The sequence below is a fragment of the Cimex lectularius genome, unplaced genomic scaffold (genome assembly GCF_000648675.2).
Source record: "Cimex lectularius strain Harlan isolate CLEC.00 unplaced genomic scaffold, Clec_2.1 scaffold57, whole genome shotgun sequence".
Classification (NCBI taxonomy): Eukaryota; Metazoa; Arthropoda; class Insecta; order Hemiptera; family Cimicidae; genus Cimex; species Cimex lectularius.
Genome location: NW_019392642.1, coordinates 2,446 through 227,878, shown reverse-complemented (window position 1 = coordinate 227,878; position 225,433 = coordinate 2,446). Strand labels below are relative to the sequence as shown.

Here is a 225,433-nt window from a genome sequence, read left to right as displayed (position 1 = left end):
TTTTTGTAGTCGCTTGCTTAGATGGGTATGTATATATACTAGGATAAATTCGCCTTTAGTGTTGATGGAGAAGTCCTTTAGCTGCTTTATTGTGCTCAGACTGTCCTTTAGAATACATATTTTACGCGACTCTAGGACTGATTCGGAATTGAAAGCTACTCTTTCGCTTTGTAATAATTGGTCTTTACTTTGTGTTTTTCTTTTCGATTTAAAAAGTCCCTCTGAGCCCTCAATGAAACTAATTCAATTAAGCGTATAATTCAAACTCCCTTTCGCCAACAACAGAATGTTTACTCTCTAGGGATAAATGACAGTTTGTTGTTATCGAACGAAAGGGGTGGAATGGGACAAATTTGCATCAACGGAGCTGCCGCTTGTTTCTCTGAAAACAACATGAAAGTGTAGTTCCAGCTATCGGTCATAAGCCGTTCCATCTCGAGACGATATTGCAATGTCTACCAGATAACGTGACGTAAATAATGCGTTGTAATTTTTCATTTTTAAAATTTGATACCGGTTTATTAACATTTTTTACGAGGGTTTGCAGCAGAGGTCATATCAACCCTCGGAGTGTCGGTGTTTTTGAAAAGAAAAGCCTATTTGTAAACAGGGCCACTGAATTCGAACCCGGGACCTTTACCTTAGAGTGATGAGCGCCGTGTCAACGCCTAAACCGTTGCGGCCACCGACGCCCCTTATTAACCGTATTAACAGTAACTGTAATTAGTTGTTACAATTAATGTGCACTAATGGTAACCCATCAATTCCATCTTGGTCTACATTTTCTCGCTGACTTGATCTGTCAGACGGAACTACCACTGCCGATGGCTAAACGCATCTTTTAGACCAAAATAGCGACAGTGGGACATCAAAACGTAATGTCACAATTGATAACAATTGATAGTATTTCTTTCATAGTATCTATTTATTCGCGATGGAACCTCGTCAATGCTTGTTCGTGCTAAAGTCCAACGCTTTTAGTCCAGCAGATTAAAAAAAAACTTAAATCTGCTGGAACTAAAAACGTTTATACACACACACATATATATACCGGGTGACTACAGGGGTGTTTCTACTCACCATATGCAACAAAAAACATCCCATAAACCCCTGTCCAAATCTCAACGGTAAAGATGTAATTTCAGGTTTTTTATTTTATTTTTCGACTTAGGTCCAATAAATTTCTTATAACTTCAGAATGACTGTAGAAAAATATGGTCTGTGCCACCTGAAAGAACGTTAAATCTGCTGGGAAAACTTATTTACTTGCAGAATACTTTTTTATCTCAACCAATACCTTACATAAAGATTAATTAATTGAAAGAGGTTATTTGATCAATCAGAGCACGAAATCTAATGGATTTAAAAAACAAAAATGTTGAAATTTGGAATTTTTTGAAAATGTTGAATTGGTAACTGTTAATAACTTCACTGGTTTCGTGGTCCGCTTGACCAATTAACATCTTTCAATTAATTAAGTTTTTTAGTTAAGATAAAAAAGTCAGTGTCACGAGTGGGATTCGAACCCACGATCTTCAGCTAGATACGCCGCTGTTCTACCACTTGAGAGAGGTCACATAGCTCAAGTGGTAGAGCAGCGGCGTATCTAGCCGAAGATCGAGGGCTCGAATCTCGCTCGTGACACTGACTTTTTTACCTCAACTAAAAACCTTAATTAACTGTAAATAACTACAAACTCCTGGCGCTTTGCAAATTCGCTCAACAGTTCCCCATTCCATTAGCTTCTAGTGGTATACCCAACCTTTTGAATTGCGCTTCTGGAAGGCCCAACAATTATTGCATTTTTTTGAAAAAACTTGTGTCGATGAAAGGGGGCACGCTCCATTTTTTCAGTTCGTATGGAATGAAATGACCACCAGCAAGGAAGAAGAAAAATCGAATCGCTGCTTGTGGTAATTTCGTTCCAAAGTTTGCATATGGTGAAAATTTCGACAATTATCACAGACACACTGTATATAATAACAATATAATTTAGACCGGTTTGGACTTACGGAGTTGAGCTGTAGGATTCAGCCAAGCCATCCAAAATCCAAATAATCCGATCCTTTCAATCAAAACTTTTCCGACGCATCCTCGACGATCCGTTCCATTCCACTAACCACCCACACCGAGCTTACATCCCATACGGGACGGACATGAACCAAACACGATTCCACAACTTCCATCGTAGCAATCCTCCACGCTACCTAAAAAGTCAGTGACTTCGTGACCTCTTAACAACCCTATACCAACCAACCAACAATCTTAAACACAGAACTCCAGTTATGACCAGCTCCCCTCCCCCCATCCTCGTGGTCTGACTGGTTCCTGCCAAATTCTTTCTTGATCGCTACCAACAAATTGGTAAATGTATAAAAGTTTCTTACAGAAAGAAAAAAACACCTAAACAATCCAGAATTTGAAGTAAATAATCGGATATTTGACAGAGGGATTGTATAAAACTAACCCCAATTAGTCGAATACAAATAATTAATGTTTGGTGTTTAGTGACTGTTAGTTGATGATTATTTGGAGATCGTGAGATGCGCTCTGGTGTGACGTAGGTTTTGGAAAAAATTTTCTTTATCGTGCCAACGTTTCGATCTTTATTGAGATCATCTTCAGAGCCGGGGATTTATAAACATTGTTTAAATTATGCACACGTGAGTGCAAATACTTTGATTGAGACTAAACTTTCTAGCATTGTATAAATTCATTTTTTCCCATCCTACATTATTTGGATAATTTAAACACAACATTTCACCATCTTCCGTGTTGCATAGAGTTCTAAAAACTTTTTTCACACTCTGATGAAAGGGACTTTATTTTCACGTATTGACTTTCAGTAACAAGAACCAGAAAGGAATAATAATATTGTTAAAAATAAGTGGCGTCAGGGATTCAAAATATATATTACTGTCGAAAACTCACAAAAGAGAAATAACTGAACTAATAATCAAAAAGGAATCAATGGAAGCTGATAGAGGAGGTCTTTGCGTACTCGAAATCCTCAAGTCTCAAACTCGAACGACTGTGGGTGCTGACTCGGCTTATCTTTTCGAATTTCATTTGTTTCTCTACTTTTGTTTTCTTCTCATCGAGTCATCGACAGATCCAGACAGGCAGCGACCCCTTCAGCGTCAGGATCTACGCGTCTCCCGCGTCGCTTAGAAATCCTATCGGAGAAGCTAACAATATCATTAAAGAAATTAAAAAAATATAAAAACACATTCATGTAAGTAAATATAAATTAGATAAAACAGAAAAATATGGAAATGACACTTGCATATCAAAATCAATCATAACATCTATTAGGTTTCGTGGTCCGATTGACCAAATAAATTCTTTTCATTATATATATATATATAATAGATGTAATAAGAAAATGAAGTATACTACACTAAAGCTCTCCGTGGCCGTTTCATTTGTCGCCGGGAATCAAATAGATTACACGACATTTGAAAAATGGCAAAAAAGAGGGCAAATTAAAAAAAAAAAAGATGGGATTTAGATGGGAAGTTGGTGTCCGAGTGGATTGAAGACATGAGAGCTTAAGTGGTAGAGCAGCGGCGTATTTAGCCGAATGTCGTGGGTTGGAATCCCGCTCGTGACACTAACTTTTTCAATTCAACTGACTTTTTTATCTGAACCAAAGCCTTAATTACAGATCAATCATAAAGACAAATGGAGCTAATGTCTGGATTTCTTCTTCCATGAGAACCTGGATTTTCTTAGGAGGCCATCTGAAGAATTACTACTTACCAGCTCGTCCTCACTTAATTCAACAGGGGGCAGTGCAGAATTATGCGTTTAACAGTTTGTGGGTTATCTGAGCAACGATATTATGTTCATGTAGTTGTTTACTATGATGGAGCTATGAAGTTAGGCTTTCATTCTCCCACGTCCGCTGAAGATCTGTGCCATTTCGCATATCAGTTTTAAAACGACGCTCTCTCGCTCCAACGTAGGAAATAAACGTTTCGTTGTGGTAACATTTCCACAATTCTGCTACTATTTATTCAACCCGGCCGTGGTTATCGTACAAGGAAAGAGAAAGGAAATCAGTTGTACTTGAACCATGGTCGTGGAGCATCCTCGGCAAATTTATCAGCAAGCTTATTTATCTCCAGACCGTGTGTTGCTTTAACCCAAGCGAAAAGTACCACCCGTCCCAGTTCCTCTGGTAAAAAAATCTTCTATCCTTCTCGATAAGTGGTAATGCGACTATGTCATTGCGCATGTTGATCTTTTGATTGGTGATATCTTCTAGGTTTTTTCTAGTAACCGTAGACCAATTTTTTTGACCCAGAAGTGTATCACACATATTATTTATAAGCTACATTATCTTCTAGTTGCCAGTTGATGCCATCTGAAGCTACTGGTAGATGACCTCATAGTATTACATGCAGATCCAAAACTGAAGAGGCCGAAGAAAGGAAGGATAGGCCAAAATGAATGGTAACGAACAAATTAGAGGTTTATCACCATGAAGGCAATCTGAGCCGAGGAATATTTGCACTTTCGTTTTTCTACGTTTAAACATATTGGACGGATGGATCTTCCATAAGCTATGTCCAGGCCTGTTGAGAAGTTCCGAGTTAGTGACTCTAGTCGTAGACCTACTTAGAGGAAAACTGTACTAATTGCTAATTGGCTTGGTAAATCTATAAATATATACTTATTGCAGGGTTGTGTGTGATTCTTTAGTTTTTTATTTGTTTGCTATTTCATGTCGGTATTTGTGACTTTCGTTAATTATATAATAAATATAAAATAGAGCAAGGTTTGCTAAGAGTGAAATATTATAATAGAAACATTATAATATAATTCAGTTTAAATGGGGTGAAACAATGGAATACGCCAGGGCATGAGATAGAATTCCTCCGTTGAGCGAGTACGGCAAAGAAAGTTCTAAGGATCGCTTGATAGCCCTTTATCTCAACTCGAATTCACCCGACCCTGTTTCAATATTGTTCCTCAAAGACCACCAAATGATCTTTTCATAAGTATTTTATTGTTAAGTCGAATTATATGCAAAGAGAGATTTCCTCTCTAAATTTTCTATGTCAATTTTCATCGATTGTTCTACATTGCGGAAATTATTGGTTTCAAATTAACCTCCTACCTGCCCGACAAACCATATCAAACGAGCAATTCTGAATCCGGTAGTTTTATGTTTGGTTAATAGATTTAAACAAATTATTAAATAAATAATTGCCTACCTACACTGATGGACAAATTTAAGGCACCCCTCCATTTATTTATTTTAAAATTAATCCATTATTTTTCTTAATTAGTTACGTGTAAGTAGGAGCTATCGTACTCAAAATAAACAGAAAATAATACTCTGCTTACTTCCTTTATTAATCCCATTTATACAAAAAGTTGCATTATGCCCTTCCATTTGCTACGCTTAATGATCTCTTTCAGTTATCTTTTTCCTTCATAGATTTGATATTATTCTTATTCCTAGACCCTTTTCAATAACTCCAGACATGGATTTGATGGTATAACTGTGTCAGGGTTTAGCATTATTAGAGGAAGGTTTTAGCCTGCGCGAAGTGGCCAGGAGAGCGATTGAATCACCTGTACTGTAGGAAGGGTTCATTTGTGCTTCAGAGAAACAGGGACACGGACGAGAGAGACGAGAGATTCATCCGTCATCAGGTTTCACAAGACCGCAGAATTAATCAGATAGGAAATCTGATAAGACATGCCCTAAATTTTTCGATTTCCTCCAGTACTGCAAGAAGAAGGCTCAATAAATAAGCTCAGGACACGGCACCCTGCTCGTGGACCTGTTCTTCTCAAAGCTCAGAAAAGGGCCAGACATTGGTTTGGGGACGAGTTCTTCTTACGGATGAGTTGAGAGTTATCCTCAAATGGAGACGCTCAGGAGAATGGTACGCCCCTCGCTGTATGGTTCCTCAGGTGGCATTCCACGGTCAGTCATTTATGTTCTGGGGTGGCATTTCCTTGGACCTCTTCTTACCAAAACTCAGAAAATGGCCAGGCATCGAAAGTTTGGGGACGAGTTCTCCTTACAGATGAGGTGAGAGTAGTCTTCAAATCTTCATATGGAGACGCTCAGGAGAATGGTACGCCCCTTGCTGTATGGTCCCTCAGGTTGCATTCCACGGAGGTTCATTGATGTTCTACGTGGCATTTCCTTGTATCTCTTCTTACCACAACTCAGAAAATGGCAAGGTTTCAATTCGAACAGAAACTTGTGAATTGTGCATTGTAAGATTGGGGACGAGTTCTATTTACAGATGAGGTTAGAGCATTTCCTTGGACGATCGCACCTAAGTGGTTGTCGTACTAGCAAGATCTCTGACTTCACAGAGGTACTTACAAGAGTAAATAACCGAAGAACATGTAGTGTCATTTGCCCCCTACATCGGTGAGAGATTCTTGCTAATGCAGGATAATGCCAGGACCTGTAGGGCACGTCGATGACTACCTGAATGAGGTTGGAATTGAGTTCTGGTATGGCCAGCTTGAAGTCCAGATTTGATCCCAATCGAACACATTTGGGACCAACTTAAGCGAAGAGTACGACGGCGAAATCGAGGTCATAACACCCTAGAAGCTGTTCTGGACGAATGAGAAAGAATCCCTCAGGATTTTAGTAGAAATCTTTTCCAAGGAGTGCAAAGGCGTTTAGCGAACGTGATTCGTGCCAGAGGTGGAAATACTCGGCTCTAAACGGGCCAAAAATCTTTCTTTTTTTCATTTCTACTTTGGATTTGGAATTTTCTGTTTTAAAATATTTTATTCGTACTCAATATATTTTTTAAAAAATTAGGGAATCAACATTTTCTTTTTAAATGTCATATTGCTACAACCAAGCCTATTTTGGTAGGCAAAATATGAATAAACCTAAATACATTAAAATTTAAGGGTGGTGCCAGTGTGTAGTTTCCACAGTGTCCATCAGTGTAGTTTATAACTTACTTTTTCGAGAAGAAAGAAAAAAATTACAATTTAATTCTTTCAATCCTTTGATATAAATACACAACCAACAAACTTGGATTTATATTTTGGCTCGTGACATCTAATCCGTATTCTATTCAGAAGTTAAGGTAGTTCAGAAGTCTAGGAGGGCATGGAGTAATTGAGTAGCAGTCTGTCCTGAAGCTTATTGTAGAATAGATAAATATAGGTTTTAGTATATAAAAACTTATGTGAAAATCTCTGTGAAGTGTTTGTATACACACAGGCAACAAATTTCACCCACTTGTAACATAACTTGATTTGCATATATTTTTATATATTAATCAAAGTTTCAAGTTTTTAAATGTAAATTGCTAAGGAAAATGAAAAAAAGACGGAGAGATAATATTTGTCTTAATTAGATTTATAATTAACATTTCAATATCGCGAATTTCCTCTGCTTGCCTTAATTACATCTCGAAGACGCCTCGGCATACTTTCTACCAGTCTGGAAATGTCTCTTTGCTGGAGGTTAGCGCATTCTTCACGAAGAATCCTTTCAAGATCGTGGGGTGAAACAGGATGTGATAGATGTGCTCTTATTCGTCTTTTGAGGTTATCCCAACGAACCTCTCGACGGGGTTCAAGCCTGGAGAACGGGCTGGCCAGGCTAAGACCCTGATGTTATGCTGTCGAAGGTACGTTCGTACTATGCGAGGGACATGTGGACGGGTATTATCGTGTATTAGAATATAGCGAGTTGCCCTCCACTAACAACAACCCACTCTGTGCGACTCTCCAATTGAATTCCCGCCCACACCATCACTGTGCTATGTTGAAAAGGTTGGCTCTGGGAAAAATTACAGCCTTCGTACTTTTCATTTCGCCTTCTCTACACTCTTTCACGCCCATCTAGAGATCGTAGAGCAAATCTACACTCATCTGTCAAAAGTACAGCAGACCAATCGTCCAAAGATCAAAGGCTGTGTTCTCGAGCAAATGCGAAACGTGTAACTCTGTGTGTACTGATCAATTATGGTCCTCTTACGGGGCGAAAAGCCATCAGTCCATACTGATTTAAACTTCTTCGAGCAGTGCGTTCAGAAATTTGGACACCTCGAACTTCCTGAAGCAGCTGAATCGCTTGAATAACATTAAGGTGTCTTTCGCAAAATTCTCAAAGTCCAAAAACGGACTGTTGTTCTGTTACCCTAGGGCGTCCAGAATCGGGCCTTCTATGATAGGACCCAGTTTCTCTAAAACGCCTAACGACGTCTCCCAGAGTTTCGTAGGGAAATCCGATGGCAATAGCAACTGATGGAAAGTCCATCATCAATAAGTGCCACACGATGCGCAATATCCTAAGCACTAAGTGGCATTTTTAAATCTAAAAATTGAAATTAAGGAAACAAAGATGAAAATGAAACAATTTATTGCTTCAGAATTCAAATGAGACTGAATAAAAAGTAAACATTGAAAAATCCTTTATGTTTATGTTCCCAATTTACAACATAGTATAAACAAATAATATTGATAAAAACAATCAGGCCAATTAAGGGCAGAAGTTTCTTTTATCGAGAAAATGAAAAAAAAATCCGTGGAATTTTTTGCCTGACAGTGTGTTTAAGAATGGGCCAAAATTAGTCGTAAAATCTTTGATTGAACACTGTAATCTTTGAACCTTGGAATATTTGACCCTCAGCTTCGATGGGGTATGCACATGTACATCAAAAGTTTTGATCTGTTGGTAATTTCAAGTTCAGTAGTTAGTAAAACATTTGAAATGGTATACTACTTTTTTTAAAATCGTGTGTGCGGATTCCAAGTTAGTCTCCTATCAAATACAACTTCCAAATAAGTAACTTTCAGGTTGACTGGCTGGTTGTATAAATGCTAGGACAATTCTAATCTAAATTAATTTCTTAAAAAATCGTTCCGTCATCCGCTTGGATTTAGGTCCCCTCGCTCTACATTGCAGCAATTTCTTCGGGTTGTGGTTTGTCATTTCATACCTTCGTGAGCAGAAGCAGCGTCGCTCGTTTGTCTTCCATGACAGGTTTGCCACCCCCAGCCTCTTGCGAAAGCCGCATATAGCGAATCCTACTTAGTACCTACAACCTAATTCTAATATTGTATTTGTCTGTCTGTTAGTACGAGATAGACAGGGCACAACGATTTCTTCATTTCTTTTATATTTCTTATCCATATTGGCGTCTGACAATTAACCATTTCTGTCCACTTTTGACTATGCAGAATTCTATCACAACCTCCCCTCCAAATAAAGATACCGTCAACTCATATAGAAACATGCAATACCATTTTCACCACATCGATGAATGGGATCATTCAGTGGAAAATAAAAATAAATACAACGATGCCCCAAAGGCCCTTTTATTTGAACGGAATAACAAATCTCTCTGTCAAATATGTCACCTGGAACTTCGACCTAGACAAACGACTGAATTCAAATTCCCTCAACCTGTTTAACTATTTCTGTGCCATAAAAATTGTTATTTTCTGACCAATTTAAATTATGATTGCGCCAGGTCCTATTGTAAAAAAATCCTTTAAAACAATAAAAGTATACGTTTTAATTTAAAATTGCAAAGTTACAATAATTAAAAAAAGAGTTATAAATTGAAAACTAGATTAAAAATTATTAAATAGGAAAATTCAACCAGTCACCTATTATGTGAAAGTGAGAAAGAGAAAGAGAGAGAGAGAGAGAGAGAGAGAGAGAGAGAGAGAGAGAGAGAGATAGAGAGAAAGGAGAGAGAGAGAAGAAAGAGAAAGGAGAGAAAAGAGAGAAAGGAGAGAGAGGTGAGAGAGATTAATTGATAGAAACGATTTATTTATTAAAATACGAGAAAAAGTTAGGTCTCTAGGACCTTTCTTACCCTCAGCGTGAAATTACAATTATAATATTTGTTTATAGTCACAACAGACATAAAATAGAAATAACAAATTATTATAAAATCAACATTGAACTAAATTAATAAAGTGAGATTAAGTTAAACTTAATTAACTACTTAATACTTATAAGTTATATTTTTGTACAGAGCATATTATTGTTGAGTAAAAAAAAATTAGATGTAGATTTGTAAGATGTCGTAAGTTTCTTTTTCGTTTTTTTCTTAAAACTAGATTTGAGAGCGAGAGAGAGAGAGAGAGAGAGAGAGAGAGAGAGAGAGAGAGAGAGAGAGAGAGAGAGAAAATTGGTCAAAGTTAATGGGGTACTTTAATATACTTGAAGATCGACCTTTAATACTGGCCTGTTGATTTACCTATGTTATTTGTAATTTATGAAGCCTCCATCATTTTGTCGTTACAAGATAAGATTTATTTATCCATGGCCACTTTTTTATTATATTCATTGTATATTTTTGTCTGACAAAATGAGAAAGTTACAAGACCTAGATAGAGACCTAGATAGAGAGGTCTAATGAAAAAGAGGATACGTACCTCTTATCGTTTTATTAGTTATATGTCAAAAACTTACCACTGCGAGAAAGAAAGAAATCGGCCTTGACATTTTGGATGTAAAAACAGTGCTCACTTTTTTGGAGAAAATTGGTCAAAGTTAATGGGGTACTTTAATATACTTGAAGATCGACCTATAATACTGGCCTGTTGATTTACCTATGTTATTTGTAATTTATGAAGCCTCCGTCATTTTGTCGTTACAAGATAAGATTTATTTATCCATGGCCACTTTTTTATTATATTCATTGTATATTTTTGTCTGGCAAAATGAGAAACTGAAGTTTTCAAAATAGCATGCTCCAAAAGATGATATGAGTAATATATTATTAAGATATACATATTAAGATAATGATATAAATAATATAATTTAATTTGTTTGAAAAGGGGTTCTTTTTAACGGCTTAATAAAACCAAAAATACTATCTTTAGTCGAAACGGAGAGGGAGAACTGTCCATCTGCATACATCGCAATATCTAGAAAAAGGGAAAAAACAACACTTGTATGGCTGCAAAGCACCAAAAACCAATCACACAGGATTGGCCACACACCCCTCTCCAAAACAACAGAAAATTTGATTTCGACAAAAAACAAATACTAAACACGGAAAAAACAAATACAAACGGAACTTTCTAGAAAAGGTTTTCATTAACAGAGAAATACACAGGATTAATTACAGAACAGATACATGGAAACTCAGTCGTAGCTATGCCAACGTCATAAAGCAAATAAACTATTAAACCTTAATTTTATTCAATTAATTAATATTTATGAAAGTTATTGGTCGAGATAAAAAAAGTCAGCGTCACGAGCAGGATTCGAACCCACGACCTTCGGCTTGATACGCCGCTATCTACCACTTGAGCTATCGTGACATCTATCCACTCGGACACTAATTTCCCATCTCAACCCCACCTTTTGAATTTTCCCTCCTTTTTGTTATTTTTCAAATGTCGAGTGATCTATTTGATTCTCGGCGACAAATGAAGTGGCCACGGAGAGCTTTCGTGAAGATATACTTCAGTTTAATTATTAAATCCATCACAGTTCGTTGTCCGATTGACCAATTAACATTTTTCAATTAACTAATATCTATTTATGAAAGTTATTGGTCGAGGTAAAAAAAGTCAGCGTCACGAGCAGGATCTCATTTGTCGCCGAGAATCAAATAGATTACACGGTATTTGAAAAATGGCAAAAAGGAGGGAAAATTCGAGAGGTGAGGTTGAGATGGGAAGGTGGTGTCCTAGCGGATCGAAATTTCCTTTGAGATAAAACAAAGCCTATGATCGAAGAAATTTTCCCAGATTTACCGCGTCATCGATCATATAAAAACAGCAGAATACAAATTCACGTTTCACAACACTTTCACACAAAACCGATATAACACCACAATAGTAGCACCACACTTTGTGCAAGAATAAAATACTTGGTTCCAAATAGATATTTACATCTTAAATTGTATTTTTTTCAATCAACATAACCTTCATAATTCACCCAGGCCCTGAAGATGACCCGAATAAAGGTCAAAACGTTGGCACGATAAAGAAAATGTTTTTCTAAAACCTACGTCAAAATAATAATAGAAAATAATGGAATCACGTTTCGTTAATAGCAAATTCTCCTAATTCCTCTTAACAACGAGTTAATGCTGATAATATCGACTTCATCTTTCATATACTTATGTATATGAAAAACATAAATAACACCACGTAGGCGTATTAATGCATTTATGTTAAAACATCAATATTATTTGATAAAAGATCCATATTTTTTTATATAACACTGTTTAATTTATTTAATATTAAAGTTTATTTATAAGTTTTATTTATGTGAAAATTGTAAACTATGGAAAGAACATCCGATACTCATGACTCCAAGAGACGACATAAACAGGATGTTTGAATTTAACCAAAACTTCCGAATAAATCTAAGTACCAAAAAAGAAAGGGGACGAGAGGAAACACCTCCTTCAAGAATGGCACTATCCTTTGGTACACAGATGGATCTAGAACACAAGAAGGTACAGGGGCAGGAGTATTCAGTCCTGGAACCAAATACTCAGAACCCATGGGAAAACACACCAGTATCTTCCAACCTGAGATTCATGCAATCGAAAGATGTACCCAACTCAACCTAAGTAAAGGGTACAAAAACAAGAATATAGCTATCATGTCAGATAGTCAAGCAGCCATCAAAGCACTAAGTTCAAATATCATCAGTTCAAGGATGGTGCTGTATTGCAAAACCAAACTAATTATATTAGGTATGCAGAATAAAGTCTGCTGGGTCCCAGGACACATGGGAGTAGAAGGTAACGAGAAAGCGGACACCCTTGCAAGGAAAGAGCTGCTACACCGCTGACAGGACCTGAACCCTTTTGTGGCATAGGAATCCACACTATTAACGAATATCTCAAACAGAAGGACACAAAGAAAATGAGGGCACTTTGGAATTCACATTGGACATAGAAAATCCAAGAATCTTCTAACCAACTTTGGTAGGAAATAAATTACAGAATGTGTCGAAAGAAGCAGGAACAGACTGCGAATCCTAATAGGATTCCTAACAGGAAACTGCAAATTAAATGGACACTTAAAGAAAATTGAAACAATCCAAGATGGCACATGCAGATTCTGCAAGGAGGCAGAAGAGACACCAACACATTTACTAACAAACTGCGGAGCTACATTAGCCCGCAGAAGGAAACGTTTTGGGATGTACAATGTGACCATAGAAGAGCTTCAACCACTGAAACCGGGCCTACTAATCAAGTTTCTTGATGAAATAGGACTCACCGATGTGCTTTAGGCAGAGCACGGGGGATACAACATCTCTTAAAGGGCGCAGTATACTATACCCTGAAATTACATCTACATCTTATTTAGTTTGTAATCTATAGAATAAATAGATACTTATATATACATATAAATGTATCTTTATCAAATTCTCTTTTTTATAAATCTTTTTTCAGGATATTTGTAAACATAAAGAATCAAAATCGTGTACAAACGATCACTTTTGTTTCTAAATGATGTGTTTTTTTGCCAAGGTTTGCAATAGTAGAGATCGTATCTCGGGTGTTTTTGAAAAAAAAAGCCCATTTGTGAGTATGTAGGGTTCGAATTCAGCGGCCTTGCATTCGAACCCGGGATTTTTATCTTACAGTGATAAACGCGTAAACCGTTGCGGCCACCGGCGCCTCAAATTTTCATGTTTAGAAAAATAATATAGTTAATAAAGACTGAATAATATATTTTATTTGATAAATTTTAGCAATGGAATTACACGAAAGAATTTCTCAGTTCGTTTGACTTTGTTATCAAATTGAATATTAAGCTTACCAATATTCCTAATTAAAGATAGCGTTCATTTGGAAACTTTATTGATATTTTTAAAATATCTAATTCGACGGTAGCACAATTATCATCTATTGGGTCGAGTCGAGCTCTTTCCGCAAAGAAAACTGAAATTAATTTTTGTTTTAATTATTGGTGATGATTAGTTAATAAAAATAATTGTAGCCCGACGGGATAAAACAAATGCTCAGGAAGCAGAAAACGAGGAGGCTGGTTGATCACGAGCAGAGGGGGCTCGGTTGATAGAAGCCGTCCTGGAGGGGGCTGGGGCGCTTTCCGCCTCGGATGCTCAGACCAGTCTGCCTCCGGCTTCCGCCAACATCGGATGGGATCGTTTTCATCATCAACACCGGGAAAGTGACGACGAAAGGAAAATCGCATCGGAAAATCGTCTGGCGACACCTGCTGAAAGCGACCCCGACGTCCACAGGACGGCCAATTCTAACTTACACACTTGTGGAATAAACGGTGAGCTTTTACCCAATTTACACCCCGGCAAACGGCATATTTACATTAAGTCCCGAGAGGATTCTCCGAGCCATGGAATTTGGTCCCCTAAACATATGATGATGACATTGTAAAGTTTATACTTTGGCATGGTGAGTGCGTAGTGAAATAACATTCCTTGATATAAGGAAAAATTTATTACGGACCGCAAACCTGCTTCCAAAAATCACTGCTAACACTTCTTTATTAATTAGTATTTTTCTCTCCAAACAGATTGAAAATATTCCGTGGTCATTTATGTTTATTGTTCATGCATGCCAAGGGTTTAAATGGAAAAGCCAAATTTTCAGTTACATTTTATGCGTAAAAAAGCTATTATGTCTCTACGTTAGAATCATACTGATATGAGTCTGTCGACGGCCACGTTTGATTTCCAATTCCATTTTAAATTCCAATTCGGGCGGTACAAAAATAATGTAGAATGCAAATCTGAACGGAACACAATTTATGATTCTTCGAATATGATGAAATAATTAAACAATTGTTATTAACTGTTGTGTTGTGCTCGACGGTATCAATACCTATTTTTATAAACAATTAAATATATTACATACTACATAAATTTTTCCTTAATAATAAAACAAAAAGCCTGAACATTTTCAATATAGTACAAATTATAAACGAGTTTATTGAACGTAAATTTCAATTTATTTACCCAAAATGTTTATGTGCTGTGTTAAAATCCGTTTGTTGAGACAGTGCGAACCGACAATTTTTAAATTTTTTAATTTCTACAAACATTTCTCAAAATCCGGCATAGTCAATTAGCCCGTTTATGTCAACAAAGTCGGAAGTCCGGTCGCCTGGAATCAAGTACCGTTCCTAACAAAGTAACTTTACTTTATCACAAGTAAAGTGAGCAGAATAAATCTAGTTCCGCTTAATCTCTGGCATAATAATCTCTTAGTTAAACAGTTGTATTATATTAAGTAAATATTTTTGGACAAAAGTCTATCCGATAGATAACCAAGATATCAGTGATGTCCTTGTTTCGCAAAAATGAATTCTTTTTGGCAGATTTAAGAAGAATAATTATAGTGGTAATAGCAGATATAAATTATTAATAATTTATGTCATATTACACAATTATTAGTGCTAACTTTCATCAAAAACCTTCCGCCTGGAACGTTTTCAAATTTTATTATGCACTATTTTGTTTAATTTAAACATAATAGTTCAATTTTAATTTTAGTTCTAAGAAAGGAAAGATAGAATGAAAAATTATGCAACCAATCGTTTTCAGCCTTTTATGAGCGCGTTGTCGATAAGAGCAACCTTTGAACATCTTTGCCCGATTTCGTAGAATAACAAATCCTAAAAATCTAACATTGTTAAAAATGATAGAAAACGTCCTTATGTTGAATTAAAATATAAATATTATAAAGAAAACCTTTTAAAAAATCAATAAATTTGAAAAATCTCAATATTATCTATTGATAATACTTGTGAACAGCCTTTTCTCCTTTTTTCTGATCTGGTTGCTGAACGCATAGTTAAAAAAAAAGCAAAAAAAAAAAAATATAACTATTGCAAAAAAATTATTGTTATTAAAATATTTGTGAAGTGAAAAAAGCGTACATCCATTTTGAATAAAGTCGTGTGCAACTTTACAGAGATGAACGCAGATGTAGGTAAATATAAAAAATATTTTGTCTGATTTATTTTCTTAACAGTAGAATTTTAAGTTTAAATTTTAATTTTAGTGTAGCTGATCAGAGGTAATGGAGAAAATGTCCGCTTGTTTTGTTTTTTAAAATGTGAAACTATGTTACCAACTTATAAATGGATGATTAGCTAAATGGTACCTGTAGGAGTTTAATCCCGGAGGAGCTCAGGAGGCCTTTTTCCTTAATAGCGTACTCGCATTTCTCCGGACATTAATTACAATTACAAAGGTGGAAGGCGCAACTTTTTTCCCCCCGACTTGCAGACACGCAGCCCGCGAGAAAAAGTCTGCCCGCGGCGCGCAGACGTTTGTCCGAATTCATCAGTTTGTCGGCCGCCTGCCGTGAAATAATGAAGAGTGCTGAAAGGCTCGTAAGACGATGTAACTTGGAAGGAAAGTTTAATTGAAACTTGAAAATGACGCTTTTGGGCTCTTTTGGCGGATATTAGCCCCGGCTCTGGAACGATTTTTAAACCGTACGATAAAAATGTCAGGGATTACAAAAATAATTCAATATCAGATTTATTAAGTAAGGAAAGACAATTTACTATTAGCTGCAAAACGTAATGTGCGGTTCGTGAAAAAAAAAATTCCGTTAATACATTGATGAACAATATAAACGCATATCCTTCAATTTGAATGTATTTAGGTTTATTCATATTTTGCATACCAAAAATAGGTCTAGTTGTAAATAAGACATTTAAAAAAAAGTTTAATACCTAATTCTGAAAAAAATATATTGATTAAAGAAAAAATTCAACAACAAATAAAAATATAAAACAAAAGTTTTATTCCCTTTAATACCGAGTATTTCCACCTCTGGCACGAATCACGTCCGTTAAACGACTCTGTATTCTTTCAAAAAGAATTCTGGTAAAATCTTGAGGAATTCTTTCCCATTCGTCCCGAACAGCTTCTAGGGTGTTATGACCTCGATTTCGCCGTCGTACTCTTCGCTTAAGTTGATCCCAAATGTGTTCGATTGGACTTCCAGCTGACCACACAAGAACCAATTCCAACCTCATTCATATAGCCATCCATAATATGTGTTGGCAAATGGCACTACATGTTCTTCGGTTATGTCTTGTAAGTACCTTTGTGAAGTTGGAGATCTTCCTCGCATGACAACCAATTAGGTGCGAGCGTCCAAGGAAATGCTCTAACCTCATCTGTAAAGAGAACTCGCCCTCAATCTTCTATGCACAATTCGAATTGAAACCTTGCCATTTTCTGAGTTGTGGTACGAAGAGGTACAAGGAAATACCACATAGAACATCAATCAACCTCCGTGGAATGCAACCTGAGGAACCATACCTCATGGGGCTTACTTTCCTCCTGAGCGTCTCCTTATGAAGGTTTGAGGACAATCCACGTATGATTGTGATCGTGCTCTATGGGGCTTGGCATTATCCTGCATTAGCAAGAATCTCTTACTTACGTGGGGGGCAAATGGCACTACATGTTCTCTGATTATGTTTTGTAAGTACCTCGGAAGGTAAAGATCTTGCTAGGACAACCAATTCGGTGAGGGGGTCCAAGGAAATGCCACCCCAGAACATGACTGACCGTGGAATGCCACCCTGAGGAACCGTACTGCATAGGGCGTACCATTCTCCTGAGCATCTCCATGTAAATATTTGAGGAATACTTTCACCTCATCCATAAGGAGTGTCGTCCCCAATCTTCCAATGTCTGATTCGTACGAGAATTGAAGCCATTTTCTGAGCTGATCTTTTTAAAAAGATAGTTCCTACTCACAGTGAGTTGTTTTCAACAATACGGATTTCGAGCTTAGAGCTCATCATCAGGTTGAAGAAGTTCTACAACCTGCTGAAGAGTTATAAGTTTGAAATCCGGATCGTTAAAAACAATTAACTATGTATAGGAACTATCTTTTATAAAAGATTGAACAACACAATCACTCCACCATTAATCATTTCTATTTTCTGAGCTGTGATAAGAATTAGTAGTAAATCGAAAACATTTCGAATTTGTTTTATGAGATTTCTTATCTCATTTCCCGTGATGTTGAGGTTTCGAAGAACCCGATGACGGATGAACCTATCGTCTGTAGACCTAGGTTGACCCTGTCCTGGCCTTGTAGTGTGAAGTCTTGTTTCTCTCTCGCGCTAATGAACAACCCTTCCTATTGTAGAGTGATTCATACAAAGTCTCCTGGCGACTTCGCGCTGGCTGTATCCTTCCTCTAATAATGTTAAGACCTTAATGCTCTCATGTGACATACTCACTCATATACCTGATTGGTGTCATTGAAAAACGTTTAAGAGTAAGAATAAAATCAAATGAAATCAACGAAGGAAAAATATTAACTCAAATCGGACTTTAGGGGAAGCAGAATGTATGGGCATAATGCTATTTCTTATGCAAATGGATTAATCAGTACAAAGTAAACAAAGCATTATTTACAGTTCATTTTGCCTACGATACCACATATTCTTCTGAATTAGAAAGATAATGTATTTAATTTTAAACTACAATAAATAAATTGAGTGGTGCGTTAAGTTATCCATCAGTATACATTCAAGAGGAGGCAGGGATCGGATCCTACAGCTGGAACATCTCTGATGCCTGGCCTTGTTTTATTCTACTACGAAAACATAATTGTTTTGAAAAATGAAAGTACTAGTTTCAAAACGATGGTTTAACATTTTCAATGTTTGTATGAAACCCTTCCCCTTGGTAAACATCCTTCCTCACCCCACATATGGTTAATTTCGTTTGGCTTCCAAGCTTTCTACTTGCGGTCTCTTATGAGTTCTCATTTTTCAAAAATAACGTTTGCAGTTCAATTACCAGTCGAATTACGCTTACGTTCCAAAATTGGCCGCAGAATGTGCTGTATACGTGCACACTCCAGCCTAGGAAATGTCAACGTGTGCTAGCTGAAAATAAAACGACTATGCACAACGACGAGCAATTTCAGCTGACACTCGATTTAAACAACTAGCCGTGACAATTTTTTTTTTCAGATCGTATTAATTTAAAAATAATATGACATTTTAGAAGGTGAGCTTTAATTTGACGCTTAAATTATTACAGACATTTATTCCCACGGTGGATAACACGTTTTTCGAATTTCGTTGATTGAGGTAATTGGTATTATCGTGTTAATTACGTTTTCCCCACCATTCTTGTTCTTGTTTCCTAACATATTTAAAAGTTACATTGTGTAAATAATAATTATTATTTAATACAGTGCACCTGTAAAAACCTAAACAAGCGTAAAATTGTCAAATTCTTTTGTGTTTTGATTATGATAACCACCGTAATGTACGGTGTCCCAACTGAGATATAATTTTGTTCAATCAATTTAATCTTGTAATATGACAAGAATGGCCAAATGAAGTTATTTATTTTTATAATAATATATAATAATAAAATTTTTTCACTTCAAGTCACAATACTAATTTTGATACATAGGCGTTGGTGGTTAGCAATGCAATTTATTTCTTTTCGATAAGACAGTAAAAGGGTCGTTAAAGTTGTTTCTATTACGACAGTTAAATAATTGGAATATCTTCAAACAGTTTTGTCAAACAACACCTTGTTCAGGGCCGTATAATAAATCAGATCGTGAAGAAATGGTAATTACGTTAACCAATCTGTAGTCCAGTACCAAAACCGTAATAAATTGATTATGACTGTTCTAAATGAGGGCGCTGAAAACAATAAATTACAGCAGCTATTGGAATGAAAGTAATTTATTAACGTGAAAGGAAGGGGTTGTTTAACATCGCCTCTGAGCGTGTGAATGTGACCAAACTTATATCTACGTATGGTGACGTATGTATTGCATGTTTTGTGTTTATTCCCTAGTTGACAACCTGAGATACAAACGAGAGGATGCATTTTAGGATATCAACGTAGTGTACATACAAAAGCAGAGAGCCAGTAACTCAAATGGCAGCAGCTTAAAACAAAATAAACAAAACAGTGTGAAAACCAGTACGCACTTTGCCAGAAGATTCTACATTCAGAATGTGACCAAAAAGTTCTAGTTAACTATGGTCCGATTCTCAACAGATTCGGAGTTATTCCACTTTTTCTGAATTTTTAAGATGTCACGATCTTGCTTCAAATAAACAATGATAACTCCAAAACTGAAAGGTTTTGGACAAATCCGTTGTTACCATTGAAAACTACGTTAAATCTCCTATGAGATGTGATAAATATTAAACTTGTAAACGTTGGTAAAATAAGCGTTTTAGTAGCTAGAACATTAAAAAAATAATATTTTTTCAAAGTTGAAAAACGTACTATGGTGATTCTAAACTACTATTTCCAAACCCAGAGGGACCATAAAATTTCAGAAAATGTACTCAAGTTAAAATCTTTTATAGTGTTGTAATATCGTTTTTATATACTTTTTTCTAAGATGAAGAAATTGATGGAGGAAAGGAAAAAACCGTGGCTGACGGATTGATAAGGTGGAAAATTTAAAAAAAGTAGGGAAATTTTGAATGAATTTATTAAACGTTTTTTTAAATTTGGGTTCGCAACCGAAATAGTCCAATTGTTTATTTATTTACCATCACGACTGAAACTTTGATTAAAGAATTAATTTAACGCTGATATACATCTTATGTACGCGTTTTGCGGGTTTTATGGGACGGCAGCGCGTCGAAAATACATGCGGAGGGTGGAGAGCATTTTTCGAAACAAAATTAAAAAAGTTTAATAAATGCATACAAATTTTCCTTAATTTTTTTATTTTTTATTATTATTAATCTTTTCACTTTACAAATCCTTCAACTTGTTTTCAAGGTTTTTTCCTTTCCTTCATCAATTTGTTCATCTTTGAAAAAATTAATTAAAAAGGAATAGTACCACTAAAAAGGATATTAAATGGATTACGTTTGCTGAAATTGCTAGTACCTAGTTTTGGAAATAGTAGTTTGGAATCACCGTAGTAAGGTTTTGAACTTTAAAAAAAAATATTTTTCGAAATTCTGACTACTAAAACGCTTATTTCACTATCGTTTACAAGTTTAATATTGATAACAACTTATTGGAAATTTAGCGCAGTTTTCAATGGTATCAACGGATTTGTCGAAAACCTTTTAGTTTTGGAGTTATCATTGTTTATTTGAAGCAAGATAATAAGAATAACTCCGAAACTGTTGAGAATCGGACCATAGTTAATTAGTACTTTTTCATTCCAATTTCAATGTAGAATCTATGGGCAAAGTTTACAACACGAGTAGCCGAACACCCTGTATATATAAATGAACTTTTTTAACAATTTTCTCCTTAACTATTATAATTATCAAATTTTATAGCCATAAGATAAGTTTGTTGCATACCAACCATTTTATTGCATGCACCTCTTGCATTGTAGGCTAATCCTCAGAAGGATCACCAATCGTACCCACAAGCGTAAATTAATTGTGATAATGTGTGTTTTAAAGACCAAATAATATATTTAAATACTAAAAATAATTATTTTAATTAATTTAAATGCGGTTATCAAAATAAGCGCAGGTTTTCTAACATTGATGAGCAAACGGGTGGGGCGTGAGTGGATAGGAATTTTTATTTTATTCATCCGTTAATAACCGGCTTGAACTTTGTTGGGATGCGATAAAGAAACGGTGTAAACATGGGGTTGTATTTTACACAAGCGAGCGCGCGCACACACACACACACACACACACACCTAACATATATATTGTGTTTTTGCAGGTATTAATTTCGATGTTTGCTGTACCTTAAGTTTCTCACACATTCATTAACTTATATTTAGTCAAATTAGTTCAACTCTTTAATCTTGAAATGTGCTTTTGTCATCGTAATAAATCTTCAGTGTATCTCTAAGATATGTCTGATAACACTCTGCTAACAGAATCTTAAGTCAGTCGCCCCGTTTTATTTGTTTACCAAACCGGATTTATTTTGGCAGCTTCTTCAACAGGATCAGGTCGAAAATAAATTCACCCCAGTTTTGTGATTAGTCGAAAATAAATTCACCACTGATTTGTAATTGCTTTTATGGTTATTAAAGATATAACTGTTTAATCCCGGTCGTATGAACGCGAGAAAATATCAAAAAATTAATTGATTTTACACATTAGAAATTTACTTCGCTATCAAAATTAAAACAGATCTTTTTCTTTTACTCTGCTCTCAGGCTTCAACTTAGTCAATACGCGGTATAATGTGCTATAATCAGGTAACTCTCGTGAGCAAGAGAACTGAGGATGAATTCAGAATGAGTATTTTATACTACCTAAGCTTCATGCTTAAACTTCAATTTGAAAAAAAAATGGAAATCCATATCCTATGGTTTAAACGCTAAAAATATAACATCACATTGCATTTTATAACAGCAGCATTTTATAATCTTAGGTATAACGGTTGTTTCTTGTTATCTGTCTATGCATATCATAGAACATCAACGGATTAGCTAATTTGAACGAATCTGATGTAAATGGGGGATGTTGCTAATTTATTTGCAAACACCCCTGTTAAAGAATGTACTAAACTAATAAAACAAAAAGTTACAGAGAACTCTATTATCGAATTTATAAAAAAATATATAACAGACCTCTTAAATTTATGTCTATTATCTAATTATTATAAATTTAAAATTACATTTTATGAAATGAAAGGGTAACAAATGGGGTCTACATTATCCCTACATTGTGCCGAAATATTCATGGATAACTTTGACAAAATTCTTTTCGTATTTAATAACAAATTAATTAAATCTGTCCTTTTGTCGAAACGCTATGTTTTATGTATTTGGCCGGGAACTCTAGAATGTCTAAAAGAATTCTTCCAATTAATTAATTCTTTAACCCTGTTATAAATTTAACATTGGAAATAAATAAAGATGTTTATTTATACTTTTTATATTTAAAACTGTCCATAATAAACAAACTAAATGAAATAGACGTACATAGAAAACACAAAACTACAGACTTCATGATACGAGCAGATTCTTTTCACCCAAGTAAACCAAAAAGCTGCCGGATTGATTTGGTCCATAGAGCTTATATTGAAACTCCCATTAACACCTGCTAATTATTAAAAGAGTTACAAACAATTAGACCTTAGCTAAAAACAATGGAACTCAAGATGTATTTATGGATAGGTTACTAGTGAAAAAAATTAGAAAATTAACTTTAAAAGAAGCAACAATGGGACTCAAACACCCCACCAAAAATGGATCGTTATGTTTACGTTGCTATGCCATTGGTGACCTACCAGAAAAAGTAGGTGAAATTCTTAAAAAAAAAAAAAAAAAAAAAAAAAGGTTTTAGAGACATTTCTTCTAAAAACCCAAAGAAAATTAAATTCAGTAGTTTTCGTGGTCCGCTTGACCAATCAGTATCATTCAACTAATTAAGGTTTTAAGATAAAAAAAGTCAGTGTCACGAGCTTGATTCGAACCCACGATCTTCGGCTAAATACGCCGCACTCTACCACTTGAGCTACCGTGCGTATTTAGCCGAAGATCGTGGGTTCGGATCCCTCTCGTGACACTGACTTTTTTTATCTCGACCAATACCTTTCATAAATATTAATTAATTGAAAAATCGTAATTGTAATTATTGGGATATTAAATATATAGGACAATGTGGCAGAGAAATTAAAAAAAGATTTAAAGAACACTTGCGTAAATCGAACAAATTTTCTATATTTAAGGAAGATTTAAATGAAACGAAACACAATTTCAATTTAAATACAACATAGTTACACAATTTCAACAAAATCAGGGAAATAGATTGGTTTGAAAAATTGAAATAAAAAATGTAAAAATAAACATGGAGATAAATGCATAAAGAATACATATAATAGATTTTCATTTACCTCCTATTTTAAACATTCAGCTAAACAATATTTGGCAAATAAATTAATCACTAAATGAACATTATTTTCTTGCAGTATTTATTAGGATAATATTTAATTGTACTGTAATTAAAAAAAAAAACCGTGAGTAAGAATTATTTAAAGAGGTTCTTTTTATTTAAGTACCACAACTTGCTGGAAAATTTATTGAACAATCGAGTTCTGATGTAGGTACGTTTTAATATTTTTCAAAATCTTAATAGGGACGAATCAATCCCCAAAACATATTTTTCATATACTTACCCGATACACGAAGGAAATAACTTTTTGGTCAATCTGTTGAACAGTGTTATCTTGATTGAAATTTAAAAAAAAAATGGTAGCGAAAAATTCCCCAGTCCAAAAGTGTACAGCTTTGTGAACGACCTTCCAAAACGTATTTTTCAAATTCAGACTAATCAACAAATTCCAATAAGAGTTGATAAGATGGCTGAAAAGTTGAGTGCTGATACACTTTTAAACTTCCATTCAAATCGGTCAAGAACAATACGCGCCCGCGTCACAAATGACTGTACTTGGCGAAATATACGAATCTCCCTTTCAAATGTGAACAATGATTTTATCGCCTTCCCCTGTCCATCATTATGACAATGAATTTCTTTTACTCTTTTTTATTGCCCGGTTTTACTGCCTAATTACGAATAAGCCAACTTCACATTTAATCCCTTTGCGTCAGTACAATCTGAATTTATTTCCTAGGAAAGAGCATAATTTCTTCGATTTCCCGAAATTTATTTCCATTTGGATATTCCATTAAATCATCGATATCTATTAGCATAGAATGACTTTAATATGATTTAGTACTGCATATAAATTCATGTGTTCATATCGACTCACTATGAAAATTAATTATCTTATTGCATTATCACAACTTTTTGATAAACGGAAAAATAAACTGACTTAATTGTATCAAGAATGCACAATTGAAGACCCCCTAAATTTATCAATATACAATACTTATAACTAATAAGTACTAACACCCGCCGTAACTAGAAAAAAAATTACAACGTAGTAATAGCACATATGTACGTATAAATAATTTTAGATTTGTCTAAAACAAGACAGGAACATCAGTAGATAACGCATACTTTACGAGTACGTTACATAGGTTTATCATAAACGCATAAAAATGTCGACGGTAAATCACATTTAATCAGATACCCACGAGCAAAATTTACTTCCTACTACATTTCGCTTGACAAGTGAAATGTAGTAGTACGTACTTCCTAAGGGTGCAAACACACGAAAAAAAGCACATTCAAATATTGAGAAGCAAAAGCCAAAATGAATAAGCTGCAAGATAAATTCTATCTGATAAAAGTTCAAAAAATTAACGTACAAATAACAAAATAAATAAAAGTACAAATAAATAAAAATAAAAATGATAATTACACCGGGGCTTGGGTGGCCGTAACGGTTAAGGAGATGATACGGCGCTTATAACTGTAAGGTAAAGGTCCCGGGTTCGAATCCACCTGCCCTGCATTCGAACCTGACATAAAAGTTGCCTTTTTTCAAAGCACTATCACCCCGATGTAGTATTAGTAATAATTTTCCAATTAATTAAGGTTTTTAGGCGAGATAAAAAAGTCAGTGTCATGAGAGGGATTTGAACCCACGATCTTCGGCTGGATACGCCGCTGCTCTACCACTTGAGCTATCGTGACCTCAAGTGGTAGAGCAGCGGCGTATCTAGCCGAAGATCGTGGGTTCGAATCCCGCTCATGACATCTTCGGCTAGATACGCCGATGCTCTACCACTTGAGCTATCGTGACCTCAAGTGGTGATTAGCGGCGTATCTAGCCGAAGATCGTGGGTTCGAATCCCGCTCATGACACTGACTTTTTATCTCGCCTAAAAACCTTAATTAATTGAAAGATATTAATTGGTCAAGCGGACCACGAAACTAGTGAATTAGTAATAATAATAATAATTCATTTATGTTTTAGTGGTCAATTGATGAAGTTACTTCTTTCACTTCATAAGTCGCTGAGAACTGACCACTAAATATAATGGATTCAATAATAAAAGAAGTATAACTTCACTAATAGCTCCCCGTGGCCACGTCATATGTCGCTGAGAATCGAATCCTGATTACACGACATTTGAAAATGGCAAAATGAGGGAAAATTCGAACGGTTGGAGGTTGAGATCCGAGAGGATCGAAGTCACGATAGCTCAAGTGGTAGAGAAGCGGCGTATTTACCCGAAGGTCGTGGGTTCGAATCCCGTCCGTGACACTGACTTTTTTATCACAACCAAGACCTAACATAAGAAGAATAATTAATTGAAATAATAATAATGTTGATGTTTAGGTGTCGACAAACATGTGACAAACATCTCCGGTCCTCTGAGTTTACGTATAATTTTTTTTTAGTCTTGCACGAGTAATTTTGAAAATTAAATGTATCCATTTGAACGCCTCAATACGTCACTGAATCTCTGCTTTTATACGAAAACTAAATCGATTTTCGAAAATGCTCTCTCGTTTGTACGTCAGGTTGTAAACTGCAGAATATAAATAAAACATACGATACATACAGCACCACATACACAGAGAAGTCTGGTCGCATTCACTCCCCCAAAATACTCGATATTCTTCTGGGCGGGGTTAAACAACCTTTCACGTTAATAAATTACATCCATTCCAAATCAATATAAACACAACACAGGCACACAGCACAAACACATATAAACGATGATATACCACAATAAAGTATAAGTATTCGTAAAGCCTTCTACAATAGAAACGGTGCTCGACCGTTATTCTATCGTTGCATAACGGGCACGGTACCTTACCGGCCAGAAAGTGTCCGCGTTATTCGTGTATGACCTATGCCGAGGCAAATTGTCTAAATTTTCACTTTACATTTCCGGATCTCTGGTGTTCCACTTAAAAATCTATAACACCTTTGTATTTTATACAATTCTAACGTTATTACGACCGTTGAAAAAGGTTAAAATTTTTACTTTTAACCTATTTCAACAATGTTTAGATTTTACGTCTTTATGAGAACAGAAAATAAGTATAAAATCAACAAAACCACCTCAAACATTTTATTTTATATCTCCGGTTCTGATTAGATTTGGTTTGTACTCTTAAGTGTAATTTATAGGATTCTCAATAAAAGTTTAACCGCGCAGACTTCAAAAAAATATGTGATTATCATTTACCTGAATATAACCTCTCATTTGCCCGAATGTTACTTTTTGTTTCGGCAAAATTGAAATTATACAACCGGCGGAAAATTGTTCAGTCGAGTTGGTATGTTTTTTACTAAGCTGTTCGAATCTCGAATATTGCAGAAGCTGCACAACTTGTTACCATGTACTCATGAGTCATGACATATTTTCTGATAGGCAAAATGCCATTTCACTCAGAAGATGAACAATAGCAATAAACATGCGTCATTCATTGACTCAGTGCAAAAAGAAAAGAAAGTCGATTGCGCTAATGGTCACTTCTGTGCCCTGTAGGACAAATGATCGAAATTCTCTGGGTCAACATTAAAAAAAATTCTTTCTCCAAGTTCTGTTTTAATGATTCAATTAAATAATTGCATACTATCATGCCTTATTCTTTATTCACTTATGAATTAAATTAATCAATACAGTTATTTATTAGTATATTAATTAACATATTAATTAATAATTATAATTAGAATACGGTGAGTTGTTCGACCGACAACAGACTCAGCGTCATTTATTCAATTTCCTCATAGAGCCAAGTGGACTAAACGGTCCACTGGAGTTTTTATTAGAGATGACTTTTGAAAGGAAAAAGATGTCAATTCCGCCTAAAATAATTTCAGTACGTCTTAACATGGCAAAACTGTAGCCAAAGAATAAGTAAATTTAGGAGTAGGAGTATTTTTTTATCCCAGCTTAATACTTAAAGTTAAATGCCAAAGTCGGAAGAAAGCGTGTGCCCGGCGGCCCACCTGAACGTGATCCGCGATAAAGTAAGTTAATTGGGTTGTGTCAGCTCGGAGCTTGCATTTTCAGCTCTCGTTTTACGTCTTGAATCGTGTTTGTCCTGCGAGAGCAGTTTTACATAATGCGACGACGAGAGGAGATAAGATATTCGAAGGGTGAGATAGCGGGGGTCAACTTGTTGCTTCCCATCAACCCACATTTCGCCATCCCTGGGACGGGGGGATCAAAGCTCTCGTGAACCATGCCAGATTTGTAACCCGACCGTATAAAAATCCTCGGTTAAAATTATTAGCAAATAAACGGCCATTCGGAGCGGAACAAATTGAATTAACTACGAATATATTATACTAAGCATCAACGCCTCCCCATCTCAGGATATTTCATTCCTTTTACTTTGCATTTTATACAATAAATGCATTTAGGGTTTAGGTTATATTTCTACAAATATACAATTAACTACAGAGATTGGAAGAGTAATTAAGAATTGTTTACAATATTTTTTTTGGGTAAACCGTTTGCCATATATCTAGTATGGATAAATAGCTAGTACTTTGGGGCAGAGTGAGTGAATGAGTGAACGTAATTTATTAGCGTGAATGAAGGGTTTTATCCCCAATTACTCTGCGGAATATCGACTGATGTGGGACATTAAGAATGAATGTATGAACGTAATTTATTAGTGTGAATGAAGGGTTTTATCCCCAATTACTCTGCGGAATATCGACTGATGTGGGACATTAAGAATGAATGTATGAACGTAATTTATTAGTGTGAATGAAGGGGTTTATCCCTAATTGTCCCGAGGAATATCAAGTCTCTAGGATAGTGTAAACGAAGTCTGGTGTGTAAATGTCATTTATTAGCGTGAATGTAGGGGCATAACCCCAATTAACCCTAGGAATTCAAAGTAATCTGGGATATTAAGAATGAATGTATGAACGTAATTTATTAGTGTGAATGAAGGCGTTTATCCCTAGTTACCCCGAGGAATATCAAGTCTCTAGGATAGTATAAACGAAGTCTGGTGTGTAAATGTAATTTATTAGCGTGAATTTAGGGGCATAACCCCAATTAACCGGAGGAATATTAAGTAATCTGGGATAATGAGAATGAATGTATGAATATAATTTGTAAGTGTGAATGAGAGAGCTTATCCCCAATCACCCCGAGGAATATCAAGTACTCTAGGATAGTGTAAACAATGTTTAGTGTGTAAATGTAATTTAATAGCGTGAATGGAGGGGCATAACCCAATCACCCCGAGGAATATCAAGTACTCTAGGATAGTGTAAACAATGTTTAGTGTGTAAATGTAATTTAATAGCGTGAATGGAGGGGCATAACCCAATTACCCAGAGGAATATCGAGTACTCTGGGATAGTGAGAATGATTGTATGAATGTGATTTATTAGTGTGAATGAAATAGCTTATCCCCAGTTACCCCGAGGAATATCAAGTAATCTGGGATATTAAGAATGAATGTATGAATGTAATTTATTAGTGTGAATGGAGGGGCATAATCCCCCGAGTTATATGGAATGCTAACCACACTTTGTAATGTGTTTTATCTTGACTGTGTTTCTGTGTATTTCTGTTATTTTATCCGCAGTTGACGTGGCCCTGAGGTACAGAGGGGCTAGTAATTAAAGAAAAGTTCTAATTAATAAATTCTAAAGAAAAGAGAGAGTTGATTACCGTTATATCATAAAATATCATAACTTTGCTGGAGAAACAGTAAAATAAATTACCAAGTTAAAACGCGATTAAGATAAGAAAAGAAATGCAAAGGTACGACAAAGAGAGCTGGCGATGACCAATGTAGTTTACCGGCCCTAAAAATACAAAAAAAGCGTTAATAAAAACACAAAATCCTTGCTACTACTTGTAATTTTTCGACAAGAAACAATGACAATTTTTTAAATGAATTCATTTCAAAACCCGATTTTAATTTTGACTATGAGACGTATTACATAATATGAATATTTATGTTATTGACATTTTCCATCTGACAGCAGTGTTTTTGGTATTGTCAAAACGGTTTGGGTCACATATACTCGTTTTATTTTTGGGGCTTTATTGGGTTGTAGATTTCCGTGGGTAAATTAGTGGCTCCGGGCCTGTTGAGTACAGTTTTGGATGTAACATCAACATCGATGATGTGGAATTAATGACCACCTTGGCTGAGGTGGCATTCAGGTCGTTTTTATTTATAATAATTCATTATGTGTTGGGTATTGAACTTCACAACCTTTTTTGCATTTATTGCGAATTATTATACAATAACAGGAGTTTGATTTTTATTTACCAGCCAGACAAGTGGATCAATCGGCAATTATAAATTTATTTCATCACAAAAATTCTGGAACTGTAAAAATCCATTGAACCCTTTACAAACACACAAATTTTACTCGAGATATAACTTGTTAGAAATGATGAAGGTGGGGTACACTTTTCGTAAATGATGGTTCTACTAACAGATTTGTTGTTCACAACAAGCCAGATTTCAAGCATTAAACGGTCATCATCAGGTTGGAGGAGTTAGAAAAAGCTTTCTCGTCAGGAATTGTAATTCTTGTAAAACCTTTATTTTATAAATTAATTTCTTTATATATTTATAGTTCTTGTAAATTTCTTACAATTCATAGCGAGAGACGTGTTTGTATGAATTGTAAAAACGAAAAAAATGAACTTACTCTTAATGTACGGTAGAACTTTTGACAATTTAATCCATGAATGAAGTCGTCATAGTTGGCAATATTCATTATTCTAATTAATTATATTTATTATTTGGATATTATGAGATGCGGTCTGGTGTGATGTAGGTTTAGAAAAACATTTTCTTTATCGTGCCGACGTTTCGATCTTTATTGAGGTCATCTTCAGGGTCCAAAGTGTTTGTGGCAAAACACAGCAATGAAACATCTACACAGACAACATACACTTTGAGCCCTGAAGATGATCACAATTAAGATCGAAACGTTGGCACGATAAAGAAAATGTTTTTCTAAAGCCTACGTCACACCAGACCGCATCTCACCATCTCCAAATAATCATTCATTAACGGTCACTAAATGCCACACATTAATTATACTTTTAATCTAATCTTGCTTTTTCATCTCAACCAAGACCTTAGATTATAACTAATTAAAATGAGAAAATTAGTTTTTCCTTGCTTGCGTATAACTGCGATTTGATTTGAAAAACTGAATCACGGTGACTGTACTCGGATTTAGAAATGACGGTTGAAAAACCGTTATTTTTTTTATGTAGGCTATGTCGTCTTTTCAAACAGTGTGCTTTACCTGTCTGATTTGTTATCTGGACGTAGTTCGTCCCTCCAGATTCCTCAGGGCTTTGAGTTTTTTCACACGGGGTTCCCAATAGAATTCAGCTCGGCGGTTTGATAATAGGACGTGGTTCACCATTTGGCTACCGTCGTCGTCGTAGCCCACTTTCTTTCTCAGGCGGATAGGAAAGCCGGAGAGGAAGGAATTTCGCTACAAAAGGAATCCTAACGCTATCCCTTGGACAAAGGGAGATATTTTGTATAAAGGTGACCGGCCGGATTTCAGGCCGGCCCAGACCCTACCCTTAAACCCGAGTTGATTAAATTTTCTTTTTATATTTTTGATATTACGTTGAAAGTGGTGAAGTTTCGCAATTAGCGCCCTTCAATCAAGCAAAGCAATGTTCGATATTCGCTAATGAAAAATACTAAAAGAAAAATTGTTTTACTGTATTTTTCTTTTAACGTTTCAGGCTCTGCTTATTTGAGCTTATCATTGGTAAATGTTGTTAATCAATGTAACCAGAGAAATGAGGTTACATGGTCGGTTGGGTTTCGATCGAAGAATTTATTTAATTCACGAAATATAAAAAATCTGTGCTAAACAAAAGGAAAACACGTTGCGAAGATATACATGATAAATGTGTGGGAGATTTCACCAACATTTTAGCCCACTATGTACACATTCAGCTGAGAGTTTCTCGATTTTATAAAGACACTGATGGACAAATTGAATGCACCACTCAATTTATTTAGCTAAAATAGAAATGATTTATCTTTTTACATTAGCTATCGATGATTAGGGGCGAGTTCTATTTACAAATGAGGTGAGAGTTGACGTCGTGCGTAATTTCATCTGGAGACGATCAGAAGAGAGGTACTCCCCGCGCTGTAGGTTTGCTGAGGTGGCAATACATGGAGGGTCATTGATGTACTGGGGTGGATGCCCGCACCGAATTGGCTGCTGTGAGAGGAAGATTTCTAACTTCATACAGGTACTTACAAGACAATCGAAGAACTTGTTACTGCAGGATAGTGCCAGGCCTCATAGAGCAAGTATTGTGGATAACGACCTGAACCTGAACGACCTGAGGTTGGAATTGGGTTCTTGTGTGGCCAGCTGTTAGTTTAGATTTGAACCAAATCGGACATATTTAGGACCAACTTAAGCGCGGAGGTGAGAGTGGTCCTCAAATCTTTATATGAAGACGCTCAGGAGAATGGTACGCCCTTTGCTGTATGGTTTCTCAGGTTGCATTCCACGGAGGTTCACTGATGTTCTGGGGTGGCATTTACTTGTACCTCTTCTTACCACAGCTCAAAAAATGGCAGTGTTTCAATTCGCACTGGAACTTGTAAAATTTGATATTGGAGGTATGGGGACGAGTTCTCGTTACAGATGAGGTTAGAGCATTCTTGGACGCTTGCACCTAATTGGTTCTCGTGCTAGCAAGATCTCTGACTTCACAGAGGTACTTACAAAACATAATTGAAGAACATGTAGTGTCATTTGCCCCCCACATCAGTGAGAGATTCTTGATAATGCAGGATAATGCCAGGACCTATGAGCACGTATTGTGGATGGCTCTCTTCATGAGGTTGGAATTGGGTTCTTGTGTGGCCAGCGGGAAGTCCAGATTTGAACCCAATCGAACATATTTGGGACTAACTTAAACGGGGAATACGACGGCGAAACCCGGTCCTTACACCCTAGAAGAGTTACAAACAACTGTTGTTGGTGAGTGGGAAAGAATTTCTCAGGATTTTATCAGAACACTGTTTCAAATAATGCGCAGGCGTTTAATGTTTAATTCGTGCCAGACGCTGAATACGCTGTATTAAATAAAGGGGGAAATTTTTTTTATACATTCTCATTTTATACATACGCAATCACAATTTTTTTTAAATTAGGTAATAAATAATTTTTTAAACGTGTTATTTTTATACCAAAACCTATTATTGGTGTGCAAAATATGAATAAATTTAAATCCATTAAAATGTAAGGGAGGTGCATGAATTTTATCGATCAGTGTGTATTCGTTATATACAAAAAGCTTTTATTAATTTAATATATTCAATTTACAGGCAGCGTCAGTATCGGATCTCAATTGAAATCGAACAAATTCAATTTTTCTACAAATCAATCGATCAACATATTTTGTGCAGATATTTCTTATAACATAATAAGATAATATGTGCTTACAGAATTGAGAGCTTTTTTCACATGAAACTTTATGAAAAATCGTTTATTCAGTTTTAGTTTCGCTGGCAGAACTATCCGCACTAAATTATTCTTCCATTTAACATGGTTACAAAAACAATGAAAAATAAATATCATGAGGAAATAAAGTAAGAAAGGTGGCAATACAATATATGGTTTACCTATTGAAATTATTTTCATTATACATATTTGTTTTGTTCCACCTACCTGACGAGCTTTCATTTATGATCATAAAAATTAATTTTGTTGGTTTATGTTAGAAAACATTTCCAAAAAAAGTTATAAAAAATTAATTAAACAAATAAATAAAGTTAGATGCTAATGTTTTTAGAGATGATGTTTTGTTGCATGCAGTTTTTATTGATAGAGAGAGGACCGAGTAAATAAGGCGCCGAGACCCGACGTTTCCCCCCCGGCCCCTTCACAGCTTCACCACCATTTATTGATAAGCTAAAACAAAAGTTGAGCCTGTATATCTAAAGTTATATTTTCAGATTAGATGCCTTCAGAAAACAAAATAGCAGCGCATACACTTCCTTGTTCCCTGAGGCAACGAGCGTCTCAAGAGAGTAAGGTCTGTCCGGATCGGTTAGGGCATCAATACCGTTTAGCAGTTTACCTCTTGCGTTTTCAAACCTTTGACATTCCATTACTATATAGTTTAAATCTTCTGGGTAGCCGCATGTTACACAATTTGGGGGACTCCTTAAGCCCGATTCTACACATATGTGCTCCCCACAGACCATGGTTACTTCGTATTCTAGAGATTACGGCGAAATATTGTCGAGGTGCCCTGACCCCTTGAAACCACTTTCGGCACCAAAGGAAATCTGCTTCTATACAGTGATGCTTCTCCATCAGCGGAATTATGGAACTCTTGCCAATCTGAAATCCAGCTATGGTTCAGTACACGCTGGCAGTCACTTTGGTCATTGCGTAGTCGCACCGCTCACCGTCAATAACCGCTTTCTTTGCAAATCGATCAACTTTCTCGTTTTCCTTTATTCCAGAGTGACCTTCAAGAGATGATGTTCAACTATGTTAAACTCGTACAATTTTAACTGTTTTTTGGTATTTTTTTAAACGAGGGTTAACAGCAGAGGTTATATCAACCCTCGGTGTCCCGGTGTTTTTGAAAAAAAAAAAAAACATTTGTAAGTTTGTCGCGTTCAAATGCAGGGCCGCTGGATTCGAACACGGGACCTTTACCTTACAGTGAGTGCCTTATCAACGCATAAACCGTTGCGGCCACCGACGCCCCCTTTAACTGTTATTGATTATAATTGACGGGTTTTACACGAATTTCAACAAGTGTAGGGAGCATTTTTCTAGTTTTTATTTTACTATCATTTTTAAGACAATTTTTTTATATAGTTTCTATTTTTACAAGAAACACGTGTGAAAATTAAATTGTAACGAATGGTCGTTTCTTTATTCTGTCCCGTCAATAATCTATTCGATTTGCTAATTATATCTTATCGATGACTCAATTATTAGTAAACAATTTTTTCATANCATAATATATACATATATATATATTTTTTTTTAAATATGACCAAATGATATTCATGTAATATCATACCCCAAAATAAAATCTAGATAAGCAATCTGAAGTAGGAAGAATGAAGTTTTTAAATTTTTTTATTATTCTAATTTTTATTGAAACTGTTCTTCATAGTCAATCATTAATTTTACGATGTCATATAATCTGAGCGCACGGCATTGCGCTGGCCAAGTACCAGCAACGGGCCATGTGTATGACCAACTAATTCACCCGGTTTTTCTCATCCTCATATCTCAGCTTCCGCTTAAAATGGGCCTTTGAAACATGAAACCTAAATTTAGCTTATGTCACTTAGGACATCGTAAAAATTTGAATTTATGTGTGGTGTTTAGTGACCGTTAGCCAATGATTATTTGGAGATCGTGAGGTGCGGTCTGGTGTGACGTAGGAAAAAAAAATTCTTTATCGTGCCAACGTTTCGATCTTTATTGAGATCATCTTCAGGGCCTGGGATTTATAAACATTGTTATCACATCCTACATGTATTTGTAAAATCTAAACAATGTGTAGAGATTAGTGACCGTTAATCGATAGTTATTCAGATATCGTGAGATGCGGTCGGGTGTGATGTAGGTTTCAGAAAACAAACAATGTTTTCAATTCCCAGGCCCTGAAGATGATCTCAATAAAGATCGAAACGTTGGCACGATAAAGAAAATGTTTTTGTAACACCTACTTCACACCAGACCGCATCTCACGATCTCCAAATAATCATTTGAATTAATATTAAGCCTCTTCGAAAGGGGAGAATTTTAAAATTTGCATTTTAGTTACTGACTGATCATCCAAATTATAAGGTACTTCCCGAATAGCTAGATACTTGAAATTCAGGAAAAAGGTTTATTTTGGAGTATTTATATTATTTTTATATTTTTTTCTCGGTACAACCCAAAATTTGTGTCCCGTAAGTCCAAGTAGACTGTAAGATTTCCTTATAGCCGCCTCCTATCAACAAGTTTAGTTGTCTGTATCTTAAACCTACTTCTCTCCTTTTTTTTATTTTACGCGCTTTTTCCATATCAGCTTGGCGTGCCCAGGTATTTAACATGTCACTGTATAATATGTCAGGTTCATTGATAGTGATTGACGGAATATGGTCCAGATGAAACAAATAAAACTTTTTTTGATGATATTTTGATTTCAAAACTTAGACACATTTAAACATGTAACACTATCTCAATTCTAAGTCTTACAAAGTCATATCTAAAAAATGTACGAGTGCTAAATTTTGCCTGTAGGTTATAGACATATAGCCTTGTTTTCAAGAGGAATTGTATTTTAAGATTTTTCCGAACTCTGCGAGTAGAGAAACCTGTTGCTGGGCCTTCACCGATCGTTTGTCAATTAACGCATTTAGTCGTTTCATTATCGTCAGTGCTCGGTAAAGATAAGCAAATCGTGATATTGTTTCATCATCAGTATTTCCGAAAGGCCCATACCAAAGCATTTCGTGATTAGAGGACCGGAAGTCAATCGATCAGCAGTACTGCGTAGAAAATTAATAAAATAGTCAATGAACCTTCAGTCCGCCTGTGGAAAACGCAAATTGATTTAAAACGAGAAAATATTTCATGATAAATCAGTAGTCATTTTTAAATAAATTTTTGAGAGCTTTTTCGAATATTGCACGCCATGTACAACAGTTTTGTTGTAGTGCTCGTGGGAATTAAAAAAGTGTACTAGTTTTTTAAGAATCCATTATATTTAGTGAACTATTGACCAAATTACTTCTTTCAATGAATTATTCTTTTTTATGTAAAATTTTGGTCGATATGAAAAAGTTAGTACCACGAGTGGGATTCGAACCCACGACCTTAGGCTTTACGAATCCCGTAAATGCATGTATGCCGATTTGTTATTAACACTCAGTCAGTGTTATTGACATTTGTTATTGCTATTAACTTTCAATTAATTAATCTTTTTACGTAAGGTTTTGTCGAAATGAAAAAGTTAGTGCCACGAGTGTGATTCGAACCCACGACCTTAGGCTTTACGAATCCCGTAAATGCATGCTTGGCGATTTGTTATTAACCCTCAGTGAGTGTTATTGAGGTTTGTTATTGTTATCAACTTTCAATTAATTAATATGTAAAGTTTTGGTCGATATGGAAAAGTTAGTGTCAAGAGCGGGATTCGAACCCACGACCTTCGGATAAATACGCCGCTGTTCTACCACTTGAAGCTATCGTGAATTCGATACACTCGAGCTCCAATAAGGAGTCGATTCTCGGCGACATTTGAAGTGGCGACGGGGAGCTGTTAGTGAAGTTATAATTCGTTTTACTTATTAAATCCGTTATATTTAGTGATCCAATTGACCAAATAACTTCTTTCAATTAATTAATCTTTTTTATGTAAGGTTTTGGTCGAAATGAAAAAGTTGGTTTCTGAAGAATATCAGAACAAGTTAATGTGCTTATGGGAATAGGACATGACTACTGTAAATTTAAACTGACAATTTGTCAACTTTCACGTTCACGACGTTTGAAGGAAGTCTTCTGCCCAGCTCATGAAATGAGGCAGAGGCATTCTCGGCAAGGCGCATATAATGGGCCACTAAAAATACAAACGGACCTAGCGTTTATAGGAGCGGGATGGGGTTTCGAACGGCTTATTTCTGTGTCGAGTTCTATTTTGAATCGCGTACCTCTCCCGCCCACCAGGGTACGGCCAAGATGTGCCTTGGCTTTATTCCGTGTATTAAACGGCCCTTTTATTCAATCGAGCCCGTTCAAGTTTCAACGCTACGTCCCAAACGGCACCCAGGAAGCCTACGGTCATAAAATATTAAACGCTGACTTTTAATTTTCAATTTATGTTGATCAGAGTGATCCAAACGTCGAGTGAAAACCAGGGCCATATACGACTGTCGTGCTTCTTTAAGAAATATCCAACGATTTCATCCTTTTGTCGATACGGATATACAAAGCATGTTCACGGGTTGTTTTATTACACTGGCACTTTACTATTTAGGTATTTTTACAATAAACATTTATCTAGAAGCTTGCGACGTAGACAAAACGATGGTTTGATGCATTGCGTTTTAATAATGACTCCTTACCGAATAAAGGGGGAGGCGAGTAAGCGAAAAATAATTAATTAAAGTGTAAAAGTGGGCGGCAGAGTTAATTAATTACTTGATATTAGCCGGGCCGGAAAGATTGCTCGCCGGTTGGTTAAATGTGTACGCGGAAAGTAAACCGCTCCTGCTCCACCCAGAACCAAATTGCAGAAATTTTATACTTCTCATCAACGGATACGCCCATTCGTTAAAAAAGGATGACATATTTGATTGAAGTATTTTATTCGGCCTTTTTTTACAATACTAACTTTTTGCCTTGATCTAAGTCTACAGCATTTACCTAACCAAAGTAAATAGAATTTAATTAATTGTAAGGTTAGAAAAGTATAAGTTACAATAGAAAGAGCTTTTTAAACAATTTGAAAGAGAAGGAAATAAATACTTTAATATTATTATTATATCCGACATGATTATGTTGAATCTAATATATGTCGTGGTCCGATTGACCAAATAACTTCTTTCAATTAATTAATCTGTATGTAAGGTATTGGTTGAAATAAAAAAGCTATTGTCACGAGCGGGATACGAACCCACGACCTTCGGCTAAATACGCCGCTGCTCTATCACTTGAGCTATCGTGACTTCGATCCACTCGGACTCCAACTTGGCATGTCAACCCACCTTTCGAATTTCCCTTCCTTTTTGCCATTTTTCAAATGTCGTGTGCATGATTCGATTGTCAGCGACATATGAAGTGGCCACGGGGAGCTGTTTATTATACTTCATTTTACTTATTCAAGCTATTATGTTTCGTGGTCCGATTGACCAAATAACCTCTATCAATTAATAAATCTTTATGTACGGTATTGGTTGAAATAAAAAAGCTAGTGTCACGAGCGGGATTCGAACCCACGACCTACTGCTAAATACGCCGCTGATCTACCACTTGAGCTATCGTGACTTCGATTATGTTGAATGTTATAAACATATTATGAATTATTTATTCAACCTCCTACTGCTTATGTAGCCTAGTTACTACTTTTCGGAAACGTGATCGAAGTATTTTTTGTCATTCCGCCATAATTTAACCTTCTTTGACTTTAAAAAATGATAAATAAGTTGACACTTAAGTAACGCTTGCTTGTCAACATAAAAATTACTGGTTTAACTTTGTGTAAATAAGGTTGTTAATTTAATGGTAAAGTTTCGCTTAAAGGTTTCAAAATCGACTGTTACTTAACCAAAGATCTTTTTAACATAGATATAATTTAATTGCGTATACACTCCATTCACGCTAATAACTTACTTTTGCTCTCCAGAAGCCACACTTTAACCTAAGTTCTCGATCTTCTTCTGAACGGATTTAAGCAACCCCTTCTTTCACGCTAATAAATTACAATCATTTTACTTTTAATTCTGCATTTTTGTTTCCTTCGTTCTAATTAGTTATTTTTTTCTAATTTCTATGTGTATTTTCCATTAAAGTCTTCTAAATGTATGTCGCTCTCATACACAAATTTTTACAGTTATCAAAGCGCAATGTACAAAACTACAACATATCAGTTTTAATAACTTTCATATTTATTTAACATGTAATTTAAATTAATCCATACAATTGACCGTTTTAAATATTTTAATTAATCGTCACGACGATTCGAAAAGAAAATAAGGAAAATATACTGAAAATATGGCAAAAAGAAGGAAAATTCAAAAGATAGTAGGTCCTAGGGTGTCTAACCAGGTGTCCAACTGTTTTGAGCGAAAGGTCATGGGTTCAAATCCCGCTTGTGACACTAGCTTTTTCATCTCGTCCAAGACCTTAGATTGAAAGTATAAATTAATTAAAATATACATGCTAATATTCTAACTACATGTTAGAATTTCTAATTTTAGGCCTATTAATATTAGTAGTGCTTATATTCAGCCTAAAAAATATATCACAATTAATTAAGGTTTTTAGTTGAGATAAAAAAGTCAATGGCACGAGCGGGATTCGAACCCACGATCTTCGGCTAGATACGCCGCTGCTCTACCACTTGAACTATCGTGACCTCGATCCACTCGGACACCAAATTCTTATCTCAACCCCACCTTTTGAGTTTTCCCTCCTTTTTATATTAATTAGATATATTAATTAATATATTAATAGTTATATTAATTGGTCAAGCGGACCACGAAATTAGTGAATCTAAAAAATATATTTCTGTGCCTACTATGTGTAATAGATGTAAACCCATCCGAATCACTATGACACAAGTTGCCGAAACGAAGTATTCATTAATAGTAATAGTGATGATATCTCCAGAGAAAATATTAATAAAATAAAGCTGGTCAAATATGTAAACCAACAACTACATGGGATAATTTTAAGGAAGGTAAAATTTAAAAAATGTATAAAAAAATCGAGTTTTGAAAACAACGTTTCAACTTGAAATTCGGTATAATAGTTTCTAGTTTTCCGTAACGGCGTAGAAGCAAAATTCAGGAAGCAAATGTGAGCTATTGAAGTTTGAAGGGATGCCAAATTGAGTTACTAGGAAAAAAATCGATGTCAAACGCAAAAATTCAGAACAGCGGTTTAGATCGTATGAGTTGTTAGAATCGTTAGTTCGATAAAAGCTCATAAGAATTGTAGTAATCCCCTGGATTCATGTGGTGCCATTTTAAAAAGAGGATTGTCGCAGACGATGTGTTGTTTGGCCTTCATGGTTACCAAACGCAACGAGTCATCCGGGATCTAAGCTAATATTACTATGCCGAAGGTTTAAGACGAAAATAAAAAGATCCTATTAAATATTAGCCACCAGCCTGCTTGACATTCTAAACCGAACCTCAAGACTATATTGAATACGTGATTGGAGAGTGTTTTTGGACGCGTAGTAGACCTCTGAGCATCGTGAAACGTTTTACGTTGTAGGTTCAGTTTATATTTTTTAACTGATATGCCGGTTATTACTTCAACTTAGCTATTGATTGTCGACCCGATCCCAAAGTGTTATGAAACAAACCTCACGAAAATAAAACGAGAAAAGGTTACAAAATCTTCGTAAATGTATAAAGAGAGGCGAAAAAAAAGAAAAAAAGAAAATGAAGACTAATCGCTGGGTTCACCAAGCTTTCGGCACCTTATAGTGCTATCAACAGGGCTTTCCCAAGAATGAAGAAAAACGATTAACATGGAAAACTATTGTAAAAACGTTTTGGGTTTTATTTTCATGGAGCACATGGGCAGCATACTATATTTTTGACGGATGACTAGAGGTCCAACAATTTTTCGTTCTGACGAGGAATTTCTTTCAGGTAACATTTGTATTCACAAAGAATATATTTAAGACTGAAATTACAGCTATTTACAAGAACTATGTACAAAGGATTAAAATTAATGAGAGATGATTCGCTGTTGAACCTCCAGTCATATGGATTTTTAGCGAGATGTCTACTTTCACTGTCAAAAATCTAGTATGTGTATGTAAAATGTAGTAAGTAAAGAGCTATGTGCTCCATAACCTTAAACCCAAAACGCTTGTACAATAGTTTTCCATGTTAATCGTTTTGCTTCATTCTTGAGAAAGCCCTGATGATGGCACTATAAGCTGCCGAAAGCTCGGTGAACCCAGCAATTAGTCTTCTTTTTTTTCACCTGTCTAATGACCTCTACGAAGATTGGAACCCTACATAGATTATCTGCAGGTCGATCAACAAATATCACAGTTACAAAAAACATTAATCCATTTATGTTTGGTTGTATAATTGAACATATAAATAATTCTTTTTTCTAAGAATGAAAAAGTTAGTGTCACGAGCGGGATTCGAACCCACGACCTACAGCTGAATACGCCGCTCCTCTAAACACTTCAGGTATGTCAAGAGGTTAGAGCAGCGGCGAATCGAGCGGAAGGTCATGGGTTCGAATCCCCCTCGTGACACATTTTCATCTCAACCAAGACCTTACATAAAAAGAATAATTAATTGTTACAAAGAATGTTAAGTAATAAAAAATAATTTCAATAAATTTCCTAATTTAATTTACTATATAGATAATAGATACTTTTATTAACAATATTATAAACCAATACAAAAATAATATTAAATAAAGTATCAACAATGACAATAGTTCGTCTGCCAGGAGTTCACATCCTTAAAAAAAAAAAATAAAAAAATAAATTGAACTACACTAATAGCAAATGGAAAATATTATTTAGTTTCTTTCGATAAAACAATACAAAAAAATAAAAGAAAATGATATTATAAAAAATACTAATACAAATAATAAAAGAAAAGTAAATACATTACGTGATAACTAATGAAAATTTTTAACTAAAGAATTCCTGCAAATTGTAGCTGCCTTTACATAATTTATTAAATTTACCCAATGGGTTCCGTTTAGGAGATTAACTACAGCTACATCCGATGGGTGTTCGGAACTAAAAAATTGTTTCTTGGTTTTCTTTAATATTGGACAACGGCTGAAAGAGAGGAATATATCTTCATTTTCTTTCATATTACATAATGAGCTGATGGACCTTTTTCTCGACTTGCAGGGTTCGTTATTAACATTTAATAGTTCCCGTTTAATTTTAATCATTACACCTAAATCATCACTATTTACCGCCAAAATTTACATAGTCCACATCCCGTCTTAGTTGCCTATATATTTATTTTTTTATTTATTAGTACGGAAGAAGCCCATTTGCAAATATGTAACAAAAAAAATCTAAACATATAAAAATTCCAAGACAAATACTATTTATATAAAAATATATATACATATATACAAAACCACAAACATGTTTAAAATGTGTGCATTTAGAGGTTCTATTAATGTTATTGTGCACATACTTGAAATAGTCTCTGCAGACACAGGTTCGAATCTAGAAGCCATGCTGCACTCCGAATTCTCTATCGATTTTGATGTATATAACAGTAATACTAAAGTATTACTAAAGTACTCTATTGACAGACTTTTTTTATTTACAAGGGGACGACCAGGTTGGTGGATTTGAACCAAACTTGTTTTTGGCGCTTCTATATTCGAAAATATCCGACAAGTATCCACCACCTCTTGCGAATAAGTCCTGGCTTCGCCCAAAAACATTGTTGAATTTTGAAATTTTCCGTTTATTTTGCTTTTCTACTTGCTGAATCAACTATGTGAATGTACAATTTTACATAATTTTTTTTATTTACATTGCAACAAAACTTTAGTAAAAGCTATTTTAGTTTATCAATAACCATAGAATTTCTAAAAATCAAATATTTTTCAAGTAAACTAGGACATAATTATTCTTTTCGTGAAACTAATATGAAATTTCGTTAGCACCTCTAGAGACTCCTAAATATAAATTTTTGTTTGAATTTAAATTTATTGATTTTTTGACCGCTAAACTTTTTCCCATTTTTGAGAAGTCGTTCTCAGAATATATGACTGAAACAGCTATAATTCAAAAACGGCTAGTACGATTTTAATGTCAAACAGACCATTTGAAAGAAGCTCCTAGCTTTTTAACGACGCATTAAAAAATATAAAATATTTTTATAAGAAACTACACAAAATAGAAAAACTATTTGTCAGAAATTAACCTCGTTTTTTAAATGCAATTAATAGTCCGATTTTAATGTTTGTTACAGTTATAAATTGCATTTGAAAATTTATTTAAAACTAATTACCAACCATGAAAATTCAAGCTCTACCATCATTTTTTTTTTTCAAAAGCTAGTTTACATTGATTGTCACGAAAAAGAAATTGTGAATATATAGTCGATCAAGTAGAAAGGCGAAATAAAACTATTAAAAACGGAAAATTTAAACTTTATTTTTTTGCGAAACCAGGGCCTATTCACAAGAAATAACTTAACCGGAAACACACTTACCCGATGCAACGCTATGCGACGCTACCCGATGCTTGTCACGTATTGGTAGGGTGTGCACATCTATGCGACGTCAAGCGCACGCCACGTACAGTCCACAGCGTGTGTCACAAATCAGTATCACAATCGGAACGCCTCTTTTGTTCTTAATGCATTTTGTGAGCGAAAGCATGTAATAATTTGTTAGTCAAATTTAATTTTAAATAAAGTTATTCCAGTGTTTTGATAAATTTTATACGTAACCATCATAATTAAATAATTTTTATAAAAACTCAAGAATTTTTGATCTCGTTTAATTTGGTTTATATTACAATAAGAATTTGTAATTAGTGTAACGACAAAATTACTTATACATAGTTTGAAATAAACTACAAAAAATATGAGTGCCCTGTAAAATAGGGTGTACTATCACCCAAAATATTTTTATCGCACTATCTCTGGACACCCTGTATATAGCTGCACTTCCATCATTATATAAATTTATTATAAAACTAAGTTTATCTTTTTCTATGAAATCATTTACGTAATTAATAACTTTTTCATAAATACGATCCAGGCTAAAATTGAATTTGCAGCATAACTCACACACGTCCTGAGTCTGTACTTTGTTCACATTATCCAAAACATTATATTTTATTTTTAAAGGAACACGATTATCTTTATGAGTTTTTATGAGAACATTCCGGGTCGAAGCTATGCCTAGTTTCCATGAAGTCAATTTTTCATTGAAATGAAATTTGTACGGGATCGGAGGGGATCAAGTCAGTCCCAGATATTTTCTACCGTGACACTATTCTATTTCTTTTTTACGATAAAACCAACTTTCATTGCGTGCGGATCGCCCTCCTTTTTTAAAATTCCATTATTTTTTACTTTTTGAAGTTAACAGTTAGTATCCACTGCTGAGAATAATCGTATAATTTATTAATCATGTTTTGAAGTGTACGAGGTTCACTCAGATATTTCATATTAAACTTTCCCATAGGGAAAAGCGTGATATTTCGTAGTCGAATCCGCCCAAATTCTTTCAGCAAAATTCATAATACTGCATATAATATTCTAGATCTGACCACGTACGAGTTAAATGTAATATTTAACAAATTAAGTGTCTCGGGTTCTTATTATGCTAGTTTTTATTAGAGAGTAGTCTTAGTTCTTATAAGACTAGTAAGAGTAATAGTCTTAGTTATTATTCTATAAATTAAAAGTGTATTCTTTTTGATATGGGGGTTCTTGTTGTTTGACTCAACAATTTTATTAATTCTTTACGTTCAGCTTTTACAATGTTTAATTTTAATCTTTAAATTAATTTTAAACTTAACAGATTTATTTATGAATAAACTATTGATAAATATACTTTGGCTTTGAACTTTAAATCGTCATACAAATGAAAGCTTGTTGGATATTCCTGATGATGAATGTGTCTATAGTGATTTTATTTTAATAACCTTCGAAGAAAATCCATTCCTATTTCCGCCAGTTTAAATTAAATATACGTATTCCCAAAATCATTTTTATTACATTTTTTTATACTTGCATTTATGTTGAGTACAAATATTGTATTAAACCGGGAACACACTAATCCGATCCAACGCTATGCGACGCTACCCGACGCCCTGCCACGTTTTGGTAGGGTGTGCACATCTATGCGACGTCAAGCGCACGCCACGTACTGTCACACAGCGTGTGTCACAAATCAGTATCGAAATCGCAACGCCTCTTTTGTTCTTAATGCACTATTCTGAGCAAAACATTGTAATAAATTGTTAAATTTTATTAGCACAACCATCTAATAAATTGTCATTTAAATTAATTGTTTTTAATAAAGTTATTCCGGTGTTTCGATAACGTTTCTGTCTAACCATCATAATTAAATAATTTTTATAAAAATCCATGAATTTTTGATCTCGTTTAATTTGGTTTATATTAAAATAAGAATGTTGTAATTAACATAACGACAAAATTACATATAAATAGTTTGAAATAACTAAAAAATATACATATCGTATATTATACAACGTAACGCTATTATACATATCGTCGAAAACGGTGTAAATTTTATGAGCAAAACCATGAAATAAATTGTTAGTTAAATTCATTATGACAAAAAATGGTATTCCGGTGTTTTCATAAATTTTCTACCAAACCATTAAAATAATTTTTTTAAATAAAAACTAATGATTTTTTGATCTCGGTTAATTTGCTATTGTAATTAATATAACGACAATAATACTTGTAGTTTGAAATAGAAATATGAGTGTCCGGTTCTTTTGTCTTCGACTGTACTCGATGCTACACGACGAAAATCTGTCCAGTGGAGAGTAGGGTAGCGTTGCATAGCATCGGGCAGATGTGCACGGGAGTAATAAAATCTTATGGGAAATTGGACTTTGGATTTGCGTTGGGTAGCATCGGGTAAATGTGTTCCGTTATACCTGTCCAACATTTTGGGGTTTGGTTTAAGTGTGTGACCCACCAACTTGGTCTCCCCTGTTAAGTCGTTTTGCTCATAATGAGAGGCCTATAGTTTATTGATCACTGATATAAAATAATCTCTAGTTACCTTGCCTGTTTTACAGCATTATTCAAATCCTTTCTCACTTATTGATCGAGTTTACAAAGTTTTTACATGACATGTAGGACATTTGTCAAAGGTTAGGGCTAAACTGTGATCCATTGCAGCTTCTTTAATCTTACTTTTAATACCTACGTTATGTAAATAAACACTGAAAACTAATTGTTACTATTATACCAAGATAGTAAATAGTTTCGTTCAATTAATTAATCTTTATGTAAGGTATTGGTTGAAATGAAAAAGTCAGTTTCACGAGCGGGATTCGAACCCACGACCTTCGGCTAAATACGTCGCTTTTATACCACTTAAGCTAGAAGTCACGATAGCTCAAGTGGTAGAGAGCGGCGTGTTTAGCCGAAGATCGTGGGTTCGAATCCCGCTCGTGATACTGACTTTTTCATTTCAACCAATACCTTACATAAAGATTAATTAATTTAAAGAAGTTATTTGGTCAATCGGACTACGAAATATAATGGATTTAATAAGTAAAATGAACTATATCTTCACTAATGCTCTCCATTTTATTTGTCGCCGAGAATCGAATCCTAATTCCACGACATTTGAAATATGGCAAAAAGGAGGGAAAATTTGAAAGATTGTAGGTTGGGAAGTTGGTGTCCGAGTGGATCGAAGTTACGATAGCTCAAGTGGTAGATGTAGATGTAGATGTAATATTAGGGGTGTAATATACTGCGCCCTTTCTCTCTTTCTGTACTCTGCCTAAAGCACATCGGCGAGTCCTATTTCATCAAGAAACTTGATTAATAGGCCCGGTTTCAGTGGTTGAAACTCTTCTACGGCTCATCCCAAAACACTTTCTTCTTCGGGCACGTGGAGCACCGCAGTTTGTTAGATGTGTTGGTGTCTCCTCTGCCTCTTTGCAGAATCTTCATGTGCCGTGTTGGATTATTCCAATCTTCTTTCAGTGTCCTTTTAGCTTGCAGTGACCTGTTAAGAATCCGATTAGGATTGACAGTTCATTCCTGCTTCCTTTGACACATTCTGTAATTTCTTTTCCTCCGAAATTTGTTAAGAGATTGTTGGATTAGCTCAAGTGGTACAGCAGCGGCGTATTGAACCGAAGGTGTGGGTTCGAATCCCGCTCGTGACACTGACTTTTTCATTTCAACCCATACCTTACAAAAAGCTTAATTAATTGAAAGAACTCATTTGGTCAATCGGATCACGAAATATAACGAATATAATAAATAGAATTTATGAAAAACATATTTTTTGGTTGTTAATGTATTAACTATGTAACTTATAGATTATACAGATTTTAGTTTCCAAATATACTATTGACTGTATTATTTCAATAAAAAACGACCGTTCGCAATATTGACCAAATTGATTGACTGATTCCCCCCTACATGTTATTATAAAATATTTACTGATCTTGTTTGTCAGTTCAAAGGAAAACAAACTGCAAGCGAGATACGCGGGTCACTTTAGATAAGGCGACCATGATCTATCTCGATCACAACTAATGAACTCATCCTCAGCCGAAACGGTCGTGAAAAATATTTAGCATCGCTTGTATTAAAAGGCGATGATCCGACATGCCAAAATCTATGTTTTTCAAAGAGAGAAGACCTTTCCAAAAAATTGCCAATTTTGTAAATTAAAATGCTTGTTTATTTAATTAAACTTATTTAATTAAACAAAGATAGAAATAAAGAAATTTACACGCACGCATTGAGGGTCATAAATTAAACGAGTATTTATAATTATTGAACGAGATCGATTTACACTTGGCTGGCCATTTATACTGGATGGGTTTAAGTGCGATGGCATTTCTGAATGTGCGGAATTAAAAATTCAGATGAGGAGTAAAGCTATTTGCAAAACACATGTCGCTTGTTAAGTACGTTGGATTTTGTTTATATCGATTAATTAACCACATGACTTCGTTGATAAAATACAAACTTAGGATATATTTTTTTCTTTCCAAAAGGTCGATCGGGGATGTTTAAAGGAAGTTAGTAATGTTAAAGTATCGGAGATGGTTTTTGTTAAAATGTCGGACGAATAAAGTATTTCCTAGTCACATCATTAACAGCATAAAATCTGTTAATAGTTTAATTGTGTATGGCTCCCCTAACGACCGCTTGGTTCATAAAATACTGGCTGGTCTAAAGAAAGATGTCTTAGATGTAGAAATTGAAAACACTATTTGGAAGTGGGAAAAATTGGTCAATAAAAAAAAAGGGCCTCATCCCCGATCTACATTTTGGAAAGAAAAAAATATATTTAAACTGAGAAGGCTGATCAATCACCAAAGAAAATACAAACCTAGGAAATAAATAAGTATTTTTTCCTTTGGAGATACTAGTTCTAAATCTCTGTTACAGCTGAGACTCAACTAAACCAATTTTTTTTTTGTCACTGGCATGTAAACATGTTGGTTCATATTTAGTTAAGACCTCAAAGAGAAAAATACACGAGTGCAAACATAATAAAAAAAAGTATGTAAATTCTCCGTATGGAAGTTTATTCGTGAGAGCTCAGATTACTAACATTAAACAAAATAAGAAATATTAATGGCTTTTAAGATGCAAGGCGGGCCAAGAGGTTTTGGTTTCATCGCAAGCCAGTTTTTGATGTCGTAAACGCTGCCTTGTTATTAATGTATAATATAAAATGAAACGACGGATCTTCCCTTCCTTGTATGTCGTCTTGTTTAAAATAATAAGAAAACCTATAGAAATGGTGGTTCTTATCACAGCAGATAAGCATATCTTACGATAAACGGTCTCGATTACCAGCCGAAAAGGGCATTTATGTCAAGCCTTTTCTTAAAATTGGTTTTTTATTATTAATCTTGCATGTATTAGTTTTATTTTATTGTTTCCGTCTATTATGTAACAGTGTGGGGATGTCAGAGTCTCACTTTGTGTATAATTGGGAATAATAATAATAATAATAATAATAGAATCACGTTTCGTCAAAAGCGAATGCTCCCAATTCCTCTTAACAATGAGGTAATCGACTTACTTCATATTTCATATACTCATGTATATTTAAAAGATAAATAGCATCATGTATTAATTTATTTATGTTAAAACAGCAATATTATTTGATAAAACCTCTATATTTTTTTATATAACACTGTTTAACTTATTTAATATTAAAGTTTATTTATAAGTTTTATTTACTTGAAAATTGTGTAATCTATACAATAAATAGATACTTATATATATATATATATATATAATCGATCCTTTTTCAGGATATTTGCAAAGATATAATCAAAATCGTGTACAAACGATCACTCTTTTTTTCTACATGATGTGCCGAGGGTTCGCAATAGCAGAGGTCATACCAACCATCGCGTGTTTTTGAAAAAAAGCCCCTTTATAAGTATGTCGAATGCAGGGCCGCTGAATTCGAACCCCGGACCTTTACCTTACAGTGATGAGGGCCGTGTCAACGCCTAACCTGTTCCTGCCACCGACGCCAAGCTCCATATTTTTAGGTAGGTTGTTAAATTGATTTAATATTAAAGTTATAAGTTTTATTTACTTGAAAATTGTGTAATCTATATAATAAATCGATACTTCTATATACATATAGCTGAAATTCATGCAATTGAAAGATGTATCCAATTCAACATAAATAAAGGATACAAAAACAAGAATATAGCTATCATGTCAGATAGCCAAGCAGCCATCAAAGCACTAAGCTCAAATACCATTAGTTCAAGGATGGTGCTGAACTGCAAAACCAAATTAAATATATTAGGTTCGCAGAATAAAGTCAGCCTCTGCTGGGTCCCAGGACACATGGGAGTAGAAGGCAACGAGAAAGCGGACACCCTTGCAAGAAAAGGGGCTGCCACACCGCTAATAGGACCCGAACCCTTCTGTGGAATAGGAATACACACTATTAACGAATACCTCAGACAGAAGGACAAAAAGAAAATGAGCGAACTTTGGAATTCACTTATTGGACATAGACAATCCAAGAATCTTCTAACCAACTTTGGCAAGAAAGAAATCACAGAATGTGTCAAAGGAAGCAGGAACAGACTGCGAATCCTAACAGGATTCCTGACAGGACACTGTAGATTAAATGGACATCTAAAGAAAATTGGAATAATCCAAGATGGCACATGCAGATTCTGCAAAGAAGAAGAAGAGACACCAACACACTTACTAACAAACTGTGGAGCTACACTAGCCCGCAGGAGGAAGTGTTTTGGGATGTACAATGTGACCATAGAAGAACTACAACCACTGAAACCGGGCCTATTAATCAAGTTTCTTGATGAAATAGGACTCTCCGATGTGCTTTAGGCAGAGCACAGGGGATACAATAGCTCTTAAAGGGCGCAGTATACCATACCCTGAATTATTATATCTATCTATCTATATACATATAAATGGATATGTATCAAGTTCTCTTTGTTATCGATCCTTTTTCACGATATTTGTAAAGATAATCAAAATCGGGTACAAACGATCACTCTTTTTTCTACATGATGTCTCTTCTGATGATCTATCCATCAGATAAAGTTGCTTTGTTGTTATTAACCAAACAGTTTTGTTTGAAATTTAGTTGACAATTAATTTCACTGGTTTATTCCAAATGATAGCATTTTTAATCAAAAATGTATTTGTTACAATGTTTTCAATATTATTACTTATAACTAGATTCAAAACAAAGCCTTTTTAAGTTTTTACACAGCACTGTATTTGTTAGTAGACCGACTATACGAGTAGATCGATTAAAATTTTACTTTTTATGCTTTGGGGCTGGTAAAGTACATTGGTGATCGACAGCCCACTCTTCTTTTCTTTCTCAGTTTTAATCCTACTACTTACTTTTTCTGTTTCTCCAGCTTAGTTATAACATTTTATGGTACAATGGTAACCAACTCTCTCTCTTTTTATGTCCTATTGCTCGCCTCTCTGTCTCTCCGGGTTTTTTCAATTGCGGATAAAATAAGACAAATAACAACACAAATACACAGACACAAGATAAAAACAAGATAGTCTAGTTATCATTCACACTTCCTCGGGGTAATTTGATATAAACCTCGTCATTCACGCTAATAAATTACATTCCCATAGCACAAATCATTCACACTACTCCGGAGTACTCGATATTCTTCGGGGTAATTTGGTATAAATCTCGTCATTCACGCTAATAAATTACATTCCCACAGCACAAATTATTCACACTACACCAGAGTACTCGATATTTTTCGGGGTAATTTGGTATAAAACTCTTCATTCACGCTAATAAATTACATTCCCACAGAACAAATCATTCACACTACCTCAGAATACTCGATATTCTTGGGGGTATTTGGGGATAAACTCCTGCTTCCGGTTCTATCAAAATTATCCGAATAAATTTTACCAACATTTGTTAAACATTATACAAAAAAACGGACATTATACCAAACCACCAGTTTGGATAAAGGGCGAAGTATTCATAGATGAGATACAATATACAATCAGTGATATACAGAAATCTCTGGAAGATCAAAATATAATTTTTTAAAAAGATAGTTCCTACTCGCATTAAGTTGTATTCAACGTCCAGATTTCGAGCCTACAGCTCATCATCAGGTTGGTAGAGCTCCTTCAACCTGATCATGAGCTCTAGGCTCGAAATCCCGATCGTTGGAAACAACTTATTGTGAGGAGGAACTAACTTTTTAAAAAGATTGAACAACACATTCACTCTGATAAAAATATATTCTCAGCTTTATTCCTAGTCGTACTGCAAGACTTTGACAAGGTTTGGCTCGAAGATTTAATTACATAAGCTTTTAAAAAATATTACCAAAACAATATGTTGAACTCTTGACCTCCTATCTTTGTAAACTTTGAAATACGAGTATTTAATTTTATTTTTTAATTGGCCTTGATTAAACAAACATTGAGTGGAGCACATAACGTCGGTTACCCTGTATGTGTACACACGCTATATGCATCTTTCAAAAATTTTGTTATTGTTTATTTAATGTGATGAATTTAAAAGTTATTTTTTCACGCCGTTGTAGCGTATCGTTGGAAGGAATATGACGAAGATAAAGATTCAAACGCCCATTGAGCCACGGCCATTCAGAAATTGTTATTGCCAGTTTTCTCGGATGTTTTTCGTGACAATGAAGCACCTTTCGGCGGAGGTTTCTGAATAATTGTGCTTCTGTAATGCAAGCGAAAAGCAGGGGCCGCTGAGTTAATATGTCGGCTTGAGTTCATTAAAAGGGCTTGTAAAACGGATTTTTGCCCGGAAGCAAAACCCCGAGGGGGACTCGCCGCGTCGTCTCACTTTTCCAGCTTATTATTCGCCAGACGTCTCGACTTTCTTGCAGTTTTATTAACATAGCAATTAAACTTCTTGTTTTTCTAAAAAAAAATTCTTTTAAACAGTGTCTTTCAAAACCCTTTTTGATCCATTTTCCGATATCTTTTTGAAAATTTCGAAGGATGAAAGCGGCCCCATTCTACGGGAATGATCACCTTTTAATTACAATAATCAATTAATTATATGAAATACCCGTATATCGTTTACTTTGATGTTCGACTGTTTAAATCGAGTATACACGAAAATTCCCTACAAACATAAACAATCAAGGATTATTCAGTTTACCTTTTTGTTGTTTCTAGTAATTTTTTTTTTTTTAAATCCTCTGTTTCGAATATACTCAAACATTCGACGCTTCGTTATTTTAATTTGTCATAAGGAATAATGAACAGAATAAATAATAACAGAGAATCATCCTTAAAGCAAACAAAAACAAATAAAATTAATATCTGAGAAAATTTAATTCAGAAGAAGAAATAATATCCACTGAGCCCTGAAATCCGTTTGTCGGTGATTGTTTTGATTATAAACAGCAATAAACCCTAATGGTTTTTGTTTAATTATAATATTTATATAATAATTATAATTTTATTAAATAATAATAATAAACTTTAACCCCAACGCTCTTGAGACTCTCACGCTTTCATTGGTGATCTCACGAGGAACTGGTGGACAGGTTTGATTAAACGTAACTAAATTAAACTTGTTGGCTTTTTTCGTTCGTTTAACTTAATCCGCAAACTTTTTTTTAATTGCATTTATTTATCAAAAAAATTGTTATTTAATTATTACTCAAAAAATAAGACGGGAAATAAAAAATGGTGTACAAAACAGCTTTAGCTTTAGTAAAAATTGATTATTTTTGTGAAAGGACGTCTGCCCTTCGTGCAAATCAAAAGCGGTCACATCGTCCGTTTGCCAAACCGTTTGATTGATCAGCTCATAATGAACCTTCCTGTTTGTCCAGGGACAACTGTTTTACCTGTGCCAGCCAGTCGTTTTCCGAGTGGGCAAAGCCGTGTACTCATTTGGTTTTTGGTGCACAACCCGCGACTGTTGTTTTGAAAAAGAGATTTTTAACCTTTAGAATCTGCGTTCTGTACCAAAAGGTCAGCCATGGTTTACAGCCATCATGGTAAAACACTTGATTTAAGAAGAAAAAATTCTTTAAAAGCGAGGAAAATATTTTAAAATTATATTGTATAAGTGCAGCGATGTCGAAAAATTTCAACGGTTTTTTTAGCAAAATTGGTGGTACGCCCGCGCCCCCAGAGCTTTACCTCCGACATTCCATTTCTTCGCAGGACGGCGCGTTGCAAGCGCGTTTCGACAGCAGTAAATCGGTTTTGCAACGTCTCTCGAGTCCAGGTTGCGGTACTCGCCAATAAAAAGCTCACGTCTTTGTTCTTCGGATAAGTCGAACACGAAAATTCTCGAATGACACGGCAAACACCATCGCCTGTTACGAAATCACGGGTCAGCCGTAATCACCCCAATGCCGAAATATAATGTGCTTGTTTTAAGACCCAGGCACGGCTGGAAAAGTTAAAGTTCAACCTATTTTTTCCATTTGCAATTTTTTGCTTATTAATGTTTCATTAATTGAAGGGACCGCTTTCAGTTACAAGAAGACTTGTCATATGCTGAATCAAATCGATTGGATCATTGAGATCCACACTTCAACGTTTAAAAAAACATATTTCGTGGACCGATTGACCAAATAACTTCTTTCAATTAATTAATCTTTATGTAAGGTATTGGTTGAAATGAAAAAGTTAGTGTCACGAGCGGGATTCGAACCCAAAAACCTACGGCTAAATACGCCGCTGCTCTACCACTTGAGCTATCGTGACTTCCATTACGTTGAATGTTATAAACATATTATGAATTATTTATTCAACCTCCTATTGCTTATGTAGCCTAGTTACTACTTTTCGGAAACATGTGATCGAATTATTTTTTGACATTCCGCCATAATTTAACCTTCTTTGGCTTTAAAAAATGATAAATAAGTTGACAATTAAGTAAGAATTACTTGGTCAACATAAAAATTATTGTTTTAACTTTTTGTAAATAAGTGTGTAGAGATTAGTGACCGTTAATCGATAGTTATTCAGATATCGTGAGATGCGGTCGGGTGTGATGTAGGTTTCAGAAAAACATTTTCTTTATTGTGCCAACGTTTCGATCTTTTATTGAGATGATCTTCAGGGCTCAAAGTGTTTGTCTTCTGTGTAATTGTGCTATCCTTGCGTGTGGCGTTGAGAGTGCATCACACCCGACCGCATCTCACGATATCTGAACAACTTTGTAAATAAGGTTGTTAATTTAAAGGTAAAGTTTCGCTTATAGGTTTCAAAATCGTATGTTAGTTAACCACTACATTCACGCTAATAACTTACCTTTGCTCTCCAGAAGCCACACTTTAACCTAAGTTCTCGATATTCCTCTGGGCGGGTTTAAGCAACCCCTTCTTTCACGCTAATAAATTACAATCATTTTACTTTTTATTCTGCATTTTTGTTTCCTTCGTTCTAATTGGTTGCTTATTAATGTTTCATTAATTGAAGGGACCGCTTTCAGTTATAAGGAGACTTGTCATATGCTGAAACAATATCGAATCAAATCGATTGATCATTTGATCATTCAGATCGACCCTTCGACGTTTAAAAAAAACACATTATATTTCGTGGACCGATTGACCAAATAACTTCTTTCTATTAATTAATCTTTATGTAAGGTATTGATTGAAATAAAAAAAGCTAGTGTCACGAGCGGGATTCAAACCCAAGACCTACGGCTAAATACGCCGCTGCTCTACTACTTGAGCTATCGTGACTTCGATTATGTTGAATGTTATAAACATATTATGAATTATTTATTCAACCTCCTATTGCTTATGTAGCCTAGTTACTACTTTACGGAAACATATGATCGAATTATTTTTTGTCATCCCGCCATAATTTAACCTTCTTTGGCTTTAAAAAATGATAAATAAGTTGACAATTAAGTAAGGCTTGCTTGGTCAACATAAAAATTACTGGTTTAACTTTGTGTAAATAAGTTGTTAATTTAATGGTAAAGTTTCGCTTATAGGTTTCAAAATCGACTGTTAGTTAACCAAAGATCCTTTTAACATAGGTATAATTTTATTTTAAATATCCACTCCATTCACGCTAATTGATAAATCGATTGATCATTTGATCATTCAGATCGACCCTTCGACGTTTAAAAAAAAAACATTATATTTTGTGGACCGATTGACCAAATAACTTCTTTCTATTAATTAATCTTTATGTAAGGTATTGGTTGAAATGAAAAGTTAGTATCACGAGCTGAAGAAAATGAAGGAAAATTGTAGAGTAGCGGCGTAGCAAGCCGAATCCCGCTCGTGACAATGACTTTTTCATTACAACCAATACCATACATAAAGTTTAAAAAACATCAACCTAGCTTGATCCATTGCTCAACACGAAATTTTATTTTTTTACTGAAAAAAGGAATAATTATTTTAGTACTTTCTGTTCTTTGGATTTTCTCTACTTGTCTCAAAGAAATAATTTTAAATTTATTAACAAGAAAATTATATTCTCCTCTTTCATTTAAGTAAAGGAAATGAGGAAATAGACACTTAACGTAAGACTTTACGTAGGTTGCACTAATGAATTTATCAAATGTAACGGAACAAAAAACTGAACCAGCCTGGAAAATCAGTTGGTTCTTTTTTCCCCAGGCTCAAATTTTCATCGTGACCAATTTTGTCAATCGGCCTAAATTTGTTACGAACCATTCATTAGTAGACGATATTGTGCAAATCTGTACATGTTTGGGTGGAACCAATTGTTGTTTTACTTTTGATGAACTTCCTTCCCAACAATAGCCAAAGTTAAAGTGAGAGGAAAGGATCTGTGATTATCAGCCTAAAATGCTTAGGGTACTCGGCAGGAAACGCGAGTGTCGACGAATCGATTGTTGATTTGTCTAAATCTACGATTTGTCGAAGATTTTATTCTCCCAATTTATCCTGATAGATGAAAAGTGTCTATTGTTACGAGCTCTTCGTAAAGGTTTGCAGCGTATCTTTTTGGAGGGGAAAAAGAGATTATCCCGCCGTTGCGAATCGGATCCGGAGGAAATCGGCGTTCGGAACAAGTAAACTGTGAAAGCAGCCAGCGGAGCGCACCCGAAAAGAAAGCGTAGTGCGAAAAAGGAATTTGAACGGTGAGGTTTTTCCACAAATGTTCACATCCGATACCACGAAAAAGAAACCACTTTTCTTCCCGACTTCGCACCGCTATTGACACAATAGGCGTAGAATTAGGCTTTCAAATGGATAAAAACCTTCACGATCGGTGATATTATAGAAACGTGTACAAATTCTGGTCTGCGTACCGTTCGGTTATCACGCAGCGGCCGATTGCCGGTTTCGGGGAAAGCTGTGACCAAAACCAAAATAAGAATCCACGTGCGTTGCGGTTTGGTTCAATTTTTTTTCGTTCAGCCATGTAGAAAAGAACCACCATAAAAGTGAGAATTAACACGTTACTTACCCACCCAAGAGCTGCAAGACCATAATAATTTCATATAAAAAAAAATTCGTTATATTGCGATGTAAAAGAATATGATTATTTGGAGATCGTGAGATGCTGTCTGGTATTATGTAGGTTTAGAAAAACATTTTCTTAATTGTGCCTTCGTTTCGATCTTTATTTAGATCATCTTCAGGGCCTGGGATTTACAAACATTGTTTACATTATACAAATACATGTAAGATGAGAAAATAAATTTATACAATAATGTACACAAAGTAGACATTTAAGGAGTGGGGAAGGAAGTTGGGATAAAAATTCATTTTTCTATAAGAAGTAGGCTTCCTTGAGGTGAAAGGGGCCGACATTCGGAAAAAAGGGTAATGATTTTTCTTTCGGGCTTAGGTATCTTTCCAGGATTTTTATAGACGGGATTATTTGGTATTTGGGAAGGGAATGGTAAATTGTTACTGATTTAGACTATGTAGAAATTACTTGATGTGTGGAATGTAATGACGATTTTATATGTTGTAATATATATTTTACGTGTTATCGATATCATATTTGATTTATGATATTAGCATAGCTGCGGCTGAGTTTACATCTGTTCGGTAATTGATGCTATGTTTATCTCTCCTGATGTAAACCATTTCTAAAAAGTTACGTTTATGTTTGTTTTGTTTTGTGTTGAATATTTTTGGACTGTTGAAATCGAAATTGTGTTGGTTTTCAAAATGGTGAGTAGCCAGTGCTGTATGATTTTATTTAGGTTTTTGTAATCATACATATATTGCTTTACTCTCTTATCCAGATATTGGGATGTAATTCCGATGTAAGTCGCCGGACAATTTATACAATTGATTTTGTAAATTACATCAGACTTATTTGTTACAGGTGTGGGACTTTAATTTACTTATAGAATATACTTTTTAAAATTGATAATCGTACGTAATTAATAACTCAGTGAGTATTTATTATCAAACTAACCCGTAGCTTTTTATTTAATTATTTTTGTGAGTTATTCTCTTTTCTGGTGACTTTTGAGCACAGAGAACAGTTCGTTTTCGATAGATCTATTTTTAAATGAGGAACGGACCTTCTAAATGTCGTATAAAATCAAACATTTGAATTTATTATTTACAATATATTCATTTATTGGTCATAATGTATATATCTAATACTAACCGTTAGTGGTAGCGTATCCGAAGTTCGTGGGTTCGAATCCCGCTCGTGACACTGGCTTTTTCATTTCAACCAAGACCTTAGATAAAGCATATAATTAATTTAAATGATTATTTACAACAATTTAGATATAAGTTTACCAGTCGTATAACATGGATGTACGACATTGATTATCGTACGCAATTAATAACTCAGTGAGTATTTATTATCAAACTAACCCGTAGCTTTTTATTTAATTATTTTTGTGACTTATTCTCTTGTCTAGTGATTTTTGAGAACAGAGATCAGTTCGTTTGCGATAGATCTATTTTTAAATGATGGACGGATCTTCAAATGTCGTCTAAAATCAAGATTTTGACTGTATTATTTACAATATTTATTTATTGGTCATAATGTATGTATCTAATACTAACTGTTAGTGGAAGCGTATCCGAAGGTCGTGGGTTCGAATCCCGCTCGTGACACTGGCTTTTTCATTTCAACCAAGACCTTAGATAAAGCATATAATTAATTTAAATGATTATTTACAATAATTTAGATATGAGTTTACCAGTCGTATAACATGGGTGTACGACATTGATTATCGTACGCAATTAATACCTCAGTGAGTATTTATTACCATCTGGCTCTTTCATTTCGACCAAGACCTCAGATAGAAAGTATAATTAATTTAAATGATTATTTACAATAATTTAGATATGAGGTTAATAGTTGTGGAACATGGACATAGCTTATTGTTTAAAAAGAGACTTTGTTTTTTACCAAATTCGCAATTTTTTCCGGTTGTCACTTATTGCATTTTCCTCCCCAAGGCATGTCACGGTCACAGTTTTCCTCGAGATTCTCTCTCTCTCTCTCACGTCCTTCTTTTGGTTTTTCTTAGTTCGAACGGTCCGGTCTTCCAATCGAAGCAGTAAAAACAGAAGTAAGAGATTCTATTTCCTCGGAAAAACAATTACGTATAAACACAAACAGCGCAGCGTTTAATCGGCAGCTAGCGATAACATTTGTTTTTAGATCGGATTGTCAAATCTCCAAGGAGAAAATATTGTCCTGAAGGATAGGCGGGGAGAGGGCAAGATTAAAAACGGAATTTCTCGAGAATTATTGATCCAACGGTGGCTCAAGTATGAGCAGAAACATTTCTTAGTTTCTCGAGTAAATATTTTATCAGGAGGGGCTGTCCATCTCTACAAAGAGCAATATAAAAACAAATCAAAATTTAAAGACTAAATTGATTTTAGCCGGAGACCCTTTTAGTGCTCGACTGAAAATAAATAATCATTTAACCTTTTATAAATTAAATTAAGTTTAAATATAAACGAAAATCGTACAGATAAATTTTATCTTATGCAAAAATTTCCCACAGTGAGTATAAATAGACCCTAACTGCCTATGAAGACCTAGTGCGTTATCTTGGACTTTTCATGGATAAACGACTGATTTTGAATCTTCACAAGACAGAAAGACAGCAGACAAAGCGACATTATAAATGATAAAAAGGACTACTTGTCATTGAGCAACACAAAATTGAACATTGAAAGCTAACTTTTAATTTACAAGCAATGATAAGACCCCTCTGGGCGAGGTTGAGAAGTGTGGGGCTCCACCAAGGATTCCTATTTCCAACGTCTCCAATGAATTCGGTCAAATTATAAATGCTCTTTTTTTATGTATCAAATTACGCGATTCATAGCGACCTACACATCCTGTTCGAACATGAACTCATCAAAACCCGATTTAAAAAAAAATTATCAATCACTGAACGATCACAATAAACTATTAGTACGGCAGTTATCACTTTCAAACCTATTCAGCAATCCTCCAAGACCTTTGAAGCGAAATTGGCGTCGAGACCGTCTCATTGAGTAAAGATTGATTGGTTGGGTGGTTTCAGCGCGAATATGGCAGTTTCTATAAGAGACTCGAATGACAAATTCCGCATAAATCAACATACTTACTTAAAGCCAGGAACACACTTACCTGATACAACGCTACCGCTTTGTCTCGTTTTGGTAGGGTGTGCACATCTATGCGACGTCAAGCGCACGCCACGTACTGTCACACAGCTTATATCACAATAATCACTATCACAGTCGCAACGCGTCTTTTGTTCTTAATGCACTATTGTGAGAAAAACCTTGTAATAAATTGTTAGTTAAATTTTATGTGCACAATGTAATAAATTGTTTGTTAAACTTAATTGTTTTAAATAAAGTTATTCCGGTGTTTTGATAAATTTTCTGCCTAACCATCATAATTAAATATTTTTTATAAAAACTTATGAATTTTTGACCTCGTTTAATTTGGTTGACATTAAAATAGGAATGTTGCAAATCCAAAGTCCAATTTTCCATAAGGTTGTAATACCCCCGTGCACATCTTCCCGATGCTGTGCGTTGCTACCCTACTCTATGCTACGCGATCCCCACTGTCCAGATTTTCGTCGAGAAGCATCGCGTACATTCGAAGACAAAAGGACCGGACACTCATATTTCTATTTCATATTACATGTATTATTGTCGGTAAATTAATTACGACAGCAAATTAACCGAGATCAAAAATTCATTAGTTAAAAGAAAAAGAAGAAAAAAAAGGGTTTGGTAGAAAATTGGTGAAAACACCGGAATACGATCTTTTGATATAACGAATTTAACTAACAATTTATTTCACTGTTTCGCTCATAAAATTTAACTAACAATTTATTTCATGGTTTCGCTCATAAAATTTACACCGTTTTCGCGAGTATCGTCAGAACAGGACACTCATATTTTTTGTAGTTTATTTCAAACAATGTATATGTAATTTTGTCGTTATGTTAATTACACCATCCTTATTTTAATGTAAACCAAATTAAACGAAATCAAAAATTCATGAGTTTTTATAAGAATTATTTAATTACGATGGTCAGAAAGAAAAATTATCAAAACACCGTAATAACTTTATTTGAAACAATTAAATTTAACTAACTGATTAATGGTTGTGCTCATAAAATTTAAATAACAATTTATTACAATGTTTTGCTCAAAATAGTGCATTAAGAACAAAAGAGGCGATGCGATTGTGATACACGCTGTGTTACTGTATGTGGCGTGCGCTTGACGTCGCATAGATGTGCACACCCTACCAAAACGTGGCAAGGCGTCAGGTAGCTCCGGTAGCGTCATAGCGTTGCATTGGGTAAGTGTGTTCCCGGATTCATACAATATTTGTAGTCAACATACATGCAAATATAAAAAAAATATAATAAAAATAATTTTGTGAATACGTATATTTAATTTAAACTGGCGGAAACAGGAATGGATCTTCGACGGTAAAATAAAAAGTAAAATAAAATCACTATAGAAACATTCATCATCAGGAATATCCAACAAGCTTTCATTTGTATGACGATTTAAAGTTCAAAGCCAAAGTATATTTATCATTAGTTTATTCATAAATAAATCTGTTAAGTTTAAAATTAAATTAAAGATTAAAATTAAACATTGTAAAAGCTGTACGTAAAGAATTAAGAAAATTGTTGAGTCAAACAACATGAACCCCCCCTATCAAAAAAAAAAATACACATTTAATTTATAGAATAATAACTAAGACTATTACTCTTACTATTCTTATATAAGACTACTAAGACTACTCTCTAATAACTAACTAGCATGATAAGAACCCGAGACACTTAATTTGTTAAATATTACATTTAACTCGTATGTGGTCAGATCTAGAATATTATATAGAGTATTATGAATTTTGCTGAAAGAATTTGGGCAGATTCGACTTCGAAATATCACGATTGTGGGAAAGTTTAATATGAAATATCTGAGTGAACCTCGTACACTTCAAAACATGATTAATAAATTATACGATTATTCTCAGCAGTGGATGCTAACTGTTAACTTCAAAAAGTAAAAAATAATGGAATTTTAAAAAAGGAGGGCGACCCGCACGCAATGAAAGTTGGTTTTATCGTAAAAAAGAAATAGAATAGTGTCACGGTGGAAAATATCTGGGACTGACTTGATCCCCTCAGATCCCGTACAAATTTCATTTCAATGAAAAATTGACTTCACTAGGACCACCTAGTTCCACCCGGAATGCTCTCATAAAAATAATCGTGTTCTGTGAGATATGCTGCAAATTCAATTTGAGCCTGGATCGTATTTATGAAAAAGATATTAATTACGTAAATGATTTCCTAGAAAAAATTAAACTTAGTTTTATAATAAATGTATATAATGATGAAAGTGCATTATATACAGGGTGTCCAGAGATATTGCGATAAAAATATTTTCGCTGATAGTACACCCTATTTGCCAACAACTTCCAACTTATTGTCCCTATATCTATCTTCAGTCCCCGATTAGTTAAGATTCTTCTTTGTTTTTCCCTGAAAACATCACCTTACTTGACAAAAACAGTAATATATATATACGTCAGGGCTATCACAGTTTTGGATTCAGCATTTTCATCTGAAATAATGTTCAATTAAGAACCTTAATAAATGCTCAATTGGAGTGCGAAAAATATTACAGATTATCAGAAAATTGTGTTTTGTTACGAAAGCGTATCTTGTGTGAGAAAATCGTTCAAGCGAACCTTGGCGAACGTAATTTTGACTCGTTGAACATAAATTCTTTCTTTTCACGGTTTCTAGTCGATTGCATCAAGTTTTATCTACATTCTACATTGTACGCAGACTTTTAAGACCGAATTCGACTTTGACAACCAAGACAAAGCTGACAGTGTACAAGACTTTACTAAATGTGGACATACGGATTGGAACTGTGAGATACTGCCAAGCCATCGAATATCCAGCGCATCCAGTCCTTCCAATCGAAAGTCCTTAGACATATTGCCAAAGCACTTTTTTATGTCATTAACCTCACTATTCACAAAGATCTCAACTTTCCTTTTATCAACGAACTGATCGGTCCAGATTTCAAGCCTTCCACACCAACCTATCAAACCATCCTAACCTTACTGCTCGTGCCCTCTCCTCTCCTTCCCACCTGACAACCCGCCACGTGGACTCAACCGACGGTGGCCTCGGGACCTCCTTGATACAAATCATACACATTGAGAGCCACCTCTGCTGGCTCCTAAAAACATGTGTTCCACCGGTGCAGTGCTAGCATTAGTGCTAGTGTTGTGCTATGTGATACATTAACCATATTTACATATTTGTATAGCATACCATGTATAGGTAACCCCTGTATAGGTTATCATGTACAGGTAACGAATAAATTTAAATAAGTAAAAAAGTATCGTAGTCAATCAACGATCTCCCTTTCGCACAAAAAATAATTCCCAAAACATTTTCCACTTTCCATAAAACTCTCCTCTTAACCCAATCGAGTTGCCCAATCCTAATCCTATAATTCTCTATAACGATCTCTATAATCTCACCAGACGACAGAAGACGAGATGGCCAAGCGACCCACTGAATGAGGATTAATCCTTTCGTATAGCTGGAAGAACAACTATGGTTGTTAACTCCCCTCACGACACATGATCCATGTTAATTGTCAATTTAACATATTACATGTTGTAAATAATGTTACAGGTTGTTATAAATACATTGAATTAAAAAAAAAGAAAAAAGTGGGGTACTGCCAAGCCATCCAATATCCAGCGCATCCAATCCTTCCAATCGAAAGTCCTTAGACAAATTGTCAAAGCACTTCGTTATGTCATTAACCTCACTATTCACAAAGACCTCAACACGGTGGCCTCGGGACCTCCTTGACACCTAATCATACATATTGTGCAGCAATGGCTGGCTCCTCGAGGCATTTGTTCTACCGGTGCAGTGCTGTTAGTGCTAGTGTTGAACTGTATGATATATTAATCATGTGAACATATTTGTATATGTATACGATCTTGTATAAGTAACAAATCAATTAAAAAAAAAACATTCTATAAAACGAAAAGTAGAAAAACATACAATTTCTTCAATTTTCCCTCTTTGAAAGGTTCTCATGATTTACATTGGACACTGACGCAACAGTCGAGCATCTCCGGCTATTACTACGCCACGTTCCGCTCTACGGGCCATCCAGAACGAGAATAAATAATTAAAAGAGGGCTTGGTCAAAACGTTCTGTTGTAATCAGACTTCATTCTTCGTTGGGTCGAAAAAAAAATTGTGTATATAAATCGAATCTAATTATGTAGTGGACATAAAATGTTCGATATAAAAAAATTGCGAAAATAGACAATTGACCAATTTTGCAAAAAAGAAAATTTTTATTCATTTTAATAAAATAACCAATACATAGTTGAAAATATCAAAGATATACAGTAAAATTATAAATTGCAAAAAGCAAAAAATATTAAGACCTACGAGGTCTCCTTACGAATCAAATATACACTGACACGCAAAAAATTCCACCCAGTTGATTTTTTCATTTTCTCGATACAAGAAAATTCTATCCTTAATTTGTCTCATTGTTTTTACTTATACATATTTGTTTATACTGTGTTGTTGTAAATTGGGAACATCAATTAGAGGTAAACACACTTAATACTTAATCGAAAACAAGGATTAAGGATTTTTCAATATTTAATTTTTACGGAAGTTAAAATGATCATTCAGTATCATTTGAATTCTAAAGTAATAAACTGTTCAGTTTTCGTCTTGTTTTCTTAATTTCCATTTTTAAATTTAAAAATGCCACTTAGTGCTGAGGATGTTTGCGCGGTGTGGTACTTATTGATGATGGACGTTCCATCAGGTATGCTGCTATTACCATTGGAGTACCATACAAAACTCTGGGACGTTTTCGAGAAACTGGGTCCTACCATACAAGGTCCGGTTCTGGACGCCCTAGGGTAACAGAACCACAGGATGACAGTGTTTTGACTTTGAGAATTTTGCGAAACCGACACCTTACTGTTGTTCAAGCGATTCATCAGCTCCAGGAAGTGTCCAAATTTCTGAACACACTGCTAGAAGAAGATTATATGAGTATAAACTGATGGCCTTTCACCACGTAAGAGGACCATAACTGACCAGAACATACAGAGTTGCACTGCTCGCATTTGCTCTAGAACACAGCCATTGGTCTTTGGACGATTGTCTGCTGTACTTTTTACAGATGAGTGTAGATTTTCTGTACAATCTCCAGATGGGAGTAGCGCAGTGATGGTGTGGGCGGGAATTTCAATGGAGAGTCGCACATTATTTTTTGTTGTTCGTTGAGCGTCTTTGTCGGCCACTCGTTATGTGGATGAAATTTTGGAAAATCACGCGTTGCCTATCCTCGATGAAATCAGCGATAATCCTATTCTAATGCTCGATAATGCCCGTCCCATGTCGCTTGCATAATACAAACGTACTTTCGACAGCATAACATCAGGGTCTTGGCCTGGCCAGCCCGTCCACCAGAACTGCTCCCCATCGAACATTTATGGGATAACCTTAAATGACAAATAAGAGCACGTCCATCACTTCCTGATACACTCCACGATCTTGAAAGGACTCTTCGAGAAGAATGGGCTAACCTCCAGCAAAGAGAGGGGTCTTCGAGCTGTCATTAAGGCAAGAGGAGGAAATACGGGATATTGAAATGTTAATTAAAAATCTAAAACAAAATTTTAAAAAATTTATATGTCTGTCTTTTTATATATATTGTTTTCATTTTCCTAGGAATTTACATTTTTTTAAAACTGTTTTAGACAGAGACTCAATTATCAAACGTTAAACAACGTGAAACTTTGATTAATAAATAAAAAATATATACAAATCAAGTTATATCACAATTGGGTGGAATTTTTGCCTGTCAGTGTATTTATTTCAGAGTGTTTTTATCAGCAATTTGAGAGGGACATTTATTCATTTATTCGCCTCTCCTATTTTGCCTTTTCATTATTTCTTAAACTCCGCCCTCACTGTATAATTTCAACCTATGTCAAAGTCCGCAGCCTTGGCAATATTTATAGCCTTTAAAAACAGGAAAAAGGTTTGGAAAACCCTCGCGTGACGATGTGTCCTTTGCAAGGAGTTTAAAAGTATCTTAATCTTAATGGTGGTTATCGAAAATATGTCCTCGAGTCTCCAAGCATATACAGAAGGGCAAGGAAGGTAAAAAATGATGTCTGACTCGTGCATAATTTAATTTAAGCCAAAACGGACGACAGAGGAGAATTGGAGCGGACTGGGCCGGAGTGTGTTTAGTCATGACCGGTGATTACGCCCCGGATGCCGCCGGTTTCATATTTTTTCCACAACCGAAGGGGATCATCGTTTGGGAAGTGCAAACATCCAATATCGTAGGCCGTTTCAACCGAAAAATCTCCAATTTCCCGCCTATTAAATATTCCAAGACCTTAGGGCGGGGATTTAAAAAATTTCAGAAAGTCTCCACAAAGTGAAAAAAAAGAAATTCTGCCGTTTCAACATTAAGGTGGAATTTTACCGATAATTACCCGATTGAGCCGGGTAAGAACAACGGAAGTCATTGCAAGTATAATAATAAACAACTTGTTTTTTTAACGTGCAGTACGTTTCCTCACTAGTCATTCTATCACCATAACAAATCTGATAACACTCCAGAATTACAATTTCCAATCTTTCGATAAATGACTTCAAGTTTGTTTATTTTAATTAAGGCTTTTTAGTTGAGATAAAAAAGTCAGTGCCACGAGCGGGATTCGGACCCACGATCTTCGGCTAAATACGCCGTTGCTCTATCACTTGAACTATCGTGACTTCGATCCACTCGGACATCCCATCTCAACTTCACCTCTCGAATCTTCCCTCCTTTTTGCCATTTTTCAAATGTCGTGTAATCTATTTGATTCTCGGCGACAAATGAAATGGCCACGGAGAGCTTTAGTGAAGGTATACTTCATTTTTACTTATTAAATTCATTAGTTTTCGTGGTCCGCTTGACCAATTAATATCGTTCAATTAATTAAGGTTTTTTTAGTTGAGATAAAAAAGTCAGTGTCACGAGCAGGATTCGAACCCACGATCTTCGGCTCTATCACTTGGGCTATCGTGACCTCGATCCACTCGGGCACTAACTTCCCACCTCAACCCCACCTTTTGAATTTTCCCTCCTTTTTGCCATTTTTCATTTCATCCCACTCGTGACTGACTTTTTTATCTCAACTAAAAAACGTTAATTAATTAAAAGATATTACTTGGCCAAGCGGACCACGAAAACTAGTGAATTTGTTTATTATTTTATATTTCATTTTTATTTGTACGAAATTTTACCTGCATCTAGAGATACAATTAACATATGATACGTACTATATTGATTAACACAATTAAAACTTAGTAAAAAAGTAGTAGTTAGTAAAAATAAATTTACATAAACATAGACACATACAAATATAATATCAAAAAATGGCTATAGGCTCGATCGTTTGTTTGATGACGTAGAAGGGAGCATTGAGGATAATGCGGTGAACTTTGGACGGAAAGGATTCGTTGGATGTTGAAAGATTTGGCTGAGTCCCACAGTTCGACTCCGTAAGTCCAAATAGGTTTGATAAGGTTTTGTAAGCATACTAACAAATGCTTAGTGTTGATTTTGGCCCCAGTAGATGAGAAGACCATATCTTTGTTTTTTTAATGTTTTATGTTGCATGACTGCTAAGTAAAGCCCAACGTAGAGAACTTGATTGGATGGTGGTATTACTTCGTTTTATATCAACACTGGTGGGCAGGTTTTACGTTTGAGCGAAAACGTAACATTTGGGTAATATACGTATAACCAGTTAATATCGTTTGTTAAGTTCCTGCCTTTTCAGTTATAGTGTGGGGTTCCATGTTAGTCTTTTATCAAGAAACTTGCCTACATATTTCACTATGTCAGCAGTTGTTATGGGTATGTTGTTAAAGTAGTGTTGCAAATTGTGGCATGGCAAGTTGTATGGATGCATTTTGATTCATTTTTATTCTCCACCTTTTAATTCTTTGAAGAAAATCGTTCCGATGGACTTTAATGCTGTAGGCAGCTATGTCTGAGTTTTGATGCGAGGTAAATATAAGTGCATCGTCTGCGAATGTAGCAAGGAATGTGTTGCGATTTAGAAGTTTATCGGCATTAAATATACCATACTGTATATACGAGAGGACCTCCTTGCGGTACTCCAGCCCTGACAAGGAAGAAAGAGGAAAGATCTACACCTTGTCTTACTTGGTAATACCTGTTGTACAGGTAGGATCTTATGATCAGTTAATCGGTTGAGGGGAGAAGAGCCTTTAAACTTGAACTCTTTGCTTGCGTTTATGCAGACTTCTCAAAAGTCTGTCAGAGTCAAATATGCTTTCTTATTGACCAAAATTGAATCCTATAGTGTTCATAATAAACTACTTAACACAGGTGAACAGTTATTTTAACGGTAGAACACACACACACACACACACACACACACACACACACACACACACACACACACAAAAGTTGTTCTCTTCGCAGACGACCTAAGGATTTATCAATCCATAGAATCTTTTGATGATAATTCCCTTGTTTAAGGAACTCCCCAAGCCTTAAATGAGTGGTGCAACCATTCATCATAAAAGAGAATTTTTGATTTACTTGGTTGTATTAATTTTCAATACACGTTACTAAGTCTAGTTACAGTCAGTATCAGCTATTGAGGTTCCGCTGATCATATCACTTTTATAAAAAACAAATCATTTACCTTCGGATTCATTATACGAAAGACACGTGACTTCATCAAGCTTGAACTATCACGCTTTACAAGTCATTAGTTATGCCTATACTTAGAACATGTCACTATAATTTGGAATCCCTTCTATCACAAATATTCTCATTCTGTGGAATATGTTCAAAGAAATTTTCTTACCCTATTAGCCTCACATACAATTTACAGATTAGACCGTCTTCATAAATTTTTTCATATTCTCACCCTCTCATCCCGAAAAAATGATTTTCCATATTCTTTTCATTCATTGACTTCTTCATGCACACTTAGACTCTTTTCATTTCCTCTTTCTGTGATTTCTCCGACCATTATTCGTTTCCGTTCAATAGGTTCTTTCAACCAAAATGGCAGTTTTATGAAATGCATGAACTATTATGTCAGTAATTAATTCTCTCTTGTAGAGCACTATCTAAACTTGCTTCACAATATTTCACTGGGTCAATGAATGACTTAGTTTAATGAATTTATTCTTATTCTTTAAGATTATAATTCTTCTCGTATTAATATTAAGGCATTATTAATATTAGTTACAAAAAAATTGCACTTGCTGGGCCAGCTCGTGTCTGGAAATTATTTCACCTAAAGTGAAAGGTGTCCTTGATCGGATTGCCTCACAGAATCGGTTTGAAAAATTGAATCGTTGAGAGAATTATCCTTGGAAAGGAAGAAAGGTTCACGAATTCTACAACAAGTGTAACATCAAATTCAGCAACAAGTGCGCGGATGCTTACACGATAGGGTGGAGTGTCACTGGACGCTGTTAGGAGACATTTACAACATGACAAGGTCAATGGAACAAAAGTACCGCAGAGCAGAAATTACGAACATCTTTGTAAAGGTTATGTATGTTTATGATATGACATAGTAACGTGCGATGAAAAAATGGGTTTACTGGCTTTTCCGGTTGATATGTGGCAGTAGCTTTAAACAAAAAATCAGTGAGTTATCACTATGGATTTCAATGAATTCACTTCAACCAGTTGAAAAGATGTACTAGACATTGTCACATATCTATTCAGCTTTTGTTAGCTCAGCTACTACTATCTGACCAGGAATAAGTTCGAAGATCTTTATGGTAGCGAAATCCTCCCACGCCCACTATATAGCCCTCACATCTACAGATTATTACTTGTTTTGATACATGGCTTATTCGTTCAAAGGAAATAATTAAAAATCCTTGCGGAAGTAGAAGTTGCGGAGCAAGAGTCTTCTCAAGGAATGGTACCAGCGTGGGATCGAGCAACAGAAAAAAAATGCAAATGAATGAATTATTTCTTTTTAAAAATATTAATTTTTTGTTGAAAAACGGTCGTTTGTTGTGTTTTGTATTGCCAAGATTTACAATAAATATCTCTTACTTAAAAAAATATGGCATTTCTTTTACGTTCAAAACAATTGAAATGGATACTAAAGGTTCGCTGTTATTTTTAAAAAAATTGATTTTATTTATTCTTATCTATACAGAATAAATACACATTGAGCAAATAATATAGTTACATACAAATTTGACGGACTGGTCAGGCCAGGAGACAGTTGGGAGAAAAACCAGCCAGTGCTGGAACTCTTTTTATTTTTAATTGGAAGGGTTAAGATAGGAGGTCACGACGCCATTTTTATTTTAAGCGGCGTGGAAGACTGTACGGGTGTGTCATTGAGAAATGAGTCTGGACTAGTGGGTAAGGGTGGAAGGTCAGTTTAGAGTGGAAAATGAGGAAGAATGTTCGGATCTGATATTTCACGAACCAGATTTTAAAATCTTTATCGATCGTTTGGCAATGTAGAAGGGGGCATTAAGGACGAGGCGGTGAACTGTGGATTGAAAAGATTCGTTGGGTGTTGTAGAATTTGGCTGAGGCCCACAATTCGACTCCGTAAGTCCAAATAGGTTTGATGAGGTTTTGTAAGCGGTTAGTTTCTTGTGTATGCTCAGTGTTGATTTTGGCCCCAGAAGGTGAGTAATTCATATCTTTTGTTAAGTTCTTGTCGTTTTAATCTAGTATGCTGCAGGATTGTTTTTTAAGTGAAGCCCAAGGTACCTTGGTAAAGCGTTTCAGCGTAAACGTTACATTTGGATTTTTCTCTCGTTCAACCTGATCTGCCAGCGAGTACATCGGTAATGGGGTTCAGATGTTGTTGGATTCCTTCTGCGGCTAGGATAGGATTGGAGTGTGCTGATAAGATTGCTGTGTCGTCCTCGTAAGTTGTGAGTTGTGTGTTTGGATGTGTACGTATGTCAGCAGTGTAGATAGTCTAATGGATTAGACCTATAATATTGATTGGCGTGATGGGTGAAAAATCGGTGCCGATTCTTACTTTAAACCATCGATACGAGAAGGACTTCAGGATGAAATAGTAGTTAAGTTAGCTGTTAAAATAAACGCTTTCATTCATTCTTTTAGTTAAATATACTTTTATCTAATGTCTTGTTTGAGATGGAAAAGCTAGTGTCATTGCTCTAACTAGTTGAGTAATCGTGGCTTCGATCCAAACTCACCCTCCAACTTTTCGAATTTTCCCTCTTTTTGCTATATTTTCAAATATTGTGTTCAGCATTCGATTTTCGGTGATTTGAAGTGGCCATAGGGAGCTGTTAGCGAAATAAGTACTTCTGTAATTATTACATTAATCCCTATATGTATTTAGTAGTCATAATTAACCGTATTAATTATGTTATCTTGGTTGAGATGAAGAGAAGGAAAATTCGAAAGCTGTAGATTGAGATGAGGAGTTGGTGACCGAGTGGATCGAAATCACGATAGCTCCATTTGTTTGAGCAGCAGCTTATTAAGCCGAAGGATCGAACCCCCTCATGAAGGCTGGAAAAGGTAAGTTGCCCAATGACGACCTAACCTACTTGTTTATTATTAAGAAGGTCCCTTGGCCTGTCGTTTTAGGCGGCGGGTTGATCCGGAAGGATTTTGTAGTGAGCATATTTGTTGGATAAGTGGGCTAGTGTGTGTACTTACGGAGTTATGGAATTTTGTGTAACGGGAAAAACGAGTTCTTTGACAAAAGGAATTTTGAGGTCGGTGCGAAGGGTAAGGTTCAAGACGTAATAAAGATAATTGGTTATCTTACGACGAATTTTTCAATGCAGTGAATTATTTTGGAATCGGAGCTTCGTTGAGCTCCACAGGTCCAGATGGGTCGTACTATCTTGTTCGTTAGTGAAAGTTTTGATCGTTTGGCTAATATACGTATTACGAGTTCATATCTTTTGTTAAGTTCCTGCCTTTTCAGTTATAGTGCGGGGTTATGGTGTAGGTGAAGATGAGGAATTGGTGTCAGAGTGGATCGAAGTTACGATAGCTCAATTTGTTAGAGCAGCAGCTTATTAAGCCGAAGGTTCGAATACAGCTCGTGACACTATCTTTTTCGTCTCAACCAAGAACTTAGAAAAAAGTATAATTAAGATAATTTGCGGTCAATTATGACTCTTAAATACAAATACCTTTACATAAATGTCATTTTATTACGAAGTAACAATCATTTTCAGAAACGGTACAAATTTATCATTGACTATATTTCCTTTGGTATAAGTTCAAGAAGTTCTATTTTTTTATGACTAGCCTCGCTCGGTTATAGACTACACAATTCATAGAACATATTTCCTTGTTCGCTTTTGAAAGTTTAAACCGTTCATTTGGAAGTCGATAATTGTCGGGAATCGTCACGCTTATCGCTTTTTGTAAACGTTAGGCATTTTTTAGTCGTAAAAAGCCATCTGTAAGCGGCACATTGTTTAACTTTCTGGTTTATTCTTCACACTACTTTTCACGTCCCAAATACATGTCGATGAGAGTCGACGGCTTCTGAATACTAGCCTAGGATTGTTCGAAAACACTTTCTTTGTATGTTATTATTATTGAGTTATTATCGTTATGAAATTTTACTTGAAATGGAGTATAGTTTAATCATCTCTGCTCATTCGGATTTTCACTGCATTTGTTCGCAGTCGGATGTTCGCACGCTTTCATCCATTCGAACGTACTAAAGCGATGAGTACGAAACTAGAACAGGATAACAGATATCCTTCTTATTATATAATCGAACATAAATACACAATTTAAAATTATTAGGGTATTGTTAATTATTACATTTGACTGTGTAATTTTAATTGAGACCGCGTGAATCTTACTTGATTCATTAAGTAGTTTGAACAATTTGACTTTTACTATCAAACTGTCATAATCGACAGTAAACTCAGGAGTACCATGGGAAACTGGATATCGCCTGTTGCAATTAGATATATTGCCTATGACACACGTAAAATTTAAAACCTATGAGACTTGAAAAGTGAAAAGTTTCTCTTGTTTTTAATTTCAGAGTAAAACGGTTAATTGGGACTACGGGTAACAAAACGTAAAAATGAAATTTTAAGTTTTGGGCAAGGCCGAAGTTCGTGGGTTCGAATCCCGCTCGTGTCTTTGGCTTTTTCATCTCAAGTAAGGTCTTAAATAAAAAGAATAATTAATTGATATAAAATACACAATTTTCTTATATTTCTACATATANTATATATATATAAATTCAAAAAACTACCATGTCGACTTTACCGTCACTTATTAACATGCACGCTATTATAAGACGAATAATGTAGAACGCTATTTCAAGTAGCGTTCCGTTAAATCTGCGCATGCGCACTTCAATCAGTTGAACGCTACCGTTTACGCTAAAGTTATGCCAAAAAAAGAGTGAACGATATATGCAGATAAAGAATAATTTAGGGAATGAGAAAATATTCAGTTGTATTAAAATAAATGTTATTTAAATCGGCTGATAAGCTAAGAAAGAAGTGTAATAGCCTGATTCGTACTGGGAGTGAGGAAACTGAAAGACCAAAGAAAAGGTTGTACAAAGAAGTCTTCAATTATGTGCTGGAGAACACGAAACGTTTGCTGTTTATATGTTCCGTCCATAAAAGCTGCCCCCAGAATAAAAATGCCAACTGTAGAAAGAAATAGAAAATTAGAAATAACAAGCAGTTAAAACAAGTGGGCCGACATTTATGCGTAGTTAGTCATAATTATAAAAAATTTCTATTTTGTGTCACAAATACAATTATGTTTTGTTTAACAATAATACTTTAATAGTTTTGTTTGGTTATATTTTTACATTTTGAGTCGTAAAAAAAGTAGTACTAATTTTGAAATCTATTATATTTCGCGGTCCGATTGACCAAATAACTTCTTTCAATTAACTTTTAATTTAAATTTCTTCATATAGCAATATAAATTTGAATTATTGGCATTGTGATTTGTTTTCGTACATTTGAAACCAATGTAAATGACTACAAAGAATTACAAGTGGACGACCAGGTTGGTGGGCCACGGATTTTGACCAAACCTTTTTGGTGATTCTACACTCCAAAATTTCGAACGAGTATCCGGCCACTTCTTGTGAATAGGCTCTGGCTTCACCAAAAAAAAACTTTTGAAAGCTAAATTCTTTCGTTTTTTAATATTTTTATTTCCCCGTTCTACGGGCTCAAATCAACTATGTGAATATATCATTTAGCAGCATTTTTTACTTTGATTTAAATAAAAATATCGTAAAAGCAATTAAAGTTTATCAATTATCAAAAAATTTCTAAAAACAAATATTTTTGAAGTAAACTAAGTCGTAATTTTTTTGTCTACCTAACGTGAAATTCGGTTTAGCTCTTCTAGAGACCCTTAAATATTTGGGGAAAAAATTGAAGTTGATCTCATTGTCGACAATTAATGTACCCATTTTCACGAATATCGATTTATCGGAATAAACCACAAAATACTGCTATTGCGATATTAGAATATAATTTTTGAAGATTTTAAAGATTTTTCATTCCAAATTGTTGACTCCATTAATTTATAGTCATTTTAAATTAAATGAAGAAAAAATGATAGTTTATGTTTAGTAGCAATTAATGTAACTATTAAAATTTAAATTATTAATTCTAATAAGTTAATGATTAATTATTGCATTTATTTTTCTGTGTATACCTAAATTTACGTATTTGAGTAAAATGTAAATTTATACCCGGCAGAGGGACTCCCATGCCAAAAATTACTTTAAATTATGTATTATGTGAGGTCTATCACATATTTTGCAATAAAATATATATTATTATAGTTATTAAATTTCCTTTCGCGTGCCTTTTTTGTTTCAAACGATATTCAGAAATAATGATTATAGAAGATCGTATAACAGTGATGACAAAAAAGCTTTGTCATAAATTTATATGAAGCCATAATAAAATAAAATAAATGTCAAACGGTTGAACTCTCCCGTTTCCCCTTTTTCGGAGATGAAACCTGAGTGATTTCTTTATTAGGTAAATAAATTAGGTGCGACACAGAGCGGAAACATGTTTAAAAGGCTGTTGGACAATAAACCCCAGCCCTTGGGAATCTAACCGTGATGAACATTCTACAGATTTCTTTTCAAAGTTAGAATTTTTTCTTACTCGTTAATCGGGTTAAACCTTTTTTTTTTTAATTGTGCGATTGTAATGTCTAAGATTCCTAGCAATACCGTTTCGAAAGTTTTATTATGTAGTGGTTGGATCTTCTTTTCGTTTTGTTTTCACTTTCCAAAATGCAAGATGTATATTCGGAGGAGGAAAGTTCGCGAATTAAGTAATAAAACGATATTTATGTCTGAACTTCTTGGACCGCTCAGCGAATAGGAGATCCCTTTTTAACACGTTGTGCAAAGTTTAGGAGAGAGTGTAACTGTTCCGTTCCCAAGGACCTTCACTTTTCGATCACAACCTACTCGAGACTATTACTCAACGATAAAGGGGAAAAAACCGCAGAATCGATCTTGTTAAAAATGTTAACAGCTGTGAGCCTGTTGTACTATTTTTCCATTTGAACGTCCCATCTCAACGTAAAAGTAGTTGAAGAACATGAGTATTTACTCAACGGCATAAATGTCTTATCCGTCTATTATCCAATGAATTCATACTCGATTTCCGGCCTCGGAGTTATCTTTTAATCCGGGTTTTGTATTGTGCGTACTTTTCTGTGGTAAACCGACGAGATTCTATCTGCACGAAACATCTTAACGCCTTATTTCTTTTTTGATTACCCTACTTACGTAACATTAGGACTTTTGCGCAACCTGGGAAAAGATTTTCTCCCGGTATCTTTAACTGCTTAATGTTCAAAATTAATAAAAGAAATCGAAAGTGTACGTAAAACCTAATATATTGTATTAAGATAGGCAATCCGTGAGAAAAGACGGGCTTGTATTTTTACATTTTTTCACATTGCGCGATCATCCGGCTCGGCGAAAACTTGCTGTAAACTCAACGGAAACGAATTTTTACGATTGACTAGGTTTTGTTTGCGGAAGTCAAAACTGCGGTTTGACAAACAGACGCACCCTCCGTATTGTTACGGTCAATAGTTATCTACCATTTCTACTTAATTACGCTGCTTGGCAGAACACCACAGTTTCACTCCGTATGTCCAAGTGGCCGCAGTAAAGTCTTGCATAAGTTTCAATTAATTATGGTTTTTAGTTGAGATAAAAAAGTCTGTTATGATTGGGATTTGAACCCACGACCTTCGGCTAGATACGCCTTACTCTTCCACTTGAGCTATCGTGACTTCGATCCATTCGGGCACCAACTTCTCATCTCAACCCCACTTTTTGAATTTTCCCTGCTTTTTGCTAAAAATCTTAATTAAATGAAAGATATTAATTGGTCAAGCGGACCGCGAAGACTAGTGAATTTAGGAACTCTCTAATCATGACGTCAAGTTGGATTTCTGCACAGAAGTTGTTCAAGCCTTCTATTGAATTGTTGTCTATTAAATCTTTTCTGAGGATTCCACCTCAATCTGCTGTCCAGGTATAGTACCTAAATATTCGAAAAAAGGAAGTATTTGTTGTCTATTTGTAGTTGATGTTCAAGACTTCTTTTTGAATGTGAAGATAACACTGAGTCCATTTTTCTTCATTCAGTCTTGCCTTCAACTTGCCAAGCGATAAGCTTTCGATAAGCTGAAGGTTTTAGGAATCGAGTTAGAGGACAAACCTGCGGTATTATCCGAGTAGATTGTCATGATGGTATTGCGGTGTGCAAGGAGGTCTCCCTTGTGTGTATCGGTCTGATTTCCGAGAAATCGTTGCCGCACCTCACTCTGAAGCAGAGGTCTGTTTAGGTTGGATTTCAGGATAAGATAATAACGAGGAGAAGCGTTCAAGTTTATAAAGCCCAGGTGCCAGGCCCTATGAAAAACCTGTGCTACACCTTAAACAAACATAGAAGACCGATCAAATTAACTCCTCTAGAGAAATGGATTGGGGCGTGGTTGAACTCACTCCATTCTCGCTAATAATTTACTTTTACTCTGCTTTAATTTAAGAAATATATTCCATTAACTATATTACAAGTTTAACTTATCTATATGACGTTATAGAAATAAGCCCTACTATTGTACTATAGATTTTTAACCACCTCGAATGTGTAAGTTCAAGACAAATTTACTACGCGGAAATCGTTGTTACATTTACTCTCACCAAATCGGATTATTAATATCACTTTTTTCAAAAATCTTTGAAATAGGAAGAATTACACGAGAAACAACATCGAATTTTCTCCAGGCACTTATAATTGTTTCAATTCCGTAAATTTAAAAAAAAATCGAGCACGAAAATAAAAACTCGTGCTAATTAAGGAAAGTGTGCACTATAATAATCAGTGTTATTTAATTAACGTTAAATATCATGAAAGCTTCATTGAACTCTAGTAATTTAAAATGTGTACAATTCAAGGGCGTCGGTGGCTTCAACCTTTTTAGGCGTTGACACAGTGCTCATCACTGTAAAATAAAGTTCCTGGGTTCGAATCTCGCGGCCATGATTTCGAACCCGACAAAAAACCGACTACTGGACTTTTTTCAAGAACACTGGCACCCTGAGGGTTCATACAACCTAGTAGTTGAAATACTGTCGTAAAAAGTGTATGTAATTAAATTCAAATAAACATTAATTACAAGAAACACTTTGAGTGAGTACAAATATTTTTTTTTATTTATTTATTTTTTTTATTGGCCTTATGATCTTGCATATTAGCCATAGTACGAATTCTTGTGTGTTCAAATTGGGGGTTATCGGGAAAAAAGGGCCAGAGGCGACGGTGGGAATCGAACCCACGACCGTGGCGTGAGAGTCTCTCATGCTAACCACTCGGCTACCGCGATCCCCTAAAGAGTACAAATACTTTGATTGAATCTAAAATTTCTAGCGTTGTATAAATTCATTTTTTTCTCATCTCTTTTTTTCACATCCCACATATATTTGTATAGTTTAAACAATGCTTCTAATTCCCAGGCCCTGAAGATGATTTCAATAAAGATCGAAACGTTGGCATGATAAAGAAAATGGTTTTCTAAAACCTACATCACTTCCTTTTATAAATGAAACATTTAATTCAACTCATGCACTGATTTCCAAATAATCATATTTATACAATTAAATCACGTGTAATGAATGACAATTGACAGTTTAAATCAGTATTTTCAAGCTATAATAGAGATTTTGCAAAACGTTTCCGCTGTTTCAAGGTTACCATTATATTAATCATTCTCGTGTAGAAATGTGTGGTGATTAGTGACCGTTAATCGATAATTATTCAGAAATCGTGAGAAGCGGTCTGGTGTGATGTAGGTTTCAGAAAAACATTTTCTTTATCGTGCCAACGTTTCGATCTTTATTGAGATCATCTTCAGGGCCTGGGATTTACAAACATTATTTACATTTAACAAATACATTTAGGATGTGGAAAAGTGAATTTATACAATGCAAAATATATTTTTTATATTCAATCAAAACGTCGATCGAATCGTTGGCACGATAAAGAAAATGTTTTTCTGAAACCTACATCACACCAGACCGCATCTCACGATTTCTGAATAATTAATCATTCTTTTTACATAAGGTCTTGATTGAGATGAAAAACTTAGTGTAACGAGCGGGACACTAACTTTTTCATTTCAATCAAGGCCTTAAATAAAAAATTATAGATAAATAAAATAATTAATAGGTCAATTATGACTACTAAACATATATGGATTCAATTGGAATATTGATATAATTAACTGTTTTTAATCATTTACTCATATTTACCCATTATCAAAATCATAAAAACCTTACATAAAAAAGAATAATTAATTGAAGAAATAATTATGGTCAATTAGACCACTAAACATAAAGGGGTTACCGTTACATTTAACGTTTTCCACATAAAGGGGATGCTATTTGAAGACTTGTTTGAACAACGGATTTGTCCATTATTGCTAAGTTTTTCTGGTGATTTTGTAGTAGTTCAGGTAATAAAATTACCTTGTAAGTAACACGGATGTTATGGATTTCTTCTGGATTGTAAATAATTAGGACCTGATAGTTGTAGAAGCTCCGACGATCAAAGTAAACAAATTACGTGGCGATTCGGGTCAAGTTCAGCTTTTAGCTTAGTAAAAATTAAAATATTACAGTGTGGTTAGTTAACTATATACTCATTATAACCTCATTATATACCTGCCTCTCAGAATTTTAGCTTTTAAACTGCATTTAGGCGGTTCAACCAAAGGATACGAAATTTCTGTGCTTTATTGAAGGAAACATGTTTAAGGGCAGATTTCTAGGTAACTGTTATTGCTGCTTGAATGTGTATAAAACAGTTAATATCTTAATATCGGAACAACAAACATACACAGCTTCTTAGGAGTCGGGATTCATGAAAAATTGTACGAATTTTGTTCTTTGTGCTGAACTACTGTTCACGTTATAGCCGTAACTTGGAAGCTTGTAAACAAAGGATGTTATAGATTTTCTCTTGATCGCTGACGATAATTTGACATATACTTAGGACCTGATAGCTCTGTAGTAGAAAATAAACATTAATTTGGGGCAAGTTCAATTTACAGAAAACTTATACGAATTGGAAAATGTTAATTATAAAATGAATGATATTATTATGTTTCTACATTTATAATATTATTGTTTTAATTGAATTTAATTTTAAATATCTCCAACAAAAAACTACTTTTTTGATTTTACCGTCACCTGTTAACAAGCACGCTATTATTAGAGTATTTCAGATAGCTGTTAGCATACTCACTTCAATCAATTTGATTATTAACGCTTTACCTTTCACGCTATAAAAAATATGCTTGTACAAAATCTTCCTAGTAAACATATAAGCAAAAAATAGCTAAAATGTTATTTATACAAAAAACGATTTTATTTTATTTCTACCTATATAATATTAATGGTTTAAATTGGGCAATATCACCAACAAAAAACTACTTTTTAATTTTACCGTCACTCCTTAATTCTAAGACGTACGACGCTATTTCGGAAAGCGTTCCGTTCCCTTCAATGTGCGCATGCGCAATTCAATCAGTTTAGCGTTTACCTTTCACGTTAACGTTATGCAAAATCTTCCTAATATACCTATAAGTACAAAGTAGCTATCCATTTGCATTGCAAATTTTACCAGGGGTTTCTCCAAACGATGAATTCTGACTCCTAAATGGATTTTTTTATTATTTTGACCTACACCTTTATAATGGACCCTGTTTTTTGCCGAGCTCAGGTGATGGCCGACTAACCCGCTAATATAATTTATTATAGATTATTCTTCTTACGCGAAAAATTAAAAATGTAACTGCTATTCACTTAATATGAGCAATATATCGCAGAAATGTTTTTCTCCCTTACCTACCCTTACCGCTCCCCCGGGGCGGTAGTTTTACTAAATTTCCCACAATGTAAAATAATAGATCTACGTTTGAAGATGAACCGGCTTTCTAACTGATATTTTAAATGACTGTCTTTTCACTTAGTTGCTCAATTTGAAAATGACTATCAGTTTTTTTAATACATATAATTTGTAGTGCATTACAACTACCTTCAAGTAGGTAACATGTAACAACTAACAAGGTAATATTACAAAATTAAAAAAAAAAAAAACACGAGGGGAGATGCCGTCTGTGTGACGTAGGTTTAGAAAAATATTTTCTTTATCGTGCCAACGTTTTGATCTTTATTGGGATCATCTTCAGGGCTTAAAGTGTTAGTTGAAATCTGCTTATGGAATCCCATGTCGTTCTTCGTTCTTCTCATATAAAAATGTTTTGTATTGTGACGTTAACGGCACTCTCAACACGACACACAACAATGACACTTCTACACAGAAAACGAACACTTTGAACCCTGAAGATGATCTCATTTAAAGATCGAAACGTTGGCTCGATAAAGAAAATGTTTTTCTAAACCTAAGACACACCAGACCGCATGTCACGATCTCCAGATAATCATTATCAGTTTTATTGATACTTGTATCATTATCACTTTCATTATCATCACAATCACTTCCTAGGAGATCTCGCGGCCAATGTCTCTTCAGTCGACGAGAAGGGTTGGAGGGGATTCGTCGGGATTCGAGATTTCTGATGTGCTGATTTACGATAGTTTAAATTTGCGGATACGGGGACTGATTTCATCCTGTACGAAAGGGATAAGGGATAGGGATAGTGATAAAGAGGCGGCCACAAGGCCGACTGCACCTCGGCCTGAATAGATCTATAGTGCTCCCCCCCCACTGGCCAGCTTCAGGCTATTAACCAGCCTCCACAGCTTTGCCAGCGGTTCCTTGGTGTAGGATCGTGTTTGTGGTTTTTCTTGTCTTAATTCCAAGACCCTGCACCTATATAAACCTTCAAAGAAACATAAAATGTGTTCTGCGGTCTCCTCCTCTTCCTGGCATTATCTGCACAGTGTTTCTTCTGTCCGTACTCCTATCCGGTGCATGTGCTTTCTTAAGTGCCCTGTCAGGAGTTCAACCAGGATCCTGCTTGGTTGCGGTTGCCTTCCAGTAATTCTTTTGTAAGTTTTGCGGATGGTTACGAAAGGGATAAATAAGTCTTTATGTGTAGTTAGATTCGATACATAAAATAGAGCGTCTAGTATTTTTCGTAGGATTAAAAACAGGGCAGTTTGAATGTTTTCTGAACCCCACACTTACAGTCCGTAAGTCCATACTGGCTTAATGATGGTGTTGTAAAGCAGCCTTTTATTTTTGAGAGGTAAATTAGAACTTTTGTCAAGAAGTCGTGCAAGCGGTCTATATCGTGTCATACCCTAAGGAAAGCATGCTTTTAACATTTATCCTTTTTTATTTCAGATAAAATTGTTTTTGTTTTGTTGTTGTACAAATCGATAAATTACTTGCATTTCATTATTTGTTTTAAATTAGTGACATTTCAACTTCGATTACATATAGCCGAAAGATAATTTTCCTGTTCTCTAACCATAATTTAGACTGAATTGATCGTCAGACGGAAATGTAATTAGGTTCAACTTGTAGAAAAAAAAGAAGGACGCTTGGACAGTTAGTAGTTTGCCCGGGGGGCCGGTGATTGAAAGAACGAGTCTGACTGAGACATGCGCGCTTAGAAACTGAAAGAGATAGTTTAGCAATGGGTCGTTGGGTTCGTTTCCCTCTCCTTATTTTCCTTTCATTCATCCCAGGGTCGTTTTCGAACCGAAATGAAGCCGACCAGGAAGCTAAACGGTTTTCAGACGGATGATTAAACACGTTTTTTAAATCGGGCGGTTCACAAAGGGTCAAAATTAGCCCGTTAAAATCAAAGATCCAAGCTGTAAATGACAAGAACAAGAATGGACCAGATTAAATGCAACAAATTATACTTATTTTTATCCATTTGTCGTTTGTTGTTTCCACGCGTTGATAAATGTTTTCAAGCTGCGGCTAGCACTGGACGAACTTTGTTCAAAGTCTTTTTCCAGTCGGACTGTTGTATTTCTCTTAGGGGAATCGGTTATAAGGCAGTCTTTTCACGTCCTGATAAAAAAAAGAAAAGGGCATTGTCTCGTCGGAATTACGCGACTCGGCATAATCTGATGCGTTGCGCGGTTTAGTCGGTGAATCGAAAGGATCCCACGTTGAGAACGGAGAGACGTCTGAGACCCTTTGATCCGGTCGTCGGCGATCTCATCTCCGTTCTCACAGGACCGGCTGGTCGGCCGACGTTCCGGCTCCCTTCAATCCCCGGAGATTAACGTAATCGTTGGGATTAGAATCGCAGACTGTAATTGCGGGACGTGACAACGTTGGAACAATACAGCTGACATTTCAGCCACGGTTCAATTACTGTGTTACTTAAAGACTTATTTCTTTACATTCATCAGAGTCTTCGCGATCTTGAAATAATCGACATCGCCCAGGCCCTTGGAAAGGATTGGCATTCTGGCCTCCTTGAAATTCTTCTCCGTAACCCTTTACCTAAATAACACATAAATAAGACAGTACACAGGTTTGCAGTGCAATTTTGGGGACCGATCTCGGCTCATACACCCCCGCAGTCGTAGGTTCAATCCCACCGTCACCCCGGTCTTTTTTCACGCTCCTCCTCCCCTAAAAACACAATACAGAATTACTTTTTTGGAAAAAGTGTTGTCGCGAGCCTTTAAAAATGACTTGGAATGTGTTAAAAATTAATAAAAAATGGCAAACCCAATCCGTGGATGCGAAAATGCGTGAAAAATAGTTTCTTTTAAAAAGGCTCTTGAATAATCACCTGTAAAAAGGGTTTCTACTGCAAAACAAACATTCTAATCCTCGGGCTGGCAAGGTTTGAAATCTGAGAATAACACCGTTTCGGTTTGACGAAGGCAATTAAAAGAACTCTTAACGAATACCTTTTCGCGTCCGAGGGTTCGGGAAGATTCCATTAGTTTGGCCTCCAGCATTCCCAGGATTTATCCGTCATATCTCGAGGTTGCGTGTGCACTGCTTTCAAGAAAGTTCCAGAATAACACCGAGTTGCCAAACATATTTAATGTATCAATGGTCTTCTCTTATCTTGGTTTTCAAACTATTGGTCACATCATCTTCAAGTAGTAAAAGTAGGAGAATATCAAGCTGTGCTGATTAAGGTATAACCTGGTATTCCAAAAGGTGCTCAACTTTCCGCACTATAGTTCAATTTTTATTATCTTCCTTCTGTTATGCCATTCCATTCCTCTCCTTTTCGCCGACAACCTAAAAATACTAAGAACAATTAAATCTAATGAAGATTGCCTTCTGCTTCAATTTGATTTAAATTCACTTCATCTATGATCCATTGAAAACAACTGAATACTAAATCCATCAGATTTCGTGGTCCGATTGACCAAATAACTTATTTCAATTAATTAATCTTTATGTAAGGTACTGGTTGAGATAAAAAAGTCAGTTTCACGAGCGGGATTCGAACCCTCGATTTTCGCCTAAATACGCCGCTGATCTACCACTTGAGCTACCGTGACCTCGATCCTCTCGGATCTCAACCTCCAACCCTTCGAATTTTTCCTCATTTTGCCATTTTCAAATGTCGTGTAATCAGGATTCGATTCTCGGCGACATATGAAGTGGCTACGGGGAGCTATTAGTGAAGTTATACTTCTTTTACTTATTGAATCCATTATATTTAGTGGTCAGTTCTCAGCGACTTATGAAGTGAAAGAAGTAACTTCATCAATTGACCACTAAAACAAATGAATTATTATTATTATAATTACTAATTCACTAGTCCGCTTGACCAATTAATATCTTTCAATTAATTAAGGTTTTTAGGCGAGATAAAAAAGTCAGTGTCATGAGCGAGATTCGAACCCACTATCTTCGGCTAGATACGCCCTACTCTACCACTTCAGCTATCGTGACCTCGATCCACTCGGACACTAACTTCCCATCTCAACCCCACCTTTTGAATTTTCCTTCCTTTTTGCCATTTTTCAAATGTCGAGTAATCTATTTGATTCTCGGCGACAAATGAAAAGGCCACAGAGAGCTTTAGGGAAGGTATACTTCATTTTTACTTATTAAGTCCATTAGATTTCGTGGTCCGATTGACCAAACTTATTACCTTAGATAAAGACTAATTAATTGAAAGAAGTTAGTGGTAGAGCAGCGGCGTATTTAGCCGAAGGTCGTGGGTTCGAATCCCGCTCGTGACATTGACTTTTTCATCTCAACCATACCTTACATAAAGATTAATTAAGTTAATACTAAATATTGAAAAATGCTACGAAATGAGATTCTATACATCTAACTCTTGTGTCACTTACAATTATAACATCAAAAAGGTCCTATTTATCCTCAAAAAACCATCATAAATGATCTTTGTGTAACCTTTCATTATAAATTGGATTTTAATACACAAATAAAATAAACTCCTCAAGTTTAAAAGCACTAGGCTTCCATCTCACGATATTCAAAAGATTTAGAGGTCAATTACATGACGTTATTCCTCTATGGTGAAATATTCGAATATTCTTCTCCAGTCTGGAATTCACAGACTGCTTATGAAAATCAAAAAATTCAGAGAGTAATTCCTCTATTAATAGTTTGGCTTTTTTTAAATTTTTGATGCACTGATGACTTCTAACAAATTTTAAACACGCGACAGCGAACATTACCATTATATTTATGCAGTTTTCTTGTTCTGTTCTTTGTGTGTATTATGTTTATTTCTCTTTGTAGATCTCTAAAAGAAACTCCTATATCATGCGTAATGAATCTACAAGTTAAAAATCATAATATATATATATATTTTTTTTTAAACAAAGGTTCGCAACAGCAGAGGTTATATCAACCCTCGGGGTTGCTGGTGTTTTTGAAAAAAAGCCCATTTGTAAGTATGTCGGATTTGAATGCAGGGCCGAATTACCTTACAGTGATGAGCGTGTCAACCGTTGCGGCCACAGGCGCCCCAAAATCAAAATATAATATGTAAAGAAATAATTCACATTTAACTGATAGCGCTGAAGTTTTAGTCATGGTATGGCGAAATCCGATATGAAATTGTCCCGTACAAATTAGAATATGCATATTATATTAAAATATGTTAACGTTTCTATTCGTATTTTATCCTAAAGTTATAAACTACAATTACGAAAAGTGACTGCAGTTCGGAAATAACGCTCGGTAGATAATAATCGAAGTTAGGTTTTATTCAAGTGGTAGAGCAGCGGCGTATTTAGCCGAAGGTCGTGGGTTCGAATACCGCTCGTGGCACTAGCGTTTTCATTTCAACCAAAACCTTACATAAATTAATTAATTGAAATAATTATAGATATTCAAAAAATGTTCAGTAGTATTTAAGTAATACTATCAGTTGGTTTAAAATAAAAATGACAATTAAGGGTAATTTTTGGCCGTCTACTTGATCGAACTTACTTAGAAATACCTAATGCGTACATACGGGAAAGAATGATTTGAATTGAGATTAATTATCAGTTGTAGGTGTACGACGTAGAGGCATTTGGGTAAGTCACGCAATTTCTAACTAGGTGGCCTTTAAATCGCAGTATGGCACGTATCTTTAATGGGTAGCGCCATGTGGACGATATGACAAATGTGGTACGACAAACTCAAAACTACCCGAGCCTCCTCCTTCGTAATTTGGTTCTGATAATGGTACAAACTTCGGTCAAACTTTCCCTCAGGCGCTCCTCTATTAGTATCATCATGCTTTACATCCAACAACGAACAACGATTTTTGTATTTTGCCATTTTCTATTAGCTGTCTATACCGACGTGGTCCAAAACGGTCGGTTTAAAATCAAATTCGACGGGTCACTTCGGCCTGCCTATTCTCGCTATGTTGAGTCTAGAATCACATTGGCTCAACACCAAAAATGCTAATCTGACTGGACATGTCCAAACATTTTCGCCAATTTAACGATTGTACTGATTATAGCGCATGGGTTTGAAACGCGAAATCGTTAATTGACATTAATTTCCGTAACTCATGTTAGCCACTTTTAAATAGATTTCCGTGAAACACAGAGCTCTGATAGCGATATCGGTTTCAAATTTATTCGATTTAACGTTTTTCGGTGCTTTCATACCTGTCCAAATTCACTCTAAGCAATTGAATATTAAAAGTAAAACAAGTACAAACGTTTTACAAATATGAGGCTATGTTGAAGAATTGATTGATAAAATAAAGAATCGAGTGCCACCATCCAACGGCGAGGCGTAACGAAACAGGATCAAACATTTTGTTCCAACATGAACGGGATGACGGCTTTATAACATGGAATTATGCAAGCAAACGCCTGACAACCGTCAATAATTAGTGACGCTTTCTCTGCGCGTTTTCTCGATATTATACCAAAACGTTAAAAACCCCACAACACCTCTGACAGTTTTTGCTAGTTTTCGTGAGTATACAAGTAATGCGTTGGATATGTTTAAATCGTGTTGATTAGGCATGCAAATGTAACGATTTTTTGTCATCCTAGGACCAATTTTCGTGGCCATTTCCGCTAACACCGTGGTAAATTTTTCTAATCTAGCATATACTCTCACATTCTTAACACTGTAAAAGTATATTTTCCAGATATTCGAGTGTATGTCCAAATACAATTTTCTAACGGAAGATGTTGTTTGGTCTTCGAATTGCGACTGTACCACCCGACATTCGTCAGCACTTCGCCCGGCAATAAGACACAATCGTAACATCCTCCAATTATCAACATTTTCCAGGTTTCAGTTCCTATGAGATCGACCTTCGCCGGAAAGTCTAATTTGCTGTGTTAATCTTGTACCGCGGGAGTTCCAGGTTCCTTCTTTACACAATTTACACGGTTAATCTACCCACTCACCCTAACACTTTCATTTTTACCTTTGCCGATGACTCGTTCCGACCTTGCCCAATCCCATTACAAAAATTACCAATCATTCTAATTGATTCTTCAATCATTCTAAATTACCCGATCACTCAAACCCGTTAATCCACCAATTGTCATCCGCAATTTCACCCACCAATCTTCGTCGTAGACTGAAGTGACGTTGACCACGCGAACTTAGTTGCTTAAAGTTACGGTTACAAAGGATGAGAGTTCTGACGAAATTTTGTTCTGACGAGTTCGTTCGAACAAACAAATACTTGTTTTCCAATGAGAGTGTTTACTTTGGCAGCGAAGTGCATGTCAGAACACGCACGATGTCAGAATCATTCGAGCGTTCAAACCAGTTTGAGTTTTTCGTGCGTTCTGACGTTCAATTTATACAGTTTTGGTATTTTATGATGGATATAGATACACTGATTAGTCTTGTTTTTGAGGATATGTGTTTGTGGGACATGAACGACAAAAAATATCACAACAGTATATCTAGTAGTAAGTAGTAATATAGTAGTAGTAATATATCATTTCTCGGCTAAAGTGGGAGAAAGTTTCTCAAGAAATCAACAGTAGCAATAAGCCATATTTTGTTGGTGGTCAGAATTGACCATATTAATTATTCTAATGAATAATTCTTTTTATCAACGTTTATTATAAGGTTGTTTAAGACGAAAAATTAGTGACACGAACGAGATTTGAACCCAGGACCTTCGGCTAAATACGCCGCTGCTCTTACCACTTGCGCTATCGTTACGTCGATCCCCTCGGGCACCAACTCATCTCAACCTACAGCCGTTCGAATTTTCCCTCTTTTTGCCATTTTTCAAATTTTGTTTTAATTAATATGCTAAATTATGACCGATATATGGATTAATATTGTTTTTTTAAGGGACTAGCAATAAGTTTGAAACTCTACATTCTTGTCTCTTGTGGAAAATAAGTGGTTAACATGCTCTGTTTTCCCATCACCTTTCAACTTAATCAACGGACTTTCAAGAAAATAAAACTCATTAAGTTCGTCCATTTTGATGGGAGGCAGAAACGTACTGATTATCAGAAAACGCGCACCTTGTTCTGACGCAGATTTCGGACGTACTCGTCAGAACAAACAAATACTTGATTTTCAATGAGAGTGTTTACTTTGGCATTGAAGTGCATGTCAGAACGCGCACGATGTCCTCAGAACCTTCGAGCGTTCAAACCAGTTTGGGTTTTCGTGCGTTCTGACGTTCATTTTATACAGTTTTGGCATTTCACCATGGATTTAGATAAACTGATTAGTCTTGTTTTTGAGGATTGGTGTTTGTGGGACATGAACGATAAAAAATATCACAACAGAGATATTTCTCGGAGAAAATGGGATAGAGTTTCTCAAGAAATCAACACTAGCAATAAGCCATATTTAGTTAGTGGTTATAATTGACGATATTGTTCTAATGATTAATTTTTTTATCTAAGGGTTTTTAGAGACGAAAAATTAGTCACGAGCGGGATTCGAACCCACGATCTTCGGCTCAATAAGCCGCTGCTCTAACCACTTGAGCTATCGTGACTTGGATCCCCGCGGGCACCAACTCCCCATCTCAACGTACAACCTTCGCTGTACCTACACCAACGCGCTCAATGTAACTAGCTCGTTCTGAGGAGGATTTCGGTCGAATTCGTCGCAACAAAATTTCGTCAGAATTCGCACCCATAGTAACGTAGCCTAACATCGGCAATGGATAATTGCTAAGTGATCTCCCTTATTGTTGAACAAACAACTCCCATCATTGGATGGACACCATTCATACCATACACGCCCTTTTTCTGTGAACGTGGACACATATGTGCCTTGTGTGCTCGATCAAACAACATTTTTGCTTGTTGCATACTTAAAGTGCATTTTTAAATAAATTAACGAATTTTAAAAAATCTTGTACCGACTCTTTGTATTGAACCTATTGCATTCAAAATGCATATCTGCATTGGCGATTTAGCGGAGACGGGCCTAATTTTTTAACGCACTTGCGAATTCTAAAATAGGAAATAACCTCGTTAAAAGCGGTTAATATAAACGGGGAAAGGGATTAGGACGTCCTGGAAGGGTGTGGTTAATAGCGGTAACTCACCTGTTGGATCGTGTGCTAAAACATTTGATGTACATCGCGTTAACCGGCCGCACCGACCGTTCTTGTACTCAAATATTTATTACTCGCTTGACAATGAATTTACGGAGGAGTTTCAAATAGGATGATTAATTCCTTGTAAACATTCCATTTGTTTCCGGCCCTGAGGAAGCTCACTTACTAACAATCACGGAATATAAATCGATTATGAGCTGTAAATCATATTAAAGTTTATCAACAGTATCTTTGACGTTATTTGTGAACCATATGCACGGATGTTAACAGCTCGGTCAAAATTTCTCATTTATAAAAGAATTCATTCGTTTTAGAGCAAAGCCTTGATCTTATTTCCCAACATTACATAAAACTATCAGTCAGAGATACTCACAATTTCTACAATAAATCGTCCCTCTCTTTCATTGCAAGGATGTCCACATTTTCATTTATATTTCAACAAACTCCAAAGATAATAGTAACATAAGTTTCTGAATGAGTACGTTTACAAGATATCAGTTATTATTACATACGTTAAGGTATTAGAGAGATTTCGCATAACGTGTGGTGATTAGTGACCGTTAATCGATATTTATTTAGAAATCGTGAGATGCGGTCTGGTGTGATGTAGGTTTCAGAAAAATATTTTCTTTATCGTGCCAACGTTTCGATCTTTATTGACATCATCTTCAGGGCCAGATACGCCGCTGCTCTACCACTTGAGCTAGATCGTGGGTTCGAATCCCGCACGTGCCATTAACTTTTTTTTCATCTCAACTAAAAACCTTAATTAATTGTAATGTATTAATTGGTCAAGCGGACCACGAAATTAGTGAATTTAATGAATTAAAATGAAGTACACTTCACTAAAGCTCTCCGTGGCCATTTCATTTGTCGTCGAGAATCCAATCCGATTACACGACATTTGAAAAATGGCAAAAAGGAGGGAAAACTCATAAGGTGGGGTTGAGATAGGAAGTTGATGTCCGAGTGGATCGAGGTCACGATAGCTCAAGTGGTAGAGCAGCGGCGTATCTAGCCGAAGATCGTGGGTTCGAATTCCGCTCGTGCCATTAACTTTTTTTCATCTCAACTAAAAACCTTAATTAATTGTAATGTATTAATTGGTCAAGCGGACCACGAAATTAGTGAAGTTATTTATATAATAAACTATTTTATTTTATTTCTATCTATATTATTATTTGTAATAATTAAATAGGGGGGGCAATATCACCAACAAAAAATTACTTTTTTAACTTTACCGTCACTCGTTAATTCTAAGACGTACGACGCTATTTCGGAAAGCATTCCGTTCTGTTCAATGTGCGCATGCGCAATTCAATCAGTTTAGCGTTTACCTTTCACGCTAACGTTATGCAAAATCTCCCTAATAAACATATAAGTACAATGTAGTTATCTATTTGCATTGTAAATTTTACCAGGGGTTTCTCCAAACGATGAATTCCTAAATGGATTTTTTATTATTTTGACCTACACCTTTATAATCGATCCACTTTTTGCCGTTAGTAGGTGATGGTCGACTAACCCGCTATTACAATTTATTACATATTCATTTGTTTATGCGAAAAATTAAGAATGTAACAGTTAATATTAGTAAATATATCGTTTATCGTATACGTACTCATTATAACCACATTCTATACCTGTCTCTTAAAATTTTAACTTTTAAATTATATTTAGGCGGATCAGCCAAAGGGGTCTTTTTCACTCGATTGCTTTAGCTTTAGTAAACATGTGGAAGGTTGATGTATTTGTAGCTGTCATTCTTAATTGTATGTAAAACAGCTAAATATTTTAAAGTTGGAACCCCAAATATACACATTTCAACTTGTATAATATTATTTTGTTAAAAACTACTTTGTTGACCTTACCGACAACCGTTAACAAATTCTAAGACAAATAACGTAGAACGCTATTTCAGATAGTGTCCGTTAAATCTGCGCATGCGCACTTCAATCAATTTGTAATGCAAAATTTCCCCAGTATCTCCATTGGGAAGTTGCTTCCTTCAGAAAAACTGATTCTTTTAAAATAATGGAGAAAAATAAAACACCTCTGTAGTATGTATATTTATGTTGTATATTTAGTTATTTAAAAGCGGAGATATGTATTGCACAATGTGGTTCACATTGTTTGATTTTTACGTTTTATATCACCAATAAACGATGAAAGCGTTTCTTTAGAACGTAAAGTACCCCAGGAAGGCTGAAGAGACTGTCAAAAGATCGCCAACCAAAGTTCAATCAATTTAGCGTGACCGTTCACGCTAACGTAATGCAAAATTCCCCTAATATCTCCATTGAGAAGTTCCTTCCTTCCAAAAATTGGATTCTTTTGCAATAATAGTTGAGGAAAAAGAAAACATTTAGTAGTTGTATGTATATTTATATTGTATATTTATTTAACAGCAGAGATGATTGAATGTTTAATTAATTTTTGATATTTACGTTTTACATCACTAATAAACAATGAAAGCGTTTCTTTAGTGTGTAAAGTATCACAGGAAGGCTTAAGAAGAGACTGTCAAAACGAACGTCTATCAAAGTACTTCCCACATGTTACACTCTTCCTTTCACTTACACAATATAATTTGTTTACAGCAAATATTTCATCTGCCAAATTTGCTATATTCATGTTTTGTAACTTCTGCGCTTGGATTTCATCACAATTCTTAAGCCTATCGTCAAAAATGTGTACACAATTGTAGATTTTGTTGTATTACTCGACCACCTTTGAACCTAACGATTTTGGCCGGATGGCGATACACGTGACGCTTTTGATAATGATACGCGGCGAAACTTACCCGACTGGTTGAACAAAACGATGCTTGCTTTCGTACTCGTGACTCATTAGATTTGCGAGTCCAGAGTATGTCGTGCGATTGAATGAGTCTACGCCCGTTCGCCCTAGAGAGCGGCCTGTTTTCCACTGCATTCAATAATAATTTACAGGCATGGTAATTAGAATACTTCCACCCATTTCCATCCGTTTAGGGGGGGGGGGCAAATAAAGATAACATGGATTTGAACGGATATCAATTGTCAAAAATTCTCTTTAGAAACGTTCGAATGTTTTTTACAGTTTAATTTTAAATCGTTAACTGATGTAATAGTCGTTTCTAATATATAGAAATAACAAAAGTATAGAATAAATAATATTTCACAACTATGTTTAAAACATTTTACTTTGTATGTATTATACATAAAGTTTATATGAGGAGTTTACGTCAAAACTGATAATTTTACAATTTTTCTATATCATCTCAAAAATAATCTGCCAAACCTTTCTCGTTTTAATTAAGTATCGATTTCACACAGATCAATTCTTTAACATCCTCTACAATAACATGTAATTATGTAATCTATGTTAACATAACAAACTGTTGAAGTAAGGCAACAAAATGTTCATTAGCTTTTAGCGTGTGATTTTAATTAAGGCTTTATTTTCCCCCAATTGTTTGTGCTTGTCACGTTAGTCGCTTCGGTTGGAGCCCAATGGTGTCACTGTTATCGTACCGAGTCCGCGGGAAAAAATTTTTTAACGCGTTTTCATGTATAAAATAAAATAAAGCGATAAAACAAAAATATAAACCATCAAATTAAGTGTCGATACCACGAAATTGAGCGCCTCGGCAAAACGGTGGTTGTTGTCTGACAACCCAGACACATAGATCTGGAGGTAACGAAAAGGCCAGGACGTCTTAACCACCTCTGACGCTAACAATCCAATAAAAAATATGATTATAAGTAGGTGGCAACATCTGGGCCGGGTTGAGAAGACCTCACGGATCTAGAGCACTGTCGATAGGTGGCCCGCGGAAGATCTGAATCGTAGAAGAATGGTCATCCTCACCCGATTAAGGGTATGGGTGATTTTGGGGGCATTGCGCTGATGAGTCCCACGTCATTGAAGGGTGAGAATTGTGCTTGAGCACGGCAGCGAGTATCTGGATAACGGGACTTTTGGAAGAAACAGGGTTGTTTTAGTGTATATAGTTTTGAGTCCCTAGCGTGTGTAGAAAATGAATGTATTTATTGGAGTGAATGTATAGAGGATCGATGAGGAATATTGACTATCCCATGGATCCTATGTGAGTGAATGGTATATAAATAGGATCGAGAATCTAGAAAGTATAAGTGCTGAATTCACCTAGCTGTCCTCAGAACCCGGCTCCCAGCCTCGGTGGCTAAGATAAGATAACGGATAAGACCGAGGAATGCTGCCAACACCCGAGGTGGGACAATCTCGAGCTCTGCCGGTAGTTTATCGAAAATAACGAAAACTGGAATTGCCGGCGGACTGCGAGAAGTGATAGGTTCAAAGTAATTGTCACGTTGGAAAAATGTTCACTATCGTCTCATATTTTTTTACCTTTATGCAAAAATTCATTACAAGAGCCTTCTTAATTAATTAAAACATTGGACAATGCCTAAACAAATTTTAGGCTTGCCTTAGGGTATAATTATATAATATACAGCATATCTCTACTGCCAACAATACCCGGGAATTTACACTTAATATAGAACTGATAAAATTAGTTTGAAGAATGACAGTTAAAAAGAATATTAATCCATTTATGTTTAGTGGTCTAGTTGACTAAATTACCTCTTTCAATTAATTATTCTTGTTTTGTAAGGTCTTGGTTGGTGAAAATTAAAAAGTATATTGGAAAACTATGTTACAAAAAGTAAGTCGTTTCGTAAAAGCTCTGCAGTATTAGTGAATCTACTTAGATCGAGAATATTTTAAATTGCACTTTAAAAAAAGTTATAGTCATTTCATTTTTTTAATTACATTACTTATTATGTTAATTAGTTGGAGAAAAAGGCGTTTAACTTCACAAACTGAAATTAACTTCAATTCTTTGAATACTTTGAGTTGCGTTGCGTTGAAGCACGAAGCTCCTACGCGTCCCGTTAGCGTGGTATTATGACATAGTGGGTGGCCCTTTTTATTTATTTATAATATAAGCTCTACAGGCAAGGTTCAGAGTAGTCCTCAGCTTACAAAACATAACTAAAAGTATGAGCTAAAATAATTATTATAAAAGTAACAGGATATGTAATAAAGATAATATGATAAAAACAAATCACTAGAACGTTAAGAGTTCATCTGTAAGCAGATAAGAGCGAAGCTTCTTCTTATTAGTAGAGATCTTCTTTTTAAAAGTATGTAAAGTGGCCGAGAAAAAAATCACAGCCTGCAGGAATTGAATGCCTCGTGCAACCCAAAAGACGTTGAGGAACTCGCAGGCCATGACTGAGAAGAACTGAGAATTGAGAATTATCCATACAAAGGAAGGTAAGCCGGGCAATACGCTGTCTGTCTGACAGAGATTGAAGCCCAATAAAAAGATGCCTATCAACATGACAGACAATTATCTAGTAAGTAACCCTACGGTAGGCAGATTCAACCAGATTAAACACAATCTTAAGAAATGGGTCCCCGACAATATAAGCATGCTCAAGGTGACCAAGGACCTGGAGGGGTGGTTGAGATGGAAAGTTGATGAGAGAAAATCGAAGTCACGATACCTCAAGTGGTTCAGCAGCGGCGTAATAAACCGAAAGTCGTGGGTTCGAATCCAGCTCGCGGCACTAACTTTTTCATTTAATACTCAACATAACACTTGATTGATAGAAGCAATTTTTAATGTTACTGTTGATTTTTTTCACTTTATCACATACGATCTTCAATCATATGATCTTTCTGATGATGAGGTTTTTAGGTAATGACAAAACTTTTATCCGCCAAACTGAAATACTTTCTGTGTAAGTCCATTAGTCTCACCGATTTCCAAACTATTTTCACTCTTATATAATGGCTTGGCGTATCCATTGGGACTAAGGTGCAAAAAAATTATTTTGTAAATAATTTCGGGAGCATAACTATAGTGGTTTAGATTATCTGTCTACAGCCATGGATGATGCTAATTTTTTTCTGAATTTTTGAGAATTGTTATTAAAGGGCGGAAACACCGCCTGCTCAACTGCTTTTTGTTTGAAAATAATATTTTGCCTAGGCAAGGAGCCCTTGACAACGAATTCAATGCGTTTTAAAGCGACGGGCCGGGTTTCCGCCAATTAAGATTGAAATGAACTCAAGTGTGTTTTTCAAAGCTCATGTCAAGGCCGATCATCATCATCACTCGTGCATTCACGATTCTCGGAGAGATAGTAACTCGTCTGGAGAATGTTTCTTGTCAGCATTTCCTTAGCAATACAATAAGCTGCGCTTTGACTAAGTTGTATTTTAATGCTAGGAATTTTCCCCAAGCACCACCGGTAGGTCTTCGGAACTGAACATGTTTGGGAATTAATAACAACAACAAAAACATACCGATATTCATTCAAGTCAAATACGTAAGACTGTACGTAGAAGCAGACTGACATGGAATCCCCATACAAGACTTCTACTGCTGACCACCACTGAATTCTCCAATACTTGATAGAACACCTGGACTTATGAAGACTTCTACGACCGAAATCCTTGCTGACCGCCAACACTAAACTAACCTAATACAAGACTTCGAATGCTTTTTCAGTAAACTTGAACTAAAACTAAACCGAACGAGTTTTTTAAAAATAAATTTGGCGAAAACGAAATGTAAAACAGGTGCTGTTACTGTTCGGAACTGGTTCCGTCCAGCTCTAATGTCAATTGGAAATCGAAAGAAAGTGGAAGTCGTTCTACTCCATGTGGCGGCCTTGTCGTTTTCTAGGTCGCATTTATGCTCTGTCCGAGTTTCGATCCATTAATCTCTAAACGAACCGGTCAGAAAAATGTTACGAGAAAATATGCCATTGGAGAATTAAAAATGTTTGCAGTTTTCACCATTATATACTATTCGACTAGATATCGACTCTTTCTAATTTCTACTAACTTTTTCTCAACAGTTTTATTACAAAAATGTGAAATGGTGTAATTATACTTATTAACTTTGAACTATTTAAAGGAATTTGCTTTAATTAAGAAATAATCGTTTTGTTGTTAAAAATAAACTGTAGATATAGAAGTTATACTCGGATCGGCTTTGATTCAACACGGTTCGTCTGTGTGCATATGAGTGCAATAACACGCCCTTGCTTCGTTCACAATTGCGTGCGACGATGACCACTCTTTCCAAGTACATAAACAAATTTACGAGACGTCGCGTGCCGTTCTTCTGACCACCGGACAATCACCGGGGTCCGTGATTTGTCTTCGGCCATACCCATTTTCTTTTTACGATTGAATTTCCTGGAAAGGACTGAAAATCGATTCTCGAAACTAGCTTTAAGTCAGTCTTCATAATTAGTACAATTCAGATCATTGAAAAGCGGCCGACAATTGCACGAGTATTTGTTTATGTGCGCTCGCAAAAATTAATTTGCCCGGTTAGGATATCAAAGGACACACGAATACTCGGGTAACAAGACCGACCATGTATAAGCAGTCTCAAACTGCGTTTTTAATGAATATAAGGCCGAGGAAAGTAGGACTTACAAAAAAGATTTTTAATGCTCAACAAATAGAAATTGTCTAGATATGCAACTAGATGATCATATTTAGTTCCAATGAATTTCCACTGAAATCAAAGCCAAAATTTCCATTCTTTTCTAATTTTGAACGGTGTGTACCACTGTTGAAAATTACACGTGACTCAATATTTTGATTACAGTTTTCGAATCGGAATGAGATCAATATTAATACAACTTGTTTTATTGTCCTGATTTAAGTACAATGGAGTCGAAAACACGCTTTTTCCTTGTTGGCGCTAGTTACGTCTCCCTAGTCCAAGACGCTTTCCAACGCAACGCGATGTTGCCGCATTATGGTGCACTTATTACTGTGGGAAAATAAGCGGAGAACATTTCATGCAAGAGGATTCCGAGTGAAAGTAGCTTCTCAATTATGAGGATGTGTTCAAATTAGCCTTGACTCGGCAGCTTTGTGTTAATCGCTCAGCCGATAAAAAGCAAAACTATCCTCCCCTAACCATTTCCAATTATTCATTTTTACGGAGTATACTTTCGGTTATAAATGTTTCATTTATAAAACGTTAACGAATCACTCAATGAAGAATTGCAATATAAAGATGACACTACAACTATTAAGAAAATAGTGATAATAGGGGTATTCACGATCTTTGTGTTAACTCTGTTAGGTCATGTTAGATCGAGAAAAATGATAACGTAGACTTGTACGAATCGGCTAGTTAACAGTGCTCGATCTAACAGGCTGTTAGATGTCAGGTCGAAAATGTAGTCACATTGGTACCCGTTAAGGCGTAGGTTACCAACATGGCAGCCATGAATTTAACAGCTGTTTTTTTGTTTACACGTATTTACATTCTTTAATGCGCATTAATTAAATCAAACCAATACATTTCTTTGGTTAATGTCTGACCTGTCCTTATACTCTCATTCATAATAGATACATCCCCTATCCTATAAAGTAGGCTGTTAGACGTAATAAAAGTTAGGAATGTCGGCATGAATTAAAACGTGTCATTTGTTAGTACTTTCCAGTGTATAGATAGCATTTTGAATGAAAGAGTTTATTAATGTTCCTTTCTGGCATCTTACAATTTAACACAAAAGAAAACCAAAACATACAACAAGCCTTCAAGGACTGTTATGGCTTTATTTTTGGTTCTACAAATCGCCACGCGCAGCATTGCTGAAAAATTAACGTTTAACATGTTAAGAAAAGAAGGTGGCGTTCACGATCTTACTAGACATTCCTGTATTGGAGTTAACACGAGTTAACATCTTACAAACATCGTGAATACCCCTATTTATAGAAATGATAAATGGTGGAGTGAGTGTGCTGTTGAATCTCTCCAAAACGATAGTTCCTACTCACAGTTAGTTGTTTTCAAAGAAGGAGTTCTACAATCTGATGATGAGCTATAAGCTTAAAATCCGGATCGTGAAAACAACTAACTGTGAGTAGAAACCGTCTTTTTGGATAGATAGAGATAGAAATGATAAATGATGGACTGAGTGTGGTTTCAATCCTTTTTAAAAAGATAGTTCCTACTCACAGTAAGTTGTTTCGCAACGATCCGGATTTCGAGCCTTTTAGCTCATCATCAGGTTGTAGAAGTCCTTCAACCTGATGATGAGCTAAAAGGCTCAAAATCCGGATCGTTGCAAAACAACTTACTGTGAGTAGGAACTATCTTTTAAAAAGGATTGAAACCACACTCACTCCATCATTTATCATTTCTTGATAGAGATATTTTGCATAACGTTTCTGCTATTTTATGGTCTTTCAAATAACGATGACACTATGTGAAGACTTTTTGCATAATGGATTTTGCCGCTAACGCTGTTTCCTGATGAGTTTGTAGGTATAGGTTATAGTCGTATCTTACAAGCTTGTAAACGAAGGGACACGGATGTTGTGGATTTTCTCACGATTGCTGACGAAAGTTTGGTAAATACTGAGGCTCTGATGGTTTTAGAAGCTCTAACGTACAAAGTATTCGGGGCAAGTTCAGTTTTAAAAAAATTATGACGAAATCTGTCTCTTAGAATCTGATAAAGTAATCTTAGATAGGGCCTGTTTTACACAATTGCTGGGCTTTATTGAAGGAAAGACGTATAAGGCTGCCGTACATCTAGCTGTTATTCCTGCTTTTATGAAATTAAAATGCTAAAAATGTATATAAATGAAGCTAAATATTTTAACGTTGGAACACCAAATATACATAAATTCTTAGGAGTTGGTATTCATGAACAATTGTAAATTTATAAAATTATAACTATAAAACAAACAATATTATTATTTTTCCACGTATGTTATATTAGTTTTTAAAATTGGACAATATCTCTAACAAAAATAAAGTTCGTTGGTTTTACCGTCACTCGATAACAAGCACCTTAAGACAAATAGCGTAAGCCTATTTCAGGTAGCGTTCCTTTAAATATGCTCATGCGCACATCAATCAATTTAGCGTTACCGTTCACAATAACGTTATGCCAAATCTCGCTATTAACTGTACTTGTAATGTTATTGCTATAAATAGTAAACAATTAGTAAATTAAATAGTAAATCTTATGTACAATTGAAATTTGTTACAATTTTGCTTTGTCTTCAAGCTGTTATCATTTGAATGATTTTTTCTCTGGGACGAATTGCACATTTTATAAACTAAATGCACCGCCGAAAGCATACCCACGCTGTGATGCATTATAATGAGTAAACATGAGCAAATGACTAAAAAACGGTTAATTAGATCAATGTTCGAATTTAATACATATATTTTTAGTAGTCATAATTGACCTATTAGTTATTTTATTTATCTATACTTTTTTTTTTTAATTTAAGGTCTTGGTTGAGATGAAAACGTGAGGGTCACGAGAGGGATTCGAACCCATCACCTTCTAAATACGCCACTGCTCTAAACACTTGTACTATCGAGACTTCAAATCAAATTAATAGACCAATCATGACTACTAAACATTTATTAATTTGTAGTTCGCACTACCAAAGAAAAAGACTGGCCTCAACTCATTCACATGTTGGAATAGTGGGCGGTGACAAAATATTTATTCTAAATCCAGTGGTCATTTCTTTTAAAGCATTAATTTTTATATGTGTGCAAATAAACTTATTTTCGTGGTAAATAAACTTATTTTATATTTAAAGCTTCTTTCTTTACTTAATGTGTAAATAAAAAATGTTTATGTTACATTTATTGAAATTAGTCGGTTTGACAAGTCGGTCGAATAAGCTGAAGGTTAATACTAATAATGACTAATCACTATTTGGATAAGGCCCAAAAAGTCAGATTTTTTTAGTGACAGTATATTTTGTGACATGCGAGCAGTACAAGGCTTGGCCTGGACAGTACAAAACTGATCATTTATTGAACGTAAACGTTAAGTCCCGTTGAAGTCCAAACGTCATTTCATTGTTTTAACTAGGAACGATTTTCCCCGACATTTATTTTAAAAAGAGAAAAATCTTATTTTTCCGAGATAAATACCAAAACCTGTAATTGTAGTCTGTTAACGGGGAGAATGAAGTTCAAAAGTCGTAGGAGCAGGTGAGAATAAATTGAGTTTTAGGTCAGTTGGGGTTTCTAGTCAATTTGTCTCTGGGCCTGGAAGCTTTTATAAACTAATTTTCTGAAAAACTACCCCCTCAGTCTAGAGTTGTTGTAAGGGAGTCTGATAAATGCCCGAGGGGAAGGGGCGAAGAAGGATTAATGAATGTGTTCCGACCTACTTTTTTCCTATAACTTGTAAAACTCTTTTATTGCAATCACTGCTTGAGAAAGGTCAAAAAATTTAATTAAGAAAACGTAACCTTTGTTGATTAAACCTTGTCAACTATGCGTACCTATGATTATTTGGAGATCGTGAGATGCGGTCTGGTGTGACGTAGGTTTTAGAAAAACATTTTCTTTGTCATGCCAAGGTTTCGATCTTTATTGAGATCATCTTCAGGGAGATCATCTACAAATCTCCAAATAATCACTAATTAACGGTCACTAAACACCACACATATGCGTATTTGCGAATGGCGTCTTCTTCATTTCGGAGAGATTTATAAAACTTACCAAACCGTTTAACGTAAAATTATCGTAATTATCTTAATTATCAGCTCCACCTCTCGCTTTATTAGTACTTGTTGGGGGAGGGACAACAACAACGCCCTGTCCTGCCTGAGGTTCGAGTGCCTCAGATGTGCACAAGACTTGCTCGGACCTAGAAGGGCGTCTACAGGACCGACTTACAAAACAAGCATTTTCTGTTGGTGTGTGGTCGAATTTGGTTTTGTCCTTCAAATCGTTATCTAATATTGGTGTTGGTTAGAAAAGTAAATTGATAATTTTCATTGCAATTACTTCCTTATTTTTAGTACTATAGGTAATATCCTTTAGTCGGGATAGTCCTAGAAGTAGGCAGGGACAACTCACATAGTGTACAGTCAATAGTATCAAAAATAAACCAAATTTTTTCTGTTTCAGGAAAAAGATCATCGAGCATGCACCAGGTGAGATTTTACGTCCATTAAGAATTTTTGCAAAGTTTGCATCATTTTTTGAAGGAATAGAAAAATCTAAGATAGTCATACATAGAATGAAAAACACTTGCCACTCATCTTATTTTTATTTAATTTCATTTCGTCGCCTACTCTCATAATAATAAATTGATTTCAGTATAAGGCGCTTATAGCATAAACTTCAGTTTTCAACCACTAATTTCAGAAGTCGTATACGAACATGAAGAATTATTTTTTATGCAAAATATATGCAATTTCAAGAAAAACGCCGTCGTGGTAATAGAGTCCATACGTAGTAATGCCGTCAAGGACGTATCTGTAATGATTCAGACGTGTTTTTCCAGCGCGTCGTGCGCCTGGTCTTGTACTCATTTCTATTTTGAAAAAAAAATCCTTCTGCATAAACGAGGTAATTTTTCTATTTCAATGTCCATATTTCTCTGTCGACCACTCATATTTCGTTCTGTTCATTTGTAAAGAACCTTCTATACACAGGCGCCCGAAAGACCACAGTGAAACTAAAGCCGAAGATCGTGGGTTCGAATCCCGCTCGTGACACTGACTATTTTATCTCAACTAAAAACCTTAATTAATTGAAAGATATTAATTGGTCAAGCGGACCACGAAAACTAATGAATTTAAACATATTGTTTACAACACCCCAGAACGAATTTTGTAAAAATAACACACCCTAGAAGAAAGAGTGAAAGATCTCACAGGTGCATGTCTCCATGCATGCGAAAAAACGTAGCGCAAGGCCACCCGAGCCTAAAAAAACATCAGGTCATTCCCCGGAAAAAAATGTTTTCCAACACCGAGGAGCGGAACTTGCAAAAGCTGCGATTCGAAGATGCATCAGGGCGTGGAAATCCAATTATTGTCGAACTTAACCTCCCAGGGGAGGCATATCAATGTTGAACGATTAGCCTTTCGCCCCGAACGATATCAGACTTTTTTCCAACAGCACTACGCCCTAATAGTGAAGAGTTTAAAGCACGTTTCTGTAATAAACACATGCAATTTTTTATTTATTATAATAATTTTTTTCCCCGGTGCACACAAGCTTCCGCAGGAATTGTACTCTTTTTCCAGCAGGACATGCTTAATGGGCAGTACTGTTCCCACGAGCGCAATTCGGTGACGGAATCTTGCCTATCCTGTGAAGGTAACCTGTGAATGGACCATGTCCATTCTGAATGGTGGTCATGTTGGGAAAATTTTGTAGTAACTCCTTTATTTTTACTCTAGAGCGAGCTGAAGGGCAACTGTTTAGTTTTATTTGTGCTGCTCCTGTAGTCTGCTCCCAATTCAGGTTGCAAACGTTGATGGCCAGCTGGTTCTTGATGTAACTTTTTAAGGATTTTGTTGAACGTCACTTCGAAAGGTCCTTTTGCTGTCCTCCTTTGTGTGGTAGAGGTTCCCATTTTCCTGTACATTATTACTGTGTTCATTAACCCAGTCCTTAACAATGGCTTGTAGAGCTTTTTCGGCCTGGTTGTACAGCAATGTTCATGGAATCTGGACTCAACCTTGTTGTTGATTGTAAACCATAAATGCGGCTCTCACACCTCCATCTCTGAATATGGTGAGTGTTGCTTGGTGATCTGTTTTGTTCTTTTATAAGCAACTTGTCTGCTGGATGAGCCATGTTTCTGAAGCTAGTGGGTCTATTAAGGCCAGATTGTTCCTCTTCCAAATTTTTATAGCCTCTTGTTATTAGAAATAATTCACTGACTGTCGAACCTAACCTCGAGGATACGATCAGGTAACCTTTTATAGAGCAATTGGATTTTACTTTAATTGCGCTGTACAATATCATGAACAATGTGGCTCTGTCATATACCACCATAATTCCTAAGAGCCTCCGATCCCAATCCTTTAGATATTTTCGCAGCTCTTGACATTGCAATGACTAGCTTTTACGTTCTTGAAGTACTTGCACTCTACTCGTCCTCTCTATGTCATTCTAGAATCGAATATAAATTCCAAATATTTAAATTCATTTACCTCTTGCCATTTATTTGTTCCCAAGAAAACATATATTTCATGATTATTTGGAGATCGTGAGGTCTGGTGTGACGTTGGTTTTAGAAAAACATTTTCTTTATGGTGACAACGTTTCGATCTTTATTGAGATCATCTTCAGGGCCTGAGATTTATAAACATTAAATTCACTAGTTTTCGTGGTCCGCTTGACCAATTAATATCTTTCAATTAATTAAGGTTTTTAGTTGAGAAAGAAAATCTTAATTAATTGGAAGATATTAATTGGTCAAGCGGACCACGAAAACTAGTGAATTTAATAAGTTAAAATGAAGTATACTTCACTAAAGCTCTCCGTGGCCATTTGTCGCCGAGAATCAAATAGATTACACGACATTTGAAAAATGGCAAAAAGGAGGGAAAATTCGAGAGGTAGGTTGAGATGGGAAGTTGGTGTCCGAGCGGATCGAAGTCACGATAGCTCAAGTGGTAGAGCAGCCGAAGATCGTGGGTTCGAATCCCCGCTCGGACCCCAACTTCCCTGACTTTTTATCTCAACTAAAAACCTTAATTAATTGATTTATAAACATTGTTTAAATTATACAAATACATGTAGGATGTGAAAACAGTGATTTTACAAAATCTTAGAAATTGAATTTTGAATCGATCAAAGTATTTGTAGATATTTCATGTTTTTTTTTATTTTTTTTTTTTTAGATTCTTGTTTGATTAAAGACAATATTTTTTCGTCTAGCCCAACGATTAATTATTTGCAGTGGTTTATTGGCTGTTAACTGTAATTCAATAGAATCAGCTGACGATACTATGAGTAAGTAGGCATCCGCAAATGCGACAGCACTACATTCGCAGGTAGTTCCAGTATCAGTGGCGAATCGTAAAGTATTACACAAAAGCCAGGCCCTGTGGACAAATTTTTTTTTTAAACATTTACATTACATGAGGTATTATTACTCGTCGTTCTTTGCTCGGCCGTCAAAAGGCAGACCGGATAAAAATCACTCAAAAATCACCGAGCGAGCAAATTGAAAATCATTCCAAAATCTCTGTCCTAATTTGAGACAAACACAATATAATATGGGTGAAACTGAACAGGATTAGAACATTTTATGACGAATAAGGATCGCAACAATGAAACGACACAAAATACAGAAGTTGTATATATGACAAATATAACCCACCGGTTATGCCGGATGAGTAATTCGTCTCAGTGCTTGCATTCCTGGTGAGTTACGGGTAAACATAAAGGCGATTCGTCCGGGGAATTGTCATGGTGATTCCTCTCATCGTGTCGACTCATAGTTAAACTACCTAGTTCAGAACACTTGTGCGATTCGCCAATGGCCTAGTCGCATATCCGGCTTGTGCAATCGGAAATGCTTAACTCAAAACGCTTATTAATTTTTCCGCGAAATGCAACCGTAAATTGATAATAACCAATTATTACTCTAATATATGACTATATTGATACAATTTATATTCATTTAGAACCTAATAAAATAAATAGGGCCGTCTGAAAATTATTCAAATATTGTCTCTTGAACATTATGAGGTTTAGAATTCGGTCGAAAACGTATGTAAATTATGTAGGTCCATTTAAACATGCAAATTCAGCTTTGAGTTTTGGCACTGTCCTTTAACACACGGTTTATTATTGCAACTAATTATTCTTTATTAGACTATTTACGTATACATTATGCAAATATAAATAAAGACCATATTTTTGTAAAAATTGAATTCATGATTCAATTGTTCTAAGTCGTGTTACATCGAGAAAAATGATGACGTAGGTCAAATTAGAATTGGCTAACATTGCTAGATCTAGAAAAATTGGACCTGTGTTAGCTGTTAAGTTTGATCGAATAGCATCAGTGTATATCGACTGTTATGACTTAGGAAACATGGTTGTCATAAATTGAATAGTTGGTTATTTATTGTTATGTAGCTTTATTTTTAAATTCACTAGTTTTGTGGTCCGCTTGACCAATTAATATCTTTCAATTAATTAAGGTTTTTAGTTTAGTGTCACAATTGCTCATTGCTCTTGTTTCAACATTCAATATTAGTCACATTTAAAAACAATACGAATTACACTTTAAGTAAGGAATTGGTTGAAATAAAAAAAGTCAGTGACACGACTAGGATTCGAACCCACGATCTTCGGCTAGATAAGCCGCTGCTCTACCACTTGAGCTATCGTGACCTCGATCCACTCGGAGACACTAACTTCCCATCTCAAGCCCACCTTTTGAATTTTCCCTCCTTTTTGCCATTTTTCAAAATCCTTTCTTTTCCGACCAATACATTTCTTTTGTGACCTATCATAATACCCTCATTCATTGGAGGCATGGGATCATCACAAACGATGTATTTATGTTTAATCCTCCAATCGATGCAGTAAGAATGTTCATGACTGTGTTCACGAGCTTTATCTCCTTATCTGGACAGTTCTGATATTTGTCATTGCTCAAGTGCGGCATGGATTTACTTGATTTAATTTCTCTCTCTTCTAAACACTCACTTATTTCACTGTATAATTTTTCACCCAAACTAAAGATTGCAATTTGAATCAAAGACTTGATTAGTCTTATCTTTCGTCTGTCTTTAAACATTTTAAAAAGAAAACTCTTTCTTCACAACTCAAAACAAAAACTTTACCAATAATAACCTTCAAGAATTGAACTTTGGCATGTTCTACAGTTGCCACATGCGGCACTACCACGAAAAACTAATATGTTATAATCGAAATAAGGGGAAAAAAGCGTTCACAGTCTTACTGATCATTTTCCACTCGACTTAACATGCGTTAACACAAATCGTGAATTCCCCTAGTATATTTTGACCTGAAATGAATTCAAATCATAATTGTATGTTATGATTCAGCTGTTCATTCTGTTATGTTACTCGTTTATTTCCGCGTTCAACTAATATAAAGGGTGTTCGGCTACTCGTGTAACTTTGCAAGCAGATTCTACATTTAAAATAGAACCAAAAAGTCCTAACTAACGGTGGTCCGAATCTCAGCAGTTTCGGAGTTATTCCTCCTTTTATGATTTTTTAAAATTTCACAACCATACTTCAAATAAACAATGATAACTTCAAAACTAAAGGTTTTTGGACAAATTTGTTGATATCATTGAAAACTACGTTTAATTTCCAATAATATGTGAGCTATAGTAAATTTGTAAACGTTCGTGAAATTACCGTTAAAAAAAAATAAAAAATAAAAATAAATAAATAAATAAAAAATAAAAAAATAATAAAATAAGTAAAACGCAACTACACCACTAAAAAGGATGTTAAATGGAGTACATTTTCTGAAATTTGCTCTCTCTAGTTTTGGAAATAGTAGTTTCGAATCACCATAGTAAGTTTTCAACATTAAAAAAAATCTCAATGTTCTGGCTATTAAAACGCTTTTTTCACCAACGTTTACAAATTTAGTATTGATCACATCTCATTGGAAATGTAATGTAGTTTTCAATGTTATCAACTGATTTGTCCAAAACGTTTGAGTTTTTGAGCTATCATCGTTTATTTCAAGCAAGGTCGTGAAATCTTAAAAAACCAGAAAAAGTGGAATAACTCCGAAACTGTTGAACCATATTAATTAGGACTTTTTGGTCCCACTTTGAATGTCGTATCTACTGGCAAAGTTTATAGTCGAACCCTCTGTATACTTGGAGTCAGAAGTCTCGTAAATGATAACAAGCGAGTTGATAAACAAAACAGACGCGATGGATTAACGCGATAAGCCAGACCTGCTACGACGTGCTGGGACATAACCATCTTTCTCAAGCCTTATTATATTTATCGAAATTTAAGCAAGTGCGATTTTTTTAGCAAGGAAATAATTCTTTCCTTTCTTCTTCAATTTCGTTCGACTTGCAAGGCAAACTGTTCACTGCTGCGTCCTTCGTTGAAATTTAACCTAGTCGTTTAATTTAACGTGTTCTAGAAACATTGAATGGTTTGACACCAGTATTTGATAAAATAAGAAATTTTAAGAATTAGTCTTTATTACCGATTTGGCTGTAAATTGTTTACTTTGTTGTCATAAACACTCAGGTTTCAAATAAACGGCACATTGTCCTCCGATCGTTGTAAAACGAAATAACGTTGTTCACAAAATGTCTTTTAAGTTCATGGGGAGGAATTAATTCTGTGAACGGTTGTAAAAGCGAGATTCGGTGGACCGCGCTGTAAATAACCATCTATGATTTACCCGGGCAAATGTTGACGCAACAGTTTGCCCCTAAATCCGAACTTGGCCGAATCCCGGCTTCGGTACCGCCTCAGGCTGGGTCATTGCGATCCTCTACCGACTGTCACGACAATGGAGTAATATTGCAATCCCTGTTTTCATTTCAGCCAGGAATTACTTTAAAACGGAGGTATAACATTGTCTCAATAATCTATTATCAATCGGTTTGATTGTATATTTGGATTTGTGTCCAATATAAATGGGCACGTCCATTCGTTGGCATTTTACACATTGGTTCAATTGGTTCTTAAAACAGCAACTTATTCTATATTATAATGCACAACTCGTGACACCTCCGAAACCTTAAGCAATCTGTAGCAATGAGGATCATGTGCACTGATAATTTTTAAAACAAATTTGACGCATGAAATAACAGATGAACTAGTAACTAGTAATAAACTATTCATTCATAAACCAAGTTTTCCAACTACTTTTCATATCGATTTTATTACGACATAATTTAATAAGTAAATAAAAGAGATTTTGAGATGGTGCGCATTTTTAAATTTACAGATAGGCAAAAAATTCCACCCAACTGATTTTTTTTTTTCATTTTCTCGATAAAAGAAAATTCTGTCCATAATTTGTCTCATTGTTTTTATCAATAATTATTTGTTTATGCTATGTTTTAAATTATGAATAACAATTAGACGTAAACGCACTTAATCCTTAATCCAAAAAAAGGATAACGGATTTTTCAATGTTTAATTTTTACGGAATTTAATGTTTTTATTCAGACTCATTTCAATTCTGAAGCAATAAATTATTCAGTTTTTATCTTTGTTTTCTTAATTTCAGTTTTTAAACTTAAAAATACCACTTAGTGCTGAGGATGTCGCGCGTGGTGTGGCACTTATTGATGATGGACGTTCCATCAGGTATGCGGTTATTGCCGTCGGAGTTCCCTACGAAACACTGCGAGACGCCGTTAGACATTTTCGAGAAACTGAGTCCTACCATAGAAGGCCCGTTTCTGGACGCCCTAGGGTTACAGAACGACAGCATGATAGTTTTTTTGACTTTGAGAATTTTGCGAAACCGGCACTTTACTGTTGTTCAAGCCAACATTTTCAAGCTCCAGGAAGTTCGAGGCGTCCAAATTTCTGAACGCACTGCTCGAAGAAGATTAAATCAGTATGGACTGATGGCTTTTCGCCCCCTAGGAGGACCACAATTGATCAGAACACACAGAGTTGCACGTCTCGCATTTGCTCGAGAACACAGCCATTGGTCTTTGGACGATTGGTGTGCTGTACTTTTTACAGATGAGTGTAGATTGGCTCTATGATCTCCAGATGGTCGTGAAAAAGTGTGGAGAAGGCGAAATGAAAGGCACGAAGCCTGTAATTTTTCTACAGAGCCAACATTTTCAACGTAGCTCAGTGATGGAGAGGCCTGGAATTTCAATGGTGAGTCGCACAGAGTTGGTTGATCGTGGAGGGACTTTGACGGCCACTCGCTATGTGGATGAAATTTTGGAACATCATGCGTTGTCTATCCTCGACGAAATGCACGATTATACCCGTCCACATGTCGCTCGCATAGTACAAACGTACCTTCAGCAGCATAACATCAGGTCTTAGTCTGGCCAGCCCGTCCTCCACACTTGAACCCCATCGAACGTTTATGGGTTAACCTCAAAAGACGAAAAGAGCACGTCCATCACATCCTGAACATTCCGCTATCCCGAAAGGATTATTCATCAAAAATGGGCTAACCTCCAGCAAAAAGACATTTCCAGACTGGTAGAAAGTATGCCGAGGCGTCTTCGAGATGTAATTAAGGCAAGCAGAGGAAATCCGCGATGGTGAAATGTTAATTACAATTCTAAAACAAGATTAAAACAAAGTTTATCTGTCGGTATTTATTTTTGCTTAGAAATTTACATTTTTTTAATACTTTTTAGACAAAGACTCAATTCTTAAACGTGAAATTGTGATTAATATATAAAATATGTACAAATCAAGTTATATTAGAAGTGAGTAGAATTTTTTGCCTGTCAGTGTAATTGCCAAATTTTGGCAGTTTAAGACTGACGTCGGCCCCTGGTCCACGGAGAAACGGGTCGAAAAGGAAAAGGCCATACTGACAAGTCTACCATAGGTCATACAAGAAAACGCATGAGCAACCTCTGACACGAAAGTACAATGTCCATAATGCAATTATACAATAACGGTCGAGCTCCTTTCCAGTGTAGAAGGTTTGACGTACATCGACACTATTTTGCTATATCATCGGACCTGTACGTAGTCTTGGGACACGTTAATGCTAATTTATTGGTATGAATGTTATTTGTTAGCGTGAAACGAAGGGGTGGTTTAACCCTGACCCGAAGTTTATCGAGTATTCTAGGGTGAGCGAGACGGCTGGAGAGTAAAAGTAAGTTATCAGAGAGAATGGAGTGGGTTCAACCCAGCCTTGAGGAATATCGAGTACTTTGGGGGAATGAATGTGACTAAACTTTTATGTTTATATCAGATGTTGAAGTATATTTGTGAATTGTATGTAGTATTGAAATTTGTAGTTGACAACGTGCGGTACAAATGAGAAACTAGCATTTTATGATGTCGACGTAGTATACATGCAAATGTTAGTAGCCAGATCGAGACGCTCAAATGGCTTCAGGCTGAAAAATACACCTAAAAGGCAGGAAGAGAAGCCGGCGATGATCTTATCGGTTTGTTGGCCGTTAAACTACCCATATTATTATTATTATTATTATTATTAATTGTACCAATTTAGAAATCTGAGATAAAATGTAGAGCGGTCCTAATATGCATTCATTTGACAAAAAGTAGACTTCGAAACTGTCCCTGTTTGCTGAACCAAACGTTTTTATTCAAATGACTCTTAAATTTTGGAATATTTAGTCTGATGTTTCTGTACGAAAAATTTGCTACTAGGCCGTAAACAACCCATTAGTTCTTGCGCACTCCCTTTTAGTAGCGTCTTATTTACAATTTTTTTTAACGGCCTATTTGACATATTTAAATTTTCATTTTGCCATTTTATTCATTAGGTAATTTTCTATTTATTACAAAAATGACATTATCCTTTAGTAATTATTTTAGTAGCTATAGTCAAAATGCTTCAAAGAATCAATGACTTCAGAGAAAATAGAATAAAACCCAACTATTTATTGGAAGACAAAGCCAAATTCAAGAAAGGGCAAAGGGGAAAAGTGCAGTTCAGATCTGATGGGAATTTCATAGTTGCAAGGTGGAATGACTATAATGTGACTGTGATGACAAATACAACCGAAGTAAAAAATAAAATAACTGTCCTGATGCCTGAAGGTGTTTTTGAAAAAAAGCCCATTTGTAAGTACGTCGGGACAGCTGGATTGGAACCCGGGACCTTTACTTTACAGTGATGCGCCGTGTCAATGCCTAAACTGTTGCGGTCACCCCTTACCCGCGAAGTTATTGCTAAGTATAATTCTTATATAGGGGTGTGGATCTGTCGGATCAATTCCTGTCAGGCTACAGACCAACTATAAGGACAAAAAGTTGGTGGCGGCCATTTTGTTCGTGGACAGTGCAAGTGTTTGTTGTACAAGGGTGGCTATTGTTCAGGAAATAAACATATAACAATATCCCATTGCTCGATTTTGAAAGAATCTTGGTGATAACATGCCACGCCATTTGGACTCGCCTAGTTCGACTGATTGGCAATAAGTGTCCTCAAGACCTGCACATGTCCAAATAAGAAAATATAATATTGCCCACCTAATAAAAAAGGTGGGGTTGAGATGGAAATTTAGTGGTGGAAGTTAGTGTCCGAGTGGATCGAAATCACGATACTTGAAGTGGTAGAGCAGCGGAGTATTTAGCCGAAGGTCGCGGGTTCGAATCCCGCTTGTGACACTGACTTTTTTATCTCAACCAAAACCTTAATTAAATATTAATTAATTCAAAAGAATTTATTTAGTCAAGCGGACCACAAAACTTAATAAATCTAATAAAAAAGGTGAATCCAAAAAACAAGTATTCGTCCTATGTAAAGGGCGAACGCCCTACTTGTGCAAGAAGTGCGAAGTTCCAGTTCACCCGGACTGTTTTGAGGATTACCATATTAAAGATACGAATATATTAAAAAGTTATTTTACTGCTCAGCAAGAGTTTATTTATTCATCTAAAACAGAAGTAAAAAATATTTCTCGAGAAAAAGTGACCGTAAGTGCCCAAGCGCTAAAGTTGCGTCCTAATAATTAATTATAAAAAAGTGCTAGGACTACCAAAAATTGTTTTTTATATTGTAGAGATATAAACTCAGGTTTTTATTTTATTTTGAGCAGTTTGGCCCTGGTCACTAATGGGTTAAGAAAGGATTAAAAAAGTAGTAAGGTGTCCAAAATACGGCAAGTTGTCCTTAGTCGGATTTACTAGTGACCAGCGCTCTAACGTTGAAATGAAGAAAATTTCAGCTCCTTTTCCATTTCCAAAAGAATCCCCATCATCTTTGGATCAATTCTACCCCGGGAAGACAGGAGGTTGCGTCAGATTGGGCTGTAAAGGCGCGACGGCTCATTGTTCAGCCGGATTTACTTTCCCACAGGGCTCTTGCTTGAACCATCATTAATTTCCCATTTTTCCCCACCGTTTCATAACCGGCACGCAACTCCTGACGAACTCTTTTCGATGAACAATAAAGTCCCCCGCTCTACGACGATCAGCGATTACTCGACCATTTCAGTATTGTGACAATGAACTGCATACAAAAAATTTCAGTTTTCACTTTTCCCGAGGTACAATTTGATCCCATATCTACTCAAACGTTAAAGACTGAATAAGATTTGGTTTTACGGGATCAATAGTACACAAATAGCCTCGGACAGTATTCAGTAAGTTCATCGTCGGCCATTGGTTTATTACAAAACATCTGCAGAAGAATTGTTTTGTAATTAAAGCGCATGTTTGTCGTCAATGAAACTGTATTAACATTTCTCCACAAATGTGATGCTTTTAAAAATGGATTTAGTTCAAGGGTTGTTGTTGTACGTGGAATAAAAGGTAATGTCTGTCGAAAATCACCTGTTAATAATATTGGCGCACCAACGAATGGCTGTTCATTTTTATGTAAATCTTGCAATGTTCGATCCATTGCTTCCGACGATTTTTTATGCGCCATTGTGCTTTCATACACTGAGAGGCAGAAATGTGGCCACCGTCGTTTTTTTGAGTAAATACTTGTAATCGTTATAATTTTTATTTTTTGTTGTTTATTGGATGTTTTTAAAGAAAAATATAAGATATAGCTAAATAAAAACTTAATTAACTGATAATACGAACTGTAAACCCATTTTTCTAAAACGTTGCTATGGAGACACTGAAGAACATATTCAATTAAGTACGGAGGTGGCATCGCTTTTAAGCTGTTTTGCATATAGTTCAATGTTCATACTCCTCTAACAGCGTTATTTTTATTTCACCCTCTTTAACAACTTGTCCCAAAGGGGTTCGATAGGGTTTAAGTCGAGAATACATGATGGCAAACCGAAACATTGAATTAAACCCGTTCCAAGAAGTCACCGACTTTCTTAGCTGTGTGGGGCCTTGTAATGCTATGCATAAAAATAAAACTGTTGCCAATTAGGGGCATATAAGGAACAACTTCTTTTTAAAGCACATATATAACAACTTCAATAAATCGCAAAGCTGTTAGGGAACCCTCGATGGGGATCAAGTTTGCGCTGCCTTCCATACACCACCACCCGTTCTTCTCCAAACCCTCTTTCGGCCGACATAAGACCTCAAATCAACCTTCACTCATCCGAAAACAGAATTTCAGTATAATCTTGCTCAGACCAATTGATGTGATTTTTTGCGAAACTTAACCGAGCTAAGGCAGGCAGCTCCAGTCAGAAGTTCTGGACCAGTGGCAGGCCTTCTCGCAGTAATCCAGCTTCTGAAAATCTTTGCCTTGCGGTGCGAAAACTGACATGCTTTCCCGATTACTCATCGTCAACAAGACAAGAGGATCTTTAATGTCCGCACCTGGCTCATGGCCTTATCGGACGTTTTGATTCTCAAGATGAGAGCTGACGCANTCCCGCAGGTCGGATTGGGATCCTCAATCACAAACACTCACTCTCCACAATCAGTGCGCTCGCGGTGGGCGACCGGTTCCTCAGGCTTTCACAGTTCCCGTTAAGGTTTCCTGCTACTCCCAGAAGGCCGAATGTCGCTCACACCTGGGCTTGAGAGACTCTTCCTCAGCGATTCGACCCTCTGAATCGCACATGAAGGCAAGGGGGAGGGGTTCAGGCTCCCCCAGCGTCAGAAACGGGAACAGTCGAACAGTCGAGCCCAGATAACGTGGGCTACGCCTTCCGCTGCCTCTCTTGAGACCCAGAGCGGTCGGATAGCCAACTGGGCGCTGCGAAAACTGACAGTAACATTTTTAAAGCTGGGCGCACTCTAGGTCGGTGGGGCGACGCGGCGCGGAATTGTGAAGGTTCGCATACTATGTAGGAACCGCTTTCGGCCGCGTTGGTCGAATTTTCCGGCGTAGTGTGCGGGGTTACATTCATTTCAATGTATTCTTCTTGGGAGTCAGTTCCGCGCCGCGCCACCGACCTAGTGTATGCCCAGCTTATCTCGTTCAAGTCGTTGCTTGATCTCAATAGCGGTAGAATGTCTATTACCCAGTCGATTCGAACCAATAAAACTATCATCTCTGTGAGATTTGACACAATGGCGACATGATGCCGTTTTGACAAACCTCCAGTATTCAGGCCACATAGGCTTGACTTCTTCCATCTTACAACAATGCTATAACAATGCTAGCCGAATCTGTATTACATAAAACCATCACTCAAACAAATTTGAAAATTAAAAAAGGTGCAACATGTATAAATCAAACCACAAGAACGTTAGAAAGAAGCTTTACAGAAAATCCAACAAAGAAGAGATTGTATATTCAAAGATTTATTTACAAAATTCAATTGTAAACAGAAGTGGGAGATTTTACCTGTGTTATATTTATCTCTAATCCTTTAAAACGGACCAAAAATTGTTATACGATAATCAATAGAGGATTATGTCAGAGATAATTAATGATATTAAGGGTTGTCTCTTTTTTACCTCTCAGTGTATCTCGCTGGATTATTGTATGTTATATATTATAAAAACGTTGTTCCTATTGTTATATATTTTATGATTATATATTTTAATTAGGTTATAGATTGATATTTACAAATTAATATTTTTCTGTTAATTTTCTTGGCCCCTAAAAAGAAAAGTAAAGCAAAGAAGACTATAAATTGAATTTTAATCTCGCATTCTCTAGGCGTCGCCCCTTATTTTATCAAAGCAGCCACCAGTCATTTTTATAGTGTATCGTAGCAGTTTTAAATGTAAAGGTGCATACCGGGAATTACCACCGGCAAATTATTGCCGGTCCAAAAGAAAAACAATGATTTGTTATCCAGGGAAAACTCTTTACCCTTTTTTAATTGCACATAATAATTTTTTCAGACGAGAAAATTGTTCAAAACTGTTGATGCATGCCAAAAATAATTTAGACTGGGTCTTTAAAAACTTTTTTAATTGTTCGTTCCTAACGAAAGTCATTATTTTTCAATCGAATTATTATTGTTTTCTTTTACTGTTTCGAACAAGAAAACTCAATGACGCCATCGCAGGCGTACATAAATTATATTGGAGCGTAAAAAAAGATCTCTCCATCATTAAGTATTTATTTAAATCATTGGAACACTGTATCTGAATATATTTATTAACGTATGAGTTGTAGTGGTCAGTTTTCTGAATATTCTTTGTGCCAGTAATTCAATCCTTTTAGTGAATTGTTAATGGTGAAAAACTTGTTCACCCGCGCCCTCTTCTAATTAGCACCGCAAAACATCTCAGGTAAGTTAGTTGAGCTTAAAATGCTCCTGAGGCACCTCTGGGTGAAGTTTTCCGTTAAATAACATCTACAAGGGATAGAATAAGCTGACACCTGGCAAGAAAGTGTGGTTAGGAAAAAACTTTATTTTAATGAGGGAAAAGAAAAGAAAATTAGTGCTTTGCAAGTTTTTTTACTTGTAGATATTACAAAAGTGATCATAGCACTTTTCTCCACAAGGTCACAGCACTAATAATACCAACGCTGCTCCCGGAAGACATGTCACAAAAACGAGCCAACGTCGACTATTGTGATGTAGTTGATTCTCAGGTTGGGAACATCGTAGAGAGGGGTCAAACATTAAGGTTAGGATGATCGAAATTGAAATCGGGAACGGATCAGTTCCCTTGTTGAGGTTGTGGATAGTGAGGTTAGTGATGTAGTAAGGAGATTTGACGATTTGCCTGAGGACTTCTGATTGGAAGTTGGATGGCTTGGCTGAACCCCCTCTCGTTATGTCCAAAGTCGCATTAAAGTATAAAGTTTAGTGTTGAGGGTCACGATTTCGGTCTTAGAAGTCATCGTATTTGTTCATTAAAATGTTGTCTCTTAATCATTCTACTTCAGTCTACTGCCTAAATATAGTTCCTCAGGATTTGACTTGAATGGAAGTCGGTATCCCTTTGCTGTTGATGTAAAGTAGAGGGCAAGACTGTTTTTCCATGTGATGATTTTTCTTCATTCAGTCTTACGCTTCACTTGCTGTCACCAGTTCAAGATGTTCTTGTATATTGGAGATAGCTTGGAAAGGGTTCTAGTTAGAGGACAAAATTGAGGTATCGTCCTCGTAGGCGGTGATGATAGTATTGGGGTGCGCAGTATGATATAAAGGATGGGACCAAGAATGCTCCCTTGTGGGACGCAGGCGGTTTGTATCGGTCTGATTTTCGAGAACTCGTTGCCCCGCCTCTCCATTGTGAAACCCAAGGTCTATACATAACGCATGTGTACTAGTTTCGGGATCACGATTAACAGAATGCAAAATTTCCTCATCTACATCAATTCACTTATTGTCTTCTAGCGTTCTTCGAAAGAAAGAACAAGTTTCCCGTCAGCCTCTCATGAAGTCGTTGGAAAGTACGATCTGCTGAAACGTCTCAATGTGGAAAACGAGCTTGGTATTCTCCCCATGCAGCAGTAGCATTAACATTGCAGTAACCGTAAATGAAACGCATATCAGCAAAATGTTCATTAGGAAACAAAGACATAATTTAAATTACCAACCAGAGGACGTTGTAAGATTATAACATAAAGGAAACTGATTGAATTTAAGAAGAGACAGACGGATTTCCTGGAAAAATTGAACGTGCCCTTCTTCATCGACACCAGTTTTTTCAACAAAATACAAAATTTTTGGGTTTTTCAGAAGAGCAGTCAAAAATGCTGGGGTATACCGCTGGAAGCTAATGGAATGGAGAATTTTTGAGGGAATTCGCAAAGCTCCAGGAGTTTGTAGTTATTAACAGTTACCAATCCAACATTTAAAAAAAAATCCAAATTTCAACATTTTTTTTTCAATTCATTAATCTTTAATTAAGGTTGTGGTTGAGAAAAAAAAGTCAGTGTCACAAGCGGGATTCGAACCCACGACCTTCGGCTAAATAAGGCTATCGTCACCTCGATCCACACGGACACTAACTTCCCATCTCAATCCCACCTTTTGAATTTTCCTACCTTTTTGCCATTTTTCAAATGTCCGAGTGGATCGAAGTAAAAATAGCGCAAGCGGTAGAGCAGCGGTGTATTTAGCCGAAGGTTGTGGGTTCGAATCCCGCTAATGACATTGACTTTTTTTAACTCAACCAAAATCTTAACTAAAGAATAATTAATTGAAAAGAATTTATTTGGTCAAGCGGACCAGAAAACCGAATAAATTAAAAATTTTTGTTTTTTCTAAATTTTTCGTGCAGAATTTTTTCTGCAATGCAAATAAGGTTCCTTACAAGAAATTAACCGTTCTTTCAAATAGCACAAACCAGATTTTTCTACTTTCAGTAATTCTGAAGTTTATAAGCAATTTAGTGATCCGAAGTCGAAAAATTAAAAAACACCCAAAACCTGAAATAACTTCTTTACCGTTCAAATTTGGACAGGTGGGTAGATTTTTGTTGCATATGGTGAGTAGAAACACCTCCTGAAATTTTTGACACTTATCGCCAGTCACCCTGTATGTTCTTATTACCTTATTTGTACTGACGTACTTCATCAAAAAAGTTTGCACTACTCGCATCGTAATCTTTAGATCCGTCACGCGGTTTGTACCTTTCTCATAATTAAAATTAAACATAACCCACTAGTTTCGCGAAAGTTGTAATTAGGTATGTATAAATAAGATAACTGGACGTACACATAAATTGTCGTATTTCACGTCTAATAGTACGATATAATGGCGTAAATGGTGTTAATTGAAATCTACTTAACCACTGTTTAGGTTACTCCATAAAAATGTAAGACTGTGGAAGGCAACTTCCCTGCATATCGTGGTACAACCTTTTTTGAACAGAAACAATAAATTACAAATGATACAGTTTAATTACATTCTTGTTATCTAAACCGTTTCGAGAAATCTGGGCATAATTCACACGTTGCATTTTCTGACAGTTTTAATTAGTCACGCAGATACAATCCGTTGATTAATTTTGACGATCGAGTGCAGATTTTTTTTAAATTCATTTTCTTTTTTTTTCAAAAAAGCTAAATCAAAACAATGTTTCTATTTCAACCAAACTGAAATTTGTTTAAATCATTTGTAAACTACTAACGTTACATTATAACTTAATAAATCCATTATATTTAGTGGTCTTTGACCAAATTACTTCTTTCAATTAATTAATCTTTTTATATAAGAGTTTGATTGAAATGAAAAAGCTAGTGCTACGAGCGGGATTCGAACCCACGACCTTCGGCTAAATACGCCGCTGCTCTACCTCTTGAGCTCTCGTGACTTCGACCACTCGGACCCCAACTTCCCATCTCAACCTACAACTTCCGAATATTTCATTTCAACCAAAACCTTGCACAAAAAGATTAATAATTGAAAAAAGGAATTTGGTCAATAGACCACTAAATATAATGGATTTTTTAAGTAAAACGAAGTATAACTTAACTAACAGCTCCCCGTGGCCACTTCATATGTCGCAGAGAATCGAATCCTGATTACAAGTCATTTGTGAAGTGGCAAAAAGGAGGGTAAATTCGAAGGTTGTACGTTGAGATGGGGAGTTGGTGTCCGAGTGGATCGAAGTCACGATAGCTCAAGTGGACAGAGCAGCGGTGTATTTAGCCGAAGGTTGTGGGTTCGGATCCCGCTCGTGGCACTAACTTTTTCATTTCAACTTTACATAAAAAACTTAATTAATTATAACTTAGTTTAGTTCTTGAGGCTAGATTTTGACATGTCTCCTCGAAGCACTATCATTGTATTTCAACTGGGGTAATTACATCTTATATTATATACCTAGATATTGATTTATGTCTTGTGGTTTTTGACGCGGCTGCGTTACTATGCGCGGTTTTAAGTTAATTAATCAACGACTTTGGAAGTCGAAGAGGCAGCGTTGGAGTTCTGGCTTTTCTCCACCATTTGTATACTTGATAATGATTATATCGACGTCTATATAACGAAAGTATCCCAGGAACAATTTGCCTGCATCGATTTTCCATCTATTTAAGATGGCCTGACTTAGTTTCCATCAAACAAAATTGTTTTGGCCGAAATAAAGCCCCCAGGACAGAGAGATAATTTTTTATCTCCATTTCAATTATTTTGATGGAGTGGTCAGTTTATAAAATGTTTCTAGTCAGTTGCGAATGTCAGTTTGTTTCCCGTTTACCATTACTTAGTACTTATCAGTATTAATTTGTTAATTTTTTTAAAATAATATTTAAATCTTTTTCCTGTTTACTTTACAATTCTATCACTTATACTGTAGGTTGCTGAACAATATACCGCAGCATGGAATTTCATTAACAGAACGTTTTCGACATCAAAACATCTACACATTACACATTGTTGGGCTGTCCACTGGATATTCAAATGTAATTAACGCTGATGAAGACTCACGTCATGATGTCCAAAACATTCTGTTAATAAGGAAAATTCCATGCTGCTGTTTATTGTTCAACAACCTCTACATTACAAATGATAGAATTAATAATTGCATTACAACGGCAATGTACAAGGAATTTTGTAAAGGCAGCAAAGAAAGACGAAAACGGTATGGCTAAGGGAATATAATTTCGAGATGTTACTATATTTATATTTCCCTTGAAGAACCGTCAATTTTCTGATGAAGAGTTTTATTAGAACTTAGTGCCAGAAGATGGACAAAAGCGGATTTGGGCTGTTATATAGTCGAAAGCCCTTGGGCTTGGTTAAACAATGGAATTAGCGCGTGTGCAAACAAACGGACCCTGACAGCAGTGATTTAGACCCCTTGGGACGACATTTAACTATAGTGGAACGAACATTTTTGGTAATAAAGCCCGCCCTGTCCGCAGCGTTGTCATCGGCCATTTTACAGAACTGACAACACTTACGAAAGAGCTGCTAATTTAAACACGCTTATATATAGCATTTCGTTTTCTTACCTAGCACGTAGAAAACAGATCTTTCTTATCAGTAAGAACGTGACAAATCCGTGCGAAAGTACGTAACAGAAAATGGAGGGTGGGGAAAAGAAGGTCAGTGCTGATATCGCATACTTCTTATACTCGACAAGAATTCCTGGATGAGAAAGCCTCTATATTTAGAAGAAATAAAAGCGGTTCGAGAAACCGAATTAAACAGTCTTAAATTAATTTTAATTAGCCAAAATGGTGGATGTATAAAAAAACGTGATTTTCCAGAAATACGCCACCTTCTCAATTTTCATTTCAACCCCAACTTAATCACTCTCCAGATCCACACTCTCACTCGCGCTTAAATACATTCTTTCCTATTTACATAACTAGGGCTGTGATTTATATGTAATAAAACAAACAAATATGCACATATATATGTAATTATATTTGGTAAAAAATGCAATTTAAAACTGAAAATATGCGAAATCTACCATGAAAAAAAAAAGGAAACATCAAATTAAAGCACATAATTGTACTGAAAAGAGAAACAGTGGCAAGAGGAACATCACATTGCTAATATTAAAAAAGAAAATGCATTAAAAAAAAGAAATTAAAAATAAAATCCGTCGTCTCATTCATCGAGACCCAGAAGTCTCTGATTTTATGGAGTGTGAGATCCAGGTGAGATTTCCTGAGGGTACTTTCGTGGGGAGTTGTTTTCCCTGTGTATTTCTAAAAAAAAACTTGAATTCAGTGTGACTTAACTTAAGGATGGGTATGTCAGCTCTAACTAAAGCAAGACATAAATCGGTATCGAAACCGTTTCATACCGATGTGGCAGCTTGTGTCACAAAGGTTTGTAGAAACTTAAACTTCCTTGTGTTTTGCTGTCTTTAAGTGCTGTGTTACCAAAAAACAAGTACCTGTTGATACTGCTTGATCACAACAAACACATTATAAAACGTCTGCATAGCCATTAAAAGTCTCACTTGAAAACTCATACAATATAACTTTCATACTCAAACATACTTTCGAACAAGACATTTCGTCTTTGCGGCAACTTTCGGCATTTTAGGAGTAGTCAGTTCACAACACACAAATAATGTTTCACGATTGAAAACGCATGAGAGACTGGGTAAAACTGAGAGTATGATGGTAGGGAAAGAAGAGAACTGAGGTTGTAATATTTCTATGAATCCAATTAAACTATTCCAAGAGAACATTTATAGTGGTATAAACACTATTCCTTTCTCTATTTATTCCAAGAGAAGCAAAGGCCGAAGTTTGCAGAAAGCGGTGCAGCTGCAATGAACAAACACAAAACTCGTTCATTGTGTGAAAACGGAAGAATGGGAGCCCGTAGCTCTTTTTCGGAGAATTTTTCTTTTTGCCTGCTCTGAAACGTGAAAATTTGACGCGCCAAATACCGATATGCCGGGTATTTAAAAACATATGCAATTTTAACCCACTTATGCAAAAATATGCATTTATGGCAATATATGCACAAATATGCAAAATAAATATAACTTAAATTGATTCCAAATGCTTCAAAACATGTACAATTTGTTAAAATGCAAATGCATATATTTCAAAGCCCTGTACATAACATAAACTTGGCTAGAGTGGCGGAGGACATGATAATTAATACAGGTGAGAATCGATGGATACTAAATGTTCCACCATCGACCCTTTCAAACCACACATTTACGCTAATAAACACATTCGGTCTCACTATACACAAAGAAACACAAGAGACGAGATATCTGTAAATAAAAATTACTATATATACATGTTCGGCTACTTGTGTTACAAACTTTGCCAGTAGATTCTCCATTCAAAAGGGAACCAAAAAGTACTAATTAATTATGGTCCGAATCTCAACAGTTTCGAAGTTATTTCACTTTTTCAATTTTTTTAAACATTTCATGACCTTGCTTCAAATAAACGATGATACCTCAAAAACTAAAAGGTTTTGGGCTAATTCGTTGATAAAAATTGAAAACTACATTAAATTTCCAATGAGATGTGAACAATACTAAATTTGTAAACGTTGGTGAAAAAAGCGGTTTAGTAGCCAGAACATGGAGATTTTTTTTTCAATGTTGAAAAACTTACTATGGTGATTCGAAACTACTATTTCCAAAACTAGAAACCAGCAAATTTCAGAAAATGTACTCCATTTAATATCTTTTTTAGTGGTGTAATTGCGTTTTAATTATTTTTTTAAAGATGAAGAAATTGCGGGAGGAAAGGAAAAAATCTTGGCTGACGGATTGGTAAGGTGGAAAATTAAAGAAAAACATTTAAGGAAATTTTGAATGAATTTATTAAACTTTTTTAAATTTTGATTCGAAATGCTCTCCCCCAGGAAAGGAAAAAAACAGTGGTTGACGGATTGGTAAGGTGGAAAAATTAATATTAATAGAAATTAAAAAAACTTGAAAGAATGAACTAAAAACGTTTTGAATCGTAAAACTCTTTTACTCCGGGGAATAATAATACAATAATCCTTTAATAAAAGTTGCAGCCGTGTTGGTAAATAAGTAAACAATTGCACTTCTTCGTTTCAGAATCCAAATTAAAAAAGTTTAACAAATTCATTCAAAATTTCCTTAACATATTTTTTAATCTTTCCACTTTCCAATCCGTCAACCAAAGTTTTTATCTTTCCTTCATCATTTGCTTCATCTTTGAAAAAAGTAATTAAAAAAGCAATTACACCAATAAAAAGGATTTTAAATGGAGTAGGTTTTTTGAAATTTTATAGTCTTTAGGTTTGAAAATGTAGTTTAGAATCATCATAGTTTATTATTTTTCAAAGTTCTGACTACTTAAACGATTATTTCATCCACGTTTACAAATTTAGTATTAATCAAATCTTGTTGTAAGTTTAACGTAGTTTTCAATGTCCTTCATTGTCAAATCCTTTTAGTTTTGGAGTTATCATTGTTTATTTGAAAAAAGGTCGTGAAATCTTAAAAAATCAGAAAAAGTGAAATAACACCGAAACAGAGGAGATTCGGACCATAGTTAATTAGGACTTTTTGGTTCCATTTTGAACATAGAATCTACTGGAAAAGTTTGTAAAACGAGTTGCCGAACACCCTGTTTACCGTAAAAAATCTATTTTCTTCTTACAATCGGAACGGAGTATCCTAGTGCTCGCCTTGCTCAACCTCAACGTTCTCATACTGGCATTCCCACACGATCTTTATATTGAGCTAAACAAATGCCACCGTTCAATTATGTGGGACACATCGTGCAAAGCACATACGTGGGATTCGGCCCAACCGAGTGAGAAAAACTTGAAATCAATATTCAAATTTTTGTACTAAATGGCGACATGGCATGATTTTATTGCCGGAGGTTTGCAACAAAACAAGTTCAGCATCAATAACCGCTCAACTATTTTAAAGTTAAAACGTATACTTTGTCGAGAATTAAAGCCCAATAATTTATTTTGTTATAAATTTACATCAAACGCTATTCTTCCAGTTGATAATGTAAACCGTAGGTTTTTCCAAAACGCGTAGAATAAAAGATTTTACAAATTGTAAATATTTTCGTATATTTAGGTTTTTATTGTATATTATGATTTTTAAAATATATTTTCTTACCATTTATAAAACTTTCTCTGATTTCCTTTTCTGATTCAATTATTGGTTGTTAAGGCCGTCGAAAACTAGAGCGTGGAGTTAGAGGGCTTGTCGCTAATATTGGAATATTTCCCAAGGAACACCTCTCATGTTACATTTGGTTTATTCAATGGAGGAGAGAGGTTTAGCTGAGGAATATTGAAGTGTAGTGTTTCACGGCTCAGGTCGAGATCTTCCATTTCGCTTTTTCCAGAATATAAAGAGCGTGGATTGTTTTGGTCGGTATGAAATGGGCCTGCTTTCTCTCGCCCCTACACGTGTTGCTTTTTTGTCAAACTATGCTGATTATATTTTACAATAGTAGTTTTTCTAATTTGAAATTTTTCTTCTGTTTCAGGTATGTTCACAAAGAAGCTGTGAGTTAAAATTAGAATATTTTAAATTTAATTTTTTACTACCACTGTACAAATGTATACATTAGGTAATGGGATACAATATTTATCATTTGCATATGACCTGAGGTTGTTGCTCTCCCAGCTTGTCCCGGGACTACCTCCGCTTCAATCGACTTACTGGGTTGTAGGGATGCGTAATGTCGGACGAGGATCGGACTAATGTATGAGGGTAGTTCTTCATGGAATGTGGAAAATTTGGTGTGTATTAATTTATTTACAAAAGGTAGTTTGAAGTCGTTGTGGAGGGTGGTATTGGAGACATAGTAGGGAACGTTGACTATGTCCTTTTTAAAAAAAAGATAGTTCCTACTAGCAGTAAGTTGTTTTCCAACGATCCAGATTTCGAGCCCTTAGCTCATCATCAGGTTGAAGGATTTCTACAACCACGTATCTCGACTTGAATTGCAAAAATGAACCCGCCGATATCCCCGCCAACGCGACGTTCAAATGAGAAGCTGGTTTTATAATGGCGCTCAATTTGAACGTGCGAAAAGCGGGAATTATAACACAAGTAAATATTATAATGGTAAATACTGTAAGAAATTAATTATAAATTAGTGATTAAAGATAAAAGATAAAAAATTCCAATAATACCTTAATATTATTAAATTATTATAAAAATAATAACAATTAAAATAATTAAGTTAATTATTTGGACGTTTAATATTATTTATGTACAAATTTAAAATGGAGGTAGATCAAAATCTATTATATTATTAATGCATTTATCTCCATGTTCAATTTTACATTTTTTTATTTTAAATTTTTCAAACCAATCTATTCTCTCCCTTTGTTGAAACTATGTAACACTGTTGGATTTAAATTTGAATTGAAATTATGTTTTATTTCTTTTAGATGGTCCTTAAATTCCGAAAATTTGTTCTATTTAGGCAAATGTTATTTTACTCTCGTTTTTATTTCTCTACCGCTTTGTCCTATATATTTAATATCACACTCATTACAATTAAGTTGGTAAACCCCGCTTTTTGCCTAGTTGTCTATTTTGTCTTTAGGTTTTGAGAGGATGTTTTTAAGTGAACCCGTACTTCTAAAAGCTATTCTAAAACCTTCTTGTTTAAAAATTTTAATTTTTTCCGATAATTCACCAATGTATGGCAAACAACGGAAACCTAATGATTCATTTATGGTGGGGTGGCTGAATCCTATTGTTGATTCTTTTAAACTTAAAATTTTTATTCTTTTAACTAGCAACCAATTCTAGATACCCATTGTTTTACTAAGGTTTTAATAGTTTCTAATTATTTTTTTTAGTTAGCAGGTGTTAATGGAAGTTTTAACATACGGTCTATGAGCCAAATGAAACCAACAGCCTTTTGGGACCATGGGTTTACTATGTTTCTTAGGACTTAGGATTGGAAGACTGAATTCGTTGGATGTTAGTAGGTTTAGCGATGCCCTATAGTCTGTATGTCCAAATCAGTTTCAGTAATATTTTGTAAAGTATCATTTTGTTTCTTCTTGACATGTTAATGTCCGTTCAAGTAGTGTTTAGAGAAGTCTGAAGCGTCTGTTCAATTTTTAATTAATTATTCTTTTTATGTAAGGTCTTGGTTAAGATAAAAAAGTCAGTGTCTCGAGCGGGATTCGAACCCTCGACCTTCGGCTCAATAAGCCGTTGCTCTAATCACTTGATGAGATATCATGAGTTCGTCACCTTCTCAAACTACAACCGTTGGAATTTTCTCTCTTTTTGCCATTAAATCATGAGCTTCACAAAAATTCGCCGTATTTCAAATCATTAAAAAAACCCGATTTAATATTAAAAATATATTGTGTTGCAGACAATGACAAATCAATTTATTCCTAAAAACATTAGGTTATTTATACAATTAATTAATTATTTTGAAAGTAATTAATCTATAATTGACCTTTCACCGTTAAACATACAATGTTGCGGTTCTCTCATGCTGCCTCCAAGAGGTGTTACAAGTGGAAGGTATTACATACTACCATTGTTCCAAGACGAATCTGATTAATCAACTAAATCTTTAGGGTAAACAGCAAAGTGCCAATTTCTGTTTTTCTTTTAAAGTCATCAATCATCAATGAGAATTCTTTTCCTCCTCTTCACACCTCCAATTTCGTGTTTAAAGAGCAAATACATTAAGATAACGAAAACACCCTAGACACCAGCACCTTCTCTCTTTCATTAAATGAATCCTCACGATCGCGGTTTCCACGAAAACACTTGGAGCGCTGTTTTGATTTTGAATGGCTCGTTGCTGTGGCGATTCATCACTTGGATCTATTACAAATCTGTCTTATTATTTAGATTCGGATGGAGGGAGTGGTGGCATGCATTTCCGGAAAGATTGGAGGCAGACCGTTGAGATGAAGACGTAAGTCCTCGTGCCGAATGCATGAGAAATGCGTGCCTCTAACTTGAAATGTCAATACAGTCAGTTTTAATTAACAAGTGTTCTTTTTTTCTTTTTTTTTGAGTGTGTAGCATTTTAGTGAGTGTGTAGCATTTTTCGTTTCAGAAGATAACATTCCCGGCCGGTTTGGGCTAATCCACAATTTTTCACAGAATTTCAAAGTCCTCTGTTTCAAACCAAATCGGATAACAAGAACTGCGGATAATAGGAAACACATCGAATTTCAGGCTTCGAAACATTTTCGTCTATCTGCACATCAAGCAGAACTTCCTGTTCCTATCGTCAATGTATGAACTTAAGTACATATATTTCAAGTATTTTAGGTACGGTAACATGCATAAAGTTTAAAAGTTTATTCGACGCAAGAAAACAATATGTACATACATCGACTGGTATGTTTGATGTATAACCTACCCTCAACACCGAATCACAACACTATCTCGAACTTTTGTAACCGAAATCTGAGATGTTGTTGAATCACAATTCGGAAAAAATGTCACATTTTTATTGTAAAGTTTAGCAAGTTATATGCACGATTTATGTTGGATATGGCAACCGCGGATGAGTGAAAGCGCGGATAACGAGAGTCTACCGTATTGTAAAATTATTAATTGCTAGTTATGTTCATTGTGTGTTAATTTTATTCACTGATGTTGATCTTGAATGGAACTGTAAATTGAAGAAATTTGTTTTTCCCCATAAACAAATTTGGGAGCAGATGGCACTACGTGTTCTTCGATTATGTCTTATCAACCAATTTGGTCAGAGGACTCGCCACCCCAGGACAACAATGACCTACCATGGTATGCCACCAGAAGAACCAAACACCATGGGACGTACTTTTCTCTTGAGAGTCTCCATATGAAAATACATACTCTCATCAGAAACTTTCAGGCCAATTCTCCCACAACTGTCGAGAGAATTCGTCCCCAATCTTCCAATGTCCAACTCACACGTTCCTGTGTGAATTGAAGCCTGGCTTTTTTCTGACCTGTGGTAAGAAGAAGTCCAGGATCCGAGTGTCGGGCCTTGAGATTATTTTCATTGAGCCTTCAGCCCTGGGGGAAATCGAAACATTTCGGACTTGTCATAAGATTTCTTATCTCATTTCCCGCGATGCTGTGGTTTTTTAAAGTTATGACGGATGAATCTATTGTCTCTCTCTCATCTGTAGACCTAGGTTTACCCTGAACTGGCTTTCTAGTGTAAAGCCCCGTTTCTCTGTAGCGCCGAAGAACCCTTCTGATCGTAGAGTGGTTTACATTCGGACTTTTGGCGACTCTGGCCGATGGTAAGGAGAGTCTACGTGCCAGGTGCCTGGCCCAGAGGTATTTTCATTGAGCCTTCTTCTTAGTCTTGAAGGAAAGCAAAACATTTCAGACTAGTCTTATCAAATTTAAGAATAAGAATAATATCAAATGTATTCAGGGCTTGGAGGCGGACTGTGAACATATACGTCAGTTTATGCAAATATCATAATATATACAAAATATAAGAATAAAATAAATTACAATTAATTAAGGTTTTTAGTTGAGATGAAAAAAGTTAATGGCACGAGAGAGATTCGAACCCACGACCTTCGGCTAGATACGCCGCTGCTCTACCACCTGAGCTATCGTGACCTCCATCCACTCGGACATCAACTCCCCATCTCAACCCCACCTTATGAGTTTTCCCTCCTTTTGCCATTTTTCAAATGTCGTGTAATCGGTTTGGATTCTCGACGACAATTGAAATGGCGACGGAGAGCTTTAGTGAAGTGTACTTTATTTTAATTCATTAAATTCACTAATTTCGTGGTCCGCTTGACCAATTAATAATTTACAATTAATTAAGGTTTTTAGTTGAGATGAAAAAAAGTTAATGGCACGAGAGGGATTCGAACCCACGAACTTCGGCTAGATACGCCGCTGCTCTACCACCTGAGCTATCGTGAGCTATTGTCGTCGAGAATCCAAACCGATTACACGACATTTGAAAAATGGCAAAAGGAGGGAAAACTCATAAGGTGGGGTTGAGATGGGGAGTTGATGTCCGAGTGGATCGAGGTCACGACAACTCAGGTGGTAGAGCAGCGGCGTATCTAGCCGAAGGACGTGGGTTAAATTATTAATTGGTCAAGCGGACCACGAAATTAGTGAATTTAATAAAATAAATGTCCAGTAATCATAGTTTCAGCCTTTTATTCACCTATTTAATATTAACATCTATAACTATTTCACAGAAGTACAGTACTATTTCACAGTATTAACGTAGTGGTTAAAAAAGTTTTAACAAAACAACAACAGTCTGAGTCCGGGTTCAAGCTTTTCACAGCTAGGTCAATACAGCACCCAACCATGCAGTTCCAAACCCATTCGTACTCACGTTCATTCTTAAGCGGGGAACACGCTTATCCGATGCAACGCTATGCGACGCTGCCCGATGCTACCCGACCCAAGTCTAAAGTCCAATTTTTCATAAGATTGTATTACCCCCTTGCACATCTGCCCGATGCTATGCAACGCTACCCTACTCTACGCTCTGCCATCCCCACTGTCCAGATTTTCGTCGGGTAGCATGGAGTACAGTCGAAGACAAAAGAACCGGGCACACATACTTTTATTCAAACTACATTTAATATTGCCGTTATATTAAGTACAACATATTTATTTTCATATAAACCAAATTAACCGAGATCAAAAATTCGTTAGTCTTTATTCAAAAAAATTTTAATGGTTTGGTAGAAAATTGATCAAAACACCGGAATACAATATTTTGATATAATGAATTGAACTAACAATTTATTACACGGTTTTGCTCATAAAATTTAACTACAATTTTTTATTACATTGTCTTGTTCATAAAATTTAACTAACAATTTATTACACGGTTTTGCTCATAAAATTTAACTAACAATTTATTTTTCATAGTTTTGCTCATAAAATTACACCGTTTCCGTCGAGTAGCATCAGAACAGGACACTCATATTTTTTGTAATTTATTTCAAACTACATGTAATACTGTCCTTATATGAATTACAACATTCTTATTTTAATATAAACCATATTAAACGAGATCAAAAATTCATGAGTTTTTATTAAAAAATATTTAATTATGATGATTAGGAAGAAAATTTATCAACACACCGGAATAAAATACGCCGCTGCTATCGTGACTTCGATCCACTCGGACATCAACTCTCCATCGATGGTCACACTGACTTTCATAACTAAGTAACTTGGTCAATTGACCATTAAAACGTAAAATGGATTTATTTAAAACAATTCACTTTAACAAACAATTTATTACATGGTTGTGCTTATAAAATTTAACTAATAATTTATTACAAGGTTTTGCTCAAAATAGTGTATTAAGAACAAAAGAGCCGTTATGAATGTGGTACTGATTACTGTGGTACTCGCTGTATACAACGTTGGCGAACTCGCACACCCTACGAAAACGTGACAAGGCGTCGGGTAGCGTCGCGTAGGTTGCATCGGGTAAGTGTGTTCCCCGTTTTAAACACATTCATTTCTATTTGTATACCATTCATTCAATAAGGTTGATGGAGTACTCGATATCCGACATAGGACAAACATGGCTAGGATGTAATATTTATGTACAAGTATTTAAATATGCAGTATCCCTGTAAACGCTACTGTAAACGCTGTAAACGCTACGGACCAATCAGTACTGTGTTTTTTACGCGCACAATTAATTATACATTTGTGATGATGCGTATTTTGGTTCGTGCAATTTTAATTAAATTGGCCCATGACGCCTTTTATTTTCAGTTTGATGCAATTATTCTAGTTTAAAACACGAGCGATATTTGCGGTGATTTTATTAATTGAGGATTTTCTTATAATGCTGAAACAATTTAACTTTCATGAGAAAGTCTGGCGAAATGAATCTGTGCACTTAGATCCATAATATCGGTGCGTTAATTGGCATTAATTGAATTTCAATCCGACCCGGAGACAATTGCGGTCCGCCCTTTTCCGCGATAATTCAACATAAGAGGTGAACAAAGGCCATAACTGCTAATTGAAAGTTAAGTCGAAATGGATTCGAGAAAGCCGGGTTGTTGTAATGTGGACGGTATCAACTGGCAGAATTACAGCAATAAACTCGGCTACGTGCTCTGCAGCCGGGAGAGCAACGTAACCTTATATTAAATTCATCGCTGGGTTAAACTTGTACACGCTCAGTTTTTCAGTTATCCGATACCTCGACAATTAGATTAAACGTTTTAAAAAAATCTATCATTTCCATTGGCTACGCGAGTGTCGAAATCTTAAAGCCGTTAAACTTTTTAGTTGGGTTGTGAAATTAAATGGTAATTAGGAATCACGCCATGAACAACTTAACACTTCTTTTCATAAAAATTTAACCCAGCATCGAGTCATTTCATGGTCTTGGACAATACTAATATATTCCCGTTTGCCGTATAAACTAATTATTAAATTATCTGACGATGGAGTAAATCAGGAATGTAAAATATCTGTAATTTTATTTTTGGAAAAACTTTTGGGATAAAACCCTTCCAACATTTCGGAGAGAGGAATTCGGATTTTCGCAAACATTCTGTAAAATATTCAGCCTCTCGTCGAGATTACACTGTCGGTTTCTTTTTGCCTTCACTTTGACATTTTTTGACCAATTAAAAATGTGAATGTACCATTGTTTTCAGCGTAGAAACTCCTTTAAAATGATGTTTCACGATGTGTACGGTCGCATTTGAAATTTTGAAGTTGTACTGGGCCTGAAGTAACCTGTATAATTTTCCTAAAAAAAGGTAAAAATTTGAAACTTGACAGAAAAATATTAAACGCGTTTTTTTTTTCATAGTGTCATTGATTTAAGAGAAATTCAACCGAGCCATTTAAAAAGGACACCATGTATAGACTGCTCATAATTATTGTATAATTAATATCAGGGGGCACAGTTCACTTGAGGAAAAACATATTTGTACTCCAATTAATTATTCTTTTTATCTAAGGTTTTTGGTTAAGAAGAAAAACGAGTGTTACGAGCGTGATTCGAACCCACGATCTTCGGCGCATTACGCCGCTGCTCTAAGCTATCGTGACTTCGATCCCCTCGGACACCAATTCTTCATCTCAAACTATAACCGTTCGAATTGTCTTTTTGTGATATTTTCAAATGTCGTGTAATCAGGATTAGATTCTCATCATATGCATATTTACAGTGTGGGCCCGGCCTCATCAGGACGGAGGTACACACGTAGCCACAGAGAGCCGGTCTGTGATTTTAGTTACATCTACTTTGTGGATTGTCCGTCCACCCTTCGCCCCAAACTTCCCTGATTTGCCATTTTGATAAAGTTTGTAAACAGCTTCCACATTACATCAAACCTATGATTCATAACATGACCAAATATCACGTCGAGGCCAGAGACCTCACTTCCATATTTTTATGGTCTGGTAGTGTGTAGTATGATATGAACTAGTTTGGAAACTGCTAAGGAATGCTAAGGAACCGTTATTCACCGTTTAAAATCAGCAAAATAATTGACAAATGATTCTACGTTCCTTGTAATTTTGTAATTATTCTGACACCTTGACGCAATTGAAAAGCTTAACATGAGGTAAAGTTTTGGTAATTCGAATCATGTCAATCCTCAGTGAATAAAAATTAATTTAACCGCTACAACAAATTTTGGTGGAAGGAAACCGAAGGAAAAAGTGACGAAGTTCAGTACAAAACTGTCGTTTCATGTATTACATCCACGTTTTCATAGTTTAACTATTCATTAAATAGGCAATCGATAATTTTAGATTAGTCTAAAAAATATTTACTTTATTTAATTGTGTTAAAAACTGTCTTTACAAACCCATAGAACATTTGGTAGACAACCCTTAGTGCATTTGATTGTGTGGTCGGGCGCGTTGCATTTCCTTTGATTAAGCGAAATTTTTAAAAGGGAATTTCTGAAGGGAAAATCGTCCCTTTCCACCATCATTTTTCCCCGGTGCGTTAGGTTTTATTTTCCCCCTTAGCTTCCTGACTTCGTTCTTCGGCTCCCGTGATTAATTTCCCAAATTTTCCTTTTCGCGGTGCGGGGGGCTAATCGCTCCGACGCCCCCAGCTGAGGGCGCCAGATATTGCGCAGGTGGGTAAAAACGGGTCGGAGAAATTATTTTTGCGAGAAACTCGAGACGACTCCTAAGCCCCGGCTTTTTGCTTAATTAAATAAACGCCGCCCCAGGGCAGGGGATCAGCGGAGCTGGTGCCGTCAAGTTGTTAACAAAGCTGAAGCCCTAAGTCTAATCAAACAAAACTGAATATAACCCGGTGAAAATATAGCGAAGAACAGCTCGAGACGAGTGCTGTCGTCAGAAAAAAGTCCGAATAAACGAGGATAAAGATATTTTGAAATGAAACATAATTCAGTAACGCAGAAAAGTGTGCCGTCTATTTTCGGCCAAATATATCCCTGAAAACAACAACCAACAAATCCTGGATATCTCTCGAACTGAAACTTTAGCAAACCTTATTTCATTTCCCATTTCAAACAGTGGCCCATTTGTAACCTAGTTTAATCAGTTTTTAAAAAACTATTTTTTGGCAGACGAAACTATTCGTTCTATACGAAAACTACGCTTTATGGCAAACCGGATTGTTATATGGTAAAAAATATGCATCAATTTTGCTCATTTATTATTAAACAAATCCTAAATAAATCTCATATTTATGTATTTAAACTTTGTTAAAAGTTGCGTCTTTATGGTAACTTAATAAGTTTAGAGGTAAAGAATGTAGAAGGGGTGTCGGTGGCCTCAACGGTTTAAGGTCGATTCATATCTACCAGCACAAGAGCGTGTCCAGCACGTAGCGTGGCAGACACGGCACAGACACTAGTATTCATACTATACGGTAATCACAGCAACAGACACCTACAGGCCAACAAACTATTCTTCAGAAAACCAATGGACAGGATTCTTTCCACGTCCGTGTATTACAAATTACGTGCATTTCATCACATATAATATATAATATTCTTATAATATTATTATTATTATTATTTATATTCTTATATAATATTATTATCATATTTTGTCAAATAAAATTTTTAAAAAAATCTTGAATACGTGCTGATTGGCGGTTCGGATTTTAGCCCGAATTCGGATTAGCGCAAGTTCGGTTTACCAAGACTGGACATAATAATTAAAGTTATAATGCAATTTATTATAGGTAGGCACCTAAGCTATTGGAATTGCACAAATCTTGTCTGTTATCTATTCATACTCACCGTATTGAGCCGCACAGACAAGAAAAGACCACCGTAGATACGTGACAGCACAAGCAAAACATTCTCGGCGACAATGCTGCCCGGTGCTGGTACGTGTCTCCACTGACACGCTCCGCAAACGTTCGCTAAGTATGAACGTTCCTATATTTTTTGTATGTAATGATGTTTTTTGTGTCTGCCACGCTACGTGCTGAACACGCTCTGTGCTGGTAGATATGAATCGACCTTTAGTCGTTGATACGGCGCTCATCTCTGTAAGGTCCCGGGTTCGAATCCAGCGGCGGAAAGGCCTACAAATGGGCTTTGTTTCCAAAACACCGGCACTCTGAGGGTTTATATGACCTCTGCTGTTGCGAACCTTCTTTAAAATAAATAAATAAATAAAATAAAAAAGAAAAAGAAAATAATGTAGGCTACGTAGATAGACTACGGTAGGATGTAAATTTAACATCAGGAATCTGGTTTGACATAAAATTTCAATGGGTCTAAACCATGTACGTTTACTTTACAATGGGACAAATCTCACACGATGAAAACTATACAGAACGAAAGTAATTCGTATTAAATCCATTAGAATCGAATCCTGATTACACGACATTTGAAAAATGGCAAAAAGGAGGGGAAATTCAAAAGGTGGGGTTGAGATGGGAAGTTGGTGTCCGAGTGGATCGAAGTCACGATACCTCAAGTGGTTAGAGCAGCGTAACCCAAGGTCGTGGGTTCGAATCCCGCTCGTGACAATTACTTTTTTATCTCAACCAATACCTTACTTAAAGTGTAATTCGTATTGTTTTTAAATGTGACTAATATTGAATGTTGAAACAAGAGCAATGAGCAATTTAATTATTTTTATGTGTCTAGCCAGTTCATGCATGTCGTTTTCCCTCACCAAACAAAGAAACAGATCAACTAAGCATAGAAATAAAAAAATTTGCACTCTTTGGATAGCCCTGCTCTCGTTCATTGTGCTAATCACAATCATACTTAGCTTTTGGAGGGTACCTAGTTCGGTAACAAGTCTGGTCACGGATATTGTTCTCTGAACTGTGCCTTAGGAGCTACGTGCTTCATACTCGGCGCGGCAATTTCTATTAGCATTGCCCAGGCATTGTCGTTTTTTTATTATTTTGCACATCTCGTTTTTTCTTTTTCTTTTCTAATTCTACTAACAGTTTGACGACTAATCTTCATGTTCGTGTATGACATATCAGTTCATTATAAACTTCATAAATCTAGACAATTCAATGATGGTCTTTATTCGATCCTAAAATCGCTAGTGAGCAGTACAAAGAGATGTCAATTTTGAAATGTTGCAAATCAAAATCTGTCAACTGTTATTAACCACAATTAGAGCGTGTAAATACTAGATGCTCGAATGGATCCTACTCACCCAATACAAATGTAAAAAAAGGAGTATTTTGTTGATTTATCACTTTAAACCATACAAATTAAAATATTCGTTATGTAATTTAAATAGTTATTTAGAGATTAAAAAATATTATTTTTATTATTTTTTGAAGTCATGAGGAGAGGTGAAGAATGAGGTAGTTTAGAAAAACACTTTTTTTTTTTTTGCCGACGAACCAACATGACACACCACAAGAATAGCACTACACGTTTTGCCCTGGTTTTGTTTGAAAGTGTTGTGTGTGGTGTCACACAAAACTAATACGACACCACAAGAGTAGCATCACATTTTAAGCACTGAAGATGAACCGAATAAAGGTCGAAACGTCGGCAAAAAAATGAACAAGGTGTTTTCTAATTTTCTAAACTATCTCATTCTTCACCACTCCTCATTGTTGGATAACATAACAACAAAAATGGTCTACGAATGTAACGTAGATTATTCTAATTTGTTATGTTTTAAAAACGGAAATCAATAAAATACTGGTTTTTTGCATATTTTAACAAACATGCTCTAAGTAGGTCAGGAAATGGTCAAAACTAGGATTTGGCCTCATTGTCATGATTTTAGCGTTATAAAACTCTTTGAATCCTACTTTCGCGTAAATCGGTGTAAATTAATTTTTGCCTCAATTTCGACGAAGTACGGCGTGAGAGACTATTATACAAATTAAAATAATTTTTACCCCAGGCCTATGATCTGAGTATACAATTCATACATTAAGGAGAGATTATTCGCAGTAAACCAGGGAACGAAAACTTGTGAAATTTTATTTACTGCTGACGCCCACAAACGGGAATACACGTACCGCCACATACTCAGATGACAACGCAATATTATCAAGTCATCCCTTGTCCACACAAGCTTCACTTGTGTTACAAAACCACATATCAACAATTGAAAAATGGAGCAATCTTTGGAAAATAAAGTTTAACCCTTCCGAGTCACAACATATCACCGTTACACTCCGTCGGCAGACTTGTCCGAGCATATATACAATGAACGTGGTCCTCAATTCGACAAAGTTAACTATTTAGGACATACATTTGTTTAAAGACTAACTTTGAATCCACACAAATGATTTTAAAAAATAGGCACTCAACAAACGATTTAAAATGCTTTATTATCTGCTCAACCGACAGTCAAAATTATCATTGAAATCAAAACTTTCGACATACACATACCTACTCAGCCAATTTGGATGAGTGCCAAGCTTATGGATCGGCCAAATATTCCAATATTCAATCACTACAAAGTTTTCAATCCAAAATTTTTAGGCTAATTGTTTCTCCTCTTTTCTATACACTAATAATAGCAACTTTACAGAGATCTTCACATGCCAACAGTTTTTTCACCTGTGAAACCATACTACAGATGTTTTCATAGTAAATTACAAAATCACACTAACACATAAATACTCCATTCCCCACAATTTCCATGAAAACATATGAAAGGAATATACCTCTTAAATGATCAATATCATTTTATTAATCCAAAGCGGCTGCTAGTGGGTGTCTTTCTCTATAACGCCCATAGTGCCAAACCATAAATTGAAATCCAATCTGCTGGTTGTATATAATAAATGTACAGTTGTAGATAAAAATAAATTAAGTAAAAATAGTTCTACGACCTCTCCCTGAGATATTCCTAGTGTAAAGTGTAACATAATTTTTCTCAAAAGTCGTAGACCGATTTTTATGGTTGATAATTCGTTTTAAACTTTAAATTCAATGCATTTTATAACTGTATCAAGCATTAAAATCGGACTATTATTTCTATTTTAAAAAACGAGGTTAATTGTGTATTTGTAATTTTTTGAATTTCTTATAGAAATGTTTTATATACTGTAATGGTAGAATGACTATTAATAAATTTAAATTGAAACAAAAATTTATATTTAGGAGTCTCTAGAGGTGATAAAACAAAATTTCATATTAGTTTCAAGAAAACCAAATTGTATGACCAACTTACTTGGAAAAATATTTCGTTTTTAGATTTTTTTTATTTTTCAATTAATTAAGGTTTTTAGTTGAGATAAAAAGTCAGTGTCACGAGCGGGATTCGAACCCAGAATCTTCGGCTAGATATGCCGCTGCTCTACCGTTTGAGCTATCGTGACTTCGATCCTCTCGGACATAACTTCCCATCTCAACCCCACCTTTTGAATTTTTCCTCCTTTTTTGCCATTTTTCAAATGTCGTGTAATCTATTTGATTCTCGGCGACAAATAAAATGGCCACGGAGAGCTTTAGTGAAGATATACTTCATTTAACTTATTAAATTCACTAGTTTTCATGGTCCACTTGACCAATTAATATCTTACAATTAATTAAGGTTTATAGTTGAAATAAAAAAGTCAGTGTCACGAGCGGGATTCGAACTCACGATCTTCGGCTAGATACGCCGCTGTTCTACCTCTCACTTGAGCTATCGTGACCTTCGAACCCCGAATCACCAAAAAAAGTTTGATCGAAATCCATCACCCGCCAACCTGGTCGTCCACTTGTAAATTACCTCTGCTCACCAAAGACATTGAGATTGAAAGGGATATTTTTACGCATCCAGCATGTTTCGTACTACCTAATGTACTACTATAAAATAAGCTAATTTCAACCCTTTGAACACATGAGATGATGAAGTGCTACCATGAAACCAAACTGTTTTGAAAGCGGATATTATACTCATACTTAGTTTGCAATACTAATAAAACTGGACTATTTTTTTTTTTTCTAAAACGTTACGACTTTGATTGTATTTTATTCGTAAACTTTTCTAATAGAATTACAATTTAAAAAATAAAAATAATTATTCTTACGTAGTTTTACTGCTTTTTATGAATTTAGCCAACAGCTTTAAAAATATAATTGTAATGAAATACATTAAACAATTAATACAAAAGTTGGTGTATATACCCTAGAGAATCTGTAGATTTCATTACATTCATTTTTCTTTCATGAATGTAACAAATTACAAAATGAACAAAATTGTTAGATTGGTAAGAGAGGATTTAAGTATTTATATATGCGTACATGGAGTTAAAACATAAGAAAATTAAAAAATATATTACTGCATAAATAAAAACAATAAATAAATTATAGAGTGATTATGATTACACATAAAATAACGAGTACTCACACTACTCATGACTAACATAATCTAATTCATAAGTTCATCATCACTCGAAATCCCCTTAAAAGGCAAAGCATTTTAATTAACGGCTTTAATAGGCTATAATAGGATTATAATTTTATTAAAATTGCTTTTGGTTACTTTTGTAGCCGTGGGTGTTTTGTCTAACCATCAACTCCTTTCATAAAAACAAACATTCCGAGCAAAACATGAAAATAACTACTGTACAAACTTCCGTGTTCTAACAATGAAACAATTGTCAACAAACCACAGTTTGACATTTACAGAAAACCAACTGCAAGTGACAACATCATACGAGTTGATTACCCTCACCGACGCAAATTGTCAGCTCTAAAGTACATGTCGGACAGTCTAAAAACGATACCACTGGCCAAGGCGGAATGCAATAACGAACCAAAAACAATTTTTAAAAACATAACTCACAACGTCTACAATACAAAGACAATCGTCAAAATATTCAAAAAAATACACACACAAAACCAAACCGGAAAAACTTACATTTAATGAAGGGTTATCATAGGGAAACAAAAGTCAAAAGTAACTAATCTATATATTATTCAACAGCACTGAAGACCGCAAACACAGTTGAAAAACTCCAGAGACCAACCATCAACAAGACAAACAAAATGATATATTCATAATCGCAGGAAGAAAATTAAAAGCCAGATACAATTACCATTATGTACAAGGTAGCTGGTACCACTTGGAGATAACGGCAGAAAATAAAACTCGCAAATCACCTTATCGTACAACCATGAAAAAAATTTGTCCTAGTCTTCAATTAATACACGTGTTTTTGAAAAGCATGTGAATTACTAGAACAAAACGGCTTTCTTCCGATTCCATGATTAGAATAGTCATTTTTCAATTCTCGACGTACTAATAATAATGATTCCACGACGCGACAAAACAAAAGAATTATAATTAGTGGAATTAGAAATAATCTTTCCGGCCTTTGAATAGCACTGTAATTCAATAAAACGGAGGAAGGACAAGAATCGGGGGAGGAATGATCAAAAATTAATTAGAACAAATTATGCCACAGATGGCCACCCCCTTGAAAAATTTATTTTCTGCTCAGATGAGCGACGGAAAATGCATAAATTAATATTTTCATTTGTAACGACAATTCAATTAATTAATCTTTGTATGTAAGGTTTTGGTTGAGATGAACAAATCAGTGCCACGAGCGAGATTCGAACCCACGACGTTCCGCAAAATACGCCGCTGCTCTACCACTAGAGCTCTCGTGACTTCGATCCACTCGGACACCAAATCCCCATCTCAACCTGCAACCTTGCACGGATGACACGGCGCTCATCGCTGTAAGGTAAAGGACCCGGGTACGAATCCAGCGGCCCTGCTTTCGAACACGACATACAAATGGCGCACCTTTCAAAAACCTCTCCAATATATATTATACATGTTACAGCCGAAAAAGGGATTCCAGGTGTAACAGGCAAACGACCATCTCGGGAATCGCGGGATTTCGTTTCCTTCTCAAGCGCAAACCGCTTTTTGAAAGTGTGAAAGCATTTTGGAGCGTGCTAGGAAGTAATTGTACAGCCCTCGGAAGGCTTAATATCGTTCAATTAGCCCTTGGAGGGCAATAATCGAGCAAAGGTTTTTAGCGTGAGGTTCGTCACGTGATCATTTGAGAGAATAGGCCGGCTAAATTGAACTTCCGTCCGTCCATGAGGGATCGCCCGCCGTATGAATGCAGCCCACGGGGGGCCCATTCTCTTTTCGACCCGGTACCAAATAGGATTAGATCACCCCGGCCGACTTTCCACGTAATATTCAGAAGGGTCAAAAGGACCCTTAATTGGAGCCGAATCCAATTCGGAGTTCGATAGAATCACGAGCAAAATTCAACTATGATATCATTCAGCGTCGATTCCTTCGGGAAAAAGTTTATCCTGCGGTAGGAGATTCTTATCTTCATCAATGTAGAACAGCACTTGTTTTCTATAATTTTTTTTCTTCATTTCTATCGAAACCCATTCCAATACTAGACGGCACTATAAAATTCTGAGTGTTGCTTATTACATAACATTAACGAGTGAAGTAACAACTCCAAGTTCCCTCCGTCGGACGCGGCCACAATTGTCCGATGGCAACTTCCGACGACGACCGCAGACACTTCCACCACGACAAAAACTAATTCCGACGGACATCTCCGGAAATTCCGGTGGAAAGTTGTGGTCTCTTTAATTTACTTGTTTTTCACACATTTTCCTTAACGTTTTGCTACATAATAGTAAAAGACAATTTCCTTCTCCTCCCGCCAGCAAGTCGGCGATTATATTTAATTTTTCGAAAGGTTTGACTTTTTATATCAACATCACTTAATTTTATATCAACTTTAAAAATAATTATACTCCTATCTTTTAGTTCATGCTTGCCTCAAAATTTGCCTTCTTGCATTGATGATACTGAACTAGGACTACCATAATTCGCCCCCTTCTTCATCCGTCGTATTTTTATCTAAACCCCACAATCTAAATTCACTCAGAGGAGGGCACCCAGCCAAAATTTGTATTGTATCGTCTAGTTTTGTAATACAAAATTATAATATTCAAAAATACCATATATATTTGTATCATATTTCTCATTACTCTACACGTAGAGTTAAATGTTTCGTGAAAACTCGTATGCGAAGTGATACAGAAAATATACTCAACGAAAAAGCCGGACGCTCGTATTTTATTATTTCAAACCAAATTAAACGAGATCAGAAATTCATGAGTTTGAATCAAAATTGTTTAAATGTGTGTGTTGTGAAAATAGAACAGTGAAATTATTTGAGTGAATGGTCAAGAAACGGCCCTCGGATGACGAAAACACCAAACAAGTGGCGAGTTATCCGCACATATTATAACATTTTTAGCTTCTAAATAATACAAAATACATGTTTTTAATACCAAATGGTGGGGGGGGCGTCGGTGGCCGCAACGGTTTAGGCGTTGACAGACACTTATCACTGTAAGGTAAAGGTCCCCGGTTCGAATCCAGAGGCCCTGCAAATGCGAATACAAAAACGACACGGATGACAATTACTTTTTCCAGATACAAGATTGTATCTCTATCGCTATTTGGTATTAAAAACATGTATTTTGTTCTTGATCCGCTGACCATTACCTGATTCTCACAAAATTATTTAATTGTTATGGTTTTGAAAGAAAATCCACCAAAACACCGGAAAATTAATAAGTAATGGAATAAAATTTAACCAAATAATTGTTTTTTACCTAGTTTTGCTCTTAATGCGTTATTAATGCCTGTTTCATTAGAACTGCCAACTAAACCATTAATCCTTTCGTATAGCTGGGAGAACAACAATGGTTATTAACAACCCTCACGACACATGATCCATGTTAATTGTAAATTTAACTTATTACATGTTGTAAATCTGTTACATGTTGTAATAAATATAATATTAAGTAAAAAAAATATTAATAGTTTAGACTTGAAACTGACCAGATATGATTTATCTTTCCTTTTATTTTTAGTCAACGTCAATACCTGTTTGTAATTAAAAACATTAACATGTACTATTATGCTTTAGATTTGTAGAAATTTTGACCACAATATAAAGCAGCAGTTATGCTTTTCTAGTGTGACAAACTGTGAGCGAAGTGGGAAACAACGAATTGGTACAGGAAAATTTTACATGTGGAATTGTTCTGACGGTATCTTAACATGTATTCAATTACGTCGGAAACGAGTTCCATGTAAAACGCAGCATGTCCAGAAATTCTTCGCTGGTATCGACCGAATGCTAAAAGCTTTCGACCATTCGGTACAAAAACAGTTCGCCACTTATTATGTACAAGCTCAAATAGGAGGCGTCGTCAAATTGGAAGTATCAATTTCCCCTTTTATACAAACAGTGATATTCCATTTAAATGTTTGGTAGGCGACGTAGGCCCGATGTCTATATTTAGGGAACAATAAAACAATATTGACAAATTTTATTTACTTTTAAACAATTGTAGGAATAGGATGCACCTCCACACTTCACATTTGACGGAAAATTGATGTGTGCCCAGTTGAGATAACTGCTTGAATTAATTCGATATGCATCACCGTCTTTTGATTCGAAACGAACGAATCACGATGTGACATTTTATTTTTTTTTTAAATCCGAACGGCACTTCATCATTGAAGCTAGGTTTTTTTTTAATTGGTTGGCTTTGGTGGCAAAGTTGGCTCGGCTGCGTGCAATAATAAGTTAACTCGGTTACATTCCTACCGAGAAGTTGAGAAACTAAAATGATCCCTAGTTAGTGCCAACTACATTAATTTAATCCATTTCGTTCAGAAATCAAAGTTTTTCAAGAATGTACATTTAATATAAAATATTGGAGAAAAAACACACGTATATTTCAACAGGGAATTTTCAGAATTTTATTTGCATGACGGTTTGAAGTTTTTCATCACTCTAAATATTATCGAATTAAATTTTGAAACTGAAGATTGTATAAACTTTATAGAACAACATAAAACTTCTTTTTGAAATTCTTATCTCTTATTGCTCTCCAAAAGTACAGTAAAAAGGAAGGGAAGTTCGAAACTTAAATTGATCTCCAATTTCGTGTGCTGATCGTCTTGATTTGTGTTTAGCAGTCTTATTTCTTCTTTTGGCAAAATAATTGTTTTTGAAGTATAACATGAACTTCGTTGTGGATCTAAGTCACGATAGCTCAAGTGGTAGAGCAGCGGTGTATTTAGCCGAAGGTCGTCGGTTCGAATCCCGCTCGTGACGCTGACTTTCTTATCTCGACCAATATTTTTCATAAATATTAACTAATCGAAAAATGTTATTTGGTCAATCGGACCACGAAATCTAATGAATTTAATTATTGAAATGAAGTATATCTTTACAAAAGCTCTCCGTGGCCATTTCATTGTAATCAAATAGATTACACGACATTTGAACAATGGCAAAAAGGGGGGGGGAATTCGGAAGGTTGGGTTGAGATGGGAAGACGGTAGTCCGAGTGGAAGTCACGATAGCTCAAGTGGTAGAGCAGCGGCGTTTCTAGCCGAAGATCGTGGGTTCGAATCCCGCTCGTGACAATGAATTTTTTGTCTCAACCAATACCTTACATAAACACTAATTAATTAAAACATGAACGTTGACACCTCTTAAGGTAAAGAGTTAAAGATTGATTGTGAATATGGATTTTAATTTTTTTTTAAATCTATTTTTTTATTTATTTTCTACATGAACCTCTACTGTATTACATTTACATTATTGACGTTTATATTATATTATATATATTTTTTATGAAATTTAATTTAATATTAGTTATGATTATATATTGTTCATTTCCCGCAAGTTACAATTTTTAACGAACTGTTCAAAAACTGTTACATTGTTTTCACTGAGGAGGTTTCTTCGAGGATACCACAATCCGGTCCATTCAGCAGTAGGTGTCGCATCAAATTTGATCTCTTTCCATCCAGCACTGGGCAGTGGAAAGAGAGATGATCCTCGTCATGAACCAGATTGCCGCAAACACACTCCAGAGATGTTGTCACTCCTATTCTATTCCATATATACATTTTTGCAAAAAATTTCATGTTGGCCTCATGTCCAGTGAGAGTCTCCGACAGCTTTGCCGTTATATTGAGTGTCAGTCCGCTCCTGTCTTGTACCTTATGAAAAAAACTTTCTCGTCTCTTCCCGTTTGGTTGACTTTCTCCACGCAAGATCCCATTTTGTAAGAGCATTTTCGAATAGGCATTTTTTAATAGGGATGAAGGGTATTTATTATACTCTATTGCTATTTGAATGTCATCTGCAAAGAAGCTGCAGGCCGCAGCTGCAAAGGCCAGTCGGTCCGCTTCTTCATTGCCTTGGATTCCGATATGTACTTTCTCCCAAATAAAGCCAATTGTTTTCCAGGTTCCGTCAGTTGCTTGGATTGAACCCTGATATCTTCGCATAACTGTCCATGGTTCTTCGGATTCCTTATTGATCTGATTGCGTCTGTGTGACTAATAATTTTCTTAGGATCTCCGCTTGTTTGCATCTGACCAGCGTTAATCCACACCAAAGCCTTAGAAATCCCAAGTTCTTCCGCTTGTGAGTAACGACATGAAGTGAAAACTGCTCGACGTAAATTGCATCGTGGAACAGTTCTTTTGTCTTATCACAAAAAGCACGAGTCATGTTTTAGATTTAAAGATGTCAGATGATGTGTTAAACAGTTTTGCTATGTCGCCAACTCACTTTTGCACATTTCGCCCTGACCTTGTTTGTGGGTCAATAGAACGGATGCGAGTTTTTCGCGGAAATTCTAGGACGTGGGTCGACGGTGGCAGCTAGGAGAAGGACGATTCCATATCACGTCCGAATAACGTTCTAAAGTCGTTAACGGGCGGAAGGGCGGTCGCCCTGAAGACGAGTGCCTTTTGTATGTTAATTCCCACTCCCTCTCCGCTGCTTTCGTGATGCTACGATTTCTGTTCAAATCGAGTTTCGCCCCGGATTCGGATGGAATGCTTTATTTTGACTCGATTAAAGGATCCACCAGGAAACCCGTGATTATCAGTTTATTGTTAGAAATACGTTAGATAAAATGTTCTATTTTCATTCATTTTTTGTGTATTGTTGTAGATTCCACGCAGTTGATTAATATGTACGTGTTTTCTTTTCTTTTTTTTCTTCCTAAATAGAGTTTTTTTATTAGGGTTTACTCCATGAAGTTCGTGATTTTTGATTCCGTTAAAAAAATAGTAAATTTCAAAAACATTTATCCTTTTTTCAATGTTTCGTCCAATTTTTCGTCCATAATCAGTAAATTTTAACAAGAAACACAGTCAAAATTAGCAAAAATTGTAGCAATTGTATAATAAAATTTAAATAGTTTTAGTTTAGAGTTTTATCTATTAGACAGTTGGGGTTTTACAGGATGAAAAAGTTGTGGGAGAGTAAGCATGACCGCGAGGTAATTATTTTAACTATTTCTTTTTCATTTAAATTTATTCGTTATCTTTACAAGATCGTTTACTATACACATATGTACACATGATTAATGTATCATACACCACAACACTAGCACTAATGCCAGTACTGCACCGGTAGAACGCATTCTTTGAGGAGCCAGCCATTGGTGCAAATTTGTATGATTGGGTCAAGGAGGTCCGAGGTCACCGTCGGTTGAGTCGACGTGGCGCGTTGCCAGGTGGGAATGAATGGAGAGGCCTCGAGCAATATGGTTCGTTAGGTTGGTGTGGAAGGTTTGGAATCTGGGCTGATCAGGCAAATGTTGAGGTCTTTGTGAATAGTGAAGTTAATGGCATAACAAAGTGCTTTGATAATTTGACTAAGGACTTTCGATTAGAAGGACCGGATGCGCTGGATATTGTATGGCTTAGCAGTACCCCACAGTTCCACTCCGTATGTCCACATTGGTCTTAGTAAAGTCTTGTACAGTGTTAGCTTTGTCTTAGTTGTCAATGTCGATTTCGGTTTTTGTAGTTTATAACAGTTTTTGAATGCTAATAAAACTTGATGCAATCAATTCGAAACCGTGAAAAAAAAGAATTTATTTTCAACGAGTCAAAATTACGTTCGCCAAGTTTCTCTTGAAAGATTTTCTCACACAAGATGCGCTTTCGTAACAAAACACAATTTTCTGATAATCTGTGATATTTTTGCAATTGAGCATTTATTGACATTCTTAATTGAATATCGTTTCAGATGAAAATGCTGAATCCAAAACTGTGATAGCCCTGATGATAGATATTTCTGATTTTGTCAAGACGTTTTGACATTCTCATCATTAACTTTAAACCATAAAATAATAGAAAAAAAGATAAATGTTTTTGAAATAAACTAACCTTTTGTTAAGGAATCAAAAACCTTGTGTTTCTTGGAATATACCCTAATAAAAAAAACTCCATTTAGGAAAAAGAAAAAAGAATATGTATACCGTTAGTGTATGAGTTGAAGTACGCGTTTCACCAGTTTGCCAATATAACTGTCTCTCTCTCTCTCTCTCTCTCTCTCTCTCTATATATATATATATATATATAACNTATATATATCCCGTGATTTTTATGTTGATGTCGTTTTTAGTTCGACCGGATAGTCGTTTTATTGTACTATCGCCCAAAGTGTCCGAATTAGCTGGGATTTTACAGTTCAATATCCGTCGGCGTTTCCCTCGGTTTTTCATTAGCCCTTGTGAAACCCCTCAGATCGGAAAATAACTTCTGCCCCCGGCCAAATAAAAGTATGCGGTCTGAAGTTGGTCTAACAAAGTTGGCCGGTTAACTCCTGAGCCCGGACGGATCGTGAACCGAAAGTAACTCGGACGTATTGCGGGTTTAGTGTCCACAGATGAGGGAATCTCTCACAGGGAAGATTGATAATGCGGGCGCACTGTTTTAGACCAAAAACACGCTCAATCGAAAATTTGGATTTTGTTTAAATTTATTTATTTATTTTTTGTTCTCAGTTCAATACGTAAATAATAAGCAATCTGTCATAGGTATTAGATCGCTGTTGTTTGATCAATCAGCTATGTCGAATGAATTAGTGTTTTGTTCTTAAAAAAATTACAAAAATATCGTTTCAAAAGTAGGAAAGTAATTTACGGTAGAATAATTTGTGGCTTTATTTTGTAAAATTGTTCTAGTTGTAATGACATCGTTAAGGTTAACATATTTCAACCTGTAATCAATCTTAATTCGGATTATATAAGAAATATTTTTGCTAATTTTAATATGATCTTTCAAAATTCCCTGCCCATCAAAAACAAAAAATATTTTTTTTTTATTACATTTATTTGGTATTTACAACTACAAGTGTTGTATTAAGTAAATATGTTCGTATATGTTGAATTATCATTTGAGGCTCTTGTAGGAGAAGTTGCCCAGTGGTAACACTTCTTCACACTGGTATCTTGTTCAGTCTTCACACAATGAGAAGGTCTCGGGGCCACTTTCGCTTCAATCGTCTTGGAGGATTTTCAGGTAGGGTTGGAAGTGATAAATTTCGTACGAATAGATTACTGTGTGTGTTCAGTGATTGATGAAATTTTTTATATCGGGTTTTGATGAGTTCGTGTACAAACCGGATGTGTAGGTCTTTATGGATAGATAGTGTAATTTGAAACGTAAAAAGGAGCATTTATAATTTGACGGAGAATTATAGATTGGATTGATTGGAGACGCTGGGAATTGGAATCCTTGGTTGAGCCCCACACTTCACAACCATACGCCCAGAGAGGTCTAATCATTGTCTTTTCATGTTTGTTTAATCTATTCTTACAACTTGTAACTATTATTATTACGACACCAACTTTCGTTATTTAAATGTATATAGTTTTCTTTTGTACTACGAAATTTGTATCAACTGTGACTTTTCTCTGTGTTATGCACTAGCCTAATAAAGTTGGTGAAAAAAGTCTGGTCAAATTCACTCCCCCGAAGTAAGGGGCGGGGTTGAACCTTCTCCATTCGCTCTAATAATTTACTTATACTCTCCAGACGTCACACACTCACCCCAGAGAAAAGTTTCTAAAATCTGGGAATTTTTTTTATTTGAATCATTTACATTTATGAATGTAAAAATAATAAAAAATTTTATGCTTCAACGGTTTCTAACACGCGCACTTTGAATTAAACTCTTTTTAATTTATTTTTTTTAATCTACATCAATGCAATTATTCCGGACCCCTGTACAATTTAGTAAAATAATAAGTTTAGAATAGATGATTAATTAAAAATATAAACACACAAAAAGAGCATGTAAAATGGATCATAAATATTAAAAAGATAAAATGAAGAACTTTTTTCTCAACTACGTAATATGAGCCAAAAACTTACTTTAGCCATACCGTCTTAAGTAACCATTCGTCTTCGTCCGGCTTAAGCAAATCTGAGAATTAAAGCGGTCCAATTTAATTGCAGGCCGTTAATTGTTCGTGAGCCTTTTGAAAATCTGTGTTAAGACGAAAAAATTTGTTTTTTAGACTTCTTAGATAAAGATTGTTTGTCGTTTCCACTTTTATAAAGCCAAGTCATGAAAAAAGTGAAATGCAACAGAAATACTTCTGAATTACGTTACATTGTATAAAACATGAGGAAATAGTTTTTTAACAAAAACAATTGCTACATTTATTTCTTGAAATTGTCATTTTATTGTAGATCGACAATTTTACCATCGACGTTTCGTCAGCAATCGGCATTGAATCAACGGAATTTTGAAACATTGGATTGTTGCCAGCGGGGCAAGACAGATTAAGATTATGCTTATTATTCGTGATTGACGCATTGATTGTATCGAAATATCAGCCGACCCCGTTAGATAAGAATTGAACCCATCTTTAAAATGCATCCGTTAACAATTGTATAACACATTCGTACATTTATAATGTGAGGAAATTATGAAATTAAACGGGATAAGCAACTTGCTGATTAAAAAACATTTATATTGCAGAACATAACAGATATGAGGTATCTGAGTCCAGTGCATATCGGTAATTACAGGGAATTTCTACCCGTCTTTACCGTTAAAAATTATCACGATGGCTGTTACAAAGTTGTGGGTTAAATCCTTTTTAAAAAGATAGTTCCTACTCACAGTAAGTTGTTTTGCAACAATCCGGATTTCGAGCCCTTTGCTCATCATCAGGTTGAAGTAGTTCGACAACCTGATGATGAGCTAAAGGCTCGAAATCCGGATCGTTGTAAAACAACTTATTGTGAGTAGGAACTATCATTTTAAAAAAGATTGAACACCGCACTCACTCCACCATTCATCGTTTCTATTAAGTTGTAGGTTTACTGAAATATCAAGAATTTTTTTAACCCCTTAAAAACTTAAAACGGTAAACTTAGAAACTAAACCGATTTGTGGATTTGGGGGAAGAAAACTGCGGTTTCGGAAAACGTTATTTTTTTCTAGTGGTATTTGAATACAAAACCAGCTCATCAGCGGCTCAACCGATTTTAAGTATAGTTCGTCGCTAAATTTAAAAAAGCGCCTTTCATGGGACTAATCCGTGATACGAATCAAATATCACGGTGTGTTCCTCGCTAACTGAAATTTGAACGAAACTTGGAATCTTTTTTTTAATACAATCTCTGTGAGCCCTTAATGAACCAAAACAACCCGGTTTCCTACTAATTCACATTTAATGGACCCAAGCTTCACGCCGATTCTCTCGATTTCTGAATCGTAAAACATCTGAAGATGAAAGACTTAAGACTTTGAAAATGAATTGAATATAAATTTGTAGAAATCGGATTGTTTTCATTCGTGAAAACCCCGCATTCAAAAAATTGGATTGATTATTATTGCACATTGTCAGTTTAATAAAAGTGCGTCAAAAACTGAGGTGATGTAGGAAAACAGGGTCATCTCCAGAACTCGTACCTACCTACTGCAAACCTCCTCCAAAGAACATTTCTCTCTTCAATATTGTAGACCTATAAACTGAAAGCGCAGTGTTGTTCCTATTGTTTCTGCCCGTGTATTGGCAACCATAATTTTTTTTTGCTAATTCAAATCACCATCTCAAGATCTTTTATCTCCAACATCAGTTTTTATATTAGCCTAACATAAAAATTTTTAAATACAGTTTATAATTAAACTCTTTCTTGTCCAAAGTTGTTTCAGAGCAATGCCAACATTAATAACTTTGTATAAGATTAATAGTAAAATACCGTTAATATTTTAGGGCGGGCGCAGTGTTGTTCCTGCTGTTTCCGTCCGTGTATTGCCAACACTGGTATATTTGGCGCCAATTTAAACTCTTGGGATTTCCTGATAACCATTTAACAAAATTGCTAACTTCTGTTTGATTAAGACCAAATTAGGCCATTAGGGTTAGATAATCATCTGTTAGAGATCGCAGATTCCAGATATATCTCTATGCCACTTTCAGGCAATAAAAGAGCCACCCAAAACACTTAAATGTGATTTTGACCAGTGGTGGTTGGAATAAAGATTAAACTGGAAGTAGAATAAGAGAACATATATAGTTAAATAAACCTATAAAGGATCAGTGTTGTATTTTATTTTTTGGTAGAGTTTAATCATAATTTTAAAGAGGATACAATTTTACGATTAACGTTTAATGAGCTTATATTTTTTTGTCAGTTGACAATTTTCTTATGAAAATGAATGAAACTACAGACTGATTTTCAAGAAAACTGCATTAAAAGTTTTAGGATAGGTTTTAATGCACAAATGCGCTTACAAATAGTTGGAAATCACAAAAATGATAAAATAAATAAAAAATATTAATAAATTTTATCGTACTCGGAGGAAATGCTAATCTGGTTAAACCACGTGTCAAAACAATTTTATTTATAGCAATTACAGTCCTGTTTTAAACAACCACATATTAAATATCGAATTGTTATCACGAGAAAACAAGAATGAGGCAGTTGGAAGGGGGAAAGAATTGGTGGAAAGAGCAAAGTTCAAGGCGGCATTAAACATTGCCCAAATCGCCTTAATTAATATTTCTTAATATTTCAAAGCATTTTAAATTTATAATAAACACCGTTTAATTCTTGCCTTTTGCTTCAGGTACGGGGTTGTGAAGAGTTCTCATGGTAACGGAATATCGTCGGACCCGCGTCGGTCTGGGGTAGCAGGGAGAGGGGTGGTGAAATGGGTACGTAAACAGAAGTGTTCCCCACCACCCGACAGCAGGAAGAAACACCAAGAATCAGCCCAGGAAGGGAAGCAGTCTGAGATGAAGCTGCGGGAACGTGTGACGATCGGGGCCAGCGCCTTGGCCGTCCTCATCACCCTGGCCTTGGTCCTCGACTTGGAGCTGGACCTCGGCATGAGCGGCCACCGGCTCCTGACGCGACACGGGAGGATCAAGTACAACGACAACGGGGTCGACACCCCACGAGCCGCCTACAACACATTCCGAAGGAAATTCCTTGAGAGGAGCAACACGTCGGCCACCGGGACGGGGCAAACTGTCTCCGAGACGACGACCACCATCAACCAGCTGAAGCCAGACCAGTACCTCGATCTCAAGGAAATTCTCGCCAACCTCGGAAGCCAGGATGTCGTCGTCAAATCCGACGAGAACGATGGTACCAACCCTTCTCTAGCAGACATCTTCGAAATCCCATTCAGGTGAGTCCTTTTTTTCGACTAAGCTTTTATACAGCCAAAAACATAGCTACTATTGATAAAGAAACAGACGGATTTAAAACTATAAGATCGATGACCGATGAAAGACCATTTCAAATGAAACGGATCCCGTTATTAACTTACCTGATGACAGTTCCTATTACGGTTTATCGAGAGCAGTAAATGCATCCTTGCCGATTTGTTATTAACACTCAGTCACTGTAATTGGCATTTCTTATTGTTATTAACTTGCGATTAATTAATCTTTTTATGTAAGGTTTTGGTCGAAATGAAAAAGTTAGTGTCACGAGCGGGATTCGAACGCACGACCTTCGGCTGAACGCGGCGGGATTTGTACCATGACTTTCAGCTTAATAGCCGCTGCTCTAACAACTTGAGCTATCGTGACTTCGATCCACTCGAGCACCAACTCCCATCTTGACCTTCAACCTTTCGAATTTTCACTCCTTTTTGCCATTTTTCTGTTAAATAAGTTGAAACGTTCGTAGCAAGACGTAAATTGTCTTGATAGAGGTCATATATTTTTTAGTCGCCTTATGTTTCCATTAAACATAATTTGAACAACAAAAAAAGTCTTGTTACTGTTATGGCCTCTAATTATCACAATATATAATATTACAATATTACCGTCTTACAATACACACTTATACATATAATCTGTCTGTTACTAATTAATCTTTTTATGTAAGGTTTTGGTCGAAATTAATAAGTTAGTGTCACGAGCGGGATTCGAAAAGCCGATGGTCGTGGGTTCGAATCCTGCTCGTGACACTAACTTTTTTATTTCGACCAAAACCTTACATAAAAAGATTAATTAATTGAAATAAGTAATTTGGTCAATAGACCACTAAATAAAATGGATTGTTATTAACATTCAGCTAGTGAAATACTAATAGCAAATATTACTCCAAATATTATTTAGTAGTCAATATCGACAGTATTAATTATTTTAATTAATTATACATTTGATCTAAGGTGTTGGTTGAGCTTGCTTCGAAATTCGAAAATATGGCAAAAAGTGGAAAAATTCTAAAGGTTTAGGTTGAGATGATTAGTTGGTATACGGGTGGATCGAAGTCACGATAGCTCAAGTTGTTAAAGCAGCGGCTATTAAGCTGAAAGTCATGGTACAAATCCCGCTCGTGACACTTGCTTTTTTATCTATACCAAGACCTTAGGTTTAAAATATAATTAATTAAAGTAAATATTACTGTTTTGCACACCGCTTACAAAGTCTGATTTCTTAAACTCCAGACGTAGTTATTTAGTTACAAGAAGCAGAAGGTAGAAGTACAAGAGGTACCACTTCGTGATTATATCCTGTCTTACATTGAAGATCCTTTTGTATACAGTTTTTCACTGCAATATTAAGTGTTGAACGCAAATTGTAAATTTGTATGAGAAATACAAATTTATGTGAAGAGTCAAAGGGTGCTGTAAAGGAATCTTATATTTTCTTGACTTTTTGATCATTGAAAACGAAAGATAAGAAATGTACTTTAATGTTGCTGAATCAGCGCAGCAAATTCAACGATCAGTTAATTTCCAGTTGAGGGTCACCATACAAAAAAACCAATTTATCTTTCCCTGAATATATGCGAATCAAAAATAAAAATGCTAATGATCATAATGATAAAGGACTATCAACTAGCACGTGTAGTTTAAATATGAGCCTAGATTAAAATTATTAAATAGAACCATTAAAGCTAAACCAACTATCAATTTGGATTCAGAAGGATGACAGAAATCTTGAAAACTTTGTTAAATAATTAAATTGTCTTGATAGAGGTCATACATTTTTTAATCGCTTTATGTTTCCATTAAACATAATTTGAACAACTAAAAAAAATGTTTTGCTACTGTTATGGCCTCTAATTATCGCAATATAACATTCAATATTACAATATTACAGTATTACAATCCACACTAATATAATAAAGAGAGAAAGTTTTTATGTAAGATGTAATCTCAAAATCTACTGATCCGATTTTGATCAAATTGTTTTTCGGCGCGTTTCTTATAATCACAGGAATGATATAGTCAGAGATTTGTCATGCCATTATTGCAGTACCAAGTAAGGATATGAAATTATGTGTGTTACTGTGCATATCGACAGTTCTTTCAAAAGGAAACGACCAGTTAAGGTGAGATTTCCTCGACATTTTGGAATAACATTGAAACTATTTAATTAAGGACAAATATGTGAGCTCATTTAGAAGTTGGAGCCAACCAATATTCTACTCAATTACTAAGTAACCATCAAAACAAAATCAAATCAAAATGCTTGTAATAAGATAAACGAATGGACAAAAAATGGAAAATCATGCTAAATCAGCATAAATCATCTAATCTTTACAAACAAAAAAGTGGACCATGTTCCATCGCTAAGTTATCTGGGAATAACCTTAGTTTTGCCAAGCTTACATCGAAATTACACGTGAAGAAAAATAGGACAGAAATAGGTTTAAGGTATAGACAACTATACTGGTTGATAGGACGTGGCTCCAACCTTGATGTTCAAAATAAAATATGTGTGGTGATTAGTGACCGTTAGTCGATAATTATTCAGAAATCGTGAGATGCGGTGATTTAGGTTTCAGAAAAATATTTTCTTTATCGTACCAACCTTTCGATCTTCTTCAAGGCCTGAGATTTACAAACATTGTTTAAATTTAACAGAAACATGTAGGATGTGGAAAAAAGTGAATTTATACTATGCAAAAACATATTTTTTTATATTCAATCAAAGTATTTCTACTCACTCAAAGTGTTTGTTTTCTACGTAATTCTGCCATTCTTCCGTGTCGTGTTGAGAGTGCCAGTGAGATATTGCTGTTTTATGTTTATATACGTTGGATTTTAAAGGAGTTTAGCTTTCCTTTTCCTATTTATCCCTGTCTATAAAATCCTGAAAGGATAATCTGGTCGAACCATTACCAACGTTTTTTCCCTTCGTCAGCTCTTTTCACCTCAAAGACGCCGACTCCTTATACAAAAATGTCTTTCTATACCGATTTCCTTCCCCACCCCTTTAAAATCCAACGTATATAAACATAAAATAGCAATAACGCACGTGTACTCTCATCACGACACGCAAGAATGGTACAATTACGCAGAAAACAAACCCTTGGTATACCACACTATCATTTTCAGGTCGACTATTAAACTTCCATTCTAACAATCCATACCAACAAAAGAAAAATGTCATTAGGAATTTAATATACAGAGCATTGAAATTATCTGAAGAAGACTTCTGGCCTGTTTTCCAAACATAAAACCCTTAATATGGCCATAATGAATGCATACCCCCCAAAAATGCTTAAAGATGCGTGATATCAAATAATAAATAGTTTTAAAAAAGATAAACGTAAGGACATGAAATCATAGATAGAAGTTTCAATACAAAACATATTACTCACAAAACATTCACCTATATTAGAAGTTTATCCGAAAAGATCAGTAAAACTTTAAAAACTTATGGGGTAAACAACATCCAAATGGGTCATGTAGCCAAAAATACATGTATATATACATATACATATATACATATAAAGAGTCTCATTACCATGTGGTATACCAAGAAGGGACTAAAATAAAATATATGTTTCAATTACAGTTTTAAAACCATGTTGACGACATTCCCATTAACAAATAAAGGGGGTGAAAAAATAATATATATGTATCATTCGCATAGTCCAGGTATCAATACGTTTATTTAAAAAAATTGGAAATTCTGATGGGTGTGCCTTCAGATTGGGAATTATACCATGATATTTCTTTAAGTTTAGTTTCTGATTATGGGCCAGGAGCCCGAAGCATCCATGTAATTTACTAAATTGAATAAACGGAGAACTTGGAATTTTTTAACCTATCAATAGAGAAGATATGGACCTTGGAGTTGGTAATATATAAAATAAGATAAGAACTGTTTATACAATTTGAACGTATTACAGGCATCCTAAAAAATAAATCTAGTGCTTGTAGAAATGGTAGTCAAAAAAGTGCAATCGTACTGATCAAATTGGCGAGCTCACAAATCTGAAAACGGCCACCCCGAGGGGGTTCCTCCACCAGTTCCGAAATTGCCGGACATTGTCGGAATTCCGTTCGTACTAAGGAGTGCGTTTAATTTCTCGTAAAACTGTTTACGCCCCCATACCACTTTTCGTCGGTTCAACACCTGGGGATGATTTACGGGTACCCGAAATTAGCTTCGGCGGGCCATTCCGGGGGTATGAAATTAACAACAGTGTTCACACCGCGGCGCGGCCCTCTAAAATATTCCCTGCCAGACTCCATTAAATCTGCGAGTGAGGTTCGAAGAGGAAAAAACACGTGAAATGTGCCTGTTGCAGATAAAAGGCCATCGTTTCAAATCCAGAACATTTGTACGATCATTTTCAGAAGAAAATATCCAATTAAGAACGAATCCAAATACTTCCTTTTCACACAAGAAAACTGATCATACACCCACTGGCAAAACACTAATTGGTCAAAAGAGAGAGCAAACATTTCGTTCCATTCTAAGAATAAACTGGATTGATGCTTTATTTGTCGGCAAAGAGAACTAAGTTCTATTCAGCAATGATTATAATTTCAATTAATTATTCTTTTTATCTCAACCAAGACCTTAGATAAAAAGGATAATTAATTGAAATAAGTAATTTGGTTAATTAGTAGACCACTAAGCATAAATGGATTATGAATTATAATACATATTAACAACTGAAAAATTGAACAATCAAAAGCAAAACAAATAACTCAATCTCAACGACCAAAAAAGAAAACTTGTTTATTTATTTATTTTGCATAATAATTTGGTATACAGATTTTTAAATTTATTTTATTTTTTGCTATCTGTGCAGAATGTACATTGACCGTTAGAATGCAGAACCGAATTAGTTATATACAAATCTGGCAGACCTGCCAGAACAGTACATTCCCGTATACTCGGTCGTCCTAAAAAGGACAATGAGGATATTCAACGTCCGCACCTAGCCTATTTGGCCTTATCGGACGTTTTGGTGCACCTCCGCATACGACAGGATGGTGTAGTGGCAGCTCAGCCTGGAAGGGCCAAGACAACCTCGCTCCCCTCTTGCCCATTCCGAGTAGTCGGGTCTGCATTGAGCATCACACCGTATGCCGGGCGCAAAGGTCTACCTAAGCCGAAATATATCAGCTCGGTCTCCTGCGCACTCCCTTGATAGAGAAGGCGACTCTATCTCCCAGGCTTCTTTAGCGTAGAAACTACCGTATTCGCTCCACCGGAAGTGGAATTTCTAACCACCCCCTAGAGGAGTACCACCTATGGTAAAAGCCTTCTATCGAGGTCAGCCTGCACCTACATGCAAAGCATACTCGAGTAAGACCTGTCAGAACAGGAGGCAGTGGGGAGAGAAACCGACCAATGCTGCAACACTCTTTTATTTAATTGGGTGCGTTAGATGGAAGGACACGAGGCCATCGCCGTTTTAAACGGCGTGGAGGACTGTAAAGGTGAGACGTTGAGGAAAGAGTTAGGAATATTGGGTAAGGGTTGAGGGATAGTTTAGACTAGATATTGAAGAAGAGTGTTCGGATAAGATCTTTCATGAAAGGGATTTTAAGATCTTTATGGATCAGTTTGATTGTTGGCATAGAAATGAGCATTGAGAATACAGCGGAGAACTTTATATTGAAAAGATTGCATCCGTTGTATATTGGATAATTTGGAAGAGCCCCACAATTCGACTCCATAGGTCCAAATAGGTCTGATGAGTGTTTTGTAAGCGGTTAGTTTGTTATGTATGCTTCGTTTTGATTGTAGTCCAAGTAGGTGTCCGAGTAGTCCATATCTTTTGTTAATTCTTGCCGTTTTAAACTTGTATGGTTCCATGAAGCCTAAGGTAGCGGACTTGGTTCGATGGTGGTATTATCTTGTTATTAAGGTGATTGATTGGTAGGTTTGATGTTAGAGCGTAAACTAACTGGTTGGATTGTTGTTCGTTTAACCTGATCCGCCTCAGATTGCACCAGTCGGTAATGATGTCAGATGTTGTTGGATTGATTCTCTTGCGAGGATAGGATTGGAGTGTGTTGATAAGATTGCGGGGTCGGCCGCATAGGGTGTGAGTTGTGTTTTTGGATGTGTGGGTATTCAGCAGTGTAAATGGTGTAGAGCATTGGGCCTAGGATACTTCCTTGTGGAACGTCAGCTTTGATTGGTGCGATGGGTGAAAAATCCATGCCGATTCTCACTTTACACCATCGGCCCGAGGGGAAGGATTTCATGATAAGATAGTAGGAATGAGGGAGGATACGTTTTAACTTATAAATGAGTCCGGGGTGCCATACTCGGTCAAATGCTTCCGTAACGTCCAGAAATACATCTGAGCAGTACTGTTTGTTTTCTAGAATCGATGATATCATGTCGACTACTCTGAAGCACTGGTGAAAAGTAGGATGGAGAAAAATTACGCTTTCAGAGCGTATAATAAGGTATAAAGATTAATAGTGGACTTAAAAGTAAACACAAGAATAATAGTTTTTTTACGTTTATAGAGAGTTACTAATCCTTTTACACTTTTTAGATTAAAAATAAAGGAAATCAGTTCAATTTCATCCTTTCCAGAGCAAATTGTCGCGTGAGTTAATTGGTTTTTTTTAAATCATTAATTGTTTCTTAAAACAATGGTTTTAAGTTGAGAAGATTTCGCCCAGGCAACGACGGAAGTAGATTCCGTTACATAGCCCCAGTCCTGGGTGTGTCCACGATGGTCTCCATCTGTTAAGGGTCACCGAAAATTTCGATCGAAGGTTGACCGCGATTGTACGAGCTAGAGGCGATCGTTTTATTGCTATTACTGCCGTACGGACCCGTAATTTAACGGCTTCCTTGATATGTAGTCGATTCCAAACAGTCCGTAATGTAAGCGTGAGCTCTAAAACAGTCATCACAAGGCTTTGTGAGAATAGGCTCGTCTTTGAACGTCCGGCATAAAGTTCTTTACTACCGGAGAGGCATCGCATAGAAAGGTGACTATTCGCAACTCAGCGCCTTGCTTGGACACTTGTATAACAAACCTGGACTCTTCATAGATGATTGCCGGTTTGGTTTATGGCAATCTGTTGATTGGGACCGTGTTTGGAGATGTCGTGGTTTTGCTTCATCACAACTTTTTCAAACAGAGTTTGTTATGCGAACCGACGGGAATCAACGTTCATGCTTGAATCGAACTGATTATCATACAGAATGTATCTTCGATTGTACTAAGATTCGTTGAGGAAAGCTGTCTCCCATTTGTTTCATTTATTGGGTACTACTTTTTGTTAATGCATGATAGATAGGCTATTAAACGAAGACGTTGTTATAATATTTGCCTCTACCGTGAATTTTTCCAACGAGATTATTTGGAGGTCGTGAAATGCGGTCTGGGGTGACGTAGGTTTAGAGAAACATTTGCTTTATCGTGCCAACGTTTCGATCTTTATTGAGGTCATCTTCAGGGCCTGGGATTTATAAACATAGTTTAAATTTTACAAATACATGTAGGATGTCAAAAAAAAATGAATTTATACAATGCAAGAAAATTTTAGATTAAAAAAATGAATTTCTACAAAGCTAGAAAATTTTAGATTAAAAGAAAAAATGAATTTATACAATGCTAGAAAATTTTACATTAAAAAAAGAATGAATTTATGCAATTCTAAAAAAATTTTAGATTAAAAAAAATTCACATCCTGCATGTGTTTGTAAAATTTAAACAATATTTATAAATTCCAGGCCCTGAAGATGATCTCAATAAAGATCGAAACGTTCGCACGATAAAGAAAGTGTTTTACTAAAACCTATGTCATACCAGACCGCATCTCACGACCTCCAAATAATCATCAAGTAACCGTCACTAAACACCACACTTTTCCAAAGAGTTTGCAAATTTAGTTTTTTATAAATTTTAAATTTAGCAGTTTTTGAAAGATTTAATGTGTTTTTTAACCAAAAATTAAATTGAAAGATATAGAAGGAGCGAGCCTTCTTAAAGGAAATTTAACTTCTTTTCACTGTTTTTTTAATTGCCGAAAAAATGAATAGTACAAGAGTTATGAGTAGATTTATGATGAAAACGTAGATAGTTTCAAAACCAAAATGTTGAATATCTGCGAAAGGGTTGAGAATCGGACTATCATTGTTCATACGAACATTTTTGTTCCATTTGACGTGTAGAAGTTCTGACGAACTTTGTCGTACGAGTAGTAAATCACTCTGAACTTATGCATTCATACAATGAAAGAGTGTTAAATTCATTTTGAATCAGTGATGTAAATCAAACATTTTACAATAAAAATTTATATTATTTGTATCTTGATTTTATATTCTTCTTCAGCCAGGTACGTTTTGTGAAGAAAATATTTCTGTCGAAATGTTCCTACGTTTCAACAGAAATATGTATCTAGACGCTATTCCCCAGCCTTGTGTCGACATGCGACGGAGCCACATAGACTTAACTGATTAGTGATTACTGATTGGAATTGGAGGACCAATTCACCAGTTTATCTCCTCGCAAACTTTAATTTTGTTGCTGCGTTTTAAAATTTAATACAAAGTTTATTAATATTTTGAATTAGTCGATTTTAAATTGAATGACTTTCATCAGGCATAATATCAACACTTTTCTCCCGAATGATTTAAATGTAGCAGGGGTTAGCTAAAGTGGCTCCGGTCCTGATCAATGTTGTTTGGTGAGAATCGGCCCACGACTCATTCCAACCTTTCTGTCACTCTGGAGGTGTAAAATTCACCAGCAAAGTTTGTGACATGAGTACCCTGACACCTTGTATGTCCCAATTGCTGATCGAAACTCTGAGAGGGGCGAGTTCCTGAAGACTAGGAGAAAGGATTACAAAAATACTCAAAATTCCACCCAACGACATTTAACTGACGCCACCAAAATAAAATAAAACCATTCCCTTCATATTTGTTTTTTTATTAACAGCTACAGCGTAAATGTATAAGTAGAATTGTAAATTATTATCTTGTAAAAAAAAATATTGTGACCTCGCTTAATTACATTGAAAGACATGTGGTTATAAAGGGCGGTCCGAAAGTGGGCATTCAGGTGAAAGCGAGAGCTTAGTCGGGGTAAAAATCGTCGTCGGAGGAATATCTGGATTGTTCTTCCAGGGGAAGAGGATCACTATCAGACTTCCAATTGGCCCGGGTCCAAACGTTTGACGCGACTCCTATTGGCCGGCAACCCTTCGGATTTATAATCCTTAGAAGACTCCGAAAATGTTCCCCGCTGAACAAAACAGAAAAAAACGCTTTAAAAATGTCAAAAAGGGGAAAAAATGTAGGAGGGTATGTGAATTATGAGCCCTCGGGGTGCCGGTGTTTTTGAAATGAAGCCTTTTTGCAAGTATGCAGGCCCGGTGGATTTGAACCCGCGATCTTTTAGCCAGCAGACCCCTTTCAAAGAATAAAATCTAGGACGGACCCCTCGGATTCAAGTATTTAAAATTAGCTACTTATAATATACGTAGTAAATTAAAGTTTTTTAAATTAGCCAGTACAACATTAGATTGACATACTTAACTTTATTTACAAAATCCGGAACATGAAAATCAAGTTGGGCACAACGGAATCAATAGGGAGATAAAACTCGAGCCAAAATCAAAAGTAATAATTTGGACGTTAATGATTAATGTGTTTGGGATCTGGTTTCTGGTCAGGTAGAGAAAGAAGTAAACTCTGTGATCATTTGCCCAGCTTTCGGCATTTATAAGACCATCATCAGGGCCTGAATAAATATTACAACATTACATTATTTCATTAATTACATGTTTTTTGGATTATTTTAAATTACAACATTGTATTTCTCACATTAACATTAAAGAATGACGATAAAAACCCGACGACATTGACTACGAGGTCCGAAGTCCATGAGGTTGGTTAAGTTGAAATTACGACAAGTTTTTTCTATAATTGATAATGATTAATGAATTAATAATAAATTAATGATAATAATTAATGAATGTTAATGATTAATGAATTAACAATAAATTGGGGTTTAATTTTTGATAAATGGAGATAATTGTCGGTTATCGGACAGCTTCCGTATTTAGTTTTGGTGACTATTCAAATAAAATACAGATTCGCATAAGTAAGTTGTGGCAAATGGAAGAAGAACATGTTTTCCTTTCTTTTTTTTAGATCAAGTCAAAAATAGGAGTAAGTATTGGACTCGTTAGTAGATTTCAAGGTGGAGTCAGAAGTAATGTCTATCAAATATTCGTATTTCTTGAAAATAGTGTGGTTGGCTTTGTCAAACTGATAACATTTCGGCCACCCATTCACGGACTTGCAGCATGCATGTCGAGCTGTTAAGAAATCAACGTGCCGTTCGCAAGCTCAAGTTTGTTTCCTTTTAAAAATTCATTTAACACAGGAAAACACACAACATCGTCCTTCTCAACAAATTCAACCCAAAACTGGATTTTTTCTCTATAACTTTGTGATACATTTCCCATGCAAAAAAAGACTAATCTCATTCATTTTAATGAAAATATCTGATAAATACGACACTATTGCCATTTCTCATCATAGAAAACGTTGGCCAATTTGACATTATGGTCCATAAACCTAGATAAGACTTCGTAATCGAGAAAGTGGTTTCTCACGAAATAGCCCCCTCACTTCTGTATGTAGAAGCAGGGGAAGATGAAAACTTCCCATATAGTCACATAGTATTGGGAAAAGTCCTGATTTTAATGGCCGCGACTTGATATAATTAATAATTTGAACAAGCTCAAAGAGGCTGGCATTTGGTTCATATAAAGTACGTCTGTGGAATCACAATGAATGCTGCTGGAAAATAAAAAACAAAAACTTTCGTTTTCAGTACTCCTTTTTATTAGTTTTGTAATTTTATTTATTCATTCTACGTTGTTTTTTGTAATTATTAATTTTTTTTCAAGTATGCCCCGGACCTCCTAGTTAGTGTCGGCGTAGACAGTTTGAGAGCCTTACAGCGATGACTACCGTTGCGGCCACCTAGTTTTTCAAGAGTGAATGAAAAATAGTTATATTTACAAGATAAACCAAAATACAATAGAGAGAAAAACATAACACTAAATAGAATGGAAATGGATCGAAAAATCGGTCTGCTGGTCACCGTGTTAAAACAATGCAAATTCTGTATGCATTTAAAAAGAGAGAAAAGAAAAAAATATATTTAATAATTAAATTTTTCTGTCAGCTCGTATCTGCAGCTCCAAGCCTGCCTCACCAACCAAATTAAAGGCCTAGATCTTGAACCCTCCAAAAATCTCAGAAGTTCACGCTACAGTTAATGATATTTTCTAATGACCGGGAGAAGCCAATATCATATTCACGAATAGTATTTCCAGGCAGAAAGCAAAAAAAAATCTCTTATCGAACTATTTCAAGTTAGGTAATTTTTGATAGTCTCGAGTCTGGAGAACCTAGTGTCTTCAGGATAAAGGAAAAGTACAGATTGAGAGAAAACAAACATTAGATCGGTGGCAGTTTCTAAATAGTTGAGGTAATTTGGTGTGCCACCTGGTAGAAAAAAGGTTTTCTTATGCAAAATCTCTGGACCTTTTCCACATCTTCGAATCTCTGAAAGACCCACATTGGACACCCATAGCAAGGAATCGCTCGAGACACAGAGTTAAATATATTAAACTTTACATCGATCGGGATCGTGTTATGGATCATAATAGACCACCCAGTTTGATTCAATGCTAATTTATCTGCCGACGCCTTTGAAGAGAAATGTGTCGACCAAGAAAGGCTGGGAGCAAATAAAATGCCTAAGTATTTAAATTGCAGTACCTGTATAGTCTCACCTCAGAAGGAGAACGATAGGAAGAACTTAATACCACCCTTCCTGAACACGACTTTGGATTTCTGTAGATTGACTGACAGGTTCCTAATGTCAAAATAGGCTTCTAGAAGTTTAATGATTCTTTTAAGACCTGCAGCAGACTCGGCTACAACTTCGTATCATCAGCATGTATATGTAATATTCAGGGGGTAAAATACTGCGCCCTTTAAGAGCTATTGTATCCCCCGTTCTGTGCCTAGAGCACATCGGTGCGTTTTATTTCATCAAGAAACTTGATTAATAGGCCCGGTTACAGTGGTTGAAGCTCTTCCAAAAAAACTTCCTCCTGCGGGCAAGTGTAGCTCCGCAGTTTGTTAGTAGATGTGTTGGTGTCTCTTCTGCCTCCTTGCAGAATCTGCATGTGCATCTTGGATTGTTCCAATTTTCTTTAAGTGCTCATTTAACTTGCAGTGTCCTGTTAGGAATCCTATTAGGATTCGCAGTTTGTTCCTGCTTCCCTTGACACATTCTGTAATTTCTTTCCTTCCAAAATTGGTTAGAAAATCCTTGGATTGTCTGTGTCCAGTGAGTGAATTCCAAAGTTCCCTCATTTTCTTTGTGTCCTTCTGTCTGACATACTCGTTAATAGTGTGGGTTCCTATGCCACAGAAGGGTTCAGGTCCTATCAGCGGTGTAGCAGCCCCTTTTCTTGCAAGGGTGTCCGCTTTCTCGTTGCCTTCTACTCCCATGTGTCCTGGGACCTAGCAGAGGCTGACTTTATTCTAAGTACCGAGTATGTTTAGTTTGGTTTTGCAGTTCAGCACCATCCTTAAACTAATGATATTTGAGCTTAGTGTTTTGATGGCTGCCTGGCTATCTGACATGACAGCATTGTGCTTGTTTTTGTACCCTTTTTCAGGTTGAGTTGAGTACATCTCTTGATTGGTGAATCTCAGCTTGGAAGATACTGGTGTATTTTCCAAGGGTTCTGGTATTTGGTTCCAGGACCGAATACTCCTGCCCCTGTACCTTCTTGTGTTCTAGATCCATCTGTTACATCTGTCACTATCCAAAGGATAGTGCCATTCTTAAAGGAGGTGTTTTCCTCTCGTTCCCGTTCTTTTTTGGTACCTACCTACATTTGTTCGGAAGTTTTGATTAAATTCAAACATCTTGTTCATATCGTCTCTTGGAGCCATGAGTATCGGATGGTCTTTCATTATTTTCTTGCTATCTCTCCATTTAATTTTATTCCTGTTGGAGGTTTCTCTTTGATAATACTAATGGTGGTTTTCTGTGCTGTCCTGGCACATGTTCTCAATACTCCCCTTTTACAGATGCACACAAGTCTCTGTATTTTTGTGAGTTATTTTCTTTTAGTTACTTGCTCTGCTTTATCTGCCCAGGTTACCGTTCCGTATGTAAGTATGAGTCTTACTATCATGGTGTACATCCAAAGCAGGGTTTCCTATCTGCATCCCCAGTTCCTTTCGGCTATTCTTCTGCACACCATCAAAGCTCGCGTCGCCTTCGTGATGGTAAGCCGATGTGTTTCGTAAATGTCAATGTTTTATCTAGTGTGTTGCCCAGATATTTGACTTCTTTTTTGATCTCTATCACAGTGTTATTTGCTTCATGTGATCTAGTTTTCTTTTCCGCGTAAAAGCGACTATGGTTGTTTTATTAGGGTTGATTCCTAAATCAGCGGTTTTACACCCTTCTTCTGTGATTTTGAGTCCCTCTTGGGTTATGTCACAGAGTTTCCTCGAATTTGCCCCTGGCAGTCAGGACTATGTCGTACGCATATCCCTGACATATCATCAGCATTCAACAAGTGTTATAATTGTAGAACATGCACGAAGGTGCACACCAGGGGAAGAAAAAACAAAGCAAACAATATCGGGCAAAACAAGCAACCCTGGCGAACACCACACTGCACCTCGAAAGAATCAGATATTCCCGCTTTGCCACAAAGATGTCACTGAATATAACGAAAATAACGATTTCAGCACCTTAGTAGTTTGAAAGAAAGCCCCAAGTTACTGAGTTTTACAAATAGAGCCAAACGGTCGACGCTTTTTTTCAAGTAGGAAAAAAGATTTAGAAACGTTGGCGTTAAGGTGTTCGGCTCTTATTTGCGAGAACGTGCCGCGAGAAAAACCCGGTAGCGACTGTAGCTCGGAGATTCATAATAATCATAGAAAAGTTGAAAGGAGGGCAATAACCATTAATTCAGAAGTGGGCGGCGGCGTTTGTTATGAAAACGAGCCGGCATACGCGGCTGGCCGTAGTAAATAATATATGACACAATATCCACGGCTTTTGGCCCCTTGACTTCTTTGTGTTCAACGGTTTATCAAAGATGGCCCGAACGTGATAAAAGCAATTTGCCCCTTCAAAAGCATGACTAATGCTTCAATTACAGTCTGAAGACCAGATAAGATTTATATATTAATATAGCGAAAATCCTCGCGGGAGCTCTTGACAAATCGCATCCCTGGTGCGCCTTTCTTCTAACATTTTCAGAGCGCTATGACTCCTCCAAAGCATATCTCTTCAATTTTTTTTTTATAATTTAGAAGAGATAAATCTTGATTAAAGTAATTCAGTATAGTACGTGTTTTGAGAAAAGTATACTACATAATTACAACTTTAAGTAAAACTGGACAACTTAATTTTGACGTATTCACGGGCCGCAATGGTTTAGGCATTGTCGCTCATCACGGTAAAGGTCCCAGGTTCGAACGAAGGGCCGCTGGAGCCCCTAGGGACCATCCCTAACTTGGTACTTGAAATACCAAGAAAAAGTTATATGTATATTCTTTAATTTTTCCACGCAGGACATGCCAAACGACTTAGCAACACTCGGGGAGTCGGTGGTTGTATTTGTTCTCTACTAACTCTATTGGTCCTTAGTATAAATATAGAGAACAGAATTGAAAATAGTTTTATTACTAAAATAATGTTACGTATTAATCCAATTAAGTTTAGTGGTCTAATTGACCACATTGCTTACTTAAATTAATTATTCTTTTTATGTAAAGTCTTGGTTGAGATGAAAAAGTTAGTGTCATGAGCGGGATTCGAACCCTCGTCCACTTGAGCTATTGTGACTTCGATCCTCTCGTGACACTAATTTTTTTCATCTCAACCAAGACCTTACATAAAAAGAATAATTAATTGTAATGAGTAATTTGGTCAATTAGACTCAATTAGCTCAAGTGGTTAGAGCAGCTGCATTTATTGTTTAGTATTTTTGTGTCAAATTTAAAATTTTTCATTTTTTTTAAGAAAAATTATACAGTGTACCTCAGGACCGGTCTTAACTCAAAATTTCAAATACGATCCTACACAACGTGAAATATTAATTATACAATAATTATACGCAGTCTATACAGGGTGTCTTTTTTAGATGATCCGGCTGAATTTCTCTTGAATCAATGATACAATAAAAAAATTTTAAAAAATACGCGTTTAACATATTTTACTCAAGTTTCATATTTATACCTTTTTTGGAGGCAAATTATACAGGGTACCTCAGGTCACGATAGCTCGGGTTGTTAGAGCAGCGGCTATTGAGCTGTAAGTCGTTGGTACGAATCCCGCTCGTGGACTAACTACACAACACTAACTTTTTCATCTAAACCAATAAAGACGTATTATTGAAATAATTCACTAGTTTCGTGGTCCGCTTGACCAATTAATTAATCTTTCAATTAATTAAGGTGTTTAATTGAGATAAAAAAGTCAATGTCACGAGCGGGATTCGAACCCAGGACCTTCGGCTTGATACGCCGCTGCTCTACTCTCTACTTGAGTTATCGTGACTTCGATCCACTCGGACACTTCCAATCTCAAATTCAAAAGGTGGGGTAGAGATGGGAAGTTAGTGTCCGAGTGGGTCGAAGTCACGATAACCCAAGTAGAGAGCAGAGCAATGGCGTGTCTAGCCGAAGGTCGTGGGTTCGAATCCCGCTCGTGACACTGACTTTTTTATCTCAACTAAAAACCTTAATTAATTGAAAGATATTGAAATAATGTGTTACGTGATAGTTTTCCCAATCCGTTGTAAGTTATGAAAAAAAACATCAGCTACCACGTAATTAGTTCTTTATCCTTTTGAACATTTATCCAATGTCTTTCGTGGAAAATCCTAAAAAAAACTAAAAATATCCTAAGATAAACTGTTTATCAGTTCCTATACCGTCAAATTATTTACTATTAAAGATTTCGCAAATAACTGTTGTTATATTCTCTACCATCAGTATGTTTCTGTAGGATATTTTTTTATTTTTTTTATTTCACGACTAATATGTATGTAGTAATGTATGGGTAAATCCAAAAGAAATGTCCAAATCATCTCGAGTAAAATTCTCTCAAAAACGAATATACATATTAATATGTACGTTTTACGTCATTTAGCGATTGTTGTGACTTTTCTGACCGGCGAATATTTAGGATGTTGACACAATGCTAAGAGAGGACGAATTGATAATTAGGCGGTTCCTCGTTTAGAAACTGAGCTGTGACAGTTTCGGCCTCGGCGGAAATTTGATTGTTCCCTTTATCAGTTCGATTACAGGAGTCCCTCCTCAACGTCTGGACCACATCCGCAGCACCCGGAAGGGAGCGAATCCCGAACCCGATAACATCTCCTCGGATCTAGATCTCGAATAAATTCGGCCCGCGTTACGGCGAGGCAACGTTTTTGCTGTAATATCCTGATTTGCCAGTGATAAAAATTCAATTTGATACCGCGCCAAAACGGCGTTTATGAAGGTGTTTATCATCCGGAAATATTTTAACACTTATGACTAACATTATCATTTTTTATAACGTTTAACGAGTTGTGTGCAGATATTTGAAAAACCCTGGCCGACTTAGTTCTTGTACTAAATTTCTTTCAAATTATGTGGTAAACCCTTAATTTGCCTTCGGCTTTCTCTGTATCTTGCGAAATTGTTGTACAACATTGATTTTTAAAATGGTAGAACAAATATTACGGATAATTCACGTCTTTATAAAATAACTATACTAAATTGGAAAGCAAAACGACAACAGAAATCAACACTTTATTAAAATTTCGGAATCACATCATTAAATTTAATGACTTTAACCTTCTAGCATTGTATAAATTCATTTTTTTAATCTAAAATTTTCTTGCATTGTATAAATTCATTTTTTTCCACATCCTACATGTATTTATAAAATGTAAACAATGTTTGTAAATCCCAGGCCCTGAAGATGATCTCAATAAAGATCGTAACGTTGGCACGATAAAGAAAATGCTTTTCTAAAACCTACGTCACACCAGATCGCATCTCACGATCTCCGAATGTTCATTGACTAGTCACTAAATTTAATGACATATTTTTTTAAACTAAACTTTTACAAAAAGCTCTATAATTAAAATAACGTTAAGAACTTTATTTGGGGAAAATAATTTTCACAACAATTTAACTGACGATGAGTCAATTTTCGTCATTCAAGTTTGTTTCACGAAAGGAAGTCCCTAAACAAGAAAATTACGTTTGGGTCTTCGGCGACAAACCAATATTCGCCAGGGAAAACTTGGTTTTGATTCCAGTCTTGGTTGCATTCGGTGTTGCATAATGCCGTTTTATGCGAGCATCGGTGCTGCCTCTCATCCACGACCTCATCCCCCCTGACGGACGGAGCATACCTAATCGCAATCCAACCCCCTCCCATCGCACAGGCACAGATATATACACATAACGGAATTAGTACTGGAGTACATACATGAATTCATAAGCGGCCGGTTACCCCGCAATATAATATTGCCGGTACGTTTCAAACGACTAATATCCTAATAAACGTGATTAGCATCGGTTAATTGCAAAAACAGTCCATTATATATTTTAAAACGTATATATTCAAAAATAAATACATCTGTAGCCAGTGTAATATGTCTATTATTTCCCCATTAATGACGACTTTATATTATTTTATTTTTTTGAAATATAGATCGTTTACCCAATATTCCATGAATATGCGATGTTGAAAAGTGGAACTCTATATCATCCCTTATCGTATTGTAAGAAGAAGTGACATTATAATGTTGAACATATATATTATCATTTGGAGATCGTGAGATGCGGTCTGGTGTGATTTAGGTTTTAGAAAAACATTTTCATTATCGTGCCAACGTTTCGATCTTTGTATGTTTTTTTTAATATATTTTTTTTACCCCCAATGGATACCAGGAATTGGAGGAGTTCCCCTGAGCACTGCAGCTGTACAGCTTATTGTATTTTATTCCTGGCTCTACTTTTGGGGGCTCGCAACACAAGTGTGAATTTGTGCCCCCGGTGTGCCGGTGTTCTTCCATCGAAGAAACTCATTTTTGAAGGGTGTTGGGACCAAATTCAGGGTCGCTGAGATTTGATCCCGCCCCTTCTTTCTCCCAATTTCTTTCAATTGCAGCCACCGCTTCCCTTAGACGTCAGAAAAAAGTCCAGAGGCGACGGTGGGGATCGAACCCACGACTGCGGGATTTACTAGCCGAGAGTCTGACGCCATAACCACTCGGCTACCGCCGATGTTGTATATATGTTTTGTGTGATGTGATGATGATATAATGATATTGAATTTGATTAATAATATTAGCGTAGCTGCGACTAAAAACCACACATATATATATTATCATTTATCCGAGGTAACTAAGTAATTAGTTTTATCGTAGCTTATAAATATAATCCTTCATGTAAACATAATGAAACAAGCTTGAGAAGATGTTATTTTAGACATTATATTGAAAAAATTAGAAAATATAGTTCAACTATACGCAGTTTAACCGATTTAAAAAAGAAGGAGCAAAGTTGATAGAATAATGGCTATCGTTAATCATATTTATTACAAATATTGAACGGGTACTAATATACGGAGAACGGGTCGAAAATGGAAAAGGCTATACTGACTAGACTACGTATAGGTCATACATGAATAACTCATGGGCACCTGCTGGCCAGAAAGCGACCGCTTATGTGCCCGTTATGCAATAATAAAATAACGATCGAGCAAATTTTCAGTTGTTAAAGACTTGACGTTTATAGGCAATATTTTGTCATATCGTCCGACTTTTTCGTAATTTTGGGAACGGCAGTGGGCGCAGTATAAAGGGGGGGGGGTGTAGAGATTTTAGAATGTATGTATTGTTTATATGTGTTTGTGCTGTGTTGTGTTTATATTAATTTATTGTAATGGATGTAATTTATTAACGTGAATGGTTGTTTAACCCCGCCCCGAGGAATATCGTGTATTTTGGGGAGTGAATGTGACCAGACTTCTATGTGCATGTGGTGCTGCATGTATCGTATGTTTTATTTATATTCTGCAGTTTACAACCTGGTGTGCAAACGAGAAAGGACAGCGTTTTAGAAAATCCACTTAGTTTTCATATAAAAGCAGAGAGTCAGTGACGTATTGAGACGCTCAAATGGCTACATTTAAAAATAAATAAATAAATACTCGTGAAATACTAAAAAAAAAGTAAAACGTAAACTAAGAGGGCCGGCGATGACTTCAGATGTTTGTCGACTCCTAAATATCCCACATTATTATTACTACTACTACTGCAATACTACAAATTAAGTAGTTTGTTTAAAAAAAAATCTGAAGGTTTGCAACAGCAGAGGTCATAAAACCCCTCGGGGGTGATGGTGTTTTGAAAAACGAAGCATTTTTATTTTAGGTTCAAATGCAGGGCCGGTGGATTCGAACCTCAAACCTTTACCTAATTATTAGTAGTAGTAGTACTATTTTGAGTTTCGGAGGGATAGTTTAAAATGCGGTTATTTAAATAATTCAAATATTGTTAATGGCAAAATAAAAGCTTTCTTTCCAGTAAAACTTCAAAATAGTTGTATCAATATCATTGTACCTTAACACCTTTAATGTTGTAATTTGTTAGTTTTGTCCACCATATGCGTTTCGGCATTTCACCAACTTAAGTGGTTGGTTTATGCTATCTTTTCTAGATACCGATTTCGTACTTTTGTGAAAGGTGAAAGAGGTGGTTATTGTATTCGTCAATTTATCAATAATCGTTTTCTATTTATCACTAAATTAAAGATTAGAGATGCGGTCATCAGAAGAATTCTGACGGTCGATTCATCCTTCCTTTGTTTTCTAGTGATGTTTAGTTCTGTTTTTATGTTCATTAATTTATGATTTCTGCGAATTGTTATTGCATTTCCATATGTTTTATTGATTTAAAGACTTTTAAATTATGTCCATTTTTCGTCCTTTTTGCACGTCATAAGACAATTTTGAACTACATAATTAATCATAAACGCACACATTCAAAAATGAACAGTAAAACAAGTACAAATTACACACTTAATTACAACGGACAAATATGTAAAGACAGACTAGGCAAAACAACTCGTTTTTGACCAAAAATGCTGAAATGTTTTTGTTTTTTTCGATGCTTAGAATAAAAACGAATTCCCCGAAATTAGGACAAATTGCTATAATGCTTTTTTCTTCTGTTGTCTTCTTATAAATTAACCCAGATGAAGTGTAGCTGATTTCAGTTAAAACCGTATTCATGATTTCTCCACATGTGGACTACTGGATAAAATAAAGACGCTTAGCCGATTCATTTATCGGTTTCTGCCTCGGTACGGCAAACCAGGTGATGGCTTGAGGCAGCTCTATTAGGTAATTGGCCCAAGGACCATTAGCGTCACTTCAGAACAGTTTGTTCATCAATCAAATTCACAAATCGAATTAGTTTTACCCGGGCTAATTTTGGATCCAATTGGATCTTAAAGAAAACAAAGTCGTTCTACTCATCTAATATCGTCAAAGGATGAATTAATTATCACCACCTTTACTACGTACGTACGTTTTTTGGCCAGTTTTGCACCCAAAACTTGTAAAAAGACGAGAACAAAGAGACAGTTTTTTAACAAATTCCATCAAAGCAGCATCTTTGTATATATAAATTTCATTTTTGTTTTTTCAAGATCAAGTAGAATACAAAAAATGTTGAAGTGTACACATAGCTCATATTCAGAAAAATTATTTTTGCTTGATATTAAATATTTAAAATCTTTGTTTATTTTATGGTGTATAAAACTGACCATCAATGCTATTTTTGTACATTTTCCATGTCCATTCATAGTGATTAAATGTTGTCGCGTTTGACCATAGCATAAGTTTTTTTTTTCTATTTAACACCCTTTCTACTTTCAAATTTATTCTACCATGAAATGATATTTGAATCGGAAATAATAAATGAACCGTCCATATCACGGATTTTTTCTGCCATTTAATCCAATTTATAGGTAGACCGGAAGTAGTAGGAGTCTCCTCTTTTTACATTGTTTAAAATTTCAATTAGTTAATATTTTTACGTAAGGTTTTGGTTGAAATGAAAAAGTTAGTGTCACGAGCGGGATTCGAACCCACGACCTTCGACTGGCTCAATAAGCCGCTACTCTACCACTTGAGCTATCGTGATTTCGATCCTCTCGAACACCAACCTCTCCATCTCAACCTACAACTGTTCAAATTTTCCCTGTATTTTGCCATTTTCAAATGTCGTGTAATCAGGATTGGTTTCTCAGCGACTTATGAAGTGGCCACGGGGAGCTTTTAAGTGAAGTGATAATACTTTTACTTATTAAATATTAATCCGTTTTACGTTTTAGTGGTCAATCGACCAAGTTACTTCTTTCAAAAAATTATTCTTTCTATGTAAGGCCTTGGTCGAGATAAAAAGTCAGTCTCACGAGCGGGATTCGAACCCACGACCTTCGATGGAGATTGAAGTCACGATAGCTCACATTGTTAGAGCAGCGGCGTATTGAGCCGAAGGTTCGAATCCCGCTTGTGACACTAACTTTTTCATCTCAACCAAAACGTCAATAGATAAATTAATTAAAAGAAGCAATTTGGTCTAAAGACCACTAAATAGAATGGATTGTTTAAAATATTCTAGAGAACAAATTCTGGATGACTATTTCATTTTTACATAGTATCCGTCCATTAAATAGCCTTGAGGGTGTTAATTGATTTTCAAAATGTTATTTGATTTTATCAAAGTTCATTTTCCGTAATCTGTGTTCGGTGTGTTAAGCCGGTACCATTTTGACATTGCTGCTGCGATGATAGCAGATAGGAAGGAGAATGAAGGGCGGCTGAGTTACGCCTGTCTGCCTGCCTTCTCTTCAACTCCCACCCAACTAAGTTGGCCAAGTCGTAAATTATCGGTAATTGACAAGATACCCGACTGTGGGTATCGACAATCGCTTTTAATTCAAGTGTTTTTCGTTTGTGAATTGTCTGAAAATATTTCTCATTTCGAGAGAAGACGATATTTGTACAGCGGCATTATTATGATCTATATTTCTATGATTTTCATCTGTTTTCACAAAATGATTCTTTGGGTTTTGCTTGCCATTAAAATCCAATGGAACGACAGGAAGGTCTTTTCCTCAGAAACTGTCATTACCTCTATTCGGACTGCTGCCCCACTACTCCTAAAAAAATTATTAATTAAAGAAAAAAATAAGAAATCACCAGGCCCAATACATTTCAGACAATATCATTTTGCTATAAAACTGATCACGAAAAGCCATAGTGTTCCGCAATAATATTTTCAACAAATGTCTCACACTTACTTTACAGGTTACTTCCCCATTCTCTGAAAAACCTTTAAAGTGGTTCTGATTCTGAAGACTGCCAAATTACTCAGTTAGCTAACTTGTTGATTAGTCTGCTTAACGTAAAGTGTTCGAAAAAATATTGTTAGCTAGGGTCAATCGTCATTTAGATGTACACCAGATTATCCAGTATGAGCAGGGTTCCGGTAGTTTTCTGCACTGCTTAGCTCAGCTTATTAGCTAGAGTCTGGGTGTTTAACTTAGACTGGGGTGTTTAACTAACGAAAGCACACTTGTTTGGCTTTAATGGACATTCGGCAGGCGTTTTACACGGTTTGGCATGCTGGATTGATAAGCAGGCTAAAAGACTGCAGCTTTCTCCGAATCATTCACTTATATTCATGTAATAGTCAATTTCGAAACTCTCTCAACTGTCTCAAAATTGTGACGCATCTACTGGTGCCCAACAAGGATGTATAAGAGTACTTGTTGTTTTTCTTATATTTTTCAGTAAAATTCCAAAACCTAACGATTGCAGACTGGCCTTGTACGCTGCATTTCGCCCTGGAGAGTGGATACAATTAGACTTACAAAGGCCATGTCATGTATTGGCAGGTTCTGTAACAAAATGGAGGATTAAAATAAATCCCTCAAAAACGGAAGTTATCCTCTATACAAAGTGCAGGCCCGTGTTGGATCGGCATGTCGACATCGGGGGATCTGCTACTGTTAAGTACCTTAAAGTATTACTTGAAGCTTAAGCTAACGCCCATACAAGGGATCGAGTGAATAAAAAGCTGCAATGTATCTTGTTTCCCTTACTGTGCAGAAACTATGAACTATGAACTCCCAGTAAACAAACTATTCATGTATAAAGTATGGTTGGACCAATGCACTTTTTGCAGTTTTTACGGAAGGTGACCTCATCACCCCGCTCCACCCTCATTCTAGATTTTCACACGCTGTACATCACATAAAGCGCCTCCCAAACATTTTTTTTTTTTTTTTTTTTGAACGTGTGAGCAAAGCAGTAATTAGTTAGTCCGACATATTGTGCACTATGACTTGGACTTTGGGTGCAGGCATAGGAGAAAGAAGAACCGTAGTTTCACCTTGCTTACGGCTTAGGGTTTTTCTTACGATTTTTACTCTTAAATTAACTTTTGTTTTGTCTTGTTGAAACACTCTTTTTAAAAATTAATTTCTGAAGCTCAGGTTGTATTATAAACTAGCACATTTTTATAATTCTGCTAATTTTTTTGTTCTATACTCTATCGATTACTGCGAACAAAGTATCTAATGGGAGTGCATTTGTACACAAGAATATACAAATCACTTCTTGCTGATATTTTTGAAATAGCTTCATTCTATGCTCGGTTGAAGAGGCCAATAAAAAGAGGCGGTCAACGAGGCGAAAGAAATTGTTGATTTAGGGTCCCTCCGGCAGACTGACGCGAAGGCAGAGCCTGTTTAGTCTACTAACATCCCTCTTTTTCCGCTCCTGGGCCCGGTGGGATGCTAATGTCTATGCGAAAATTTCTTCTCGGCCTTCTATCGGTTTAGCGCGTTTAACATAAAATATGTAGCAGCCGCAGCTCCGTCCTTCGTCCCTTACAACAATATTGTTACGGATGGCGAATGTAATGTTTATTTAATAATATTTTTGAATAGATTGCGAGATGTTTTGTACCTCCAAACCATCTAAACCTACAACCTTTCGATCTTACATACAAAAAATAATTAATTGAAAGAAGTAATTTGGTCAATCAGACCACTAAACATAATGGATTATCGATTGTGTTCTCGATTTTCTGCATCGGCATCTGACATCGATTGTGAATCGTTGCGAACGTCCGTGTCAAAGTCACACAGGCCATCTGTGTCAACCATCAACAACGATTTGTCATCAGTCATCTCGCTATAGGCAACTTTAGGAGAAGTAGTTAAAACGGCGCAAGTACATACAATCGCCTAAAAAACGATGGTTCAACTCAGAATCTGTTTTTTCCTAATCAATCCGGATTTCGAACACTGAATCCATCGTCGAACAGCTGATTTTTAAGCCACTCAATTTTTTTAAGGGGATTTCAACTACGGGGTTATTATTTGAACCCTCAGGGTGCCGGTGTTTTTTAAAAAAAGCCTAATTTTAAGTATGCCGGGTTCCAATGCAGGGCCGATGGATTCGAACCCGGGACCTTTACCATACCAACGTCCCCCTCTCAAATTTTGAACGTGCGGAAGGCACGAATTATAACACAATAAATGGAGATAAGAAAAGAAAAAAGAAGATATAGATAAGATATCTTCCTAAAAAAGTCCTCATGTTTATAACTTACCTTTTCAATTCAGTCCTTAGAATAAACCATTATCCTACGCTCTGGAAGTATGCAATAATTACCACCAAAATCCAACAAAACTTCCCACCTAACGAATTAATACAGGCCTATTTCCTTACTCTTATTTCCATCAAAGTCTTAGAGAAAATATTCATTAAACGTATATATCCCCTCCTAAACTCCCAAACATCATACCAGACCATCAATTTGACTTCCGTTCACATCATAGCACCATTTAACAGGGTCATCGAATGGTAGACGTCATGTCTTCCAGCATTGAGCGAGGAGAGTATTGTGGCGCAAGGCTTCGATCGAGTCTAGCACTGGAGGCTTTTCTCCAAGTTAAAGACTTCTCCACTTAACCTATTACCTGGTCGTAACATCCTACTTGTCCGATAGGCATTACAAGTCCGACAAAGTGTAGATCTTTCCTCTCTCTTTTCCTTATCGGGGCTGGAGTACCGCAAGGAAACATCCTAGATCCTCTACTATGTACAATATACACTGTCCATATACCTCTAACTCCTATCACTCATTGCTACATTCGCTGACGACACTTATCCATTCCTCCCATCAAAACCCAGACACCTGCGTGCAACATTCAAGCCTATCTAAATTTCCATCAAGGGAACTAAAGACGAAGAAGAAAAATTAATCAAAATAAATCCATCTCCAAAAACTTTTCCCTTCGCCGTGCGACATTGTCAACACTCTAACAACATACCTATACTGACTGCTGATATAGTGAAGTATCTAAGCATGTTTCTCGATAAAAGACTGGCAGGAAACCCCCACACTAAATGAAAAGACAGGAACTTAAGATCTCTATGTTTATTCTTATGGTTACTATACAAACGATTAAAACTTTCACTAACGAACAAACTGTTAATATTCAGGAACCATCTGGTCAGTACGGAATAGAACTGCTGGGCTCAACCAAAATAATTCTGCCACTGCAGTGAAAAATTCTCCGTAAGATCATCTTCTTAAAACGTCTCGAACCTTAACCTACACACCGACTTCCAAATTCCTTTCGTCAAAAAACTCATCCTTTCACGTTACACAAAATGACATAACTATATGGGTATACACTAACCCTCTTGTCCTAGAAACATGCTCCTTACAAAATCCCGCCGAGTCAATCCGCCGTCTAAATGTACAATGGCCAAGGAACCTACTTAATAAGAACTTGATTACGTAGTCATTGGGCGACTTACTTTTTCCAGCCTTCACGCCATCGCTGATATTATAGGTGTATATGTGTATGTTTCTATAACAAATTTGTTGCATCTCTAGATGCGAGTACGAATTTCGAACAAAAAAATAGTTGTGAATATTACGTTCCAACTTTTGTTTCTTCTTTAAGATTTATATTAATAGTTTAATAAAAAAAAGTGAGCTTTACGTTAGAAAATCCTTATGAAAAGTAACAAAAACGTCGGAAAACTTGGCCATTTGCATTCATTCCTTAAGGCCTCTTTTTTTACGATTTCTTTAAGTAAATATTCGAATTTTACAAACATTTGCAAAAATTATTTCTTATTAACAAAATTATTTTTTATTCAACATCGTTTTGCAAAATCCCGCCAGCTTTTGATGACAATTGTTCAATTATTAGATTCCGAGGAGTGAAGGATAAAAAACAACCCGACCAACTATCTCTCTACCTCGTAATGCCTCCTTCTATGGCCCAAATGCCGAGATTTTCTCCTCATTGCTTTCGAGGAGGACTGATGCTTTTATTGAAGACAGATAAAAGCCTTTTAGGGATTGTCGAACGGGCTTCGGGAGGACAGACACTCGACCACGGACATCCTATTTGTTTTGATCAATCTCATGACATCTGACTAAAGTTTCTAAAACAACAAATAAAGGTGTGTGTGTGGTGTATGTGTGTTTGTGTGTGTGTGTATTTAGATTATTAGTATGCGTATAATCTCGTTCTTCTCATTGAAATACTACTTTCCAAAAATAACATATAAGACTATTCTTGTATCCTAATAAACGTAATTTGTCAGATCAACGAACGCTGACATACTCAACTTGATTTCTTTTTTTTTTTTCAAATATAACTTTATTGTAATTAATTATTACATTTGAGTTATGTATAACGATGATTTTTTTAATAGAATATAGCCTTAATTAACATGAAGAATGATATGGGGTTTTGCCCACCGACAGACCTTACTTATATATTTAAATATGACAATGATATAATAGCAAAACAAATGTACTAGCGTTAGTCAATAGATAATATGATGATACTTAAATTAATGTATTTTTTATTTCAATTAATTAATTGTTATTAATTCACTGAAATGAAAAAGTCAGTGTCACGAGTGGGATTGAACCGTTCGGCTCGTTAGAGCAATGGCGTACTAGCCGAAGGTCGTGGGTTCGAATCCCGCACTTGACACTGACTTTTTTATCTCAACCAATACTTTACATAAAAATTAATTAATTGAAAGAAGTTATTTGGTCAATCGGACCAAGAAATATAATGGTATTTGTTTATTTTTCACAAAGATTTAACACTAGCAAGGAAGATATGTATTTATTACACAGGATTCTCGGGGTTTTTTTTCATTTCAAACGCATGATTGATCGATCTGGAGGCGGATGAGATGCAATGTCAAGTATAAGGGGGTTAGGGTGGATGGCCATGGCGCTTTTCAACCTAGTGAAGGCTTCTACTTCGACGTCGCATACTGTGATACACATAGATCATTATGCAGGGAGGAATTTTTCACGTGCCATGGTACATTAGTTACGAGCCTCAATATTTAGAGAGTTTGTACACTTTTAACCTGTGTATTGCTAGCTGAAACCCACATCTCGCAGCCATACAACCATATTGGCTTGGTATTCTAAGTTTAAAATCAAGGGAAGCTTAAACCTTGGGCTTAAAAAAAAGTACGGCTGCCCAATACGGTTTCGAACTCTTTGCTCTATTTGGTTAATGTGTTCAGCCCAAATCAGCTTTGTAGCTAAGTGAAAGCCTAGGTATTTTACCTTGCTATTTCGCCTCGTAGGTCTATCGCGTTTGGATCAATACTTGTCTTTTAGATAAAGTACACCAGCATAGAATTTCCCCAAATTTCCATAATAGTTGACAATTAATCGAGCACAGGTCCGTAGTTTCTCATCGCCTCATCTGATTTGCCGACTGTCAGCGTCGCCATATCTTCAGCAAAGAGAACCGGTCGCAGTGTGGGTAATCTGCAATGCAGAGTTTGAAGAGTAATGGGCCCCACACGCTACCCTGTGAAACTCCGGCATTAACAGGTTTCTTAGTTGATACCGACTCATTGCATCTCACAGAAAACGTCAGGTTAACTTGATTTCTGCTGCCGATATCTGCTCCTCTCATCTTAAAATGGAGAAGACAAACTAGTTAAAATTGAAAACATTTGGAACTTATTTCTTACCGATAGTTTGTTTGAGTACTCCACTTAGGCAACATTACCATGAAAAAAACAACTTTTCTCGATTTTAAAGAGGTTCAGCACTACTTGAACATGAAAGTAAAGTACTGAAGGCATCGATAATTTTATATTATTAATTATAGTTTTTTCACTAATTGAGCTGACTATTTCAGCACGTTTATAAATAGTCTCTCACGAAATTATCAATTTTGTTAATTAAAATTAATGTTTGTGAAGAAATAAACCTGTGAAATGGTCATCTACGATGATTCTAATCAGTAATTTCTAATCAGTTATGGCTCCGCCAAATGTATTTTGCCTGGCGATACACAGGTAAATCGACAGAACTATTTTTTTTTCACAAAACGTTCCTGGTTGAAGAAGAAAATAAAATGAATTCACAAAAAATATAAATTATTATTGCAAAATGTTTTATTGACATCATTGATTCAAAATGGTTTCAACACTGTATTGACGACATCGTATAATAATTCGCTATTCGTACGTCAAAGTTCATCAGATGCTTCTACACCTCAAACACAACAAAAAAAGCCTGCATGAACCATGATCTGACTCTCGACCATTTCGTAGATTTTCAACATTTTATGTTTTTTTGAAAACTATCTACGTTTTAGTTGTAAACCTACTCATAACTGTCGAATTATTCATTTTTGGAGAAATCTAAAAAAGCATTGAAAAAAGAGTTAAATTTCCTTTAAGAAACCACCCTTCTACAACTTTCCATATAACAAAAACACTAAAATCTTTCAAAAATTGCTAGATTTAAAATGTATAAAAAACTAAATTTGCAACCTCGTTGAAAAAATTTACGGTAGCGCTTAATAAGCCTTCTAGCGGTATACACTTTTCTACAATTACTTTGACTTCAATTAGAAAAATTTTATACTAAATGGGGGAAAAATTGGTGACGATGTAAAAATAGGTGAAAGTGGTTAATCTTTCATTCAATTCAACATTTGTTTTGGCCAAAATTTATTTCCTGACTGTAACTTAAGAAAAAAGCTCAAAACGAAAGAAAAGTGAAAAAACATAACAAAGTGACAATAAATGTAGCGAACAACCAAAAGAAAGAAAAGAAAATTCCCACAAAATATCTGTCTAAATTCACTCAAATAAAAAAAAAATTCCCTCTGGAAAGATTTTCAAAAGGTCAATGTTAACAAAAGGTTAGTTGCTGGGCCGTTAGTGGTTGACGATTACGGATTAGTCAATTGTTGAGTAGTTAATTTGAGTTGAGTTGACACTGGTCATTTGTTCACGAGTCAGCTACAGATTAAACTTTAGAGTCGGTAAATACCCAGTGATAAGTTAGAAGGAATTTGAATTTGGATTATGAAATAAACAGTTGTTGGTTCCGAAAATAGCGACGAGTGGGCTAGACCTTTATTTTTATCCTTTTTTATCATCCTTTTATGGAGTGAGAAAGCTTTTGAGGGGGAGGATCTTGACTCCGGCTTAGATATCTCCTTGGTAGATTTTAAATACACTGACAGGCAAAAAATTTCGCCCACTTGTAAATATAACTTCATTTGAATATATTTTTATATATTAATCAAAGTTCACGTTGTTTAACGTTTAATGATTGATACTTTGTCTGAAAAAGTAAATTGCTAAGGAAAATGAAAAATAAAAAATTTAAAAAAACGGACAGATAGTTTGTTTTAATTTTGTTTTAGATTTTTAATTAACATCGCGTACCACATGCCTTAATTACATCTCGAAGACGTCTCGGTATACGTTCTACTCTCTGAAAATGTCTCTTTCCTAGAGTTAGTCCATTTTTCACGAAGAATCCTTTCAAGATCGTGGAGTGTATCAGGAATTAATGGACGTGCTCTTATTCGGTTTTTTTCGGTATCTTATAAATGTCCGATGGGGCTCAAATCTGGAGACGGACTGGCCAGGCTAAGACGCTGATGTTCTGCTGAAGGTACGTTTGTACTATGCGAGGGACATGTGGATGGATATTATCGTGCATTAGAATTGGATTGTTTAATAGAGGATAGCAAAATTTCATCCACATAGTGAGTGGCTCAAAGTCCCTCCTCGAACAACAACCAAGACTCTCCGTTGAAATTCCCGCTAAGTTGAAAAGGTTGGGTCTGTGAAAAAATTATAGGCTTCGGACCTTTCACTTCGCCTTCTCCACACTCTTTCACAACCATCTTGAGATCGTAGAGCAAATCTACACTCATCTGTAAAAAGTACAGCAGACCAATCGTCCAAAGACCACTAGCTGCGTTCTCGAGCAAATGCGAGCTGTGCAACTCTGTGTTTTTTGGTAAATTCTGGTCTTCTTACGGGGAGAAAAAGCCATCAATACATGCTGATTTAATGTCCTTCGAGCAGTGCGTTCAGAAATTTGGTCACCTAGAATTTCCTGGAGCTGATGAATCGCCTGAACAACAGTAAGGTGCCGGTTTCGTAAAATTCTCAAAGTCAAAAAACGGTCATCCTGTGGTTCTGTTACCCCTAGGGCTTCCACAACCGGGCCTTCTATGGTAGAACACAGTTTCTCGAAAACGTCTAACGGCGTGTCGCAGAGTTTCGTAGGGAACTCCGATGGCAATACCCGTATACCTTATGGACGTCCATCACCAATAAGTGCCACACCACGCGCAACATCCTCAGCACTGGCATTTTAAGTTTAAAAACTGAAATTAAGAAAATAAAGATGTAAACTAAACAGTTTATTGCTTCAGGATTCAAATTAGACTGAATAAACATTATAAATTCCGTAAAAAGTAAACAATGAAAAATCCTTTATCCTTGTTTTGAATTAAGGATTAAGTGTGTCTAATTCATATTCCCAATTTAAAACATAGCATAAACAAATATTTATTGTTAAAAACAATGAAAGAAAATAAGGGTAGAATTTTCTTTTATCTAGAAAATGAAAAAAAAATCTATTGGGCGTAATTTTTTGCCTGTTAGTGTAGTTGAAAAACGTTCTATTGAAATGTGAAGACTTTGATTGCTTTTTGTTAAGTTTTTTACCGTCCATAATAACGGATTCGTGAAAAAAGCAATGTCTCTCTATATCCCTCACATCTACGACGATTTATATAGGACTAATTGACCAAAAACGACCAGGACCAATTGAAAAAGATATGTCTTTTGTCCGGTTTAGTGTCAGCCATTGACATTTTTAAAGCGTTATACTTCAATTTCACGTTCCGGACAGTGAAAGCGTTTTAAATTATCTGTATAACTGAAAATTTTCACAATGCCGCCTGAGATTATACGTTTACGCTATAAAATATTACGTCTCGTTAGTTTTTTTTTTTTTTTAAAGAAAAAGCATTGGATATTTAAAAACTATTATAAATTTGGATAAAAATGGCACTGACATGACCATTCGAACGATAACTGGTAATGAAGGCTGCTATCGAAAGCGACGACATCCGGGACTCATGGCAATGTCGGTCGATGAGATGTCTTGGGTTATCCGAACAATAACGCACGGTTATGGTTATAAAATTTAAAAAAAATTAAATTAATGATATTAAACATTTTGAATAAATTAAAATACCCTCCATCACTCTCAATACACTTGATGGCAACTTTTCTATACCATATGAATAGAATTTTGATAGTGGTAGAGTGAGTGCGGTGTGCAATCCTTTTAAAAAGACAGTTCCTACTCACAGTAAGTTGTTTTACTACCTTTTATAAAATTTATAAATCTGAACTTGCCAACTGTTGCTTGTGCGACTTGTCAAAAATTTGTTCCAGGAACAAGTAGTTGGAAAACAACTTACTGTGAATAACAACTATCTTTTTAAAAGTATAGAATTTTGAGTCTTTACTATTAACTGATTCTGTAAATGCATTTTCTAACGACTTTTGAAACAATAAATTTTTTATATTGTAAAACGTTGTTCAGGTGTTTGAAAAAATGGTGGTCAGTAAGCGAGAGGTCTGGAGGATAGGGAGGGTAAGGGAGAACCTCATTACCAAGACAACAGTTTTCCTGAGACTCTTGTGACATATGGGACTGAACGTTGTCCAGTCACGGAATCGGCCTTTTACGAATGACCAAAGATGGCTTAGAAAATGCCGATTTCTGGTGCATTGCTTCAATTTGAGAGCAATACATTTCGGCATTGATTTTTTTGCCAGGATTGAAGAAGTGTGGTAAATCAGCCTAAATAAAGCCCACCAAAAAAACACCATCACCTTTTTTTAACGAGTACAGGACTTTGGAAAATGTGGTGCTGCTTCTTCTTGTCGTACCACTGTCCGGAACGTCTGATGTTATCGAAGGTCTACTTTTTATCACAAGAAATTCTATCTAGAACAGGGTCGTTTCTGTTTCGGCAAAGAAGTACTGCGCAAACTTCATAACGATTTATTGTATGAGGAACCCAAGTTTTGAGCTTTTTCACTTTTCCAATTGCCTTAAGATGGTCAGGGACGGTCGATTTGATAACTGAACGATTCTCTGCAATTGTTCGGACAGTTGTTCTGGGATTTTCTTCGACCAAAGCTCGCAGAACATGTAGGGAAGAAATCCTTCCACGCCCTTCTTTGACTTTATGGCTAACGGTCACCCTCTCCAAATTAGTTAAACCATCGGTGCTCTTACTCACACTGCCATCGCCTCAGAATACATTAATGTTTCTGCCGCTTGGTCACAATTCCAACCTGGTTTAAGCGGGGAACACACCTACGCAACGCTACCCGACGCCTTGTCACGTTTTGGTAGGGTGTGCACATCTATGCGACGTCAAGCGCACGCCACGTACAGTCACATAGCGCGTATCACAATAATCAGTATCACAATCGCAACGCCTCTTTTGTACTGTACTCGATGCTACTCAACGAAAATCTGGACAGTGGGGATCGCGTAGCGTAGAGTAGGATAGCGTTGCCTGTCATCGGGCAGATATGCACGGGGGTAATACAATCTTACGGAAAATTAGACATTGAATTTGCAACGGGTGGATTCGGGTCACGTCGGGTAGCGTTGCGTCGGGTGGGTTCCCCGCTTTAAACCCGTAAAACGAAATTACGCGAAAATTACGAGTTGACATCTTAGTAAAAACTGAATTATTCCCAAGTATCGAATTCCTACTGAGCTAAAAGGTTTTTGTAAGAGGATTAAAAAGGCTTGACTTTCGTACAAAATAATCCATCAAGCATAAGCAAAGAAAACACGAATACCTGCATAATTTTCCGGGCAACCAAATATTTATCCTCTACCCTTCTTTGGTGTAATTTCTATGCCGATTCAGACGGCGGACAGGTCATTGAAATAAGGCTGGGAGAAATTATTTTTACAAGCGGCAGATGTCACGTACCGCCGTCTGGCTGGAATTGGAGTGGAAAGAAGAGAGAGGTTTGGGGCGGCGCGGCGGCTGATGGGACGCGGATGGACGGCTGTGCCGCGTTAACGCCGTCCTCGGTACGCCGGGTCATTCCCAAAACTTCTTGATTGTGTTCATCAATTTTAATTAAAACTGCAAAAGCGTCTTGTTCTAATCAAAATATTAAAAGTTAGCGGGCGGAACGCGAGCCGCAGCATCTGCCGCCAACAGCTCGCTAATTGGTTTTTCATTTAAAACCGAGAAAGGATTAAAAACGTGGTAATTGTCTGACACAAAGTCTTCCCCTCGAGCAGAAAACAAACTTTCAGCTTCCGACAATTCTCTGTTTTCTAGAGTTTCGTGTTGCGAATCTGTTCAGGTCAGTGGAGGATCGAGGAAATAATTGTTTTCATTGTTTTCCTCATTACTCATGGATTGTGTGCAACTTTCAATGACACTTCGCTTCTACCGAATACCGCGATCCCAGGCTTCATCTGTGTTTTAAGAAGGGTGGAGTATTGAAATAACGTTTAATTATTGTTGTTGAAGCTCTGGCGAAAGTTCAATTAGAATTATCCTTCCTCCACGTCAGGCAATTTCGGGCCGTTTTTAACGAGGCATGTTTGTATCAAAACGTTTTCGAAACCTTCAATTTTAGTTCGTTACATTAATTGATACGATACTATACCGTATTTGAACATCGTATTGTTGGAAATGACAAATTCGAACAATTCCAACTTCCACGTAAGATTTTTAACAATGATTATTTGGAGAACGTGAGATGCGGTCTGGTGTGACGTAGGTTTAAGAGAAACATTTTCTTTATCGTGTCAACGTTTCGATCTTTATTGAGATCATCTTCAGGGCCTGGGATTTATAAAAATTGTTAAATTTTACAAATACATATAGAATGTGAAAAAATGAATTTATACAATACTAGAAATTTTAGATTAAAAAAACAATAAATAAATAAAATGAATTTATACAATGCTAGAAAAAAAAACTCAATACTAACACCATCCATTATTACGAATAATACTACATCAAATCATCAAATACAGACAAACCAACATACATTTCCATGCCATTCATTCACGGCCTATCACATAAACACATTGCTCGCTTTTGACAACTTTAAAGTAGCTTCCAAACTATAAAACAATTCACACACTTTTTTCCAGAATTAAAGATCCCAACAAATAAATCTGACGTAATTTACAAAATCAATTGGTTAAATCGTCCGGCAACTTACATCGGTATTACATCCCAATATCTGGATAAGACAGAAAAGCAACATATCTATGATTGCACAAAACCCAAACAAAATCCTACAGCATTGGCTACCCACCACTTTGACACTTTGAACACCAATACAATTTCGACTTCAACAATATAAAAATATTACACGCAGAACAAAATAAACATAAACGTAACTTTTTAGAAATGGTTTACATCAACAGGGATAAACACAGTATCAATTACAGAACAGACACATGTAAACTCAGTTGCAGCTACGCCAATATCATTAATCAAATTCAATATCAATAACATACATATATTATCATCACATCACACAAAACATATAAAACCATCATCACATTCCGCACATCAAACATTTCTACTTAGTCTAATTTTTCAAAATTTGGCTTTCCTTTCTCTAATTATCCCCGTCTATATAATCCTGACAGGATAATCAGGCCGAACCGTTATCCACGTATTTCCCATTGTCGGCTCCTTTTACCTCAAAAAAGCCGACTCCTCATACAAAAATGTCTTTCTATCCCAACTTCCTTCCCCACCCATTCAAACTCCATCATATAAAAACATAAAACATCAATATCTCACTAGCACTCTCAACACGACACACAAGAATGACACATCTACACAGAAAACAAACACTTTGAGTGAGTACTTAACAAATACTTTGATTGAATCTACAATTTTCTAACATTATATAAATTCATTTTTTAATCTAAAATTTTCGAGCATTGTATAAATTCATTTTTTTAATCTAAAATTTTCGAGCATTGTATAAATTCATTTTTTCAATCTAAAATTTTTAGCATTGTATAGTTTTTTCTAGCATCGTACAAATTCATTTTATTTATTTATTGTTTTTTTAATCTAAAATTTCTAGCATTGTCTAAGTTCATTTTTTCACACCCTACATGTATTTGTAAAATTTAACTATGATTATAAATCCCAGGCCCTGAAGATGATCTCGATAAAAGTCGAAACGTTAGCACGATAAAGAAAATGTTTTTCTAAAACCTACGTCGTACTAGACCGCATCTCTTGATCTCCGAATAATCATTGAGTAATGGTCACTAAACACCACACATTTTTAACAATGCTGTAAATGTATTGATTTCGATAGTTATGAGACGAGATATGATAGTGTTTTGAGTTGAGAAAACAAGAAAATTTCGTCGTGCTATAAATAGCATTACACCCTTGCTGATGTCGAGTCACAATCGGCGTCATTCATCATTAACAGAAGTCATCTTGTCGCCGGTCGGTCCGCATTAATTATGTATCTACACCAGACGTCTACACATATCTCGGTCACCCTTCAACGCCGTCATCCTTTACATCTCCGTCCCTGCCACAGGCGTCACCTTTGACAATCCCGTCATTCCAGAAGGTGTCGATAAAGTCCATCACTCCAGACGAACGACCCTGTTCTTCGAATCTATCGTACGCCGAGCAAAGGCACGAGTACAACCCACAGCAAACGGGCTCGGAAAAGCGTGTTACGCCGATGTTCTCATACATAATCTTTATACTTTCGAATAATTCATTTAATGAAATTCACAGAGGTGTGAAACCCATAACAAGGCAAAAGCTGCTTTCAGAGCCTGTTCAATTCCCAATACACGTTTCTAAACGGGAAAAAGGGCGTAATAACCATATTCACACAGAAGTTTCTTCTAAATAAACGTCATATGGAACGGCCAAAGTTGGCGCGTACATAGTGCTGGTTCTGACTATAAAAACTCGAATGCGCCCCTAATGACGTCCTCTTTCCAAAAGGGAGTTTTTTGCCCGCCAGAAATCCGCATAATTAACCCTCCTATTATCGTTTCCTCCCCGGGTGGTACCCTGTTAAATGGTTCACTTTTCCATTCGGCCAACAAATAGTAGCTATTAAATTATGAGTTGTGAAAAAAGTATTATTCTTGTTTACTGTTTTCCTATAAATTCCGATCTACATCAGAATGATGTTGTTCATAAGTATTGTATAGTATTTCGTGACCGTTAATTAATAACTATTTAGAGATAGTGAGATGGGTCTGGGGTGATGTAGGTATAGAAAAACATTTTCTTTATCGTGCCACGTTTCGAAGTTGATTGAGTTCATCTTCTCAACCCGAACGACATACCATTACCCCTTTTTCCATTGTCGGTCTTGCGGTACCCAGGTTTTCTAATTTTTGCATGCTGCCTAGTGATTGAGTAGCTACTTTCGAGAGGGAGACTAGTCTTGAAGGCAAAGAAGGTCGTGGAATTTTTCTTCACCGAAGATGATGGTCTGCGAGCTGTGGTCGAAGAAAATCCCAGATCAGCGAGATCTTGCAGTGAACCTTTCAGTTAGCAAATCCACCATCCCTGACCGTCTAAAGGCAAATGAAAAGATGAAAGATGCAAAAATTAGAAAACCTGTGTACCGCAAGACCGACAATGGAAAAAAGGGTAATGGTATGTCGTTCGGGTTGAGAAGATGAACTCAATCAACTTCGAAACGTGGCACGATAAAGAAAATGTTTTTCTATACCTACATCACCCCAGACCCATCTCACTATCTCTAAATAGTTATTAATTGACGGTCACGAAATACTACACAATACTTTTGAACATTGTTATATGTGACAACACGAAAACTTCTATCTTGGTTATGAGGTTCTGCCTCACCCTCACCTAAAAAATGTATCGATCAAAAGTCCTTGTAAAATGCATTTATAGAATTTGTTAATAATGAAGACAACAAATTCTATTCGAGAAGTTGACATCACGTTGGAAGAAGCGTACTGAGAGTGATGGATGGTATTTTAATTGATCCGAAATGTTTAAAATCATTTCTTTCATCTTGTTTTTATTTTGTAACCACGGCAATAATTATTTTTTCCCCGAGTCAGTTATTCCCAGGTTCTGTGCCAGTGGTGGATTCGGGCGAGGAAGGACATCCGACTCGCCCTTTTCACGGGACCCGCTTTTCCATAATTGAGGAAATTTAGTAGGAAACGTTCGATTCGGTGTTAGGCTCTGAAGGCGGGAATCGATTTTTCAGAGAGGGAAAACTGGACGCTGGGTGACAGATGACCTCAATTTAACGGAAACTACGCGCCGCGGTTAAATGATAGAGACAAATGGAGGTATACATACCGGAAATTCACTTTTTTAAGAACAAAGCAATTACTGTCTGTTCGCTTGGAGTAAAATTCAAATTGAAAAATAAAAATTAATTCATAAATGGTATATCGTGCCGTATATCTGTAGTATTGTTTCCTCAAGTGTTTCGTCCTAAAAGTGATGATGGTCCCGCGAGAAATGAGTTCAACGAGCAATTGTAGAACGAACGTTTCTGATGAATAGTTTAGTGCCTACAGCAATCGCCTCGTCGATGAGAGGAAAGCGAAGCGTACAAAACCCACTACGACTGTATTTTATGATAGGTAAACGAGCTCATATTCTTTTGTTTACCGTTAAAAGCAAATTGAAGGCATTATAAATGTATTAATGTACCAAAAGTGATGATAGATTCATTGAATTTTAGTGTGGCGTAACTTTAATGTCAAAAAAATAAGCAAAAATTGACACCACAATGGATGAGGTCACCATTCCTATGCCGCGTTTACGTTGATAATGAACTTTTGACCTATTGAAAAAATCACTAAGTTCCTTCAGCGCATTTTTTTTCTTTATTAATAAAACGTCGACGTATGAGGTTGCAAGAAAGTGGTTTGGAGGTCAAGGGGTGAGAAATGCAATTAGGCAGCATTAGCCTAAATATACTACATGTAATAGAGGGTAAATTCAATTAGCGGCGGTGTAATTTGTGCAAGCCCCGTAAGCAGACTCAATTAAGATTTATGCAGGTCGTAGATACGGTTGCAATAGAAGATAGGCCTGGAATATAATTCCCTTATTTGCAAACGATACGGGCGAATTGTCTCGACCGGTCTCGTCCTCGGCCGTTGTAAATCTAATTGAATTGTGCGATGCAATTGATAACGGGGAAAGACATCGGCGTCTGCAAAGGTTAACAGCCCGCCTGGGAGTTAGCCTTCCATTTCGAGTTATACGTCCCACGAGAGTTGTCGGATGAAAACCGTTTCCTTCCGGGCCCAAAGGCTGAAAATACGGGAAACAATCGAAATAAAATCACTCCGCTTAATTACGTCCCAACGAAAGCTTTACCACCGTACCTCCACCGAGTTAATTACACCTACTGTCAACACGATCATTCCAAAATTACAAACCATTTTTTTCGACGAATTGACCTCATTGACGGATTAAACAAAAATTCTATATAAGAATTTTAATTATTTGGGCTGGAACCCACGGTTTTTGACTTACCCACACCATCGAAGGTATAGACCAGTTTCCCAACGTAGGGCCTACGCTGGGGGGGGGATTCCAGTTTTAAGAAGGGCAATTTTGAAAAACTTGTTTAGATTTTTAGTCAACTATGTGCCTATTCCCATTCGACATTGAGTAAAAATCTTGGAATATAGTATCTTCTGTTCGCCATGAACAATGAATTTATTTGTCAAACCTCAGGTTATTCCGATCCTCTAATCACTGCGCGATATTTTTCAATATATCATAATAATTGCTGTCCTTATCTTTTTTCACAGCGTTTCGAATGAGGCTTTTCGACATCGCTCCAGTTATTTGAACTATTCGTTAAAATCTTTGTAAAGTCTCATTTTTTCATAATTTAGTATATTTTATTAAAGTGTCAAATAAATTATATGTATATTAAATTGTCAAGTTATATTAATTTAGTTTTTTAAAGATCCTAATTTTAGAGTAATGACAAATGAATTTTTTTTTTAATCTTTGGGTGAATTTGGCATTAATATTAATTTAGTAAATTCACTAGTTGTCGTGATCCGCTTGACCAATTAATATCTTTCAATTAATTAAGGTTTTTAGTTGAGATAAAAAATACTAGATTAATATTAATCCATTATATTTAGTGTCTATTGACCCAATTATTTCTTTCAATTACTTAATCTTTTTATGTAAGGTTTTTGTTGAAATGAAAGTGTCACGAGCGGGATTCGAACCCACGACCTTCGGCTCAATGGCTAGAGAAATGGCAAAACGGAGGGAAAATTCGAAAGGTAGGTTGAGATGGGGAGTTGGTGTCCGAGTGGATCGAAGTCATGATAGCTCAAGTGGTTACAACAGCGGCGTATTGAGCGAAAGTCGTGGGTTCGAATCCCGCTCGTGACACTGACTTTTTCATTTCAACCAATACCTTACATAATGATTAATTAATTGAAAGGAGTTATTTGGTCAATCGGACCACGAAATATAATGGACTTATCTTTTCTTTTATACGTAAAAATAATTCAATAAAAAAATAACAAGATAGGATTTTTTGAGAACATTTAGAAAATTTAAAATATCTCATTTTTTGGTGTCGAAGATAATGAATTCAACAACTTTTCTTTTTCTTTTCTATTCCTTTTATTTGTCCACAATGCATTTCGGGGCCATCTTCCCGGTTCGGCCTCCTCCGCATTTTCGTTTCCCTTTAGACCTCTGTGTCTGGGTTCCCAGATAACCACCACCGTTTTGCCGAGACGCCAAGAAGTAGGAGGACCTGCAATGGACAGAGGTAACCGCGCGAGTTTTCTTTTTTTTTTTTTTTAAATCGATTGTTTCTTTGACCGCTTAATTTAAAAAAATAAACTTACTCCAATGACGTGATCATGTTTTTAATTAATTTCGTTCAACAAAACTTTCCTTATAAAAAGTAAGAAAGAAGGCAAATATTAAATAAATTTGCCCGCTTTACGATCGGTAAGCTAATGAATTATGAATGAGTGTTTTTAATTACATTTCTGCGGGGTTAATTTATTGCAATTGTGAGCACGATGGTTGTGTGCATTTATTCACAGGTGATCTCGCTTACGTATTCTAAAAGCGTAAAGATATTTTTTAAATGACATTATCTTGCAACTCTCCTCTATTTCGGCCAAGTTGAAATACGGTAAATCCCACAATGTTTTTTTTTAACTCAAAAGTCAAAGAATTCACCTCTGTTGGTAAATGTTGGCCAATTTTCTTCATTTGCCTTTACATAATGTAAAACATCGACCCACTTCGACAATGGGACAGCGTAACAACAATTTCTGGATAATCTGTTCAACGCTTTACCTCGGATCCAATTAAGTAAAACTAGGACGCACAAATTTAATATTACGTACTTTGTCATTATTGTTTATCGTATTTAATTTCAAATGTTGCAGAAAACGAGCTGCCCCGGGAAATTAACGGGAGAAACGTTGATACGACTTAAGTCTGCAAGAAATGAGTCTGCAGTGGCCTTCGGCCACTGTAATCGCGATGATCATGAACTATTACCATTCCTGTTGCGGTATTTTGCATAAATATTTGTGGATCAAACGTTAAGATATATATAAAATAAATAAACACGATCTTAAAATATTCTTAAAATATATCTGCTCTTAATTGCACATGGAATGAGATATTATAAAGATGACATTTCAACGACCCCGATTTTCAAAAGTATTTTGTTAAACTATGACCATGTTTCCGCTGCAATTTTCTGTTAGTTTTCCTTTTCCGAGGGAGATTGTCAGGACTTCAAAGCACAGAAAACTAGGATTTTTAGCCTGCTCGATTCTTTACAGTTGCTTCTGCTACCGACTCAGAGGCCAAGTATTTAAAATTTGTCTTATTTGTGGCTTACTTTGCCCTAAACTTGCAGCAAAAGCGACCCAAAACCTCCTAGACCTTATTCGGTATTGAGAGCCGGCAAGTGACGTTCACACTTAGAAGAAGCATATATACAGTAAGGTCCCCCCATTCAAACTAATACATAGTAAATCAGCTACCTTGAGTTCTACTTACATGGAACATAAACATAAAATAAAAACGGTAAAAATGAACCGAAGATACGGACAACTCAGACATTGTGACTTCGATCCACTCGGACACTAACTTCCCATCTCATATATGGCAAAAAGGAAGGAAAATTCAAAAGGTGGGGTTGAGATGGGAGGAAAAGTCAAGAAGTCACGATAGCTCAAGTGGTAGAACAGCGGCGTATTTAGCCGAAGGTCGTGGGTTCGAATCCAGCTCGTGACACTGACTTTTTTACCTCAATCAATACCTTACATAAAGATTAATTATTGAAAGAGGTTATTTGGTCAATCGGACCACGAACTCTAATGGATTTAATAAGAATAAAAACAACCTTATTTCACCTTCGCAGTTTGGACGTGGATAACTGTTCTCGTCTTCATCGTTGGCACCAGCAAAAATCATATTTATGTTTCTTATAAATTAGTGTACAGCGTTATAATCGAGTCAAAAGTTCGTGAAGGTTTCTACTTTAAACATTTGCGATAATCGACTATAGAAGAACCGGAATTAATAATTGCCCAGTTGAGTGAGGCTCACAATTACAATTCGATCATGAAAATCTACAGATGTAATAGAGCGGTTAACAGAGGCCGAGAGAAGTGCTCTTCAACTCATCATACTAATTGTAACTGGTTTTCCTCCAGTACAGAAGAGGATAATGAGGCTCATTGTGTTTTAAGTAGTACTTCAAATACGGGGGATTACTCGAGTGCTCCCTCGCATCAAACGAAAAAAGTTTCATTCTGCGCATTCCACCCAACACATCTTTCCGATGTCCTTTTTTTTATTCACCTATGAAATCCAAATGCTGTACTAACAGTGAACCCATACAGATAATTCATATTGTCTTTTGAATAGAAAAAATCAAGATTAATTCCTAATGAAACAAAAATTTCAGCTTTTTTTTTAAATGTGTGGTATTAAAGTAATTTTATGGAAAAGTAAAATAATTATGTGTGGTGTTTAGTGACCGTTAGTCAATGATTATTCGGAGATCGTGAAATGCGGTCTGGTGTAGTTTAAAGTTTACAAATGCACGTAGGATGTGAAAAAATGAATTATACAATGCTAGAAAAATTTTAGATTAAAAAAGTTAATTTATACAATGCTAGAAAATGTTTAAATTAAAAAAGTTAATTTATACAATGCTAGAAAAATTTTAGATTAAAAAAATGAATTTATACAATGCTAGAAAATGATTAGATAAAAAAATGAATTTATGCAATGCTAGAAAAGTTTTAGATTAAAAAAATGAATTTATACAATGCTAGAAAATTTTTAGATTAAAAAAATGAATTTATACAATGCTAGAAAAAGTTAGATAAAAAAAAGAATTTATACAATGCTAGAAAATTTTAGATTCAATGAAAGTATTCAAGCAAACACTTTGAGTGAGTACAAATACTTTGAGTATAAATTCATTTTTTTAATCTAAATTTAAAATTTTCTAGCATTGGATAAATTCATTTTTTCACATCCTACATGCATTTGTAAAATTTAAACAATGTTTATAAAACCCAGGTCCTGAAGATGATCTCAATAAAGATCGAAACGTTGGCACGATAAAGAAAATGTTTTTCTACATCCTACGCCACACCACACCACATCTCACTATCTCCGAATAGCTTTTTTGGAAATTGTTTTATTTAATAATCTTTTATGAAAGTTAGGCAATTATTGAAAAATCTCGTAGATATTTCAAAAATATTTAGGTCATATTGTTACTTGCCCGCAGTTTTTCATTACACAGGTCCACTGTAAAAATCACAGAAGAAAATCATTCTAATGAACATTTTCTTTATGCACGTATAAACTTTAAGAGGGATATTTCACCGGTGTAGCAAATGAAATCTGATCAGGTTTCAAAAGACTGTGAGGTGTGTCCCGACTCGGGCATTTCACCGGCTGTCAACAGCAGTGCAGTAGTGGTAGTGACATTAGTAGTAACCATGTTAACATTTCTGCCTTTGATTTTGAACGGGCTGAAAACCGAGACAACCACACTGAACCCCGAGAGGAAACAATTATTTTCGCAGACCTCATCCAAATTTTCCGTCAAAACTAATTGTGTACGTTGGTGTTTTGGATGAATATCGGCAGAGAGAATATTATTTTTTTTAGAAATTGTTTTTACACAGATGGACTTACATTCTTTATTGTCTTGTCCATCCGCCCCGTTATACGTTAGATAGTCCTTATACCGGCGACCTACGACAAACTAAAACCTGTGGGTTTGAAAGAGAAAAGTGGGAAATGTTTAAACTTGTCGTCTTCTCGGGCCTGGGGCTCCAGTAGGATATGAGGATTTATTTTCCTTCAGTTTAATTTATTCAGAATTAATGGGCCTCCCTTTGCAGGTTTCCTGTTTACTTATTCGAAAATCGTGAGATGCGGTGTGGTGTGATGTAAATTTCAGAAAAATATTTTCTTTATCGTGTCAACGTTTTGATCTTTATTAAGATCATATGCAGAAAACATACACTTGGAGTGAGTAGAAATACTTTGATTGAATAAAAGAAAATATTAAAAAAATATATTTTTTCCATTGTATAAATTCACTTTTTTTTCCACATCCTACATGCATTTGTTAAAATTAAACAATGTTTGTAAATCCCAGGCCCTGAAGATGATCTCAATAAAGATCGAAACGTTGGCACGATAATGAAAATGTTTTTCTGAAACCTGTATCACACCAGAAGGCATCTTACGATTTTCGAATAATTATTGACTAACGGGTCACTAATCACCACACATTTCCTCTTTACATTTTTTGATTAATTTTATTTTTTATTATATTTTTGACGTCTTTGTCAGGTATGTCGACCATATTGTTTGCATAGTTGAGAAGGGGAATCCAGCCCGGACCAACTTTATAAACCTATTAAAATGTGTTTTACCGTTAATTAAATAAATACATAGACACAGGAATAAATAAAAAGGCAGACGAGGCGGCTATGTACCAACCTCCGGACTTAACCACCGGGATCCGGTCCTCTGACGCTAAGAATGCAATAAAAATCTGATGGAAAGAAAGTGGCAAAGTGGTTATCCTAGCCCGAGTAAAAATAGGCCATGCGAGGTTTACACACTGACACTTACTTTGGGGCCAAAACCAGCGTATGTGTCCGGCATGGAGAGAAAGGTTGTTCGATACGTCATACCTAATCGAAGTGAGATTCCTTGGTTACATGCAGCGCGCAGAAATGCCACCCAATTTGAGAATTGTGCTTGAGCACGGCACGGATTATTTTGTGACTCCTGTTCCGATTCTTGGAGGAGACGGGGTGGTTCGGTGGTATATAATAATAATAGTTGCGTATACCTACCATGTGTTAAGAGTTAACTTATTTATTAGCGTGAGTGTGTGATGTGACAGGGTCGATGGCGGAATATCGAGTACCACATCGACCCTCAATTATGTAGGGTACCTATAGGTTAGTTGTATAATATGTGTAAAAGATGATGGAGGAATATCGAGTATTACACCGCCCTAATTGAATGAATGGTATGTAAATAGGAGTGGGTGTATTTACGAATGAATGCGAGTACGAATGGGTTTGGAACTGCATGCGTTGGGTGCTGAATTGACCTAGCTGTAGATCGCACCTCCTTCCGAACGATGAATAAATCATTACATAAAGATATTCTCTATTTTTGGCGGCCAAGAATTTTCAGCCTTAAAGCCTTGTGCACCTGGAAACGGTTTTGGTCCTGAAAACATTTGCTTAACGGAGGGACGACTTTTGGAAAGATGGCTTTTAGGTCTACCCTTTCCCTTTCAAAAAGTCTACAATTCAAGAGAGAATTTTATGGCCCACGTTATCATCGGTATCGCATTCGGGACATAAAAGGCTTTTGAACCTTTTGAATTTAAAGAGGTATGCCAAGAAGATGTCATGGCCGGTCAAGGTTGCGTCCGGTGATACACAGGATCCTCATTGTAAGCAGTGGAGACACGCAATGTCTAGTCAATTGTTTATGAATCCCGAGCGCTGTCTTTTTTGGGATGTTCCCTCAGCCTTTGCATATTTTAACATATTTTAGCATGATGGCAACTTTGCTTTGGAGGTATGTCAATCGGCTGGGCATATTACTGGAGTGCAAGGGTTGATGTCCTGTTGGCCTGGTGCTTCTTAGCAAAACTATCCTCTGCTTTGTTCCAGGATACTTTTGCTTCAACTTTTCAACTTTAGTTCGTTAGACGACCGTCTGGCGCTTTCGGTAGATATACGCTGTTATAAACAATCGCTAGGGCTTTTGGTCTCAGTCTCCATGTCGCTTGTGCAATTCCGCCCAATTCGCAGGCTTTGCATCGTGTTGCTTCTCTCATTTTGATATCTTAATCAGCTGTACTGAGTTTTTCTCCAAGCTTTATCACTATATATTTAACTTTGCCGTATGTTTTATCGACTTTCTTTCTAACTTGATAGTGGGAGTAGTAACAAGTTTACCTTTGAGCATGAGCTTACGGCATTTATCGGGAGATATTTTCAATTTTACCTCACTGCACCATTTGATTATTTTGCCTATTAAATTTTGAAGGTTTTGAACTTTTCTTCGAGTTTTTTTTTTTTTTAACTAAAATAATGTTTATGAGGTCTTCGACGAAAGTCACAAAGTCAGGATTTCAAGGAGACTATTGAAGACCACATTCAAAAATAGCGGGCCTAACACAGATCCCTGTGGGCAACCTTTGTAACTTGTAACAAAGGTGTGCTTTGTCGCTATTTCTGCCTTTCTGGGTTCGAAAAAGATTTCGGGGCAGTTTTTTTAGCTCGTTCAAGACAAAAGTCCATTCAATGGAGTCCAAGGCTCCTAAATATCGAAAATAATAGCTAGGGCATATTTTTTCTAGCTTTTTTTCTGTTACGTTATACAATTTGCTTATTGCATCTTCGGTCGATAGTCCTTTCCTTTCTCTATGTGCCTCTTAGTGTCCATTATGGGGCTGAGCCTTGTAATGAGTTTTTCAAAAAAATTTCATAGAACAGGTAATTAGCAAGTTGGCCTGTAGGAACTGGGTTCGTCTTTTGGCTTATTTCCAGACATTAGCAACATCTTAATTCATGCTCTTTTCCATATTTTTCTGAAAAGTATCATAGTTTTAATCATCGAAGGGCACTGTTAGAATCAAGAATATTGGTTTTCTTTAGTCGATTATTTGGTTGTTGATTGAGTCGAACCGGGATGTTTTTTCTTTTTTAAGGAGTCGATCGTCACCTTTACCTCTTCAACTGACCATGAGTTGCTATTTCCATTTGCACTGAAAACTTCTCGAGTTTTTTTTACTTATTTGATATGTTTTAAACCGTTCTCTTTTAAACAACTTTTTAAGAAGGCTGTTGTTTCTTGGCTTGTGACCGTTGTCTTCCGTTTATTCCTATCGATTGTAGGGCTCTTTCTGGCCTTGCACATAAACAACGATGAGCCCAGCTTATTAAATCATAACATGTCTAATAATTCTGGAACAACTCTCTGTATAGATCTTAAAGCATTAACATTCATAGCAGTATAAGGAGGGAAAATCTTTATACTTTTCAACCGCTCGTACATATTTCCAAATCCAGATAGCCAAAATGGTTCAATTTTTTATGAATACAACACATCTAGGACAACTAAAGTTCTTAGAATTAATTAAATAGACTGTTTGTTTTTTGTTTTTATCAAAGAAAATGGTGAAATTTTAAGAGCTGAAAACATCTAAGAGGGTAGTCGTTTAGAGAGTCGAAGTGCGCCTCATACATATAAGATGAGAGTCTTTGCAAAAACTTGTCGCCAGCGGCGGAACGCTGCTGGAAACTCTTTGAGAGTCGACCGGCGGACCTGAAAGTCTTCCCGTCGAGCCGGTTAATTAATTCCTCGCTCATTAATTTAAAAACTTACCTCGTCTCCCAACCTCGCCGCAGATATAAAATATTCCTTAAATATACATCGTTTTTCTCAAGTCCCTACCCCAAGGTTCCTCATACTTTATAAATCTAGTAGATAAAAGGGGCAAAATATTCGAAAAGTTGTGGACCCCCAGCCGTTTCTACAAAAAGTGTTACACCCAGAAAGAACGAAAGTTTTAAAGAAATCATATCAGGACGTACTTAATGTACAATAGACGACTGATTTTGGCGCATATGGAAGATATGGCAACGATCCGTTTATTGTCTATGAGATCATTACTATCACCAATCGCAACGATAACGGCTAAATCAGATTTGCCAAAAAAAAAGTTTCTTTACACCAAAAAAAGTTGTTAGTTTGAAAGCACAACACTATATCTAAAAAGAGTTCATTGCAAATAAATACGTTTTAAAGATAACGAAATATTTTACGAATATACTTGTATTGGGCTGTCCGGAAAAATGCAGATTTTCATGTTTTCATTCAATTATCTCTCTAAACAATAAATTGTCTACGTTTGATGGATTATTCTTTCGTACGAATGTCAACACTTTTTAATCCTCTTCCAAACAAAAATGTTTGGTTACCTCAGAAGCATTTCGTTACTTGGGAATAATTCAGTTTTACTTAGATGCCAATGCGTGATTTTCGCTAATTTCGTTTTACGAGTTAAAAATCGGTCGCAACAGTGGCCAAACGGCCAAAAACATTAATGAAGTCTGGTGTGATGGCAGTGTGAATCAGAGCACCCACCAGAGATGCATTATAAATTTTCGGGAGGGAGATTTTAGCCTTGAAGAGGAAAAAGATCGTGGAAGGATTTCTTCGCCAGATGGTGATGTTCTGCGACCTTTGGCCGAAGAAAATGCCAATTCGAGAACTTGCAGAGAATCTTTCAGTTAGCAATTTCTAAGAATAAGTGTCTGATTTGATTAATTTTGGTTTTGTGTCCGATTATGTAGTCCCTATCCAATTCGATTGTTTTTGGAGTCTAAGGAAGCTTTTTTTGTCATTTTTCAATCCCGCTCGTGACACTGACTTTTTTATCTCAACTAAAAATCTTAATTAATTGAATGATATTAATTGGTCAAGCGGACCACGAAAACTAGTGAATTTAATGAGTTAAAATGAAGTATACCTTCACTAAAGCTCTCTGTGGCCATTTCTTTTGTTGCGAGAATCAAATAGATTACACGACATTTGAAAAATGGCAAAATGGAGGGAAAATTCAAAAGATGGGGTTGAGATGGGAAGTTAGTGTCCGAGCGGAGTGAGGTCACGATAGCTCAAGCGGTAGAGCAGCAGCGTATCTAGCCGAAAATCGTGGGTTCGAATCCCGCTCGTGACACTGACTTTTTTATCTAAAAAAAACCTTAATTATGGAATTAAAATGATCAGATACACTCGAACTATAGAAAAATTAATGGATTTGAAGCATGAGATGAGCAGGGCGTTCTGTGTTGTCTGATCGAACATAAAAGGAATTTTATCGTGTATTAAAATTAACACAAACTACTCTTCTTTAATAGATCTTTTTCTGTTTCAGGAAAAACATGACCCTCCTCGATCAGTTCCACAGGAGGATAACGAAACACTATCTCTACCCTGAAAAGGACCCTATTGTACCCAAGCTCCTTGTCCAAATGGCGACCGCCCCCATCGTCCACGTCAGTGAGTAAAATCCATGTTATCTCATCATAAATTTATCAAATGAATACATAAGACTATGCGTATGTGGTCCTATCTATTCTTATTACAAGCAGACCTATGCATCTCTGTCTTAAAATTAAGCCCAGAGATAAGGAATATTATTTTTCATATCAGATATTTTTACGAGGATTAAAGATTCTTTTACAGCAAAAGCATAGAATGATCGATAAGCTGTCCAAATAAATACATAACACTAGTTTTTATATTTCACCGCGTACGAAGATTTTACGTAATTATTATTTATTTTCTGTTTGAAACTTATTCAATCTGTGGTAATTATTTTAATCAATAATTATATTTTTACACGCTGAATTATTTTCGAACGTGTTCACTTCCGTGACTACTCTTGTTATCACAGTCGAAAGATTCACACCACCGGATTATTTGGTAAATTAACTCGGTCCGAGCCGGTCTCGTAAATTTGAACATTGCGCCAGACGGATGAAATCGTTTTTGTAAATGAAAGTGGAAAATTAACAACTGTTTCTGAGGTGATCGACTCATGTACTCTTTGATTACTTTCACCCGCTTGAGTTGCGGTGTTCAATCTGGGAAAAATAACGAATTGGACAACACGTAGGCTTACACGACATGTGTATTCACAATGTCAATGCGGTGGAAACTTTATTTTATAAAAACTATTCGTTTTGCTCGTTCAATGTTTTAATATACTGGCATTTTTTACAGCTTCAATACACCAATAAACATACATTTCATTTCGTTTTAAATACAATTATTATATCATATATTTATGTGATATAAGGTGTAGGTATTTTTATGATTTATAATTTGATTTTTCACCAAACTTGAATTTAAAAAATTATAATTTCACTTTCGTTCGAATTAAGCTCTTATATTTGAATAAGCCTCTCACATGTCTTTCCCTTCGACTTTATCATAGGTATTCGACTTTTTTTTAGCTGAACTGTGTGAAAATCTACTGTAAAAGTGTGATCATATCATAGACTTTCTGGTACCGTTAGTAGAAAAAGCTAACAGTGTTATCTATCTACACTTGCTTTTCTATTCTGTTGTCAAAAGATCTTCAATGAGATCTGTACAGTCTTGCCATGTATGAAGCTTCTTTTTTTATAGATTCCTGCGATGCCTTCACTTTTTTTTTACTTTTACATTATTTTTATTTTAAAAATATGTACATCATTCTGCCATCTGTTTTTATTTTTTTTTAGTATTTTGCTTATCATTAGAAAACTGGAAAACCAGTTTTCTACTATTGAAATTCTTCTATTTAGTTCTTTCTAGTGTGTCTTGGAACCAAGCTGATTTCATTTCATAAAAAGTTTTATAAACTTGATCTCATAAATATTATATTGTGACGTAGGTTTTAAAAAACATTTTCTTTATCGTGCCACCGTTTCGATCTTTATTGAGATCATCTTCAGGGCCTGGGATTTATAGACATTGTTTAAATTTTACAAATACATGTAGGATGTGAAAAAAATATGAATTTAAATTCTGAAAAATTTTAGATTAAAAAATTAATTTAAACAATGCTAACAAATTTTAGATTAAAAAAATGAATTTTTACAATGCTAGAAAATTTTATTTTTTTATTTAGTTTTTTTTTTTGTTACATGAACCCGTCGGATTCGAATGCAGGGCCGCTGGATTCGAACCCTTGACCTTTACCTTACAGTGATGAGCGCAGTATTAAAAAAAATATTTTAATCTAAAATTTTCTAGCAATGTATACATTTATTTTTTTAAATCTAAAATTTTCTAGCATTGTATAAATTCTTTTTTTTTCTAGCAAGCAAAAAATTCGTTTTTTTATCTAAAATTTTCTAACACTGTATAAATTCTTTTTTTGTAATCTAAAATTTTCTAGCATTGCATAAATTCTCTTTTGTTTTTGTTTTTAATCTAAAATTTTCTAGCATTGTATAAATTATTTTCTTTTTTCTAATCTAAAATTTTCTAGCATTGCATAAATTCATTTTTTTAATCTAAAATTTTCTAGCATTGTATAAATTCATTTTTTTAATCTAACATTTTCTAGCATTGTATAAATTCAATCATGCCAACGTTTCGATCTTTATTGAGATCATCTTCAGGGCTCAAAGTGTTTGTTTTCTGTGTAGATGTGTCCTTCTTGTGTACCGAGTTGACAGTGCCAGGAGATATTGCTCTCAACACGACCCCAATAATGACACATCTACACGGAAAACAAACACTTTGAGCCCTGAAGATGATCTCAATAAAGATCGAAACTTTGACACGGTAAAGACAATATTTTTCTAAAACCTACGTCACACCAGACCGCATCTCACGGTCTCCAAATAATCATTAACTAACGGTCACTAATCACCATCCATTATTATGTCATGTAAACAGTCAGCATCTACATCCTTCTAATCGCGCAGTCGAAGGCACAAGGGAGCACAGAGTCAATAAGAATCCAATCTCTCTTAAGACTATGTCATCAAACAAAACAAATTCATGTTTTGATCCGAGCAACCCTAAACAAAAAGAAATGTTTTGCCTAAACCATATTCCGATTATAAACTACTCAAAAATGAATAGGGATATTGCCCGTTTTGTATTAATTACTTTCCCGACCATTTTTATTTCATTTTTATTATAAATTACATTAAACCATACTAGACATTATTATGTTTTTCTGAAAGGAAAATTTAATTAAGGAATTATGAAAAATAACAAAATAAAAGATTTTAATTCCATAATTTTGTTCATTGGACATATACTATTTTTAAACAATTAATACCGTGTATAATGTCCTCTGTGAGCTATACCCTCTGTGCACCTGTTAGGCATTAGGCATTATTTGGAGATCGGGAGATGCGATCTTATGTGATGTAGGTTTAGAAAAACATTTTCTTTATTGTGCCAACGTTTCGATCTTTTTATTTAGATCATCTTCAGTGCTCAAAGTATGTGTTTTCTGTGTAGATGTGTCACGGTTGTGTGTCGTGTTGTATGTAAATACTAATTATTACACACTGTTAATAAGGTTGTCACTAATTTCATAAGGAATTCCACTCCATAGATATTGCAATGCTGCATTGCAGGTCAAATGGCTGCGGATGGTGATCGAAAAGCCGTCTTTGCAACGCATCCCACATATCCTCGATGGGATTGAGGTCTGGAAACAATGGTGGAAAGGGCCGTTGGGAAATTCCCAGGTTTATAAACATCGCTGAAAACTCTGCCTCTATGAGGTCTGTAACCCAGAAATTGAAAATCCTCGCCAATCAGATCCCGGGTTTGAGGGACGTATTCATCGATAATGTATTACACATAACGGATTGCGGTTTAGGTTGCCTTCAACAATATGGAGTCCAGTTAGTCCTCCAGTGTAAATCCCAGCTCAGACCGTTACATCGCCTCTTCCTTATGTTCTGGAGGGAGCAAGAACTGGGGCATTGTAAGCATCCCCTGTTCTCGGTAGAATCTTCGGACGGAAACGCGACTCATCAGAACTGCATTCCAATTGGTGTTCTCTTCTAGGCGCTCGCTGCAACTAATTCTCCTGAGTTGCTGGTGGCGAGTTGTTGCTGGAGGTCTTCTCACAGGGGCATGCAATGTGGGCCTACTTGCCACAAAGATTACGAATCGTACGATAAAATGCCAAAACAGCTTGTACCTTCATTCACGATCTGGCGGGTACTATGGAAAAGGTTCCGTCTTGCAGCTATAACAATATTTCAGTTTATTTTACTTAAGAAATCATCTTATCTACAAATACACCCAAGAAAAATTCTTGAATTGCCTCGCTTTAAAATATCTAACATCATTCCAGTCTGTTTTCGTTTAAATTTTCTTGAGAAGTGGAAGTAAGAGCGTCGACGTACCACAAAGGACACGAAATTCTTTCTCCCATTGAGGGCGAGAGGGAATGCGATTATAGACCACTTCCGAATGGTGGTGTAAACTTTCAGTAAAACCGATTAGCCCCGTGGAAGGGTTGGTTTATTGGGAAAGAATTAAACGTTTTGAAAGGTGTTCTTTGACGTCGCTCCTAGACCCCGGGCTTTTGAAACTGGAAGACCTGGCTTTTAACAAAAGGGGTATCGGGTTCAATAATTTCGTTAAGATCACTTTCAGCCCGCCTGATTGTTAATTTCGGGCCGCATCGCGCCCCGAGCCGTCTCTTATTGTATCACGATGGAACAGCATAGGCCCAAAATCTATTAGCTCGGAGGGATAAACAGCTCACTATGGCATTCATTAATAGAGAATGAAAATTCCTTTCAAGAAAGACGAGCGAAGAAAACTGTTACTTTTTCAATTTATTTTCACTCAAGTGTCAAGCCCTGTCCTTTAATAATAAATGAAGCTTGATCAAAATTGTGGAAACAATTTGAACTGTCACAAGTGCGAAATTGAATTTAATATTGTAATTACATTTTCCTTTTATTTATCCGCCTTTTCAACTAGTTCATAAATAGTAAATAAGGTATATTTTCGAATCCACCTATTATAGGGAAAAAAATTGACACATGCTCCGGTTTTATGGCTAGAAGCAGTGACGTGCGCGTAATAAGCTCAGGGCGGTGAGGGCAGCTGCTGAGTATCTAAATAAGAAATGAAATATCGCAGTAACCTTTTGTTTACGGCTGACGTGGCATTCCATGCATCCTCGTCCTCATTACCATGTCATTCGAAAGGATATCATTATTCCAGGCGAAAATAAGATGTCACCACTCCATGCCCCGTTAAATTACGATGCTCGCATAGGTGTCAAAGCGATGATATTAGACACGGCAAGAACATTATTTAAAATAACACTCAGTGAAACATCTGAAATGATGGATAAACATGGAATTTACTTTCACACGAATATAACATAAATATTATTGTGAAATATGTGTTTGTCTTATTGAGTAATAAATATTTCTATCACTCATTCCCTTTATAGACAAAATTTCCGGTATTTCAAGGTCACCGTTATATTTAATCTTTCAAATCGCGATGACGCTATTTCAAGACCTTTTGCATAGGGGATGTTAAAGATAAATTTCCTGAGTTCCAAGTAGTTCATTAGCCATATCTTGCAAGCTTTAAACAAAGGCGCCGTTCACGGATATTATGAATTTTCTCTTGATTGCTGACTATAGTTTGGGAAATGCTGAAGGCCTGACAGTTGTCGAAGCTCTTACGTACAAAGTAAAAGTTAGTGCCACGAGCGGGATTCGAACCCACGATCTTCGGCTAGATATGCCGCTGCTCTATCACTTGAGCTATCGTGGCCTCGATCCTCTCGGACACTAACTTCCCATCTCAACCCCACCTTTTGAATTTTCCCTCCTTTTTGCCACTTTTCAAATGTCGTGTAATCTATTTGATTCTCGGCGACAAAGGTTGGTTGTTCACGGATTTGGACGAGACCTTTTTCGATGATTTGACACTCCAAAATATCGGGGGCACGTACATGCCACTTGTGAATAGGCAAAAAAAAATTTAAAGTTGAAATTTTTCGTTTTTATAATATTTGTATTTCGCATTTCTACTTGCTCAATCAACTATGTGAATATATCATTTTACAGCATTATTCATTTTTTTTAATTCGTTTTTAATTAAGCCTACATCATATATTAATAACTTAAGATGGTTTCGATTGTAATAAGTTTTTAACTCTAGACACGGTTATGCTATGATATAACAATGGCAAGTCAATTTTTTTTTATGGAGTTCGGTCAGTGCGTACGGCGGCGATACCGACCATTACGGATAGTCTGTCAGTCGTGCGGGCTCAAGTCCTTAGCGCCGTGAAAAACGTAGCTCCGGACATACAAATAACGAGAATGAATAATATTATTAGGAAGATTTTGTATAACGTTAGCGTGAACGGTAACGCTAAATTGATTCAAGTGCGCATGCACAGATTTAAAGGAACGCTATTTTAAGTAAGGTCCTACGCTATTTGCCTTACATGGGTACGTAATTTGGTATGATTTAAAAAGATAAATAAACAAAATACTGTTTTTTTTTGCATATTTTAACAAACATTCTGTAAGTAGAGTAGGTCAGAAAATGGCCAAAACTTGGATTTGATCTCATTTACGTGATTCTAGCGTTATAAAACTCTTAGATACCAACTTTCGCGGAAATCGGTGTAAATTAATTTTTTTTACTGATAATTTCGACGATCCGACTAACATTCTGTCGGATGTAAGAAAGGCTTTTGAAGAAAGAAAACACAGGCTTTTATGAATCCAGTTTTTTATATCTAATCACTGAATACATTCACGATAGTAATCGCTAATCCTGAATCCTGATTACACGACATTTGAAAATGGCAAAAAGGAAGGAAAATTCGAAAGATTGTAGGTGGAGATGGGGAGTTGGTGCTCGAGAGGATCGAAGTCAACTCAAGTCCGAGAGCAGCGGCATATTTCGCCGAAGGTCGTGGGTTCGAATCCTGCTCGTGACACTGACATTTTTATCTCAGCAAAAACCTTAACCTTAAAAGAAAAACAAGATTAATTAATTGGAAGATATAATTATAATGTTTTAAATTACAAGTGGGCTAACAAACTCTCGTGAACTTCAATTAAGATCAAACTAAATAAAATGGAATTATTACAATACAAACAAAGAAATTCCTGGAAACAGTAATAAGCTTCAGATTTTTTTTAAATTGTGAAAAATCTAAATGTAATGTAAACACGGACGAAAAGTCAAAACAATAAAAATATTTATAGTATAAATTCTGGGCCGTATATATGCTTTTGACGTATGGCCTTATAGCGATTGATCAAAAGAGGAAGAGTGATAAAACTGATCATAGCGAACATTGTCGTCAAGCATTAGCTTAGAATTCAAAAAACAAACTTAGCGTCAGACGGCTTAAACTACTGATAAATCCGGGTCTTCCCTATTCGGTCAGCTTACCATCCGTTCATCCGTTGAAGTATTAACCAGCTGGCAGACAAATTGACTCTTCTAATATAAATATTCAAAATCAGATCATAAATTATATTTCATCGTTTAATAAACATATATTTTATTTTGGTTTAATTTGATTAATTAAATCGATTTTGAAGAAGTGTCTACCGGGAGATTTTTTTGCGAATTTGACTCTGTATTTATTTCAAAGGTAACAACACAAATAATAAAATAATTGCTCATATTTAGACCTTTAAAATAATTTTCTACTGTGTAAAGTCTAATGGGCATTTGATTGTACGAGAAAAGATCGTTGGAAAAAGGTGGCTTCGAACTGATAACGAAACGGGATATTTTTGAAAAACAACACCAATTAGAAGGGCGTCTGTTTGGTAAAATGAGACGGAATGGGCGTTAATCATAATCAAAGGTCGGCGGAGGATCGGAGAGTATATGTTTCGGTTAAACCAACTTTGAATCCTGGATTTATCGTCGGGTCGGATTTCCAATTCCTTTCCTTTTCTTTAATATCCAGTTAAATCATTTGTCACCGGAGCTTTCCAGCCCAGTCTGATTCACCGTTCCCGCCCGCCTCTGCACCCTTTATGAACGTGAGTAACAATTGTTTACAGGTCGATCCTTGGAATACTCTTCGATAAATTTTAGAATTACCTGAACCTAGGCCGGTGTTGGGATTAGAGAATTTTACCATATTATACGACAATCTTGTCTGCCGGAACAAATTAAACTACATGCAAATGTTGTTAGAATAGAAGTATGTATATATTACTTTTGTAGTGCTTTGCGGTTTTTTGTTTTCCGAATGTATAAAGAATATGTTCTGTCATTTTGATCTGAACTTACACTTTTGTAAGGTCATAATTAAATCATTACACTTGCCAATTTTATTTCATTTTTATGTATAATGTATGGTGTTTAGTGACCGTTAGCCAATCGGCTATTTGTTATTTGGAGATCGTGAGGTGCTGTCTGGTTTTTTTTTTTTTTTTTTTCATTTTCTTTATCATGCCAACCTTTTCGATCTTTATTGAGATCATCTTCAGGGCTCAATACAAATCGAATCGTTAGCATGATCTTTTTCTAAAACCTACGTCACACCAGAATCTTCAAATAATTTATGTATAATCCATCATTTGAGCACTTGGTGAATTTTTCTATTACTCTAGTAATAGGACCGTTACGACGGTAGATCTTTTACAAATTCTTTCTCTCCGCTTTTACTCTCGAAACCAGTAACTTTTTTTTCTATTTGCAGGCCAAAAGGAAGGCGGGACGCAGATCAAACTGGTAATCGATTACGAGAACAAAGACCAGGCTCTCTTCAAACCGATGAGGTAAGCTCCGGTGACTTTCAGAGCAAAAATCTTGTTTTAAAAGCGCTCGAAATGAAATGGGATTAGGCCCTTCCGGCGGGGGCAAGACGATTGTTGTTGTTGCTACCCTTTGTGGCCGGTGAGGCCGATTGATTTAAAGAGGTCGGCGATCCTTTGTTGGATCTTCACAAGAAAACTCTTTCACGGAAATCCTCGTCCGTCTGGCCAACGCTGCCAATAAAACGGACTTTAATGAATCACATCCGTTCCCAATAAAAAAAAAAGAAAACAGAAAACACTGGAACCCCGAGGGTTGATTTGGCCAACCCCAAGCTATTATTTATTTTCATTGCAATCTACATTAAAAATGCTTTAAAATTATGAATTCTCTTATTTTGGATTTAAGCAAGTAGAATTGCAAAATAAAAATATTAAAAAACGGAAAATTTCAACATTCTAATTTTTTTTGCGAAAGTAGCCTAGAATCAAAAATAGTTTGGTTCAAATCCGTGACACAACCACCTCGTTGTTTCCTTTTTAGATATTTTTTACTTAAGCTTTCTTTCAATGACATGTTGCATTGGACGATGTGACGCTTTCTTGATTTCATGTCCTATTTTTTGACATATAGATCAAAATGTATTAGCATATAAACAAATATCGGATTGCAACAAATCGTATTAATTCCGTCATGTCATACGAAAATAAATAATATGTTAGACTTTAAAGCATTATAAAAGAGAAATTATATTATAATATTATTGTCATAGGACTTCGTAATAGTATCGCAATATGACGTTTATTTTACTTATATTTAAGTCTCATATGCATGCTCCCTCCTAGTTTTTTCAACAACTCTTCAGTTTAAATCATTCACAATTATTTTGATATGATAAATATCAGTCAGATTAATGTTTTTGTTTTCCTTAATTGTGATGTCTTAATAGTTGACTGCCTTTGAAAATAATAGAATATAATTAATTACATGAATTAATAAATCTTTTTGTGTAAGGTTTTGGTTGAAATGAAAAAGTTAGTGTGCGGGATTCCAACCCATGACCACTTGAGCCATTGTGACTTCGATCCTCTCGTGACACTAACTTTTTCATCCCCACCAAGACCTTACTTGAAAAGAATAATTAATTGAAATAATAATTTGGCCAATTAGACCACTAAACATGAATGGATTAATAATAAGTAAATTTAAAAAGTAAAAGAAGTATCACTTCACTAACCACGTGGGCGCTTCATAAGTCGCTGAGAATCGAATCCTGATTACATGACATTTGAAAATATGGTAAAAAATAGAAAATTCGATAGGTTGTAGGCGTGAGAGTTGGTGTCCGAGATCGTGGGTTCGAATCCCCCTGGTGACACTAACTTTTTCATTTCGACCAAAACCTTACAGAAAAAGATTAATTCATTGAAAATAGAAATATAATTAATTGTATTCTATTACTTTCAAAGGCAGTTAACTATTAAAGGCATAAAAAATCATAGATTATGCCCACGGGCCGATCCGATTTTCACATACAAAATGCTTTATACTTAATTTTTTAAGCTACAAACGCAATATACAAGCTTTTATGCACATAACAATATCAATATCAAAAATGTACAAGTTTCTATTTGTTCTGCCTGGTAAGGTTACCAGTACGTGCAAGAAACATGAAGAGCATCCCTTAAACTTGTGGTCAATCCCCGTACACCGGTTTCTCTGAATTATTGGAAAGCATAAAATGATGATGATGACTAATCTAGTTAGTGCGAGGCGATGAGGTAAAGGCCGCGTGAATTCTGTATGACTCTGATTAGCGCGTACCCGCCGACGTGCCTTCCCTTCGTTAGCTTCTCCCTTCACTTATTTATGTACATAATAAACTTATATCCTGACCACAACTCCGATATTCAAAATTGTATTTATCCTACTGTTGGGCTGTCCGGAAAATAATGTAGGTTTATGGTTATAAAATAAAAACAATTAATTATTAATTAAAACACCCTCCATCACTCTCAATACACTTCTGCAGACGTGATGGCAACTCTCTATACACTCTGAATAGTGTTTTGAGTCTTTATTATTAAAAAAAATGTGTAAACGAATTTTCTAACGATTTTTGATCAATAATGGTTTTATGTTGTAAAACGTCTGAAAAACGGTATTCGGTAGGCGAGAGGTCTGTAAACCAACAGTTTTCGTGAGACTCTTGTGGAACATGGGACGGAACCGGTGGACCGGTTGTATGGAAGAAGATTGAAAATTGTTGACATTCGTACAAAAGAATAATTTATCAAACATAAAAAATTTATTATATAGAGGGGTAACTGAAAGAAAACATGAAAACATGCATTATTTACCGGCCGACCTCATCAAATACTATGATGACTATTGTTAATGAAAGGTGCCAATCAGCACGTTATTAAAAAAAACTCGATACTAAAGCGGAAACTGATGTGTTTATGATTAGTTTGAAAGAGGGGCATTTGACGTGCTATTTGATTTCAATAGATGACCAAAAGTATTCCATAACAATTCTGAAACAAAAATATGTTTTGGGACAGAGAAAGAAATTTTAGACATACGATATTGTCCAAAGAGGAAGACAACCAGATTTACTCGGCTTATGCTAAGAGTGGGCAGGAAAATCAAGGAGCCAAGAGGAAAAGCCCATTTACTAGCGGTGGAGTCATCGCCATGCCGCCATATGAAATATATATTCTCAAAAACTCAAATCGGTGGATTGTTATAAAAGCTGGATCAATGGAAAAAAGCTGTTTTTTTTAAAGCTTAATTACCTGTTACATAGAACCGATTAAGGCTGGCTTAAAAATACAGCCCGGCAGTGGAAAGGCGGATTTTCTCTCGCGGCCAAGTGTTTGTATACATTCATATCTACAAAAAATTAAACTAGTTTTCTTCCTGGAAAACCAAACAGTTACCAACAAGAGAATTTTTCACGATTTACCCCTTTTCCTATCATTTAGTTGTAGATTATTTCAACTAATTATTCTTTTTATATAAGATCTTGGTTGAGATGAAAAAGTATGTGTCGCGAGCGGGATTCGAACCAACGACCTTCGGATCAATACGCCGCTGCTCTAACCACTTGATCACGATGAAACGATGAAGTCACGCTAGCTGAAGTTGTTCGAGCAGCGGCATATTCAGCCGAAAGTCGTGGGTTTGAATCTCGCTCGTGGCTCTAACCTTTTCAACTCAACCAAGACCTTACATAAAAAGAATAATTAATTGAGATAAAATTTTATTACTGATTTCAATTGATACGAAGTGCAAACACATAAGTAAAAAAATACATTGTTTTGTTGTTAAAATCAGGCTTTATTCAATATCAAATGGGTAAATATTGGTCATTAAACGGACATCGAAAATATGTACTGCCTGACACGAAGGATTATTGGAGGTGCTGTAAAACGAGAATCAAACGGGGAAACCACCTAAACTCCATGCATCTATGAACTTGAACCTGCCAAATTAACACGTAATTGCTCACTTGATTATAGCAGCTATGCTTTGTAAAACGTATTCAATGATTATGAATTCCGTTTTTCATACCCGGTGGGAAGGGGTTGAAACTGAGCCCTCGCCGAGGGGAATTTTGCATTAAATTATGTAATTCAATAAACATTTAATTTTTATTTTAACTATGTAATTAATTTGCCTATATTTCTTTATTTGTCTGTTTTTTTATAAAGTTTAAAAAGTCACGAAACGGACTGGACGACTTTATACTTGATGGTGTCTTTTATATGCTCAAATCTGTACATGCTTGTACTTATATATCGTGTAGAGAGTTGAGTCTCTCACTTCTCGCAATCAACCAACAATTCCAGTTTTTGTAATTTACAATAAATTACCGGCAACCTGAACCCACCCCGGGTGGTGGCAGCCTGGGGTCAGAATTCGGTCTTATCCGTCCAGCAATCGAGATTGTGCTCCGGGTCAACAGCTAGGTCAATTCAGCATCCAAAGCTGGCGGTTCCTAGATCCAAACCCATTCATATTTTCCCTCATTCTTAAAGATATACTTTCATATTTACATATCATACACTCAGTATGGAGAATATTCGGCGATATTCCCCAATCACCCTACATTTAACGTATGTAATTAAGAGTCGATGGGGTACACAATAATACCCTCACCACTCTTATACTACACATTCATGCCAATAAATATATCACTCTGAACACAGCTAGGTTCACAAAGCTATCAGTACTCATAAAACAACTGTATCCTCCGAAAATCGGAATAGTAGACCCAGATACACGCATTAGTGACGTGCGATACCAGAAAATATTCAGACCAGTATTCGATACTGGTATCCAAAGAAATTATTCGATACTACTCAAGTATCGACATAAATTATTCGATACTAACGAGTACTTACACATATGATTAGTTTTTCGTTTATTCATAAATGGCCAACTTACTATTGTGGACTTTGGTTAAAATACGCTCATGCGTTAAAACAATCAAGACATTACAGTTTTTTTTTCATTTTCAAGTATTTTTCCATACCGTGGGTATGTAGGCAGGAACAAGGAAAGGCTGCCAACACATTTCAACATAATTGATATGTCAATTTTATTGTTATAGAGTTTTGAGAAAAGTGATCAACGTGTATTTGGTTTTCAAATATTTGAAAAGATAAGATGTATTCCCACTGTATTCCCCAGAGCTTACAAGATGCCGACGATTAGTTTTCTTAGTAAAATAACTTCATGCCTTACTTTTGGGAGGAGACATGGTATCTACCTACGAGAAGGAAGGCGAACACCATTTAGGGACTTGAAGACAAAAACATTTTACAAGAAATTACTGAAATTGAAAATGCGAGGTGCGACGCGGGAAAGAATTATGAGTTACCAAAATCATCAACACTTCCCAACCACCAGGTGCTCTTAAAACTAGCCAATTCCCAGTTACACACGGACATCTGGGTCAAAACCCGCGCAGGTGTTTCGCTTGTAGAGAAAGGTTGCTCAGTGTGTCTCATCTTGTCGAGGAGTGCTGTGCCTTGGCCCCCTACAGGGAGCGAGTAGGCATGAACCCCGACATAAGAACGGTACTCGGGCGAGCAAGTCAGATGTTGGATCCCCTATTCCGCTTTTTAAGAGAAACGGGGGTGTTTCCTCACTTGTAAATAATATATAAAACGTGAATGTCTGTGTAAATAAGTGTATCTGTGTTGTGTTTTATTCTGTCGTGTATTTATTTGTATGTAATTTATTTATTCGTTTGTTGTAAGTGGGTGATCTTTTTAGACTATAGGGCCGATGGCGGAATATTGAGTACCGATGAAAAATCTATTTGAGTATATTTTCTGATACTACAAAAAGTATTCGATACAGTACTTGTATCGAATGACAATATTCGATATCATAATTACTTGGTATCGAAAGAAAATACTCGATACTTTACTCATATCGATTAGTATCGCACGTCACTAACTCGCATATCGTATATTCTAATATAGGGTGGCGTTTCTACACGCGCTCTATATAGAGCCAACGAATTAGACAGTACAGTTAGGTGGGACACATCGTAATTAATACAATGTTTATTAAGTTTGTTTTGTTATTACGTTTTTGTGTGGGTAATTCAAATGATGTGTGTTAACTGCCAGTTATTTTCAACGATTCTGTTGCATGTTTACTTGTTTTAGATTGTTTTAGAATTATTCAAAAACTGCCAGACTAGATAACTAGTCTCATTACATAAAGGCTATTTGTGTGTATGTGTTGTACGATGCATTTTTTTTTTTTTAATTAAGAAAATTGTTTAAAGACAGTCACAGTGTGTTTCTATTACCGCACGAAAAGGGATAAGTGGATAGGACTCAGTTCCTCACTGAAGATGGCGCAGTCCAGAAACGCGTTTGAATAACTCAAAACAAAATCCGCGAGTGGAGACAGAGCCAGTAGTGACCCAGTTTCGGTTCAACATAATTTTATGGACAATTGAGAAATTATCTTGAAGAATTTCGCAGAGATTCGTTAGCCCCGACATAAAGGAAATGTAAAAATAGCAAAAAACAGCTTTAAAACGTTAGAGAATCATTAGCCAATGCAGTTATGCAGTAAACCGGCATTGGGTCACCAATTGGGTCCGTATTTACTCTCAGGTTTATTGAACTACTCAAACGCAACATTTCGGCATTGCGCCATCTTCAGGAAGGAACTCGTACGCGACAACCACGTTCAACAAGAATTCACCGACTTCAAAACAGCAAGCACCAACTCCAATCTACAATAAATATTTAGTGAATTGAATAACTCAAAAAAAAAAAAAAAAAAAAAAAAAACCTGTAAGTGACCCTGTGCCGATTCACAATGGGCTCACCGACTCGCAGACCAGACCCATCATCAACTCAGTCCATAAAATGTTTGCTTATCTTGATCTCAGTTTGGGGTTGGGGCAATCCAGTTTATCCAAATCAGGTCCGATTCGAAGCAGTCTACGATGAAACGCCAAGAAACACGGCAGTCGGAGAAAGAAAATAAAAAGCAGAAATCGGCCTATTAAACGTGAATGAGATATTGTATAACCCACTTACCGTGGCCGAGCGTGCACCCGATAATCCGCTCTCGGAATGCAGGAAATTGAACCCAGCCGTATTCGGGCATAGTAAAGTTTTCTTTCTTTTAATGAAGCAATATCGGGAAGGGTCGTTTTCGTTTTGCATTTCCCTCGGCGCCAGGCAGGAAATCGTTCCACGAGTCTTACGATTATTTACGACAGGCGTTGAAAAATGGTTATTCAAAAAGCTCCTTTTTAAGAGGTTTTTCCAGTTCGAAGTGTTTCTCGGGATCAGCGAGAAGAGTGTCGACTTGTAGTTTTCAGTTGGGCATTTCTTTAGACTAACTTTGTTTTTCTTAGTTTATAATAAATAATAATAAATTACTAGTTTATGTACAAGGTGTCAGGCAACTCGAGTCACAAACTTTACTAGTGAATTGCGCACTTTCAGATAAGAAAACGTTCTTCTCTACAATGGTCCGATCATCAACTGTAAGGAAGAAATTTCACTTTTACTTCCCCCCCCCCAGGATTTCATGACTTTACTTCAGAAAAACAAAAGTAACAGAGAAACTACAATTGCTACAAAAAATCCGAACACATTTTTAAAATCTACGATAAATTTCTGACCAGTTATAACCTTTGTCAGAACTATGAAAGTTTTTCGTGCTAAAGTTGCAGTTGATTAGTTAATTACCTCTACTGGTATACTGACGGCTCTAAAACCGACAAGGATTAGGGAGCTGGAGTCTTGGGAAGATCCCAAAGTCCGAACTGAAGGTAAACCTACCTAAGTCTGCTACAGTTTTCCTATCTGAAATAGAGATTGAACAAAGCGCCATAGAAATAAAAGGCTGGTAATAGATTCCCGGAAGATGGCCATTTTCTCGCCAAGCAGCTCATGCGAGGCGAAGGCAAAGAGTGTTTGGAACTGCATGGGCACCTGGACACTCGGGGCATAGAGACAACGAAAAGGTTGACATGTTGGTCTAAGAGGGGGCCAACATGGACTATCTGGGTCTGGCTTAGCATCCTGTCATAAAAGAGGATACATCTTAAAATGGATCCTTAATGAGTCCAAAACCTGGTGGAACAATACCGCAGGTATTAGGAACGCGAAGAGATTCATATTTAGAAGGACCATCAGCAAAACTTACAAAAGAATTACTGGAAGGCAACCGCAACCGAACCAGGATTCGGGTTGGACTCCTGGCAGGGCATTAGGTTCCCAAATAGTCAGTCGTCCTGAGAAGGACAATGAGGATCTTTAACGCCCGTACCTAGCCGTTCGGCCATACCGGACGTTTGGATTCTCAAAACACAGGCTGGACGTGTGTTACAGCCGCGAGCTTTGGTGCAGAAGCCGCCCCAATCCCGAGGGGCCCAAACGAACCTCACTTCAGAAAAACAAAAGTAACAGAGAAACTACAATTGCTACAAAAAATCCGAACACATTTTTGAAATCTACGATAAATTTCCGACCGGTTATAACCTTTGTCAGAACTATGAAAGTTTTTCGTGCTAAAGTTGCAGTTGATTAGTTCTCTACTGGTATACTGACGGCTCTAAAACCGACAAGGGTAGGGAGCTGGAGTCTTGGGAAGATCCCAAAGTCCGAACTGAAGGTAAACCTAGCTAAGTCTGCTACAGTTTTCCTATCTGAAATAGAGATTGAACAAAGCGCCATAGAATTGCTCGCTTGCCCATTCCGAGTGGTTGGGTCCGCATTAAGCATCGAACCGTATGCCGCGCGTAAAGGGCTACCCAAAGTGGCTGAAACGCAACAGCCTGGTCTTCCACACACTCCCTAGATAGAGAAGGCCACTCTATCTTCCAGAGTACTGGGGCTCCTCCAGCGTAAGAATTTCTGGATCCGCTCTGGGCGCGGTTTTGTTTAAAGTGGAAGTGCTAAGCACTCCCTAGAGGAGACTGACTTCGGTAAAGAATGCCATTCGTGTAGGCACCTCCGACCACTGTCCGTTCCCATCCGCCACTTCTCTCGTATTCGAGGGACTCAATCAGCGTAGCCCAAGTGTCCTCAACGCTATACGCTTCGATAGTCCGATCCTTCGTATCCCGTGAGGCGGGGTTAATGACAAGGTCATACGCGAGTGCTCGGGCGAAGGTCACAGATAGAAGAACAGCGTCCTCTCTAAGTTCCCGCCACTCCTGACCTGGCATTGCCACTTAAGGCAGCACATGCACCGCATAGGAGTACAAACAGAAAAAATACTGTGCAGATACTCCCAGGAAGATGAGGAGACCGCAGAACACATTCTATTTTTCTGTGAAGGTTTATGTAGGTGCAGGTTCTTGCAACTAGGACAAAAAAAACCTCAAGCAAGATCCTACACTAAAAGCCGCTGGAAAAGCTATGGAGGTTGATTAAGAACCTGAAGCTCGCTAGTGAATTATAAAAACAAGGGAGCACAATAGATCTATTCAGGTCGACGTGCACTAGGCCTTGTGGCCGCCTCTTTTACCCCAATCACTGTAGTTGATTGAAATGTAAATAAAAGTTAATTTGCGAATTTGAAAGAAATTAAAGGTTTGTTTTGGAAACGCCATTTGTGAACCATGAGCTACAGCTTACCTTATCCTGATAACATTTTCAATAATTTCTCTTTTACTATCTTAATTCGTTCAGAATGAGGCTCAGATGATTCATTCAGAATGAACCAGCTCATTCATCTCTCCATAAGCTACTTAATTAATGAGCTGATAGGATGCCTTCCACCATTTACTACTAATGAACAGGAATTAAAGATTCATTTCTTTTTTGTATCGAATTTTCAAAAACTAAGAATTAGTACCTTTCTAATTGCTACTATAATATATTTTGCGAAATTTCCCTATGGAGTCGGACGGATGATGAACCTGTCGTTTGAAAGTTTCTTTTCATTTTAGTCTTTGGGCGTTTTTAATTTTTACTTTTTATATATATATTCTAACATGCTTCTAAAGTTTGTCAATTTTTAAACACCCAATTTGTTTTTCAAGTAAACTAGTTTATAAAATTTTCTAATTTTTGAGAAGTCGTTATCGGAATATCTAATTGAAACAAGTATAATTCAAAAACGGTTAAAAGGATATTAAAGTCAGAGGAACCATTTGAAAGAAGAGGAACGTAGCTTTTTAACGACGTTGTACTATTAAAATAAATCTTATATTTCTATAAATAAAATACAATACACAAAATTGCAATATTATTTGTCAAAATTATTTAATTGTTGGTTAACATAAAAACAAAACTGTTCTACGACACAAAATATTCTGATTTGTTATGTTCTAAAAAGATAAGTTACATAATACTTTTTTCATAAAGTTAATATTTAATACTTTTTTTGCATTATATATTAATAAGTGTTTAAGATGGTTTCGGTTGTAGTAAGTCTTCAACGCTAGACATGGTTATTTTAAGATATGATAATGACAAAAGTCAATTTTCTTATGGAGTTCCGTCAATGCGTACGGCGGCGTTTTCGACCATTACACGGTTGTCCGCCGGTCGTGCGGGCTCCAAGTCCTTACCGCCGTGAAAAACGCGGTTCCGGACATGCAGATAACAAGAGTGAATAATAAATATGATTAGGGAGATTTTACATAACGTTAGCGTGAACGGTAACACTAAATTGATTGAAGTGAGCATGCGCAGATTTAAAGGAACGCTATCTTAAATAGGGTCCTACATTATTTGTCTTACAAGGAGAGGACCAGGTTGGTGGGATTTGGACGAGACCTTTTTTTATCATTTTACACTCCAAAATATCGAACACGTACATGCCACTTGTGAATTGGCCTTGTTTTAAAAAAAATTGAATGTTAAAATTTTCCGTTTTTTAATTTTTTTATTTCACCTTTCTACTTGCTCAAATCATCTATATTAATATGTCATTATAAAGTTTTATGTAGATTTCAAGAAAAATATAGTAAAAGCTAAGGGAAGTTTATCAATAATCGAAAAAAAAAATATTTTTCCAGTAAACTAGGTCATACAATTTTTTATGAAACTAATATGAAATTTCGTTTTAACACTACAAATTATTATCCATGAAAAGCTGTCCACTATCTGAAAAAAAATTATGTTAGACCTCACACTATGACTGTCTGATCGTCGAAATTATCAGTCAAAAAATTAATTTACACCGATTTCCACGAAAGTCGGTATCTAAGAGTTTTATACGTTAGAATCACGACAATGAGGCCATATCCAAATTTTGACCATTTTCTGACCTACTTTGCTTACAGAATATTCGTTTAACTATGAAAAAAATCAGTATTTTTTTGTTTATCTTTTTAAACTATACCAAATTACGTACCCACGTAGTATAAATAACGTAGGTCCCTATTTACGATTGCGTCCCTTTAAATCTGCGCATGCGCACTTCAATTAATTTAGCGTTAGCATTCACGCTAAGGTTATGCAAATTCTCCATAATAGTTTTATCCACTCACGTTATTTGGTTGTCCTGAGCAGCGTTTTTCACGGCGGTAAGGACTTCGAACCCGCACGACCGGCGAACAATCCGTAATGGTCGACACCGCCGCCATACACCCAGAGTTTCAAAAAATTTCTACGACACAGAATATTTTAATTTGGTGTGATTTAAAAAGATAAATTCACAAAATGTTGCTTTTTTGTATATTTCATTGCTCCTCAAACATTCAGTAAGCAAAGTAGATTAGAAAATGGTGAAAAGTTGATCTCATTGACAGATTCCTGATTCTAGCGTTATAAAACCCTTATATACCGAATTTTGCGGAAATCTATGTAAATTAATTTTTTGACTGATAATTTCGATGAACTTCTCTGGCCTAACTGACATTCCTAGTGCAAGCTCCAACATAATTTTTCTCGAAAGGTAATGAACCGATTTTCTTGGTTGATAATTCAAATTTATGAAATCGTCAAGTGCATTTTATAACTGTATCAGACATTATAATCAGTCTTTTATTTTCATTAAAACAGAGGTTAATTTCTTACAAATAATTTTGTTATTTTGTGTATTTTCTTATACACATATTTTAAAGTTACTCTCAACATTGCGCAGATTTTTCCTCATTTGAGTCGGAAATTCGTTTTTGGTTAACTATTGTTTATTACCTCATTGTTTTTGCCTTCACGTCTCAAGTGTACATATAAAAAGCATAATTGTACTAAGTAAACGGTTTTTCAAGTTGTTTTAATTTTCTACTTTTTGATTGGAGGGAGGAAAAAATAAAATCCAGCCGGAAAACGTTCGCCTGTGTTGTGTTTTGACGGTGGATGAGGACGAGTTTGCCGCAAGCCTTTGAAAGGGACCGACTACATGTCCTCATTTATTTACAAATTCAATTCTTTTCCAGCCGTGACGGCAGCAAAAGAATCCGTGCTTCTGAGGTCGTGACTGCGAGCAGCCGATCCTGTAAAAATGGATCCTTCCCACCTCAATGAATCGGACCAAGAAAGCCCATTGTCCTATTGCATGAGAAGTTTCTTATAGAAAAGATTTTACATTTTACAAACGTAAATGTGAACTCACTATTTAATAGCAGATTTGTTTTTATGCAAATTTAATTTACAGTAAAAAAATATCTTTGTTCTTGATTTGGTACAGTTAGAATACTGGTAGGTTATAAAAGGAGCAATTATTCAAAACTGCATTTCGAAAATTCTTCAATCAATCGATCCCCAAACGAATCATTTCTGCCCTACTTTTGACTCTTTCATTAGATCAGAACGTCAGGCAGCGTGTAAAATAATCTCACTTCCTAAAATGGCCGGCCTTTTGACGTCGGGCTGTTAGCCGGTATTGAGACGCGAGTTAATTGAGTATGGTGGAGAGGGAAGCCTGGCCGCTCTAACACTCTCTCCTTAATAATCTAATAGTCTCATCCCGTTAAGCAACCCTCTTACACTCTGACGGGTAAACAACATTCACGCAGAATATTCATCTTGACAAATTTCAATTCAATATTTTACGGCTGGGAGTACGATTGTTTTACCTCGTTCATTATATTCATTAACAAATTTTATGCATCGTGGCGTGAGTTTCCCCGTTTACTACATAACAAAATTGACTATATACTGTAATATTGCAATATGACGTCTCTAATGTTATACAAACATATGGCATAATCCATTTATGTTTTAATGGTTAAGTGAACAAGTTACTTCTTTCAATTAATTATTCTTTTTATGTAAGGTCTTGGTTGAGATAAAAAAGTCAGTGTCACGAGCAGGATTCGAACCCACGACCTTCGGCTAAATACGCCGCTGCTCTACCACTTGAGCTATCGTGACTTCGATCCTCTCGGACGCTAACTCTCCATCTCAACCGACAACCGCTCGTGACACTGACTTTTATATCTTAACCAAGAACTTACATAAAAAGAATAATTAATTGAAAGAAGTAACTTGGTCGATTGACCACTAAAACATAACTGGATTAATTTTTAATAAATAAAAGAAGTATCTCTTCCCTAACAGTTCCCCGTGGCCGCTTCATAAATAGCTGAGAATCGAATGCTGATTACACATTAGAAAATGGCAAAAGGAGGGAAAATTCGTAGGTTGAGATGGAGAGGTGGTGTCCGAGAGGATCGAAGTCACGATAGCTCAAGTGGTAGAGCAGCGGCGTATTGAGCCGAAGGTTATGGGTTCGAATCCGGCTCGTGACACTGACTTTTTATCTCAACCAAAACCTTACATAAAAAGAATAATTTATATAATATAATATTATACATCTATCAACGAACAGAATCTATTACATAACATGAAACTTTCAATTAGGCTCGAGAGTTTTCTTACCAGGAATTTGATTAACAATTTTATTAATGTTGTAACCTGAAATACTGTTACCGTTTTAACTATATTACAAGTTTATATTGAAGAAGCCTGTGTATGTAAAATGCAGTTATGAAAATTAGGCCCATACAAAATTGAATTTTAAACCTTTTAAACAGTAATGAAAACGGTAAAGCATGTCTTTGTAACAATTACTTTTTGTCATTTCACTAGGCTGGATATTCCGTTAGATTTGGATTTGCAGTATATAAGCTTAAATCCGCACATGTATGTATACACATAACGTGTGTGTTGAAGCTATCACTTCAGGCAGTGATGGGCAATTTCACCTTTTATAATTGATAATAAATTACCGGCTGGCCTCGAGAATCACCCACTTTGGGTGTTGGCAGTCCTCGATCTTATCCGAGCAGGCACCCAGGTCGACATGACCTAGGTGATGTCAACAGCTAGGTCATTTCAGCAAGCAGTTCACACTCTGATACATTCTTAAATATATTATTTCCTATTTAAATACCACTCACTCAATATGTGGAATACTTGATATTCACGCTAATAAATAAGCTCGCTACTGCTACGGACAGAAAACTATATACTATAAAACAATCTGGTTCCTCCAAGAATCGAAAAAGAGGACCCTGATACTCGCTCCCTTGCTCAAGCACAGTTCTCACATCTGGTAGGATTTTTTTGCCCTATCTTTATGGACCAAGGAATTGCACCGCACAATTCAGGTGGGACACATCGAACAACCTTGCTCTCCATGTCTGGCACATACGCGAGCTGTGGCCCAAAAGAAAGCATTGCCTATACTTAATTGGGTGAGGATGACTCTTCTTCTAAGAATCATATGCTCCAAGGGCTTTTTAAACGCATAACAATAAAAATTGGTAGGTGATTTTGGAAAACAAAGATGTAAACAAACAAATAACACTTGAAATTGCCAGGAAATTGACAATCTACTTTTATTTATAACAACAAACTATTCCAGGCTCTCCCCTCCATGGTAGAGGCAGGAAAGCGGTGACGGGGGACGGATAGTTCAGTCTAGCCTAGGCATTAGAAGGAAAACTTAAACAAAAAAAAAGCTGAAAACCAGGCAAATCAGATTTGTTTCCACTTTGATTTTTACTGATATAAATCATTTCTGTTGCGTGGCCCATTTTCATTTATGGTTTTATTTTTTGGTATTCTTTCCTAATTCTTTTTTCAAAGTTGATTTTTAATTTTGCCCTTCAGGCCCATATTATTAATTCCCATAGTATCTAATTATTATGTTTGTATATTATTATTATGTTTTATATTTATTATATTTTATATATATNTTAATTCTTATAGAAACTAATTATTGTTATATTGTTTGCTTGTAAGCAAAAGTTTATGGTTTATTTGTTTTTGTTTTTTTATCGTGATCACGTATCTTGATTTCTTAAGGAAATACATTTTTTATTTTTAAAGAAACAGAGAGGTGTCCCTCTGCATTTGTGTTAGTTCCCAAAATAAGATTCCTTTGATTTGAGGTAGATCACCGGCAAAAGGGGCATTATTAAACCTTATAAGGCGGAAAATAATCATACCTTTATAGGACCCCTAATACATTTCACTTTAAATGAAATTATTTTGTGTATACAAAAGCAATAAAGATTTTTTCTATACGTTTAATCTCATACCTACCGTTAAAATTGCCATATAGAGAGCGTAAATATTTAAATTTGACCCCTAACAAGTCCTGAAACAGTTTTTATAGTTAAATGGGTTAGTTTTTTCGAGAAAATTACTATTATGAACGAGTAGATAAATTTGACAAAGCGCTAAGGCACATGTGTATATGCATATTTATGTAAAAGAATAAACAAAAGCCAAAATACAAGACATACGATGACCCAGTGATGAAAGATCGAAAATTACCATCAAATAACTGGTTTTCCATTTGACCTACTTTTTGTTTTTCTCGAAAAACACTCCCGTATCCTGGTCAATATTATATATAATTTCTGGTTCGCTACTTCAAACTCGTTTTTGTCTTTTTTAACGATAAATAGTTAACAACGTATAAATCAACAATGTTTTAAACCTAACTACAATTACAATTCAAATATAAATTAATTTTAAAAATTTACATTTTTTAATTGTATATAAGATTGTTCGTTTTCGTTCCTCCTCCTTTCTCAAAAAAAGGTTTCAGTTTGTTATTATTGGGTTGTCCGGAAAATAATGCAGGATTTTAAGTTTTCATTAAAAAAAATCTATATAAAATATTCTGTTTACGTTTACAAGATTACTCATTTGTATGAATGTCAACACTTATTAATCCTCTTCCAAATGATATTGTTTGTTTACCTCTGTAGCATTCCGCTACTTGGAAATAATTCAGTCATCCTTATAATGTCAAAGCGAGAATTTCGTACGATTTTCTTTTACGAGTTTAAACTCGGCCGAAGCGGAGCCCAAACGGCTAGAAACATTAACCAAGTCTGGGGCGAGGGTTGTGTTAATGAGTGCACTGTGCAAAGGTGGTTTAAAAAATTTCGGGAGGGAGATTTCAGCCTTGAAGATGAAGAAGGTCGTGGAAGGCCTTCCTCTCTTAATGATGATGTTCTGCGATCAGTGGTGGAAGAAAACCCCAAAACAACTGTTCGAGAACTTGCAGAGCAACTCA

At 35.9% G+C, this 225,433-nt stretch overlaps 1 protein-coding gene and 2 non-coding genes across 4 annotated transcripts; 2 read left to right on the top strand and 1 right to left on the bottom strand.

The window, feature by feature from the left end:
* Nucleotides 1–14,063: 14,063 nt before the first annotated feature.
* LOC106661815 (extracellular serine/threonine protein CG31145) lies at nucleotides 14,064–209,480 on the top strand. Of its 2 annotated transcripts, XM_024229782.1 has the most exons (6): nucleotides 14,064–14,244; nucleotides 101,785–101,810; nucleotides 126,900–126,966; nucleotides 151,381–151,947; nucleotides 201,081–201,205; nucleotides 209,391–209,480. In XM_024229782.1, exons 3-6 carry the CDS (start codon nucleotides 126,923–126,925, stop codon nucleotides 209,471–209,473), a joined length of 819 nt encoding a protein of 272 aa, XP_024085550.1. In that variant the 5' UTR covers nucleotides 14,064–14,244; nucleotides 101,785–101,810; nucleotides 126,900–126,922; the 3' UTR covers nucleotides 209,474–209,480. The 2 variants fall into 2 exon arrangements, with proteins under 2 accessions (XP_024085550.1, XP_024085547.1); XM_024229779.1 differs by lacking the exons at nucleotides 14,064–14,244; nucleotides 101,785–101,810 and adding an exon at nucleotides 112,982–113,096.
* Trnan-auu lies at nucleotides 89,176–89,249 on the bottom strand. The gene has a single exon. It is a non-coding gene; the product is annotated as a tRNA-Asn (tRNA).
* On the top strand, nucleotides 143,831–143,903 carry Trnae-uuc. Its single transcript has one exon. It is a non-coding gene; the product is annotated as a tRNA-Glu (tRNA).
* Nucleotides 209,481–225,433: the final 15,953 nt, after the last annotated feature.

Bases quoted from the DNA above. Each gene is read 5' to 3' on its own strand.
- LOC106661815 (XM_024229779.1), top strand. From the start codon at position 112,997: ATGTTTGTCGTCAATGAAACTGTATTAACATTTCTCCACAAATGTGAT. The intron at 126,967-151,380 runs GTAAGTCCTCGT...CTTTTGCTTCAG, and splicing joins CAGACCGTTGAGATGAAGAC to GTACGGGGTTGTGAAGAGTT. The intron at 151,948-201,080 runs GTGAGTCCTTTT...TTTCTGTTTCAG, and splicing joins ATCTTCGAAATCCCATTCAG to GAAAAACATGACCCTCCTCG.